At 42.9% G+C, this 288,358-nt stretch overlaps 11 protein-coding genes across 19 annotated transcripts; 7 read left to right on the top strand and 4 right to left on the bottom strand.

The window, feature by feature from the left end:
- Nucleotides 1-18: 18 nt before the first annotated feature.
- On the bottom strand, nt 19-3,447 carry LOC308112789 (ninjurin-1; the record flags this gene model as incomplete). Its single annotated transcript, XM_080468552.1, has 2 exons — nt 19-161; nt 3,255-3,447. 2 exons carry the CDS (start codon nt 3,445-3,447, stop codon nt 19-21), a joined length of 336 nt encoding a protein of 111 aa, XP_080324678.1.
- Nucleotides 3,448-9,304: 5,857 nt separating this feature from the next.
- LOC308112788 (serine/threonine-protein kinase WNK2) lies at nt 9,305-51,102 on the top strand. Its single transcript, XM_080468551.1, has 30 exons — nt 9,305-9,644; nt 10,216-11,055; nt 25,899-26,071; nt 26,173-26,393; nt 26,489-26,646; nt 29,519-29,607; nt 30,369-30,588; nt 32,457-32,727; nt 32,818-32,960; nt 33,245-33,471; nt 34,764-34,887; nt 36,354-36,539; nt 36,778-37,209; nt 37,351-37,680; nt 37,866-37,909; nt 38,552-38,711; nt 38,795-38,911; nt 39,800-39,970; nt 40,254-40,296; nt 40,536-40,634; nt 41,060-41,844; nt 42,203-42,260; nt 42,348-42,421; nt 42,622-43,277; nt 44,292-44,521; nt 44,713-44,937; nt 46,267-46,365; nt 48,925-48,969; nt 49,477-49,769; nt 50,655-51,102. Exons 2-30 carry the CDS (start codon nt 10,408-10,410, stop codon nt 51,003-51,005), a joined length of 6,672 nt encoding a protein of 2,223 aa, XP_080324677.1. The 5' UTR covers nt 9,305-9,644; nt 10,216-10,407; the 3' UTR covers nt 51,006-51,102.
- A 3,620-nt stretch (nt 51,103-54,722) lies between these two features.
- Nucleotides 54,723-66,261, top strand: brpf1 (bromodomain and PHD finger containing, 1). 2 transcript variants are annotated; one of them, XM_080470572.1, is made up of 16 exons: nt 54,723-54,970; nt 56,922-57,754; nt 58,614-58,803; nt 58,903-59,190; nt 59,324-59,841; nt 59,995-60,184; nt 60,274-60,405; nt 60,602-60,730; nt 60,935-61,385; nt 62,147-62,452; nt 62,556-62,834; nt 62,917-63,064; nt 63,242-63,375; nt 64,259-64,374; nt 64,468-64,622; nt 65,157-66,261. In XM_080470572.1, the coding sequence occupies exons 2-16, from the start codon at nt 56,967-56,969 to the stop codon at nt 65,338-65,340; spliced, it is 4,008 nt and encodes a 1,335-aa protein (XP_080326698.1). In that variant the 5' UTR covers nt 54,723-54,970; nt 56,922-56,966; the 3' UTR covers nt 65,341-66,261. The 2 variants fall into 2 exon arrangements, with proteins under 2 accessions (XP_080326698.1, XP_080326697.1); XM_080470571.1 differs by having other exon boundaries at nt 54,727-54,970; nt 60,890-61,385.
- Nucleotides 66,262-69,528: 3,267 nt separating this feature from the next.
- LOC308113955 (uncharacterized protein) lies at nt 69,529-79,674 on the top strand. 3 transcript variants are annotated; one of them, XM_080470542.1, is made up of 17 exons: nt 69,608-69,822; nt 70,448-70,463; nt 70,566-70,667; nt 70,750-70,832; nt 70,940-71,011; nt 71,106-71,208; nt 72,941-73,080; nt 73,184-73,243; nt 73,321-73,387; nt 75,434-75,609; nt 75,695-75,742; nt 75,844-75,889; nt 75,981-76,132; nt 76,208-76,273; nt 76,345-76,396; nt 76,509-76,616; nt 77,707-79,674. In XM_080470542.1, exons 1-17 carry the CDS (start codon nt 69,751-69,753, stop codon nt 78,636-78,638), a joined length of 2,295 nt encoding a protein of 764 aa, XP_080326668.1. In that variant the 5' UTR covers nt 69,608-69,750; the 3' UTR covers nt 78,639-79,674. The 3 variants fall into 3 exon arrangements, with proteins under 3 accessions (XP_080326666.1, XP_080326668.1, XP_080326667.1); XM_080470541.1 differs by having other exon boundaries at nt 76,205-76,273; XM_080470540.1 differs by lacking the exon at nt 70,448-70,463 and having other exon boundaries at nt 69,529-69,841; nt 76,205-76,273.
- A 2,278-nt stretch (nt 79,675-81,952) lies between these two features.
- LOC308113181 (interleukin-17 receptor C) lies at nt 81,953-92,016 on the top strand. The gene is made up of 16 exons (XM_080469220.1): nt 81,953-82,175; nt 84,467-84,494; nt 84,583-84,717; nt 86,062-86,145; nt 86,255-86,361; nt 86,444-86,549; nt 86,638-86,679; nt 86,788-86,921; nt 87,005-87,067; nt 87,146-87,203; nt 87,280-87,500; nt 89,249-89,296; nt 89,385-89,436; nt 89,583-89,678; nt 89,761-89,799; nt 90,537-92,016. The coding sequence occupies exons 1-16, from the start codon at nt 82,065-82,067 to the stop codon at nt 91,346-91,348; spliced, it is 2,136 nt and encodes a 711-aa protein (XP_080325346.1). The 5' UTR covers nt 81,953-82,064; the 3' UTR covers nt 91,349-92,016.
- Nucleotides 92,017-92,628: 612 nt separating this feature from the next.
- On the top strand, nt 92,629-99,160 carry creld1b (cysteine-rich with EGF-like domains 1b). Its single transcript, XM_080469935.1, has 11 exons — nt 92,629-92,899; nt 94,827-94,947; nt 95,035-95,117; nt 95,439-95,549; nt 95,942-96,033; nt 96,222-96,401; nt 96,489-96,584; nt 96,679-96,762; nt 97,493-97,588; nt 97,668-97,808; nt 97,898-99,160. Exons 2-11 carry the CDS (start codon nt 94,831-94,833, stop codon nt 98,116-98,118), a joined length of 1,221 nt encoding a protein of 406 aa, XP_080326061.1. The 5' UTR covers nt 92,629-92,899; nt 94,827-94,830; the 3' UTR covers nt 98,119-99,160.
- A 12,085-nt stretch (nt 99,161-111,245) lies between these two features.
- Nucleotides 111,246-116,337, bottom strand: mbd4 (methyl-CpG binding domain protein 4). Of its 3 annotated transcripts, none has more exons than XM_080468835.1 (8): nt 116,143-116,337; nt 115,762-116,028; nt 114,962-115,674; nt 114,330-114,395; nt 114,088-114,222; nt 113,874-114,023; nt 113,300-113,403; nt 111,246-113,176 (listed from the first exon to the last, which is right to left on the bottom strand). In XM_080468835.1, the coding sequence occupies exons 2-8, from the start codon at nt 115,866-115,868 to the stop codon at nt 113,102-113,104; spliced, it is 1,350 nt and encodes a 449-aa protein (XP_080324961.1). In that variant the 5' UTR covers nt 115,869-116,028; nt 116,143-116,337; the 3' UTR covers nt 111,246-113,101. The 3 variants fall into 3 exon arrangements, with proteins under 3 accessions (XP_080324961.1, XP_080324962.1, XP_080324963.1); XM_080468836.1 differs by having other exon boundaries at nt 115,085-115,674; nt 116,143-116,249; XM_080468837.1 differs by having other exon boundaries at nt 115,127-115,674; nt 116,143-116,249.
- Nucleotides 116,338-117,827: 1,490 nt separating this feature from the next.
- On the top strand, nt 117,828-138,776 carry ift122 (intraflagellar transport 122 homolog (Chlamydomonas)). The gene is made up of 29 exons (XM_080470445.1): nt 117,828-117,961; nt 119,007-119,073; nt 119,166-119,250; nt 119,334-119,412; nt 119,501-119,577; nt 119,700-119,766; nt 119,855-120,001; nt 120,737-120,812; nt 121,679-121,870; nt 122,272-122,410; nt 122,929-123,131; nt 124,066-124,203; nt 125,028-125,192; nt 125,415-125,612; nt 125,728-125,868; nt 126,296-126,349; nt 126,932-127,093; nt 127,920-128,086; nt 129,401-129,572; nt 130,899-131,001; nt 132,756-132,896; nt 133,001-133,098; nt 134,066-134,166; nt 135,238-135,403; nt 136,654-136,771; nt 136,855-136,983; nt 137,597-137,673; nt 137,801-137,965; nt 138,095-138,776. The coding sequence occupies exons 1-29, from the start codon at nt 117,918-117,920 to the stop codon at nt 138,179-138,181; spliced, it is 3,558 nt and encodes a 1,185-aa protein (XP_080326571.1). The 5' UTR covers nt 117,828-117,917; the 3' UTR covers nt 138,182-138,776.
- Nucleotides 138,777-139,492: 716 nt separating this feature from the next.
- On the top strand, nt 139,493-142,690 carry exorh (extra-ocular rhodopsin; the record flags this gene model as incomplete). The annotated part of the gene is made up of 5 exons (XM_080468492.1): nt 139,493-139,853; nt 139,950-140,118; nt 140,304-140,469; nt 142,150-142,389; nt 142,565-142,690. The coding sequence occupies 5 exons, from the start codon at nt 139,493-139,495 to the stop codon at nt 142,688-142,690; spliced, it is 1,062 nt and encodes a 353-aa protein (XP_080324618.1).
- A 999-nt stretch (nt 142,691-143,689) lies between these two features.
- plxnd1 (plexin D1) lies at nt 143,690-231,135 on the bottom strand. The gene is made up of 36 exons (XM_080469208.1): nt 229,615-231,135; nt 227,624-227,800; nt 221,702-221,833; nt 220,199-220,299; nt 215,100-215,229; nt 209,564-209,741; nt 209,241-209,349; nt 198,183-198,282; nt 195,419-195,517; nt 191,793-191,882; nt 191,417-191,525; nt 189,890-190,047; nt 186,169-186,314; nt 178,514-178,619; nt 176,899-177,038; nt 175,667-175,846; nt 175,119-175,203; nt 174,609-174,878; nt 170,053-170,202; nt 166,249-166,363; nt 165,528-165,635; nt 163,732-163,844; nt 162,586-162,690; nt 161,309-161,439; nt 158,309-158,507; nt 158,056-158,202; nt 157,737-157,893; nt 157,276-157,379; nt 153,114-153,177; nt 151,735-151,769; nt 150,994-151,098; nt 150,722-150,885; nt 150,482-150,629; nt 145,945-146,085; nt 145,774-145,848; nt 143,690-144,721 (listed from the first exon to the last, which is right to left on the bottom strand). Exons 1-36 carry the CDS (start codon nt 230,824-230,826, stop codon nt 144,605-144,607), a joined length of 5,700 nt encoding a protein of 1,899 aa, XP_080325334.1. The 5' UTR covers nt 230,827-231,135; the 3' UTR covers nt 143,690-144,604.
- Nucleotides 231,136-233,558: 2,423 nt separating this feature from the next.
- tmcc1a (transmembrane and coiled-coil domain family 1a) lies at nt 233,559-276,407 on the bottom strand (the record flags this gene model as incomplete). 4 transcript variants are annotated; one of them, XM_080469613.1, is made up of 8 exons in its annotated part: nt 233,559-235,531; nt 237,040-237,175; nt 238,570-239,261; nt 239,442-239,699; nt 261,650-261,930; nt 264,189-264,234; nt 275,189-275,272; nt 276,299-276,358. In XM_080469613.1, 5 exons carry the CDS (start codon nt 261,902-261,904, stop codon nt 235,217-235,219), a joined length of 1,656 nt encoding a protein of 551 aa, XP_080325739.1. In that variant the 3' UTR covers nt 233,559-235,216. The 4 variants fall into 4 exon arrangements, with proteins under 4 accessions (XP_080325739.1, XP_080325740.1, XP_080325738.1 ...); XM_080469612.1 differs by having other exon boundaries at nt 235,100-235,531; nt 264,185-264,234; nt 276,299-276,407; XM_080469614.1 differs by lacking the exons at nt 261,650-261,930; nt 264,189-264,234; nt 275,189-275,272; nt 276,299-276,358 and adding an exon at nt 240,777-240,959 and having other exon boundaries at nt 234,441-235,531.
- Nucleotides 276,408-288,358: the final 11,951 nt, after the last annotated feature.

The following is a 288,358-nucleotide window of genomic DNA, read 5'->3' as shown; positions in this document are numbered from 1 at the left end:
TGAGAGAATACCTTTGTGTTAGTCGCTGTGGTTCGGGCGATGGACTCCAAAAGCTGTGATGAAGATGTTCACAACCACGATGATGAAAACCAGGCCTGTGGCCACACTCTCCATAAAATTCAGCCGCCAATGCTTCTGCTCATCATTCAGGTCCCACCGAACTGTGAACAACACCAGGAAACGTACTTTTCATAACTCACAGACTCAATAAGCAATAACTCAAACCACTGTGATCAAGTTTAGTCAGGGATTCAAGCCAACTCATTATAACATAGCTTCAACCACAAATCTTTACAAACTCAATTCCGGGTTTGAATAGGTCAAGAGAGATTCCTCAAATGATTCATCTTGACAAGAAGTTATGAGGATAACTAATGTTCTTTTCTTTTCTTTTTTTACTGATGGGATGGTTCAGTAAATAAAATGGCATGAACTTTACTTATGTGTGTAATAACTCCCTATATGCTTAATCCCCCGTCATATTGACAGGTTCTTAATTAATAGTTAACTTGTGACCAATTAAACACTCAAGTAATGTTTTCATGAAATAACATTGGAATAAGTGAAAGGTCTGGAACCTTTTTCATTAAAAGAGCCTCACTCCCTTCCCAAAACAGCTTTTGTCTGGAGCCACAAAACATAATTAACCTTCAAAATGAAGATAAGACAGGAAATGACTCAGTCCACATTGAATTCAAATGTCTCTTTTTACTCTCAGACGTTTGTTTTGGAGGGATTCATGGATGTAGTTAAGGAAAGCAGAGAGGTGGTTGATGTAACCGTGGAGGAGGGAGGGAAGACTGAGATGGAGATTATCTGCTGTGGCAAAAGACAAAGAAAAGGAATTCATCAATAGTTCGAATAGGCTCAGGAGCTCAACCTTAGTCAGTAGCAGTAAAAGGCGCAGGTGACGTATGCAGATTTCTGAAAATGTAAATAGCAACCCTCCATCCCTTCATCCGCCACTTTATCCAAATAAAAGACAAATCCCAGCTGATATTGGGCGAAGGGCAGGCTACATTCTGAATAGGTTAGCGTATAGAAATGTGCTCACACCAACTAACACTCTAAAGTCAGCAACTGGCACATAAATATGTTCTAGAATTTTCTGAAGAAGGCAAAGTATGCTGAGAAAATGTAAGCAAGCACAGGGAGAACGTGCAAACTCTGTGCTGAAGGGCCTCAGCGAGTTATTCACCCTGAGTCTTCAGCCGGTGAGGCAAAGGTCATGACCTTTATACCGTCACACCACCTGATTTATTGACTGTGGTCATCCCTCAGTGAAATTTGACTGCGCACACACATAATTATAGAAAACCAACAAAACATCCATCAGTCTTTTATACTGCTTTATCTAACTGAGGGTCATGGCGCATTGGAGCCAATCCCAGCTGATAGTGGATGGAGGCACAACACATTCTGAACCGGTCATCAGTCCATCGCAGGGCTGACACAATAACACACCATCACAATGTTGTTTGTTGATTAAATAAATGTACATTTATTAAAATTGTTATTCTTTGGTGTCAGATGCCTTGAAAGATTTGATAATGTCACACAGGCCAAATTAAAAGCATCAAGTTGTCAGATTCAGTACAAGATAAATATAGAGGAGGAATAAAAAGTCATTAAGGGTATCTTGTATTTCTATCATTTTTTTTGTCTGCTTTGATTACACAGAATCAGGCGGAACCAACTGATTCATGGTGTGACAGCAACGCGATAACATCAAGGTCATCATTACTGACCTGTGATTAATGTTTAAACTAAAGTGTAGAAATGTTTGCGTAGGGGTATAGGTGTGTGAGTGTGTCGAGCAGCGATGACTCTACAGGCACATGTTACGTATACGTGCATGTATGTGTGTATTTGAGGACGATTACCAAAGGTCAAATGGTGTAAGGACCCTGCCTGGCTGTGTGTGTGTGTGTGTGTGTGTGTGTGTGGGTGTGTGTGTGTGTGTGTGTGTGTGTGTGTGTGTGTGTGTGTGTGTGTGTGTGTGTGTGTGTGTGTGTGTGTGTGTGTGTGTGTGTCAGTGTCATCTGCATGGGTGGGGGCAGTCGTGGGGTTCTGAGGGCGGTATGTAGGCCGCTCACATCACGCACCACTGGCTCCATTACCAGAGCTTGATCAACGGGAGAGGGAGGGTGAGGTTTGGAGTGGAGGGTTTAGGACAGAGAGGGCAGTGGGTTTCAGAAAAGGCAAAGAAAATGAAGAAGGAAAAAGAAAGAGTCAAGAGAATGGGCGGTGTTTGATATTCTGGTGGAGGCTGAGGAGGCGGGGTGCTGGAATCAGAAGATTTGGCGGAGGTCGTGGAGGGGAAAGGGGTGGGGAAAAAAAAAAACCAATGTGGTGATCCACTTCTTGCTGACACCTGAATTCATAAAGATTCACGGCTCAGTGTGCACCTCTTAACTGTCAATTATAATCAAGATGATTAGTAATGATTGTTGTGATTTTTTGTTTTTCAACACAGAACAAATTAACTCCCTGATAAGTATTAACTTGTTTTTTTTATTTTGCAGGAGACAGAAAACAAATATTCAGCCGGGAGTGCCATAAACTGCTGGTATCATGAATATTTTTAGATCATTACATGGAGGAGGAGGGAGATACTGTGCACACGTTACTTCTTTTCTCAGATTCGGTAACCTCATGTGACAAACCTTTTATTTACTCATCCTGCCAGTCAGTTCAAACTGGCTAAAGTTCATGATCGTCCTATTTAGTCTGTAAGCGAAAACTGAAGAAGGAATTTCCTGCTAACCTATTCCACAGACCTTTTTCATTCAACACAAAATACGAAAGCTACAATTAGACGTCACAAAACTCAGTGGATGTGTGTATAAATGGCACTTTTTAATATTTGTTTATTCATTTGTTGTGATTACTCCTTATATCAGAACATATAAAGACATGGCCAATGGCACATGCTGACACATTTAAACACATATTACATTGAATTTATGATCCTCCCTCCCTCGTCTCCCACAAGTGCTGACAGCGCACTAAAACCTAGTGAACTATGACCTTGTGTCAGGCCCGGTTTCCATAGTTACAGCAAGTGTCCCGCTGGTAATGGGTTGTTTGTTGAGAGTCAGCGGACGTGACATTGGCGAGGGGGGATGCACTGTGGGGCATAAGGTGGAATACAGAGAGCTGCAATCTGAAAGATGGGGAGGAGGGGATGGAACATGAAGAGCATAGAGATCCCTGGTATGCCAGAAGAAGTCCAGATTTGTTTGTTCTCTCACCTATAAAGATAAGCACAATCCCAACTGTGACCTGAAGACACAGGGAGATGCTTATTAGGGTGATGGTGGGTGCGTAAAAGGGAAAGTTTGGCCCCTGCTCCAGCACAGCCTTCAGCTGGGAGGCGTTGGCCATCAGCAGAGCCACATCCAGCATGCTCTCTGCTGCACTCTTCTTATTGGCGTACTGGTTCATGTTCAGAGGGGCTGCGTTTCTGCGCCAAACATCTGGATATGTGGCCTGGGGGGGAGAAGAAAGTAACTGGCACAGAGATCATGTTTATGCATTGGAGATAATGCCTGGAAATAAACAGCGAAGCATGCAATGTGCTGCATATTGTTCTCCCAACACAGCAACTGAGCGGCATATTGATGAGACTGGCAGTCATTTTGTACTTCCTGTGCACTGATGGTGAGGATCTGGTTATCATTCTGACCTAATTAGAAGCGCAAGCGGCTATTGCAGAGGAGTGACCATTAGTGCAGCAAAGAGAAACTGAGGAACTAGTAACAGACCCATTAACACATGGCGAGAGAGGCTGCACACGAGGGTGTGTCTGCAGCTTCAAATGACGCCTTTCAGTCTCAACATTTTCTCCTTCCTTTGCGTCTCTTAGCAGCGAGTTGGTGCAGATTATTTGGTTCTGTGAGCCTGGACTGCGCTCTGTCTCTCAACCTACTATTCTAGCGTTTGTTGACTTTTCAGATCAAAGCTGCCTGTGTAGTGTAAGTAAATATACTGGTAGTGTAGAGTAATGCAATGACCCTCCAGTCACATCCTGTTCATATCACAGCATGATTACAGAGTTAGCTGCAGAACAGGGCTGAATAAAACCAAGAGTTTAACTCTAACCCTCATTTAATGACAACCGCTCACCTCAATGACTCTCAGCACATTGTTCTATATTAACAGTATAAACTTTAGCAAGGACTTAAGAAACATAATGAGTAGTTATCGATGATGGATCAGTAGGTGCAAATTAAAAGCACTTAAGAGAAAAATAAATCTCACACTTTAGACCTTATTGATTTGTGTGTGGGCAATGATTACATAACATAGGATTTGTTGGGTCTGTGTGTGTGCATCCATTCTAGTCCTATGGGCCTTTTGCCAATAAGAAAATAAATGCATACAGCTAACTCATGGAAAAATTCAATATTTCCCTTGTGCAGAGGAAAGCACTCTAATTTAGAATGACGGCAAAATGTCTTCAATTGGAGCACTTCTGCAAAACCAAATTCCACTAACGTCTACTTTTCAGTGACGCCTGGCCAACACCTGAGCACGATCCCAAAAAAGTCAACAGCACCAAGGCCAAAATCTGAACATTTACAATCTTAGCGAACAAGAAATAATCAGCACTCTCTTCCTGAGTACCAAAATATCCTCGATGTTCTCGCAACACCCCCCTGCAGCTGCACAGAGCGCAGTTTGTCAGAGATTAACCAAAACACAGAGCTGGTACGAGTCGTCTTCCCTCTGCTCCCAGGATGAAGAAAATAGAGAAAAGAAGAGCTGCACCCTCTAATTTGCTCGAGGGGTAGGCCACAGCTGAATTACAACGTCTTAAGGAGATTCACAACAATCTGCTGGCATCGGTTAGGTTGTTGTGTGTGTGTGTGTGTGTGTGTGGGGGGGGGTACAAACTGCACAGAAGGTGTGGTCCTTGAGGTGGGAGAAGAGCTGGTGGTATGAGTGAAGTAATTCTGATGAGTTTTTATCAATCCTGTGATACTAAACAAACCGTGATTAATTCACTTAATAAGCCAAAGCTTTACGGGACATGGATCACACATGTCACTGGGCAGGTTCTTAATCTGGCAGTGAGCCTATCAGTTTAGATTTTATAATTTGTCACAGTTTATTGCGAAAGCTGTAGAGACGTGTGTACAACATCCAGCAAATCGCAGCTCTCAGAAAATCTGTAGTATGTCTGCAGTGCCACCCATCAGAATAAAATTAAAAAAAAACTTTTTTAGAAGCAAAATATGCCCTTCTATAAAGCGTCATTGTGTAGTAAGGTGTCCTTGTGACTGTGATTTACACCAAACGTCACAAATGGCGCTCTGTCATGACGTGTCAGGGTCAGCCATTCTGCTCTCAAACACTGACACAGGCCTTTCAAAGACCGCCCTTTATCCCAGAGTCAACAGACCACAGTGAGATAATGCTTGTTGTGAGAACTCAGGTTGAAAACATGGAGTCACTGTGTCTAGAAACAGAGCCTCTTATTTTTCTCCCAAAATCCCCCTGAAAAAAACGTGTAGGTTACAGTGGCGTCTGTTCACGATTCAAACTATTCATCCTGTCCAAGTCTTTACCAGGTATAATCCTGCTGCCTCCTCCGATCATATGGCTGAGAACATACAGTAACCATCACAACTGAGGTGACAAGTAGGACAAAGAATATGTGACATGGACAAAGAAACGTATTCGAGAGCGTACGTATCTCATCTGGGGAAAAAAGGGAGATAACCTACATTTGCACACTATTAGAGACTTTTGTTTGCCGGAGAAACAGAACGCTTGTCAGTCACCCAGCCATTCAACATCTATTGTTATCTAAAACGAAAGAAAGGTTCTCATTAAATCAATCGCTCTGTACGGGATCTTGGTTTCAATGCTTATTTTTGTGATGAATTATTCAAGCTGTATTTCTTGTCTGAATTAGACTCGGGGGACAAACGGAGGGGAGAGACGGAGAGAGCAATGAGAGGAGGGAGGGAAGATAGTGAGACTAGGGGAAGTTGTTTGAACTCTCATTAATGCACCACGGAGGAAAAACAAGATGGATTTGGATAATAATATTTATTATATCCCTGTTTTCACAGAATCAGATCAGGTGTCAGGAATATTGGACTTTGTGAAAATGAGATGGGGGGGGGAAAAAGCAAATTTATTCATTTAAATCATCTTTAAATAATTACAGTTATTTGCTGTACTGACAAATTAGGATTCATTCACATTCATTGAAAAACAAATGAATGAACTGAAAGTGAGCAATAAATATTTCTTAAAGAGTCCATGAGTTGAACAATTCACAGTTATTATGTTGTGTTTTTGGGGTATTATTTAATCAATCTCTAGATTTGTGGTATCAATAATGACATCAATTGTGGGATGACCTTTTTCTGCAGTATTAGTACCATTTGCTTTATCAGGGCTGTGAAGGGATGTTCATCATGATTGGCTACTGAACTTGTCAATCAAAAATGAAACATACCCACTATGCTCACTCTATGCAAAACACTTTTGCAGTAAATATATGAATATAATATCCATAATCAAATATCACTCATACTCCATTACAGAGGGTTTTCAAACATCTTTTAAATGCCAATTAAATTAAATTTATGACACATTATACATTTCAGTTTTAACTTGGTATATTAGTTTTCAAAGGCACAATGCAGATGGAGGATGGAAATATCAGCCACGGGTCCATTCATGTCTTTCGGGTGATAAAAAGTTTCACCGCACACTCCAGTGTAAAAGTCTTTTAATCTTAGTTTTATTTGAGAAGAGTAAACCTGAAAAGATAAGCTCAGAACAATGAAAACTTCTTTTTCATTAAAGACTTTCACTCCAAGGGGAGTGAAGTTGCTTCTGCTTACAACCTGCAACCTAAAACTTTTTGGACAGGCTGTGGTTTCTAAATTAAAGGAAAAAAAGAAAAAATCACTGTAATCAAAAGCTAACTAAGGTTGTGGCTGACTCCCAAGTTGAAGAAATGAACCCTTTCACCTTGTACACCTAATCCTAAACTTTTTGCCTTTTCCCACGTCGTCACACTGACTGATTAAGGTAAGCGGAATATCTCTGTGTCACTTACTGAGAAACCACTGCTTTGTACTCTTAAGCTCTGTTTCTGACATGAAAAGCCTTCACAGCAGAATTGCTTGACACCACTTGGGACATGTGGAAACCCTGCATTTATTATTCAATTAACTGGACTCACTGCATTTGAGCAAAATTATGAAAATATCCCATTATCCCAGTGACTGCCCGGCCGCGTGTCCCCCACCCCTTTCCCTTCTTTTTCATACATAAGCACTTCTTCTCGTCCCATCCATCATGTCCTATCAGCAGCCTTCCTCTCTTACTCACCTCAAACCCTGGCCCTCCTCCAGATGAGGATCGACCCAACAGTAAATCTAATTTCCACGATTCTCTGTAGAGCTTTTAGTTTTACAGCCTTACACAATCCAAAGCAAACATGGCTGTTTCAAAGCAGTTCTCTTTCCAGCTGTGGCACCGAATGAAACACTTTTTAGAATCTTAAAAGCTACTGCTTGTTGTAAAAAAAAAGACGAGATAATTAGAAAGGAATGTGCCAGTGCTGTGCTAAAATGTAACACAGATTAGTCTGAGATTTCAGTGCAATGCAGATGTGACTCTTGCAGTCTGCATCTGAGATCTTCACTCCACAAAACAGCCATGGATTGATTTCAGCATTATTGATTCACACTGGTGGGGGGACACATTGTAAATGAGATCAATTTCTCATTTTATCGAGCGTTGAGGGTTTGAGGGTATTATGTTTTGCATCTGTTGGCTGAGCTCTGACAGTCACCAGGAAGTATCTCTGGCTGCCTGGGTCTCTCTTCCTCCAACCTGGTTCCCCATTCACCGACAACACACATTTATCTGAAATTAAATGGTGTTATTAAAGACAGCGACGGAGGAGATGAAAGAGTGAAGTCCATTTCCTTGCCCTGTAAAACTGGATGCTGGATGCAGGATAAGAACTGCATATTGTAATTACTCGTCAAATGGCAAATTTAATTGCTACATAAACCATAATAAACACTCTGCAAGCTTAAGCAGTTGTCCTGCAACAATGGAGCTGTTGCATGATGAGGAATGACAGCAGATGAAAGTAAAACTGTGTGTGCATCTGTGTTATGTCTGCATTTAGGCCAACGAAGTGGAAACAAAGGAAGGCGTTCATTATTTATAAGGTCACTCAGGTGCCAACAATAAATACTTCAGTCCTCAGACTGTCATTTGACCCACCGTGCATGCAACAGACATGAAGATCTCTGTTTAAATGTTTTCTTGTATTGACTTGTTTCTCTGTGTTTCCGTTCTGACAACATCACTCATATTCTGAGAAAATGTATAGTTTTTCCTCTTTCCTGCAACTTGAGACAAAGGATGAAAACGCAAAAAAACCACACAAGAGGTGGATACTTAAACATGATCACCTTACATTAAAAAGGAACCGCTCATGCAAACTGAAACACTTTTGTCAACAACAAAAAAAGTACTTTATAAGCTTTATGACTGAATGGCAGCAGCACTCAAGTTACATGCCGCATAGCATCTATTATTTTAACTTTGGATGAATTTAGCTCTATATTATCAATGCACAATTTAATCTATCCATTATACAATATTATCAAAGAGAACTTCAGTGAGAACCTGTTGTTGGGCAGAACAATATTACATCCAGGTCATATTCAGAATATTTCCTTCTTTTATTATGAGCTGTTCAGATATAACACTCAGCCTAGACAATTCAAGAGTCGAGGCACGGTGCAGGATTTCTCTATTTCCTTTATGAGAAATGGATTGAAATGATCTTACCTCCGTCCCACCTCCCCTGTTGCTGCTGCTGCTGCTGCTGTCCATCATCCCCTCTACCTCAGCAGCCTCCCTGCAGCTCTGGAAACTGAGCTGCACAGAGAGTGAGAGAGCTGGAGGACAGGACCTGCAAGCATAAAGACGGAGCCATGCATTTTATTGAGATGCAACATTATTATTTCTGATAAAGGAAGACACGTGATTAGGCCAGAAAAGGGCGTGTGGAAATATCTTTTTTGTAGAGATGACAGCAAGCTTTTATTTATTTATTTATTTTTGACATAAGATTAATTGCTTTATATTTTCCTTGCATTGTTTTGTCTTTCGGTGTGGGACATGTTTCAGTGCGGACAGGGTGCCACTGGGTGCTCCAGAGTGATGAGTAGGCTGCTCTGCGCGGTGTCCCGGCTCGCCGTGTGATTGGTCGGGGTCTCCGCATGCTTCACCAGGGGCGTGGAGGGGAGCCGAGCGGGCTCAATGGGAAACAGACTGCTGCGGCTCGCTGCTGATGCACGGACCTAAACTAGGAGAGAGAGAGAGAGAGAGAGAGAGAGAGAGAGAGACGATGACAAGCGAAAACAGCTGTCCGTGTGAGTTAATTGCCCAGGAAGGGAGCGCAGGGGGAACAGAAAATGCCTCCGTGTGTTGAAGGTATTTCGAACTAGAGCCGCCCCGCGGGCAGCGCGTGCAGCGAGCGGAGCGGAGAGCCGCGGCCCCGGGAAGCAGCAGACGGGAGGGATGCCAGGACCCTGAAAGGAGATAACATTTACATTTTTCTTCCATCCATCTTCCTCCTCGTTGGCACGGTGTGTGTACTTGGCCTGACTTGAGTGTGTATTTGTTGTCGGTGGTTAGCGGCAGCTCCCGGACATTAGAATGGGGAGAATATGCAGTTAAGGGCGTTTTTTTCTTAATGTGTGGTTTTTTTTTTAAAGTCCACCTTTCTGTCGTGGACAGCCGGCGAACGTTAGCGAGGTTTCACCGATTAAAAAAAAAAAAAAAGAAGGGGGAGCTGGCAGGTTTCCTCTCCGCTGTCTGCTCGCTTTTTAAAACGAGCAACGTAAGTAATATATATCCCCTTCATTTGTAAGTGAAAACCGAGCGTTTAGCGGTCTTAATTAAATGTCCGCGTTAGCGGAGGTTAGCTTGCCCTGGACGTGTAAACTTGTGTTTGTTAGTAGTTGTTTGTTTTTTTTGTCGTTTACCTGGACGACAATCATGGCTTCTTCTACCATTTAACTCGTGTCTTCCCATTCACCCGCTTTTAATGTCTCCAACTAACTCCAAACCAGTCGGTATTTACACGCAGAGATCGCTATGTTTAAAACAAACAAACACGCCATTTGCCTTTATTAACTGGCCACATCTCTTCCACAGCTCTCATATCGGATGAGATCCCGTGTGTGTCATTCATCCCTGAGCTGTTGAGGGCCTCTGCTGGAGAACTGCGTCACCGAGTGGGCGCTGCAGGTATTCATCTGTAAATCTGCGCGTTGGAGGGGAAAGTCTGGCCATGGCAGGAACCACCTGGAAACCAAAGTGACTGAATTTTTTTTTTCATTCATCGGCATGGAGCCGGAGTCTAATTCAAGCTCTGAGGACCACAGAGAGCCTAAATACCCCTCCGTGCCCAACTCTGAGTGCGAACTGCCCATAACTGTTGCTGAGGTCATGAGTGATGGGAATGTCAACCTTGTGGACTCGGTAGTGAGAGGTGGGAGTGACCCGAGTGCATATCCATCCTCCAGTCATCAGAGGAATGTGCATCAGAGATTCATCAGGAGAACTCTGTGGTTCTCGGACGCAGAGGAGCAGGCCATTGAAGCACTTGAGTGTGACAACAGGAGTAAAATCCTCAACATAAACCTGCGGACAATCGTGGATAGGACTCGGGGGACGAGCGGTGGGATACAGGAGGGTTCCAGCACTGAGAGCCAAGGTGGGCAAAAAGACAGTGCAACGGAGAGCGCCAGTGCCGACGAGGAGAAGGAGAAGGGTGGAGATGCGTTAAACGTTGTATGCAGTGATGGTAGCAGAGCTGCCATAAAGGCTGCTAGTGAGGAGAACGAAGAGGAAGCAGAGATGAAGGCCGTCTCCACATCACCAGGAGGAAGGTTCCTCAAATTTGACATCGAGCTGGGGAGAGGATCCTTCAAGACGGTCTACAAAGGCCTGGATACTGAGACCTGGGTGGAGGTGGCCTGGTGTGAGCTGCAGGTATAGTAATGAAGTTACGATTTATTTTTAAAAAGCATATTTCATTTTTTTTTTAAACTGTCTATTTACTGTCCATCTTAAAGCTGAAAGCCCTTTTTAAATCCTGTTTTTTGGTGTAGTTCCACTACAGTCAATATAATGCATCCATCAGTGATTACTGTTAGTGGGGAATGCCTCACTCCCTCAGGATGCCCTCTACTTGTACTCCTCTCTGTTCTCAGACATGAGAGTATAACGGAGATGTCTTTCGGGAGCTGTCAATCACAGCTTCATGGAGGAGTCGACTAAGTTGTAAATGGGTTGCCCACTAATTTTTAAATGGCTCATGCAGGTAAAATGATTGACATGCCTAATCTGCTGAGGTGCAGTGATCAGCGGTTTTGCAAATGCACAAAGGGATTCTATTTTGCATCATACTAACATAAGAAAATCACAAGCTTAGACTGTAAAGGTATTAACTAATTATTTCTGTCCTTTTGAGACTCTAGCAGGGATTATCTTTCTCTCCCTCTCATTCTCTCTCTCCCAGGAGGCTTAAGAGGGACTATAGGAACCATAACTGGCCCCCTCAAAGAGAAAACACCTGTGCAGTGATTGCTTTTTCAGCATTCGCTTAAAAATAGTTTGTGCATAATCAACTTACAATTTTCTCTCGAAGCCTTCCAATTGATAATCTTTTGATGTTACTGGAGTAGACGGGGCATAGGGACAATTGCGTGCACTCTCCCGCAGCAGTGTGTCTGCATGTTATGAGTGTAGCTCCTCTCTACATCCCACCCTCTGTGCAACAGGAGGTAGGCAGACAGGAAGCAGCTAAAGTGAGTTGTCGCCTGCTGGGAACAGTGTGGCGGTCAGTGACCTCGATGAATACTTTGCCTATGGAGCTGAAAATGCGCTGCGCCAGTGAACTGAGATGAAGTGATACAAGCTGCTTTAGGAGTTCAAAAATAACCAAACCTGTTTTTTCAGAACTGTGGCCTCACAAGACTGACACATCTTATCTCTTCAAAGATAACGTGCCATTGATGAGTAATAAATAAAGATGCAGTAGGTGGGAGACTCTGTGGCTTAATTTAAGTGATATCATGCAGACTGGTGACGGTGAGTGATCCAGTAACTCCCTCAATTTGACAACACCGGGCTACAGTTGAGCTCAGCAGATAATCACAACTGCATCAGGAAGCAATTTAAAGTATTTTATTTTGCCCTGATGACACATACAAACTGACTCAAGCAGACACTCTCTGGATGTTAATCATAATGCTATTGTTTGTCTCTTTTGTATAGTATTGTAGTCTTTAGCTTTTACCACAAATCATTGGATTAGACAAACACTATCCAGAGCACATTGGCTGTTACTGTGTTTACAAGGTGGCAGTGATTTGATTCACCATTTTCATTGTGATTTACTGCATTTTAAATTTCAACTAACAACATTTTTAAATTATGAAACACAACAGCTCTGGCAAGTCAGACAAAAAAGCAAAACTTGAACCTTGATTAGGTTGAAAGTGCTCTTCAGTTTGTAGTGTGCAGTTAAGTTTGCATATTTGTTAAATAATTGGTCAATCGATTGACAGACACTTTTTTTTTTGTCCAAATTATATAGTCACTTAAAATTTCTTAAAGACTCCAAAAAATGATATTTTGGATTTACATTTTTGCCTTTTTAAAAGAAAAAGTTAATGATTATCCAAATTAATATTATTCTTCAACAATAACCTCATTGTCAGTACTGCAGGCGTTTTAGTGTTTAGAAAAGACCATAGGACATAAAGCTGCACTTGATGAGACTTGATGAGATCTGTATCATGCTGGGTAATTCATTCATGGGCCAGCTGTCACCCTGAGACTTCAGTCTGCGAGCGTAGAGTTGCACTAAATTGTATTCGATTGTTCTCCTTCCATCTTGCCATACATACGGTTTCTCTGTCTAATGCCAGCAGTTGGAGTACTTGTGTCTCGTCCTTTTCCTTTCCTGAACATGGGCCTTCCTGTGGTCAAGTGGCACATCACTAAGTTACGTAATATAGGGTGACCTGTGCAGATGGACTGTGCTTGTGCTGTGTTGGTTCCAAAAGGGAAACATTGTTAAATGAGCATTAAAAGGTGCTTCATTGTTTAAATGAAAACGCCAGAAATCTAACCAGTCAAAGTAATCGTGGGCAACAGTGTGTTGCTCTGATGTTGAGGTGCTTTTTTATTTCAAGAGGGGACAATCATAGCAAGGCACTCTCAAGTGAAAAAGCACAGGTATCAACAAGTCTTGAGTTTGCGCCTAGAATAGTTGAGATTTCACCCCCTTTGTTATGCATTTTAACTTCTTCTGGTAGCAGGAATGTGATGTCAGCCTCGTCTTGCTAAGCTACCTGTCTTTATAACACACGAGACGGACGAGCTTTCTGTGAGAGATGAAGAAACATGAGATACGACTCTGTGATTTTCCACCGTCTTTCTTCCTTCCCATGGTCACATGGCTCCTGCCTCGAAATTTTAATCTGGTCTCGTGTTTATTTTTTTCTGCCTTTCTACCACCCGCCTCCTTTTCTCCCCCCTCCTGCCCCCTTCCTTCCATGCTCATCTCCCCCACATCTCTGTTTCTGTGCCAGGCGGTTGGCATAACACAGATGGCCCCGTCTTAGCCATGGATGTTAATCTGAGAGAAGGATGCCTGTTGTGACTTTTTCATTGTTGAGAAGAAGGGATGTTTGTGCTTCTGTATGCCCCGTCTCATTCCCTCTCTAGTCACTGGATTGTGTTTCATTTTAACTTCATAAACTTTTTGGTTTTTGCCAACTGCGGTTCTGTGTGGATTTTTATCTTGGTGTAGAATGCTGTATGCTCACTCGAAGACACAGTTTACTTGTGACTTTCTGCAGACTTCCTTGTGGTATTTGGCAGTGAGCTTGTTGTTCTGTAGATTTAATCTGGCTCGCAAATTGTGAATGTAGATGCCACAGCAGTTATATCAGCCTGTGTGTCTTTGCTTAAGATTTTGCCTTCCTCCAGCCAAACAAGCCCACTAGATAACCTCATGCGTCATGAGGACCGAGCCTTGATTCCTTCTCTGGCTTTTGCTGTAACGGATTAGATGGAATATGTTATAGGATGATAATGTGCTTTTTAGCACGTCTAATCACTGTCTCTTCAGGTTAACATGTGTTGGCCTAACAATTCCACAACCACTCAGTTGGAAAAAAGAAAACAACGCTTGAGACACCCAAGTGGGTCATTGGTTATGGCCCATTTGGCAGTGAGAGACCGAAGGGCAGCTAGACTGGATGGCTGTGGCTTATCAGTGTCTCCATCTTCAAGCCCAACCAAGTTCCTGTATCGCTTAGCCAATTGAAGAGCCTGAGGGGAGAGAGGCAATCCTGTTGAAGTCAGAGTAGCTCCACCAAGCATAGTGGAATAGGCTCGGCGATTAAAATCTAGATCTGACACATAGGAGGCAGATAGTGGCCAACATTAATTAATACACACAGTCACAAAAGATAAATGAAGTAGTTTGAAAAGACATAGAAAAACTCCTGAATGACAAACTCTTTGCATACACGTAAGTTGAAATGGTCTCTCTTTGTCAGTGGCAAATAAAAAGTAAGTCTACGTGATGTCTTCACCGTTAAAACACAGCTTGCGTAGAAAATATTTCTTGGCATCTTTTTAGTCCCGTCTTTCACCTCTTGTCCCACTTTGTCTAAAAGGGAAGAATGCCATGGGTAAATGCTCCAAAATCAGCTTCCCTTTCATCTTAAGCTAATATATACTTAACTGTCTTGTATTTTCATGTTTTGGAAGGGTCATTGAGAACACATGTCTGCGCACACAGCACTTTGAGTGGAAGTGACTTGGGAATCCAGAGTGTTTTCAAGTGGGGAAAAGCTCTCCACCTCATTTACTGCAGTTTAAGAGGCTGCAAGCAGAGTTTTTGGTTACTGAGGCTGTAATGAGAGTTTGATGACTATCCACGGGATTCAAATGCTTCCATAAGTTGAATTGGTTATGCAGAAAAAGCTCATATTTAAAGAGAAGTGAGTAAAAACTTAATGTTGCAGTGGATTTCAGAGCCACTTCAAGAACTACTTCTGAAGCTCATATCTGACCAACATTATGTTCAGTAGTTTCTTTTATGATAGTTCCAGTTCTGTGTTTTCATCTCCTTTAGATTCAATGAAAGGACGAGATGTTACAGTCCCGAGTATTGCACCACTACTAATTCCATGGAGAGTTAGTTCTTTTAGAGTGGATGTGTGTGTTCATACTGCGTCTTTGTCATTGAATTTATTCATGTCTTGATCCTCCTTACCTCATTAATGTGCAGTATCGTTTTCACATAAGCGGTTCATGATCCATCTGCCTTCATTGTTTGGATGACAACATTTTAGAAAGAAATGTTTGTTATCTTTCTCCTGATGCAATAAGTGATTTTTGTGGCAGAGCCTAAACACTCCAAAGATGAGCGATTGTAGCAGATTACTTATCGGTTGGTGTCTGTTTACTGATTGACTAGCAGATTGGCTTGCCACAGAAGTACCAGGAGTGGATACCTGACCTATTGTGAGCTGCCTTGTTTTGACTTGAATACCACAGCGGTCAGACATTTATTGAAGCTGACACACTTCGCTAGTGCTGCACTGTAACAGTTTATATGTTGTGGTTAGAATAGAAAATTGTCCTTGCTCTGCTGGTACATCGGCCTGTATGCTGGCTGAATGCAATGTTGCTGTGAAGGTTCACTTTACATTAGAAGATTGACTAACCTGACCTTCGACCTCCTCCTTCCCTCCCCCCAACAATACAAAGTGTCACAAAGGCTCATTAGGACCAGTAATCCCTTTTGGAATTTAAGAAGGTTATTTGTATGAATAAACCTGGAGCACCTTTATATCCTGTTTAGGCCTCCTGCTTAGGCTCTGTGGTATGAAGACAAGGGTTACTTTTAATACACACTCTGGTTGACCTCTGCATCACTAAGATGTTTATGCAATCGTACATATGTCCTTAATGTGGCATTTCCGTTTAAATTTGTCATTACTTTCGACGTTTATTGATTATTATGACAGGTCAGTCATGATGCAAAGCCTCTTAAGGCTCCTTAAACAGTTTTTGTTCATATTGCTTTACTAATAAAATGGGTAAAACTAATTGCATTATCACTGCGTTGTATGAATATTTCACATCTTGATCTTGGGATTTTTATTGAAATGGTTTTTCTTTAAGGATTTTATTCCAGGCTTATTATGGCTCAAACACGTGAGCTAATGATTTGTGCACTTTATAGACCAGAAAACTCATAATGATCTCAATACTTTTTGTGATGAGTGTTTGCGTCAAAGACATTGTTAAAGAATGAAAGGCAGTTCAAGGGTTTTTTATTTTGGGTGATATTTTTAAGGAATTGGAGAAATTGACAAATATTGCTTCTCAAGTTTAAAAAATAAAAGTCATTTACAACATTAAGAATACTACAATTTCAAAAATGGTCCCAAATGTTCCATTCCTTCCTTATTGGGTTTATTTAAGTTTACACCTGAGACACAAAAACCCCCCAAAAATATGTTTCTTTCTTTATCTTCTATCTTTTATTATAGGAGCTCTAAAATCGATGCAACTGCGCTGAACCTGTCATCTACACGTCTGTACAAAACACAAGTTTTATGTTTTGATATTTGTAGCTGTTCAGACTTGAGCAATGAGACCTTTCATTTACCCAAGAGAGGACTTCCACCTTATCATTCCACAGAGTGCATATCTTTCCCCCAATGTTTGTCTAAAGCCTTAGGAAACTGTTAAAGCCTTTTGTGGCTATTGGTTACAGGTGAGAGATTGTCTATGCAATCCCAGGTAGTACAATGTGGAAATGTGTTTATTCTAGAAAATATGTGGCAACTCTGGAAAACCTGCAGCAAATGATGTGGCATTCTGTTGAAATTGCATTAACTGGAAAAATTGAGAGATCAAGCAATACTCCTTAATAATGTGATTTAAGATTGTTGATTGAACTGCAATTTAAAGTTACTTATTCAAGTATATTTTTTATATCAGGATAGTATATTTATCTATATTACTTGTGTGAACACGACCCTGTTGACCTCGGCACATTAAGAATATGGTTTCAGGGTGTCAGAGTTGTTTTGGGGAATTTGACCATGTAGGGCCCTAAAAGTTGACACTAAAATTATACAATTAATTCAGAAATTTAAGGGCAACCAATGAATAGAAGTCAAGACTGGTGTAATGTGAGACCTTCTTTTGGTGCCAGTTAAGTCTTGTCATAGCATTGTGTACAGTCTGAAGACAGTCCAATACTGATTTGTTTAAACAAGTACCAAGACTGTTGGTATAATCCAAGTGAGAAGAGATAAACGCGTGGATAATCATCTCAACTTCAACTTTGTCACCAGCAGTTTGAGTTTTGGGATTTTTCTGAAATGATAAAAACAGTTTCTAACCAGCTGTTTTGAGATTGATGCTCCAACATCAAACTGTCGAAGAGGACACAAATTTCTAAGACTGGATTTATCTGAAGATCCTAGAAAGCTGATGCGTTGTCTGATATCTGGGATCAGCTTGTTGGGAGCCATAATCAAAGTTTCAGTTTTCTTATTGTTTTACTGAATGAAATTGTTTAACCAATGCTTGATTTCTGTCAGAAAATGCAGAGTTTAAAAAAAAATGCCTAACATTCAGAAGGTTTGAAAGAACAATATATCTGAATGTCATCAGCATAGATATATTATTTGTCTTTGAATCAGTGGCTTGGGAGGCAAATGTATAACGCCCTTATATGTGGGGCCTTGGACATGTTGCTGAACATTAACTATGTAATGGGAAGATGAGTTCTGCAGCCATATTGGAGGACATGTCATCGATATTGAGGTTAAAATCTCCCAGTATTAACAAATTCTTCTATTTATTAATGGATGATTTAAAAAAAATAAATAAATAAATAAAAAATCATTAAAAGTCTTTAAGACTCTGGCAGCATCAGGAGATCAAAATACAATAAAAAGAATTTAGTTATCATCTGAATCATCTGTAACTCAAATAAAGAAAAAGAGTCTGGGCTGATCAGCCTGCATGTGGATCTGTCCTGAAATACTTCAGCCAGACCTCCACCATGTCTAGAAAAACCAAGAAACGATGGATTCGCCAGCTGGGCCTATGTCCTTCAGGTGAATAAACTCCTTGTCTTGCTGCCATGGCTTAGTCAGGAATATAAAGTCTAAAGATTCTTTTGTCAAAAGTTTGTTCAGAATTAAGGATTTGTTCCTAATAGAGTGAGCGTTGCGCAAGGCGACCTGGATCAATAAATCTATCGGCGCACTCCACAGCTGACGGTCCCGGCACTTGAATCACACACTTGCGTACACCGGGCGATGACTCCCATAGCAGGTGAAATCATCAACAGGACGATGTTGCCACCATCAGAAAGGAGGACGGATGGCACACACAAGGCGAGCGACTCACTGTCAGGCCAAGAAGTTGTAGCAAGCACAAGCAGGGTTGAGTCCTCCTGGTTCTCATTTTAAGTTTCTTCAGAGTGAGACCCTCACGTGATGTAAAGTTGCGAGTGCTCAGTGAGAAACACACAACTGAATGTCGAAACATTTTTCCGTAGTTGCCATAGAGGCTCTCCAACTTATCTTTAATATTTAAAATTGTACCCCAATCATAGATATGATCAGCGGAGACGAAGCCATTACAGAAAAGGGGAAATTTTTAATTAAACTCCTTAAGGATAAAGCTACACCAGCAAGCCAAAGCGGTGGCAAAGAAGAACATGGGAGGCGTCTTGCTCAACCATACCCATCACATATGTACACCAATGGTCAAATGTTTTATCATTTATATATGAAATAATTTTTCACCTCACTGACTATTTAGTTCCATTGCCTTACTCGAGCAGTTTCAAGTTTCTTTCAGCTCCAACGTCGTCTTTTTACAAAATGTTAGTAGTAGTTACATGTACGTGTGACCCATTTAGTGGCTTAGATGACATGGGTCAATTTTGAGAAAAGTGAGCGTAGGAATTAAGTGAGAGGGATGCTTTTAAACATTCCACGTAGGAAACAGGTTTGCTTGTGTTTTTGCCTGTGTAGTGTTTAGTCTGGGTCGCAGTATTTTGCTGAATCAAGGCTGCCTCTCTCCCACACTGCAGCAGCTGATAAAGTATTCAAGAGAGAGTTCTGTGCCAAGCTGGCCAGTTCGACTCAGGACATCTCTACCCAGCACACCACTCTCACTTTTTCAGTTTTATCTTTGCCCCAACCATCATCATCATCAGAGGCACATGTGTCAGACTTCCCACACACTCTCACTGGCTCTCACCAGTCCACACTGGCTTTATTCAGCTTCATGCATTGACATGAGCAATAAGCACACTTGAGAATATTTGTCTCAAGTTCAGTCCAGATGGGTAAAATCCCCGCCAAGGCGACCATAGCTGCTAATTTAGCTGCTCTAAATAATTTTTTACTACAGCTTCGAGTGTCTGTGTTGCGACTGGGCAGGAGTGTGTGTTGAAGATGTCACTACCAGCTGTTGTGTGTCCAGTTCTGCTGGGCATGAAGGGAAATTATGCTTTTTGCCCTCAATAAGAACCTGATTAAAATGCTGCTAAACTGTAAAAAACATAATGAACGATTATGCAGTATTCTATAAGAGCATAATATGTTTTGAAGGTGTCTCGTGTCAGATTTTACTTTGAAGATCAAAAGTATTGATTGATAATGAAATAATTAACATGATACCCTGTCAGTTGTAGCAATTGTCTTTGCCTCAAGAGATGCAGTCGGTTATCGACTACTTTACATTTTATTTTGAAGCAATGTTTAATTCAGAAATTTGAAATGATCTTGTATCTCACATTGAACTTCAACAGCTAATTTCAAATGTATAAAGTCTTATGCCTTATTTGTTGAAATGCTTCAGGTTCCTTTTTAGGAAAATCTCTTTGTGAGGTCCATGTAAGAAAGAAAACATTAGACATTTATATTTGGCTTTTATTTGAGCGTTGTCAAAAATCTAATATTAGTCTGGCTGTAAGCTTGATGTAACAAGTCAACAATTGTCATGGCTGCTGCCTGAGCGGTGTTGGATTTTGAGAAAAGACGTGAGTCATGAAAACTTGCTTGTCTTTGCTTTTGTGTAAAGAATTCTTTGCTTGTCAGCCAACATTTATAGCGAGACGGAAAAGAGGTTTATAGGTTTTGTGCCCTAATTCGCATTGGCTCAATCACAGTTGGCTAGACACTTTCACGCACTTAGAAACCCATCCAACAAGCATGAATACCTTCACTGCATTACACTTTTCCGCCTTTTGTATTTGTTCATGCAGCCATTACAGAATATTTTGCGTTTCCCTGTACTGTGTGTGTCTGTCATAAACTTCCTCCTCATCATGTCTGCTTGTCTCTTCCCCATCATTTTTTGGCTCACTTCTCTCACACTCAAACAGGAAAGTAGTCATTTGGTCACAGTCTGATTATTGTTTTACTGTCACAGTGTCTAAGTGGCTTGTCATCTTAGGTGTTCTTGTCTTTTGGCTCTTTCTCATGCTGAGCTTGCTCTCTGCCTTTAAGACATCTCCCCAACCCTTTCTTGTTTAAAATATTATACATTTTCACCCTGCAAAGTGCCTGTATGTCATTTTACACAGCATGGGTGTGCCTTGGCTGTATGGCGCTGCTATAACACTTAGATCTAGATAATGGTGACTGGCACAGCTGCTGGTCAAAGCATCCTGCAGACATGACGGATGGGACACAATTCAGCTGCGGGCAGTCTGCTGGCTCATGGCTCGCGTTGCACCAGGTTTTGTTGCAGCAGCGGAAGCACTGCAATAGTCATCTGTCACTAAGAATGGGTGCAGAGAGTAGCCTAACAAATTACAATGTCTCTTTCAGCCTGGGACCTTTGGTTTATTCCACGTGATTCCCAACATCCTCATTGTTAAGATGTCTAAATACACTGAATAAGACACAGCCATATGGGTGGTGTTCCGTAATGGTCTGACCTCCAATATAGAGAATAGGTCCCGCATTGATCAAAAAAGCATCACATTCTCATTGTGAGTGAGACTGAATTCAAGCTTTTCATTGCAGTGTTAAAAAGCTCTACTGTGGCCTGTTTGCTCCTTGATTTTTTTTCTGTGTTAGCATGTGTGTGTGTGGGAGTCCACTTATATTTCTGTAAGTACTGTACATCCTGAGGCGGAATATTTCCTTTCTAAATCTTCTAACTCATGTGTTGTGTGACACTGAGTTTGCTTGCTTTAGTTGTCTAGCTTTTCTCGTAAAACTTGTTGACCAGTTTTTTAAATACAAATCTCTGTCACACAATTGTTATTGAGTCCAAATGTTGCTAATCTGCTTCTTGTTAATGAAGGATCAGGATGAGGCTGAGTTAATGAAGGAAATCTGGAAATGTTAATTAGGAACACAAAGATGTGGATAAAGACCAACGAGACGTGGTGTGTAATTTGGCTGACATAAATGGTACTAAAAAGCTGAAACTGGCTAGTCTCTTAATGCGTTTAGTCTCCTGCAAATGGATGCCACAAGTTCACTGACCTATTTGAATTTTAAGTAATTACTAGACTTTGTGTCTTCAAGACTAATGTGAGAGTGAGAAACCTTGACTTTCACTGTGCGGTGTTATCTTTCCACTTAGCTTTACTTCAGTTAGATGCTTGGCCATTTATTTTTTGATCCAGTGGAGTCTTTCTCTAAAATCTCTCTGATATACACAACTCTTTCAAGATTTTATGGGGGTAATACTTTTTTATTTCTCTATGTGAACAAGAAAAACTTGAGATTTCAGTGTCGGTTCCTGTGGTATTTCAACTGTTTCACAAAATTATCGTAAGCCAGCCACTTTGCTGTTATTTCTATATGTATTAGTCAGCTTGTGGAACAGGTACAACAGTATCTTTACCATGGATCCTTCAGAGAAGTAGCCTGCCTTAACACTAAGCAGCACCACAGTACACTGAGAACAGTGTGATTCCACTTACAGGCTTTCTTTTGACAGTTTTTCTGAAGAATAAATGTAATTACTTTGAAGGAAAAAATGCCCAGAATTTAGTTTGTGATTAAGCTATATTTCAGCTCCTCTACCTCTATAGAAATGAAAACGCACGGGTTGGGCCTCTCATCTCTTCATGTCAGGTTGTCATTGCCAGCAAATCTCAACAATCAACAATTTCATCACCCCTCTTGGTGAAGGTGTTATGGTATTCATTTTTCAGGTTATCACATAGCAGACAAAATAAAACTATCCTGTATGGCTGATGGTCATACACCCATTGGCTTGAATCAGTCAGCAGACATTCGGAAACTAGATACTGTATATGATAGTTTCACTCAATGCGAGTTGCATCTGGGCAGTTAATAAATATCTGCATCTTCAAATATCTAGATTCAGTCTGATTTGGTACAAGCCTTGTTTGTACACAGTGTTAATGTTTGTCATGTTGTTAGAAGATGAAAGGTTGTTTTTCAGAAATTCCAATTTCATGGCGAATGCTTGCAGAGCTCTGTACTGTCGGCCAAGTGCTGGTAGAGGTTGAACACCAGGCTCTTCCAGAACTAATTTCACCACAAGTGTGCTTATTGTGAGTTTGTTGAAATACATGTGTTTTCTCTGCATGAGTTTGATAGACCAATTATCAAGCTTGATGAGAAATGGTGAATATATTGTGCATCGTTTTTTGCCACATTAGTCTTCAATGAAAACCTCTCATATCTCTAAATGCTTGTCTGAGATGTTGTACTTTGGCAACATATCTATTGTATATGTATATATAATGTACTTTTGAATTAAGCTTTATTGTGTAGATTATTTACAGATTAACTCTATAGAATCATACCATCTTTGCTGGCACTGAATAGCAAACAGTGAGAGCGACGATGCTGTACGTTGTGTAGCATAGCAGATCTCAATGCCACGTTTACTCCAAACTAAGGTTATATTCAAGCACTGCTTCACCCGACGAGTTATATTAAGCACTGCTGACTATTTCAGTAGCCATCAAGAAACCAGCTAAAGCCTTTTATATAAAGTCAGTAAGCTCCTCTAACTAAGAACTGCAACACTTACAGCTTTATCGCACTTGCCCCCAGATCCTCAGGTAAAGGGGTGATCTCCTCACAATGAAGGCTCTTTGTTGTTAAATGGACAGCATGCAGTGAATTCAACATGTGACATTATGCCATGAACCTGATTTCAACACATAGTTTCACAATTTCATGGGACACTTGACCACAGAGTTCCCAGGACAGAGATTTTAATCTATTACCTGGTCTCGTCAGTTCCCAGGCGCCCACTGGTTGGTGTCTCATTCTGATTGGTCTCAGTTGAGGTACCAGAGCTACAGACGCAATAGAGTTGAAGACACAGATATAGTCGGTAGGAGCAATGTGAAGCATAGCTATACAGATTGCTTCCTTCTATTGTCACATTCTATTTTTCTGTCCTGGCTGCCCGATATAGTGTTCTGTGTGTGTTTAATCTCGCCTGGGTGGCTGCACGCATCGCTAAGGCCAGCTGAGCCTTTTCTTTAGCATACACTTGATAAGATTACATGGATATGACAGACACTGAAAGGTTTGTTTGCTCTGTTTGGAGTCTAAATACAGTTTAATGAGTCATACCTGTGAAGATGTGTCCTACCTCACAGTAACTATAAACAAACTTAAGTCTCATCTCTTGATGAGTATGTTATGCTCTGTCTGGTGTGAATTTAATGGCGTGATATCCTTCTGCTGTCTAGGATGTATATGCTCTGTTTTCTGTCTATACAGTGAACAACACCTTCCAGCCTTGTGAATTATGCAGAAGCCTTAATGTCTACTTAAAGGGAAAGGTGTGGGGGGATTGAGACTTGAAGGAGGCTCCTATTTTGGAAAGCAGCACAATTCCTGAAAGATGAGGGGGAGCTAGAAAGAGAGGAGTGATGTGGGGAGATGAGGAGAGCATTGCCCAAAGGGAGGAAAACGCTGCAGTGCTCATTGGATGAAAAGAACGCCCTTGGCTGTCTGTTTCACTCCTCACTGTTGCACTTTCTGACTCGTGTTTTAGGTGAACTTGGACCACGTGCTGCTCCGGTGCAACAAAGAGCGCATGGGGATAACCCAGCCCAACTTCGGCTGCCCCAGCCTTGCATTGCTCAGCTTGCTTCAGTAGAAAGAGTTCTCTGCAGAACTGAATTATTCATGGGACTTAGAAGAGTGCAGTGAAAATCCCCACCCCCCACACACTTGCACTGAAAACCTGATATGCCACATTCTCACGGTTGCCTTTCTTTTATCATCATATCACTGCCCGACACATTGCATCACAGCACATCTTGGTCCGCCGTTAATTTTTAGGCAATTCACCTTGATTTGGCATTGCCTGTTTCATCGCCGAGGGAGTCAACTGCAGTTGAATAATTGAATAGATTAGATCCGGCTAGGCTGTGTTCATTGCATTCCTCTGACAGTGTCGTCCGTCTCCGTTTCTGTGAGGGGTGGGGTCTTGCCTCTAGTCACTGAGCGCTTGGATGCGTTATGTAAGTCATTGATGTGGCGGTTTTAAAAAAGAAAAGGGGAGAATTTTTGGAAAAAAAACAATTACCTCACACAAGGTGCCACAACAGGAGGAGTCGCTCTCACGGGGGGGAGGAGCTGGTGAAGGAATCAAGGGGGAGCCGTTGCCCTGGATGTTTCTGGGTGCGTGTCTGTGTGAGGATGTTGAACAAGGGAGTGGTCGGTGATAGGGTGCAGAGAGGGAGATGGATTGCAGATGTTGGGGGGAGGGGTGAAAGTAGCAAAAGGTAGTGGGTGAGACCGTGAGCAAGCAAATGAAGAAGGATAGAAGAGATCGATGCGTAACCTTTAGCTGCATCGTGTTGTGGGTGTGTCCATGTTGACGCCTGGACTCGTTCTCCCCAGAGTTGCTGTGGTTTGTCGCCCCTCAGTCTAGATGAAGTGAAACTCGGCAGGGCAAGGTTATATGTCATTGTCTCCCTAAAATATGATGCCCATGGAAAAATGAAGCTGTGGGACAAGTTGATGAATCAGTTGGCTGGCTTAATTTAAAAATCAATAATCTTTTTTCCTAATCCTATTTTTCTAATTTTTGTTTGTTTCTATGTTTTGTCTGTGTTTTGTGATAGTGGACTATTAACGGCAGTTGAGACTTATCACAATTTTTGGACATTTGGAAGAAAGACATCCGTTGTTTGTTTTTTTTTTGTTTGTTTAATCCAGAGAACAGCTGACCCAATCTCTGGTTCTGAATATCAAACAAGTCTATATTTTAAACAAATAGATTCCTGTTAATTAGTTGTCTCTCCTTTTTTCTGCATTATGTTTGAATCCGAATCATCTCAATCCATTTATACATATACAGGGTATGAATTTCTGAGAGGGATCTATTCCACCTTTGGTCTATGTATCCAAACTTCCGCTCAGTATTTTATGATTTAAGTAAAAGCAAAGCTGCAAACTACCACACATCAAGAGTGTAAGTCACTCGATTATCTACAATCACTCTGAAGTTGTAAATCTAATTGAATTCTGGATTTATTTTTGAAATAAAATATAGTATTTAAAGCTGATCCATTCATGTGTATACACACACACACATACATGCCAAGGTTGGAATGCAGCTACATACCCACATAATTCATGGCTGGCACGACTCTTGTTCACGCTTTCTCTCTTTGTATAGGATGCTGGATGCATGAATTTAAATCTGAATTGATGTTTTGTTTGCTGGGATCCAGAAATGTCACAATTATCAGTATCAAGTGCTTGATGATCATCATTTCTCTTGCATCTGTGTGTTTCTTCCAGGATCGTAAGCTATCCAAAGTGGAACGTCAGCGCTTTAAAGAGGAGGCAGAGATGTTGAAGGGTCTCCAACATCCCAACATCGTTCGTTTCTATGATTTCTGGGAGTCTCCTCTGAAAGGAAAGAAATGCATTGTTTTGGTAACCGAACTCATGACGTCAGGGACGCTAAAAACGTGAGTAGTGATGACATCTCTGACAAGTTTGTAAATGAGGGTTACATGTTGTTACTACTTTTTCATTTTTTTTTAAAATGTCCTTTTATTTTCCCCCACAGCTATTTAAAACGCTTCAAAGTGATGAAGCCCAAGGTACTGAGAAGCTGGTGCAGACAGATCTTGAAAGGACTCTACTTTCTCCACACCAGGACACCGCCCATCATTCACAGGGACCTTAAATGTGATAACATTTTTATTACTGGACCTACAGGGTCAGTAAAGATTGGTGATTTAGGACTGGCAACACTCAAAGCCGCTTCTTTTGCCAAGAGTGTCATAGGTAGGAGACTTGAGCGTGTGGCATGTCACATTTCTGGTTCTTGCTGTCAAATAAGTAATGTAGTTACTCTTCCCTTTGCCACGTTCTCTCTGCAGGCACTCCTGAGTTCATGGCTCCGGAAATGTATGAGGAGCACTACGATGAGGCCGTGGACGTCTACGCCTTTGGCATGTGTATGCTGGAAATGGCCACCTCGGAATATCCCTACTCTGAGTGCCAAAATGCTGCTCAGATTTACCGCAAAGTCACAAGTGTGAGTTCTTCAGTTGTACGATATACACTTGTTTATGCGACATTGCATATAAAGCATAGTGAAGGTTTAGAAAGTTGTTTATCTGCCACCAAGTCCAAATTAATTGGGTTGTTTTCCCATTTTGACAAGACTTAAAGGGAAAATATTGGTTTAAACAAAGTTTAGAAGCTGAAACTATGGCGAGAAACGACATTAGCTTGTTAAACTTTGTTAAAATCAGTCAGAACAGTAAGGTCTTGATGATGAACACACACTGCTCAACCCTAAATGATTTGCCCCTATAAATGGTGAAATACAATGTCATTTTGGTCAGTTTTACACTTTACAACAAATTTTTATTCCATCTTTACATTAAATTATGTCTTGGGGTACTGACTGTTCTTCCAAATTTTTCCATTTCTTAATATTGCAATGAAGGCCCTACAAATGGCCAAGGCGGCTGTTTAAAGATTATACAAAACTTAATGTGTGTCCAGGCTTCCGGTTCGATTGAGCAGGGATTTGGTTTGGCTAATATGGATGAAATCTATCTTTGAAATATAAAAACCTAAGGAAAAAGAGAACCTGGCTAATTATTTGGCCAGAACTGAAAACTGACATGGATTCTGTACAGGCTACCTCTGAACAAGAAAAAAAAAAAAGCCTGGAGATTAAAGACAAAAACACCAGGACAGCAAAAAATTTTTTAGTTGCTCCATTGTTTTAATTTTCGTATTCAATCGTAATTGCTTTTTCACAAGAAGCTGTCCAGTACGAACAGCAGGAGAGGCCGTGAGACATCCAGAATGCTGACATGTGTACAGAAGTATGCAGTATTATCAAAAAGATAACGGACAGCAAGAGACTGCAACATGCTGCGGTGGTTACAAAGTTAATTTCCTGTGTTTCACACTAGACATGAACAGCACCAAGTTTCAATTGTTTGGACCACACCAGAGTGTGGAAGAGCTTTCACACAAACAAAGCGCTAGTATGAAACTGCCTTTAGATGGATTTACAAAAGTAGTCCACATTGTTAGTGTTTTTAAATGAAGGCTAAAGATTGTTCTATTCAATTTGATTGCACTGTGTGTACCTCTACAAAGCAGTGCAAACCTTGATCATTTCGGAGGGTGTCTGAAATTATGACATGCCCCTGGATCTGTAGAGGAGTATTGAGTTTCCACTCTTGAGACTTGGCTGGGTTAAATGATGACTCTTTCACGTGTTGTTAAAACACACAGGGCTCTTATGGTGATCTGAACGGTTGGGCGGCATCAGTGCTGCCATCACTGGATAATGTTTCTGCATAATTTCTGTACTGATATTACACCGCCCTGCTGAGACCACTGCAGGATATTAATAGGACATTGATCAAAGAGAATCCCTGACAGTGTTATACTGTGACAATCCTGAACAGATCCAGCTTTCATCTGCATAACTGATAAAAATGTCAATTTAATGCATGCTTACACTTTAATTGATCATTTTCTGCATCTGAAATATGTAGACTTGTATAGAGATTTCTGATTACTTCTGCAGATTTAAAGTACCCAATGCCCTCTGCCATATTTATCCATTCAAATACACACACACCACCCATGCAGTGTCTTGTACACAATTAAGATTATCTTTGTAATATTGTTGCAATAAAAGCAAAACAATAAATAGATGAAACAAAGCGCTTAACAAGTAATTAAAATAAGATGTATACAAATTCTAGATTAATTAAAATTCCAGAAAAGAAGATCAAAATATGGACATCACACTGAAATAATTTTAGCATTCATTGTGCCCAGCTCATGTGGATTCATCAGACATTAAACTGAATCAACAAATATAGCAGATGACAAAGCACAAATTCAACAAAAAACTAAAGAGAAAACTAGAAGCAATCTCAAAGTAATCAGTTCACATCAGAAAATGACGTGTGTTTAAAGTTAGGTTCATTCACTGTAAACTATCAACCTACCAAGCTGAAATGGGCTAAGATACCATTTGCCAAATGAGCACTGTAAAAATGTTAGTCCTGATGAGTTTCCGTTCATTGGACAAGGAGTTACAATGTTTTAGTTTCAAAGTTTCTGTTAGTTTTCTTGCCTGAGCTGATAGAAACGTCTGTAAACAAAATTCCTGATTTATATATGAAAGCTTAGGCAGACATTGAATATAACTCCCAGAATCCTCACAGTTTGGTCTTGATTATCCTTCTTCTAATATCAAGCAGAGGCAAGAGACATGGTGTTTTGTGAAAGACCAATAAAGATAATCTGTTTCTTTGTCATTCAATATGAGAATATTTCTGGCCATCCAGGATTCGGTTTTCGGAAGCAAAGTAATTAAAATTCTGTTTGGGGTTTTTCTTCCACAAAAACACAGAGATACACAGAAATATCAGGGGTTTCTCTAATGGTCACATTTTGTACACTCCATACACAGTTCTCCACTTATAGATAGTAAATGTTGCTAAACCATAAATATATTTTTTGGAACGCTGACCAAAATCCACGGTTTGCCAGATGCTCACACAAACCCCTTCAATCAGCCCTACTGGGGTGGCTGAAAAGTCAGAATGTATTCACATTTGGAACCAATTTTTAAAGCTTAGTTTTGTATTTATAAAATAATCAGAAGGCTCCAATCCACAAATCAGTGTGTGCCCTCATTGCATTCCCTCTGAAGTTGACTGTGTAGCAGGTCTAGTTTGAGAGATTTTTGTAAGTCGTCTGTAACTCTGACATGGATTTGAGCTCCGTTGCTGCCGTGTCCACAATGTCTTGCAAAAACATCCTCACACATTTCCTCTGTTTTTCTTTTGTCATTATTTCTCCTCAGCACAGCATCCTTTAGATGGCCTACCCTCAACATTTTGTGTACATTTCCTTTTCCTCAGGGAGTGAAGCCTGCCAGTTACAACAAGGTCATGGATCCTGAAATCAAGGAGATTATTGGGGAGTGTATCTGCCAAAAGAAAGAGGAACGGTGAGTGATTGTCCTCGTTGTAGCCAAGTGTCCAGCCAACAAGGCCCACAAGGTGCCCTCTCGTCTTTCATGCCTTATCTTACCACCCCCGCTTTGTTGGCTCGGCACTGACAGTTGGGCTCTCAGCAGCACTGCGGTCTCCCTCCCTATCTGCAGGGTGTCTTTCACTTCTGTTACATAATGAGTCTGTGTATGGAGGGAAAAAAAAATTGGTCCTAATTAGTTTCCAGTGGGTTTTTTATACGGAAGTGTGATTAGATGCAGTGAGTGTATCAGAAGCTCAGGTTCACACATGACTGTGGTATTTTTAATTAACGTGTAAGACTCGGCCAAAATAGCCTTTCACTATCAAGCTATATCTTAGTCACACAGTTCAATACATGTGTCCAGTCCCGTTCAGTAATGTGACTGCTGAATCAACACTTGTAAACAAAAGATTTGTTCATTTAGACTTTGACCACTTCGAATATTCACGTTTTGCATTATTGCTTGAGCTTATTCATTTTTGGTCTCATTGTCCTAAATTGTTGTTTTTAGTTGTATTCATATACAAATGTACTGATGCATATTTTTTTCTGGTGTAGAGCTCACCACTACACTTTTGTGCCCCCCTCTTGTCACATGTAAAACATTTTGTTTTTAGGTGGTTCACAAAAATTAAGAAATCTTGGGATATAAAAGCAATTTGACAGAACTGATGAGATTACTCTGTAGAGCACCTTTTGAGCTCGAATGTGAGCTGTACTGCCTCCTCTTTGCAGATACACTATCAAAGACCTGTTGAACCACGCATTCTTTGCTGAGGACACAGGTGTGAGGGTAGAGCTTGCAGAGGAGGATGATGGGAAAAAGGCCTCAATAGCTCTCAAACTGTGGGTGGAGGACCACAAGAAATTAAAAGGGAAGTACAAGGAGAGCGGAGCCATCGAGTTCACATTCGACTTGGAGAAGGAAGTCCCCGAGGTTGTGGCTCAAGAAATGGTGAGTGAATTCTTCACAGATGCAGTAATCAGAGGAATGGATTTATTCATGAAACTATGAGGAAATAAATCTGATTCAGAGGGCTGTGGCTTTTTGCAAAGTTGTTTTTATAGCATTTTTATAAAACTTCCTGTGGGAGTGGCCATTCAAAACAAATAGATTGAGTAATCAAGTTGACGCTGTGCTGCACATTGAGTCGATCAGGGTTTGCGTGTCTTTGCAGCTTAGTGTGTCCATACTATCATCAGTACTCATCTCTTGATCTGAGGACATACTTAAATGGAGATTGCTGTTGATATCTTACTTTGCTATTCCCGGAATCCGGTGATTGCAGTTTTATTTTTTCCTTGTGTTTACATAGTTTGCTCATCAGATAAGAAAACTCCTCAGTGAAAATGTCTTGAATAGGGGTGTGGATTATGGCAGGAGTCAACTTATAGTAGAGAATGTGAATGTTTTTATTGTTTAAGTAAAATTGCTTCTTACAAAGCGTTAACTTACTTACTTTGCTCAACTTTTCATCGTCATCACTTGCATACAATCATAATTCTGAAAATGCTGCAACATCTGAAAATGATTCAAAACCGGATTGATGGATAGTACATCCTCGAAGAATTTTCAGAATTTAATAATTCATTATTTTTACATAAAAGGAGTTTCAAACATTTGAAAATAACAATTAGAATAAAACTGCTCTTTCAAGCTTTTTGGTTTTTAGTTTCAGTGTTTTGGATCAGAGTGGAGAAAAGGCTGACGTACTAATGTTGCAGTTAAATGGTATGACAGTTCAGGGCTCTTCTGAGAAAAGATCAGAGTGGGTGGATGGGACACCTTGGTGTAATAGGTCAGTGAGGTAAATGGGTGATACACTTTGAAGACCTTTAATTGTTAAAATCAGGATTTTCAGTTGTTCACATTGTTGAACTGAGTGAGAGTAATTGAAAAAGCCACAAAAGACCAGAATTAACGTGTTGAGTTGTTTTTTCTCCGAGTGTTGATCTGGGCTGTTGTTTCAGAATAATTTTATGTTCGTGGATCAGTTTGTATTCTGTTTTCATGGGATAAAACCATTAACAGTTCATTCAGTAGACAGTATGTAAAGACTGAATATATTCTGCATTCATTGCATTAATGGAAAATGCACATACGGAAATGTTTTATGCAACTGCAGATGGATAGCACTGTCAACGTTAATTCTTAAGTTTAGGCTGTAAACTCTTAACGCCAGCAGAAATGGAAATTAAGGTGTCACTGAAAATTAGGCTGGTGGGATTACTGATGGATACTTTAGACAGTAGTGCCAGCCAATACTATTGAAGTTGTGGTATGGCTTACCTTCTGAGAGACTAGGCCACTCCAAAATGCTCTTTTATACACAGTCATGTTACTGACATTTTGATAATGAACCTTTTGAGCAACCCAGCATTTTCTATACTTTACTATGAGGGTCATAGAACTGATTTATTTTTAATGGATTGAGTATATTTCTTTTTTCAGATGTTGTGCAAACCTCAGAAACATATTTTTAATAACAAGAAAATGTAGACATCATTGCATCCTGTTTTACATTTGTACTTCATCCCAAACTTTTGGGGGTCTGAGTTGTACAACCGAGTGCATGCATTGTCTTCATCTCTATTTGCAGATGTGATGGTCTAGACTGTTCTGTAGGGAACAATGGAGCAAATTACTGACAATTGTCTCCTATTGCTCTGCAGCCCTAAAATAGAATTTCTATTCCTTTCTTTTCTTGCTCTTTCCCTTTGCCACCCCCCCTCCCCCTTTTAATGCACACTCTCTTCTCTCACATGCTCATCGCTAAAAATATCCTGAAAGTCATGCTTTTCATTCCTTTTTTTTTTTGTCAGGTGGACTCTGGCTTCTTCCACGAGAGTGATGTAAAGACTGTGGGAAAGTCGATCAGGGACCGTGTGGCTCTGATCAAGTGGAGGAGAGGGAGAACGGTGTCTGCTGCAGTTCAGGGTGACGGAGTGCACGGGATCCAGATGACACCATCTCAGGGCTTGTCTGCTGGCGCTCCACATGTAGGTCAGCTCCATCTGCTGGAGCCAGAAGAGACGGAGGCAGACCAGCACAACAGGCTGCGTAACCTACCTACCAGTGCCACCTCGGTCACATGTAAGAGCTCCTTTTCTCCTCCACTCATTAAAATAAAGTCATAGATTGTGCCCATGTGTTTCTGAGTGTGGGATTTGTGTGTCTCTGCAGCAGACAGCACGCTTGATAGTGGCATGGGCTCCACTGTGTACTCGGATTCCCACAGCAGCCAGCAGAGTGTCCTCTACCAGTCCCTGCTGGAGCCTATTACTATGGCAACACCGCAGGTCTGTATCAGCAGCTTACATTCCCAAGTGGACCACATACATTTGAATTTATTAAAATACTCTGTGAACAGTTATCCCTTACATGATTTATGAATTAAACACACATGTTGTAGGAACACTTCAAAAAAAGTTAGCATAAATTTATATGTTTTGTGCAGTCGACCACCACAATATTTTTTTTTTTTTTTTTTTTACAAACATGCCATGCAAACATTGTTTTCCCTCATTTCATAATGTAGTTGTTGTTTTGGTGGGTTATGTTATGTGTATTTTGAGTAACGTGTTTTGCTTTTGGGTTGTTCTTTAATCAGTGGAAGAGCAGTAGCCCTTTTGTGACAGATCGACCTCGTTCCTGTGGCAAGGGTGAAGTGTGGGGGGCAACGCTGAGTCCAGAGCTCAGGACTCGATTGGGAGCAGCAGGCCGGAGGGGAAGTGCCCCTGTGTTTGACTCTCAAAGGGCAAACCAAATTGCTCAACTTCATGCCCTCATTCAGTCTCAGAGATCAATCAGTCCCAACCTCACAGTGGCAGAGAACCAGTCAGAACTCAGTCCAACTGAGCTGCACTCAGAGGCTGAGGATGGATTTCCCTCTCAGGAAACTCTGCCCGTTCCTCAAGTTTCTCCTATCAGTTCACCTCCTGAGTACCGTCGACTTAGTGATACCAGCGTCCAGCTGCCATCTGAGACCACCAGTGAACATTTAACCGTGCCCATCTCCAGTGCACGTCGACACTCTGACCTCAGTAGTCTTCTAAGTCTTACGTCTCATCATCACCACCATTTGGCAACACAAAGAGGCTCCGTGTGCCAGGCCTGCCTTGCTTTGGTTCTGTTGAGGTCACAAGACAGGAGTCACCGTCGGCCTTCTCTTGGCATACCAACACACCATGGTCCATGTGACTCTAGACGCCAATCATTATCTGGTGGAGTATCTAGTTGTGGACAGCAAAAATTCCCAAGTGATTATTCAAATTTTTCACTACTCCAGCAGTCGCTGTTTAACATAATCAGTCGTAAAACAGCCCCTTGTCACAATACCCATGTCCAAGCCTCCCTGCAGCATCCCGCCGCTGCCCTCAAGCCTTCCCACAGTGACGGAAGCTGCACCCTAAAGAGTCGCCTTCAGACTGGCAGTGTGGTTGTGGACCAAAAATCTCTCCAGGAGTGTGAGAGCAGATTCTGTACTGGACGAAAACAAGTTACCGGGGCTGTAGGAGTGGTAGGTCTCAGTAGCAAACAAGCTTTAGGTCCCTGTATTGGGGCAAGTGCCTGCTTAGCAGATCTCTCCCCACCTGTTGGAGGCATCGCATTTTTCTGCATGGAGCGGGTTCAATTTCCTGTCTACTCTCGGGTTTTGCTGCCTTCACAGGCCTCCAGTGCTGACCATTTTCTTCAAAATCCTAAACCTGCTGCTGTCGGAGGACAATGCTAAACCTCTGACTCCATTTCCCCGCTGATTAACCCTAACGATCCTTTCTACAACTGACTTAGACTTTAACATTTTCCTTTCTGCTTAACAGACCCAATGCAAGAGCTCTTTATCTCCTCCGCTTGCCATGGAAAAATGACCTTTGATAAAAGGAGAGGGGTGGCGACATAATTTCCATTCTCTGGATCTCCTATTTCTCCCTTTTGTCCTAATTTTAACTTGCAGCTGTCATCGCCTGCTCATTGTTGATACAGATGTTTCATTAACTTATTTATATCCCTCATCCTCCCATTATATTTACATCCGCTATGACTAACTGTAACCTTTTTTAGGATAGTAACCCTGGCCATAAATGTTTTTCTCAAAAAAAGTACACTCATTTTCTTCTTTGTGTCCTTAGGCCAGTTCTGCAGGTCATCAGAATCAACAGTCTGTCCAGGGCTTGCCCTCTTCCAGCACAGCAATGCACACACAGCCGCATTACCTCCAGCCTGGACACAGCTACCCTGCTGCTCCATATGCTGGTCCACTGAATGCTTCTTCACCAACTCCAGCCAGCATGTGTTCAGTCAACATCCAGCAATCAGCTGGTGCTTCGAGCTACACACTTACAAATCTGCAGCAATCCCAAACTGCAGCAAGTATTGGAACATCAGCGCTGCTGCAGCATCACGTGCAAACCTACCAAGCACCAGGCCCCCAACAACAGCAGGCTGCATCGGCAAGCTCTTCGACTTTTCCTTTGCACATCCAGAACTCTCAGAACTCTGTGGCTGCAACTCAACAGCAGGCTCTACCTGCATCAGTACAACAACAGACTGCAGCAACAACCCTGTCAATGCAGCAGCTAGCACAAAGCTGCCCTCTTGCACCTGTAGCCACAATCCAGTGTCAGCCTGCACAAGCTCCCAGCACGCCGCAGCAGATCCAAGCCACAGTCAAATTGCCCAGTCAGCAGCCTGGCCAGAGCTCCTCCTCACCAGCACTTTACAGTCGGCAGATATCCATTCAGCAGGAGCACCAACAGTCTTTACCACAAAATACTCAATCTAGTATTCAACACTCTCAAAATACTGGGCAGGCATTTATTCAGCCTCAGCTACAGCATAGTCAAGAAAGTATGCACACCATTCACCAACAAATGGCACAACAATCCACTTACAGCTCTCTTCAGACAGCATTGCCACAACACAACCAGGATGCATCTCTGTCTCATCTCCATTCAACACCAAGCTCTGTTGTGCAGGTGGTGGTAAACCCTCAGGGTTACTCTGCCTCAGCTTTACATGATGCTGCCACTCAGAGTTATACACATTCAGCCCTCCAACAGACAGCTTCTGGTCAGAGCCAGTACCTGCTCGCACAGTCTGCTGCTGCTGCTTCTCAGAATTATGAAGGAAGTAACCAGGTTGTGACTCATCATCCAGCTTGTTCTCAGCAAAGCCAGCCTGCACATATGACCCAACAGGTGAGATTCAACGCTGTCGCTATAATTACATTCTTGTGCGGTAGCTCACATAGAGCACTTGCCTCTGACCTCTACATTGCTTTATTTTTATTCAGATTATCCTCCACCAATGTGATACAATGGAACATTCTTAAAGATGTTTGTATGTTGTTTTATGCCTAAAGCTGCTCATAGTTTGGTGCCTGGATTTGATTTGGTACAGCTGAATTGAAAACAGCTGCATTCTACAGTTAAAAAAAAACAGCCCGATAAACAACGGTTTCCTCAGACATCAGCCAGCAGAGAGATTATGGAAATACAAATGAATAGTTTTAGCCCCTGAATTCCCCAGTAATTCCAGGCTTCCTATGTAATGTCACGAAGATCACCTGTTTAACATATAAAATCACGAATTTTCAGCATAAAGGATGGAAAATGTGAGCTATTATGATTGGTAGGAAATGCAGAATTCCAAGTCACGTGTTAGTCGTCACTGAACTTTTTCCTTTTTTTTTTTTTTTTTTTAACCATTTGTTTCTCCAGAATATCCCTGCTGGTCAGTGCATTTCACATCTTGGACAAGATGAACAAAGTCTTAACCAGTCAGGCTCCAGTGTGTCAGCTCATTCACATCTTCCTCCTCAACACTCGATGACTTCGACTATTGTCCCTCAACAAATTCAACCTCTGCAGATTTCAACCTCACTCCCACAATCACACCCGTCCCAGGTATTGTCAATTGCGTCTATTCTGAATGCTTCCATATCTTAATGAGCTAATGTGCCTTATTTTTTCCCTTGTGTCCAATTTCTTGTGTGCCTCAGCACATAATCTTTCTAGCTTGCTTTATTTTTACAGACCAAAACAAACAGACTTGTTTTGTTGCACATCCTCCCGTGTTTTCTTTTTTCTCTCTGGACTATTGATTTTCCTTTCTGTCTTTCTTTCCTTTTTCGTTTCCCTTCAGTTTCCTTCAAAGTATCCCACAGTCCAGGTGATGACAGCTGTGGCTGACTGTGAATCCTCCTACCCTCTCGCCTGCACTACTCCTCACCCTTCGATATCCTCTTCTTTTAATCACATATTCCTTTCTCCTGGACAAGCTGCTCCCTCAAACCCCTCAGTCTCCCCACTGTCCCCTCTGAACATTGAAAACGCTTTACTTTCACCCGTCCCAGTGTCCCTTATACCTTCCCCCACACCTGTGCTGACTCAATTAGAACCAACGTCACCACAGCATCAGTCCACTGCTGCCCTGCAGCACAGTGCTAGATATGAAGCTTGTCATCTACAGTCTGCTTTTATAGCCACATTAACTCCCCACCCCATGCACACACACACTGTCCCATGTCTGAACACACACACGCTCACAAATGGCAACACTCAGCCTCTGATTCAGGTAATTATGCCAGTTGTAGTGGAGCACAAATGTTTACCTAGAAGGTGTGAACATAAGTTTAGGTGTTTGTGTGTGGAAGGTGTTTTTCTATGCCTTATTCTGGAGAATGTTTATGTATTTATGATATGTTTTCTATACCAGGTTCCTCAGCCAGCCAAGGTCAACCACCCTGATCGTGTTCCCTGCACTCAGTCTGTTCAACTCACACAACCTCCGGTCTTCTCTGCACCGGGGCAGAACGGGACAGACCTGGGAACAGCGACTAAAGCTGCCCAGCTGGACAATATTGGCTCCTGCCAACAGTCCCCACCGGTCCAGCCCCAGAGTCACATTCAAAGCCAAAATTCTGTGCTGCAGTCCTCTGACTCTCAGAAAGCATCATCAGGGTCTGCCAGCTCCAGTTTGACTCAGCAAAAACTCAGTTCTGCTTCAGGAGCTGCAGCTCAGGGTCCAGCAGAGACTAATACAGAGGTATGAACCTACAAACCCCTTTAATTTCTCAGCAGGCCGATTTCTTTGTTTAACAAAAGTGTACTGAGACTATACAGTACCGGTACATCATAAATTACTTGCAGAACAAAACAGTAAAAGAATAAACTAATCATGTATCTGATCTTGCTATTTCTCTCTGGGGTTTTGTGTGTGTTTATCTATAGGACCAGTTTGCAGAGAAACACACTGGAGGACAAAGCTATGACAGGTACTCACTTGTTCCATCTCACCTGTCTTATTTGTAGGAACATATTGAATGTGATTTTATAAACATTATCATGAGTGACATCTTGAAGTTCTCATATATAATTAAACACACATTAACTCCTTATGGTCCATACCGCTCCAAAAGGAGCAGCATGCATCTTCACACCATGCACGGTTTTGTACTTGACTTCAGACCCAAATATGTTTTATTGTTTTTGCAATAATAGTTCATACTCCACAAATGTATCTGCTTTAAGTTCATAAGGAGTTTAGTGTCATTTGCAGGCATCTCAGTAGCCTGCAGAGAAAACTTCACAAAAGTCGGGCATTCAGCACGGGATATAAAGACCATTACCCTCTTCCTATTCCCAATACACAATAATTCTATTGAGAAGATTGTGCTTGTGTTTTGTTGTTAGTCATTATGCTTCACAAATCATATCTACTAAATGTTATTCTGGCAGTTGTTTGCTTTTTATTAGGGATTTATTGTGGTATCAGTGAATCTGATTATAGATTTCAATTAGTTTGGTTTTCCATACCTTTCAATGCTTATCTGACACCACACACGCAGTGCTCTGTTTAGTATGTTATGGCTTGAACTTCTCATTTATTAAGAGTAATTATTTCCTTGCTGAAACAGCATCAATTCAGATGCCACATCAGGAAAAGAGATGAGTGATGGTTATGAAGGTACGCACGGTGGCAAGGGTGAAGCAAAGGTCCGTAAACATCACCGCAGGTCAACACGCACCCGTTCTCGACAGGAAAAGATCAGCAGACCCAAGCTCAGCATGTTGAATGTGGGTAAACACAATGCGCACACCTTTGGATTCAATTAAAACCAAACATTTTTAAACGTATAATGTGTTAATTCTTGTTGCAGGTGTGTAACACTGGGGACAAGATGGTGGAGTGCCAGCTGGAAACTCATAACCATAAAATGGTCACTTTTAAATTTGACCTTGACGGAGATGCACCAGAAGAGATTGCTACGTACATGGTACGTATGGTGGATGCAATGTCGTTGTTAGTTTAATTACTTTACATTTCTGTAGTGTGCTGATACACGCATGCTTCAAACACTTATACTTCCAGTTTGTATCAAAATAATCTTTTTTTTTTTCTGCCTCTTTGTGTTTTAACGTCTCCTTCAATCTAATTCACGATACGTGTAGTTATAATGCAAGTATGAACATTTACTGACATAACTACTCCGCATTTGTCAAATATAAAGCTTGTATTAAACAAAAAAAAAAAAAAACTTTATAATGAAATATCAAGTCAGTCATAATTCCACAAAAAGGGAAGCAGCCATTGGATTATCATTAGTGCAGGATTTGATTTGAAAGAAGTGTTATTTTTATCTTGGCATAAACTACAGTCCTGCACAAAAAGTTTTAGACTGGTGTAATACAATGCTCCTTATCCATCATGTAATACCATCTGATTGGCTCTGAATATATTTTGAAGCAGAGACAGCCTGCGCTCTGATCTTAACACAATCGAGTCTACCTGGGTTTACATGAAAGGACACAAAGAACATCCATAGATGATCTGTGCTTCTTTCGTTAAAACAAATTCTGTGCAAGTTCTCCTCAACACAGTTTTTGAGGACGCTGGCACAGAATTAGTTTGAAAGCTGCTTTGATGGCAAAAAGTATTCACACCTAACGTTGCTTTATCGCCTGTTTTTACTTTGCAGCCTGATGCCACTAGCTTAAAACCTTCGTTTTAACACGGCACTTGAGTAAATGAATACATGAGATTATTTTACGCTCTCCTTTTACATACGTGTTGCTGCCTCAGGTGTTGTGTCTGCTTTAGTACAAATGCTCATTGCTCAGGTAGAGTCTAAAATGTCTGACTTTACCTCTATTCTTCTCTTAAGGTGGAGAATGATTTCATTTTGCCCCTCGAGAAGGAGGTTTTCATTGAACAGCTGAAGGACATTGTGGACAAAGCTGAGGACATGCTGAGTGAGGACACAGAGGGTGAAAGGAACTCGGACCCAGGATACAGCCACAAACCAAGTGATGGAACTGACACTTTGGGAACGGAGGTGAGAAAGAAGCTTTTGGCACTTAATAGTGGGAAAAGGTGCAATCTGTTTACGAGTGCCTCTACCTCGGATTCATCATCCTGACAGCACTCTCAAAATGACTTTGCATTCAACGCTGCCAGCAAGAGCTGCCAAAAATACCAGTGCTGCTGATGTGACATCTTGATCTAACTGAATTTATTTCAGTTTCAACTATTTAGGTGGTTGGAGAAAACTTTTTAATGTCTTCTTTTAAAAAAAAAAAAAAGTCCTGTGTGTAGTTATCTTTTCTTCTTCCTTGAAGGCCTCTGCACCGAGCACACCACAGCTCGTGTACCAACAGAATGGTAAGTAATGATTATATCAAGGGAAACTGAAATGCAGCTTTTCCTCCAACATTTTGCATTTTTACAATTGTACTATGATACAACACTGGTAGTGAGATAACTTGATATTAAACTTGAAAATGTCTTTTTCTTGGTTTAGATTACTTTAAAATGGTCTGTCATTGCCTTGGGAGCTTCTGCTGAATGTACTTTTGAAATAGATTTGAATAAATACGTTTTTCTGTCTCAATTCTCAACAGTCCTCCACACTGGCAAGCGCTGGTTTATCATCTGCCCTGTGGCTGAGACACCAATGATAGACAAAGACGCTACAACATCGCGCACCTCTACAGCCCAGGGTATGCTCCTCAGTCAGGAATACTCAGTGTTAATAATTTTTTTTGTCTTTAATTTTCCCTGCCTAATGAAACAAAAGTGTTTCATGAGGATGTACTGTTTATGCCAGCCAGTTAATTATATGAGTGAACTCTATTGTTTGTCTTATTTGCTATTGTTGTTACTGAAGATGGTGCACATGTATAAGAGTGTGCATCTGCACAGTTCATCTGTTGAGGTCAGTTATGTAACCACGCTACTGCAGTGGTTCTAGGCAGAAATGAAAGGCAGGATTTCTACTTCAGCTGACAGAGCCTGATAGGGAAAGACGAGTTGTGATGTAACACTCTGGCACCCATAAGGCCAAGCTCCTCTTCTTCAAGGCCTCTGCTATTTAACTGACAATCTGTTCACCTCGTAATTACCGCTGATCTTTTTATTTCACCAGAGTCTGAGAAGTCTGCCTCATCATCAGACAGACCGGCCAGTAACACAGCTGCATTGGTTACTCCTGTCACATCTTCATCCTCCCAAAACTCCTCCTCCTCTTCAACTGTTCCCGCTGCTGCTCAGACCTCAGTGCAACCCCTAGACCAAACCAGTGGAAAAGGCCTGGTCCAGCAGACTCAGCCCTCTGTGGCCAAACATGCTCCTGCTGCCGGTGGCATCAGCCATCAGAACACCCTTCCTGTGGAAGATCCCTGCATATCTGCTGTCTCCATGGTATCAGACATGCCGTGCTGCTCTATTGTGCCACCTGTCTCTCTGGATGTGAAGGCCATTGATAAAGGGAGAGCTGGTGGTCTGGTCTCATCTCAAACTAATCAATCAAATCAGAAACCCAGCCCTACTGGAGAACATCCCTCTCAGCCGGCCTCCCATCAGTCTGTGGTCCTGCAGCAGCCTTACGCCACACCCATGCAGCCTGGGACTATGACCTCACAGCCCCAGAGTCCAGCACATCAGAGCTCCCAGAGCTCGTCAGGCCAGCAGCAAGGCGGAGGCCCAGGAGAGTCAGACAGCGAGGGGCCACGCAGGGTGGAGTTTGTCGACCGGACTATCAAGACTTTGGATGAAAAGCTGAGAAATCTGTTGTATCAGGAGCATGGTCCCTCCCAGCCCTGCAGCACCACAGCTGACCCTCAGGCCCCCAGCACAGATGGAGTCAGCTCCCCTCCGGTGTCAGATGGCCAGAGCTCCGAGGGAGCGCAGACAAAGAAAGGGGAAGCACTGGTAATATTCTGTGTATATGAAACATTCAGACACTAGTTATGCACTATGGTAATTGCATCATCATTGAATCACTTCCCTGTGCTGCACTATTGATTTAAGTATCAGCTGTAAAGCGCAAGGCCAATACTGTGTTTAGAAAGACGGCCAGGTAACTAAATTACTGCTTCACTGCAATAATTCATCCTGACCTCCTCCTCCTTCTGTGTGTGTGCATGCTACCAAAAACACATCATGATCTGACTCATTCAGACAAAACTGAGGTCAGCAGAGGCTGGAGCATATGCAATGGTTTACCACTTATCACCATTCAAATGATTGCAACCTCCCACACACATACTCTTCTTTTTTTCTCTGCTAGCCTCAGATTCCTGAGCGCACGGATAGTGTGGGAGCATTAAGTGACTCTGCAGTTGCAGGTAGGTTCCATTATTTATTTATATCCACATTGCATCATTACTGCATAGTCAAACGTTTTGAAAGAATTCTTCTTCTGGCTCGTTTAGCTACCAACAGGGTCTTAAAACAAAGAGATGTGTCTGCAAGCTCCAGTTCACACAGCTCCAAAAGCCGCTTTCAAGTAAGAATCCACTTTTAAACCTAATAATGACAAAATCTGTTCACTATAAATGTCATTTAAACAACTGAAATTGTATTATATTGTAGGTCATGATTTATGCTATTTGTCCTGCTTCCAGTTTGTTGCTCAAACATTGCATTAGTTTGCGATGTGTATGAACGCTAACTTTGTTATTAGCATGGGTTTTATTATCGCTCCAGATCATCCCAACTCCACCCGATGCCATTTGTCGTTTGGAGAAAAGCAAGACCAGCTGCAGCAGCGGCAATTCCCCGCCGCCCTCTAGTGGTTCTGGAGGGTCTCACAGCCAGACCCAGTGCAAAAAGGGGAGAGAAAGTGACTGTGTGGCTTTGTCCACGTCTTCTGTGCTGCCTGGTACTGAGAATGGCAATGCAGGAATATTGAAACTTCCCAATAACCGCTACTCTGCCCCTCCAAACTTCTATCAGCCAACCCCGACTTCCAGTCCTGACAGCACCCCACGCCACATCCCCCGGGCCCAAACGATGGACGCGTCAACCCGTCACCACTATCACCCGTCGCCACACCTTTACTCTGACTCTGCAGATGAAGAAAGCAGCAGCGTAGCTCCTCCTGTTCACCACACGCCTCCTGCTCACGCTCTTTCAGAGCACAGTGGGAGTGACCTCATGAAGAGAGCCGTTGCCTTTCTGCGGCGTTCTGGTCGGAGCAAAAGTGAGCAGAGCTCTGATTCACCAGCCCGGCAGCCAGTGACCATGAATGGTCACACTCCACCTTCTGCAGGACACCCTCACTCATCCTACATCAGCAGCGACAACGACTCCGAGTTTGAGGATGCAGATATGAAGAAAGAGCTGCAGAAACTGAGAGAAAAGTAAAGTCACACATTTGCATGCGCGCAGGGCTGCACTGACGTGTAACAGAGCCTGTTGGATGTATTATCATCTATGTACAGTAATTGGTTATTTAAAAAAGCTGTGAGTTACTATTTGTTTACACCCCAGCTGTAATTAGAAAGTCTTTCAAGTTACTGCACATCAGCATCAGAATTTAAAAGCCAGTCAGCACTAAGCACCAGAGCATTTGCAGTAGCAAAGCATTTAGTTCATCAGAATAGGGGTTTCGCTTGAAAATAGTTAATTCCAACCAATTCCCAATTCCCCTCTAGAATATATGACAGAAATGCCCGCTGCTTAGCTGTCAGATAAAAAAGACAAATTATCTGACAAATTATTAGTTCACAGTGGATTAAGGCCAGGAAAAGCTAAATCTATGAACTTCTTCATTCAGTAACCTTTCAGTCCAATATATCTCCTCTTAAGTTGGAGCATCTTTTGTGTACATGAAGTTAACAAACCAAGGTATAATTACAATCAATAGTATTCAAAGGTTTCCTTTCATCTCAAAGTTACCCATGGTTTGTGCTACAGTACTGCTGTCACGAATTACGGCAGTATTTTTTCTACTTGAGTTTATCTAAACTTTGCAGAGATGGGAGGGAGGCTTTATCAGGCAAATAGTTCAGCGAGTAGCTCAATGTATCACATGACCACAACATCTAAGAGAGAGTTTTAGCTGTAGCTCTTAGTACAGATGTGTTAAATGTTTTTCAATGTTTTCAATGATTCTGATGATTTCAGAGCAGCATGAAAAGTTGTTCGTTTGTTAGTTTAGGTTATTTTTGCATGAAAAAATAAGGATTTTGAAGGATTCTTATAACTTGATGTGTGCATCCTGGGAAAACCGATGCATCTTTTGATTTATTCATGGAGGTAAACAAGAGTGTAAATTATTGGAGAATAAAACATGAAAAGATAGCGTGTGAGTGCCCTCTCAAATGGTTCAAGCTAATTTATTCCTATTGTCTCGTCCTGAAACCTCTCATCAGACACATGAAGGAGATCTCGGAGCTGCAGGCTTTCCAAAGGAGTGAAATTGAGCACTTGTACAAGGAGCTGGGAAAAGCTTTGCCCCCAAACGTCAGCCTCCTCCACGCTGCACCCCCAACTGGCCGCAGGCGCAGGACCAGCAAACACAAGTTGAAACCCGGAAAACTGCTCAATCCCATGGTGCAGCAGCTCCGAAACAACCTGAACACCAGCAATGTTGAGAGGAAAGGTGTGTGGGTTGGTGGTGGCGTGACAAGTGGGTTATGTGCAAGAAGAGAGAACTTTTATAGTCGGTAGCGCCCATTTTGTCTGTGAAAAGCAGAGGAATGGCAACATGTCAAGAAAACAGTAGGAGTGTGATTCATAGCGATTCACTCTGACTCACACTTGGATTTTTTTATTTATTTTTTTCCCTTAAAGGTGAAAGCGCCGCTAGTTCATCTGGCTCTCCAGCCAAAAGTTCACTTCTCTCAGATGGCTCCCCTCACTCCAGTGGCAGCTCCAGCTCGAGCAATCACAGCGGTGCAGCCCCGGAGCAGGTCCACACCCAGCAGCCCTGCTCCTTGAAGGGCTCTTTCTCTTCCGACAACATCTACGCCGGGCTGCATGGTGACGCACCGGACCACCAAGCTGGCAATGGCCAAGGTACACATATGTTCATGTGCATGATCGTGTGTCTGTGTGGATGGCACGTACAATCCACAAAAATGCCTTTAGAACTGTACAAGTGCTTTAAATGATTAATGTTTTGACAACTACATCACCAACCATTTATTCACGTAACTCTCGCAGGGACATTTCAAACACTGCATATATTATAATAACAGTGGTAGGCCTTCAAGTTGGTTAATGTGTTTTTGTTCCATTGGTGCAATTTTTTGGAATAAGCAAAACAATGCCTGTTGTGCTTTACATTCAGTCTGTGCACTGTGTCCGGCTATTCTTTGTCAGATGCACGATCGAAGAGTTTCTGAGCCAATCAAGATGACACATAACTCACAAAATCAACTGTTTTCCCAATTAGTAAATTATTAACCTTTTTTATAAACATGTTTACATTGTAAATTTGGTTTTATAAGCTCAAGTCATTACTTGAGTTATGTAGCAGTGGGAGTTTTAACTGCTGAGGTAATGCAAAGTGGATGCCAAGAACTCCAAACATAAAGTGAGATACTATTCAGTGAATCTGCGATGTTCAGCAGTTTTTAAGGACAATTAATCTTTAATAGACTACTACTGCATAAAGATTGTAGCACACAGTTTGTTTTCATTTTATTTTCAAATGCAGTATCTCTAGCAAAATGTCTTTACGTCCTTATTTTTAAAAAGAAAAGCACTTGTTTTGAAATAGCATTTTTCTTTTCTTTTCTTTGATTTAATGTTGGTATTTCAATTCATTCATCTTACATTAGATTTTCTCTAGTACTGTAGTGAAAAGAATCTCCTCACATAAAAAGTTGGTTCAGTACAAGGTCAGGAACTCTGCAGCTTATTGCGGATAATAAATGTGGATTTGTCTCTGAATTCTTTAGTCAAACTTAGTCAAAGTCATCCCTCTTAAACTTCAAGGTTTTGTTTAATGGGCTGATTTCACACTTCTTTTCTATGCAATTAAATAAGTATTGCATTCAAATTGTCGAAAGATAATCCAGTCTATGGCAACCACACACGGAAAAAGCGTTTATTTGTTCCTGTGTATTGAATGTAGTGCCATGGGTCCATTCATCAGCTCCCCACAATCCATTTAATACCAGTGGTCTCCATTACCAAATGTAATTGTCTTCATAAAACTGACTTGAAGTAGTTTTTCATTCACCATCAGAGAAAATAAGGGGATCCTTCATGTCAAATTCCTTCTCACTGTCCTTTTTCTGGTGCTTTTAATGGTGGGGTTTCTCATCCCAGTCTCTGTGCACTTTTACAAAGCATCTCTCTTGTTTCTTCTCTTCTTCCCTCTTATATTCATTTTTACAGGCTGGACGGTTTACCACCAAACGTCAGAGAGAGTCACCTATAAATCTAGTAGCAAACCACGTGCTAGATTCCTCAGTGGACCTGTGTCTCTGTCCATCTGTTTGTATTTGTTCTTTTCTATTTCCCCTCACTCATTCCCACCTCCTCTTTATTTAACCAGTCTTTCTTCTCTATCAGCCATATTTTCTTTTATCTCCACGTAATCTGTTGGATGTTTTATTTTGACCCCTCTCTCGGGTCTCCTCATCTGACGTACATCACCGATTTTCTCCTCCAACCACTCACACTTCCCTCCTCAACAACCTTGAGGCTTGTGTTCTGTACAGTTTGTTGTTTTTTTTTCTTTCTTTTTCTGACCGCCAGAGGATATCCATCACATGCACACGTGATCTGTTTTTACCTCCAACCTGTGACTCTAAAATCACACCAATCCAGGCACACACAATCAAAATCCTGAAAATGAAAGGTTTGTGCAGCCAGAAAATGTTTTATTGTCTTTTTAAATCTGGTCCTTCAGTGACATAACTATTGAAAATGGATGTTGATACTTCCTAGTTTGTCACTTCTCCCATCAGAACTCTATAAACATAGCTTCCTCTAATAAACAAACGAACTAGCATTTCATTTGTCTTTATGAACCGTATTTAAAACCCAGTCGCTACTTAACTGGCTGTTTTTGTTCTGTTGCTTCCTGATGAGACGGGAGGAACTATAACTACGCCCGTGACCATGACATTACCTGTAGATAATTGTTGTTGTGAAGTCCTCTCCTAGTGTTTTCATCTGTGGAATATAAAACTGTTTGACTTTAATACACTGCTGAAGGGGACAGCGGTTTATTTATATAACTTCATTTAAATAGGTCTTTCAAAGAACTTGGAAATGCATTTAATTAAAACATTGCAGGAATGTCAAAATAAAGCCATAGTGGGAAAACATGGTGGCAGGAAGTGCACTAATCTGCATGGTTGAAATATAAAAACACCATTTAGTACATTAGCTATCCACTTTTGGAAAATTAAACGTATTTTTCAAATATCTGCATCTTCTCCTTCTCCTGTATTTTCTCAGGTTGGAGTTGTAGTATCAACATCAAGTGTCTGCTGAGCTTTTTCAGTGAACTTTTTAATTAGAATGTATTTCCATAGCACATCATGTATCCCATCATGCATGTGCACTCTTCAAGAGCAACAACGGCCACTTTACCAACATTCTATAGACATTTCAGTGTTTGGTGATTCGATGAAGAGTTGCTCTCCAAAATGATCCAATAGTGTTTTAATGACTTCAGAATGACCTTAAAGAGAATATCTTTAGATTAGTGTCTCCAATATGAAACCGGAAACATTTCCAGGCTGTGCTTCCTCTCATCCAGCTGTGTGTGGTCTTTAACACACATACACATACATGCATACTTCTCTGTACACAGACTTTCCTCTGGCCATCATCCACAACTTGCAGAACTGCAGTTGCATCCATAATCATTAATTTGTGGGAGCATTGCCCTCTTTGCTTTGTGCAGCGCTTCTGGCTTTTACAAAAAAAACCCGACCCCACAAGCACACATCAGGCTTGTGAATGGCTCGTCCTGTCCAAACATGGGCCTGAGGTCAGACCTTAAACAACAAGTGTGTCTGTGTTACAAGTGTGCCAGAGTCTTTTATACCCTATTTTATTTATTGTGTGTTTCCATCCACTCTTAATTTTGATCGTGTAACATCTCCAAAGTCGAGGCACTTTGCCCAAGTTTGCCCTCCTATGTGCACTAACACAGAGACCCCCTCCCCACCCCCACCCCTCCCCCGTAAGCAGGGCTCTTTGCTTTGGTAGAGGAAGCTCGCTCTGTCCCTCATGTTTGGATGGAGAAGACGTGCATGGTGCAGGCGCCAGGCAGGGCACTGATGGAGACTTGCTCCGCCATACGAAGGGCTGTATCATCAATATTACTCTTTTCTTTTCTTTGTTCACCTCTCCTCAGTTACCTGCATGGTTTTTTGTTTTGTTTTTTACAAGCGCTGACTCTTGATGGGTTGCAGCTACTGTCTCTGTGCTCTTTCAGTTTCGTAAAGTTTTACTTATTTTAGTTTCACAGTTTGTTTTACAGGCTTTCTCACATCGATTAAGGGATGTTTTGTTTTTTTAACTCGGGCTTCAGCCTTCTTCTCTTAGACAACACAATTTTCTTGTTTTAATCTCTCCTCACCAACTAATAGACCTAATCTTTTTACACACAATTTTACCAAATAACTACAAATGACTATCGTCTCCATGTGAGCAGATTTGGTTAGAATAATGTCTGCATTTGACCGGACGTCTGTCCAACTCGGGACTGTTAAAGATGTTTTCTTCTTTTCCAATCCATATAAAAATGGTCCTGACATGGTAAATACACCGGCAGAGAGGATCATGTAACACCTCAAGCCAAAGCAGAGGCACACTCTCCACCCTGTCACACAGTTCCTCTCTTCAAAGAACACCTAGGCTCTTTCTTCCAGTCCTCCTCACCTTTAAACCCCTTGTCTTCCCTCTTTCTCCTTCTCTCTCCCTGATCGTTTTAATAGCTGAATGTGCTTTTGAAGCAGCTTGTCCACATACTTGTGGTGTGCAGTGTGTCCTGGCCTAACTGTTTCTGTCTTGTGCTGTTCTACCTTTTTATAGGGTCCACTCTGAAACGACTATGTCTAGGCAAAGAGCGCAGTAGTAGTAACTATCTCATTTACTTTTCTACTCTCTGTCTTTCTTACTCTGTCCTCACTATTTTAGTCGTGTTTGTATGTATACTGTTTTGTTCTGTTTTTCTCTGCATTGTTCTGGCACTTGACTCTGTTGAAAAACGTTGGGTACTTTATTGATTGTCGAGTTAATTTGTGTTTCGTCTTGCATGGCAATGTGCCTTTATGTCTTGACGGCAGAAATGCGTCGTTGCTTGCACATCAAACATTTTCATTGTTTTGTAATTACACGTAAAATCTGTGTCTTCTGATCCTTTGGCTGCTATGCTGGCAAGATGTGCCACAATTTAAACACGTTTAGTCACCAAAATCATGAAGACTGTTGAAAGGCTTTCATGAGGGCGACATTATGGGCCCATTTGTCCAAATTGTTGTTCAGCCTGCCATACAGCAGTCAATTGGCTTGACAAGTCTATTTATTTATTCATTTTAACTAGATGAAGGGGACCGGGCCTTTGACACGTTTGTGTCTTTTCAGGGTCGTCTCTCAACACCACCACATCTCAGACAGCCCCCAGTCAGACGCAGACCCTCAACGCGACCACGTCCTCGCCCCCTGCCCAGCCAATCACACGGCTCGCTCAGGTCCAGACCAACAACAGCAACAACAAGAGAGGCACGTTTACCGATGATTTTCACAAGCTGGTTGACGACTGGACCAAGGAGACCCTCGCGGCGGCCAATCAACCGCGACCCTCTCTGAATCAGATGAAAGAGCAGAAACGCCAGCAGGGCCTGCAAGACAGAGCGCCACCGATGGGAGCACGTGAGGTACTGCACTGAAAATGTGCACGCAGACACTGCTGCTTTCTGCTATATCTCGTGAGACTAAAGGGATGTGCCTGTAGGCCAGACTGTCACAGATCAATTTATCATGACCGTTCAAATGATACTTGACTACCACAGGCATTTCTTCACCAGAACATCAGTTTTGTTGCAGTGTGCTCTACTTGATTTCTTTTTTTTTTTACTGACAAACTGAAAGGTAACCATTTTAGAAAGAACAACCTCAAAACAACAGCATTGAGGGCCATTTGAATACCATTTTTTAAGAAATCAACATTTCATACACGCCAAAAAAACGAAAATCAAACAGTGCAGTTATTTTTTGAGTACGACAAAAAGATTTTGACAATGAAGGAACGTTTATCGATGCTCATTTCTGTGTCTGAAAAAAACAAAACACTTTTCACATTAAATAAATTTTTTGTTAAATTACTGAATGTATACATTCCTAATCCACTGGTCCATTGATCATTATAATTCAGTGTTTAAAAACCACTAAGACTCAACAGATATTGGTATTTTTGAAAAAAGGCATTCCTACATGCTTGCGTCTCAACATGTGCAGGAGACATACAGCTAAAAAGCAATCTGTTTAGTTTACTTTAATGATGATTTCTTCTTTCTTAATCCGCTTATGGAGAGGTTCAACCCACCTCTTCATTGCCATTGGCGTATAAACCTGGTTCAGCCTGTTACACAGATTAAATTATTTACTCAGACCATTTTTGTTCTCCTGTGGCCTTTGAACGGATCATATCAGGATCCATGTGAACGCACCCAGTGAAAGAGAAGACTAACGATCAATTTCAGGGTTTTGTATTGAATGTCTCGGTCTTGGCAGGATTTTTAACGATACACCTTCTGTTTCAGATGAAATGTCATGCTGATCTCAGCAAGTTCCAGCTGCCTCTCTCCTGCCCGCTGACTGCTGCTTTAGGCCCCGCAATGCCTGCGACTCTCGCCCCAAGCTCCTCTGCTGTGATCTCTCCTGGTTACCTGGTGCCTGCAGGCTCCTACAGAGGGCGGGCCCCCGCTCCGCTTTACGCCCAGCAGTGGCCCACCATGCCGAGCCCCGTCGGGTCCGTGGTTCCCGTCGGCTTGCTTGGTACCGCTCGAATGATGCCCTATTCTACAATGGCTAATCCAGGGATCCAAGGTTACCCTGTGGTCATGCACAATCCTGAGAATGGCCCCTGTCCAAAAAACACGAGGACTATCTGATTTGTTCTGAGACTGTGTGTGCGTGTGTGTGTGTGAGACTGTGTGTGTGTGAGACTGTGTGTGTGTGAGACTGTGTGTGTGTGAGACTGTGTGTGTGTGAGACTGTGTGTTTGCAAGACAGTTTAGCTCCACTCTGTTCACCGGAGCCACTCTTGTACATAGTCTGCTTTTGTAAATAACATGGCGCAAGTGTTAAAATTCTTTATACAACACTTCTATCTGTTGTGAGCTGCGTCTGTGAATGCTTGTGTGTGTAGATATGTGTGTGTCTAATGTACAGTACATGTGAGGTATGTCTGAAAACCGAACGCTTTCTGGTTTTGGTCTTGACTAAACTTAGCCATACAAGACATTTTATCTGTGGTCACAAAAGCATATTTGACTTTATCCTGTGTTACTGCGGTTTTCACATTGCTTTTGCCTTTCTGTGTTGCGTACACTTTAAACACTACATTGGAATCCAAATACCAGTGGCGTGAGATAAACGTAAAGAGGACAGTATTTATGATGGAAATATGTGAAGGAATGTAGTGCCTTGAACATTGATTTATATATATTCTTTTTTTTTTTTTTTTTTTCATTTGAAGGTAGCTTGAGTGCAGTTTTTTTGTTTGTTTGTTTGTTTTTGATTCGATTTTTTAATGCATTTCAGACAATTTTCCTTTGGTTTACATATGAATGCCCTTGTAGAACTGCACTATTAACACAGTATATTCTCTTTATTTAAATAATAAAATTAAGTTTTAACTCTTGTTTACTTTCCACCCCTGTGACAGATGGAATGCCATAGTGGTGAGATGTCCCGATGCCTTGCAGAAACATGGTTGATCTGTGATGAGGGAAGGAAAAAAATAAAACATAAACGCCAGCAGCCAAAATCCACTCATTCAGGTCAAATGGTTCAGTTGGACACGGCCTCCTTTTTTTCGATGGGACAGCCGATGCGTTGGGCAGCACGAGCGCTGGCAGTGTTGTAGCCTTGTGTGCGGAGGAGAAGGCGGTGTTCAGAGCCATACATACTGTACATAGTGCTTTCTACAGTATATGCCTCTGGTAGTGTTTTTGGTAAGAATGTAGCAATTAATGTGAAGTGTTGAGGCTCAAAAGTGCAATTTTACCCCTCCACAAAGCTTTGATCGTGGCCTCGCCACAAGCCTTATCGCTTTGTGCGACAGGAGCAAGCTGAGAAGTTAAAACGATTCCACAAACCACAGCAGCAGACCGAAATGACCAAGCATAGTATGAATATCACAAACCACAAAGCAAACTTTAATTCACTACTGCTAAACGTTCTTAAAACTTTGGTTATTAGTCAGCATACACTGTATGTAAAAAAAAACAAAACAAAAACTTACCAAATGTATTTTGTTTAGTTTTTTTTCCATAATGCTGCTATCATCTGTCAAGGTGATCCCACTGTATAGTTCTGTTCACACATGATGGTACATAAGATGAGACTCCAATTAATTTAACAAATGAAACCTTCTCGAAGCAGTGTTATTGCCTTGTTGAAATTTGGACGTGTTGATTTCACAAATGGCTTTTAAAGGACATCCTCTTTTTGTTTCCAGTAAAATTCAAATGATACTTGATGTGGGAGATTTGCACAACATATAGTCTCTCTTTATTCCGAAGAGTTCCTACACTGTATATAAAGTGGGTGTTGCCCATCTGTACTTTTTTTTTTTTTTTTTTTTTTGTGTAAACCACTGACGAGCATGGCAAACTTTTCATGTTTCACAAAGCAAAGTTAAAACAATCGAGATCCTACAGTGTGAAATGTCACGACATCACGACCCATTTGAAAGATTTCCGCACCCCAATCCTGCCAAGCTGTGAAATGTACAGGTTTTTGGTTGGTTTTTTTTGTCGTTTGTATTTGTAAATCTGTTGGACTGTCTCCTGGTGTGAGGGTGTCTGTGGAGGAGGGGTTGCTTTTGATGTATATTATTCCATCAATTCGGTTTGAATTGGACTTTTATAGGATATTATGCAGAGTCTTCTGCTTTGGTGAAATACTTCCAGTAGTAAGAGATTTCTGTTCTCTGTCACTCGTATCTGGTGTGTTTCGTTTCCACCTCCCTCGCTGCTAACTCGGAGAGCAGAGGAGGCAATAACTAATCCTGGCACATTCATTTTGGATGCAGTGATCTTAACTGAGGGCTGAAATGCTCACAGGAGGAGGAGGAGGAAGAGGAGCAGCAGGAACAGAAGAGCTGCTTTTCTCACTGCTCAGTTCACGTCTCCTCTTGACAACATTGCCCCCTGGTGAATATGCTGCAGATTGTCCACGGCTTGTATTTAAAGTGGTGGGATTGCTTTTGCCTGCTGTATGTCCCACTGCATTACCCCCACCCTATCCTGCTGCACTCTTGTCACAGACTGTATGTTGAGATAAATAAATATAATTTTGTGCTTGACTACATGTCTCATTGTTTTTATTTCAATACTATTGTAGAATCCTAAACGCCCACAAGGCTACACAGGATACAAACGTGTTGTAGGTCACGATGGTGTTGCCATTATAAAGCATTATAAAACTACCTAAAGGAGTCATATTATCCAGCTTTTCTACACTTTGACATTGGTCCTAAAATATTGCCCCCAATCCAGCTTTTCCTTGATTTTCATCCATTTGAATATTGGATCATATGAGCTGCATTCACAATCTGCTGTGTGAACTGGGCTGTTGCCACCCACACATGCCCATATTGGGAAGAGGAGGAAGTACTTCCTCTCGTGGTGCCATCTGCCAGAGCAGAGCTGCCTGATTGTAGAAGGGTCAGAGGGAGGGCCTACCTTGATTGGGATTGGCTAAACCCCTGATGACACTACATAGGGTTTGATTTCTGATTCACGTGTTGGAGCACACACTTTTTAAAAAATGAAACAAGCCAGGGAGAGAGATGACAGATTGTCTTCACTTCTGTGGCATCATCCCAGTTATTGGGATGCATATTACTGTTGGAAACCCTATAGAAAGTGAATGGTGCATAATGGGACATCTTTAAAAAACCTGAAATGATGTGAATTTTTAATAAAGAAAATAATTTTTTTTCAAAAATGGGGCAATATGGTTAAAACATAAAAAATGCTGAAAAAGAAGTAAAAACTCCTAAACTCAGGTACAAAAACAGCTGAAAATGTAATGGAAAATACCGCTCTGACTTACACTAACACACACTTTTTGTACAGGTATCAAAACTCTATGTAAAACTTTTTGAGCTGAGTTAACCTCAATTTAAAAGGTGAACATGTTTTGCAGCTCCAGTGAAACTTGATTTGGTGGAAAATCACGTCACAAAAATGGCTCTTTTGGTCCCTAAATGTTGCGGACCCCTGGTGTAACGACCTCAAGTTGACGAATCCAAATTCAGTGTTTTGAGAATTCCACAGTGTTTGAAGAGGGTTGGTTAGTTTAGTGTGTGAGTGTGTGGGTCTTGCTTGAGGTGTGATTTCAAAGTGAAACGTTCACGCGCAGCCATCTTTGAAACCAACCCGCAGATTCGCCACGTTCAACACGAAGCTTGCCCAGAGAAAACACGGATTAAATAAATAATAATGAACCGCACCGATAGGCGACGGAAAGAAATATATCTCACGCGGAGACTAAAAATCCAGGTAGAGACGTTACCACGGGTTTTATTTCCCGGGAGGGAGAAAGCCCCCACCTCCCCGCCGACAGCGCCGCTTTGTGTGTCGAATGTGTCAAGCCGCGTCCGTCCACGGCGCAGCGTTACAGCAATGGTTGCCCCTTTTGTTCCGCCGAGTTCCTGAATTATTCCCCCGCACAATGAAATGATCGGGATATTATACTGTCCCCTTAAAACATCCCGCTGCTCCTGCGGCTCCCGCGGCCTCGTCTGGGATTATCCAATGAATTAAAAATCGATCTGCAGAACCCCGGTCCGAGCTGCTGCCGCTGCGAGGCTTCCGAAGCACGCAGTCCCGAGGAGCGCGGAGTAGTAAGTGTTTATAACGTTGGAGCAAATCTGTGAGGGATCGCGATCAAAACAGTACATTTCGGGACGGAATTTAGTCACATTGTGTGTGTGGAAGCTGGTTTTAGGTGAAGAGTTTGCTGTAATTACCCATCGTATTGTGATAACAGAGAGAGGCTGATGGAGCCTGAATGCAACACGCCTGTTTTCCTCGAACTAAAACATTTCAGAGGTGTGTGTGGCTGCAGAAAAACACACTAATGAAAACAATAAGACCAGAGTTTCATGAAGAAGTTTCACATATCTCCTGCTGGGAACGTGAAATAACAAGTTGAACTGAGACGAGGGGGCTTTCGGGGGGTGAGGACATTGTGGAGGGAAACAGTGACTGACTGGAGCTGAATGGACATCTGAGTTCCAGCCAGGCTGCTGTGTGTGTGTCGAACCACTAAAGACGGCTGTTTTATGACTTATTTCACACGAATTGGTGCAAATAAAAAAAAAAAGCTCTGCTCGCGGTGGTGTGTGTGAGGCCAACACGAAGCTGTGGTCCAGCTACCAGCCTCGGTTTAGCTTTTAAAGTCGCGAGACAGCCACGATCAGGATGAAGACAAAAACGGGCTAAGTTGTGTGTTATTAGTTTGTTGACGGTGCTTTGGTGTTTTAAACCTGCTTTGTCTTCATATTCAGGGTGTTAAGTGTTGTGTTTTCCTGCTAACTGCCGTTAGCTCGCCGGCTAACAGCACCTGCAATGTTTCATTGTTTGAGCAAAAAAAAAAAAAAAGAATGCTACATGCTAACGTTAGCCGAAACTGAGAATACTAATAACATCCATCGTTATTACGGTAAATGTTTCTCTCAGCAGCTGTATTCCTCTCAACGATCAGGAAACTACAGTTAGCTGACTAGTGTCGCCTGCACTCAGAGGTAACTACACATGGTTGCAAAGTCTTTAGGGAGCAGAAGCCTAAAAAAAAAGAAATGTTGACCTAAATTGCACCTGTTACTGGGAAAACATGACAATCTGTTTGGGTCTGGGGAGTTTGGGGTCAGAGTCACGTGACGGCTCCAAAGCAGGTGCACAAGGTGCAGCCATGGCTCCCATGCAGACCCTGAGGTCCATGGTGACCCACTGCCCCGCTTCGCATGTTTCCCTGCTCCATCCCTCCCAGGAGTGTCAGTCAGGTGTTGGCATGTCTTGTCTCACATCAGGAGTAATGATCAGTGATCAGATCGGTTGACAAACAGTCCACATCAGGAGCAAAACAGCATCTCGGGGCTAAACTGACGATCCACAAGAGAAAGGAAGAGTCAACATCACAAAGAAGTCGTCGTCGGTCCAAGACATTGTCCATTAAAAGACGGTTTTCCAGTGAGAACTCTTCTCATACGCACAACGCTCCTTCAGGATCTCGTGAGCTGTTATTTGACTCTTAACTTCTGCACTTTGACAGGCTGTCAAACTGCACCTGTTTGTTTATTCATGCTCCTGATCTCTAATTGATGTGATCTGATATGAAAGTGTCTATTTGGGAATGTTCCAGTTGCGAGTTGAGTGTCTACGTGACTGCAATAAACAGGCATCATAGCAAATTCTCTGAAAGTCAGCAGTAAATTTACAAACTAACTCATCTTTACTCAGCAAATGAACGAAGCTCAGGAGGGCAATTTCATTTGTGCACTATATTTCCACACATTCTATTGTACATCTGTTTTGTTTAGAGGATTTCTGTTTCAATTCATTTTATTGTTGGGCATTATAGTACTTTGTGAAACTAAAATATGAATCTGATTACTTTAGAGTGGTTTTATGGAAATTACATTGTCTCGGCAGCTATATAAATTGATACCTCACACTTTCTGAGGAGGAAAGTTTTCATCAATACACTGGTAATTTCTTTCTCATGTTTCATAACTAACGCTGCCATTGTTTCTCTCTGGTCTCTCCTCTCTCTCTTTTTTTTTTTTTTAAAAGATGTAACTTTGAACACCGCCTGTCCCAGCAGTGGCTGTCGGCACAATGGGACTGGACTTCGATGTGAAGACATTCTGCCACAATCTGCGGGCCACCAAGCCCCCGTACGAGTGCCCCGTGGAGTCTTGTCGTAAGGTCTACAAAAGCTACAGTGGCATTGAGTATCACCTCTACCACTACGACCATGACAACCCAACTCCTGCACAGACTATGCCCCAGAAGAAAAGGAAGGGCCGGCCTCCTCGCGCCTCTCTGGCTGGTTCAGGGGACACAGACGACGGCGGCGGTAACTGTGGAGGTAGCGGTGGGGGAGGAGGTGGTGGTGGTGGGGGGATCGGAGGGGGAGGGTCGGGTCACGGGGGGAACACACCCGGTAGTCCCAACCGGTCCGAGCGCTCCCACTCCCCGGGGAGGGAGACCATGACGTACGCTCAGGCGCAGCGCATGGTGGAGCTGGACATTCAGGGCCGCATTCACCGCATCAGCATCTTTGAGAGCATCGACGTGGTGTCGGAGGAAGACAGCGACGCCGAGGATGCTCCACCGTCTGGGACTGGCGGCGGCGGCGGAGGGGTTTGCAACGGCAGTGACGGAGGCGCTGGAGGTAACGAGGTCGGAGGCAGCGGCAAGGACCGCTCGGACATCCCCTCTTCTAACGGGGGCAAGTCCACGCCAAAGTCTGGGAAGCATAAGAGTAAAGAAAAGAAAAAGGACAGCTCGTCTCATCACCACAGCACTCAGTCTGGTCCTGCAGTCAAGCTTCCCGAGGCGGTGTTCAGAGAACTGGACCAGGACCGACCCGACGCTCCCCCCCGGCCATCGTCGTACTACAGGTCTGCATTCAAAACTGCACTATGATTCATTCTAATGACACAGGTGTATGACTCAGAGAAAATGGTTGGTAATGAATAAATAATGGAATTTTCAAACACTATTTTATGGATAAAACTTATTTTACAAGGAATATTTAACTGAACAGGAGTAGCAGTGGACCTTCTCAGCAGTTTATTTCTGCTTCTCTGCCCTGTTGCTGTACATTTATCAACAATTCCACTTTAGATTCCTCATTTCTTTCCCTTTTTTAGATGAAATTGAAATTTCAGCCAATCTTCACTCCGTTTTTGTAATACTGGGGTTGTCATGAACTATCCATTCTCAATTTTCTATGTCGGTATCAGAGCAAACTGAAATAATAGTGTTATTATTTAGTATGTTAACTACAGCCTGATTCAAAACACATTTGTAAAACTGAATTATATCAACACGTTCACCTGGGAGGAAAATAATCCGGATTAGAAAACTTTTGATGATGGCATTCATAAACAACTGGCTCATATGATTAAGACAATGTGTATAATGATGATAAAATACTTTACTAAATACTAGAATACTTTTAAAAATAATAATTTTACAAGATGAAAGCAAAAATAGCCACTTTATCTTGTAATGTTTTGATGTACCTTCAGTAAACAAAAATATTTAATTGCTTTTCACTCTTGATCTCTTTTTTTCCTTTGCTTTGTTCTCTGTGCTGTCTCGTCGAAATCCTTTTTGCTGATTTGGGGTTTCCTAATAGCTTTGGTACTTTAGAGCACAAATTGTAACACTTTAAATATGCTTTTGAAAACCTCAGCTTTCACGCCACACGGGAACATTCTCCAGGTTGAATTATTCTCTCGCTGTGGATTTCAGGTACATCGATAAATCTGTGGAGGAGCTCGACGAGGAGGTAGAGTACGACATTGACGAGGAGGACTACATCTGGCTTGACATCATGAACGACAAGCGGCGGCGTGACGGCGTGACACCCATCCCCCAGGAGGTCTTTGAGTACCTCATGGACCGTCTGGAGAAGGAGTCCTACTTTGAGAGCCACAACAAGGTATCTTAGCGTGGACGCTGGGGTGGAAGGTGGCGTCTTATCATCGCAATGTGTATTGATTGCATCCGACTGATGCGTCCCTGTGCTCCTCTCTCTCAGGCCGACCCCAGTACCTTAATCGATGAAGATGCCGTCTGCTGCATTTGTAATGATGGAGAGTGTCAGAACAGCAATGTGATCCTGTTTTGCGACATGTGCAATCTGGCAGTCCATCAGGAGTGTTACGGCGTGCCCTACATCCCAGAGGGCCAGTGGTTGTGTCGCCGCTGCCTGCAGTCGCCGAGTCGAGCCGTGGACTGCGCTCTCTGCCCCAACAAGGGCGGTGCTTTCAAACAGACGGACGACGCACGCTGGGCCCATGTCGTCTGTGCTCTGTGGATCCCAGAGGTAAATACTCCTCTGATCTTATGCAGAATCGAGCTTTAACGATGTAAAGCTAGAGGATGATCGTTCTGGACAGTGATCGATGCAGTCGGTCTGTTTTGAACATGAAGGTGATGAGTATTCTGCTCCTCCTCAGGTCTGCTTTGCTAACACGGTCTTTCTGGAGCCCATCGACAGCATCGAGCACATCCCTCCCGCGCGCTGGAAGCTCACATGCTACATCTGCAAGCAGCGCGGCTCGGGCGCCTGCATTCAGTGTCACAAAGCAAACTGTTACACGGCGTTCCACGTCACCTGTGCCCAGCAGGCGGGACTCTACATGAAAATGGAGCCCGTCAGAGAGACCGGGGCCAACGGCACCTCCTTCAGCGTCCGCAAGACGGCGTACTGCGACATCCACACGCCCCCCGGGTCGGCCAGACCTCTGGGCGGAGTGGGCGGGGCCAGCATGGGCTCGTCTCACAGCGACGGGGAACTGGAAGAGGACGACGAGCCCAGCATCGGCCACGATGAGGACTCCAAGGGGTGGAGCTCTGACCGGGCGAAGAGGGCAAAGGCCAAATCCAGGCTGAAGATGAAACGCGCAAGGAAGATTTTAGCAGAGAGGAGAGCGGCTGCGCCCGTGGTGTCTGTGCCATGTATACCTCCACACAGGTCAGCAGCATTACACCGCTTCAGTCCTTGTTTTTGTCTTGGCATTTAAATGATATGCCAGAAGATCTGTTCAAAGAATTATCTGGACCCCTTCTGTGAATGCAGTCTTTCCACTCACGATGTGGTAAACCAGCGCTCTTTGCTTTTCTTCAGGCTGAGCAAAATCACCAGTAACCTGACGGTTCCCAGGAAAAGCCAGTTCATGCAACGGCTTCACAGCTACTGGACCCTGAAGAGGCAGAGTCGCAACGGTGTACCTCTGCTTCGCCGGCTCCAAACTCACCTCCAGTCACAACGCCACATCGAGCCGCTCCCCCCGCAGCCCGCGGCGCAACTTCCTGTGGTACGGCGCTGCCCATGCAGCTCGAATTATTTGTCCATCCCGTTCAGATGTCTGACGTTTTCACAGGATTGTGCTTGTCGTTGTTGCAGAGGGACACTGAGGAGAAACAGTCGGCTCTGAAGGAGCAGCTGAAGGCCTGGCAGAGACTACGGCACGATCTGGAACGAGCGAGACTGCTGGTAGAGCTGATCCGCAAGAGGGAAAAACTCAAGAGGGAGACGGTGAGGCAAAAAATAATTCAATTCTGTTTCTAATATGAATCAAAACCGGTGATATTATGTTGCTGGATGGAAAACCTCTTTTAGAATGCTGAATTGTGCATAAATGTGAGAAAATGTTAATCCCCTGGAAGACGAGCATCGTTACGCTCTCACCTGTATTGTATTTAATCTCCTACCATTGAACGTGTCTGTTCAGATCAAAGTGCAGCAGATGGCGCTGGAGATGCAGCTGACTCCCTTTCTGGTGCTGTTGAGAAGTACGCTGGAGCAGCTGCAGGAAAGAGACACTAACAACTTCTTCACTGAGCCCGTACCTCTGGCAGAGGTAAATGCTCTCTGTCACAAACCTAATATTTTCACTCACAAGTCATTTTGGTTCTTCAGAGCTTGACCCTTATCGGTTGATCCTTTCCCACCTGACTTCAGCTAATAATGAGTCGTTGACTTCGTTAGTGCAGGTTGATCACTAATCTCTGCCTCTCAGGTGCCAGACTACCTGGACCATATTGACACTCCAATGGACTTTCAGACCATGTGGAACCTGCTGGAGTCTCATCGCTACCTCACGTTCGAGGCCTTCGAGGCCGACTTCGGCCTCATCGTCAACAACTGCCTCAAGTACAACGCCAAGGACACGGTCTTCTACCGCGCGGCCCTGCGGCTCAGAGAGATGGGCGGGGTGGTCATGAGGACGGCCAGGCGCCAGGCCGAGCGGATCGGCTTCGATTACGAGGCCGGCATGCACCTTCCACGAGAGCAGAGCCCAGACATTCAGCGGGAGCAAGAGCGAGACCGAGACCGTGAGCGAGAGCGAGACCGAGACCGAGACCGAGACCGTGAGCGAGACCGAGACCGTGAGCGAGACCGAGACCGAGACCGAGATCGAGACCGAGACCGTGAGCGAGACCGAGACCGTGAGCGGGAACGAGAACGAGACCGCGATCGAGAAAGAGACCGCCCCTTGTCTTCTAACGAGGATGGTAAGAGCTCCTCTCTCATTCTGATTGTTCAATTACGGGGTTTGCCTCAACCAAAACAATGTTCATTGTGGGAAAATTAGGCATTAGAAAGTGTTTTAAAGTAATTTTTTAATGAAGCTTCAATGTCACACACATTGGGACTGATATTATGGAGGATATGACGTGTTATAAAATGACAGTTTAGGAAAAATGTTCAGGTTGTATGATAAATCTGTTGATGGGAAATAAATAATAAATCGTGAATTACATGGAAATGTATTGAGTGAATATAAAGTAAATTTTGGGAAACGTGAGGAGTAATATACATTTGGTAGTAACTATAAGTATCAGTTACTCACTTTGCTCCTAAACTCTGAACCCAGGACCAGTGTGTGTGTGAGTGGGATACTAAATTACAATATGTACATCCATCCACAAGTCTTCTGAACTGATTTGTCCAATATAGAGTAAAAGGGGCATTTCAGCCAATTCTAGCTTCCACTGCTTGAATGATATACTCGGTAGGTAATAGAGGAAATAAGAGACATTTGCTGTAGTACATGTACATGGCCAGTAGATGGCACATGTCACTCATGTAATCCTGAAATGATAAACTGATTATTGTTCATGCAGAGCAGGTTCATCAGCAGTAAACAACACCGATTAAAAACCAAATGATAGATAGTTAAATGTTTCCAAACATATTGGACATCATCCATATTTGATTAAAATGTGCTCTGTTGGGTTATTGAACTCTGTGTCTCTCTCCCGACCCCTCTCAGAGTTCCTCCTGCCGGAAAACAGACGCCGGCTGCCACTGGAGGAGCAGCTGCATTACCTGCAGGCGCGTCTGGACGAGGTCAGCTCAGGGAAGCACAGCATCGGCCAGTCTCGGAGAGCCAAAGCTCTGAGGAAGGAGATCAGTGTGATCAAGAGGAAGCTTGCGCACCAGCGGGAAGGAGGCTTCGGGATGGGCGGCCGGGACTCCATGGGCGGAGACCGGTCCTCCTCCCTCCCCCATCACTCTTCCTCCGGAGGACATCTCGATGAGGGAGGAGAGAGCAGCAGCCAGGAGATTGGGGGGAAGGGTGCGTCCCAAAAAATGTATTATCAGAGATCATGTGGCATGGAAAATGACATAAGATGCTCACTTGTGTGCATGTTAACATGTAAATCTTTCTCTTTGTTAAGATCTGAGTGTATCCTCGTCTGCCCTGGCTCCAGAGGTGGGCCGCAGGACGTCTGTACTCTTCTCCAAGAAGAACCAAAAAATGGCAGGGCCTCCTAAGAGACCAGGACGCCCCCCCAAGAACCGGGATGCCGGGTACGCCGGGGCAGGAGTGAGTCAAAGCCCCATCGGTCCCCCACAGCTGCCTCTGCTGTCACCCAGCAGACAGAGGAAACGACCCCGCAGCCCCCACACCAGCTCCAGCTCCGACAGCGACAGCGATGCCGACGACCTGCTGCCAGGTGCGGCGCGCTCACTCAACTGTAATGTATGATTTTGAGTTTCAAATCTCAGCCACTCACTGTCTCTGCTGCCGTCCGTCAGGTCTCCCGAGCAATGGTTTCAATACCGGAAACCAGCCGGTCACAGAGAGCTTCCGCGTCTACAGAAGTGAGTCTCGTCTTCCTCGTTCAAGCTCCGACTCCGAGTCCACAACCAGCAGCAGCAGCAGCGCCGCCTCGGACAGGACCAGGTGACCACTGCACCTCTGCTCGTCTTAAAACGTTTTTCTGCTGCATAATAGAATCACGAAGCCACACTGATGTTTTGGGCCTTTTATTTTATGGCAGTTCTGTTTGTGTAACTGTTTCAAGCATTTGCACCCGTATTCCAACAATATGCTCTCTAAAAGTTCTGTTTTCTTCACCAGCACAACTCCTTCTAAACAGGGTAGAGGAAAAGCGTCGTTCTCCCGCTCTGCCTTCCAGGAGGACAGCAGCGAGGAGACATCGGGCACTGAAAACGATTCCTACTCAGTTGGAGGATCGCGGAGTGTTTCACATTGTGAGTAAATGATCATATATAGGGGGAATTAAAGGGACACACTTATAGGATGGTTAAAAAAACGTCTATGTAAAACATGCATTTCTATTTCTGAGTAAAGGATGAATATATGTGTCAAAAACAAGCTGCGAGAAACAAAAGGAAGGCATGTCTTTCTCTGTAGACCAAAAGCCTCATTCATTCATTCACGTCGCCTCATTGGTTTGCATATACGGCATTTACACAAGCTCCAGCAATGCTTCACATAGTCACGCTGGTATTTCAGTGTTGAACCTCAGACAACCAGATACGCCTGTGGTGGTGTTCTTCATCTGATATGATTTGACTAGAATACCCATGCAAAGATTGCTAATGATTCCCACATCTTGATAATGTTGAACGCTCACTAAAGTATTGCTGTTTGCCTGGAGCTGATTATAACAAGCTACTGAGATTAATTCTATATTTTTTTCCCTTTCTCCATTACAAAGAAACAAAAGACTACGACAACACCGGTTAGTCCACAGTACACCAAACAGAACCAAAAGAACTACACCGACCATTCTTAAAACATGACGATGTCTCCGTTTAGTTACACCAGAGAGCGTTTAAAGTTTAAAACTGTTCCTTCTGTGTCTTGAGCTGTGAGGTTTAAGAAGCCAAAAGCTACATGCATTGTGTGTGTGTGTGTGTGTGTGGGGGGGGGGGGCATGGTTTGTTTGGGACACTCCGCCCAGCACTTAACAGACGGAGTATTTTCTGCAGCACGAGATGCTCGCGGACACAGTTTTGGTTGAGGAGGACGGATTCTGTAACACTTGAAGCAGTTTGATCATGTACACAACAGGCCAGTGCTCAGCAAGAGAGGACGTTGCATAACGGTGACTTCCTCCCTTCCTGTCAGTGGTGCGTGGCCGGGACAGGTCAGGATGCTGGATGACCTCCGATGACTACTCTTCCCTGGAAGCTTTGGACCTGGTGTGGGCCAAATGCAGAGGCTACCCTTCATATCCTGCTCTGGTGAGACATCAGTGGACAGTACTAATAATATGAACTGCATTTTTTATTGTTTTTCCAGAATGCAACTTCAATTCTCTTCCTGTGTGTTTATAGATAATCGATCCCAAGATGCCCAGGGAGGGGGTCTTCCACCGCGGCGTCCCAATACCCGTCCCTCCGTTGGATGTGCTGAAGCTTGGAGAGCAAATGACCCAGGAGGCCAGGGAGCACCTGTTCCTGGTGCTCTTCTTCGACAACAAGAGAACCTGGTCAGTGTCTGAAAATGACGCGGCAACGCGCAGAAAAATAGAAAGCACAAACAGAAACGTCTGCTCTGACTGGATGTGTGCACACACACACACACACGTAACTTACTGACAACGCTTCAAAGCAAAGTGCAGTTCCTCCACCAAGGTGCGAAGACGACAAAGCAGCAAGCAGAAGTAGGGCAAACGTGGTTTTTGAGAATCGGAGGGGAAGAACACGTATTTTGGGGTCATCATGTTCTATGCACTCGCGTCACATTCTCAGCTAGAAAAGACTGCGTGACAAAATTGATGACTGGAGCAGAAGTTGCTCGATTCTTCTTTCCGTCTTTAGAAAATAATCAGGTTCATCTGCTTTGAGGTCACAACTAAAAATAAATAACTTATTCAGGAACCAGTAACTTTATCTCACAGATTATCAGAGTGCAGTTAATCTTTAACAAGATATTACCTCAGATGTTTTCATTTGTCCTTGCAGTGTCAATGTGTCTTGGTTTTGACCGGAGAACCTGTTTGTGTGTGTGTGTGTGTGTGCAGGCAGTGGTTGCCGCGCTCCAAGCTGGTGCCGCTCGGAGTGGACCAGGAGCTGGACAAGGAGAAGATGCTGGAGGGGAGGAAATCCAACATCCGCAAGTCGGTGCAGGTGGCCTATCACCGAGCCATGCAGCACCGCAGCAAGGTGCAGGGAGACCCCAGCAGCGAAACCAGCGACAGTGACTGAACACACACGCGCGCGCGCACGTGCGTGAGCGCAAACCCTTACGTGCTGGTCTTTGCGAGCTTTGTGCAGATCACACGCATTTCTATAGAGCCCACCCCCCCTTCATGTCATAAACCACGAGAAAACAGTGCCCGTAAGAAAAGAGTGGCAGGAAACAAAAGAAAAGCCACATCTCTGATCCAAGATAACCACGCTCATACACACTAAGCTGTATTTAATCCGACGTGTAAAATATTGTATTTAAGAGAATTGAATAATGGTATTGATGATAATGATGGAGAATTATGCTATGTTCAAAATTATGAAGTCAAAGTATTCCTCTCATGTGGTGGATATAAGTTTATTGACAGATCAGGTGAGGAGTCGTGGTGAACTCATGTCTGCCTTTCTCTGCAGCGGTGTCGCACGTAATCTCATATCCAAACGGGAACACACATCGTGTTGATTAACAGCACACACACACACACACACACACACACACACATGAATGGCGTCGCCCCGGACTTCTTCGTCCATTCCTCATCCACCTCTCCCAAAAAGAAGAAAAACAGGCCTGGTGCTAGTGTTTAGTCATCTGTCAGAGGAGCACAACGAGACTGTCGCAAACCAACTTTACTCTAATTTATTCTGCCGACTCCTTTTTATCCAAGGTCCACTATCTCGTGTCGTCACGGACTACTTCGAATCACTCCGGCCGCACAAGACATCGTTGTGAGGTCCATTTTGTCTGTTTGTCTGTCTTCATCATGTTCCCTGTTTTTTAAGCCTTTTGTTAACATATTACGTACGTGTCACACACGCCGTCGGTCAACCAATAATGAGGACTAAACCGAAACACACGATTGCCTCACTGTCTGTCTTAGTCTCAGGCTGATGGCTTTAGAACTTTTATATAAACAGATTGCATAAAGATAGAAGTTTAATAAAAAAATTAAAAATAATGAAAGAAAAGACTTGTGGTTTTTGTTTTTACCTTTAATTCTTATGGTTTCTTGGTCTGTTATGTCCATCCATCCATGGAGCTGTGCTCATATTTTAAAAGACACTGTATTAGAATAGAGTGTAAATCCAGTCTTTTGTCCCTTCGGTTTATTTCCAAACAAAAACAACCATGATGACTGAGCCGTTACTGTACTGCCCTGTATTATGTTATATATTTACAATTCTGCATCCCTTATCATCCCTGCATCATCTCGGAGAAAGATTCAGTCATGCTTATTTGGAAATACTTGTTGAGTCTCAGGTGTCCTCACATTGTGGCTAAAGGGAGGTAGAGTAAAGGTAGAGGTGAAAGTGTCAACCACTCCACCGCCGTGCAGCGCCCGGTTTATCATCTCAACTATTTCTAATTGTTTTAGAGAAGTTGAGTCTCTGTGCTATTCTTTGAGCTCACTTTTATTTTGACTAATTCAAACTAAAGATTTCCAGATCAGACTAAAAAATGTTGCATTGTCATAAAATGTGCTTTATTTCCTGAATTATTGAGATCAATTTTATAAAAAAGAAAACCTAGATTTGAGTTTTTTCTCCATATAGATTTGACACACAAACCAAAACCTTTAATTAACCTGCTATTATAAACCATCATGGCGGCCTGAACAGGTTCAGCAACTGTGGACTGAACCCTGTTATTGAAAGACTGGAAGGAAATGTTTGGCACAGACATGAACTTTCACTTAAGAAAGGAAATGCCACTAAAGTCTCCATTTTGATAGGTTTCATTATTAAATAATATCAAATAAAAAGTCTGATCCGACATCAAAAACATGGAACGTGAATGGGGAAGTTATCTTGGTTACTTTTCTGGGGAGAACATTACACTGTGGCTGTGTTACCAAGTCATACAGACCGCAAGCAACTTAAAATGTGCCTTTATTTAGTGGAACCACTGCCCTCCTTGTGAGCGATCACAGTTTTAACTTTCTTTTTTTTTTTTTTTTAAATCTCCAGCTTTATTCTTCATTTAAAAGGAAAAACACCGTCCACCTCCAGACTAACGACACCTTAAAAGACGACCTTCGCTCAGAAAGTTCAAACAGAAATGGACTAACAAAATGACTAATTTGAAGTGTTTACCTTCCTGAGTCCACTCTCCTTTCTGTCTGACTCATACCATTCAACCATAAATGAGGCCTGGTTGTGCAGGTTTCTCACCCTGTGCAGACGGTCCGCACACTTGTTCTACTTGTTAGGCAGCTTTTACAAAAACACGCACGTATCGTGTGTCCCCTGTGCTTTAATCCACCTGGATCATCTTGAGTTTAAGAAGTGTGAATCGTATAACACTTAAAAAAAATTTAATTCCAGAAACACAATATCTTCAATCTACATTTCAATTATCACCTCAGTTTGTCAAATTGCACGCCCGATCAAAACGACATTTCCCTTACGTTGCCAGACTGTTAATCTATCAGTTGTTATGAGCCCATCTGATGACAAATAACTGAACAGCTCATAAGTTTCCTCTCCTCATATTGGACTGTTTCACACTTTCCACACAAAAAGAAACATCCCCCACCCAGCAGCAGCAGCCACCCACACACCAAAGCATCTACTGTATGTGTCTTTACGTCTGCACGCCCAGAATACACCCCTCCCCGGGAGAGTGTGCACGTCGTACTTCCTGCTCAGAGCAACAGGAGTTAAGCTGCAGTAGTTAAAAGAAGAATGCTGTCGGCACAGAAGGTGACCTTAAAGTGTTTGACATTTAAATGTTAATTGCTGAAATAAATTTAAAAAAAAAACACATGAATCAGATGGGCATCTGATCAGGCCTGATATTTTGGGTGATTGTTTTGTTTTGGTGAGAGTAACAGACAGAGGAGATTTACAACTGAACAACAACTGACATTATACTATCATCCTACTTGTCCAGTGATGTTGAGAAAGAACAAATAAGGCCATGAGGTCCCTGGAATCAATCCCAGTAGGGTCCGACTCACGCTCCCGTCTTAGATACACACACCAATTCATTTAGTAAGCATGCTTTTTGGGGGGGGGGTTTTGGACTGTGAGAGAAAACCCTCACAAACAGCAACAATCAAACCGTGCAACTTCTCACTGTGAAGCAACCGTGCAAAAAAACTCCACCACTGTGCAGACGAACACAGTCTGGTTTAGGTCAAATACAAAGCCACACATCGTGGATGAGAACAGAAGAAAGTGAGTTAAAGCCAGAAAGCTGTTGCATTCAGACGCTGTGAGATTAGATTTTCTATCAGTGCAGAAGAACAACAACACAACAACAAAGTGTCGCAACACAACAACAAAAGCCGCAACACACCAAGAAAAGTTTCTAAGCTCTCCGACTGCTGCGTCCTTCCGTTGTGGCATTTTGCTGTTGTGTTGCGACTCTTTGTTTTTATGTTGTGACTTTTGTTGTTGTGTTGCGGCCTTTGTTGTTGTGTTGTGACTTTTGTTGTTGTGTTGTGACTCTTTGTTGTTGTGTTGCGGCTTTTGTTGTTGTGACTTTTGTTGTTGTGTTGCGGCTTTTGTTGTTGTGTTGTGACTCTTTGTTGTTGTGTTGTGACTCTTTGTTTTTGTGTTGCGGCTTTTGTTGTTGTGACTTTTGTTGTTGTGTTGTGGCTTTTGTTGTTGTGTTGTGACTCTTTGTTTTTGTGTTGCGACTCTTTGTTGTCGTGTTGGGACTCTTGTGTTGTGGCTTTTGTTGGTTTGTTGTGTTGTTGGCTCTTCTGGGCCACCGTACTGCTGTCAGTAACAACCAAAACAACATAGAAATATTGAAACAACCACAACCATCAAAATAAATAATGATTTAACTAAAAACAGTTGAAAAACAACTATAATAAAAAATAAAAAAATTAATTAACAGTCGTCAAAAACAATTATTAAAAACAACGGGCATAAAAAAATAATCACAACAATAAAAAAAACAAGTCAAAGCAATGGCAACAGTCAAAAACAATGATTAAAAACTAAAACAATGATAAACAACAACAAAGCCAACAGCTAAAACAACTACAAACAAAACCAAAAACATAACAATTACAGTAGTAAAAAACAAAAACAACAACCTATGGATATTCCTCAAGGAGTTATATTATATAATATAATAGATTTAAGACCATGAATAAAATCCTCCAGCAGTAGGTGAGTAATCTTTAAGGTCAGGATGTGTTCCGCGGTTTCATTCCTCCTCTTGTAGTGAGGAGGAGGAGGAGGAGCAGCAGTCATGAACAAGACGCCTTCATGTTTGTGTCTCTTGTCGGCTCGCGCGCTCCAGACGTCACGTTAGTGAGTTCCGACTCTTCGGGGTCTCCGATCGCCCCTCAGCTCTCCTCCGTCCACCGACCGGCAGCCTGCATGGACACGGAGCGGGGACTTGAGTGCGCGTTGACGGCGCGGTGATGAGCGGCTGTCCGCGGGTGCTCACGCGCGTTGGACGGTACGATGCGTCTGTGCGCCGCGGTGGTCTTCCTCTGCTCGGCGGCTCCGCTGCTGCTGGAGGCCAGCACCTGTCAGGTGAACTTCACACCTTCACGCCCTCATTTTTAACTGGATCACGTGACCTCCAGCCGACCTGCTAATGAACTTTTCCCTTTTTTTTCCTTATTGTCCCATTTGGTCTCTTTTGGCAGCGACTTCCAAAATGCTTCAGCGCATTTGCATAATCTAGGCTCCAGCCAAGCCTATAAATTCCACAAGCTGATATAACAATGAGACGAAGATGAATGTTGTTGGAGCATTTGTTAGATTAACAGGGTAATTCGATATAAACGCGAGTTATTGGCAATAAGATTAATGTCTCCATGCTGTTTATTTCTCATCACTGGATGTTTTTGTGAGTATTGGAAGAGTCCAAAGTCTCAACCCAGTAAGGCCATATGTTCTAGTTTTTTGTTGAAGGGGTAGTTTAGGTGTCTCATTTTCCAGTTGAAAACCGACTTTAAGAAAAAGCTGCCTTTTAAATAGGCCAAATTAAAGTGGTATACTTTTGGTAACTTTTTAATTGAAATGTGTATATAATCATTTCAATGTATTTCTCAATTCATTGCAATCGTCTTACAATTTACCCATCTAGTACTCATAAATATACAAACTAATCAAATTATTGTACAAATTCTCATTTGTGCTCCCTTTACTCTAGATGGCACGTCACCATGGTAAGCATTTACATTTCTATTGTTTTCTCGTCACATTGCAAACACCGAAGCATCCCTTTCGCCTTGACCGTTGACCGTTTGCGCTCCTCTGTTTGCCGACAGGTCGTGCTGAGGGTCAGTGTCCTGTGGACATGACCTCGGCGCCGTCCGACGACACCCGGGGAATTTACTCAGTCGCGCTTCGCGTGTGGATGAATGCTGATGGTATGAAGTCGAGCCACAACGCCATTGTCTTATCTTGTTCACATTGGTGCTGAAAAGTGTGTCTTTTTTTTTTATCTCACAGACTTGTGCAACTTTCCAAAGATTGAAATTCTGGGAAAAAAGACACTCAAACCGAACCTGAAAAAACACAACTGTGCAAAAGAGGTGAAAGCTGCTCTCCTTGAATCAGTTTTAATCGGTGATGCCTTCAGGAGCCTGCGTCGTCTTAACAAACACAGTGGTGTCATCTTCTCATGTCCTTTTGTTTTTAGGTTTACAACAGAAGGCGTTTTAATGAAAGGCGAGTCAGATGTAAAGGGAATATCAGGGAATATTTCGGCCTGGTAGGAGGATTTTCTAATTTCTCATCAGACGTTCTAATACTCAGTGAAAATGGGCGTTAAAATGGTTGTTTCTGATGCTGTTTTGTTTATCTAGTGGGAGTTGGAAGATGAAGTCGGCGAATTTGGAGCAGGAAGGACGATTTCTGTGACCTACAGTACAAATTCAACCTCCTGCACAGTCACTCACACTGTACCAGGTGGCGTATTTGCAGTCCTCTTCAGAATAAGACACAATTCCAGTATTGATTTTATTAATGAGTTTGCAGGAAGATCTTTAACTTGAAAGGACATAAGCTGAATTTCCTGACCCATTTCACTTTTCGTCACATTACAACCACAAATGGAAATGCGTACTATTGGGATTTTATGTGATGCACCAACACAACGTGCTGCGTAACTGTGGAGCAAAAGGAAAATGATGTGTGCTTTTCAAAGCATGGTGTGCAAAATGATTCATTTACTCCGATCCCCCCCAAAATAAAATCCAGTTCAGCCAAGGGGCTTCAGAAGTCACCTGATTAGTAAGTAGAGTCAATCTGTGTGCAATCTAATTCCAGTATAAATCCAGCGGTTCTGTGAAGGCATCAGACATTCATAAGAGAACATTTGTGAAGACACAGCATCCCACGTTTTGAACGTCTCACGGAGCACCGTGCACTCCGTCATCCGAAAATGGAAAGAGTTTGGCTAAACTGCAAACCTGCGGAGACATGTCCGTCCTCATAAAGTTACAGGCCGAGCAAGGAGACCTGAGCTGCACAGATCCACGACTCGGGTAGGACGATCTGTCCACAGGACAACTGTCAGTCGTGCATTCCTCAAATTGGGACTTAATTGAAGAGTGGCAGGAAGAAAGCCAGATGAAGCCCTGTTGGCAGTTTGCCGCAAGACATGTTGGAGACACAGCTGACATGTGGAGGAAGGAGCTCTGGACAGGTCAGACTAGTATTGAACTTTTTGGACTAAATGCAAAACTCGGGAATACAGCACTGTACCTGAACACAGCATCCCCATTATGAAACATGGTGGTGGCAGCATCATGCGAAGATGGATGAAGCCAAAAACAGAACAATCTGTTCAAAAAGCAAAAGATTCGAGACGAGGACGGAGGTTCACTTTCCAGCAGGACGACGACGTGAAACATGGAGCCGGAGCGACAATGGACAAGTCCAAGTCCAGACCTTCATCCAATTCAAAATCTCTGGCAGATTGGATATCTGATTGAACTTAAAGATTCAGTCTCTAGACGTGCAAAACTGGTAGAAATGTTCCTAAAAAAGCTTGCAAGCTGTGATTGCAACTAAAGCTGGATCTATAATGTACAATGTACTTCAGCATACCATTTTTGATCATGTACCATGTTCCTCCCGCTTCAAAAGTATGCAGCTCATCGTGTTGGTCTCTCACAAAATACTTTTACATTTCCGCTCGTAACGTGACAAAAACCCCAGGCACAGTCTTACCGTGAGGCGAGAGTTGCTAACCCCTAGTTAGTTTTGGCTTCACAAACCCCTGCAACACATAATTGTCAGATATCTGCCAGCAGACTTTTACTTAACATTTGTACTTGAGAGGAAAACTCATCAAAGCTTTCAGCAGCACCTCATCGCCTGTTTGTGTGTGTGTGTGTGTGTGTGTGTGTGTGTGTGTGTGTGTGTGTGTGTGTGTGTGTGTGTGTGTGTGTGTGTGTGTGTGTGTGTGTGTGTGTGTGTGTGTGTGTGTGTGTGTGTGTGTGTGTGTGTGTGTGTGAGAGTTGTAAACCCCAAAATGAATCATTTCTGAATGTGGCTTTTCAAAATGACTAATGTGTTTCTGTCTGTCCTCTGGTTGATGTCCAGTCTTTTCCCTTCAACGTTCACCACTTGTCTTTACACCGGCCTGTCAGCATGGAGGCTAATAAACCCGTGGCTGTATCTTTCTGTGGCGTAGACCCCGTGCCAGCCTTCGAAGTGTCTGTGAATCGGTCGTCTAAGACCGTCAGTGTCACCGTGGAGCCTAAAAAAGAAGTCTTCGTCAGATGGTGCTATAAAACTCGAGGGATCTGCAGTTCGAATTCCTCACAATTAATTGTAAGTATTGTTTTCACTCATCTTCTCTAGTTAAGCCATTTGATTTAAAATTACACTTACTTTCAAAGTTTTGTTTTTTTTAAGTAATATTTGTTTCTTTCAGAGGACGTCTCAATCTGCTCTCCTCTTCCTCCCCCACCTGCTGCCCTGTATTTGTGTCCAGGTACGCTCCATTTTATTGTCTGATGCAGTCGTGTTTACCTCATGTTTGTTCATGCGGGTCTTTTTCTGCTTCGACAGGTCTATTACACCTATACAGACGCAAGGAGAAAGGAAATGTGCCCTTTTAAAGATGATAACATCCTGGGTGAGTGATTGGAGATTGACAAAAGTCACTCGTAGAAAGCAGATGTGGTTTACCAATATAGCTCGTCTTGGTGGCTGTCGGTGTAATGGATGTGTGGTTGGATAAAGTCAGGTGGAGATTGTCGTGAGGTGTGCAGCAGTAACCTCTCATCATCTTAAATAATCTTGATAGTTGTGTTGTTGTTTTTTTTTTTTTTTTTGCACTGTTATTGGCAGATTATATTTGCTTCTCCTGATCATCGTACTAGAAGCTGGAAAAAAAAAAAATAAATCCTGAATGAAATGTGAGACAGCCTGTATTGGGATTGAGAAACACAGACCAAACCTTATTTCCCTTTAACATGAAGACTTCCACAAAACTAGACTAGTACATCCCATAAAGTTTCATGTTTTGTTCAATTCTTTTTGAAACGTCACCCCACGTGTCCCTCCAAACATGAAACGCAGTCGGGGTCACGTACTGTAGGACTGTGCGAGAACAAGATGTTATCTCGCGCCAGCAAACAGACAGGATTGCATTACTGGCTGCTGCTCTGCAGCGTTCCACACTTGAGGTAGAAGAGGAAAGCACAGAAAAACACATCTTAACCACAATGACCTAAGACTTAACCCGAAATAAGAGCAAAGTGTGACACATCTAAATGTTTTTATTTGGGGGGGGTTTTCCAAGCTGAATGGGGACATATTAGTTGGAAACAAAAACCGTTAAAAACCCAACTTTTAAACTCAGAGAGGTTTTAGTCTTTCCTGTTTAATTTTTACTGTGTTGGTGTCACAGCAAATGATATAACTGATTCATACACTTTTTAGTTATTTGTGCTTGAAATGAAGGACGGTTTTGAATATTGGACACACGGCAGTGAAGTGGTTAGCACTCTCACTTTCCTCCAAAAACAAGTGTAGTTGTGAATGAGAGTTCACTTGAACCAGATGAAATCCTGATTGGTCAGTGTTGGCAAAATAGCCTGATTTCAGAGATTTCTTCTAAGATGTGGGATGCAGAATGCTAAATATTTCTCTTTCCACTAGTGGAAGGTTTCCTCATATGGAGGCTTTCCAAAGTAAGAGGAGCATTACAGTAAATGTCTTGCATGACAGAATGCTCTCACCACTGACATCATCATGGTTGTTTTTCTCTGTTTTCTGGGGAAGGACATTTTCTCTGGAAATAGTTAAGTTAAGCTACTAGAATCACCAACCATTTAAAAAAAACATTTTTTTCTTGCTGATCTTAATTGATGACATTCAAGGTCAGGGGTGGGCTTAATGTTTTTTCATTGCTTAATTTGTGTTATTTTCAGAAAGATCTGTGAGGTGGGACTGAACAACTCACCTTATCAGGTGTTTGATTAAATAGTGCCACAGTTTGCCAATTTATATTGAGCTGGATATTGTTTATTTATTTATTTATTTTAAAGAAATCCTCTCGTATCAAAGCCGTGGGTCTTCATTCTGAACCCCGTTTGAGAAAAACTCTTGTATCACCCAGAGATTACATCAAAGTCACCTCGAGTTCATGTTCCAGTGGTGCGCAAATATTTACAAATGTGGAGTCCCTCTGCAGATACTATTGACGGCGCGTGTGCCTGGATCAGGAAAAACATAAAGAACCAATCATATTCATGGATCCTTCTGTGGGGTAGCACACTTAATGTCACTGTGCTATCACTTCAATATCCCTGGTTTGAATTCGGGCTCGGTGGTCTTTTTATGTGGAGTTTGCTTTTTATCATCGTGTTTGTAGGTTTTACGATTGGATAAAGCAGTATAGATGGATGGATGCATATTTTTTCTGACCTCCCTGGAGACGTGTTTCTCAGAGTGCACATTAGATAATATCTTGCATCAGCGATACTTAAGCTGTTCTGATGTATTAAAAACAATTAGACACATTTCAGAACAATAAACAAAATATCTGCATGGCTGAACAACAGAGGAAATTACATTTGCTGCTTCACGCTGACGTACTGGCAGACATTTATGATGCTCAATAAAGCCGCTGCAGTGATGGGCGATGTAAACATCTGCATCCACATCGCCTCGACAGATGTCGGAGAAGTTTGGCGGGCCTCTGAGGTCACACTGTACCAGAGGCGACTGGAGTGGCGCGCTCCTTGTCCCGCCAGCGGCCTGAACGTCTCTGCCTCCCTCTGCTGGATGCAGCACGGACGCTGCACGCCCATCGCCAACTCCACACTGGAGAAAAGCCCTGGGCCACCGCTGGTGAGCAATCCTGCCCTGGTTATGAATTCTAATTAAGCAATTGTCTGCGGTTCGCCTGAACATGCACTTTGTGACTTTGTTACAGGAATTCAACACAGCCGCCGTGGACAGACACCCTCAGATGTGTGTGCAGGTGAGAGTTTAGATCAAACACCAGATTATCTCGCACTGAAATACTTTTTCACTGTTCGTATTCGACTTGCAGATTAACACGCTTGTGTTTGATTGTTGTAGTTTTCTCTTCAGAAAAGTCACAATATCTATTGTCCCTTCAAGTCTGGTGAGTGAAACTGAAACAAGACCTTTGTTTACGGGAGCCGAGTTTCCTTTCGTGTTTCACTCTTGATTGTTTGTTTCTCTGTCCCTGACAGACACACCGACTTGGGAGGCGACAATTGGACCAGGCAGAAGGAGCTTCCTGGTGTTTCTCACCTCGTCTGCCCCAGCAAAGTTCTCAGCTCAACTGTGTGTCCTCTCTGAGAGGGGATGTACACCCGCAGGGCCGACACAGTCCGTGACAATGGTCAGTACGCAGAAAATCATTACATTCATTACACTTTCAGCAAATGTGTGATTCTTGACTTGCACTTTTCAGCAGAGGAATACCACTGAGATGGAGATAAATGTGCCCTTTCACATTTTTGCAGAGCAGCTGTGTGTGCAGGTGAATATTCCCACATTTATTTTCCTGGTCGGGACTCTCTCCTCTTACCTCCTTTATCTGATTTTCTGCAGGTGTGGCAGTCAGATCCTCCTCATCGGGGAAGTCGGATTCTGTGTCTCAACCGTGAGTTTCCTCAACGGATAAACACACAAGTTCAAATACACAGACGTGTAGTGTTTTGTGTGTCAGGTTACTCACATGTAAACTGCAATAAATCACTCTTTTCCTTTGGCAGACGTCCATAGCAGAAGAGGCCTTTATGCAGTGGCGGCTTTGGCGTTTACGGTCGGTGTAGTAATACTGGGAATATTCATCCGTAGCGTTGTCAAGAGTGGAGCTGCAGGTTAGTTTATTTACTGTATTACAACATGGCAATGGTAATTTGAATTCTGGTTTCTGGGTGACAAGGCTGTGTTCTTGATTGGACTGGTCGTTCCAAGTTTGGTTGTGCAAAGTCAAATGGGCCACACGCAAATGGAAAAATAGAGCTGGTGGAGGAAGTATCCAGTATCCAGCACACACAAAAGAGCCAATCTCAAGAATTATCTTAGTTGACTGTGGGCCAACACAGACAAACGTGCCCACAGTCACACCTCCAGGAGATGTAGAGTCTGCAAATAACCTCAAGCACAGCTTTTTGAACAGTAGGATGATACCTGAGGGCTTGGGGTAAACCTGGAGCCAGGGTGGACAGGGAGAATGATTATTTTTTGCTTTGAACGAACGCTTTCACACAACCGTACCTCATAGTGGAAATATCCCCGGTTTGAGTCTTGGTTTGGAGGTTTTCGGTAGGGAGTTTGCATGTTCTCCATGTGCATGGCTCAGTGTACCTCCCTCAGGTCCGACATGCATTTAACGTGAATTGCTGACTCTAAACCGGCTGTAGTCGAGAATGATGGAAAAGAATAGTGGCAGACTTCGTGAGCAGTGTCTTGGTATAATAATCACTTTAATCTTAGGTGCCATTTATTGTATTTCTGCAAGGCCTTTTGTAAAACTAGGCTTTTTAGTTGTAATGAATATTACTCCATCTACTGTGTGTGAGGATCTTATTAAATCATTTATTTATTAAACACTTTAATTCTTCTGTGCGAAACAAATGTAAAAGGTATTCCTATCCTTCCTCGATTGTTTTGAGGATGAAGCGTCCTCTAAAGTCCTCTGGGAAAAAAAAGACAGTCCCAGATGATTGATCGTCGTAGAAACCATCCTTTGGTGGCACGACTAGACGTATTTATCTGAGCCCAGCGTGTCTTTGAATGACGGCTCTATCATCACATCTCGCATGGTTTTAATCTCACGGACATATTGTCTCAGTTAAATTATTTGTTTTGTATTTGACAACTTCACTGGAACATTTTAAACACGATAAACATTTAACGTGGGACCTCCTTTTTTTTTTTCCCCCACTTTCTTTTTATTTCATTAAGGTTGGCTGTACTTCCAGAGGCCGCTGTTGCTGGTGTGTTCGTCCGACCAGTCGGCCCATGTGTCCGCTGTGTGTGCATTGGCCTCAATCCTCCAGGAGGAGCTCGGTGCCAGTGTGCAAACCTCCCTGTGGGCCCAGAGCTCCCAAACTCATGGAGGGACCAGTGTTGCCGATCTGGGTCCGCTCCCCTGGCTGTATGGGCAGTGGGAAGCCGTTTCTGAGGCACAAGGAAAAGTGCTGATTGTTTGGAGCCCTCAGGCTAAAAAGAGCTTCGAGAAATGGAGGGAGGAGAGAGCGAATGTGGATAAGGATGAGAAGAAGATGGAATATCAAAGGAAAGCTTGTGCTGGGAGACCTGAGAAGACTGGAGCGGCGGAGAGAGGGGATTGGAAGCCAAGTAGAAAAATACTGGGGAAATGCAAAAAAGACAGAACTGCTGATGGTTGTAATGACCGGTGGCAACAGAAAGAGCCCTCCACGGTGATAGAACCAGTGTTCATGGCGTCCCTGGCCTGCCTAGATGGGGCGCTGCAGAAGTGCAAAGGTCAGAGGACAGCCATCGTCTATTTCCAAGGCCTCGGGCACAGCCGGGATATCCCAAAAGCCCTCAGAGGAGTCCCTCGGTACTGTCTGCCACAGGATTTCAGGGGTTTGATACAGGAGTTGGGAGGAGTGAAAACACAGACAAAACCTAGTAAATTCAGATGGCACTGCTGGCCCAGACTTCTGTCCAAAGTGCTGTCAATTTATCTGGCGCGGCAGCTGGCTCGACGGCTGCAAACGGTCCTCCCTTGGACTCGAGGACCGTGTGTCTCATCTTCAGTGAAAATGACATCGGGTAGGACTGCGGGCAGGCTCAGGTTGCCGCTGGCTGCCGGGCCAGAGACTGTGCCGGAGCAGGAGCCTCTCCGCGGGTTACAGCAGGAGCTTTAAACTCAAGTTTCATGTTACAGACTTTTGTTCCGCTGCGAACCTGATCCTGGAGACATGGGAGCTGATGTTCCATTGTGAGTGCCTCCGAGCCGCTCGCTGAGCTGAAAATACTCACTACTTGGAACCAGCCACAATATCAAAAATACAACCAACTGTTTTGCATATTAAGGAGACACAAACACGGGATCCTTTCTACTGCAATTAGCCTACGACAGGTGCTTCTTTATTTTGTGAACACCTGCCTTATCTCTGTGAATATGCTAACCACTATGAAAATGTTTTTGCAAATTTGATCGCGTCTACATGGAGACACTCGATGTTCGAAGGTGTTTTGCGACTGGAGGTTTAAAACCGCAGAATGCTCATTTGCATGTTTGGGTTTATTATCTAATAGAAAAACAGGAACAACACCAAGGATTTTCTATTATCTGTATGATGGATGCAAAGATGAGGATTGCACGAATACATGAATGACAGTTGTTGCCATTCGTTCACGGTTTTTGTCTCCTACGCCAGAAACGTAGCAACTGTTTTCAGGAGGCCAATTTATCATGATGGAATAATTCATCTATAGAATAGTTACTGAATACATTTCATCCAGACTACCTCGTATATTTGAAGAATATTTTTTTTCTCTTTGGTGTGCAGCATGTTTGTAAATGTTTTCAGGTAAATTATTGCTATTGCAAACAAGTGTCAGTGTTGAGCTTTTGCTTAAGGACCAAAAAGAGAGAAAATGAAAGCCAGTATTATTTCTTTCTTATTATTTTATAAGTCTTTACAGCACTTGTACTTTGTAATAGAGACCCTAAAATCTCAGAGCATTAGATCAATAGAAAGACTGGGGTGCTTTCTAATATCTCATTTATTTACTGCTTCAATTACATTATGTTCAAAGGTTATATAATGTGAAGTAACTTTAACCTCAAGTTTTTTTTTTTTTTTTCCTCTTGCATTGTTATACGACAGTAAAACTTTCTCCTGGGACATTAAAAATGTATCCATGAAAAATAAAACATGCTTGATTTTTTAATTTATTTTTTCTTTCTTTTTGCTATGCCCCTCTCTAAAACCTGTTTTCATCTGTTGAACTCGTGGAATAATCTCCACAGTGACGAGCTGAGTGTCAGACCTGCTCAACAGGATCAATCAGGAAGTTAACTTTCAAACAAAACTGATAAAAAGGCCCATTTTTGAAGTTAAGTGGGCTCCTGTCCGGAGGGAGATCCACACGTGGAACACACACACACACGCACACGTACGTGTGTCTTGAATCAAGATTATGAATGATTTCCTAAAAATAAGTCTAATTTCTCCTATCAGTTGATTCGTATATATGCACATGAAGACTTGTTCCCCCACAAAATATGTAAATATCAAAAGAATAAAAACTCAGTTGGAGCGACATATCTTCACCCCGACGTTAAAAACTTTACATATGTCCAATTATGTGCACCAGTTGATGCAGGTGTCTCAGTCCTTCAGATAAGCAAGAAAACAACTGGCAAACTGAGTTGACCTCAGTTTGAAGGAAGTTAATGGTTAAACTTCTCCAAGCGAAAACGCCCCGACTAACTTCTGTATGAAAAACGGCAGTTTCAGCCATGCTACTGAAATGTCACAGGGTCGATTCCGGAGACAGAAATGTTTAGCTGTAGACAGAATTACTACCATTTCACAGCAGGAAGACCCTAAAAATACTTGATAAAAACTTTAAGGGGATTTTGATAGTCTTCCTGATGATGTAACTGTTGGGTTTATCATTAATGTGATTGTTTTCACATCTGACAGCAGTGTGGAGGAGGCCCCTTGGAAACACTCCTTTGGATATATAAACATGTGCTCAGGTAAAAGTAAAAAAAAAAACAAAGACATTACTGTGAGTGGGTATTATAGTTAGATACTTAGTGATTTTACTCCTACTTTACAAGTAATCCTATTTGACTCTTATAAATACATTTCACTACTTGGTACACCCTACATTTGTGTGGCCAATCCCTGCAGTTTCAAAAGAAACTGCCATAATATGATTATTTATATGTTATCTGAGAAAATGAATGTAATATTTCATATAGGCCAAATGAATCAAAAGCTGGCTACTGACAAATGTGTACATTGACATGGGTACAATTCAAGCAATGTGACAGTACTTGTATACTGCAGGTGAAAATCATCTTGGGGCATTAGTTTTAGTTTTTCTATTTCGGAGACGATTTCTCAAATGATCAGTTTGGCATAATTACATGTATATAAAAGGTTCCTGGGTGCATTCATAAAATCTGGTCCAATCTCCATCTGTGTCACAAATATAAAAACAACCAAACACCACACAGTTATACTATCTTATGTCTTCATTGGAGGGCTCACTGTAGATTGACCACCTAGAAAATCCAAGGGTCCACTCATACTCATCACCAGCACTGTGAATATGTACATTGGGTCACATTTTTATTGGAAATTAATGCAAAAAAACCCAAGGAAATTCACAAAGGCGTCCATACCTTCTCTTGCCACTGTGTACAGTTACATTAAATTTAGGATTGTCGGTACTATTACAACTTATTTACTATCAATTATTTTATCCAGTTATGTGAAATGTGTTGTAATTGGCTCTGGGGGTGAAGATGTTAATCCTTTATAGCATGTTACCAGCACATTTTTTATTTGATGTTCCTGCCAAACTAAGTAAATTGATGATAGTGACAGATCATGTGTCTGTTTTACACACTTGTGAAATTATCATATATGCTGGCATTCTGGCCTTATTCAAGGACTATCAATCAGTTTAATTAAATTAAAGTATAAACTCTACCCAGATTAACAGAGACACATCAACAATTCATTGACCGTTTCAAGTCAAACTACCAGTAAATCAAATGGCTGTTTCTGTTCAGGGTTTCTCGAAATGTAGTGTCCACTACGTAATTATACATACTTTTATGTGCAATACTTTATTTTACTATACAATTAATGAGTTGCGTTATTTATAAGTTCATAAGTAATTTTAATCTAAGAATGCAAGGCAATTAGCGGAAATTTTGAGTGTGCCACCTTACAGACAATACAGGCTGTGGTCAGTTTAACGTCTAAAATAGTGATGTTTAATTCTACTCATCTACAGAGAATTCTCTAAATAACTTTCAATTAAATTATTTTAATGTCACAGTATTTTAATCTGACAGAGGGTGGATGTCAGGCCTCGTGGTGTCATGCAGGTGTCACGCTCGCGCTGCCTCACCTGAGCGCGTGGCGAATAAAAAAAAACCGCGCCCCTTGGAACTGTCAATCACCGGGAGGGCGTGCACAGGATCCCTGGAGCGGCTCTGCGGTGAGCCACTGTGGGATCCGCGGGAAGAGACCCGGTCATGACGTGGGCCCTCGGAGCGGTGGATAAACGGGAGAAAAACGGTGGACAGTCCCGGTAAGATGTGCGCGGATCTCCGCGGGCTGATCCCGGTCCTCTGCGTCCTGCTGGCCGCTGCAGAAGACGCGATGGACCTGATCCGCCGAGACGCACCTGAGCTCACCTGCAGCGAGGTAACCGCACACTCAACGACAGTTTAGGTACAACTTTAAAAAAAAAAAAGAGAAAGTAAAACCAGGAAGGATTAGAGTAAAAAAAAAAAAAAGGATTACTGTCATGGTGACTGGACGAGTTAAGAGAGACAAATAAGAAGAGATCAGAGTTTAATGTCCATTACTTATTTACCACGGTTGTCTGAGCATGACACCTTACTCCACTGCTCCATTTCCAAGGACGCCAGTTTGAACTTTATCTGCAGTTTCTCCCATGTCTCCAAAACTCATCCTGTGATCGAATTAACTGCAGGAAAGAAAGTGATTGTAAAGCATTTATATATTTACATCAGTATGAAGTGTGCACCTGTAGAATCTGAAAATTCAGCTGCAGGTTGAGGACGTTCAAGTTCATCTTATTAAAAAAAAAAAGCAATACACATTGCATACTGAAGAAGACCCTGTTCAAACAGTCACACAACAAATAGGCGTGCATGTCACTAAAAACAACTTTTGATATAGTATCTGAGCAGCAACATCTGATAGGCCAAGAATCACATCAATACTCCACACACACACACACACACACACACACACACACACACACACACACACACACACACACACACACACACACACACACACACACACACACACACACACACACACACACACACACACACACACACACACACAGGGAAACATTAGGAGTCTTTCTTAAACTTTCATAATGCAGTAGAGCAGGAAGACATTTTTTAGCATGATGACGAATGTCAAAGCTCATCCACACACTGTTACTTGTTCTTTTTCTGCAAATCATTTTTCCATCTCATGATCTGACTAAGACAGTCCAATAAGTATTGTTAGTAAATGTATTTCCTTCATAACACAATTTAGATAACCTGCTGAAATGAATTAAAACCTTTCATTATTGGTATGAGACTTATGTAATGGAACATGTAAACAACCTCTATTGCTCATAAATATATTCAAATAAGTTGGGTTTTTTTTCTCCATAAATGTGGTAAAGTGCCTCACGATTTTATGTGAAATAAAATATATTAATGCTGAAAGATGCAGGAAACCAGTGAGTTTGGTCACCTCTTTGTTTTTGTTTTTTGGTTTATTCATATTGCGGTCCAAAACATTTTGAAAATATTTGCCGTTTTCATGTAGGCATGACAATAACCTGAATACTCGAGGAGGATTATTTCATTCATTAACTGGAAGGTTTGCATGTTCCCACTGTGCCTGCCCGGGTTTTCCTCCGGCTACTTCAGCCACCTCTAACAATCCACACACATGCCTTTTGTGTTGATTGGTGACTTTATATTCACTGTCGGTGAGAATGTGTACGTCTTATTTCGGATGGTCTAGAAAGAAAAAGGATCAATATTTTTGTAATGACATTCTCAGACTGTTGGGCTCCTCTCTATAGACGTCACTTATCAAGCACATCTTTACGCTGCAGTACTTCACCTGATCAGTCGCATTCACCCACTGATGCACATTGTTACGCACCAATCAAGGGGGACGGAGCTGCTTTTTGAGGTTCCCTGAGAACACTTCCACAGGGAGAAATGGAGATTGGACTGCCTTCATTAGGACTGGACGATAACCGCCTGCTCCACCGCCTGAGACAAAGCTTTGCACATTTGCTGAACTTTAAGTGAAAATAAACATGATTTTTGTTTTTTAAAAAGAGTGTCACCTTCATCCATTCAGGTTCTATCCCACTTCATCTAAATCAGGGTCACGGCTTGTAGGTGGACCCAGTAGACTTTTAGTGGCTTTTAGCATGTGGACATGTCGCCAGTCCATAAGAGTCAGACTCACATTAACACCTACAGGCAATGTAAAGAAAGATTAAATGCAGGGTGTAGTCAAAATGTGACGTAAAATCGATCTGTTCAGCCATGGTAAATACGTGTGTGAGTGCGTGTTTTGTATGGATTATGTATTCTTTGAGATTCTTGTCTTAAAGGGCTTGTTCGGAAGCAGCTTTTTCCCTTTGCTGCTCCCCAAAGCAATCTGTGACTGAATTACTGTTATTCTCATTATTGCTAAAACTCCAACTTCACACCCAGCTTGGGCGCAAACTGGAGATCCTCTCACGGTGAGCCGAGAGTGCTGACCGCTACACAACCTCTGTGGCTTATTTCGTACAATGAAATCAACAGTCACAATTTCCCATCACGGTGTGATATATTACTGTTGAATTCATTAACTCATTTCTTTTCATCTCAATTGCACATCTGTTGCCGCAGTATTCCCGTTTCACTTGTCTCTTCTGGTGTTATGTCTTCTGACAGGGTTTGACCAACTGCCACATCAGCTCAGGTAACAACACGATAGATGTGTGGGCATCTTGTTTCATAATCTGCCTTCTTGTTAAATGTGCAGTTTGTCCAAACTTCTCCCCTTACAGGCTCTTCGTTCTCCGAAGCTCTGCCTGATCCACGGGGGCCATTGAACGTCACACATTTGCAGCTGAAAGTCGTCCTGTGCTGCTCCGAAGAACACGACTGCATTCCTTGTCTACAAATCACCATCGGGCTCCGAGGTGACTTTGCCGTAGATCAGACTGAGTGACGCGCGGGGGAGTTTGATAACCGTCAAACTGCATGATATACTTTCCTGATCAGAGTCACAGTTGTTGGTACTACGCGTAAAGTCAGAGAACTTCTCCAGTAATCATTGTTTTGCTAAAAGTTAGTAAATGAGTTCTTAAAGTTACGTTACTGAACACAAAAGTTAAGCAGCTACTTCGTAAAGTAACTTGTTACAAGTATTAATAGTCTGATAAAGTTTTTGTTTACAGACTTGGCCTAAAGCAAAACCGTTACGATACAAAATAATAGATTGTTCATTAGAACCTTGTGACCACATGCAAACAAGTGTCTCTAGTGAAAGGAGAGCAGAGCAAAGTCATCGGTTACGAACTTGTTAATACCAAAAACAGTGAGCAATAGCACTTCATGGCACGCTATTCCCAATGCTGCTCCCTTAATGACACAATGAGCCCTGTGCAACAAAACACATGCAAACAGATTTATTCTCAAATGGTTGGAAATTGTTCTCTTCTTTTTAAATCTTCTTTACAAAAGCGACTTTAAAGTTGAAGCAGGTTTTGCACACGGTCTGCTGTTATCAACATTTTTCACACAATAATTTCACTTCATGTTAACTGGAGTTCATTTTTTTAGCATTAAAGGTCAAAATGAATCTTTATTAGATATAGACCTAACATAATTGCTTGTATCATTTTAACTCTGCCTTGTGGATTACCAGATATTGTTTATTCATAAAGGAATAGTTCTTTATTTTTCAAGTTATCATTGTTGCTTGGTGACCGTGTTGCTTTTGTTTTTTTGGCAACATTTTCATATCGATACTATTTGTTCTGTAATAGTGTGCTCATGAGCATTTATTGACGTCAATGTTTTACTATCGCTTTGATTTTTCAGGTCCTTTAGTTCCTCAGCTGACGATACCACACACGACTGTTTATCTTTTATTTCTAATCTCCTTTCTTCCTCGTCTCTGATACCATTTCTCTGAAGGAACACTTCTTTTACAGGTGTGTGAGCTCACGTGACTTCACATGGAATACACACACACACACACACACACACACACACACACACACACACACACACACACACACACGCACACACACGCACACACACACACATGCACACGCATTCTTTCGCAGGTGGAATGCCGAAATGTTTTCAAGTTTCATTTGCACAATCCTCTGCGGTTAAGTCAATTTTCACAAATGTGACATGGTGCAGTAGTACAAGGTCACTGGACACAAAAAAATAAGATAAGGATATAAACGTTATCCTGCATGAGGCCCAGTGTGTGTCCCTCACTGCGATTTCCGTCACACACTTTGCTGCAGAGATCAATGCTGGAGAAGATTTTTCTGGCGATTCGGGAAACGACAGCGATGAAGAGGACCAGAAGCACGCGGCAGTGGGAAGTGGTGAGTTTGTGCCTCCAGAACAATAATAGTGTCTCTACATCAACACAGTCCCTAACATTTTGACCTCTTCATGCTGCTGAATTTCTCATCTCACTCTTCTGTTTTACAGTCAACCTGTGCCTCAGTTCCCCGACGAGCAATGCTCTCTGTAAAGCTCTCCAGTTTGAATCAAGACGCTCCGCTACGGGCGCGGCGTCTCAGCAGTCCACACATGAGGTGATCTTGAACGCGTTTGCGGGAACGACTGAGCGGAGGAGTTGTTTCTCACGATATGTTTCTCTGTTTGTTGCAACTGCAGCTGCTGTTGACAGAGAAAGTGAATTTCGAAAGTCCAGTCGTGGTCCTAGCATATTCAAAGGGAACAATGATCGTCCAAAACGTCACAGTTCCCAGTTTAATAGAAGGTGAGTTGCTGCGGCGTGACGTCAAGAAGAAACTGTGACCGGTTACAGCTGAAGAGCCGCTGAACACTTTCTTCTTCCCCTCTTGCAGTTTGCTCCATGACGCTTGAAGGCACCATTAAGAAGTGTGATGGTAATTGTTGCAAATTGTGCTTCATACTATCTTGTTGTTGTTGTTAGTCCGCAAAAGCAGGTCCTGCATCAGTTACAACTTAGGATGATTGACACATTTCCGTCTCAGTTCCCAGACTTAGAGTCGTGGAAGACTCTCAGAGAAATGTGGTTCGACTGCAACTGGAAAACACTGATGTCAGACAAGATGAGGTGCTGTGGCGGATGGTTTGGAATGAGAGCGCTGGAAAGGTCCTTGCATGGGTCAGTTGGTCCTTAATTATCTACACGATGTCTTCCTATCAATCTGTTTAATCCATCTGTGTGACTTTATCTTACCTCTGCAGCCCAAAGGCGAGAAAGAGGTCGTCATTTCAGCAAATTCTATCGTGCCATGCCTGTGCTTCAAGGTAACAAATGTGATAACCAAACAGGACAATTTCAAAGTCAAACAAAGTGTGGCTTCAAGAAACCTTATTTGTTCACAGGCGTGGTGGACGGGAAGTGACCTTCAAACGAAATATTGTCCTTTCGACAATCAACAAGGTAGAGAGAGGTTAGGTTGGATGTAGGGGGTGAATGATTGCATAGCCGCTCAGAATAACTTTGTTTGTTCTTCCAGATGCACTTCAAAGGATGCGGCACAACGTGACCATGTCCATGAAGGAGTCTCACACAAGGGTAGGCGGCACAGAGCTGACCTGGAACGTGACGGCTCCCTGCAGGCTGGACGCCGAGGTGTGGCTCTGCAAGAAAGACCTCGCCGGAGGCCACTGTGTTGAGGTGACGGGCTCCAGGCAGAAACTTCAAGCAGACTGGCGAGTGACGCACAGAGGATACTGGGTAAGAACAAGAGGGGGGGTGGGGGTGGGGGTGGCGTCGGGGGTGGGGGGGTTACCGGGGGGGACGGTCAGACTCCTTTACATCATTCAAGACTAAACTCAAAACCCTGTTGTTCAAACTTGCTTATAACACTTTAATTGGACACTGTGTGCTTAACTTCATTTGGCTTTATGTTTTTATGATCTATGATTGTATTCTCTGTAAGGTGACCTTAGGTGACCTGATATTATTAAATTATTATTATTATTATTATTATTATTATTATTAGTAGTAGTAGTAGTAGTAGTAGTAGTAGTAGTAGTAGTAGCATTATTATTGTTATTGTTATTATCATTATTGGGAGTTCCTGATACAACTCACCCTCATTCCCCACATCATCAAAAAATAATTTACATTCTCACTTAAAGAGGTACCAACGGTTTATAGGTTAGGCTTGTAAATTGTTTCAATCTCCCTGTGGCCTTAAGAACCGTATGTGACTTCCACAATCTTCCCCTTTGCTTATACCTCACAGTTACAAAGATTAAATACTTCTGATTAACATTGAATTATATGTTGTATCCGCAGGATTCCTGAAATTCTTTAGAATTATGACAAGATTTTTAGGTTTAAACAGAATCTCCAAAAGGCATCCCAATGCAAACATCTTCAGTCTTAACATTGTTCAGTGAGAGCTCTGTAAAACGATAATTAGCAACAGGTTGATTCAGGAAAGGTTTCCAGGGAAAACGTGCACACGGTGCCAAAGCAAACAGGATCCCTTGAAATGCAGTCGTGACATCATGACGACGCAGATGAAACACACCTTTATTCAGATATTCGGTTTCACTAAGATGTGATGTCCCAACATGCAGCTCTGCAGTAATACATTATAAGGCCTGTTGAACACTGCAATCATAGGTGACTTTTTTTCCCTACAATATGAAAACAAGAACACTTGGGGGGAAAAAATGACCTGACCAGCTGAAGAAAAAGCTTAAGTTAAAGTGGTCGTGTACTCTATGCAATCTGTCAAACTAAAGTAAGGTCCTTAAAAGCTTTTAGGTGTTTTAGGTGTTATTTCATTCTCACATGGAATAAACATAGAAACAAGATTTGAATAGTTTTTTAATGCAAGTAAAAAATTGTCTGACTAAATGATCCCAGAAATGTGTATTTATATTTATTAAGTGATTTGCATGTGACCCCTGGCTAGCTCAGTTGGTAGAGCATGAGACTCACAATCTTAAGGTAGAGGGTTTGTGTCCCACACGGGCGCCACCTTCCCATGGGCTCACCACCTGCAGGAAGGTTCTTAATCAGTGCAATGTGATCTGGGTGACGGTGCTCAGACTGCCACCCCCGTGACCCGGAGACGGGTAAGCGGGAGAAAATGGATGGATTTGCATGTGTCATAAGTTAAGAAAACAAAACACAGGTTATTTAAGTTAATACTAGTCTGTCTTTTATTTTCTCCACATTATCATTAAGAAATGTTCATGTTGATCTAATACTTTTCAATTTTGCTCAGTAGAGTAGAGAGTATAGATGTACTACAAGGACCCCTTTTTTTTTTTTTTTTTTTTTTTACTATATATTAAAAAAACAAACATTGAAAGCTGGAATAAATGGGTTGACTATGATACTGTCCTCAAACAAGAATCATAAATAAATTCATAATTTCAATTTGAATGGTTTCTGTGAACTTTGAGATCCATTTTTTTTTTCCTTGATACTTTTCATTGATTCATATTTCTTCAATCTTTCAGCAAACAGGGGAGTTCAACGTGTCATCTCACCCTCTGTTTTGTGTTCAGGTAACTCTTTCATTACTTCATACTGTGTGTGAATTATAATGCCTCGTGTGTAAATTTGTGTTCTAAAACCTCCATTAATTCTTTTCAGATACACATAAAAGCGATGGATTCATACTTGGAGCCACACTGCCCATTCACAAGTAAGACTGTTAATAATTGTCCAGATTAAATATTTAACCAGCAAAGGTTTCATACTTATGTCGAAAACACAGTGATACCACAGTGACACACTTCATTTTATTGACACCTTTGATAAGAGTGAAAGTTTGACATCACTTTTTTCCAGTCTCTCACTCCAGATGGGGCCTGGCGCTTCTCATTGGATTACTGCTGATATTTCTGGCTGTACTTGGAGCATATTTAATACAAGGGATCCTCAGAGGTCAGCTTTCTACCTGAGAGTCATTGAGCTACCTGGTTTGGTTTCTATTATTATTCAATGTGAACTGTGTCTTTACATTTAGGCTATGTGTGGAGATGGTTGAAGGAGGAAGACGTTAAAGGTAGGAGACACTCGTCTCACCTATTCACCACATTTCATACACATTTATTTAAATCTGTGCGTGTGCGTGTGAGAAGGACAGTGTAAAATGCTTTGAGACTGCAGAAGTTGTGCTATATAAGTGATATGACAACACAAAAACGGATTACAACATCTCATTTTGCACTTAGCACAACAAGCATGTGGTGAATGAGCCTCCATCCACCTTTATAAGATAATCCATGTTACTCTGTTCCTGGTTCTTTCATCAAATGAGAAAAATCATTATTTTTATGATACTATAAGTATCATCTGAAATTTCCCCGCCCTGGGAGTAATGACAGAATATTAAATCTAATGTAATGTAATCCCCACGCATCTGTTTGAAAGAAAAGGCAATAATTTTTAATGTGTACAAAGTAAATTTCCGCTTAGGTTACGTAACTCTCTTCCTTTGAATGATGGATGGATGGATGGATGGATGGATGGATGGATGGATGGATGGATGGATGGATAGATGGATGGATGGATGGATGGATGGATAGATGGATGGATGGATGGATAGATGGATGGATACTTAATCGATCCTGAGTTAAAGTCAAGCAGAACTAGAACAAAAAGCTGTACAGTATAGTCTCATCCACCAGTATACTCATTACTGTATTATGTTCCAGAAGTAGAATGTATTGTTAGTCAACAGAAATGCGGTACATGTAATTTCTAGAAAATACTCATGAAAGCCATTTCAATCATCTGCAGGTGCTGTGGGCGGTGGCCACGTGTTGTTGCTGTACTCCCCCGATGACGACAGGGGTCTGCCAGGCATGCTGTGTCACTTGGGCTCGAGCCTCCATGCTCTGGGCTTCAGTGTGTCGCTGGACCTGTGGAGCCAGGCGGAGCTCGGCATGCTGGGCCCCGTGCCATGGCTCCACTCGCGACTGGACCGACTACAAAGGCAGGGTGGGAAGGTGGTGCTGGTCCTCACCCAGGCCACCTGGACGAGGGCTGAGGAATGGGGGTCACGAGGCTGGGAAAGAAACCTGGCCAGGGAGAAGAACATGAAGGAGGAGGAAGAGGAGGGAGGAAGAAGCGGCCCTGCCTCTTCTCCGTGCGGTGACGTTTTTAGCGCTTCGCTGAGCTGCATCCTAGCAGACTATTTACAGGGCCGTGCCGGTGAGAGGTTCATGCTGGTGCAGTTTGAGTCTCTCCCACCTGAACCGCCGGGCAGTTTCCGGCCGCTGCCTCAGCTCTTCCGCGGCCTTCATGTCTACAGCCTTCCTTCCCAGAGCCTGGGTTTCCTCACTGAACTGGCTGGAGCTCGACAAATGGCGACAGCATCAGCCAGACGGAAAAGGGCGGGTGGGCTCAGGATGGCGTCACGCACTCTGGCCCAAAGACTGTCAAGTTTCTCAGCTGGGGCAAACGTATTACGCGTTGCAGGGGTGTCCCAGAGTTGCGTTGGTGTGGGAGTAGAAGACTCCGGGGAAACGGTCCCCTTGCAGACATGTCTTATAACTCCCCCATCCAGCCCAGACACGGACCCCAGGGGCAGTGAGGTGGACTGGGTCTGACAACAGGGCTCAAAGACGTTGAAGTTTTTCATATGAAAAAGCTTAAAATAAGAGTAAAATAGTTTGATGGTCGATAAAATGACACTAAAGCACTGTTCACAGGAATGATGTGATTCCTTGTACTTGACCAAAGTAAAAGTATTCCCACTACAGTCTGGTTCACAATGTCATTTTGAGGACTGGACATAAACATCCAAACAAGCCTCACACCGGGCAGCTGTTGAGACTTTGATTTTATTTATAGCTGTTGGGACTTTTATGTGACTGAGTGTTTGTCTTGTGATGGACCGATGACCTGTCCACGGTGGACTCTGCCTTCACACAGTCGGGATCCAGAAGTCCTATGAATTGGTACAAGAACATGAAGACCAGGTGATTGTTGTGTTGATGTAATGACATATGAGTATCGTGGATACTGATATACATTAATCAACATTTTCAGTGTATTTTACTCCTCTAGGGTTTTTCTCTCTAACTGTGGTGTTATGAAAACTAACATTTCCATCTCCCATTGTCCATCAGTTGGCTGCTGTCCCTGGATGTTTTGTGTGTGTGTGTGTGTGTGTTTTTTGTATGTTTAAGCACATGCTGTTTTTTCAATCATTGGTGAAGCTCTTAAGTTGCCCCTATTGTCTGAAAGCTGGTGTATAAATAAAAATTGATCGATTGATTGATGGTGGACACATACACAAATGTAGAAATAATAGAAACATTCAAAAGAAAATGTTTTAATTAAGATTATTGTGAATGTAATTACTAACAAGCATGGCTGTTACCTCAATTGAATGTGTTTGATCCTGTTTGTATCATTGATCAATATGAGTGGAGGTTTAAGGTAGAGATCACAATAATTCAACTGAAGGGGGGGGGGTTGCTCGGGAATGAGGCAGGGCAAGTAAATGTTCAAGAATCATTATTATTCTCAAGCGGGGCAATTATTACTGCAGATAGTAAATAAACAAATCACAAATCATTCCAACGGGAAACAGAATACGACTTAGATGATTTGACGAATGATCTAAAAGTCTGATCATGACATGGACCGATGAGTATAGTGTTGTTGTCCTGCACCTGATCAGGACAAGAATAAAGTTATGTTATATATACTTACTTCAAATTTATTGAAAATATATGAATTGGAGCTGCTGATATGCAGTGTATACATGCCTTGTGTGATATTATGCATTAAAAATGTGAGCTCTGATAAAGTGAGTCATTGATTTGTGCAGATGTGAGGATGACAGCGGGCTGTGCAGAGGGTTTGCTGACGGATCTGAGTCCCTGCAGGGTGGGGCGGTGCCACTAGACATCCTGTGTGGAAAAAACACAGAGGCTGCTGGAAGCTGCTCACTCATTCATTCATCCACTCATCCACTCACTCACTCATTCACCGAGCGGCACAGCCCCGCAGACTGTGTCTGGCTCTGCTGAGATGACTCGTTTGAAGCGTTCAAAGTGTCCCAACATGTGAACCGGTGTGTTGGCGGAGCAGCCGGGAGTCAGACAATCATCTGTGGTGCAGCGGACTGCCTGGTTGGTTAGCCAGCGAAGGTAAGAGGAGCACAATGAAAGCACACGTTTCGCTCACGGGGGTTTAAAGATCGTCGCGAGGAGGATATCGCGGACTAGTTCACATACTTTAAAGCCAGATCAGCTCCGGCCAGCAGTTAGCTCCTGACCTTAGCCACACGCTAGGCGGCTAGTTGCTGTGGTGCTGATGCTGCTGAGCTAACGAGGCTAACGCGGAAGCTAAAGCATCACAAACACGCCGGGCTGCGGGGTTTTAGAGGTTTTTCTCAAGAAAGCAGCGTCAAATAAACGCGGACACGGGTGTAACTCGTTGATTGTATTTCACCGAGTGTTTGTTTAAAGTGTTCTTGTATTAAAGAATTGGTTTGAGGAGGTTAGAAGAACAACGCCGCATTGTCGAGGCTAATGTGTTAAATCATCAACATAGATATCCGCCAACACTTGTTATTTACTAAACACAAAACGAGTGAAAGGAGATAATTTAGATTGTACAACAGCAATAAATGTGCGTCTTGAGGTTTATATTTTATACTTCTCAGCCACATTTATTTTTATAAGAGATGCTTAGTGTGCTGAAACTAGATGGATAATGACATTTTTCTACAACAATGGTCTTTTATAAAGTGTGATAACTCAGGGTTCATTGCTGTAAATGATGCCGTGTGTGTTTATGTATGCAGAGTTCATCATCAGATTATTAATGGGTTAAACTAAAGTTAGTAAATCCACTCTGTGTAAAGTGATGACTGAAGAGGCTGGTGTGTCTGTTGATTCTCACTGAACAAACGACTTCTACATCGGATCATCGAGAAAAATCAGGACGAATTTTAAACAAAATATGAAAACAACTCATCTATGAATCATGGGTACATAGATGTCAACCTTTGATATGTAGTGAGCTATGACTTTGCGGCACTGTTCACTCACCGATTTATTTTATTCTTACCATAATAGCACATGGTAACTATTAACCATAATATGAGTTTTAACAAACACCCCTCAGCTATAACAACCTAATATCGTGTAGGTCCACCTTTAGTTACAGAAACAGCCTTGACCCTCTGAAGGTGTCAGAGGTGTCAGCAGCAGATCCTTAACGCCTGTGTAATGTGTGAGGTGGGACCTCCATAGATTCATCAATGAGACTTGACCGGCTATGATCCTGAAAGCACTTTAATACTTTTGGAGACGCCGAGTCATTCCCAAAACTCACTCAAATCCAGACACTTTTTCAGCTTCTAACACCTTAACAAAAGCCAAAATGTTGCCTGACACTTCCAACCCTTTACCACGTGCCACGAGAAAGAGATTATCATATTAAACAACCTCAGATTGAAAACACAGACAAAGCTGTTGGGAGACTTTATATTGTGTGACATGTGTCATTTAAAATCAACCCTAAATATAAAATAAGACGAAATAAACCTATATTTTGACAATAGTGAAGAAGACAGTAGGACCACAATGAGCAGCAGAGCAGTAAAAACTCAAATCAACAGCTCTCCGATCAAATCCATTTCTCTTCGAGAATATCTGAATATTTTCAAGTCACTGAATATAATGAGAAGGTAAACATGAAATGAGATATGACGTTGCCTCTCCCAAAAGTGTGCATCATATCTTTGGTATGCACATGCTAAAATTACATGAATATTGTTGAAACCTTTCTATAATGATATCTTGATTCTTGATCCTTAACTAAATGGGTCTCAGAGAAAACTAGTGTGGCGGAAAAATCAAATATCATGCATCACTAGAGAGACGTAAGCACCGTACAGTTATGCTAGTGTATAGTTTACAGATCATATATGTGTGTCATGTTAGTTATATAAGTCTCTACACATGCATATAGATGTGTTTTATGATGATTTCTGTTGTTAGATGTGACTTTTTTTGTTTGTTTGTTTGTTTGTCATGCTGACTGTGTGTATGTGTGTGCCCTCTGAAGGACCATGTGGTGGGCTCGGCCCTTCCTGCCCGCTCTGGTGCTTCTCTCAGAGCTCTCTGTTGTGAGAGTCCAGACGGCACCGTGCCAGACGTGTCGAAAGCTCACGGAAAGTTTCATCAAGGTACTGCAGTGAGTTTAATGAAACATCAACTCTTTGAGCCGTGCTTTTCTTCATACTCGGAGCCTTTACTTGTACGTCTCATTTTAGGGATTGGAGACAACAGCGAACAAGAACTTTGGTGGCGGTAACACTGCCTGGGAGGAGGAGAAGCTAGCTAAGTATGCACGCAGGTATGGATTCAAATTAATGGTCATTTATGACGTACCTCTATAACATCCTGACATCTTTAACTCAGGTTTGGTGTTTTTTGTTCTCTCTGCACCTAGTCAAAAGTGAGGCTATATAATTTTTCATGTGGCCTATGTTTTTATTTACTATTTCTATTCTACCTTTATTGAAATGAGAGAGCCACATTGAGGTTAGGAATGTATTTGACGTGTGTTTTTCGATGGTTAACAGCAGACAAACTAGTGTATCGAGCATGATATACATACAATGAAAGACTAAACGTTGTCTTACTTCTCTAATTGTGTTTTCTTGTTTGTTTTCAGTGAGACTCGACTCCTTGAGATTGTTGAAGCTGCATGTGAGAAAGCAGATTTTGAATGTAACCAGCTGCTGGAGCAGATAGAGGATCAGGTGGAGACATGGTGGTTTCACAGGTAAGTTCTAATAGAGCAATTAGGCAATTTGTCCATAAATTTGTTTTACCACACTGAAAACAAAGTAAAAGCTATATCAAAACCAACAAAAGTTCTGGCACCTGGATAAGTGAGCAAGTATTGATTTATGTCACCATTTAAAGCAAACAAAGAACTGTGGTATCTGCTAAACTCTTTACTTCCTCCCGATTGGTTTGGATGAAGCAGTGTAGACATTAATGTAATGAAATAACAACGATTCAATATTTATCTATTTTCTCAAGTGTGTCCTGATCCAGGAAATCAATTTTACTCAAACGTAATAGTATTGTTAATCATTAATACTTTGTTGGTGTATTGATGTGTTCAGATGTGACGTCAGTCCAGGTTATAACTCTCGGTCTGTCCTGTAGGCAGCAGGAGGCGCCGGACCTGTTCGAGTGGCTCTGCATCGAGGAGCTGAGACTCTGCTGTCCGCCTGGACGCTTCGGACCCGACTGCAAAGGTGAGACCGACAGAAAACATTAAACACGAGCTGTCTGGTGTCAGCACCGAGGACGTGACCATAACAAACCCTCGTTGTTGCTCAACGGTTCCACCTGGAATGGGATTTCATAAATATGGAAAACGGGGACTTTAATTAGAGTCATGCAAATTCAAAGCATCTAATATTTTCATGTTTATCCAACGCAGAGTGTCCGTCTGGAGCCGGCGGTGTGTGTGGAGGTCTGGGTCGCTGTGAGGGGGAGGGCACCCGCCTCGGAGACGGAGAGTGTGTGTGTGATCCTGGATACTCGGGGAGCCTGTGCCAGAGCTGTGCTGATGGATACTTCAGGGAGAAAAGCTCCAATGACAGCATAGGAGCCTGTGCAGGTGCCTCAGATGATGGTTTTAAAAGTTATTGTCAGTTTGGGGGTCATCCTAAGCTGACCTGCTCCTCTGTGCTCTTGCTTCTTGCAGCATGCTATCACTCATGTAAGAAATGCTCGGGGCCGCAGGACTACAAATGCCTCGACTGCAAACCTGGGTGGATCCTTCATGACAACAAGTGTGTCGGTGAGTGCGGCTTCAGAGGTCTCTGGTCGCATGTCGGGGAATCTGCTCGCTGTCTGGTTGCGTGTTGTTTAAGCTCACCATGTGTGTATTTCAGATATTGACGAGTGCGGCACAGAGCTCGCTCGTTGTCCATCAAACACCTACTGTCACAACACTGATGGATCATATGAGTGCAGAGGTAAGTTTTCCTATTGAAATTATACCACTTCTTCACACAATGAGCATTTTTTTTTTTAATAATAAGAGGCAGACATTGAGTCGCATTCAAAATAATAGGAGCATTTGTAATGTTAAATTATTGCTAGAAGTCATAGGAGTGTATAAATAATCAGTTTTTCTCCCTACAGGTGAAGGAATCTGTGCAAATCATGCATTTTGTTTTGCATAATCATCGCCAAAATAAAGTAGCAGAAATTTAAATAAAAAAAGTAAAAACTAGGCAGTGCTCATTATTTTGCTTGAGAAATGACTGAAATTATAAATGAACTTCCTTGGGAATACAAATGTTCCCTTTTATACCCCAGACATTAAAATAGTAAAGCTTAACCGTATTATGTTGGGCTGAATTCGACAATTGTTTACTTTCTTATCAGGCAGAAGTTGGTGTCATGCTTTATGAAGTCATAAATAGATCTGCTAGCGCAACTTAATTATGTTCATACTTGCATCTGATAGACAGTTGTATGATTTTTCATCTCTATTCAGCCTCATAAATTGTGCCAGTGATATTAATATGTTAGAAGAACGATTTGTTGCCTAAACATTTTAAAATGGCATTTGGATTCTAGTTACTGTGGATGTAATTAGCTCATGGGACTGCACAGTTTTCTCGGTATGACACATTTATGTAGTTGTCAATCCAGCATTTGAGCTCTCGTGTGGCTCAAAGTGTTGATTGATGTCTGCAGGCTGCGACCAGGCGTGTGTCGGCTGCATGGGTAGTGGCCCTGCTCGCTGTAAGAAATGTGCTCGTGGCTACAGGCTGAAGGGAGCCAAGTGTCTTGGTAAGTATGCCCTGCCAAGTACATTCTTTAACCTCTAGTTGTCTACTAATGTGCTTCAAATGTCTTGTATTGTTCGTAGATATAGATGAATGTAGTGAGCGTGCAATAGCGTGTCCGGGACTCAACGAGGCCTGCATCAATGAAGAGGGCTCCTTCCACTGTGACTGTGCCGATGGATTCATTAGAAGAGATAGCATCTGTGTTGAGAATAAACCTCCTGGTGAGTGGCAGCTTTAGTAAAAGTACAAACGCGTGTTGACTGTTTTTACAGAACCTTTGGTGAAGTTTTGTCTTTCTTTCTGTCCTCAGTGGACCCGGATAAGGGCCTGTTTGACGACATGACGGACGACGAGGTCCTTGTTCTGCAGCAGATGTTCTTCGGAGTTGTGATCTGTGCCCTCGCTACACTCGCCGCTAAAGGCGACATGGTCTTCACAGCCATCTTCATTGGAGGAGTCGCGGCCATGGCTGGTTACTGGCTGACGGAGAAGGGAGACTACATGCTGGACGGATTTCTGAAGGGACGCTAGACTGTCAGGTACCATGACTAAAGAAAGACCTGGAAGCACCAGCCGATCCGGGGGACTAACTCCCAACTGGAGGCAGGAAACTCGCTCTGCACTGCTAGCCTTTCAGGGATTAACTTGGGGAGTTGCTTCAAAGGGCTTGGGTTCATTAATTTCGGTTTCTGAACACAATAATGCAAGATAAAGGGAGAACTTGAAGGCGGTGAAGCCGTAAATCCAATCCAAAAGAAGAATATCAAAGCAACAGTGCACTGATCTAAAGGAACTGAACTGAATCCCCTACCTCAACTCCGTTGGGAACTAGGGTGACATAAAGACCACTACTGATTGTCAAAATCGATTATGCATTTGGATGTCTCTTCTGGCCTCTATGTTGCTCAAGTGAAGATGTCGATTTCCTCCACACAAAGAAAACCTCCAGTCATCACGTCCATCCACGTTTTCCATCATTTCAGTGTCTGAGGTTTGCTGGTAGTTTGAATGATAAATACTTTTTGACAACGCTTAATGTTATTGCTGTGGGTTAGGGAATTTCTCCACAGCGATCTGAGAGGTTTCAATCATGAATGACTGATTATTTCTGTTCACAGAATGACTTTTTACCTCCTCCTCCTTCCTGAATGATTCTTTTCAGTAGTAATGCATGATAATAGGAGCTTTGATGAAAGGTAAATACACTGTATGTATTAATTTATTATTTTACTTTGGCATGAAAGATTAACTTTTAATATCTGCTGAATTGCCATCATGTGTGAAGGAATGTGCTTCAGCTCCGATCTGGAATATCCAAACCATTTTCTGTTGCCTTTTTTTTTTTTTTAAGCAGTATTTATGTTTGTTTTTTGCATTAGTCGACCAAACCTTTTCTCATATTTTAGTGAAGATTTTTACATCTTCTAATATTAGAATTCCAGCAGATACAGTAGCACCATGCTGGAGAGCCAGCCACGCGTCACTTTTATTTGTCTATTTATTTTTTATTTTTCCTGTGTTGAATGATGTTACTGGATATTTCCTTTACAATAAAAATGTCTGCCACTGTCGTAACTTTGTTTTCAGCTGTCAGGACTTTGAAAATCTTTAGTTCCACTGCTTGTTGCATAACAACAGAGGAAAGGAGGCTGCTGTCTGGATGTCTGATCTCAAGATATTATGGGTCTTAGGTTGTATTTTTGCTTGAGTTAAATCACAGCAGAGCTCTGCAGGAAGCGTGAGGGTTCAGACAACAGCAGTTGGAAATGAAGCACGTGAACAGAACTAAACGAATTTAATCCAACCAAGTATGAACACACTTTAAATTAACCATTTTATACAACTACTGGCTACTTAGGTGCTAGTAGCTGTGTTGTGTTTTTATAAATTTCCAACCTTGTATGTTAACATGTAGGTCCAGACTCTCTGGATCATCTCTCAGTGTAATGCAATGTTAACACCAGTGAAAACATAAAAATCAACACATTACATCAAAACCTCTTGAATAGTTTCAATTTAAATAAGTTATGGCACCGTGGTCACAAAGGATTGTGGCTAAAGGAGCATGTTGGATGTTGTTTTCCTCTGACAGACATGCAGGAGTGAAGCCCGAGTGAGAGGTTTTGACTTCTGGAGGAGGTTCGGTCTATTTCAGAGTTCCACTCCAGTTAATGGGGTTGAGGCGCAGCAGCTCTCGCTCCTTCAGGGCCTCCTGGGAACGTGTTAGTGCTCGGTCCCTCCAGCTCTGCTCCATTAGCTGTACACGAGCAGCACAGAGAAGACCAGAGGAAAAGAAAACCCTCTTTACACTTTCATGTTGCAACTTGAGAAAATGCTACAGCATTTTCAGGACACTGTTGTAAAGAGCATACACACAAAAGCATTAGTAGCGAATGCATAATGCATCATGTATGCGTGCGGTTGTACCCTCTTGTTCTCGTCTCTGTATGCAGACATGGCTTTGCTGTGCTGGATCCTCTGCTCTCTCTCACTCGACAGGGCGAGTCGGTCCACTTCTTGAAGATGCACTGCTTCTTTCACTTTAGTGGACAGCTGGATCTTCAGAGCTGCACATTTCTCCTCCATCAGTGGAGTTCTGTCATGGCTCCAACATACTCACGTAGAATCTCCCGAGCCCCTGACCTGTTACCACCGAGCGTGCTAAGATGGATTCTGCTCTATTCTCTCTCTGAACAGGTGTCATGAGACGGAACTGAGGCTCAAGTGCAGACAGCAAAACAGGAGACACAGAATTTGATTCACGGATTTATTTAAACTAAAGGAAGAGCGGGAACAAAAAAACCCACTAAGGCAAAAACTAATACTAAGGAAAAAACAGAAAACGATCGGGAAACTCCTGACGGAAAAGCTACTAGAAAACAAAGTACAAACGATCGCAGCCGAAGAGGACGGGCGGAGGAGTCTGGCACAGGAGTGGGGAGACTCAGCTGCAGAGTGGGAAGGTTAGAGGGGATCGTAGTTCCAGGCAGGCAGGAGGCAGACAGAAATCCAGTTACGCATAGGACCAGGCTGAAGTATTTTACGGTTTGGCGTCGGTTCATGTTCAACTGGTGTTTATATAGAGGTGCAGGTGGGGAGGCCACTCTCCGCCGCAGCTGGAAGCAGTTTGAGTTTATTGGAGGTGAGGTCATGCCCATGAGGCAGGGAGGCCACCAGATGGTGCCAATGGACCAAATTAGGTTTGAGAAGTGGAGGGCATGACAGTACCCCCCCCTCCTACGTGCGCCTCCAGGTGCACGACTGAAACGTTCAGGACGCCGCCGTTTGAGGTCCCTGATCAGGTCAGGGCAGAGGATCTGCCTGTGGGGGACCCAGCTCCTCTCTTCGGGCCCGTATCCCTCCCAGTCCACGAGAAACTGAAGGCCGCGACCCCTGCGGCGGACATCCAGTAGGCGCCGAACGGAGTAGGCGGGTGAGTCATCCACCATCCTGGGAGGGGGGAGGGCGAACTGGGGGAGCCAGGGGGGAGTCTGACGGGCTTGACCTGTGAGACATGGAATGTAGGGTGGATTTTCAAAGGTCGAGGAAGGGTGAGACGTACCGCCGTAGGACTGATGATCCGCTCCACTGGAAAGGGACCGATGAACCGGGGCGCCAACTTCCTGGATTCCACCTTTAGAGGGAGGTCCTTGGCTGTCAGCCAGACTTGTTGACCCACAGTGTAGATTGGGGCCGGGCGACGATGGCGGTTGGCATGACGCTCCATCCTCCTGGTCGATTGTAGGAGTGTGGACCTGGCCCTCTCCCAGATCCTCTTGATCCGGCTGACGAATGTTTGCATGGAGGGAATGGCGATTTCTTGTTCCTGGGAGGGGAACAACGGTGGCTGGTGCCGAGGGAGCACTGAAAAGGAGACATTCCCATCGAAGAGTTTATTTGTGAGTTGTGTGCATACTCCACCCAGGACAGATGCTCAGACCAGGCCGTCGGGTTGGAGGTGACCAGGCACCGGAGGAACGTCTCCAGGGACTGATTGGCCCTCTCCGCTTGTCCGTTAGACTGGGGGTGAAAGCCAGAGGTGAGACTGAGGGTGGCCCCTAGTGCCGTGCAGAAGGCCTTCCAAACTCCGGAGGTAAACTGTGGCCCCCTGTCTGAGACAATGTCTGTCGGTATCCCATGCAGCCGGAAAACGTGGTTTATCAGGAGGGATGCCGTCTCCTTGGCTGAGGGGAGTTTGGGAAGGGCGACGAAGTGTGCTGCCTTGGAGAAACGATCAACAATGGTGAGGATGGCTGTGTTACCTCCAGAGCGGGGTAGTCCCGTGACGAAATCCACTGCGATGTGGGACCACGGCCGAGAGGGCACAGGGAGTGGCTGAAGGAGGCCCGTGCTGGGCTGGGAAGGCGTCTTGCCCTGGACACAGGTGGGGCAAGCAGCGACAAAGTCTCGAGTGTCCCGTTCGAGAGAGGGCCACCAAAACCTCTGCCGAAGGATGGACACGGTCCGGAAGCCTCCTGGGTGGCAGGCAAAGTGGGAGGCATGGGCCCACTGGAGCACCTGGGTACGCACAGACTCGGGAACATAGAGAGCATTAGGTGGGCAGTTACCTGGGGTTGGCTGTTGGATTTGCGCCTGGCGGACCTGATCCTCCACTTGCCAGGTTAGAGAGGCGACGAGGCGAGCGGGGGGGAGGATAGGTTCGGGGTCACCGGAGGGCTCATCGCTTGAGAACTGGCGAGATAGGGCGTCCGGCTTGATGTTATGGCACCCCGGGCGATATGTGAGGGTGAACTGGAAGCGACCAAAAAACAGTGTCCAGCGGGCCTGCCGAGAGTTCAGTCTTTTGGCTGAGCGGATGTACTCCAGGTTTTTGTGATCGGTCCAGACTATGAATGGGTGCTCCGCCCCCTCCAACCAGTGACGCCACTCCTCTAGGGCAAGCTTGACCGCCAGCAGCTCACGGTTCCCCACGTCGTAATTCTGCTCTGCTGGGGTCAGGCGGCGAGAGAAGAAGGCACATGGGTGCAGCTTTTGGTCTGTTGGGGTCCTCTGGGAGAGCACGGCCCCGGCTCCGGAATCAGACGCATCCACCTCGACCACGAACTGAAGGTGGGGATCTGGCTGAACAAGGATTGGAGCAGAGGTGAATCGTACCTTGAGGGACTGGAATGCTTGCTCGGCCTTGGGGGTCCACTGGAATGGGATCGAGGTGGAGGTCAGGGCTGTGAGTGGGGCTGCCACCTTACTATAATCACGGATGAAGCGGCGGTAAAAGTTGGCGAAGCCCAAAAACCGCTGCAACTGTTTCCGGGTCTCTGGCTGGGGCCACTCCGCGACAGCCGAGAGCTTGGCCGGATCCATCCTGATTCGTCCTGGGGAGATAACGAAGCCCAAGAATGGCACAGTGGTGACGTGAAACTCACACTTCTCCGCTTTAACAAACAGGCGGTTCTTCAAGAGGCGCTCTAGAACCAGACGGACATGGCGGACGTGTTCCTCCTGATTCCTGGAATAGATTAGGATGTCGTCCATGTACGCAAACACAAAGCGGTTGATCATGTCTCTGAGCACATCATTAATCAGATTCTGGAAGACGGCGGGAGCATTGGTGAGGCCGAAGGGCATCACCAAATATTCGAAGTGTCCTAGGTGGGTGTTAAAGGCTGTTTTCCACTCATCCCCCTCTCTCATTCTCACTAAGTGGTAGCCATTGCTCAGGTCTAGTTTGGAGAATACCTTGGCCCCATGGAGGAGGGTGAAGGCTGAATCTATAAGAGGAAGTGAGTACTTGTTCTTCACAGTTATATCATTTAGGCCCCTAAAGTCAATACAGGGTCGCAGGGACCCGTCCTTCTTGCTCACAAAAAAGAAGCCCGCACCTACCGGAGCAGTGGAGGGCCGAATGATACCTGCTGCCAGGGCATCCCTAATGTACACCTCCATAGCGACCTGCTCGGGTTTAGTGAGGTTGTACAGACGACCAGAGGGCAAGGTGGCTCCGGGCAGGAGCTCGATGGCACAGTCGTAGGGTCGGTGGGGGGGGCAAGGATAAGGCGTCCTCCTTGCTGAAGGCCGGAGCTAGGTCCCGGTAAACATCAGGGATACAGAGCGGGTCCGGAGGCCGGGGAACTGGCTTGGGAATTACCGGAGCAGAGGGTGAGGCAGAGCGGAGACAGTTGGCATGGCATGCTGTACTCCAGGACAGAATCTGGCTGCTGCGCCAATCAATGGAAGGATTATGTTTCATCAACCAGGGGTGCCCCAGCACCAGCTGTGGGCGAGAATTTTCAATTAAGTGAAAAGTTAGCATTTCATGGTGGTTACCTGCCAACAGGAGTGTGACAGGAATTGTTCTCCGCCGGACCGTGGCCAGGGGAAGACCGTTAAGAGAGCGGGCCTCCATGGGAGCATCCAGTGAAACCGATGGGATGTGGAGCTGTCTGGCCAGGTCCACGTCTAGGAAGTTCTCCTCGGCCCCGGAGTCCACCAGCACAGACACGGAGAGAGAGTGAGTTAGGTGGGTCAGTGTCGCTGGTAGCTGTAGCAGATGAGGGGAGGTTATAGCAGTCCGGCTCACTCGTAGACTCCCCGTCACGAGTGAGCCCTCTCTTTTACTGGTTTCTTGGGGCAGGAAGCAATGAAGTGGACGGAACCCCCACAGTAGAAACAGGTATTAGCCGACCGCCTCTGCTCTCTCCCTGTTCGAGTCAGCGGTGCCCCACTGATCCTACCAATCTCCATGGCCTCGGGGGCTGCCTCAGGGGACGATGCGACCATAGTAGGCTGGGGAGTGAGAACGAGACAGTGGCGGCATGCCAGGTCCCTCTGGGGTGAGCGTTCTCTGCGCCTCTCTCTCAAGCGGTTGTCAATCCGAATGGCGAGAGAGATTAGGCCCTCCAGACTGACCCCCCCCTCTTTGGTGGCGAGCTCATCCTTCAGAGCCTCGGACAGTCCCCTATAGAATAACCTCTGGAGGGCGGGATCGTTGAATCCACTGGTAGTTGCAAGGGCCTGGAACTCCACGGAGTATTCTGCGACACTGCGGGACCCCTGTCTTAGGGTCGTGAGGCGATCCCCAGCATCCCGTCCCCGAACTGGGTGATCGAAGACACGCCTCATGTCTGCGGTGAAGCGGGAGTAGGAGGTGCAGACACTCCCCTGTTTTTGCCACACCGCGATTCCCCAGTCCCGTGCAGACCCCCGTAGGAGGCCGATTAGGTACGCGATTTTAGCCCTATCAGACGCGTAGGACGCCGGTTGCAGCTCGAAGACGAGTGAAACCTGAATCAGGAAGGCCTCGCAAGAGCCGAAATCCCCAGCATAGCGCTCAGGAACGGGAACCGTGGGTTCGCGGACTGCTGCAGCGCGAACAGGGGGAGAGCTATCAATCGCCGTCTCTGGGATTTTAGCGTCGGTAGATTGAATACCCGAAACGGCTAGGGAAGGTACCAACGTGGACAGCTGACCAGTTAAGTGCGACGTTTGACTAATTAGTGCATTCACACTAGATACAAGACCCCTAAGGAGCTCATCATGCTGTCCTATGATTTCCTCGTGGCTATCTACAGCCTGATGAATGGCAGAGGCAGCGCCTGCCTCCGTTTTGCGGTCTGCTGAGCGCATGATGGCCAAACCGTACTGTCATGAGACGGAACTGAGGCTCAAGTGCAGACAGCAAAACAGGAGACACAGAATTTGATTCACGGATTTATTTAAACTAAAGGAAGAGCGGGAACAAAAAAACCCACTAAGGCAAAAACAGAAAACGATCGGGAAACTCCTGACGGAAAAGCTACTAGAAAACAAAGTACAAACGATCGCAGCCGAAGAGGACGGGCGGAGGAGTCTGGCACAGGAGTGGGGAGACTCAGCTGCAGAGTGGGAAGGTTAGAGGGGATCGTAGTTCCAGGCAGGCAGGAGGCAGACAGAAATCCAGTTACGCATAGGACCAGGCTGAAGTATTTTACGGTTTGGCGTCGGTTCATGTTCAACTGGTGTTTATATAGAGGTGCAGGTGGGGAGGCCACTCCCCGCCGCAGCTGGAAGCAGTTTGAGTTTATTGGAGGTGAGGTCATGCCCATGAGGCAGGGAGGCCACCAGATGGTGCCAATGGACCAAATTAGGTTTGAGAAGTGGAGGGCATGACAACAGGAGCTTGAGGCTGAGAGGCTGAAGCTGATCGAGGACGTGTCTGCCAACAAGAGGAAGATGCAGGAACTGGAAGACAACCTGCTGTACAAACTCAGCAGCACAGAAGGTACAACGGAGACCAGAGTGTTCTCAAATTTCACATTTATTAACTTTAAAGCAGGAGTTCTCAAAGTTTTGAAATCTTGAGGGCCGATTTAAGAACCCAACATTGGACCGAGGGCCGTGGAAGACGCACCATTTTTGTCCCATCGTCCACACGGCGCTTGCGTTTCATTTTTCTCAATATGACCGTAGATTTCCTTCTGCGCACTTTCAGGCTCCTTGGTTGACGACGACTCCATGATCAGCATCCTGACCATCACCAAGGAAACCGCTTCTGAGGTCAGTGAGAAGCTCTGCGTGGCCGCCGAATCGGAGGTGAAGATCAACGCGGCTCAGGCGGAGTACCGTCCCGTCGCCACTCGGGGCAGCATCCTCTACTTCCTCATCACAGAAATGAGCATGGTCAACGTCATGTACCAGACCTCCCTCAGTCAGTTCCTCAAAGTATTTGATCTGTCGCTGGAGAGGTGAGACTACTGAAGAAAACTCAGTCTGCAGGGTTTTGCTCCGAATGACTACTGGACCGATTGACCGCAATGTTGTTCCTCTCTTGGTGAACTTTCTCTCCCAGGTCTGAAACGTCCCCGATAATCGAGCAGCGCATCGATAACATCATTGAATATATGACGTTTGAGGTGTTCAAATACACGGTCAGGGGCCTGTATGAGAACCACAAATTCATCTTCACCCTCCTGCTGGCGCTCAAGATCGACCTGCAGCGCGGCCAAATCGACCACGGGGAGTTCCAGGTCTTCCTCAAAGGTAGCACCTTCATCACTGCACAGAAAACAAAAAGCACGGTTGATCTTCAAACGAAGGCCTCCACCTCTTAACGTCTCCCTAACCTCTTAACAGGTGGAGCCGCTCTGGACTTGAAGACCTGCCCTGAAAAGCCCCACAAATGGCTCCTGGACATGGTCTGGTTGAATCTGGTGGAACTCAACAAGCTGTCGCCGTTCATCAACATCGTCGATCAGGTCAGTTGAAGTTCCGTGCAGCAGTTAAAGTGCTGGGTTTATATGACTCTGCAGTGCTGATGTTGTATGAGTGCTACTAGACCAGCCAATTGTGATTCCCTGTTATCAGGGTGTCATAATAACGGCTTCAAAAGTCTCCAATTGATTGAAAATGCTGCAGTGAGGAGAAATCAAGTCACTTCAATATCAGCTTCTCTTCATTGGCTTCCTGTTAAATCTACAACAGACTTTAAAATCCTTATTTTAACAACCTGTGGAGGCTGACACTTCCTATATTACGAAGCTTGTATATCATGTGGACACCCTGGACGGCAGTGGCTCATACAGAGTTTCTCCCTTCCCTGTTTTCAGGTGAATCTGAATGGGAGCAAGTGGAATGCGTGGTTCAACCTGGACGCACCAGAGAACGGCGCCATTCCCGACGGATACAACTCTCTCAACGTCTTCCACAAGCTTTTACTGATAAGGTTGGATCCTGTTCCTTAATTTCAACCCGTCGCCTGGGTCCAATATGATGACAGTAATAACCTGGTCCTCCTCCGCAGGTCGTGCTGCCCCGATCGGACCTTGTGTCAGGCCGTCGGCTACGTGGGAGAGTCTCTGGGCGAGAGGTTCACTGAGCCCGTCATCCTGAACCTCCACAGCACCTGGGAGGAAAGTGACCCCCGCACTCCCCTGATCTGCTTCCTGTCCATGGGCTCGGACCCCACCAACCAGATTGAAGCCCTCGCTAAGAAGCTACGAGTTGGTGAGTTTGTCCTCCACGCGGCGTTAAGTGTGATTATTTTTCAGTCGTCTTCACGGACGTGTGTTTGCTTTGCTTCATCTTGTAGACTGCGAGTCGATATCGATGGGCCAAGGACAAGAAGTGCACGCCAGGAAGCTGGTTCGCAAATCAATGACTCAGGTCCGCTCAGGGAGAATATCACAATATTTTATCATGAAAATATAAGAATTCTACTTTCAAAATGAATGACTGCACGCACAAATGCTCTTTGTCTCCAGGTATAATCGGCTGTGGATATTTTCAGGAGTGTAGGAACTTCTCCAGGGAAGTGACGGAAATGGTGAAATCCCTGGTGCCGGCTGGAAGGGTCCTGTGGCAGTGGACAAAGGTCAGAACAGCGACCGAGTGGAATAAAAACTCACGAGGTTCTTCATTGAGCACACAATCTTATGTTCTTACATTTCAGGGTAAAATGCTTCCATCGCCCTCCAAGTTCCACTACATCTTCAACCTGAGGGATCTGTCCAGGATTTGGCAGGGGATGTTGAACATCAAGGCGGAAGAGTGTCCCGACATGCCCACCCTCTTGGCTCTCTTCGAGTGTGAATGCACACGGGTGATCGCAGACAGGTAGGTGTCGGTCGCTGGCGTCTCCGTGATTCACAGTGCAGCAGCTGCACAGAGGCTAAACACTGTCGTCTCGTCTTGCTGCAGGTTTATTTGCACCGAGGACAGGGAGTGGTTCAAGGAGGCCCTCGACCCGGCCCTCGTCGAGAAGCTTCATCCCGAGCCCTTCTTCGTGGACTTCCTCCAAGAGGCGCCGGAGCCGACCGGAGAAGAAGACGAAGACGCCTGCTTTGACGCTTCTAAAGTTTATGAAATGGTAAGTGATTGGTATTCCCCGACAGTCTCTGTTCGCGTGATGAAAGCTCTGCCCACAATCTGAACAACCTTTGCTCTCCCAGGTGCCGACTTTGGAGATTTTGTCTGAGAAGCTGAGTTTGTATCAGTCTCAGCACAACAAGGTCGTCCGAGGCGTCACCTTGGATCTGCTTTTCTTCAAAGATGCGATGACTCACCTCGTCAAGGTAAAGCAGGCGTCCTCTTTGAACTTCAACACGTCTTCCACTGCAGGTGATCGGATCGTGGTGACCTCTGAGTTTTTCAATTTTTCTCCAGATCTCCAGAATCATCCGGACCGATAATGGGAATGCTCTGCTCGTTGGAGTGGGAGGATCTGGGAAACAGAGTCTGACTCGCCTGGCTTCATACATCGCTGGCTACAACGTCTTCCAGATCACCCTGACCAAGTTAGACACTGCTGCTGGAGCCAGTCCAGCTGTCTTGGACCCCGTTTACACCAAGACGTTTCCAGTGTTTTCATTTCAGAAAAGTTTCTCTTTCACACTGAAAACAGTGTCTGTTCACACAGAAACTGTACAAGAGATCCCGAAGCCTCGTTTGTGTCTATTTCTTTACCAATACGGTGTTTCTTTTCTCATCAGGTCATATAACATTACCAACTTCATGGACGATCTGAAACTTCTGTACAAGATCGCCGGGGCTGAGGGAAAAGGCATCACCTTCACCGACAATGAAATCAAGGACGAGGCTTTCCTGGAGTACCTCCATAATATCCTTTCTTCCGGAGAGGTAAGGACTTTAAGACGCATTCAAGGACCCGCCCGTCTTCAGGAAGCACTAATTCTCAAACTGAAACTCTTTGCCGCTCCTAACCGTTCCGTGGGAAATGAACTCTGTGCAGGTTTCCAATCTCTTCCCCAAGGATGAGCTTGACGAGATCACCCAGAATCTGATCCCAGTGATGAAAATTGAGTCTCCTCAAACGCCTCCAACGTTCGACAACCTCTACGAATTCTTCATATCCAGAGCGCGGAAGAATCTTCACATCGTCCTCTGCTTCTCTCCGGTAAGTCTCAGTTTTATTCAAAAATATTTCCCGACCAATACCGGTAATGTTGGTTTTTATTGGTTTATTTATATGATCCAGCACCTGTACCTGGCATCTCGTATTGTTTCTGAGGTTTTTGTCTTGTAACACAGATAAAATGTCTTCCTCTCTCCGGACTAACAGCGTAGTATCTGCTCTCTCTGACAGGTGGGACAGAAGTTCCGCTCCAGGGCTCTGAAGTTTCCCGGCTTGATTTCTGGCTGCACCATGGACTGGTTCACTCCCTGGCCCACCGACGCTCTGGTGGCCGTGGCCGATCGGTTGCTGTCAGACTTTCCACTGGTCTGCTCCGCGGAGGTGAAAGCTTCTGTGGTGTCCACCATGGCAACCTACCATGACAAAGTAGCTGATGTATGTGAAGGCTACTTTGAAAGGTACGAGACACACTCTGTTTGTTTGTTTTTCTAAGATTTCCTTCATCTTTTTTCTTTTTTTTTTTAATTTTGCAAAAGTATTCAAAGTATTTTATCCTTCAGGTTCCGACGGAGAACTCACGTCACCCCAAAGTCCTACCTCTCCTTCATTAATGTTTATAAAACGTTGTACACCGCTCAGCACAAACACATCAACACACTGGCAGAACGCATGAATGTCGGTAAGTGCAGGCGACGTGATCTAAAGTCTTCCATGTTTGCCGAGGATTGAGTTTGATGACGTGTGCCCGGTTTGCAGGGTTGTTCAAACTGGTGGAGGCCAGTGAGTCGGTGGCTGAGCTGTCGAAAGAGCTGGTGGTGAAGGAGAAGGAGCTCGCCGTCGCGTCTGTGAAAGCTGATGAGGTAAGTCGCGCACCAATGAAACTCCTCCGAAAATGAAAATGGTTACACAACTCCACACAGAAAGTCAGACAACATCCCCTCTGTGAAGGCCAGAGCTCCACCCACTGTACCAACCAGACAGACACTATCAGAATGTTTTGGCTGACACCTTTTTGGTTTGTTTCATTTTTGTACATTCACACAGGTGGTGGCGGAGGTGACAACCATCGCTAAAGCGGCCTCCGTTGTAAAGAACAAGGTGCAGGTTGTGAAGGACAAAGCCCAGAAAATCGTTGAGGAGATTGAGGCAGAGAAAGCCGTGGCAGCATCTAAACTGGAAGCTGCCAGACCCGGGTTAGAAAAAGCTGAAGCGGAACTCAACGTGAGACCTCTCAGCCTTCTTTGAACGTATCCAGGCATTTTTTTGCGGCGTCTCTGTTCACGTAGTAACTAACGCTGTCCGCTTGCAGACCATCAAACCATCTGACATTGCCACGGTGAAGAAGCTGGCCAAGCCTCCAAAGCTCATCATGATGATTATAGACTGCTGCCTGATTTTATTCCAGCGAAAGTTAGATCCTGTTGTTCTTGAAGGCAACGCTCCGAAGCCCTCTTGGGGCGAGGCCTTGAAGGTAACAAATCTCCAACAGCCTCTTCATGTACCATCAAGTCTGTGAACTCTGTATGTGCCTGCGTGTCTCGTGCTGTTAAAATTCATTTTATTCCAATTCATCCACTGTAGCTCATGAGTGCCCCGGGTTTCCTGTCGTCCCTGCAAAACTTCCCCAAAGAAAGAATCAACGGGGAAACTGTGGAATTGATGGAGCCCTACTTGGACTTGGAGGAATACACCATGGAGCATGCCAAAAACGCGTGCAGCAGTGTCGCCGGCCTGTTGGCTTGGACCCGCGCGATGGCGGACTTCTATAAAATTAACAAAGAGGTGGTTCCACTCAAGGTGAGGTTAATGTTCAACACATCTGCTCAAAAAGATTTTTTTATTTTTTAATTTCTGGTGTAAATCTGCAGTTTAACGCTGCAGAGTTAGAATGTGATTCTGTCCATGTTTTCCACATCGAGACATCCTGCAGTTAAGCCTCCTTGTCTATTAAGTACACAGTTTCTCAGCTGTCTGCCGTGTTGCGTTTCCTCTGATCGTCCCGTGTCGTGTTTGTTTGTAGGCGAACTTGGCCGCTCAAGAACAGAGACTGGTGGAGGCCAACAGAAAGCTGAGCGAGGCCGAGGCCCAGCTGGCCGAGAAGGAAGCAGAGTTCAACAAAGTCAAGGCCAAAAGTGATGCTGCTATGAAGAAGCAGCAGGTGTGCACAGTGTGAACTTGGGTTTATCTGACTGTACTGAGTGACTGAGTGAGATGGCCTGAACGAACCTGCTTTTTAGGATCTGCTGGATGATGCTGAGCGATGCAAGAACAAGATGGAGGCTGCGACTGCGCTGATCAGCGGACTGAGTGGTGAGAGAGATCGCTGGACGGAGCAGAGCAAGCAGTTCAAATCGCAGATTAACAGGTGGGTTCATTAGTTCGTGGTTATTTTATTTCCAGTTGTCCGTCAAGCGATCCTTCCTGACTCGACTCTCTTGTCTTCTGCAGGCTCGTTGGCGACGTCCTCCAGCTGGCCGGCTTCCTGTTGTACTGCGGGCCGTTCAATCAGACTTTCCGTGAGACGCTGGTGAAGGAGATCTGGGAGGCGGAGCTGAGGAAGTACGGAATCCCTTTCACAGAGGACCTCAACATCATTTCTGCCCTCGTGGACCCTGCGACTGTGAGTGAAATACAACAGTGATCAGCACCCTGTCAGGAACCCTGAAACGAAAAAGCATAAACTTTGTAGAACTTGTGAAAATAAGGACTATTTGAGGACCGACGTGAACGTCCTGTTGTTAGTTGGGAAGAAGTGTGGAAGCTGCCGTATGTCGTCTCCTGACTGTGAGACTGTTTTTCAGATAAGCGAGTGGAACCTCCATGGACTCCCAGGAGACGACTTGTCTGTGCAGAACGGCATCATCGTCACTAAAGCCACCAGGTACCCCCTCCTCATCGACCCCCAGACTCAGGACAAGGCCTGGATCAAGAAAAAAGAAGAGGCCAACTCCCTCCAGGTAAGCGGTCTCTGATCCAGTCTGACGGTTCAGTCTTCACTTTGCTCTTTGTGACCGTCGGCCGGGATTCTCTCTGCGCAGGTGACGTCACTCAACCACAAGCTCTTCCGGACTCATCTGGACGACTGTCTGTCTAGTGGACGCCCGCTGCTCATCGAGGACGTCGGTGAGGAACTGGACCCGGCTCTCGACAACGTCCTGCTGAAGAACTTTGTGAAGTCCGGGACAAGTTTCAATGTGCGTCAACATGCTTGTGTCTCGTCTTGTCCGTCTGTGTCAAACTGTCCTTCAGATTTCTGCCTGTTGCTCAGCCCTGATCTAATTCAACACGTCCCAACTTAACAATTTGAACTCGTTCAGGTGTTTTGCGTTGGCAACAGTTGCCTTGGGATTCAGGTTACCAGCCGCTAAAAGAAAGCTGCTGTGTACCATGCATCAGTGCACTCATAAAGAAAGGTTATTAACCTGTGACAGGGGGCTAACCAGACACAGACAGATAATCACTTCCGGATCTCATCTCCGTGTAAAGTAATGAGACAAGAAACCCAATCAGAGGGCCGAATGAACAATGCACCCATCAATCAGTTCAACTTTAAACCATCAAAAACATTTTATTAATTTACAGTGAAGCAGAGTAAAACTTTTTCAAAAAAGGCTAAAAACATTGCATGATGATCATAATGCTAGTGTTATTTGAGAAATAACAGGGTTTGCGTGATATGACAGGGAAAGATGCGAGAAAAACTTGGTTTCAGATTCCCAGAGTCTCATGGTTCTCCCACAGCCAGCCGTGATACTTGTTCAACATGTGGTCAGTAGGGGTCACCTTTGGTATGAAAATAGCAACAAAAAGGTTAGATTTTTGCTTTAGGTATGATTACAGATGTAACGTATTCCTGTAAAATAATAATAAAAAAAAAAGGAATAAAGTCTGGGGGATTACAGTCACCTCTCTCCACTCTCCCACGCAGAAGATCCTGTACGAGTCGTTGCCGTACTTCCCGATGCCGTGCAGCTCAATTGGGTAGTGCCACTGTTTGGTTAGATATTCATCTGTAAATAAACAAAAGGGGATTTTTCAGATTTTTCTGGCAATTGATATGGTCTCATATACCAACCAGCCTTAACATTACAACCACTATCGGTGAAGTGATTAACAGAGATGATGCCCTTTTCATTGTAGTTCGTAGTGGGTGGGATTTATTAGGGAGTAAGAGAATATTTTGTCCTCAAAGCTGATGGAGTAGAAGCAGAAAAATATACAAACTGGATGATTTGAATGTTTGTTAAAAGCCAAATTGTGATAGCTAACCAGTTGCCACATAGCATCTCGAAAAATCTAAATCCAACCTCAAAATCAGCCTGGGCTATGTCTCTCTTGCAATACAGGTTTGCTTCACTAGATGGCATATTGAGTCGCACAACGAAGCAGTAAGAAGTTAACAAAACAATGGCTGAAGCTTTACAACACAGTATCATATAGAAGAGGAGGATATAGTTGATGGACAGAGAACAACATTCACCTGAGAAGCGAATGAGTGTTTTAGCTCTGAGCTCATAAAGCCCGAGTGGTTTTAGGAGCTCAGAAATGGGCTTCCAGTCGGCGTCTCGAGTCACTTCTGCAGACGGGTAATGCTCGAAGAACTGCCACAGCACTGGGATCGCCATCTTACCTGTGGTAAATGAAAATTAGTCAAACGTCAAACGTAAAATGAGGCAGCATGTGCAGGATGTTACCGCTTGTCCTGTTGAGAAATATGGTGGCCACCAGCAGCTTCCACGGGTCATGGAAAAGGGTTTCCTGCACAAGGTTGAAAGGCGATCGGGGGGGTGTCCACTTTTTAAAGGCTTTCCTCTTGGGTGGGCTTGGTTCTGAGTTTGGACAGAAGAAAAATCTTGAAAATTACACAAAATGGTGGTTTGTCCCAATGGGAAATATCTCTAAGGTACATGTATCAGGTGGAGTATTCAAACATTACCATCTCCAAGGGGCTTCCTGCTGAAATAGGGGCTTGTGTTTCGTTTAGTTTTGGTGCTTTTGGTCTCTAGACAGACAGCAGAAATACATGCAGATGAAAACAATAGATTAGTGCATTCTTACAGGACACAGGTAATGAGACAATAGAGTTAAGACCTAAACAAATCCTTAAAAACAAAAGCAGTACTGAATCACTGATGTACATAAGGAGTAAATAGTCCTGCATTAGTGAAAATGAATAGTGTGGGTAAGTTAGATGTCACTGGGTGCTCCTCTTCGTTCTTCCAATTATGTTTTTGATGTGTATAAAACACTGGTTAATGAAATATTTTTGGGGTGTGCAATTGTGTATGAATAGAGAAATGTATTTTTACACATGAATATGGAGGTTTTAATGATCAGGAAAGAAATGTCACAAACCTGCTCATCAGCCTGCCATTAAAGTCGGACTCTCTGAGCTCGGGGAGCTTTTTGCTTTCAGTTTAAGTGTAAAGTGGCAAAACCGAGCCGCCTGATATTAAAGTGACTTAACGCCACCGCCCAATGTATAACAGAAGCACCGCTCAGATTTTACATGATTCCCCTTTAACCTTAAAACTGCAGGATCTGTCAGATGGTTCAGTTCACACTTACTATTCTGGGCATTTTGCACTGATGAGTCACTTCCACCATTCGCGTCAGGTGACACCTCTTCGTCTTTCACACCCAAATTACTGTCGGTGTCGGCTTCTAGTTCAGAATTAGATTCCTTCTCACCTTTGCTGTGAGAAACACACTGATCGAGCCGCTCCTCCTCACCTTCGCTCTCGCTGTCAGTGGCAGGTGTAATATTCAGAGTTGGGACTGAAGGTTGGAAGTCTACCTGTGCGTCCTTGTGAACGATCAAAGTGTTTTGTTTGTCACTGGAAGGAGCCAATCTGAGTAACTTCTCTGGCAGCAGCTCCGTGCTCCGAGGACTTTTCTGCAGATTCACATCACACTCTATTCCTGAGGGCACAGCTTGCAAGCAACACTTCTCAGCCTCATCACTTCTGTCTCCACAAACGTCTGGTGAACGTGTTATCTTCTCCGGCACAATGTCTGCTTCCTCACGATCAGTATCTTCTGCAGTTTTTTCCTTCTTTTCCTGAGCATCCTTTCTGTAGGAAGAACTGGTTCTTTCGGATTCCAACATTTCTTTCTTCTGTTTCCTCTCCTTTATTTTGGAAGATGGAGTTTGTGAAGTAGTAGTAACATGATCTTTGGGTATGGTGAAATCAAAGAGAGCGATGTCTACATCCTCTTCCCCATTCTTTAGGAGAAAAGCTTGCAGTGATGGTCTTGATCGAAACCTCTGGCCCTGAGGACTTAAGACCCCATGAAACAAATGAATTAGAATCTATTCTAACCTCATTTGTGCTCATCTCAGTCGAAATCGGGGTTTAACAACTCACCTTATAATATACACATCCAGTTTTCCTGCTGTTTTGCCGGCTTTGCGTTGCTTCACTTCTCTGATCCAGCCAGCTGGCATCGCAGAAGTGGAGCTCGGATCCTCCATGTCCCTTCACCTCCAACAGTTCCAAAATTCTGCTAATCATGTGGGGAACATCTTCAGATGCGCGACAGACGAAAATGACAACTTTCAATGGTGCAACAGCACTTGAATAATTGAAAGCACTTCCGCAGTCATCCCTGATGTGATCGTCACCTAAATGTAGCTGATGGAATGAAGAGAAAGGCAAAATCACACTGTCAAGATCTGTCAGGACTATTTAAAATCTGATGACGATGACAAAGGAGAACATTAAATCAGCACAATAGGCTGTACTTACACGGAAGACATTCTGATGCAACGTTTGGTGCGTGGATGCATTTCTCTGAGTTATTTTGCTGTGTAACCACTCCACTGACTGGAGCCAAGTTGTAAACAAGGAGGAAGGAGGAAGTAGGGAGCATCTTCGCGCACGCGCAATGCGGACTCAGCCCGAGAGTTACTGCGAACATACAAGGAGCGCCGCCATTTCTCTATCGACACCGGCGGATTTTAAAACACAATCGCGGGTACATTCGAATAGTCCCTCCCATGGGTTAAGTAGGTGATTAGTTCCACCTGAACTTTGTCCTCATTGACGGGAGGTGGCGCTCACAGGCAGTGTGACACAATAACTATAGGACCGACCCCCCTGAGTGTTTTTCTTTTTCTTCTTTTCTTAGTTATATTGTATACTGTAAGTCTTATTGCACTTGATTAACTAGTTTCCCTCTGTGAGGTTTTTGTATTTGCCTGTTTCATTGTATTTTGTTTATTGTTCAAAAAATAGCAAAAAAAAATTTAAGAAATAAAGCTGCCCAACAATTCCTTGCGGCGACATTATTTAGAGGGACCCGCTCATCCGAGCATTCAGGGAAACTCAGGATGACAATGCAGATCATGTTAAGTTACCGATGTAATAATATGCCTTGAACAACTTTAAATAATCTAAAACTCATAGCCTAACTATGAATGGTATGCAAATGTTGTAAAATAAATACAGTAAAGTCATTTTTTTGTGCAGCCTATTCTCAGTTTGCATTGGTGATTTATTCACCTGGTAGCCTCCATTCCTTTGATTTCAATTCAAACCTTGTAATATTTGACATTATATCAGTGTTTGGAGGCACAGGGGAAAGTGTTATAAATGCTCTTTTTGTTGTCCATTTTCATAAATCTGTAGTTTTTTCACCGCCTATGACATCACTAACCATCAATGTAAATACTGTGTTCAGCCTGAAGAGTTTGGACATCCTCTGCTAGAATCAAGATTATTTCATGTATTGTGGGGTTTTTCAGCATCTACAACCCAGGTATCAATAAAGGATTCAGAGGATACATAGAAATGTCAGAATGTAGGGGCAAGGCTGAAAATCAACACTGAATGGCTGCGACATTTGACCCATCAAGCAACAGTACTAAAAAGGAAAAAACATCATTGTATTAAGGATGCTACATAGGCTTGTGAACACTTTGGAAAATAGTTCAGCAAATGGAAGTTAATTCAATTCAAATCAATTATATTTATATAAAAGTCAATCAGAGGTACTCTTACAGATAAAAGCACAACCATTCTTCAAGAGCAACCACATGCAACAGTGGAAAGGAAAAACTCTTTTTTAAAAGGAAGAAATCTGCAGAACCAGACTCAGAGGAGCAGACTTCCTGCCACTCTAATCATATTAACGATCGAACTCCATGCAAAGTCAAAGCCTCATATCAACAACATCCTATGAAGACTATCTTCGGCTCGAGTGACGTAACTATCTGTATAGAGATGCGGCATACAAGTAAGATTTACATTTTCTATTATTGACTGTGTGTTTGTGCTATTCCTTTATTTGTTTGTAATGCTTAGTATAAATTAATTTAAAAAATAAAAATAAAAAGACGAAGATTTACTTCCTGTATAAAGACCACGTGACTTCCTGTGTTGAGAGAGAAATGGCGGCGCTCCTTGTTTGCAGATCGGTACCACTCATCCATCCTGACAACATCTTCTGCAATGAAAAGAGAAGAAACAACCTGTTGATCCACAGAAAAACACTGCAGCTGGGTTCCTATTTAAAGCTGGAAATGAGAGCTGTACTTGCATGGAAAGAGGCTATTCGAGAACAATGGTAAGATATTTGATTCTTATAGTTAAAGTTATAATCAAGCCCCGATGCTGGGTGGTTAGTAACGGTGGTTGCTATGTAAACTAGTGTTAGCCGGCTAAGTAGCGTTAGCATCGCAGCAGTAGCAGTAGCAGAGTTATCCCCTGGCAGTGACAGTAAAGCGGGGGTATATATTGTTCATTTAAGATATCGGGCAGAATACGGAGCTTTTAAATAACGCGCTATGCCAGGGGAATTTCCTAATCTTAGATGGAGCTAACGGGATCTTAAGCTAGCTAGCTTCCGTTTGATTTTGGTATGTGCAATGAATAAAACATTTCTACTTAAAGAAAACCAGCTAAAATAAGATTTTTTTTCATCTGTTTAGCAAATTGCCCCTAGAATGATGAGAATCTCAATTGGTAATGCTGTTTCTTTATTAATCAAATAGTTTCGGGACTCTTTGCTTTTGAATGTATTGAGTTGGTTCAGTCGTGAAACATTTAATCTGAGATTTCAGGCTGAAAGCGTCGCAAAACTAAGTCAACAAAGCGGATCTTAAGATATGACGTTGTAACTTGTAAATTGGGGACTTAGCTTCAGCTCATCTCATATCAAATAGATATGTGGGCTACTTTTTTCGATTTATTTAATACAAATGAGTTATCATAGTTATAAAATGCGCTCCAATTTTTTAGGAATCAGACTTTTGGATGTTAGTTTTAGTTCTGCAAAAAAAAACATTTGTCGTGGCAGAAACTTATTACTCTGTTTTTGTCTTGTGTGGATCCTTGCAACACAATAGCAGTGAAGTAGGACTTGTAGCTTTATATTGCATTTTTATTTCAGAAATCTTTACTTTTCTGTGCAGTATTTTAAAAAAGTCCAATGTATTAGAGATTTAAAAAATAATGGCACAGGAAGTATTTCCTGTGCTGATTTTATGAATCCACTTACTGCAGTCATTATGGGGGCAGGAGTGTCAGACCACAAACTTTCAGTTCCATCCATGAACTTCCAGTTCAATTTCAAAAGCACAGTTAAATACATATCCAATTTTCTTTTGCAGTGTGTACGATATTGCCTTCAAGCCAGATGGAACACAAATCATAATTGCTGCAGGGCTTCGTGTGCTGGTAAAACTTTACCGTTACCTTAAATCAAATATTCTAATGTCATTATAATTGTTATTATTAGTCTTAGAACTCTTGTAATTCTTTTGTTGCAGGTATACGACGCAGCAGATGGAGCTATTATTCATCCTTTGAAAGGACACAAAGACATCGTCTACTGTGTAGCCTATGCCAAAGATGGTACTTGACATATTATCCGTTTGTATTGTACACCTCCTGCACCAGTTTGTTTTTTTTCTTGTAGTAAGTGCATTTATCTTTAGGTAAAAGGTTTGCCTCGGGGTCAGCAGACAAAAGCATCATTATCTGGACTTCTAAATTGGAGGGAATTTTGAAGTATACGTGAGTGTTGCTGTACTGTTACACAGATAATAGTATAATCTCTCCTGTAGTCATGCATCAATATTTTTTTGAATGTGTGTATCTGTAGTCACAATGACTCTATCCAGTGTGTGGCCTACAACCCTGTCACTCACCAGCTGGCCTCCTGCTCTTCTGGTGACTTTGGTGAGTAACTCAAGAGTCAATCAAGACATTTAAAAACATAATACATAATACACTGTATATATATTTTAGGAGCTATCGGACACGTCGAACAGTGATCGTGACTGAACTCTTCATATTTTTAGGTCTGTGGTCTCCAGAGCAAAAATCTGTGAATAAACACAAAGTGAGCAGTAAAATAACATGCTGTGGGTAAGCAAAGTCTTCAGCTATAACCTTCTGACACAGTGGCAGAAGTACATGTGATGCATTGTTGCTGTACTGTTTTATTTCTTTGCAGGTGGACAAACGACGGGCAATACCTTGCCCTTGGCATGATGAATGGGGTGGTGAGCATACGGAACAAGAACGGAGAGGAGAAGGTCAAAATAGAGCGTCCGGGAGGCTCCTCCTCTCCTATTTGGTCCATAGCCTGGAATCCATCTAAGTTAGTAACTTGTAATTACTGTAGCGTAATAGAGCAACATATAGAATCGATCTTATCTGTACCAACAAATTGCTTTTAATACTTCACACTGCCACATTCAATCTTGTGCTGTCTGTCAATGCTGTGAAGGCAGAGTCATTTGCATGTTATTGTTGAGTAATATGTGGGTGGCCAGCAGGTGGCAGTGAACAACCAGCGAGTGGTGCAAGTCTTACGGCGAGGGACAGCATTATGATGCCTTGGAGCAGTTGTCTCTGCACTCTGAGTCCCCCTGCAGCCAAATTGCGGAGTACAGCTATAGCTGCGGCAGCAAATCACTGACCAAGTTATGCGAGGAGGTGGAGGAAAAAAGCAGAAAGCTGCAGGTGACAGGATGAAGGTGGCACTGACCGGGGACAATAGATATACCACTGGGCTGCTTCATATAATCACCTCTAGGTCAAAGCTTGAGGTCCACAAGAGACCAGAGCTCCTAGCACTGCAAGAGAGTCTAAGTTATGGGTGTCAATGAAGTCTTCGGTAAATTAGAAGCTTAGATTCACAATTAAAATGAGTCGGGATAAAATGACTGTGAAGCTTTGCATCATTAGCAGGGAGAAAATAGCTTATTTCGTTGTCCTTGTTAAAGCCTGGCTACTCTTGTTTTTACCGTCATCAGCACTTCAACCAAAATCCCCGTCAGCACAGACTGTTGTGATGAGTTCTTTCGCCTGAAGTCATCTTGTATTTTCACAGGGATGAGCACAATGACATTCTGGCTGTGGCAGACTGGGGCCAGAAACTCTCCTTCTATCAGCTCAGTGGAAAGCAGGTGAATATCAAGTCTGTGATCACTCCCCCCCGCGCCCCCAACAAAACCCTTAAAGCACGATAAGCTGTTTCTAAGCACAGACACTGTGATGATTTTACAATATCTATATACGGAGTGTTGTTATTGCAACTCCTTTCACTGTCACTTTTCTTCTGTGGGGATAACCAGAAGACTTATTACATTTTGAAACACTGTCAACCACTATGTGCCACAACTTGCTGTGGCAAAACTGCATACTGTTTGTTGGAAATATATAAAATTGGAAACACTTTACTAAGTTTAAGATTTGTGTTTCCTGTTGTAATCAGACTGTCAGGGTCTATTGAAACCATAACAGTACATTGGAAGTGATCCCACTATGCTTTAATGGTGCCCTCAGTATCCCTCCTTCCTCTTAAATTCCCTGTGGGCACTACCGTAATTATAGATAAATATGCACTGTTCATTACGCTGCCGTTATGCCTGAGGCTCGTATATTGTCATCGGCCAATTTATCTGTTAAAATGAACATTCTGTTTTGATTACAACACCAGGAATTGTTCACAATGAAAGAAAATAACTCTGAATTGTCATGGAAGCTTTTATCCGGAGTGACAAGAAACAGATGTACAGAATTGGGTGACCTGATATGATGCTGCTCAAATGGACTTTGAACACTGATACAATAGAGGCTATTTAAGCTGGAGAAACTCTTCTTTGTCTGTCTTTTCATCAAACACTCAAAGGGATGCTTGAATGTGCTGAGCACTTTGAAGTGTGTCAGCCCAGACAGTGGGAAGTGTTGGCTCAGGCCCCTGGGCAGGAAAGACAAGACATACTTGTTTTATTCTCATTTTAATTTCCATGTTTCTCTTTGTCTTCCCCAGATTGGGAAAGACAGGACCCTCACCTATGACCCGTGTTGCATCAGCTATTTCTCCAAGGGCGAGTATATAGTCATGGGAGGCTCTGATAAACAGGCGTCCCTCTACACAAAAGATGGCGTGCGGTTAGGAACCATTGGAGAGCAGGATGCCTGGGTGTGGACGTGCCGAGTGAAGCCTGACTCCAACTTTGTGGTGGGTCCACAGCTTGTAGGGCCATTTGCCTGGAAACCTATTGAATTATAGAACATGTCACAATGTTGGACGGGTACAATATTTTAAAGCAAAGCACTAAAAGCTTAGACCCACACCTATCATTCACAATGTCTGTCTGCTTTCAATACCCTGTCTTGATGTGACAGCACAGTGCTTCTTTAACTACACAAAGTATTTGATTTACAGTCACACCTTTACAGCGCTCCATTTCACTATATTTAACTAAAAGTGATGAGGCGCACACGAGACAATTGGTAGCTGGCAGATTCTCTCAGTTCTGAGGTGTAGATGCTTTAACAACAGGGACATTTTCCCACTCTCACAGTCTTTTCTTAGAGGTGTTAATAGGATGTACTGCTACATTGTTGTCTCCTATCTAGGTGCTGGGCTGCCAGGATGGGACCATCGCCTGCTACCAACTTATCTTCAGCACAGTTCACGGCCTCTACAAGGATCGCTACGCTTATCGAGACAGCATGACTGATGTCATCGTCCAGCACCTCATCACTGAGCAAAAAGGTGCGCTTTTTGCTGGAGTTTATAATTTGAAGATACTGCTCTGCTTCTCCAAGTAACAGGTTGAATGTGTCATAAGCTTCATTCACACTGCAGGCAAAAGTACCCGTATCCCAATTCAGATTTTTTTTTTTGAGCCCATATGTGACTCATACTAGATTTTTTATGACAGAATTCGATTTTTTTTCAAATCAGATCCAGGCCACTTTCATATGTGGTCTTAAAACTAAATGCATGTGTGATTTATTTATTTATTTCCAAATCAATCGCAGTCTGGGCAGTCATGTCATGTTACATCCAACTTTTACATCATTCGTATGAGACGCCATCACAGTTCTCTGCTGGAGATTGCGAGAGAGCCCTGATAACAATTTAGTTTGAAGTAATTTCATGAGCGATAGTTGAAGAAATTCTGAGAAAAGCATGAATGTCGACATACTTGATCAATTCATCTGCTGGGATAATTAAACTTTCCTCAGTCTCCTCTCATGTCTATTTCTCATTCCCCCCTGTTATTGTAGTGAGGATCAAGTGTCGTGAGCTGGTGAAGAAGATTGCCATCTATAGAAACCGTCTAGCCATCCAGCTACCTGAGAAGATCCTCATCTATGAGCTCTATTCCGACGACTCCACGGACATGCACTACCGCATCAAGGAGAAGATCAGCAGGAAGTTTGAATGCAACCTGCTGGTAGTTTGCTCCCACCACATCATTCTCTGCCAGGTCAGAAGAAATTCATTTCTACAATAAGAAGAATAAAAAAGGTTGAATCAGTTTTAGCTCCAAATTTTTTAGTGAAGTACTCAGAAAAGCAGAGTATATGTTGTATATTCTTTGAGTTGCACTTTACCGAGCCCTGTTCTGATTTGGCTTAATTTGTGATGAAGCACACAGTTTTCCTTGAGGTACGCAACTCGGATCTCTAAGTTATTCTGACCTTTAGTGAAAATACTTCTTTTTAAAAATTACATTATTGTACACTTGACATTCGAGCATCACCAATTATATGAAAGGAGGGCAGATCAATGATCAGTAATTTACTACGAGCACCAGCTGCCAAGAAAGACTTGTTGCTTCCCCAGATGTTTCTGCCTTACATGCAGAAAGCTCCAGCTGTGCATATGCTCTGCAGGCCCTGTCTTTTTCTCCCTCTCAACCCTCTTCACACCAGATACATTAAGATAGTTAAATAAAGGGAAAGGCCACAGTCTGCTGAACCAGTGGGTGTCTCTTGGGGTTCGTCTCTGCTTCTCGTCTGTGTTTGACAGAGGCTGGTAGAGAGGAGGAGCAGCCATAACACTGAGGTTATATCCTTTTAAATCTGCCCGTCTGTGACAGAGGTGCTTCAGATCTCTCTATTGGGCATACTCATGTTTCATGCCTCAGACAACTTCTTGGGCAATGTAAATGGGCTGTGCTCATGTGGAGTTTGGATGTCTTTGTCAAATCACAAAACTGTCGAGCTGATGTTAAAATAAAACTGTGATGAGATCTATTAGACATTTATGAGTGTGTTTAAATAAAGTAAAGGATGTGATTAACAAACTGTGAGACGGGTAAAGAAGAAAGAAAAGCGTTCCTCCATACTGAACCACTCAGTCTTTCATGTGTTATGTAGAATTGTGGTTTCACCTTTCTCGTCGCTGCTCTCGTGCAGGAGAAGAGGCTCCAGTGTCTGTCCTTCACCAGTGTCAGGGAGAAAGAATGGGTGATGGAATCTCTAATTCGCTACATCAAAGTGATTGGTGGCCCGCCAGGCAGAGAGGGTCTGCTTGTAGGGTTGAAGAACGGCGCTGTGAGTATTTCAGGAAAATGCAAAACACATTAAGTAACATTAGAAATCATCATACTCATGGCCCGAGGAATGGAAGGAATGTTTATCTGTGTTCAAATGGAACTACGTGTTGAAAGACATAGATGTGTCATTGTAAAATTGATTGTTTTGTCAGTTATCACTGCAATCATGCCATTCACAGTAAAAGGGAGCATTGTGGTTAGCACTCTTAGCACACTTAATAGCATGAAGGTCGTGGGTAAAGATCCCTGTGTGTGGGTGTGTTTTCGTTCCCACAGTCCAAAAACATACATGCGAGGTTAATTGATGACCCTAAATTGCACATAGGTGTGAACGTGAGTGTGTGTGGTTGTTTGTTTCGCTGTCTTTGCTCTGATGGCATGGAGATCTGTTCAGGGTGTATCCTGCCTTCTCCATAGTCGGCTGAGATCAGCTTCAGCATCCTGCAACTCTGGACTGGATATAGCTGTATAGAAGATGGATGTAATAGTTATGACTTCTGTCTGGTTCAAAACACAGGAAAAGCATCTGATCTCATAAAAAAGTAAAAAATTTAGATTTTTTTTTTTTTTTACATTTTCATGACTTATTAGATTAAATGTTAAAGAAGACAACAAAAGGGCTTGAAATATTAAGATTTAAGTTAAGTGCAATAAATGTAAAACACATGGTAGTTTCACAGTTTTATGTAACTTAAGGGAAAAATAACATTTCCATTGTTTTGGAATCTCTGGAGCCATACCTGAAGTTTACAGGAATGAGGTCGCATCACTACTTCCTCTTTATTCTCACTTTGTTCTGTTGGTTTTATTGTTTTGATGTAGATCCTGAAGATATTTGTTGACAACCCATTTCCCATCACCCTGCTGAAGCTGTCAACATCAGTGCGCTGCCTGGACATGAGTGCCTCCCGCAATAAACTGGCTGTGGTGGACGAGCACAACACTCTTTTGGTCTATGACATTAACAGTAAAGAGCTGCTCTTTCAGGTCAGTGGGTAATGGAAAGGTTAGGATGAAGGAACATAGCTTGTTGAATTTTGAAATGCTTTTCAGAGGTGCAGTGGAGTGGAGAAAAATGGAAACATGCATGTGGGTTTAATTATTTGCACTGTGTACAGGAATGTATTCACTTCCACTACTGGCTGGCCTGTGTTCAACAGTCACCTCTAGACCTTATTATCCCTGTACCTTCTTCTGGCTTCTCTGTAGGAGCCTAATGCCAACAGCGTGGCCTGGAACACCCAGTGTGAGGACATGCTGTGCTTCTCCGGGAATGGCTACCTTAACATTAAAGCGAGCAACTTTCCCGTTCACCAGCAGAAGATGCAAGGCTTTATGGTCGGTTACAATGGCTCCAAGATATTCTGTCTTCATGCCTACTCCATGTCTGCAGTTGAGGTGCCTCAGGTGGGTAAAGGAAAAAAAGGCTTAGTTATGTAAATGATAGTTGATCCAAAGAGTATTTAGAATTTCACATTGTAAGAGTATGATGGTTTTACTCTATTGTTGCTGCCTTGAACAGTCAGCGCCCATGTACCAGTATCTGGAGAGGAAGATGTATAAGGAGGCCTACCAGATCGCCTGTCTTGGTGTGACAGACAGTGACTGGAGGGATTTGGCCACAGAAGCCCTGGAAGGACTTGACTTTGACACAGCAAAGAAGGCCTGTCACATCTTGTTCTTAATAACACATCATCTTACAAAATTGAGTAGTTTTACTGAAATGAGCAAAAATGTTGTTGTTTGTTTGCCTCACTTTTTGAATTATTATTTGTAAACCACTCACCGCAAATTAGTTGTCATCACCCAAGTGGACAATAGCGCCATGTCCTTGATAATGGAGGCTAATTGATGATTCTAAATTGTCTGTTGTGTGAGTGTGTGTGAGATTGTCTGTGCCCTGTGATGGACTGGCGACCTGTCACGGCTGCACCTGGTCTTCGCCTATATTCAGCTGGGATGGACTCCAGCCCCCCAACCCTGAGTTAGATAAACTAGTATAAAAGATGGATGAATTTCTAATAAATCGATAACGCAAATGAAGACAGTGACGCCTGGTCTAAAGCTTATGTTTGTTTAACCACTTTCAGGCCTTCATTAGAATACGAGACTTGCGTTACCTGGAACTCATCAACAGCATTGAGGTAATATTTACTCCTCGAACATGGAACAAAGAAACCCCTTCTGTATTGTGTGTGAATCCAAATTTCACATGTTTTGTTAGATGATTTAATTTCTGGCAACTGCAAACGCTGACATAATCAACGAGCCAAAGCACAGTTATTATTGTCGTTATATATTTAACTGCTAACCTTTTATTTCTTGGCTAAACTTCTAATCATTAAAAAAGGGAGGAGCACATGTCCCGGCTGACCATGTCAGGCTCGGTCCACACATATGTAAGGAAACATCTAAACACAAGCACAAGCCTTTATCCTTTCCAATGTGCTTGCTGGACGGTGACCAGATTGTTTGAAATTGTCTGTGTCTGCCGTTTTATGTTTAAAAGAAATGATCATTAGGTTAATAAAAAACAGTTTGTTACCTTATCAAGTTGTAGATAAGTGTTTTGTTTGGGTTTAAACAGCGAGTCTCACTGCATCTAACCAGCCTCTGCTGTTCCTGGAAAATGTGTGTGCTTGCAAAACTATTGTGTATAAGTGTATAAATGTGTGTGACTGTTTATCCCTGCACACATGTCCTTGTTTGTGTTGTCTGATTTGCAGGAGAGGAAGAAGCGGGGTGAGAACGACAATGAGCTGTTCCTGGCAGACGTCTATGCCTACCAGGGGAAATTCCACGAGGCAGCCAAGCTCTACAAACGTACTGGCCACGAATCCAGAGCCCTAAGCATGTACACCGACCTGCGCATGTTCGATTATGCCAAGGTGATAAAAAATGATTGACAAACACACAGGTACACAGGAAATGCACTATAATCAATACAGGCAAAATGGTTTGCAAAGTTTTGCATGTTTTAGGGGTTCAGAACATGTGTTTTTCTTCATCCTGTGCAGTTATGCCAAGTTGGGGCCCTGCACTGCGCTCAGACGGCCCCCCCCCCCATCCCGTCTGTCTTTCATCCCCTCATATATCACTGGAATCTCCACATACATCATCTGATCAGTACACACATGGCGCACGTCTGCTCACATACCTTGCACAACACAAGTATAGTTTACACTCAAAGTTATAGTTGGAAATGGAGCACAAATGGGGAGAGATAAAGTGGGTGTCTGCCCTTACGCCAACACTTTGATGACGGGGTCATTTGGAGCCTAGACAAAGTCGTGCTTTATTATGTTTACACATAGGGGGAAACTTTTGATCATCAGCATTATATTCACTTTGTGGGAGCGGATGACACAGCCATGACTCATTGATGTGTATTTGTGTATGCTTGAGTATCAGATTGTATGTGTGTTTGATGTGGCTGCTGTATATTTATGTGGCTGTGTGGCCATCTGGTCCCACAGGCTGTTTGTTTTAGGTAGGATGGACACTGGAGGGAAAGACCTTTTCGGAGCCTGCTGTTTGTGTGACTCTCTTCCTGCTGTCTCAGACCTGACCCATGTGGCTCAGTTTGCCTGAACTGGACTTCTCATCTTACTGTTGAGAATGTCTTTGTGGCTGTTACATCGACATAATTCTCTCAGCCTTAATGAGCTCTGATGCTAGATCACCACATTTCTAACCATTTCTCCTGCTTTACAGGAGTTTGTTGGGGCAACAGACCCGAAGAGCTCCCGGATCCTGATGACCAAGCAGGCAGATTGGGCTAAAAGCAGCAAAGAGCCGCGGGCAGCAGCAGAGATGTACCTGTCAGCAGGAGAACATCTCAAAGCCATAGACATTATAGGCGAGCACGGCTGGGCTGACATGTAGGTGTCACTCATTTTCTAGAACAAACAACTTCCCTTTGATATACAATTCCACCTGTTTAGCCTTTTCTAGACTACATTTTCAATTACTCTATAAATAGATATCATACTTGGAGCTGATCAACCACCAATAGTATCCCTTTTCAAGTTTGCTACAAATATTCACTACACCAAAATACTACTTAGTAATGGTTTGTTAAAGGTGAAACTTTAAGTCTTTTTGCTCTTATTTTTGACCGATATATACATATATCACATAGCAGAGCAAGCAAAGTTGCCGACAGGTAAACTTTAGCCTGTGGTCAATTTTTAATTTGCCTTTCGCAAATTCCTAAAAATGGCCCACATGTGAAACTATTGTAATTCGGAGTTTTGATACGGTCTCCAACCAGGAATCTTTGTAAAAACGGCAGAATAGAAGTAGCTCAAGAAAGCAAGTCGCTGCAGAAAATTCACCTCTACAAAGTGGCCCCACCCTTGTTGGATAGAAATATGGACCCTCTTGTCATAGACTATATCAGTGTAATAGATTGCAGGTGATCTGTATACTTCTGCTGGTACTTTTTAAAGCGATAATTCCTTTAATCCACTTTTAGTAGTGATGATCTCCCTAAAGCATCTGTGCAAAGCTTACTTGTCTGCCCCTTCCGTTTTTGGATAAAACACAAAGGCTGGTTTCCATTGCTTTCCTATTTAAATATTATCCTGTAAACTTCAATTTCTTTAATTAACTTTAAAAAAAAAAAAAAATGAAAAAATGCCCTCTCTGACACATTTGATGCATTACACTCCAGTGAAACAGGTGGCAGAATGTAGAACAACTCTGCTGTGGCTGTAATATATGCAAGCCTTGCAAAATTCTTGCTCAAGTGTTGCATACGCTAAGCATTTAAAATGCCGAACCTGCTAAGGGAAAGCTGTAACATCGAGAAACATACAGCATCTCTAATGCTGATCTCTCCATTATGTGTCAGTCAAGTCCAGTGAAAATATCGGCTTTGTTGAAAACCAAGCAAACTCATTTTCTGTGGTCATGTCAGAACTCCCCGCTGACACCATCTGACCCACTGTCTGCATGGTGTCAGCCTCCTGTGGCGCTACCTGTGTGTCAGTGTAACTCACACTGTACTTGTACACAGTCAGAGCTATTTAACCTGAATCAGATTCAGCTTGTGACCCTGACTGATTCACATTTTTTCTGGGGTCATGAGCAGAGTGTGATACAGCACACACCCAGCTTGTTTGAGCTTTTTTTCTTCTTCTTCCCTTGCCTTCTCTGTGTGCTCATTCCTGTCTCCTTTCTCCCTCTAACAGGCTGATCGACATTGCCCGTAAATTGGACAAAGCTGAACGCGAACCGCTGGCGAAGTGTGCCCTCCACTTCAAGAGGCTGAAGCACCATGGCTATGCCTCAGAGACCTATTCCAAGATGGGGGACTTGAAGGCGCTGGTGCACCTGCATGTAGAAACCCGACACTGGGAGGAGGTCCGACACATTTATGCACACCTGCTCTGCTCATCATAAGTTATATAAAGCAAGCCCTGAGACAATCACATAAATATAATGTGAATCATACAGGGCCATATTTAAAAGCCACTGCGGTAGACAAAAACCACAAGATAAACTACTCCATTATTGGGCTTTGTTCACTCTCTCCAAAATAGTCTACCACATTTGTTCATAGTCGAATGTACAGAATAAGACAATATGTGTGCTTAATTTCCCTATACACTGACAAACTGAAACCACACGCACTTCAGAGCTAATCATCCAACTTTAGATTTCTCTATATCCATGCCCACATGATGATTAAGGAGTGAGAAGCTCAAAACACTCTACTGCACCCAAAGAGTATCGGCTTAAAGCTCCATTCTGCTTCCAATCAATCCTCCATCAGGATGGATCACGCTTCTCAGACATGAAGAAAATATTGCATTTCTTTAATCCATCTGCAGTCTATAATCGAGTTAGAGGCGTTACCGAGATGCACACTGCGATTTGCATGCTGCCGAAAGTAGATCCAAAAACAGAACATCAAATCACAATCACATGGTTGTGCTGTAGCGTCTGACGAAGTGTTCGTGGAATATTTATTTAATCCTCTGAGAGAGAAAAAGAAGAAAGGGGAGGGGGGCAGAGGTTTTATGTGTCTCACTGGGGGAGGTGGACCCCAAGACAACAGCACAGACTGAGTTACTGCATGGACCATATGGATGCTATTCACTGCTCCTGCGCCTCTCTAAAGCACTACTTTGTTTTAAAGTACTTTGGACTCACAGGCCTGGGATACACACACACACACACACACACACACACACACACACACACACACACACACACACACACACACACACACACACACACCTCTCCCCTTTACTGTATGGTATGACCGGACTGTGTATCTTGGCCCAGATTTTGCCACAGGACATTTAGCTTAATTAGTCACTATGACAGGCAAATATGTGTCCATTGGGCACCGCAGCAGCTCTTTATACCCTGTCATTCAAGCTGCATAAAAGCTGAACTTGTACTTCTAATTGAGCGTGAAATCAACTTAGCTCATACATTTTCTTTGTTCTCAACTAATTAATAATGTTGCAGGAATATTTTTGTTGGAGTAACATGTTTCTCTAAAATATGTAGTACCTTGTAGTGGCCTAATCATGTGCAGTTGAACTTTAATTACCTGGGGCAGTTCATCATTGTTCCTGATGTATTACAACCTGTGGGACCAAATTCTTAAGTGAGCTGGTTACATACTTTGTGATATTTTTAAAATGTCTTTTGTCTTCTGGATGGTAATTTTCTCAGGCCTTCTCACTGGCGGAGAAGCACCCCCAGTTCAAAAACGACATCTTCGTGCCTTATGCTCAGTGGTTGGCGGAAAACGATCGCTTTGAGGAGGCACAGAAAGGTGAGTTTCTGTAGCTGTACATATACCAGTCACCCATAACATTAAGACCACCAGCATCATGGTGTGTGTGATCTAAGAGTCCTGACCCCGCCCAACTTCTGAAAGCTGTGGTATCTAGCCTGTGAGTTCCAAAGTGGAGCCTCCATCTCACCACGTGCACCAGTGAGCATTGCTCATCTCTGACCCTGGTGCCAGTTCACCCATTTTATTCCTGGGACGCCTTTTGATAGCTACTGATCACTGCAGATTGGGAACACCATGCTAGAGCTGTACTTTCGGAGAGTCACCGAGCCACTTGTATGGCCTTCACAAATTGGCCCATGTCATATTTCCTCAAACAGCCAATTTCTTCTCCTTTTAACATCAAATTCGAGGACACAATGTTCACTGTCTGCATAATATATCCCACCTACATCCATGGTTTTTTTTTAACTTCACCTGTCAGTGGTCATAATGCCGTGGTTGACTATAATGTATTCAGCCATATTCTCTTCTAAAATGTATGGTTTCAGCATTATTTTAGTGTACAATTTTTAGTGTACAATAGCAGCCAGTGATTACACAGTCGTGACGAAGCTCAAACAAGCTCTGGGCATGTTTCTACCTTAAGATTCTCTGTATCCACAGTAAAGCATGATCCTCTTTGCTGGAGCAGAGCAGGACAGCGCGGGGTTGCCTGTTAACTGAACGACATGCATGCTTGCCTCTAATCACCAGTACTACAAGCGGCTCTGATGATGATTACCAACTGTAACCATAGTTATAATCAGCTCATAGATTTATAATTATGATCTCAGCAGGCATATTTCCTCTTCTACATAATCTTCCTCCGCCTGTCTCGACACAGACTACATGACTGAACAGGCCTGATTGTACATCATCCTGCTTATGGTCGTTCGTTTTGCTGATTGTGTGTATTTTAGTCAAGCGGGGAATTAGTATTGTGTTAGTAATGATTGTTCTGGTTTTTCTCCCGTTCACTTCACCGTTACTTTTTAACTTATCAATAACAATTTCAGAGACGTTAATATGGCCTCACTCAGATAAATGGGTGTGCTACAGATTTTGGGTGACTCAGATGAAGCTCATTTGTTCCCACAATGGATTAACGGAAATGAATTGAATCCATAAATCAGATGGTTATTCAAAATGTCTTTTTAAATGGATGAACCCAAGAAGCGTGTTATCCGGTCAGAACTATCTTTAAATTAAAGAAGCTTAAAAAGAAAAAAGAAAAATTCAACAGCCGTTGATGCTCTTCACGGACCTTTGGTGGTCCTCTAAGAGAATTTATGATTTAAACTTTATTGACCTGATTACTGTAGATGGAAGTAAAACATGTCGCTTGCTGAGATTACAGTCATCTCCTTTGTGAAAAAATACGTATTTGAAGTTAACTGGTGACTTTATGATATTACATCAAAGATGTGCTTTGGCACAAAATGATTGAATGTGTTATCAGATTAGTAATGACACCAGACACAATACAGTTTTGTTTTTTTTAACTTGCATTAGACATGTTTTCCATTTTTGCATAGTCGCCTTCATTTTAATTTCTTTATTTGTGCACCCAAAACGAATCAAAACAAACTTCCATGAAGAACGAGTTGACCTGTTTTATTGAACAGTTGATCACCTCGCCCTAACCCCTTGACAGATATATTACCTAGAAATGAATTCAGTAACTCTTGAATTAGTTTTACTTACAAGAATAGCAATTCTTTGATCACTGTTCTTGTCCTGTCACCCTTTAGCTTTTCACAAAGCTGGTCTTCAGAATGAAGCCGTGAAAGTCCTGGAGCAGCTTACCCACAATGCCGTGGTGGAAAACAGGTTCAATGACGCGGGGTACTATTACTGGATGCTGTCTATGCAGTGTCTGGACATTGCGAGAGGTGGGATGAATCTTCATTCTACCTAAACACAATTCAAACTGCACTACACTTTGGCGTGTTCGTGTTTGTAACCCTTTTGCTGCACCTCTGTTTTCCTGAGCTAGAAAGTGAAGAGCAGAAGGATGAAATGCTTAAAAAGTTTGAGCGTTTCCAGCATCTGGCTGAGCTCTACCATGTCTATCGCTCCATTCAGCGTTACACGGTGAGAACATGATCCTTTGTCAGCCCTAATCTCGTATAGCCACACCAGACAGAACTCTGGGGAGGCCTGGGAATTGATCAGGCAGCCATTTGATTGGCTGTCAGGCTGAAATCGCTTCTTCCTGGACACAGTACCTCCTCTGTGGGCGCATTTATTGTTTGAATGCAAACAATATTTCTGTTGTTTGTTTACAACATTTATCGCAAAACAACCTTCGCACTTAAATTTCTTGTGAATTTAATGAGAATGATGCTCTGACTTCGCAGACTGGTATGTGCATTATTTAATTTAATAGTGAATTGAATATATGCACAGAAGGTGCTCGGTAACGTGAACAATAGAGGGAACGGTCAGGATTCAATTTGGCTTACAATTCATTGAAGGGAAAGATCAGCTTGAAGAAACCACCATTACCATTTATCAGTCCTGAAACCTTTGTGACCCCTATTACCATGGTAACCAGCTGCCTAATTGAACAAGATAACCACTTCATCACTGGTCTACGCCAAACCCTCAGCCCTAACCTACTTACAAATAGGCAATTTCTTCTTGTGAGAACCCTAAGAGTGACCTGGGCTGTGTCAGCGTTCCTCTTGTTTGTTTTTTCAGCTTTTGGCTTTGCTATGGTCACACCCCTGCTGCAGAGCAGCATCAATGTGAGCCAGTCCAGAGCAGGAAACCTTTATATCTCACTTTAACCCTCCGAGACAGGCGCTATAGATTTGAACTATCAACTTCAGGGATAAAGTGCTGTTAGTGATTGCTTTAGAAAATTCCTTTTCCCTTTGTGAGGAGGAATGAGGTTGAGTTAAGCTACTATTAAACCAGGTTAAAAGATGAAAAAAAAAAAATTTAAGAAGGGAAGTAGGAGAAATGGACCGTTTAGAATTGTTATCTGATATTTCTCTTTATAATCCCCTCAATTTTCCATGTCTCTTCTCTTTTTTTTTTCTAATTTCATCTTCAGGATGAGCCTTTCAGTTCCCACATGCCGGAGACACTCTTCAACATCTGCAGGTTTCTCCTGAACAACCTCACCAAGGATATACCACCAGGCATTTCTAAAGTGTATCCTAAGATTTGTGGAAAGAAAAAAAGACCCGTCATGTTGTGTAAGATGTCAGACAATTATACTTGAAATCTAAGATTATAGGTCCGTGGCGTCTTGAAAACTCTCCACAACAGACATACTGCTCTAGAATCAAGACTGGCAGCAGCAGTGGAGATAAAGTGGTGGATAAGGGACAGAAATGGGGGAGAATAACTGGAAGTTTTGGTAGCGCTACAGAAACTATGAGAGAAAGAAAATGGGAAACGAGAGGAGGAGCTGATGCCAGTAAGAAGGAACATTTTCTGAACAATAGCTTTGATTGCTGAGCTCTGTGACTACATGTAACCCCATGACCAATACACACAACACGCAGTGACCATACACCCCCATGACCATACAGACCACGCTCACAGTGGAAGCTGGTTTGAGGAAGGAAAGCTCAGCTTTTGAAGGAGGAAGCGAGAGTAACCAGCTGGGATCATCTGTGGCCAAACGGAAATATTCCAACAACTTTGATTTACAGACTCAACTTTGTGTTGAAGAGTTGAAAACATATTCCCCAAAGTATCTGAAAAAAAATCTACTTGAAAAATGACAAAACAGGAGGACATATATTTATGAAAAGTTCCAGCCACCAAAGAGAATTGGGTGTGTAGGAGGAGCTGGAGAGTCGTCGAGTGGAGAGGAGAGCAGAGAAATAGCGTGGAGTTTTAGGTGATGGAGAAGAGCCAGAGTGGAGCTTGTGCAGCTGCAACTCATTGACCCGTGATTGCCACTCTCATAGCTGCTCTCCTAACAATCTAACTCTACATAAATACAAATAAGCAACTATTTCCTCAACTCACAAACACAAAAGCCCACACACAAACTAACCAAGGTATTACTTTCAAGGCATTCAGCCAGCGCTGGCTGAGCACAGTTCTCTTCATTAACAGCAATGTGTGAATGTATATTAATGTACCAGTATTTATAAATGCATAGGAGTGGGATTTCCCCCCCCCCCACATTGTATTGAACAACATATCCGGAAATCAATATTCCTGTGCAGATTCTGCCTCCTAATTAATTTTCCTTGACCCGACCATCAGAAACACGTTGTACGCTTTAGCCAAGCAGAGTCGAAAGCTTGGCGCGTTCAAGCTCGCTCGGTATTGCTACGAGAAGCTCCTGGAGCTGCACATTCCCTCTCGCTTCCAGGACTGCATAGAGCTGGGCAGCCTCACAATTCGGTCCAAACCCTTCCACGACAGTGAGGTGAGTATTGAACTTGCTGGGGATTGTTTGGCGCCAGGGCTTCATGACATACTTCCTGTGATGCATGGTCCTTTTGTTTCCTCCCACAGTCCAGAAATGTGTGTTTGAGGCTATTTGTTCATTCTGAATTGCCCTCAGACGTGAATGTGTGATAGGGGGTGGATGGAAAATCTTCTTTAGATACTAATTTAATGATATTATACTCACAGGAGCCTGATGCCAGCTGACTGTAGACAAAGGCAGGGTTCACCCTTGGCAAGTTGCCAGTCCATCACAGGGCAAACACACACAGATAATCACACATGCTCACATTCGCTCCTTTAGGCAATTTTACAGTCACAAATGTGGGTTTTTGGACTGTGAGAGGAAACCAGAGCACCCAGAGAAAACCCACACAGGCATAATGGAAAAACGACAAACCACACAGGTTCCCAAGCTCAAATGGACTTGAACTGGAGATCTTCCAGCTGTGAGGCAATTCAGCTGTGAGGCAAGCGTTTTAACCACAACCACACCGAGAAACCTAAAGCCAAACAATTCCAGAAATTGATGACTGAGTGTTGGCAAGAACCTGGTGATATGATAGATACTAGTATAGAGTTATGTTTCATTACATCTCTTTATGTAGTTTGAAAATAGGAGAAAAAAAAATCTAATATTAAAATTTGAATGACTGAAAAAGCTTCTAATACATTGTTGTAACATCAACTCACTAGAATCTTATTCTTGTATCGCAAACTAAAACCCAACATCAATATTGAACTTCAAACAGTCCCACAAAAACAAAGTGTTTTATCTCTTTGGGTGCAGAGTTGCATTGTTTAACCCATATCCAAGTATTTTCCATCCACATTATAATATCATAATTCAAGTCAAGCCAGGTCATGTTCCCAGTATCAGCACAGCTGCTGACCGAATCAGGAAACTATCAACTTTGGACAGAAAAAAAAAAAATTATCATAAAGTCTGTTATTTTTCTCCTCACATTCCCACAGAAAATGTCAAACAAGTATCATAAATAGTAGGAAAGTATTTATGGGATTTTTATTTTTTCAGATTCTGTCACCGTCCAATAACTTCTTTATCTCAAAAGCTAAAGAAAATACAACTTTCAAGTTTTGCACATTTGTTTGGCTCATGAGTATGTAAACTTAAAAAAGAGACAAATCGAAGACAAATGGAATTTGTTTTGATCAGATCTACAGACACAGAATGAGAAATCGGTTCAAGCCTGATATGTTTTCCCGCAGGACCTGATTGAGAGCATGATGTGTTACCGCTGCTCCACCAACAACCCGCTGCTGAACAACCTGGGCAGCATGTGCATCAACTGCCGGCAGCCTTTCATCTATTCAGCTTCATCATATGGTCAGTGACACTGGAACGCACTCCGTGCGGTAGTTATCATGCGGGACGCCATCGTTCGTTGACATGCGCTCCATTGTGTGCAGAGGTGCTGCCGCTGGTACAGTTCTACCTGGAGGAAGGCATCAATGACGAGGAGGCTCTTTCTCTTATTGACCTGGAGGTTCCTGACAGGGACCAGAAGGAGGCACAGTCGCTACAATTCGACAAGGGAGGTATCCTTTGATCTCATGCCGGGTGTAGCGGCCCCCTCACCTAACACACACCCAAAGTAACAGATTATTCACATGAATTATTAAGTCCCGACTCTGCTTGTCCTGAGAGTTTCTATTCTGGCTTCAACACTGCACACGTCTTCAAAGAAGCACATGGCTCTCCTGCGCCTTCTGACAGTTCTAAGAAGCTGTTTAGTCTGCATTGGCCTTGATTCTGTGCTTGTGGGTAAGCTGTCAGAACTAAGTCATCTTAGCTCTTGAGCTAATAGGGTTAGTGAGGCTCTCCTGTCTCATCTTAATGACACTAACCCTGCGAGAGCCGTAGCCACAGCCCTGGTGCCGGGATTAACCTGCATTAGCCAGCAGACACTCAAGGGCACCGAGGTCTGCTCTGTTCTTCCACAGCCGTCATGTGAATGACAGCCACAACTGATTTTGAACGCTTTGCCTCTGAGTAGTCTTACAAGGCTTCTTACAGAAGGGGTTTTCCTGTTTCTGAAATAAGACTCATGTTTGCACCAGGAAACATGTCAGAACAAACAAGACGCAGTGGCATTTGTCAAATATCTATACGTGTTTGGTTGGGTTATTTATTTCTATTAAAAATGTTTAGAGACACAGACCCTGAAGTTAAACGATGGGTTGGATGATGCAGAGGAGGATCCATTCACAGCCAAAATGAGCTTTGAGGTAAGAAGAAAAGGACAATTTAGATGAGGTGATTAATATTCTGCCGTATGTGCACGCCAGCTGGAGCGGGTGAGAAGGACAGAGTCCATAATAGAATGTGGATGTGTTGGTGTGTGTGTCCGAGCAGCAGGGGGGTTCGAACTTTGTCCCAGTCAAGGTGAGCCGCTCGGTGCTGCGCTCCATGAGCAGGAGGGACGTCCTGATCAAACGCTGGCCCCGGCCACTCAAATGGGAATACTTCCGCTCCCTGCTGCCTGATGTGAGCATCACCATGTGCCCCACCTGCTTCAAGGTACAGCAGCTATAACACACAGACTTTGGACAATAGGCTGCGTCCTCTGGTTCCTAGTGCTTATCGTCTGCAGAGATCACATATGATTTGAAATGTCCTCACTGTCAGTCTTTTTTTATTTGCTTGCAGATGTTCCACAGTGAAGATTATGAACTCCTGGTACTTCAGCACAACTGTTGTCCTTATTGTCGCAGGCCGATCGACGAACCAAACTGATCCACTCAAAACTGGAGCATCTATTTTAAACATGTCACATTTAGTTCCCTCCAGCTCGTCTTTTGTCTTTTGCATTTTCATCCGACCGTTGATTTTCTGTGTTGTGTCACTGCATTTATATTTGCATTTTAAACAAGTTGTCCCTGTAATATGCTTTGTGTACTCTGTACTGTGAATGTGTAATTGGAGCTCCCTTTCAAGAGCAGCTCTTTGTTTTTTCATGGATGAGTGGCTGAAGTAATACGACAAGTGTTTGTGTGTTGGTCATTATAGCGGGAAAGAAAAGTGCACCATCAGCTTATCAACCCAGCTGGATTATTAGCATCAGATTACCTCGGGCTGTCAGTGGCTTTAGATCTAATGTGGGTACACAAAGTCTAAAATAGAAAAGAAAACACATTTATTTAAAAACATTATTTTCATAAAGTAAATTATGTTTGTCTGTAATGTTATGATGGACACACCAACATGTGCATGTCCTTCAGCTTCTATAGTGCAGCTGTGCTGCATGTTTGATATGACCTCTTTTGAGTCATCAACGTCTTTTTTATAGTTAGAATGATTTTGAATAAACTATTTTGGTATTTCAAATGGCTGTTTTGTTGTTGTTGTTTTTTAACATTACAAACACGACTTATTACTATGAGTGTTTATGAAGCGATCTGAGGCTCAACTAAAGAAGACATGTCACGATCAGTATGCGTCACTATTTCTGATTAAGCATCAACCTAAGAGTTGTGCTCGACGTTATGAGAACAGTAAGAAATTACGCTTTTATATATGCAAATAAGCTGGAATTGCACAAGAAATGTAATTTGCAGTTTGTCCACCGTTAAGTATTCAAATCACGGACCCGTTTCTCCGCTCCCCCTCCTACGCTCTCATCTTATTCTAGAATAGCACCGATGCACCTGACAGTAATGACAGGGTTCGGTTAACCACGGGGGTAACCTCTCACCTTGAAAATGCTTAACATCCTCCACATCTATTTCTGGGGTTTTTGCTTGTGGTGCTTTGTGTCTGACAGACACTCTCAGATTGCGCATCTTAATTCCATCTCCGCTAGCACTTTGCTCCTGGGCCGTCCTTAATCCGACCAGCCTCTTAAAAGGTGCGGCACCTCCTTCGGGGGGGACGAGAAGAACATCTTATTTCCACAGGCGTCGTGCCACCACCCGTCTTCTCACCCTCTCTTTCAATTCATCTGCACCACGAGGCTTCCCGACAGTGTTTCTATTCTAAAAAGAGAAGCACAGATCTTTCCCCACTGTCGAGGTCGCGGAGGAAGAAAAGACATCGACAAGTGCGGCCATGAATGGCACAGAGGGACCCAACTTTTATGTCCCCATGTCGAACAAGACGGGGTTGGTGCGCAGCCCGTTCGAGTACCCTCAGTACTACCTGGCTGAGCCCTGGAAGTACTCTCTCCTGGCTGCCTACATGCTGTTCCTCATCATCACTGCCTTTCCCATTAACTTCCTCACCCTCTATGTCACCGTCAAGCACAAAAAGCTGAGGACCCCTCTGAACTACGTCCTGCTCAACCTGGCGGTGGCCGACCTCTTCATGGTGGTGGGGGGCTTCACGGTCACTCTCTACACCGCTCTGCATGGATATTTCATCTTAGGGGTCACCGGCTGCAATATTGAAGGATTCTTTGCCACGCTGGGAGGTAAGAGACCAAGAGTATCGCGCTGATCTTTACATGGAGTTTTGACTTTTTCATTCCTGTGTTATTTCTTACACAATGCCTATGCTTTATGTCCAGGAGAGATTGCTCTCTGGTCTCTGGTGGTTTTGGCTATTGAGCGCTACGTTGTGGTCTGTAAGCCAATGACTAACTTCCGCTTTGGGGAGAAACATGCCATTGCTGGCCTGGCGTTCACATGGGTCATGGCCTTGACCTGTGCTGCTCCGCCTCTGTTGGGATGGTCCCGGTACTGTATGTTTCACTGTCTACACCGTCAAGCTTTGAAATCATTAAAAAAAAAAAAACTACCCAGTGAAGCTTCTGACCTTGGAGGTTGTTTTATTTTTTTTATCGGCAACAGTTTGTATCAAATACTGTGTTTGATTATTTTCATGAAAAAAACCCTCAATTATTGTTGTGTTGTGGACACAGGTATATCCCGGAGGGAATGCAGTGTTCCTGTGGGATTGACTACTACACTCCCAAGCCTGAGATCAACAACAACTCATTTGTCATATATATGTTTGTCGTCCATTTCTGCATCCCCCTCTTCATCATCTTCTTCTGCTACAGTCGCCTGCTCTGCACTGTGCGAGCGGTACGAACCCCACTTTCAATGCACTGTTGATAATCGGTATTTCATACATTGTTTATCTGAGTAAAGACTTTTTTTGGAGAGTATCACTGTCTCTGGAGATTTAAGGGATTTAGTGGCTCAAGGACACTTCGGGAGGTCAGATCATTGCCAACATGGCAGCTTATAGTCCTTTGGCGAAAGGGCAGTCTGACTCCTCACTGTGTCATCCTGATGCCCTCATTAATAATTGTATAGCAACATTTATAATGCAATAGCTATCATACATAGTTAAAGTGATGATAAAGATGTAATTTAAAGCAGAAATAGTATTTTTTAGAAAGCTGCAGCTGTACTATAACGCTTTCGAATGGTACTGAATTGACAAGTGAAGAAGTATTATCTGAGTTTGTGGCTCCTTTCGACGACAGGGGATCGATGATTGAATTCCAGGTAGGTGAATTACAAACTTTTTGGTTCACGCTAACCATTGTTTTCTCTCCCAAAAACAACATCAAAGCTCATTTACACTACCTGCTCATAATCATACAACAAATATAGCAAGTCAGTGACTTGTGAGACACCACAAAGGGGCTAAAAGTAGCAGACATACTTCTATTGTCAAGACGATGGTCTCCTTTGTGGCTCCTGTTTATGTGCGTTCTGAGAGGTGACCTTCCACCGTCATCTCTGAGAAGAGACGACGTTTTCCTAAAGATCGATAAAGAGTCTTGAATTGTGAAGTAAAAGCAAATAAAAGCATTTGTCATAAAAAACAAAACAAACAAAAAAAACAACTTTGCGAATAGCTAAGGGCACCGATTATCTTTAAATGTATGTTTTTGGACTGTGCTAGAAAATCAACACACACACAAGGAGAACATGCAAGGACCCCACAGAGACTCAAAGCCACAACATTCTTGCTCTGAGGTGAGAGTGCTAACTACTATGCCACCATGCCGTCATAAACTAAATGTCTGGGCTAAATTGTACCTGATGAAAACAAGCTCAAGATACTTTTGATTTTCCCCTTGTAGGAAATGGCTTTAAAAGCCTTTTTAAACATGAGCTCTTTTCTTCTCTTCTTATTCGAGGACAATAAGAGAAGATCGATCTGTTCCTTTTCCTTTCACAAAACCTCTGCCTCATAGACCCATAATAATTAATAATCCTCTCATCATTATTCTCTTCACACAAATATTGTTTTTAAAAATCAAGCTTTACGAGCTACATTTCCTGATTTTTATTGTTGGTTAGTCCAGGGGTCAGCAGGGATCACCCGCAGTTACCATGGCAACATGAGTCTTCCTTGGCTTAAGTTAGTCTGATGTGCAAAATTAAACGAAATTAGATGTTTAAGTTTCATCTAGAGGTCTAACTAACATTAGATTAATTTATGGCCTTGTTCTGAACTATTCTGACACATTGGACGAGGCGATCATGTGAAACCTGGGACTTTACGCTTATATGCTTACTCAAGAGAGCAGGGCTGTGCTTGATGATAAGCAAAATCTCTCAAAATTCGATATTCCAGCTATGTTTTACTTTATTTCAGGTTAGTTTTTTTTCTAATTGATTAAAAATGGAAAAATCAAAGAGTGTTTTTTAACCCAAGTCACTTTGGTGTTTGATCGTTTGCCTTCCAGTGTTGGTTTTTGTTTCATTTCTTTGTGATGATAATAAAGAGACTATGTTTGTGCTCAGGCTGCAGCTCAGCAGCAGGAGTCTGAAACCACCCAGCGAGCAGAGCGGGAGGTGACACGCATGGTCATTGTCATGGTGATATCCTTCCTGGTGTGCTGGGTGCCCTACGCCACCGTGGCCTGGTACATCTTTGCCAATCAGGGAATCCAGTTTGGGCCGGTGTTCATGACTGTGCCGGCATTCTTCGCCAAGTCTTCTGCTCTGTACAACCCAGTCATCTACATCCTGCTAAACAGACAGGTATGTTCAAAAAAAAAAAAAAAAATCCTGTTTTTATGATATTACCAGGGCTTTCTTTTTCTTTTGAACGTTTATGGAAGAAATATGTCTCTGCTCACTAGTAACAGAATCTTCCAGTACTTCTGAATGAAACCATCCTAACAGTGATTGTGACCTTTTCCTCTGTGCCTTGAAGTTCAGGAACTGCATGATCACCACAGTGTGCTGTGGAAAGAACCCGTTTGGTGAGGATGAGACCACGACGACAGTCTCCAAAACCCAGACTTCATCTGTGTCTTCCAGCCAGGTGGCCCCCGCTTGACCTCCCCCCCCCCCCCCCCCCCCCCCCCACGTCCCATCTGTCCCTGCTCACCTGGGGACGCGCCACCGCCAAGCAGCCCTCTTTTGGCCAATCCCTTTGACTTACCTCTCCAATTGTCTCCAGCTCAGTCGCACTATTCATGGACCATTGGAGGGACTGTCTTAGATATCAGCCAGCATGTGTGTCTTCAATCCCTTTATTCACGGGACGTATTGAGCTGGTCTAACAGATTTTAACCTGGCATCAGCAGGGTGTCTTTTTTCAATTACCTTAACATTCTCCTTGCTGCCCAGAAAACACTTATCATTGGGAAATCCTATTGTACAGACCCCATGCCATGATTTCAACCTCATCATTTTTTTAAATAAAGAAATATGTCACCTATATATCCCCAAAACGCGCTATGAAATGATGTTTTATAGAAAATGTAGAGAAAATTAGGACGGATTTTGTTCAGATATCTTAGATGAGCTTTCAGTGCAACACAATGTTTTCCTCTGTTTTCTGTGTCATTTCTTTTGTTTGTGTGGTGATGAAGCTGAGATGACGAACTTCCTCTTAATTATGACTGAGATTTAAGTTTAAACACATGGAACTGCACAGAGCCTCTGAAGGAAGAAGGATCTTCCTGCAAGCAACTGAATATGTGCTACATGTTTCTGTGCCTGTACGGATGCCAGAGTGTCAGTGTGTGTATTAAGGAGATATGAGAGTATTATTTTGTTGGTCGTGTAAAGGCTACGGCTTGTGGAAGTTGTTTTGTGCGCTGAAATAAAAACAAAGCTAAATGTCTGTATGACTTTTCCCTTACTCGCCTTTCCTTGGGAACATTTACAAGGCTTTCTTGAGAAGTTCCAGATGCTACTTTGAGGATTTTTTTGGGGTGGAAGGCCAGATCTTAATAGTTTTCAAACATGGTTAAAATTTCACTCTGCTGTAATGCATTCAGAAATGAAGTACTCCGAGACTTACTACAACGAAGTTGTCATCATTAGACACTTTAAAATCCTAAATACGGTAATTTATTTCACAAACTCTGACAAGTCATTTGGCATCACAAATACAGTCTTCTCTTCCGATTATAGTGAGCTCTTTTTTTTTTCTTAAATGTAAATTTGCCTATTTTGAATTGATCAAAATCCAACATGTTACTCATTCGTTTACACAAGCACACCGATCAACACTTTTACACTGGTGCAGCTCTTCCCAGTGAGCTACATTACACTTGTTTTCATAAAATTCAGTCATTTATATTCTTCTCTCCACTCCTCCTCAATCCATCATAAACCTGCAAAGCACATTGGGGCATTAAGTTCAAAGCACCGAATGAGAGTCAGTCGCTCATCTTCGCCGGTCACACCTGAGAACGTTGCAGGTTTTTAGGAGGTGGGAGGATTTTATGACGGTCCGACTAATCTTGATAAGCAGGTCACTTGAAAGCATTATAACACATCTATAAATATTGCTATGGACATATATTACAGTACAGTGCATCATTGGCTCGTTCCCTTAAGAAAAGGGTTCAGTGCGTTAAGATTGCCACCAGGGCTTACTGTAGGCCCCAGTATCTTCAAAGACATCCACAAGAAGCCTAATCTGAGCTCCTACACGTTCCCTCTACTGTATAGTCGACAAGACTGGAATTCTGTCTGCGTCACTGGAAAAGATTTGGGAAAACTGCACCGCATCCCCAGACGAAACGAGGAACACTTTGCAAATGTCCGACGCTTGAAAGGCAGGTTTTAGTCCTTCGCCTTGCCGTTTTTCCACCCCTGTTGCAGTCCGTGGGAATAATAATGACACTTAAGAGGGACGACTCTTCAGTGACCGACATTCCCAAGTAACCATGTAAGTGGGAGAAAGGCAGCTGGCAGCAGGAGAACAAGATGCGGCAAACAGAGGAGAGCGGCCCGGTCAGGCTTCACTGCAGCACTCATAGATGTTGTCCTCCACCAGGGCAATGACCTGCTCGAACTTGTGGTGCAGCTGAGTGCGACGTGCAGTGGGGTTTGACTCCAGAGCGTTCACCACCTGACCGAGGTAGATAGAAAAGAAAAACAACAAAGATGACTTTCAGCGGCTCCCGAGCATTCATGCATCCATCTTACACAGAGCGAGAGGGAGAAAATCAGCCACCTGCTTGGACTTAGAAAGTTGCAGAAGAGAAAAGGAGAGCAGCAGAGGATCGAGTGAAGTGCTTCAGCCTCTTCTTCTGCCTTCATGCATGCCTCCACCCCACAAAAGCTTTTTTGCTCTTCACTTATTTACAAAACCCACATCTGCTGTGTTTTTTCATGGCCAATAGTTGTCAGTGTGTCAGTGGGATTTATGGGCTCTTAGCAGCAGTGTGCTACCAGGCACAGCGATCTGAGCCGGGGCGAGAGAATAGGCAATCAGGGGCCATTCATAGAGCTCTGTGAATCAGAGTCTAAGCTTCTGGCCCGCGTCAGTACAGTAGCATGACAGAGGAAAGCAGCTAAACGGTATTATCATGAGGGTGCTCCATTAAGGCACAGTCACCACTGACTAAGCCTCTCGGGAGAATAGTCACAGCGGTAGAGAAACATGGGGGAGGACAGCGAGGGTTTGTGGAGGGCTAGTTCAAAGCAATGCAAGGAGATACGAAGCAGCAACTTAACAGCGTCATTAAGCAGATACGGGTGGTGAATAAAGAGAAGGTAAACAGCACGCTGTTTGCTTAAAGTGAAAGGTATCAGTGGGCTGGAGAGAGAGGATTTTGCAATGCTGAATTGCAGCTGCTGCTTTGAACATAGTCCACATCAGATTGTTTTCGCTGCTGACAACATCCAGCGAAATAAAAATCTGCTATTTGTTGCACACATTTAACCAGAACATACAGTGACAGATTGCAAACGCGTCCACAGTACGTTAGGTCTCTCAACAATACAGCTGATCTTGCACACTGATACGCCACGCTCAGATTTCAATCTGCTGGAACTTGATACAGCAAACTGGGTTTCATGGAGGTGCTGTGGCTGCCAAAAAGTGTTAGTGTGATCACTCAGATATATCCATCCCTTGTCTGACTTCACAAAGACACCGAATCAACGAGGCTCTCTCACCTGGCTCCTATATCTCTTGGCATATTTGTAGATTTCTGTCAAGGCCAGGTTGGTGTTGAACTCATTTCTGTATTTCTGGAGGGCAGACATCAAAATAATGAATTAGAAAACGGTATGTCTAGTCACAGATAGATGACTATCTAAAAGACGTTTTGCAATAACTTTACTTACTCTTGATTCCTCAGCTAAGTGAGCATTCATCTCCTGCTCGCTGAGCGGAGCCATGTCCTGTATCTGCTGATAGTAGCTCTGCACTCTCTTCTTGTACTCGGGGATCTCCTTGGCATACAGCAGCTTGTTGGTGGGGGAGTCCTAAAAAGAACAATCATACATTTCAATTAAAACATTCACATCAACATTTTAATCAACGCCTCTTTCACTTTAGAAACATACATTTGATATATCTGATTCCTTCAGATCACATTGTGATAGGATAAGTTCAAACTTTTGGGTTAATTCAGGTGTGTTTTTATAATGTGTACAGTCTCTTTATTCCACTAGATTGAGGTCTCATTAATTAAACTGCACAGCATTATCTCCAATAGTACAATGATGCTCATATTAATATATCCAATATAAAGCAAAGGCAAAAGCTCAGTATTTGTCTTTCCTCTTATCTGCTATATCCTGTCCCTTGTAATTGATCCATGTTTCCTTCCTTCTGTTAAATCTTTACTGTGCAGTTGTAAAGTCACACACTAGAACAATGAACTCTCTGCCCATGGGACTCAGGAGCACTATTTTCAGGTAGCTGGGCCTTAAATATCACAGCAATTTGGTCATTGTGTCTTTCACAGCCTTCGTATTGGTGTCATGCTGCCCAATGGGCTCTTCACAAAACAAACTAACACACAAAGGAGGAGGAAATGGCCATATTCTTTACTTAAGTATATGCCCAGATAAATCTTGATCTGATTCTCTTTAAAAGGCCCCCCGGAGGCTGTCTCAATAAATAGGTTTATGGATGCGGAATGTTTGCTGGCTGGGTCACTTTTGGCTGTGTTGTTTATTCCTCACATATTCCTCAGATACAATTACTATGTTCCTGTTTAATCTCTGAAAGTTTAAATAATCTTGATGTTGGGAAATAATGCAATGATGCAAAAAAAAGTCACTATTTTTCTATTCAAATTAAAACAAGAAAAGAAGATTTAAAAAATGATCATCTTTAAAAGAAAAAATTAACCTAGCACACTTATGTGAACACACTGATGGAGTACTTGTATTTTGCGGGTTTCCACCTCTTTTAGCACACATCACACTTTCAAGGCAACCTTTTTGGCACGTCATGCCACGCTCTGTCTCCTTTCATCTTTCACAAACGGTGCCCCTTCATCACGCCAGAGAGAAACGAGCCCCTCTTCCACCCGTGGTGTTAATGTCCCACTAAGTAGCTGTTAAGTTAAATTGGCTGTAATTTGTTGATGACCCTATCTAAACCAACCAACAGCGAGACAATGGAGGGAGGGAACAGTTTCCTCTCCACACGACGGGAGACTCAAGCAGTCGGAGCCAGAGAGGGAACGCTCCGGTCTAAACCGCTCTCGCCACAGTCACCTCGGGCCCGAGCGCTGCTGCTTATTCAAGCAAGAGGAAAAGTAGCGGGGCTAAAAGGTTGTGGGCATATTCGGGTTTTAGTGGCGACTACGGTTGAGAGCGAGGGTGTGTAGGACTTTGAGTGGCTTGTTTATGTGTGTGTGTGTGTGTGTGTGTGTGTGTGTGTGTGTGTGTGTGTGTGTGTGTGTGTGTGTGTGTGTGTGTGTGTGTGTGTGTGTGTGTGTGTGTGTGTGTGTGTGTGTGTGTGTGTGTGTGTGTGTGTGTGAGAAAGAAAGCAAGAAAGTAGGACAGGGGAAAACAAGGGCTGAAAGAGAGGGCTGGTTGCAGCTTTCAGCGAAGGTGTAGGTGCTTACAACGCACCTTAATATTTCTGTGTCATGGCTTATTTGTGTCACCTATTGTTTGCTTGTATGTGTGCACATTAAATGTGCTGAGGGACCGAAATGCTGCAGCCACAGCCGCTCTGTCTGATAGGGAACCCGCTCTCTTCCTGTCCACAAGGTCACTTCCTGCTGCTCGCCCATCTGCCTCGTAACCCCCCTGTGACCCCGTGGCCCTTCATGTCCTGCACCTCGCCAGATAAGAGGGTTTCTGTGGAAACGGCAGGCAAATTCTTGGTTTGCTACCCCTCGCTCTCTCCTGCTGGGCTCTCGCTAATCCAGACCCCGTACCTTCCATGTAGAAGCAGGCAACAGTAAATATTCAAAATGTAGGGGAGTGTTGTGGCACTCTCCTTGAACCCAAGGAGATAACGTGACCATATCCTTGGACCTGGTGACTCCCCAGAACTTGCACAACCAGATGTGACACGTTAATGAGGAAGCTGCTGACACACCCGCTGCAGAAACCGTTTTCAGATTTTTCTTTGCATCTTGTCGGTACGTATCGGCCTGCAGGTAACTATGACTATTGCTGCCGTGAGTACACTGGTTCTCTGGCACTGAAGTCAAGTATATAAATCAGACTGTTTCTCGGTGAAAGAAGAGCATTATTTGATGAGTCCTCGGCTCCCTCCGGGGAGGAAGCCAGTCAGAGGGAGACAGGAAGCAGAGCGTGCTCAGGGTCACGGTGTCTGAAGGATGAGACGGATTTGTGAGCAGTGAGGACATTGACATGCAAGCGGAGACACACACACACACACACACACACACACACACACACACACACACACACACACACACACACACACACACACACACACAGATGGACAGACACACTTGTGCACGGCACAAAAAGAGAGCTCCCCGGTGCTCATGACCTTGGATCAGCCGACTGGGCTGAAATAACATGAGGAGAGGTAGATGGAGCTGACAGTCTGAAGGCTTAGGAATGAGGGTTCACTAGGGGACTCAAGAGGTGTGTGTGTGTGTGTGTGTGTGTGTGTGTGTGTGTGTGTGTGTGTGTGTGTGTGTGTGTGTGTGTGTGTGTGTGTGTGTGTGTGTGTGTGTGTGTGTGTGTGTGTGTGTGTGTGTGTGTGTGTGCGTGAGTCCTTTTTTTTCACTTTGTAGTATCTCAAACCTGAAACTACTCTCACAAGTCTGGTTCGACCTCCTTGTGAGGACCAAAATGCTGCACTCCACATTGCTGTCCATGTTTTTAATTAGTTGTGGTTTAAATATGAGGCGAGGTCAATCTTAGGGTTTTGCAATCAGTGGTAACAGGGATGTTTCAGAGTTTGGCTATGCAAGTTATGGCGGGGGTCTGCAGCCAATGGCTCTGCATGTGACTCATCAGCCACTCCCTGGTAACTTTTACAAAAGCACATGTGAAATGAAAAAAGTTATTTTTCAGCTTCTATTTGAATCCAATTGCACAGCAAACAAACAAATAAACTTTCAAAGGAACTTGTATCTTTAAGTCTAAAGATACGATGAGATGAGAAACTTAGTAGCCCGTAGCAAAACGTGATGAACGTTATTGGCAGCACATAACTGGGCGTAATAGAACTTGGAGGCGGTCCGTAGTGGGACGGGAAGCATACAGGAAGTGACGTAGTGCGCGTTCTATCGCGGTTCTTTCATGGTTGCTTTACGTTTTATCACGTCGCGCCGCGCTTTGTCACGGTTCTCACGGCGCCGTTTCATCACGTTCAATCGCGGCTTGTCACGGCGCGCACGGTCTGGGAGGAAGCCGACTCCGAGCCCGGAGGGGAGTTTCGTTCGAGTCTGAGTAATTAACGACAGAACACCTTCTACAAGCTCTGCCATTGAAAAAGAAATCAAGCGGTATGTATGCACCCAACAAAAGTCTCAGGATACAATGAGTGCCTTCACTTTTGGTAGCCCTTTGAGGCATAAACGTGCTTTCAAAATGGTCCGGCGTCCATCATCCGTAGAAAACTTTGACAGAACGTGAAAAAGGTGCCACGCCTTCCTCAGAATTCCCCAAAATCCCACGGCGCACTACGTTTCATGCAAACGAGGCTGCCGTGGCCGCCGGGAACATAGTGTAAGTTAAGACGACAAATTTGAAATTGAAATGAAAGAATGTACTTTTTAGATTACAACACTTCACAGATTATTTATTTTATATTTGTCACACTCATCTGTATGTTGTTTGCTTCATGATATCAATGGGCTAATGTGCAAATCTACATTTAGACTACCAACATTTTTCAGTGCAGTTCACTAGTGTGCTTGATATACTAGAAAGCGTATTATTCTGTTTCTCTTTAACATGTGCAAAATAAATTTGGACAGTCTTCGAACAGCCTCGGGCCCCCTTCCCTTCAACCTTTAAACTGGGGTCAGTATAGAGCTGGATGTGAGTACATTTCACATGATGCTTTTGTTTTCAATTCCTATGACAAACCCACTCACATCTGGCTGCCAAAGAAGATCGGAAACGTCACACATGGTTAAATGGATACGGAGATAAATGCTGCTTCAGATCTCATGTGGTTAAGGGGATCGAGTGATCGGTCACTGAACGGTCTATCAGATGTTACATCCAAAAAACATCAATCATCAGAAAAGAGGCTTATTCCACTGCCTTTCAACTTTGGAGTCAGATTATTCAGCATTAAAATAGCAAGAATGGACTATGGACTTTGCTGTGCCCAAATGTACTTGTGTCATGTGCTTAAGATCATGTGGTTGGGATTACTAAAAAGGCCGAAAACAACAAAAGATAGAGGCAGTGGGAGACTCACCTTGCCAAGTTGCAGATCAGAAATGGAGCAGGCGTCGATGAAGGCCTGGGCGATTACAGACAGACATGCGTCCATGTGATCGGTCTTATCAATGTCAAAAACAAACTGGGGATTCTTCAGGATGTTCACCCAGAAACGCAGAGGTAAACTATCCAAAAAGAGAGAGAGAGAGAGGTTTTTAAAGGCTTTCACAGTGAGTCTGACCAAAGGGATTTTCAAAGGCTGCACTTTGTTGGCCACCTGTTGGTTTTCCAGATGTGCAGTGTGTCTGGGTCTGTGATGCCCCGTTTGTCAGCCTGCTCCTCCAGGAAGTCAAAAAAGTACTTGACGGCCAGCGGAGGGCGGTCCGGAGGGATGCTGAGGATAGCCTGAAAGAGGTCGTCCAAGAACTTCTGAAGAGTTCCCTGTGGAGGAGAAGAAATATGTCTAAACATGTTTTCATGTAATGTAAGAGCCTATATGTGTCTCCTGAGAATAATAACGGCCACAAGAACATGAAAAGGGTTGTTTACCTTCGTAGATAGCAGACGCGTCAGGTAGATTTCTGGCAGCACTTTCTTGCGATGGCTCTGCCTGTGCGACCTCTTGGACTCCATTAGCTCATCATGAGGTAGGACCTGCAAGGTCAAAGGTCAACATTACTTCAGAAAAAGGTTGAAGCAATGACCCGTACCGTGAGCAACTAAATGAATGCATGACTGTCTCTGCTGGATGAGTTGTCAGATGGGAATTTTCTGTTTTTTGTATTAGACACATGATCCAGAAACCGCATCAGGGTAGTGTGAAGCACTGAATAATACACAGAATTGAGGAAGTGATGCGAGTTGGGAAATTCTTATGCTTTCCTCTGCTCGCTGTATACAAGATCATGTCTCCGACTTGCTCATACAAGTCTAAATAGGGGTAGGGGGAAGAAAAAAAAAAGCGTCAAAATTCCACCTCCTTAAGTCAAAAAGGCCTACGGAACCATCCTGTAAAACTAACTATTCACCCGGCAAATTGTGTTCGGAGGAACTCATTATTCTAAAGTCAAAGGGCCCATATCTTGGCTGACGTTTATAAAAGAGCTTAAGCAGCATTAGTGCTGTCATGTCCTCTCAGCAGCTTTCCTTTTCACCTCCATTCACCCCCATTCTCTCTGTCATCGGGCCTGCTTGGGGCTGACTAACACCGGCACACACAAGAAAAGCTCCGGTAATGAACGCAGACGTCATTTATAGAAACATTCTGATTACCTACGAGGGGATACTCACCAAGTGTACATACTTCTCAGTATCCAGATCTTTCACTAAAGAGAAAAAACACAAGAGTGTAAAACAATGTGCAATCAGCAAGGTGGAGACCTGAGACAATGAGAGGAGATGGGAGGATGGAGCACAGAGTGTGACAGATCGGAAGAAGATAAAAAAAAACCAGGAGGGAGATTGACAGGAGTGCAAGGGAGATAGAGTGCATGCAAGAGGAGAAAGTGATTAAGGTGGACTGTGGGCCGGTAGGGGAGGGGAGCTGTCTGTGAGAATGAAAGAGAAAGATTACGAGTGAAAGGAGAGAGAAAGAAAAGAGATTAGGGGAGACAGACACACGGAGACTGTGATTGGTTCTGGAGCCGGTGTAATGAGATGGTAATACTTGGCCAACGCTGGGAAAAAGCATTAAACCTTGATGGTTTATATATAGATCTAAACACAAACACGCTCATGATTATGCATCAACAGTTATGAGTACAAGGATACATGCAGATACATGTTCAAACACAGGCACGATCACAGACTCAACAGACAAATAAAGTACATTTCTGTGCACACAATGGCAAAAAAACCTAAATCAAGCATTGTGTGGACACACACACACACACACACACACACACACACACACACACACACACAGACACAGACACACACAAAAACACACTCACACACACACAGATGTGAGTGCCTTCTCATTACAGCCAGCTCTGCCAGCGATGCTCCTGCCCAGCGGGCCTCCGTCCAGACCCTCAGCACTGATCACAGGCAGGCAGGACAGTGTTTTATATTAGCCAGGGAGCACTACAGACTCATAACACCCTCTTGATGCTTTGAAGCAGCAGCCAGGTTTAGTCCACATAAGCCTATTTTTGGCCCAGTATGAATGAGAAGAAAGGCTTTGATGGACAGAGCCTGAACACAACTGTGCTCTGGTCCGGTACTGATTATGTAAGGTAGACCCTAGACAGTAAAAGGACAGGCCCATTAAAGGCTGTACGTAAACTCATCTGTCAACAGGCAAAGCAATAATTTTATTCTGCTTTGACGACGGACAATGGGCCGACGTGTTCTCATTTTTTCCCCCAAAGGCTGACACTTGCTAATGGAATACATCTACAACATGGACAAAAAGCCCTTAAATTAGGCAGCAGCGTAAGAGTATGTGTTGTGATTTATTAGGTGCGAGTGCGTTCAGATGCCCGCTGTGTCTTTTGAGGACAGGAAGGTGTGCGGTTGCATGTGTGTTTACATGAGCGTATCATGTTCTCGTGGCCAACTAAGCATGTGCCGTTCTCTGTGATCGAGTGGGTGAGTGTACTTATCCAAGTGTGAGTGAGTGTGTGTGACAAAGCGACGGGCAATGGGTGTGTTTGAAGGTGACGTACCTCTCCCCAGGGTTTTCTCTTTCTTGTCTTTCATGCTCATGGCCAGCGATGCCCCCTCTGGGATCTGTGATGGGGGGGCGAGGAGAAGTAAAGAGGGAGTGAGGGGAAGAGGGAAAGACGAGAGAGAGAGAGCACAGAGGTCACGGGGTCAGGGGTGAGCCCGGGTGCACTAGAACAGCATCATTAAGCATGCCCTCGAGGGGAGCGAGGTGCTGAGAGGTGCATGTGTTTATGTGTGTGCATTTGTTTGTATGTGTGTGTGAGTGTTGGTCTTGTGTGCGTCCAGAAAGGTGGCGAGTTTGTGCAAGACTGGCTGTGCTCATTAAAGTCAACCCGTGGTGAAATGGATTGAACAGCCTTGCTGGTGAACCCAGACTGTTGGTACACGCTGCAGCTCGCTGCCTTCACAGCTCCGTCCCCATTGGCTCAGCAAAAACTAAACAGAGCACTTAACTAGTACAGGTAACGGGTCAAAGGTCCACAGTCACTGAACGTCTGTTTACTTACGCACAAATGAACGCAGACATAAGCAAACATACACATACAAAAAGACATAACACAAGACCGGGCTGTTATTATTTCGATTTTTTTACTCGTTTCCTATTTATTTTCCTTCATAGGACAAGTTAGCATTACTAAAGAGAAACGTGAATGCAAACTGCCTCTAAAAGGTTTGAATAAATGTGCCTTATTTACTTTAGTTTACATGTTTGTGTTAATTTGATTGTTCAATCACGGCTATCCGCAGTCATTTAAATGAAGTAAATGAAACGTAACGAAGCAATTACGTCAACGTTTTCTTTACCTCCCCGTGTTACAGTGAACTAAATGATACACTACATTTATGAATAATTACCCAAGTATTTTAAAAGTCAATTAGAGCATTGTAAAGGCTAACACAAAGCCCATCATTACTTTTATTGGTTTATTTAACAGGGACATTAATAACGCACAACATGCAGACGGTTATAAAGAGTTTTCCAGACTCCTTTTTTATACTTTGTCCTCATACAGATGTTTTCATAACGATAGCATAGAAAGTCTATATGTGTCTTTAGCTGTACATGCCACTCTGGAAAATTAAATCACAATCACACTTTCAGTACTTTGTAAAATACAATAAATAATACTCATTCTCAGTTAAACCCTCTTCTGAATAAAAATGGATGTATTCTGATTTTATGTGTGTAGAATTGTAAAAACAATGAGCAATGTGACACTCAGACACTAACACTGTGTGTTTCTGACAGGCTCATGTGTGACACACTGCCGTAATTGGACGGTCTCAGTGAGCAAGTCCTGGGGCCTATTACCGGTATTACTGATTTAATATTTAACCCTTTATCGGCCAAGTGCTCCTTTTTGATAACTACCACATTTCCTCCAGTTTCTGACAAACTAATGATGAAAAATGTATGAAAGTCACAGACAGCGCAGACAAATACTTGTTTTTAAACATTAAAATAAGTTCTGCTTGTGACGGATTTCTGGAATTTTGCAACAGAAAAAAAAAGGAAAATGCATTTTTGTCTCATATATTCTTTAAATATATGCATGTATATGTTTAATAAGTCATATTTTAAAAGCACCTAGAAATGACTGTGTTATATTAGGTGCTATATAAATAAAGTTGAAAAATAAAATTGAATGTTTAAGGTACTTTTTGCAGTAAGCACATAATAATGATCGACTCAAGTGATCTAGATGGGTGCTGCTGTATAACTTGATGATATTAAACAATGATAATACATTTTCTTTATAGGCGCCTTTCAGAACACTCAAGGTCACTTCACAAAAGTTAACAACATAAAAACCAAAGAGAGGAAATTCAAACTTTAAAATTCACAAAGTGTGCATGATGAATAAAAGTTTTGGTTTGTGGTGTTAAATTATGGATTTAATGGGAAACAGAGTTAAAGCGATGCTCAAATATGAAATTGTTAAAAAATGTATATAATGTTTTGTAATTACATGCATAAACCAGCACGTTCACAAAAAATTTGGTGTTTGCAAGCAATATTGTATTTAGTTCATTCATTCATTCATTCATTCTTTCTTTCTTTCTTTCTTTCTTTCTTTCTTTCTTTCTTTCTTTCTTTCTTTCTTTCTTTCTTTCTTTCTTTCTTTCTTTCTTTCTTTCTGTAGTAAGGTGGGATTCAATAGTGTATAAATGTGACATCAGGAATATAAAAGCTTTGCAAAGTTCAAGTAAGAAATATGTGTCATTCATAGAAAACTTTGGTGTTTACGCGTAGTTTGATGAATTTTGAAAGTTCAAAGTAATTTTGGTTTTATTTCTTTCAAACATGAATCACAGTAACATTATTTAAGACGGACGTCGCAAGTCAGAAGTAAAAACATCCTTTAACCAGTGGCGGGTCGTCAGGGCCTGCAAGGCCTTCTCTGAAGGCCTAAGAACAAATATCAGAATCACAGACTGATGTTGATTATATTTTGTCCATGAATACTTATTATCCATATAATCCATTCTATATACTTGAAGGCCTAGAGTGACGTCAGCATATTCAAGCCCTCTGATTGGATCGTCAGAGTTCACGCTCCAGCGCTAGCTGATGGCATCTGTGGCGAGCTGCATGCACAAAAATATAGTTGTGTTTATATAATAGCGGTTTTATCAACCCACAATGACTAAAGAAGAAGATAAAGAGATTTGGTTGCAGATTTTCCATCAAAACAATTTTCAAGACAGACTTTTTCTAGAGGTCATTGAACGCACCGCAGCACTCTGAGTGCACGGAGGTCCAGTGTAATTTATCTGCGCTCACTACAAACTCAATAGCAGGATTCAGGATTATATTATTTGCCATTATATTATTTTCAAGACCACGAAAAGCTGATGTTTGTCACCGTTCTCGACCCCCAGAAGTTTTGGGAAAAGCAGCTCTATTTTATGCAGCTACAGCTGAAGGTGAGACTGAATTTGGATTTTTTTTTCATTCATAAAGGTATTTATTGTGGCTACACGAGTATCTGTAATGCAAATACTTTTTATACTGCATTTCTCCACGATAACATGGTTTTTGTAGCCATAAAAAAGTTATTGAGGGGTGGATGGAGTCAGACCAGCACTGGTGAAGGCCTCGGTCAGAAATGCACGGCCCGCCACTGCCGGTAACAACACCCTAGAATTGCAATGCTCTCGATCGTAGTATTTTATCGAGTTCCCTAAAAAGTTTTATGAATGAAATATAGATATTTTCATTAATTGCATTTGTTTATCAAAAAAGAATCTACCACTCATTAACATCATGAGATGTCACCAAAACGTATTGCCAACATTTCTACTCATTTCACAACTTACTTTTACTTTTACAGTTAAAACAACATAAATCATGAATTCTCACCTCCGCCCTAAAATGTGTCTGCTCTGTGTTATTTCAGACCTTTAGTGCACAATGATTCCCATTATGTTCTGAGTGTGTTTTTCACTGTTATCTGCTGAAGGAGCAAGTTCCTCTGAGGACACTTTAAATGTGAGCATGAGCAACTCTTTGGAGGCCGGTCATGGTTAAGTAAGAAACACAACAACAGTCTGATAGTTGGAGAGCTGAAACCTTCAGGGTGCCTGAATAGAGAGGAGGGGTTGCTTATAAGAGATGTACTGTGTCCAGAAGTCAAAAGATGAAATCAAATCATGGCTGTATACGATGAGGCAAGCTTAAAATAAATAAAACTCTCGAGACTCTGTACCTGAGTCAAGAATAACATTATTACACTTTCACTTTTTTCTAGAAATACACCGACATGAAGTATCAACAATCTGCTCCTGCTCCGCTGCAGTAAATGACCCGTGTGACGCAATCATAAAAATGAAACATGGCGCAGCCGCAAACAGCGACACAAACAGAAGTTAATGCATCCGGCTGCATCCATCCATCCACATCATTAACATGGAGTTCTCAGGTTCAGCAAACCTCCTGCTGGTGTTACAACATCAGGTATACATAGTTATAGTGATAACAGCTACCACAAAGGTCTGCTACTAACACACACACACACACACACACACACACACACACACACACACACACACACACACACACGCACACACACGCACACACACACACACACACACACACACACACACACACACACACACACACACACACACACACACACACACACACACGCACACACATACCAGGTAATGGAAGACTGTGTTCAGCTTCTTTCGACCGTCCTCCATCACTGAGGAGTTGTCCAGGTCCTGCAGAAGCTTACTGTTGCTGCCAGAGTCAAACCACTCTGAAAGCAGGAAAAAGAAGAAAGAACATTGTGTTGTTAGACAATTTCGTCCTAAATTCGGAGAGGAATATGCGAGACAGGCGGCAGCCGTGCTCTAACTCGCTGTGTCACGACCTGTGGAAATATTCCGGGGCCATTAATCAAATCGGCTCTGCAGGCTCCACAGCTTTTGAAAGCAATAACTCTTTGTGATTATGACTGTACACTCTCCTCAATGCATTCTGTCATTTATTATATTGCAGCCTCAGGTTAGTTGAGCTTCATGAGGGGAATTGACCTTTTGCAAAGGAGATTACTATATCTTGGAGGGTTGGGGAGGGCAGGGGATGAAAATAATCAGAGAAAATGTGCTCTTACCCAGGTCTACGTCCTCCGCCCGGGGCCACTGGGAGAATGGCAGGTTTTTATAAAAGGCTTCAATGATTTTTTCCTTAACTTGGCAGATTGTGTCAGTATTCATGACCTTGACAGACAACGAGTCCATGCCACAGCCCTGGAAGGACACGTTGATGTTCTGCGAAAACAAACACAGCAAAGTGAGAAACACTTGGGAAGAATGGTGCAGTTTTGAGTTTCACAAACTTTCTGGCATTCGTTGAATCAGTGAGTTCAACATTAAACTCTGAGCTCTCAAAGGATGTGAAAGATAAACCCAGAGCGTGAAAAGGCATCGGACCTGTGGCTTGGCCTCGATGTTCTCACGAAGCAGCCACTCCTCATTGAGGGTGTAGCGAGCCTTCCCCGTGATGGCGTCTATGGAGCCCTTGTTGATTTGCTGCTTGATTGCACACAGCAGCAGGAAAAAGGGCTCGCCCACTGTTTCCTGAGGAATGTGACACAGAGGTGGGGTCAAATTGGAGCTGGAGAAGCTCTGTCTAATCAGTCCTGTGTCATTATTTCTGATGAGTCTCCATTTTTTCCGTCCTCACCTTGAGGTAGCTGTACATGCAGATGGACATCCAGTTTGTCAGCATTTTCTCCACCACGGACTCGGTGCGACGCAGCATCAGTTTGGGGTTCTTGGAAGCGGAGGCGTCAATCAGGTCCACCAGCAGGTCTTTCATGATGCTGGTGTAGTACTCTAGTTTACCGTGGAGGGCGATGGTGAGCAGAGACGCAAGGCTGCATCTGAGGAGTGAGAAAACAGATTAGCAGAGGAGAAGGATGAGCAAAAATGCTTTTGCAAACATGCCCTGTCAGTGTGTGGTCAGTGGAGATTTAAGAAATAACTACATTACCGAAGCGACAATGAGGTTTAGCCCTCCCCACTGCACCTGCGACTGCAGAGCCAAATAAAAGCCTGATCCAATGCAGGGAGTGTCTGAGTCAGTAAGTCCAGAGGTGCAGGGGATTTCCCTAACAAAGCCCCTTTAATCCACCCGGAAGAGGGCTACATCAGTCAGTAAGTGCTGACGCTGTGCTGGGACGGGGCTGCGGTCGTCTTGGCCCCGGAATTTTTCTCCGATTCACAATGACTACTGAGTTTTGGGACATCCAAGACCAAAACAGCTATGGAGATATATGACCGAGTGAAACTTGAGCGACCACTTTCTGAAGTAAACATTCCTCTCTTCTTTTTTTTTTTTGCTGCCTGTAACAATTACATACAACCTCAAATCAGAAGTAAACAAGCTGTCATAGTGATGTCTGGGAAAATAGAGATGACAATAGCACACTGTTTTTCCCCGTCCAGCCCAATAATTTTGTGGTTTTAAGTGTTGAGGCTGTGGTGTGTATTGATGTGATAGTGGGAGGTGTTTTAAATGTTTTGTAATTATTTACAGAGTGATTGAAACTTTAAAAAGGAATCAACCTCAACCTTCAGACAATATAATGCAACGTGCAGTGCTTCAATTCATTCTTTGACAAAACATTTAAAAGAATTATCAGCCAACAGACACCTACAAACATGACTGAGTGCTCATACGGAACACACACGTACACACATGATAATATCAACAGTCATAGTGATAAATAAGACGTCAAAGGGATATGAAAGTTACACGAAATAAGCCAAATAAAAGGTGTTAAAGTGATAACAGACATTTAGGAAAACAAGTCCTTAAAGAAGCAGAACATACAAAAAAAGTCAATTACAATATGAGGTTAAAATAAACTTGAATTTAAGGGCAATTTATCCTGGTATTCTCGTTTCTTAACACACACACACATGCACACACAAGTTCAAGCTTTAGTGTGTGTGTGTGTGTGTGTATACGTGTGCGTGCGTGTTATTGTCTGCCTCTGTGTGAGAGCACTGTGACAGACTGACATCTTGTTCAGGGTGTACTTGACCTTTTGCCCAATGTCAGCTCAGTTCGCCTGCAGCCACCGCCGCAATCCTGACATGGATATAAAGTGGCGACTTTCGAGGAATGAATGGCTGCCGTGCAGAGGCAGGAATATTGTTACTTTACTTAAAGTTTTCTATTTAAGTTTTGTACCTTAAACTTTATCACAAATATAAGTACAGGTCTTTCAGAATTAGGGACTTACTTTAAGTACTATCAAGACTTAAGTTTGAGAAGAGACATCAGGGTTTCTGCACACCCTCATATGATCAAGAATTATTCCAACCAGAACTAACAGATGGAATAAGTCTTAAAAAGACTTACAAGAGGATCTCTGTGTGCATCCATGAGTGTAACTAAGGCACAAAAGAGGTAGAACTAGAGAAAAACCGCCAATTGAGAAGTAGTGAAAGTAAACCAAAGTAAAAATAAACTAGTAATGACTCAAGTAACAGTATATTTAAACAATAACTAGTAGTGACTAAGTGGACAGTAAATTAAAAACACAATCATGCAAAGGAGCTTTAAAGCAGCAAACACATTCCTCTTCACTTATTGTCACTGCTTGTAGAATCAACTATTTTATATCTTTTTAAATAGACTTCAGTGGCTGTAATTTTTTCCCCTCTTCATTTTTCTTTACTCATCCATCTTCCATACTGCCTCGGGGGTCATGGGAGGAGAAGAGGTGATCTCAGCTGACTGTAGGTGAAGGCAGTTTACACCTTGGACAAGTGGTCAGTCCAATTAACCATAACAGGGCAAACAGTGGCAGTCACACACACTCAAATTCACACTAACGTGCGTTTAGAGTCTCTGAAAATGCTTGTTTTTGGACTGTGACCCACAGAAAAGCCGTGTGTGCACAGGAGGTACATGCAAACTACACAGAAAGGCCTTGCAAGCCCATCCAGCGACATTATCCCTCTGAGGCAAGAGTACTAACGACAGCAACACTACGTGGCAAAATCTTCTTTAGTGGAGAATTAATCCGTATTGGAAACGCCGTGTGTATGTTTCCTTTTAATAAAGTATCATTAATTCTATTGAAGTAAACATTTTGGTTGCAAGTTAGCACGGGATCCCTTTTCAAACTGATATAATAAACAGTGGTAAACACATTCAGAACAACGTGTGAAATTTATTTAGCTTATATAGAGTAAGTCCAATAGATACTTCACTAATAATATTGCATCACCATACTGTGGGACACACGCTTGTGTTATTAACTGATAAATGCTCCACCGTGTTTATCACCAATTAGTTGGTAACATTGTCCTTTTGCTGCTTTTTCTGTTCCTGCTGCGATGATGAGAGGGAAGGGAGAGGAACAAACCAGTAAATGCTCTGGGTCATAACACAAAATCAAGGATGGCAAAATGCTCTGCAGAAATGAGGGGACCTGTAGGGTTGGTAGATAATTATCTCTGTGCTCGTAACCTTAAAATTTGGCCATTATTTTTTTTTTTTCAAGTGGAATTTAAAAAAGTGGCTTTAAAACACTTTACGAGATAACGTGAACTGGCAAATCTCCAGAAACCCTATTTATAGTTCAAAATATCGTATAACCAAGAAATGGAATATTCTATTACTCACAATGGTTTAAAGTCTGAAGGATGTGTCATATGAAGCAGTTACCTGTCTCGTACTGCAAAGTCCTTCTGCTGCTCCAGCGCGTGGACAAAGGTGATCAGGAAGTGCTTGTTATTGAGGAGAGTGGAGAAGAGAGTGATGCCCTCCTCTACGTTTGGCCTTGTTGTGTTGGTGGCCTGATGACAGAGGGGGGATTGAACAGTTATTTCTCTGTGAATTCGTCCTAACTAGATTACACACCTGCTGCGCCCTCCCTAATCTATTTCACCCTCTGATCTCAAGTGACCCATTGAGTGAACACTTCATCTTTCCATCACACTTCTTCACACCGCCTCCTCGGGCCCTTCCCTCTCTGGTGTTTCTCTACAGCATCTGTACATCCCGCCCGAGTCCCTTACTGTGCGTGATTGTCTCTAAATGTGCAGAGTCGACTTAATGAGTGTGGCCTATCCATGGGTGCGACTAAGCAGCAGTGTGATGAAGTCTTCCCTCTGGACTGCAGCCATATGGTGTAGTTTGCAGCCTGACAGAAGGAGAACAGGGGTGTCCATTAAGATAAATGCCCGCCTGCGAGATTTATTTGCTGTGACCTGGAAAACACTTCCTGGGAAGACGATGTGGATCCAAAGCACTTCATCACCGTTAGACAGGCTCCCCCGGCTGCCGACCTAAAACTGGTGCTGCAATCTTTACTTTCTCTCGTTCTAATGTTTCACGTACACATGCGCGTGCGTTCACGCACAAATGTGTTGGAGCACGAACATATTCACTCCCATTCTGGGCTGTTCCTACACACACACACACACACACACACACACACACACACACACACACACACACACACACACACACACACACACACACACACACACAGACACGCACACATAAACATGCACACATTGACTGGAGCTGGACTTCAGTGAGTAGCAACACTCTGGTTGCCTGAGAGCCAGTGGGAAGTGTGTCAACAACCTGCCATCAACTCGGTGGGCAGCGTATCTTTTGTGTAGCTGAATGTTTTTTGTCTTACTCACTAGAAACCGCTGAATGACATACATTAGCATTCCCACACTCAAGCCCTTCCAGATAATATAGTGACATACTCTATACACACACACACACCCACACATACACACACACACATGTGCAAATGAGAAAAACTGCACGACATGCTTTTCTTTACTGCTCATCTACCTCCCCATGAAACCTTAATATGCTTCAGCCTGACCCACTTCAGGCACCCAGGAGTTTAAAAGGACCCAAATCAAGGCACTCTGGCAGAAGGAAACCTAACCTAACAACCTAATGGCTTAACCCCTCACCTTCCAGTCCTGCAGCAGTGGGTGGGTTTCTGGCAGCGCTCGGGGGCCGAAGCCGTCATTCTCGTAGGCAGGCTGGACCAGACTCTTCTCGTAATCCGAGCACATCTGAAAGCCCAAATAAACACACGGGGAAAACTGTGACACAAAAGTCAGCTGCAGCCATAAACACAAAACGGATAGTCAGGGAGAACAAAAAGAGCTGTTGGCTGTAAGTTTGGAATCTCAACACAAAACACTGGATTTCTTAAACAGACCCTGAATAAGTTCTGAGTAAGCATGAAAAGGAAATATGACGCCGCGACACGAAGCGTCATGATCCTTAATGGCTTTGACGACAAAGTGACCCACAGCTAAGTGGCAGCTTTTTAACGTAGTCTGTCACTGCAGGACAGATACGTTCGGTTTTTATTGTAACTGTGTCTAAGTGTGTGTCTAACATTGTTTTGTGAGTGTGTAATCTCAAACAAGCAGACGCGCTTGTAAAAAGCAAGAGCGTGAAGGGTCATGCATAAAGTGTTGGCTGTTTTAGAGGGAAACTACAGAAAAACGATACAGCAGCACCAAAACACTTGAATATACGCTTTCCTCCTCGCAGCTTTTCAACACTCTCCTTCTGCATCCTCTGTCCACTTCTCACCAGCATGGCTGTCATTGTGAAACATTGTTTATAGTTGCAAAAACAGCGTGGGTGTGTGAGTCGAGTAAAGAGTGCGTTGTGAGAGATCAGGGAGAAAGTTTCCTTGTCTCAGTGCCCGCCATTGTTCTGTCTCCTTGAGAGTCCATGCCTGTGGTTGGAAGACAAAGCCTGCTGAGTTGTGTCTGTCTGTACTGGTGGAAAAACACCCACCCACAGATAGACCCACAGTCTACCTTCGGGTTGGCTCGCACATCAGAAAAATGCTTACCTATAGAGAACACATTACCTCTCCCGCAGGGCGCCGGACTGAGCTACACTTTGTGAGATGTCTGCTGTATGTTTAAAAGTTCCAAGGTGAATTTTTATCCCACATATTATAAACAGTGGGAAACGTGCAACGGTAAATGTTGGGGGGGGGGGGGGGGGGGGTATTGAAACCACAGTGAGAACAATGGTACTGTCAGTGTGGCAGTTGAAATCAGATAACAGGGGAAAATGGGGTTTCTCACCTTGGGGAAGAACGTACGAGTGACAAACTGTTTGTACTCTAAAAAGGGGATGCCCTGGCTCCGATTCAGCTCCTTGGTCAGGTCCGTCATGTCCGTCTGCAACTCTGCAAAACCTGAAAGCACAAAACCAGAAAGACACAAAAGAGGGTTGAGTCATGGGAATGTTTTTTTGAAGCACAGTTATTTCTTCATCTGGCTCCCCAAACTTGGTTGCTAAGTGAAGTGAGTGAGAAATGTGTTTACGAAATAATACAATGATCATAAATTTCACTCAGGCTGCTGAAAGAGTCTGGCTGATTTCGGGGTAAATTATTTCAAATTAGAGACAGAGAAATTTATCATTTCACTTCCACGATCGAGCTTCACGTTCTGGTTGAATACTAAATATAACAGACGCTAATCCTCTCATCTTTTCCTCTTCTCACTGCCAGATTGTGCAGCCCATTATGGCATGCAGGCAAATATTTACCAAACGACAATCACTGCAGCCAAATCCAGTCTGAGGCTCTTATCCAAAACATGTGTGCAGGCTGAGGTTAGTCCATGCAGAAACAGTATCACCATGTCCAGACACGGACTCAAATCTGCATGCTAATATTGTAGCCACTTTATAGGATAGCATGTACCAGCAGAGGATAATGTTCTCCACTAATGAGACGCCAGAGATCTCTTTATGGAAAAGTGCTTCCTGTGTTGGGATGAGAGACGTATTTGGGTTACAATGGCAGTTTCTTAGGACTGTGTTTATGCAGAAAGAACAAAATACTAGTCCTCTGGGATTTAAAACATTTTTCATCACCTCACCAGGTTATTTATCCTCCTGCTCACTGAAGCGGCCTCTAAACCAGCCAGTTCACATCGTCAAACCCAGATTGGAGGCAGCAGGCCTGAGTTGCAGACCTCCCCTCCTCCTCACACCTCATGGAGGAAAAAAATAAACCCAAACTTCTCCTTTTGTTTACACTGGAAGATGTCAATTTGCCATCTTTTATTCCTCTTTCAGGTTCTTTATCCTCTTTTTTGTGCACACTCACCCTGAACTCGGCCACAAATCTATCTGTGTCCTTTGACTAAATAACCTCTCCGCTCCTCCTCTCCCTCCCACGCTCCTGCTTCTCCTCAGGCTCGCAGCCCTCACTCCCGCTCCTATCGCTTCCTCCCTCCATTTCTCTTCCTCTATCCGTCCCCTCCATCTCCAAACCATAAATCTGGGTGCTGAGACGTGGAGTGGCCTTCACGCGGCTTTACTCTAATGCCCTAGAAACACACAGGCGCTCACAGACAGACACAGAAGTAAAACACACACTCTCTCTTACACACACACACACACACACACACACACACACACACACACACACACACACACACACACACACACACACACACACACACACACACACACACACACACACACACACACACACACACACACACACACACACACACACACACACACAGAGGCCTGGTTCCTATAGGCTAAATGCAGTGGAGGCGATGTGGCCACTCAGTGTGTCTGTGTGTGACTGATCATTTGTCAGACACTGTGTTTTATGACTCACGCTTACTAGGCACAAATCTGTCAACTCTCCCACTTCAGACTAGAAAAACCTTTAAAATAAACAAAAGTCTTGCTCACACACAGAAACAGATTCTTAGGCAAACAGACATATACGTGTGGCCAACATTTCTGTCTCCCCAGAAGCTCTTTATTTCATGTCAATCAACGCAAAACAGTGTTTCTGGTCTAAATGTTTGATAAAGAAGCCCGTTGAAGAATAGTGTGTGTGCGTACACACCTTTACGTATCTCCTCTCTGATCTGAGACTCCATCTCCTCCATTTGTAGTAGAGTTTTTTGCCAGTAGCGTTCTGCCCTTCGGCTCTTTGTGCAATACACTACAAGAGCTGAGAGAAACAAACAGAGGGAAAAAAACAGTTCATATTTATTTTCAAAACATGCATTATAACAGTCTCACAACCTCCACAACATAACGTGGGGTGAAAATGGATTTTAAAGATTCAGAATTTGTAAAAGGATTTCCTGAAATGTTTTCAAGCCTGTGAAAAAAACATTTGCATGAATGTTTCGAGAAGTGAGAACATTTAATTCATCCACGTTTTTCAACGTGTATCGAAAATCTGTGCACAAGTTATTTTATGTCATGTGCACAAAATCCGGAGAGAGGAAGTAGGGGACATCTGAGATCCGAATTAAAACTAGAAATGGTGTGAAAACCCACACTCGCACCAATTTTCACCTAAACACCTGCCCTGCAGACACACTCACTCAGAGATTACAGTGCACACACACAGACAGACGCACAAAAGCACACACACAGACGGAGCAGACGCTGAGAGGAACACTGGGCTCTTTGTGCACCGGCTACTGAAGAGGGATGAAGCAAGTGCAGGAAACTATGACCCCAGAATTCCTTTTATCTGCTCCACATCTGGAGCGTCCATTGCTATAGCAGGCACACATCAATCATCTGCTGGTAAGCATGTGTACACAACGTACCCACAGTGCACAGCAGCAGCAGCACACAACACACCACAATGGATACCACGATGGCCAGCTCGCTGCCGCCGAGCTGCACTTTGGCGATGGTGTGATGAAAGTTCCCAACTTGCACCTAAAGAGAACAAAAGAGAAAAGAGCAAATGACACTGGAGCTGAGTTCTATTAAATATCTGCTTAATCTAATATCACTCGTCTTGTCTTCTCTTTCTACTGTTGGTTCTTTTGAATACCCCGAATGCTCAGCTGACATGTTTCTGACTGTGTCTACATGAGTTCATTCATCGAATAATTAACGACCTGATGTGAGAGAGTATTTTTTTTTCCCACTTTGTAGGAAACACACTTCAAAGTTAGATCATCCATTCAGGAAAGCAGTTAATTGTTGTTAATCGTGTGGCCTCAAGCAACCAAAGCAGATGATCATATGGATATTAGTGAGACTCTAATTCGACTTCAATGCTTTTATCAACAACAAGGGGCCAAAAGTGACAAACAACAACAAATGTGCCTGTTTGATGCGACTAGAAAGAACAGCCTTTGTATCGTTCTGTTTTCATGGGCTTTGAATGTTGCCGATATATTTCTGTGTTTATAACATGAGAAGCTACGTTACAGCTGTATGGATGAAAGACAGGGACAGTTAAGCAAGAAACACCAGTTCTAACGAACCGATCTGTGCCTGTTTTTGTAGAGAGAAATCCTCATAATAAAATGTGGCACAAAAAATATAATGCTTTAATAAACAAACAAAAATAGCCCCAAATCTATTCTGCATCTCAAATCATGCATTTTTGCACTCAAGAGTTTATATTCTGAGTTGTAGGTAAGCTGTCATGCGGTTCACTGTCAGTATGAGATTTTTCTCAGTATACAAAGTCAGCACTGCACTCGTCCTGCTCTCAACAGTTGCCATCTTGGCTCCACATCAGAAAAAGAGGAAACCTACCACTGTTGTGAAGCCAAAACACCTCGAAATACCACCAGATGACAATGTATTTTCCACGTTACAAGAGCATCACAATCATTATTTTTCAATTAAAATGCGCAAACACGTGAGTGAAGAAGAAGTAGAAGAATGTTGCACTTGATGATTTGTTCCTTCAGTCACATGAGAAATTAACTGGTGGTCGACATCATACACAAAAAAGAAATTATAATCTGCATTGTATCCTACTGTGACTATTTTTTAACATGTGCAAATAATAGGCACATCGTATACAGTTTTGAAATCTTCACCCACGTGATCCCCGACTCTCCTTCAGATGAGTCATGAACTCGAGGTTTGGAAACACTGTTTCTTGATTTAGACCACGAGGTAAATATGTGTAAATTGTTTTGTGCCCTTAATAGTTTAGAAAAATATAACCCGAAAGAGCTTTTGCAGTAAATGTACGTATCTCAAGGATGTAAAAATACAATTTATTTTCTCATGTTACAGCAGTATACTGGGAGAAGAAAACTAAAAACAGTCTAACCTTTCATTACTGATACAAGTACATCATAATACAAAAAGCGCATGGATCAGAGACAACAAAATTGGAATCATTCTACAATAAGGTATCATTAAAGATAAAGACATCTGAGTATAACCCTTGAATCTTTACACAATTAGCATTCAACTTTGAATCACACAATGAATCCCATCACTGCCTTCCTAGTGAAGAGCGATCACAAAAATACCCCAGTTAAAAGATCTCTGGAACTGCTGTTTACATAACGTCACAAGTTAACTCTAAAGCTGAGCAAATGTGTAAAAAATGTTGTGGCAGCACTTTGCAACTCTGTAAAAGAGCAATACAAACTGCAGCAGCACATATAAGAAGATTTAAGGGGATGTCATTCTCCAGATCTGTGACAGTCAAAGTGATTTAATTTTAGCTACCGTCCCTGGATACTAAGTTTCGGAATGATCAAATGGGAGTCAAATAAAACCTTCTGATGTCCATCCTGCTAAGAAATTCTGCATTACACTTCACTGTTGGTGAAAGAAATGAGACGGAAGGCCATGAAGAAGGAGCAGTAATGAGCAGAAACAATACGCACATCATATATTTCCTTTGTAGCACGGTCTAAAAAAACCGATGCAGTATACAACACAGGCACTTCCTAATGGGAACTGAAATATCTGCACACATGCACAGGCACATAAATTCTTTCACGGACACAGGTGCAGACACACAGAAAAAAAAAAGAATAAAAGATTACACCGTGTAGATTTTGAAAAATGGTCTCGCGCTGCAATGAGCTCGAGGAGTCACGCAGTTCAGACTAACCCAGATGTGACAAGAAAAGAACTTTCACTTCTGCCTTCTGATTAGTCAGCAGGGTCTCTGTGGTCTCTGCTCACATCGTTCCCTCTCCTTCCACAATCCCAACATACTTCATAAAAAGAGACTCAGATAAAAAGCCTCCAATCCTCGGACCAAATCCCTCTGACTCTGGTTTTCACTCTGAGGGGGGAAACTGGCTCACTGGGGTCCCTCTTTTCCTCATTGTCTCCTTCTCTTTCTGGTCCAGGCATATATTTACTCAGACCGGCAAGAGAAGGCCCTCTTCCAGAGGCTGCAACAGCCAGACTTGGTGTAATGGAGGGGAAAATGCCATTGTTCCATGTTCCTGTTTCGCTTAGGGTACAAAAACACTGCTTCCCCTCATCCACTTCTGGAGCTCAGCTCCACTTCAGAGCCAAACACAACACAGGCGCGTAAAAATAGAGCTGCCACCAAAAGTAAGTGAAGAAACACAAATGGCCATAAGCTACGCGTCAGCCCCAACATGTATGCATGTATTCAAATGTGCCGACACAAAGGAAAATATACGTGCGCTCTGTATTTATGCCCCTGTCAAACGTGCACACAAATCACCCTCCCTGCTTGTGTACGGGCAGCCCACCCATTTATGTTATGACATCCTGTCTGACCCTTGCCCTGGCTTTATGTCTTTGCTAATTGCTTGTGTTTATTGGGAGACATCCTGGGAGACGGACAGGGTAGGGACGGAACCCGAATGAGCTACAACCACACAAGCCATGGAGGCAAAGAGTGAGTGAAAGGGGCAGGAAAAAATAAAATAAAAGGTTTCATTCTATTTCTGTGTCAATGGGGGGAAACGCTTCTTACAGTACAACTCAGCTGAGACTAACATATGTTTCTGAGCTATTTCAGCAAAGCACTCACAGTTTGGCTCATATTTAAATATAGATGAAGGCGCACTCCTTTAATAAAGCTCTATCAACACAGAGCCGGATGGACAACAACAGATGGGGAAGGGAGATGGGTGGAGGAATGAGGGTGTTTGGTTTTATCAGCACCGCAGAATGCTTGACCATGTCTTGATTAAGACCTTTAATTGTGATGGAGAATACGTCGGAGCAAAACCAAAACACAAGTGCAAGAGGGAGAGCTCAGCGCTACTCGGATGACCTGATGAACAGAAGCGACAGTGTCGGTTTTAATAAATACACTGTTAAAGGATTTCAGACATGAAGAGTGATTCCAAAGCATGTCACATTTTTTTTGTTGTGGCGTCGTGGCACAGTTGACAGCTCACCACCCCCATTAACTACTGACTCACGGTGGCACGCTCAGAAACTACAAACCATTCATAATGCATGGAGAGCGGCACGCACATATCACTTACAGGGCAGATCAAATCTGTTTCAATGAACATCGCAGATGGTCTGACTAAACGCCTGGATTGAACGCTGCATGACAGATGGGTGATATCCCTAAATTAACGGGGTCCTCTCAACACGAGGCGGGATGTGTATGTGTATTTTATTCTGGTGTTTTACATACTTACAGTGACAGGCAGCTCCCTTTCGCTGGAGCTCAGGAGCCCGTTGATGGTGCAGTGGAACAGCTGGTCGTTATGGAAGCTGATGTTACAGGGATAGGAGCCAATCATCACCAAGTACTCCTCCGGCACCAGCTCCAGATCGCTTGGCACTTTCTGCGCCAGGAAGGAACAAAAACAGCCGTCAGATGGTCAGCGGTAACCGACCAGTGGGGCCCGCTTTGAACAGGCACAGATAACATTCACAAGGAGCTTGAACCCACACATACGTGCCGACGCACAGCCAGTCGCCGACTCATACAAAGAAAGCGAGCTGTGGCGGGCCCGTCATGCAGCTGTCACACAGCGGAAAGGCAGCAGAAAACTCATCCAGCTTGGGCTAGAGTTCAACTTAAAGCAGCAAACATCCCCGCTGCCTCTCTCACGTGGTCTGGGAAGTCTCTACAAACAAAGCCACTGATGATCCTCCCTGCCTGTGCCCAGAATAACATTCTCAGGGCCTTTACAGGAGCCTTTTCCAATGATATGCCATTAATTAGAGGGATACTCCTCCGATCTTTCACACATGAGTGACTTTGCTTAGTCACTACGTATAACTCTCAGCTTGTTACAACATAAGCATCTTCTAAGGACACGGGGGGGGGGGGGGGGGGGGGGGGGGGGTTCTAAAGTCTGAAAAAATAACCTGGATGGTAGTGACGTCTTTATTCAACTCTAACCCAGATATCTGAGCTATTCACCCTCCCTTGGAAACCTTCAACATGGAGTTTGACAAATGACTATCAGGTGGTGAAGGTTTGATTCCGAGAAATTTGTGGTTTGGATGGTTTGTAACATCCTGGGACTAAACATGTAATTTAACTTAAATGTAATGATTATTTTTACGTGTCCTTCTCAGATGTTCATACTATTTGAAAGTGTGAGGTTTAATAGCTGTAATACCTCTTTAACTCAACAGCTTCCAGTCTTTATGGATCTTTATTAAGCAAGTCTACATTTAGACATTTCTTTGTAGGAGCCGTTATCCCCATTAAAATCTATTGACTGCAACAAAATAACTTTTTCTTGTGTCTTTTGTTGCAGCTTCTAACTGCTGTGGTGACACTGTACATTTATAGGCTCGTTGCGTGTTCATTGTCAAACTGTATAATGAAAAAAGTAACATGTTTTTATACACTTTCAATTGTTGAGACAAACACTTAACAAACAAATGCTCCATCATTTCCTAAAACACTGGAAGTCCCATATAATCCCATCACAACACTTTAGTCTCAGAGTGGGGGTTTATTGGAGATCCCTAGCATTTCAAAAAGTAGAATCCGAGGCCGAGCTTCCAGGCAACAGACTATTCGCTACACAGCCCCTACTTTTGAGATCAGGCTTAAAACTTTCTTATTTGCTACAGTTTATTGTGCAGGCTGGCTCAGGTCCCCTGGACTATTTCTAAAATCAGGCTAAAGTAAGCTGATGTATGTTTAGACTGCTGGGAGACTTTCTTCAAAGCATTGAGCTTCTCTGCTTTTCTTAGTTTCTATGTTCATATTTTACCACAACATTCCACTAACATTACATCTCGATCTCTCTCTCTCTCTCTCTCTCTCTCTCTCTCTCTCTGTCTCTCTCTCTCTCTCTCTCTCTCCTCTTTACCTTCCTGTAGGATCTCTGACAGTAGAGCAGGAAACCTCCATCAAGTCTGCAGCTTGTTGATTAGCTTCTGAAGTCAACGTGTTTGTTTGTTTGTTTGTTGCTCTTTGTCTCTGGCTCATCATTTTCCCTCTTAATATCCTTTAACTTCAGCCAGAGTTGCAGAAAGCTACCACCTGTGAGTCTGGTTCTGCAGGCATTTCTTTCTGATTTCCACTGCCAGTGCTTGCTCATGTGGGATTTTTATTATGAAACCTTTCCAAAAACTTTCGAGATATTCTGTATTAGTGCCAGTCTCACTGCTCTGTGTCATATAATGCCTGCAGGATGAGGTCTGGGAAGCATTAAGTCCATCAATTAAGAAACAGGTCCAATGTATAGCTGCATTAGTTAAAACTTTACATTTGAAGTTAAAAGCCCAACCTAACTGCCAATTTGTGAACTGTAGTGAATGTAATATAGCAATAAAGATGTAAGCTTTAAACTTTCGCCTTTCCCCCCCTGCATGCTTGTTTCTTTACTTCAGATCTCTGCAATTAACTTGGTATGCACAATGTTATTCCTTCTAATCAGAATGATGGCTTGACCTACAAAAACACAACCCCATCTGTATAAAAATGCAATTTCCCTTCAATATGAGAATGACAAACGAGGAAGTATGTGTCTGCATGTGTGTGTGCTTATCCCCTATGTGTGTTTCCTTGCTTTGATTACACCCTCTGGGCAGTGTCCTGTCCCTGCAGCAGGATGCAGGCCCCTGGGTTTTTGTCAACAAATATTTCCTTGCACACACACACACACGCACGCACGCACGCACGCACACACACACACACACACACACACACACACACACACACACACACACACACACACACACACACACACACACACACACACACACACACACACACACACACACACACACAACTATCACAAATATGTTCAAGCATATTGGAAAAATATATTTTTTTAACACCAACGTGCGTCACATTTTCACACATAAGCTAATCCGACCAAAATAAAAAAAACATTCTATTAGACTAAACATGATGAATGCAAACAAAACCCACCCACATTCCAGCTCAGGTCCTTAATATAGGATCCGCCTGGCTAACAAGCTCCCTATTAAACAAACACAGTTTCTCTCCAGCTTCTGTCTCTCTCGCTCCCCGTCAGGGCCACCACAAGTGGAATTCACCTTCCTAAATAAAACAGGAAACAACAGCCGAGTCGCCCATGCAGACAGGCTGAGGCAGCGATTACTGCAGGGGCCTCATCCTGGCACACACAAACACAGAAAGAGGAAACTGCATCATGTTTCGAACTTCCCTGTCTGTGCTGTTAGCATGTGCACGTCGCACGGTGTCACAGCCCTTTAGGCTGATGAATTCGTACAGACAGGTGCTTAGATCAGCCAGAATGCAGGAACACGAGACCCCCCACCGAGGTGCCCTTCCCCCCGTGGACCGCCAACAGAAGTGAACACGTTTCAGAGGACAAGGCCTTTGATGTGTTTTATGTGCCTCTGGTTTATGTGAATATGAATAAAGAAACTCTCAGCTCTGTCTGCTCTTCACAGTGGGGGCAGACAGCTTTACGGCGGCGCTGCCTTCGGAGCCGGAAAAAAACAAGAAAACACCAGAAAATAACATCACGGGTTTAATGGATTGAGTGAGAGAGGTAAATATTTGAAGCTGAGAATGTCAAATCCTTAATATTTACTGACGGTAATATCAATCTGACGTGTGTTTTATCAAGAAAACAAACAGAAGAAGAGACAGCAATGGCAGCTGATCTGTCAACAAATCTGGTGAAGACTGAAATATCTCAACAGAAAAGGTGTTGAGGCCCGAGTTTATCGTGTGTGGAGGATGAATCCTCATTTGGCCGTCTCTGACTCTTCACCACTCGGTTGGCAGTTGTTGGATTTTAACCACAACTTTTGTATGGTTTGCCACAAATTGTGATATTCACATATTCACAGTCTCCCGAAGGTAAGTTTGGATAACAATTCAGCTTCAGGGAAGACGTCGCTCTGTGTGCCACCATCAATTTAACTGTGACCCATATTTCAGGCCAGAGCTCAGACCTGCTGAAGTACTGCCTGTAACGTTCACATGTTGGTTAACTGACACACAATCCAGCAGCAAAACGTTCAAATGTTTAGGATATCATGGCTGATTTAGCTTGCAGACATCAGCATTAACTCTGAGTTGTATGATAGCATTACTTGTTTTCTGATTTGATTTTCAATGCAGAATGTTTCATTTAAATTAAACCTTTTGACTGTTTTCACTTGATTGTTCAGGTTTATTTCAGGTATTCATGAACCACAAATGACTCTCGGTTATCAAGTGCTACCAATTTCCTAGACTTTTGTTTAGTAGAATATAACATTTGGTTCAGATATTTATGTACATTTCCCTGACTGATGCTTTTCACTACACTTTGCTTCTAGAGGTAGTTACCAAATGTTTGAAAATTGATATTCAAAGCCAAGACATTAGTTATCTGCAGTAACATTGAGAGCAAATTTACGAACAAAACATCTTGCATCAACTGAATCTGATCATTTATTTCTAACTCATAAGCATACTTATTGGGTTGAATAGTGTAAACTTTTAAACTCTGATTTATGAGTTTATTTCCTTATTAAAGATTGTTGTAAAGTTACCTACAGTGGCAGGCAGACTAATGTGAGCATGTTCAGTTTTATGTGATACAACCACAACGATTGTGTCGGTGCCAAGGTTGTGTAAAAGACAATAAACATGTCATCAATGAAGTAGATCCATTTAACTAAGGATGACCAACAAGGGGGCACGGATCACATTTATCATAGAAGGAGAACATTTGCTTGATTTATGAACAACGCCACAGTGAAGACACAGTGGAGGCGTCCCGGCAGCATCACTCACGTTGATGATGAGCGTCAGCGGCTCCCCTGAATGATGTTTAATCAGCTTCTCCTTGTTGGCGGTGAAGAACTGGGGGTCCTCCACATATTCCAACAGAAAGTGACCTTTATGAGGTTCCTCCTCTTCTTCCTCAAGCTCGCTGTCAAAGGAGAAGGGGCTGTCTCCCGTGTACAGGACGCCATTCAGGTAGAACTGCACCGAGGTCTGCTGGGACTGGCTGGACGATGGAGACGGGCAGATGATTGAGGAGGTGGAGAGGACCGAGCAGTGCTGTGAGCGGAGCAAGGAAGACACTAAAAGTTTGTACTTCTCAAACAGTACCTCATTATGAACTGTTTTGTGGGGCGATATCTTTCAAAAAGTATGCAAATAAGCAGATCTCCAGTCACACCGTGACTTATTAAAAGTTTTCACTTTGTTCCCTTCAACTCTAAATCACCCCCTCTTTTTGTTACATACCTGAAAGAGCTTCATCAAGTTAAAAGAAAAACAGTTTGGTTGATTACTCACCGTTTGTCCAATTCCCAGCACCTGCATGGTGACACTCTGCACCAGATCAAAACCTTGGCCTGACACTGTGATGGTCCTGCCACCACTGCAACACACACACACACACACACACACACACACACACACACACACACACACACACACACACACATACTCAAATGTGTCAAACTCTTACTGGTATGCAAATGCTCCAGGACACTGCGCCAAAATGAGAGAGAAACTGGGGACGAGATAATAATGCAAAACAGTTTGACTGCTGCAGTGAAAATCCGCACATGTCATCAAAGACTTGCCGCTGCCCTGTCACACACACGCTGTGCTATTTAGAGCACAATGGAGGGAAAATACACAGGACAACATTAGAGTAATGACTTTTTCTGAGGCTGGGATGGAAAGGAAACCGCAGAGTCACACAGCTTGAAATGTTTAAAACATTTTGGCGTGAACATAACTGATGCGTGTGTCTGTGTGTGTGTGTGTGTGTGTGTGTGTGTGTGTGTGTGTGTGTGTGTGTGTGTGTGTGTGTGTCTGTGTGTGTGTCCACCTACCTGAGGAAGCTCCTTTTTGGATGGATAAAGTTGATTATTGGGTTCTTCTCATAGGTGTACGTGGTGCTCAGATCCACATCCTGACAGGGATAATCTTCAAACTCCACACACACTAACACTGAGTCAGTGTTTGCATGCAAGGCTGGAGGCATGGTACAGTCAATCACGTCATCTGTTTTCCTGCAACAAACAAAAATAACAAAAATGCACACACACAACCAGGGAGGAAATTGTAAATGCACTTACTTTAGGATGTCTACACAGCAAATACAATTAAAGTCTTGTTTATTGCAGTTGGAATGTCTTTTATTGAAATATTTTGCATTGCTGCATGGAAACATGTAGAGACAGTGAATTAAAACGTGAGAACTTTATGAGGAAAGTGACTATACTTGACAAAGTTCTGCATTTCTTGCCGCCTTATTGGCAGCATGACTTGCTTCCATTTTACACTTTCTGAGGGATTTTTGAGGAAGTACATATAAAATGGCACACAATGATGTTGAGTCATGATGAGATTTCAAATTGAAAAACATCTTAAAACTCTCTAAGGTACTTTCCAGGTATTTAAATGATTGCCCTACAAATTGTGAAGCAGTTTCACGTTTCCAAACCTAAATACGCATGTGGTATCAGTTATAAACATCATGTCGAGTTGACCTGGATGTGAGTTTATGAATCATACTACAGTGGTGCTGCTCTGCCTCTGATTGGCTTGGCATGGCAAAGTTCTGCGGCTCCTCACTGAAAGGTTGTTGATTACATATTGTAACCCCAGATTTGTTTTGAACTAACCCTCTTAGAGAGTACCATTGACATGATAAAATGTCAGACGAAAAACCATACTTCCTGAAAATGCTGGCAAATTTTTGCAGCTGTGTGTTTGTTAAATGTCCACTCTGCCTGCCAAGATAGACAATAAAGGAAGATATCGTCTTTTTTGAGTTCTTTACATAAGTCATGAATGTACACACGGCTACGGAAGTGATTTACATGCAAAGCAAAAGGCAGAGCAGTGTAGGTCTGTGGCATGGTGACTGGTGGTGCCTCTGTGTGGAGTTTGCATGTTCTCCTTGCGCTTGTGTTTATTTACTCTGGCTACTCCAGGGTACTTGTGCACGGTGCCGCCTGCACCAGCTGGAAAAGAAGTTTGCCTAAATGAGCAGATATACTTGCTTCAAAGACTGCAACCAACAGCAGTTGCGAACTGTTTCCATGTGAGTTGCACTCACTCTGTGATGATGCATTGCAATGTGTCATTGACCATGACTCGAACCCGAGAGCCGATGTCCAGGTGCTCGCCCCTGATGGTCACTTTGGTTCCTCCGGCGCGCGAGCCTTTCTTTGGCTCCAAGGACACAAGCTTTGGGACCTGCGTGCGACGCAGAGATACACGACATGACAAACAAGACTTCAGATTCACAGCCGAGCGACTGACAGCTTCTGTCACCAGAAAACACAGGCTTACTGAAGCCATGTTTGTGCTCCACGATGCTTTTTCTTGACGCTAAACAAAAGTCTTTCATCATCCTTTGAGATACAAATATCTCATCTTTACAGATTGGCTGAGGCAGCTGCTGACTATAACAGTAAATTAGTGTAGAAAACTGTGAAGGCAGCCCACGCTGCAGTATGGTAAAGTGTTGCTGAAGCCAACAAGCCTTTGGGCCCAACAAGCCTTTGGGCCCAACCTAGCGGGACAGCGATGCTGTGGTTAGGAAGGAATAAAAACTACACACAGTCATGTATACACATACAAACACATAGGCACGCGCGCGCGCACGCACACACACACACACACACACACACACACACACACACACACACACACACACACACACACACACACACACACACACACACACACACACACACACACACACACACACACACACACACACACACACACACACACGACGGCTCCTTGGGCAAAGATGAATATCCTTGTCCAGCTCTGCAGCTACCAGCATCAGCATTCCTGCTCTCTCCGAACTTTCTATCCCTGCCGTGAACCTCGCCTCCGGGGTAAACCTCTTATCCTCACTGACAGGATTCACTTCCTCAGTGCACACGGATGGAGCAGACCTATTGTGTGTTTGTGTGTCAGAGTGGGTGGAAGGAGGCAGATGTTTCCGTCTAAAGGTTGGAGGAAGGAGATGTGGTACAGACACACACATCCTGTCTCCGAAAGTGTTTTCCCTTTCTCCCCCATGTTCTGCAGTAAAAAAACTCCCTCACTCTGAACATCTCAGAGATGGATAAGGAAGCCCGAGAGGAGTTCCCACAACAGCACGGCGTAATATTTGTTGTTCTGGATTTTCTTGATCCCTGAGTATCAAGAGAGGTTCCGAAATCGGGGTGATTTCTCAGCGGTGCCTGACTCACAGGCAGTGATAGACAGTTCCAGCGTTGAATCATGAAAAACTCTTTGTGTATCAGCAAAGACACACAAAGGACTGACGTGGGTATTTCCACTGGATGAATATTCTTATCCCAATGAGAGACTGTGTGGGTGGAGGTCAATTAACACAATGTTGGCTAGCTCGGCCCCAACCAATGATGAATTCAGAGCGAAAAGGGACATTCCAACAATTGCCATATTTGTTTTTGCTGGCAGTGAGCGCCGGATGACAATGGTGCTTCGCTGCAGCTCAGATGGACGTTTGAAGATTCCCACACACTTGCATTCCTCTCAATCATAAAGCGCATCTGTTAACACTCAACTGGCACACTTGGGGAGCTGTTCCCAGTGGGGAACAAAGAATAAGAGCATAGAAGAGGAATGTGGAGGAAGGGACAGATAGAGCGAGAAATCAGCAGGAGAGTAAATAACAGGGGAATACTCACTAAGTATGAGAAGCTCTCCTTTGACATGCCCATCCCACTCTGATCCACATCCACTTGGACAATATCTGTCCTGTCATGTGCAGACCTCCCAGTAACACACACCAGCCTGGGGACAAAGCACCACAATAGATTCATTCAGTTAATAAAAAAAAATGTAATACAGATAACACACACAAAAAAAATGCATCTCATAAACCTAATATAATAAAATAATTTGAAAAAGAAATGCTCATGTCAAATTACAAATGAGGGAAACCAATATAACGAAGAGGAAGCAGATCCCGACCATGACAGCTAAACAAAGGCACATAATTAATCTTAGAAAATGGTGGTTATGAACTAATTCATCAGTCCCTATTGCATTAACATATGGAATCCAATAAAGCCGTGAGCTATCAGATATTAGGAGATGTAAAGTTCAAAGCTCCTCACACCAGATGTGCCTAACCACAGAGGAGATTAAGGACCTGCTGAGGCTCCTCTCGCCTCCTGGCTGTGATTAAACCCTGTGTCATCAGTGCACGCTCTGCAGGGACGTCTCATATTAATGACACGGTGGTGCACCGGGACACGGGGCCCTACTGTTCTGGGACCTCACTCGTATAACTGTAGTAAGGGGAGAACACAACCTTCATAGCCATACATGATCCCCTTCCAGCTTGACACCCTGTCGGTTTATTTAGTCAGGCGCCTGCTGCTACAGTGGTTGGAAATACGCAGCTTGAGATCAGTTGATTGACAGGAGAGTCGAGGGGAATTTACATAAGCTTTATGAAGGTGGACCTGGTAGGACAAACAGTAAGCCGAGGCTGGGATGGACAGTGTGAGGCTTGGGTGAGGTCAAGCTGTAGGGCTGAGGTCAGGAGGGAAGTTACATCTGCGGCTTGTTTTTTTTTTAAGGCTTTAAAAGGCTCCCAGGCTTTATCTTACCCAAACTGGAATATACTCTGTTTTACCTGAGAAAGAACTGCTACAGCAATTAATGAGCCCAATTAAAAGATTGCTTTTGCTTACATGCTTGAACGAGTGTTAAAAATAATCAAAGCCATCTGTTGTTGGCTGCATCTTCATTGCTTCTCATTAATTACAGGTGCATCAGCTAAAGGATGTCGTCACACTCGCATTACACTTCTGACAGTTATGTCGCATGAGGGCAGACGAGCACCTGTTTGATGAGAACGCATCATTTCACATGCAATAATTTAGAGGAAACACAAAAAAAGCACAAAGTGAAACACGAGTCTTCGCAGCTTGAAGCTTGAGGGAAATCTGAGAATCTGCAGCCTGAATCAACTTTGACCAGGAGGCTCGCTTTAGGCTGAGAATCTCGCTGTCATCAAAACAGCTCATCACGTTGTACAAAGTTCTCTATTGAGCCATAATATAGGAATTATCATGTTAACAACAAAGACAAGCGTGAAATCAGTAACTCTTGAAGACAAAAGCTTATCAGAGATATGACGCGCAGCTTTTAAACACACGCTGTGCCAAAGTTCATTTAGGGTAAATCAAGACTATTCAAGAATCATTAAATACTTTAAATATGCCAGCCAATGAACAACAGACAACTACAAAAGGCAAAAAAATGGAAATAGTTTTATGTATTATTACATTTATAGGTTTATAAGTTGACATCTTAAGATGTTCTCGGCTGTCTGATGAATATTTCAAAGCCAAAGCCAAAGTCCATCCATCCATCCATCCATCCATCCATCCATCCATCCATCCATCCATCCATCCATCCATCCATCCATCCATCCATCCAACCATCTTACACAGAAAGTTATACCAAGGACTGAAAGTCCTAACCACTATACCATTATGCAACCTAAAATTATATTTCCACTAAAGACTTTGAAAACAAAAATACACGAATGTCATTATCGGCTTCAGACATTTCCAACCCAGTAATGAATAGATAAAGAGCATGCATCAGTAAGTTAATCATAGCAATTCCTCGTGTATTATGAAATTAATAACAACTAACACGTTGAGAGCGGAAGTACCCACTTTAGAGCTGAATGCATCACAAATGTGCTTTAGGTAATGCATTTTTGGTTAAGAGTGTGAAATCGTTGTGAAATACGTTGTGATCTGCATAAATATGTGTGATATGAAAAGGTGATAAGATTACACATTCAGCTTTATAAAGGGAAACACATCTACATATGGCAGGTTATAAGAAAAGGATGTGCGCAGGTTTCGCTTCAGGTTTTACTAATAAGACTGGATTATCAACTTTCTGAAACATTAAACTACAGGTATAAAACAAAGCACATCCTAAAGCTACCACAGTTATCGATATTGAATATCGTTCAAATGTCACTAGAACTGGATTGCACAACCTCCTGCATGCACAATTCATGTTGCAAGATTTCTACTTTTACATTATTGTGATTATCTCCTGGCTGCCCACGGTCAAATATAAAAAAAGATCACACTAAAAGACTTTTGCAAGACTTCGCAAGACTTGCGAAATATCCCAAGTGTGGGTGAGTCGGGTGTGATGTTTATGCAGCGTGATCCCAGTCAAAAGATGGGCAGACTCCCGCGGAGCAGACAGAGCCGGGTCTGACCCCTGCTCCACATTCCAGCACCGCCTCACTGTGGAGATATTATGGGTTTCAGGGGCCAATATTTGGGCTTCATAATGAGGAGTTTCTGATCATTTCCCTCGAGTGGATGATGAGGACCATCAACAATCAAGTCTGTATGTGTCTGGGTGTGAGTGTTGTCTGGGTGCTGCCTGAATGGTGGGGGGCGAAGGCCTCTTAGGCTCACATGAAAATGATAGAGGGGGCAGCACGTAGGATCCGAGCCAAATATCCAGAGAAGTACTCCAGTAAATGAGGTGTGCCGAGACTGACTGTGCCATTAATTAACACGCTGACACCGAGTGTGAGGAGCACAGTCTCTCCACTGCTGCACGTTCTCCTTTTGGCACACAGATGTGAACTTTCACCTCTGAGCACACGAGCAGACACCTGTCTCAACAGTCCCGGTAAATGAGGTCACATGAGCAGGAGTGTGTATGCATACATGTATGTATGAGTGTGTGTGACTGGCATTTCAGTGAGCTACAGTTTAAATGAAAAAAATAACCAAAATGTTATTATAAGATTCAGTTTTTTACATTTATGAACTACATTACACATTGATGCTGAATATGATGGATTTAAGGGAAACTTGAATCAACCATCAGAGGTCTCCACAGGGATGGAGGAGGGAAAATGTAGGTGTGTGTATGTGTAAGTCAAATGTGCTGACGCTGTCAAACACACTGACATGCTATGATTTGTCAATGCCACTTCAAGCAGTAAGGATGTGCGCCGCTGTTGTAACATCCAGCCCGGGGAACCAATGGGGAGCGACGATTGGAAATGAGATCACCCCAGGAGTGAAATGTGATTCGCTGTTTTCACCATGTGCAGTTTTTTGGGGGAGTGTGTCAAGCAGCAGGAGTGACAGGTCGGACCCTCAGGTCACCCCAGAACTGGTCCTAATACAATGACTGGCTTCACTGGAGCAAGACCAGATAAACAGTTCCATTCAAGCAACATTACAGATACTGAATGGAAGTTCGGATATAATTGTGGAGTTACAGACTTCCACTGAGCCCCGTGTCAAAGCGGGGTCCTGCTGTCTCCATGGTGACAGTTTGATGGTCCCTGAGCTACAGCCGGATGGTGGCGGAGTCATTTAAAATGAGAAGTGTGCTGCATAATAATATTTGTGAAAATTAGCTTCATGAATACATGAAAACTAAACCACACATGGATGGTTGACATTCTAATTCCAAAACTGGCGGACCTGTTTGAGGCAGATATTATTAGTCATCTGTGATGGTGATTTGTGAGAGGAAGTTTAGTAATTGGCTCATCTGGGGTTTTCTTTCAAAAGAAACTTGTCAATTACAAACTGAGAAGTACGACTCGGGCTGCCTCTAATGGTCTGTTTCCTTCACCTTTGCTCAGGTTGTCAAAAATATCCATACTTTGATATTTGCTTGATACCACACATTCAAAACAACACAACCTATATTAATTGTATATTCAATAATAATGAAAGAGCCGGAAAGAAATGAGATCCACATTTATATTTTAAGGTCAGATTTACATGGCTGAAACAACAGGGACGAAACTTTGAGGCAAACAGCCCATCGGGGAGTGGGACAAAGCCAGTCAATTTGACAACCAATAAAAAAACAGCAAGCATGAATTATAAACAAAGAGCTTAACCTGTTTGGAGAAATGAAGCTGCTCCACGTACATGTAGGATTTCTTTCTATCTTTATCTTGGTATCAAAAGATGTAATGAACATAACTTTTAAACTATACTACTTTATACTCTATGTGAACATCAGTGTGTGAGATAAAATTGGGAAAGTTCTGGCTTCATAAAGGAGAAAATAGTTTCTCCAAATGATATCACTTCCTCGGAAAAACAGTTGAAGCATTCCAGTTGATTACAACATTGTAAGTCAGATGAGTGAGGTTATTCTGGCATTAGCTCTTATAAATAAATACAGGGTATAATTTAAGAAAAACATTCATTCTGATCTTATTCGCAAGAATAGCATAACTCCATACCCCAGGCAACACTGTAGCCGAGGGAAGCTCGAAAAACTGCTACATGCTGCAGAAACAACAATAAAACTGTGTTTATGCGAATGTGTGACGTGGAAATTGAAAACTGAAGTCGGGGTCCTTGAGGGTGCTTCGGGATTTCAGCCTAAAGGGAACTTTTATTACTTCTTCTTCGCAACACAGCAAAAAAAAAAAAAACAGCAACAAAAACCCAACAACACAAAAACCCCCTCAGAATTTTGAGATACGTGGAAATGGAAAGGAAGCATAACGGTGAGGTGGCGGGTTACTAGAAAGCAAAAGTTTAATAATGTCTGTAAAAACGAAACAGTGCAGTGCATTAATAATAATAACCTTACCGACATTATCAACATGCAGTGGCTTGTGAGGTTATTGACAATGGTGTTCATGTCAGGGCAAACTTGTTGGCCACTTCACACACCTCCATCATAAGTGGGACTTGTCATAATTTCATGCATTAGCATACCTATGTTTTTTATTCATTCATTTTATGAAGATTGTTGAGTGTCAAACTTTCTTGTTGCCATGTAAAAATCCCCAACATGGAAGTGGAACTTTACCAACTGGACACACAGATGCACCAGAAGTTTTAATTTCCAATATTATCATAACATTGATGTGGTGTGAATTAATTTAGCTATTCTGTCTCATTTATTCATATGACTGACTAATTATGATATCATCCATTTGTCTGCTTCACTTTTGTAGTGTTTAGTTCATCGCAAAAGAAAGGAACGTTGCGCTTGTGCAGAGAGCAGCAGAACTTCAAACTTAGAGGCAACAGTGTACCAAATATAAAGGGTTAGGAATGCAAATACAGTAAAGGCACAAAAAGTCATTTAAAAAATAAAAAATATAGTCACAGATCAAAATTGCGATTTCACTGTATTTTCTGTGGCACAGAAACCAGTATAAACCTATAAGCCTGTAAAATAAATCCTGAACGCATATAAAGCTCCTGCCTCTTTGACTCTGCATACTGATGAGTTGATGTTGTTTTAAACTACTGACATAAACCTCAGCTAAAATCACAAGAGTGCTGATAATGTGTAATGCTTAGAAATTAGTATTTGTGTCGTTGTTTTGTGAAAGATGAGAAGTTAAGCTATACAGTGATTGTGCTGCTGGTTAACAGTGGGAATGCTTCAAGAGGAGGATTTTTGTCAGGTTTGAAGATGCATCCGTGGCGAAAGTTAATTGTTCACATCTTGTAAAACAAGAAGATACACGTTTAACATAGTAGAACTATTATTGTTAAATTACAGGGAATCTGAAGAACATCACAGAGCATTTTGATATTATTGTCAGAACAGAGCAAAAGAGGTAATGCCACAATGTAATGGGGATCTAAATGTGTTGCCATGCTGTGAACCGGGATATTGTCATATGTACAGTTTTGTCAGTTACCAGAAACACTTTGTTATTACCTCAGAGAGAAATATGTTTAATTTTTCTGTTTCACAATAAATCCTACAGCAAAGGCCAGTAAAGTTCCCGTGTCTTTGTTTCTGCACACAGCTGCAGGGTGTAAGGACCACAACGTCTCCCTGACACAACAACAAAGGCAACTCGAAGCTGTAGCTACAAGCCATCCAAACGAATGAAAAACAACATAAAACCACAGTGTTTATATTAACATGTCACACTGTGTGCAGATACTTTGGAAACAAAACTCGGGGTCTTTGCAGCAGCCCTGAGTTTACCATCAGAAACCTGACCTGAAGAGGGCAGATCTTTTATTACTTCCGCTCCGCAACACAGAAAAACAGCTCCAGTTCTCAAAGCAGGAGGAAAATGGACTGTGGCGAGAGACTGGAGAGACTGTCCTTTAAACTCAAAGTCTGAGTCTCTGCCTTCAGTGAGCACGTTGAATAAAATCTCTGCTACTATCGGTGTGTCAGTGTGGATGAATCTTGATAACCATGTGAACTCCTGTTTACCAGCTGGTGATGTGCAGGGACTCCACACTTTCAGTCTTGAATTGTATTTTCTGGTTAATATCCAATTAAATTTTCTTTCCCCCCATTTTCTTCATTCATATTTCACAAATACAACTTAACCACAATTGCCTCTAATACAAGTAAAACTGGTCAATGTTGCCGAATCACACAGAGTATTCTTCATCCAGTGCCTTCCTCCTTTCTTTTAACAGCATGAGGTCTCTCAATTATCTGACATTTCGGTTGCAGATTGGTCGTGTTGTCTTTATCGGAATTGAGGAACCGTCATTGCAGGCCTGTTCTCAGTGTTACTAAATCCTCGTCTTGAGATTTACCCCATTTTCAAACTCAATGTTTTTTTAATCAGTTTATCGTGTTTACCTCAACTCTGTTAGGAGTCATGAAAGCTTTTATGTTTTATATCACATATCCACAAGTTCCCCCAAAGGCCTGTAAGCACGTGAAGTGTAAAATTAGTTGACTTTCCCTTTAACTCCACTATCAAAGCCACATTAGAACAGTTTGAAATGTTGTAGTTTTAAACCGAGGTACCCCAGATTTTTTTCCACACCTGATAAGGTCTTCCCAGTGGGAGAGCGAGCTTCCATTAAAAACAGGCAGCTCTCAGTGCACCGTCTGATTTAAGAGCATTTTAGCACACACAGCGTTCATGCCTGAGACGCTCAAGTCAGGAAATCTTTCTTTCGCTTGCTCGGTGTGTGCGTGTGTGTGCGTGCGTGCGTGCATGTGTCTATTTCTGCCTGTCATCCACCTGAGCACTCACCTGCCTGAAAGCATGTCAGGTTACTATGACAACAGGTAATTGTCAGCTATCATCTCACACGTCCCGGCTCCACCGTTACTGCATATTTTAACGGGGTTTTAAATATCATATCAGACGAGGTATAGAAGCGGGATCTCTTCCTGCCGTCTTGTAATTTTTTGACAATGAAGACCAAGTAAAGACGCAATTATACAAGTGCTGCTGCAAATCAAAAGAGGGGAATGTCCCTCATTCTTTATTCTGCTCGAGCAAGCACGAGGAAAACAGCAAGAAAGACACTGCAAATTTGTGGATCATAATTGAGTTATGCGCTGCACTACTTACTCTGTGGAAACAGTGTAGAGCTCAGGAAGAAGAGTGCATGGCACATCTCCTATGGAGACCTTCACAGCATCGGCCCTCCGGCCCAGGTTCCTGCCCTGTACAGTCAGCAGGGTGCCTCCTTCCACCGGACCCCTGAGGGGGGAGATCTGACAAAGACAGAGTGAAGAAAGGAACAGAGAGAGAGAGAGAGAGAGAACAGGAAAGAAAAGCTTGTGAAAATACTGTAATATGTGCAATAAATTAGAGCTCATAAGGAGATCACCTCGCTAAAAACATCCCACTAATGACGGGTTGTAATGAACATGACAAAGATTTAAGAGAGCAGAGATGCTGGCCCTGATTGTGACGCTGAGTGTGGCACACACAGAGATAAGGGCCGGTCTGAGTGTTCTTCTGTCAAAGACTGGGATCTAATTGAATAGACACGCGGTTTAGGTATATACACACACAAAGCAGACTCTTAACTGTGCCAGTCTGAGACTCTTCAGCCGCTAATCCTCTACAGCACATGCAAATAAAGAGCAGCCTAAGAGCCCCCTTCACATCCCACAAGAGACAGACAGAGTGAGAAAGTGAGGGCTGGAGAGGCGAGGTGGAGAGCACCGCAGAAAGGTGGATGAGTGGGGAGGCAATTTAGGGAACTGAGTGTCGAGAGGAAAGTGAATGCTGATGGTGGTGAGAGAGAGCAAAGCCTCAACAGGGGAATTAATGCACAGTGCTATTCCCTTTCATCTGTTTTCCTGTGTCTGCTCTGTCAAATTCCTTAGTCCCATTTCTGCTGTTGTTCAGAGGCATGCTCTCACGCATCATTTCAGCCTGCGCCTTTGGTCTCGTAACTTTCCATTCAGGAGCCGGCAAAAAGAAAAGGAGAGGACCGTCACCTCTCCAATCACCATGAAAATACAACTTTATAGATAGCATCTCCAACGCCCAGACAGAAGCAATCTACCATCATCTTGCCACTGTACCATATCTAGCGCGGCTGCATGCATGCTTTTTCCCAATGACCCGCCCCCCCCTGGCTTAGCGGAGGTCACCGTGACCCCTCTGTGTTATTAGCCCGGCTCCGTCTCTATCAGAAACCGAGCCGAAGAATGAAAACAGCACTTCTGTTTGGTCTAGGTGAGAGGACGAGGTTTGGCTGTGCATTTAGATAACGCTAAGCCCAAAAGAGTGACAGCGCAGATAAATAAACCCTATATTTCCCAGCTAAATGGGGAGGCGGTTAAGTAAAGAAGGAATATATTACCTTTAATATTATGTGAAAACAAACCATAGGAAGCTCACCAACTACTCACTGTATGTCTGCGAGACCGACGCCACAGGAAATGATACACATGTTTTTGTGGTTACGCGAAGCTTTTAGATGTTGAGTGTGTCCACCCCGCGTCTACATGTACCATCTGTAAACTCTACTACCTCAAAAAAAGAAAACACTCACTCATTCTTCCATACAGATGTAATACACAAACAGCACATAAAAGCACAGAACCATGCACAAACACAGAACAGATTCCAGCATCAAGCAGTCATTTATTATCACTATGCATCTCATGCCACGCCGTGTGTCTCTGTGGTGCCATCGAGCATTGACATCAACATCAGCTTGCAGGCTGTTCATTTACACCTCTTACAAGTCTGTGAGTCTTGATTTACAGCACAAACTCTGCCAGGCCTCCGGGGAGATCACAGAGTGTGAATGTGTCTCTGCAGAAACCTCCATCAGGAACGCCGCAGCCATTAAACGCATTTCAGGTCTAAATAATTCCACATTCTTGTATTCAAATCAGAAACACTCCAAATGTGCCTACGTGCAGATACACTTAACCAGCAACAGACAAACTACCAAACCAATAAAATCCATATGCCTTTTTTTTTTCTATTCTGAAGATTGTTGTAAAGTCAGAGCTTTCATCTGCCTCCCCTCACTCCAGTTCCCCTGCATCACAATAATCAGGGAGGACGTGAGAACAAAAACAGGAAAAAGCGCCTCACCATACAGTGTCTTTCTCCACCCTCTCTCTGTCCAACTCGTTCTCCATCCTCTCTCGGAAACCATTTCTCTGTTCCCCTGCCTTTCATGTTGAGGGTAAACTATGTATGGCAGTTCCTGTTTTGGATGCCAGCGCACCTCTAATCAATGCTTACAAAGACAAAAAAAAACAAAAAAACAAGCCCACACATAACATTAGAATAAAAGCAGCGTGAAGACAATAAATGTCTCTATTGTCTTTCGTCAATGCACTGAATAGAGAGCATTTTTCACAATTAGGTGGTAAGTGACAAAGTTCAGGGAATAATGAAATCCTCCTCCATATTATTGATATTTTGGTGTGAGGACCTTGCAATAGAGATTGCATGAGACAAAGCAAGGCATAGAAAAAGCATGTTTCATTATCTTACTGAGCCCGTGTAACAAAAGAGCTGCTGCCGTGCGAGTATGTGTGTGAACGTTCAGGGAGAGTGGATCTTTTCTTCCGTAATCTGGAGTACACGGGCTCTAACCCCCGTGGATTCTCTGGGAAACACGGCTGCCAAAGCATTGCATCACACACCCCACCGAACCACAACCCCAGTATCCGCTCGGCAACACACTCTTCTCAAGGAGCCGAGTGGGGGAGTGTGTGTGTGTGTGTGTGTGTGTGTGTGTGTGTGTGTGTGTGTGTGTGTGTGTGTCTGTGTCTGTGTGTAAGTGTGAGAAAGAGTGTGGCAACAATGGTGTGTACCCACGCACACGGCAACTCAGCCCAGCTAACTTCAGTCACGTAAGAAGTCCACATAAGTTAGACTCTCGCAGTGCATCCTGTTAGTCACAGTATGCTGACAGCTCCAAAGAATGAAGGATAATCGTGAATGCTTCAATATGGCCTATTTGGGTGACAGATTGCGGGCTTATGTGTGTGTATGTGAGAGAGTGTGTGCGTGTCCGCTTGCTTTGTTCTGCTCACTTATTCTCCTGGGCCGACCAGGTTTTATCTACAGGAAGTTCAGGCCGACTGAGTCTCATGTGAGCCATGCTTCCCATGACCGCCTACCGTGGCTGTGCTGATATAACGTTTGGTAGTGGTGGGGAGGAAAAAGAGCTTCGGAGGATGACTCTAAACGTGCTCCCATTACCGTCGGACCAAACAAATGAATATGATCATGCAAATGAGCTCAAAAACCGTTTACAGCGAGGCCTCGCCGGGAATCACCACGACGTGACCGCAGCCAGATCCTCTGTCAGATAAACACTCTGTAACTCCTTTTACCACTGTGGCTTCACTCTTGTTGTGGTCTCAAATCTACAAACCCTTATGGTTCCTATTTGTTTTCTTTTAGCGGTTTTTCCACAAAGAGGGGTGGAACATGTATAGCGTTCATACCCCAGCCCGCAGAGTTTATACACGTACTGTAGTTTCACGGGGCAGAAGGTGTTCCCATGCCCTCCTGAGTGATTGCAGATCAACTCAGCTGTATCCCCCCGAGGGCTGTGGTTAAGTTATTGTGGTGTTGTTGCTGAGTGAAGGGCGTTAATAAGACTCTATTTAAACAATCCCCGAGCAGCTCACACTGGACAGACAGGCCGTGGTGGTACCACGCCATGTGAGTGACCCCATGATTCACCATTTCTGAAACACACTGGAACACTGCGCCTGCGGGCTGCAGTAAGGAGTGAGGGGGGGGGCAGGAGGATGAATGAGAGGGTCTGTAGTCCACAGTCACCCATGTTGAATCTTACCTTGTGGATGTCAGGAGCAGAACAATGATCCTTCCCTGGCTGACAGTCATCTCTTGGCCTGCAGCTGTTTTCGCACCAGCCACAGAGGTGTCCCTGGTCCTCCCGGCCCCAGCACTGCGAGCAGTCCGAACTGCCCACTCCACAGTTGTACACCTCCACTAGGGGGAGACGAGGGAGGCGGGAGACAGTGAGGCATGTGCTTTGCAAAGTTTTTAGGGTGTGCACCACCTGAGAAAATGTTGAGTACAATCACTGTGACCAGGCGAAGCACACATTATTTAAAAAAAAAAACTGCTTATTTCCAATATGATGATACTTTTTCATTAAATATAAGGGAAATCATTTTTAGTCAGAATTCCAGAAAGCTGCACTATTTTTCTTTTATTTCAAATTGATTTCATTTGTGGAAAAACTGACTTTCCTCTACATCACACTGGAGTAAGGTCACATCACGTGTCTAAGTTGGTACAGTTTGAGAATAAAATGCTCTACAGTAAGAAAACACAACTAAAGTGTGTTTTGCTGTGCCTGGCAGACCCAAGGTACACTCCTGAATGTATTTTATTTCATGGCTTATGAGAACCATGTGGACTGAGTACCGTAAATATATACATAAGCATTCAGAAGATGCTATATTCATGACTATAAAACTAATCCAGGGGGAGAAAAAAGAAGCGCGAGAGGAGTGAAAGAGAACAAAGCCAGAGAAAACAGTTGATTATTTTCATCCTCCAATGTGCCTCCCGGTGAGAAGTCCCATTTGTATCACTGCATGTGCATCTGGGCGAGTCTCTGCTCATGTGTGTGTGTGTCTGCCTGTGTGTGATAAAGTGCTTGTCACTTCTGCAACTTGATGACTCTGCATGTTATGAAAAAAAAAAAAGAAAAAGAAATAGCATCTTGTCCTTTAAACTGCGCCGGGCAGCTGTCCAGGGCTGTTGTTCACATGGCATACACATGGACTGTGAACAGCACATCTGGGACAGGCCAGGGCTGGGTATGAAGCTGCGCTGTCGACAACATGCCAAGTCCAACAACGCACGCCACATTTCATCATCTCACTGTTGTCAAACTGTATTTGCAACAATAGATATGGACATCGCTTCTTGGAGGCATTGCTAACACCTTAAAAGTGTAGTTCTGTAAGTTTCACTGATCATTATGTGTAATTAGACGGTAGCTGAATATAACGTCATGGTAAATTACCGGTTGTTGGCAAATTATGTGTTGTAATACACAAAAATGCTATTATTACAAGTGAAAGGCAGGCTAACATTGTTTGTCCCGGTAAGTGAGTCTTTATTTTTCTAAAGGTTTAATCAAACCCACCAATCTGGCCGGCAAACATCTGTGCACAGGTGAACTGCATTCTGGGAGAAACAGTGTCAGATTCTTTTTCTTGTTTTTGGTGGTGAGCTAATTACAAAGCAAATACAGGCGCGCTGTAGAACTGTAGCACAGCAGAGCAGAGCAGTTTTGTGTTGTTTCTTTTTGCCCGTCTACATAATCATGGGTTTTATTTCTTACCTGTCATCGGCTGCGGGCTGTCAACAAATATATCCTCACTCTGTCCACCAAAGAATCCCGTCCTCCTCAGGCTGAGATGGTAAATCTGACTCCTCTGATTAGTGAACAGCTACATGGACGGAGAGGTAGTGCACAATATAATCATGTATAATTTCGACTCCTGTTAGTCTTGCTTTAGATAATAATCAGTTATAGTCTGCTTATAAACAAGGATTTTAAATAGTCACATAAGAAGAAACAAAAAGTACATATCAGGTTGAGACTCGACAATAATGAGCTCACTGCACTGCGAAACTGCTGCAGCTCAACTGATCTTTACTCTGACTTGACAAATTCACTTACTCGTTATTTCTGGTAACTCATTGTCTATACTTACTGTCACTCCGCTGCACTTGACAGTCGAGTCGTTCAGCCATGTCGCTTCATATCGCTGCTCTGTCCCAAAGTCGCACTCCAGCTTCTCCATCTGTAACAGAAAAACACTTTTTTTTTAAAAAAAAAAGAAGGAAATGTGAAGCATCCTGACATCTACAGCAACACAACTGTGATATTATGCTGTTCCCAAAATGAGATAATTACTACTTGAGGATTGAAATATGGGCTAAATTTCTGAAAAGAAACACTCTCTCAAACATGTCTGGTAACAATTGATGCTGCTGAAAGACTACCAGGAAACTAAAAAAAAAAAAGAAAAACACACAATAATTGTCCCTGCCAGGAAGAGATGTGAGCCATTCAGAATTCATATTCATAAACATCTGGACTCCCACACCTCGGCAAGTCATCTGGGAATCAGGAAAATGAATATGAATTAATTCTTCACAAAACGACTGCCCTGAGCTTTACTGAGCCAAGATATGGGAGAGTTTAGACCATAAAGACGATAAGATAGGTAAGAGCAGTAAAGAATAAGTGCTTAAAGTGGAAGAAGCCATTTGTCTGTGAATTCAGCCAGCTTAAATTGGTCTTCTTTGATCGGCCTCTCCAGGACTGCGATTTCTCTGAGCTTTTTGACACTAGAGAAGCTTGATTTTCTTTTTTCATTTTGGCAACTGGCGGCTTGTTTTTTTTTTTTGGTTTTTTTGTGTGGGGAGGGGGGACTCTGAAGTACTCTGAAATGTTCTCTGGACTTTTGTTCAGTTTGAACAAATATACACGATCAACCATAACATTATGACCACCTGTCTGATATTGTGTAGATCACTCTCTCGCTGCCATAACAGTCCTGACCCACCGAGTCATGGACTCTACTGGACCTCTGGATGTGTGCCGCGGTATCTGGCACCGGACTCTATTGGGGCCATAAGAGCCACGGTTCCCCAAAGACCCTATGGTGGATTAGCTGTTTTCCCTTCTTTTGATCACGTTTGATAGGTACTGAATACTGCAGACCAGAAAGACTCCAAACAAAGACTTCTGGAGATATTCTCACCCAGACATCTCTATTTTTTTATGCTTTCAACAAATCAACTTTGCAGACAAAAAGTTGAATTGCCCCACCGACTGACAGGTGCCACGACGACAAGATCACTAATCTTAGTCACTTAATTTCTTAGCCATGTCATGGCTAGCTGCTGAATAATATGTAATAGCCAGTTAGTTTCTTTACTTACTAAATGTCTTGGTATGACTGTTTCTTTGTGTGCAAAAATTACAACTTTATCCTTCAGTAATTTAGATTAAACAATTGGAGAGGGGGTTTTCTGTGGAGACCGCATGGATCAGGTATAACACTTCAGTATAATCAGAGTTCACCTGATCCATTGTGAACATGCTCAGTGGAGCCCTTAATTCACATGCCAGAAAGCAGCGTCCTACGGAAGAAGGAAAAAAAACAACCTAATTTTGACGTACAAAAGTATTTCCTCTTGTACTTCACTTGTTTTTGTGATAGCGCCGGATCCTTTGTAGTTAAATCTCTCAACTTAAATCATCTTTCAATGTGTGTCTCTGTGGATTAGGGCAACTGAACGTGAGACTCTTACCTCATCTCGCACAGAGCTGCAGTTAAATGCTAAATGCTGAACTTTGCGTTTCACATCAAGATACATGTTTTGAGTACTATTATGTGACTGAGCTTTTAATTTATTGGTGATGGACAGTTTTGTATTCTTCACTCACCTATTACACATCAGAGACTATTTCACATCTTTTAACTTTTGATTTGTCCTTCTTACACTCAATTTACATTTATTTTTGATTAAGAATACTGTATTTAAAAAAACAATTAATCATACTCATTCCTTTTTGAGGAAGAAGGCATGCTGAGAAATATTAGTTGTGCTTCTCCAATCATTGTTTTTCAGCCTCTCTTGCATCTGATGACTTATTTTCCCGAGACTTAAATCAATGTTCCCTCTAAAAACATCAACTAATGAAGTTTTGAAATAATAATCTGGCATTTCTTTCACAGCGGACTCTAGAAAATACAGATACCTGTTTGTGCCGACATCCGAGTGCCCCCCCCCCCCCCCAAAAAAAAAACCTCTCTTCAAGTTGAATTCAAACTCATGACAGTTCATGACAGCAGGAGTCTGGATGCGGGTTAGCCAACATATTTTGTGGCCTGCATGTTCATCTCAACAATGCTTTACTTATGGCTCTTCTGTCACTGTGACACATAAAAAAACGTTTTATTCTGCCTTGGTCTATGCTCTTTAATGATGTTTTATGCTTATCTGATGTTGTTCTAATGTACAAGCAGAGCAAAGAAAACGTATGTTGGTTCATCTACTCTGTTTTCCGGCTGAGTGAGAAAAACAAATATGCACACAGACAGAAAGGAACTGGCATTTATGGGCTTGTCGAAGCTTATTTGTACGTCTTGTTTAGTTGTATTATTATAAATAGTTTGGTTCTGGCTGATGGACAGTAGGACTACATATAAACACTCAGTCCAGTAAAAGAAAAATGGCTGCCTGTATCAGTTTATTTAAATATTTGTTTTAAAATGTTCCATTTGACCCCAGGCTCTGTAACAACTACACAGACTGTGTGCTCATTTGTAATATTTCAGCCTAAAACCTGCTTTTACTTTAAAGATGTTTGAGATATGAATGGGAAACCTGTCTCCTGAACGTGTGGGAACAAGCCGTGATCAGTAATTCCAGAGGGATGTGAGCAACACGGACGATGGGAACAATATTGACTGACAGCACATTTCCTGCTCTGCTGACTCGTCGGAAGGATGAACACATTATTCAAACGCGTCAGTTTGTGTAAACTTTGAGAATTAAGAGTAGTATGACTGAACGGCTAATCACACCATGTGCTGCTCTGGGGAAGTGTGTGTGTGTGTGTGTGTGTGTGTGTGTGTGTGTGTGTGTGTGTGTGTGTGTGTGTGTGTGTGTGTGTGTGTGTGTGTGTGTGTGTGTGTGTGTTGTATGTGACTCGATGTCTGTCACCATAGCAACACACCAGGAGATGGCTTGAGGGGCCGGCAGGGGTTAGGCATGTGACTGACCACGCCTGGCAACTCGTCAGCACAGGAATTTTGAACAGATCCCGGCTGCGTCCTGATCAGGGATGCAGGATCGGTGTTGCACTCTCTCGGAGTGGATTAAGAATGACAATGGGAGTTTGAGACGCTGATGCGAGTAGACGAGTCGAATTCAAAATGTGAGGGAAATGAAGCCCCCGCCGCCTGTGCCGCGTCCACCTGACTGCACATTGTACGCCGTGCTGACGAAGACACAACTCAGCTCGTCACAGTCAGATACCGGAGACGTGGTGGGCCCAGACAGCTGAGCAGCGAGCAACATAAGCATAAAGATACTCTCGCTCATCCTTCATTTCCATCCCTGTCTCACAGCCCAGAGATCGCCCAGTATCAGGTTTTACTCACTCATTGACCCAAATCACAGCACACAAAATATCCATCTGTTTTTAACTCTGCTGGAAGCAAACACACCATATGCTTCTGTTTTATTCCAATCATTTTCACAACATGCATTTTGGACAAAGTCCAAGTCCAGCTCCATGACTGGAGGCAGTCTGCCATACCTCCTGGATGTTGCTCAGGGTTAAAGTGAAGTCTTGGGCCATTCCCGACGGCGATGGAGGAACCTCTGCTGCGACCAGGCTGGGGCAGGAAGCTGCGCTCTGGGGTGGGGTGGGGCAGGGTGTTGGGGGCAGGAAGAGACAAATAGGAGTTAAAGAAAACAATAGCTCCCTCGCACACATCCGCAACCCAAAATACCTGTCCTGTTTATCTGGAGGAGGAGGAAATGAGAGGGTGACGTCTCGCTCTGAGGGAAACAACAATAGCTTCAAATAGAGAGATGGTGAGGGATTAGAAAAACAGACCCACCGGACATCGTGATGATGGGCTCAGCAGAACAGGAACAACGCGCCTCATCATGTCCTCATAACCTTCATCTCAAAAAGCTTTTGTCATGTTTGAAAAGAACATGAAAAATTGGAAATCAGAAAGCTACTTGAAAAGCACAAACCTCCTGTGCTTTCAAATGTTTGTTTGTCTGAATTGTGGGAGCTGGGACAGCCTGTCTGAGGAGGATTCATTGTGTTTGTTTTAGGAAATCTTTTTGACTTCAGTTATTTCTGCAGCTCTTGTGATAAAAACCAAACACTGACAAATTGATTGTTATTTATTAAACGTGTTGTGCTTACACCTTGTACTTGATCAAAGTTATTTTACTACTTACGAACAATTAAATGTAATTAAATTATTTGGGAGAGGACCTTTTGTTTTACTTTTAATTGTTTCCCACAGTTGATATAATGTGACACATGAGCTCAATGGTTTATTTATTAAGTACTTCTGAAGTTGTATCAGTTACTTGGAAGAGGAAACAGATTTATGAACTCCTGACAACAACAAGAAGCAGCAACAAAACACCGGAGATAATCTGACAACACGCAGACAGCAGAAGAGCGCTAACAGAAACATCTCAGGATACAGGCTAATATTAACCCCTTATCAGCCGTTGACCATATCCACTAAATTCTGCTTTTCTTCTGCTAATCTGAGAACTAGCTGAAGTGGTACAGGACATAGAGGTAATTATTTTAGGAATTGTAAAAAACATTTCTGTTTCATACTCTATAATAACAAACACCTTTGTGCTTTGCTCCATATTTGGATGAGCATTGTGCACTAGTGCAACTTACAGTATGACAATTTTCAAATATGCAATGCAGCCAAAACAAAACTCGTATTCACTATATTGTAGGAAACCCAATATTTATGTTTAATATATCGAATGTGTAAACTTTTACAGATCCAATAAAAAATATGTTATTCAGATACAGTAAGTTAAATTAAGATTATTTTTCTTGTTTTCAAAAAGCCAATAGAGTAAAAGAATAAAAAGAAGTGGTAAAATTTGCAAGGATTTAAATGAGTGCACGAGAAAAAGTTAGTCTCACTTACAATGGGGAACCTTTCATGTTCTAACAGGATTAAGAATTACAGAGGAGATTTTAAAATAAACGGTAACTGAGCATAACAGTAACTAACCTGTCTGAATGACTAATTTCAGAAAAACTGGTAAACATACTAAAGTTCTATATTGTAGCTAGATTTATCCCTTAAAAAGTCTCAGTGTGCTTCATGTGATCACTTATCAAGCTATTTACACAATCATTTACACACTTACACATCGATTTCATTTGATCAACATAGCGCCAGAAACAACACACAGCAACAAACATTTACAGGGAGAAACCCAACTATTCCACAAGCATGGGGAACAGTGAAAAGGAGAAACATTTGCTGAAGGCTCAGAGGTGGAGTTTTCTGCTGTTCTGGTTGGAGTTAGAGGACAGAATGAGAGAAAAAGAAAAGATCAGTGGTGACGCTTGTTGTACAAGGCGCTCACGCACACCAACATCATTGAGGCTTTTGCAATCAGAATGAAAAGTTTACTTGTGTGGACGTGATACAGAGATTAGGTCACTTCCTCTGTCTCTCCTGTCTGACCAGCACTGTGAGCGAGTGGAGTCAGGCCTCCTGCCCTGAGGGCCAGCGTCTGCTGGGCCATGCAGACCATGAGATCTGGCTCCGCCATAAAGCTCCAGAGGCGACAGAAATAATATAATGGCTGACTAAGACTTGACGATGTCAGGGAAATGTCCAAAGGATATTCATATCTGTGGAGATTTAATTGGTTGCAATGAGGCTGCACTACTTTGGGATGCATTGTCCACTTTTGCTGGCATTTCGTGCTCTTGCGCCAAGCAGTGCACACTTTCTTGTATGTTTGCTTGTTAGGGTATTTCACACGGTCACAAAGTATAGATTAGAAAACATACATCTGCATCCATTTGTACTGTCGTCTACTCAAAATGAAGAGATATATAAAACCAGAGCTGAAAATGTAGGAGTACATTTATCTGGTTGTTGCCATCAGGCAGAGTTGACATTTAGAAATAACACATACATGGGCACAATTTGTGATTGTGAGTCCGCCCAGCCACACAAAACTGCCAAAAAGAGAAACGTTAGAGCAGGTCACAGGGGTTTTAAAATGGCACATTATCTTGTTATGAGTCTGTAAAACCAGAATCTCCCGAGATTTTATAACTGGCTCAAACATTGCTACACACTGGTGTTGAGACACTCGTAACCTCACTGTGAATTACCACATGATTGCTCTTGCCTAACTCGTCGGCACCCAGGTCATTATACAACACTTTGTGGACAGCGGAGTCTGGATTACGTCTGAGGTTCCAACTAGACGTATATTAGTACTGTGCGCTCCTGAAGGCAGTGTTTAGTTGATGGATTAAAAGGAGATTTACTCACCTCGAGCAGGTTGGGCTTTGAGTCATCTTTACTGGAGACACAGAGGTGATTCTCCGGATCCCAGTAACACTTCCACCTGGTGCTCAGGCAGCTCACACATCTGACACGAATGGAAAGACACAAACGTGGAGGTAGTTAAGAAACGTTGCCAGAGCTGGCATGTTTTTCTCCCCCGAGCGCAGCATCTCCCTGTGATCTGTTCCCGTGCACTAAATACAGCCTCTTTTTTCAAAAGATGACTCGGCGGCCCCCTCTGATTCAACATAAACTGTGAGGTCGAGCTGATTACAGGCATCAAAGTTTAGCTTTAATAAAAGGAAGTAATGATTAGTCAGAGTAGCAGACACATTCATTTCACAGTTACAATACAGACAGCAGAGAGGTCAAACTGGGCTGAATCTGCTGAGATGAGACAAAGCACTTCTCCATAAACGCTCAGACTGTGAACTGCCGATGCGTGTGTGTGCATGCTGTCTCTTGTATTTCTATCTCTGTTAGATCCAGTTAGAGTTTTACGCTGCCTACGTGAAGCAATTTTGGCAAGTAAGTCATTCAGCAGCTTGTTGACTTCCTACTATTCCTGCCCACTGTTTCAAGACGAACCAATATGTAGCTACAGGTTAAAGATGCATTTAAAGAACTGTTGGGTGGGAGTGCCTCATGGCAATTTTGACAACTGAAGATAGCTGTTTTTATATTAAAGAGACATTTATACGTTGAATCATTCTTAAATAGGTCAGGGGATCACAAATCCATGTTAAAAGAACAAAGCCTACATAAAATTGATCCTGTTAACAAGTGCAGCATGTGTTTCCAGAGCCTGACACATCTTATTTATTTGCGTTGTTCATGTTTACTGTTGACCAGCATCTTCAAAAAGTCATTAATGAGCCATACTGCAGTGCCAGATGATGTGTTTCTTCATTATGACTAACGCAAACAGTTGTAGTCTGTTTTGAATTTAGCCCATATATAGCTTCCTCCTGTTATATACCCACTGGACTATAAAGCAGCCTGGGAGATGTTTCCTAAAACTGCAGTGGCCAGATTTAGAAAATTAGATTTTATTTTTTCTTTCTTAAAGGGGAAGCTATATATTTGTGAACGGGTTTTGAAGATTTGTCACAAATAGGCTTAAGGCTGAGAGCCACAGACAGGGTAGGGTAGTCAGAAAGCATTTAGAGGAGGCAATGCTGCACTGATAGCTTTGGTCCTTAAATAACACAAGTATAAAATAGCCTTTAAAGGAGCCTTATGCAACTTCATAAGAAAAAGAAACAACACTTTCAAAGCTTCGATAGGTTTTGCTACAGCTGATATTAATGATTATCCTGCATTATTGTTGACAACTATCCATCAAATGACAGTATTAATCACAAGGTTTATTATCAGGTTAAAAGACGACTTCAACCTTATCATGGTGCTATATTGATATGATCCATCCATCCATCCATCCATCCATCCATCCATCCATCCATCCATCCATCCATCCATCCATCCATCCATCCATCCATCCATCCATCCATCCATTTATCTGCAATCACAACTATGGGCAATTTAGACCAACCCTATTAACATAACAAGCATTCTTTGGATTGCAGAAAAAAGCCAGAGGACCTATAGAAAGCTCATTCAGATGCAGAAAGACCCTGATGAAGGAGAGCACCACTATGATACTCATGATGAGTGCTTTAGACTAGAATAAGCCGGCGCTGTGTGTATTTTTCAGGTTGCTCCTGCACCACTGTGGTGTGTAAAGTTAAATATAGGTGACTGCTTTAGATCCCCCCCTCCAACTCTTCAGTTTGAGTCGCCTGACCTGCAAACTGTGGGCGGACAGGAGGCTGCTTCGCTGGCTTCCATCTGTCGCCGGCTGCATGCAAGGTCTTTTTTTTTTTTCTACAGGGCCAAATGAATGAAAAGAAAACTCTGCTGATATTGCACAGTGAGTGCACAGCGAGGAGTGAGTGAGAGAGTGGGTGTGTGTCACTGAAGATGATGACTAGACGCTGGAGAATCACACACATACTGAGCTGTTTTCTTCTATTGGCCACTCAAACGATAATCAGGGCTTATGTGGGCTCTTGATGAGCTGAGGAATGTGTTTCCATATAACCTTTAGAAGACATTCAAAATGAGTTAAAAATATTTGTCAGAGAATTTGTGTTTCTGTATCTACTCAGGAGGTTAACATATAAACACTTAACACAGGCAGGCCCGGGCATTTTTATGAGATATTTGAGTCTTGAGACTCAGAATGACAGAATTACAGCATATTGAAGCCTTTTTCTGTTTGTTTAAAGTGAGAGGGGAAAGCAAGGTTACTTTGGGTTATGGGAATATGTTTCCTTGGCTGTTATTCTTTGGCTTTTACTTTGAAAATTCCCCTAACACAACCAGGAGAGGCCTGACTGTTTCTGTTCGATGTTTCTTTCTGTTAAAAAAGGGGGGATTTTTCTCTCCCCTCCCCCCATCTCTCCCTGATGCTCGCTCACATGGGCTGCGTTTGATTTTTCTACTCTATTAAGTGAAGTGTCTCGAGACAACTGTGTTGTATTTGGCAATATAGAAGTATAATAGAATTGAATTGAGTTGAATTGAATTGGAGCACACTGTATATTTAGCAGAGCAGCTGTGTGAACACTGTATTGTCGGCTTTTTGGTGAATCAATGCTCGGATTGAAGTTCCCATGCCTTACTACCTGGTGATAAAAGTGAGGAGACTAAGAGCAGCCTGCTCTTAACAAAATAATGACCGCTGAATGGTCCGTGTGGGAATCAATTTGAGGGTGACTTCAGCGATAAAACAATGTTTACATTCCCCTAACCCAAGAGAATTTTACTGCAGTACGAGAGTTTGTGCTGCGTTTGTTTTTTATGAGTGCTACCACCACTTGCAACTACCAGTTTGAAAAATGTATATATTTATATTTAGAAATAATGACTCTAAATTCAATACATTTTATTCATCCATCTTCCATTTCAAGATTTGATATATGTTAACCTGGAGATTATACGAGCTAAAATTAGGCAAAGATCAGGTTGCCAGTACATAACATTACCACAGTGATACAATCATCTCCACACACACACACAGGCAATTGAGTAACGAGTAACCCTGTGTTGGAATTGTGAGAGGAAATCAGAGTACCGGGAAAACCCACGCAGTCACCAGGAGAACATGCATTTTGAGGCTCCAGAACTCAAGAATTAAAAATCAACCTTAAACATGACCGCTTCAGGAAACCCAGAGAAAACACAAGCATGCACATGGAGGGTGTGTAAACAGCCCCCTCTGCTCTGGAACCAGGGATTATTCTTGCTATGAAGAGAGAGAGGTTACCACTGCACCGCCATGCTACAACAGTTCAATTAGATTAATCACATTTAGATCAGAGCAACTTGTACAAATCCAACAGCAAACTTGTATGGACACAAACACACAGAGGCACTAAGATGTGGGCTGTAATTTGCAGGTGGAGCAGGTTTGCAGCTCTCCCACTAACCGCTGCTGAGACAGATTGTAGCTCTGATTAGGACTGCAGCCTCAGGATGACATATCTGTCAGAGTGTGGCTGAAGTCGTTGCTGTGCTTTGGTTGTTATTGCTCTGGCTGTGACACCTTTGTTTTTAATAGGTATGACACAGACTACACGCAGAGGTTGTGTGTGAGCAGTGCTGGTTGTCTGCCGGTTGAGCCTCATATGGGAGCGGCTGCACTCCTGATCTCATGAGGTGTGTCGATAACACGTCTGTCACAGGAGCACCACAGGTTCAGATAATAACAGCTGGATTTTTCCACCGTGCCACAGAAGGGACCGCAGCAGCAGCAATTCTGAGCATTAGCCATATATCCAGCTTCAGCCGTTATGGCCAGCCGGAGCAGCTGCAGCTGTGCTCACAACCAGCAGCTGGATGGTGTCAGAGATCAGCCTTTAAGAATGAGTAATAACCACTAAACTCATCACATAATGTATCACATCATCTCTGCTCTCCATACATTCTGCTGGGTCCTTCCCATAACTGGCAGCGTAATACAACTACAATGGACCGAAGCAACTCTGCATATGAATAAGAGGGGATGTAAAGCATACTGCATATTGTGAGCTAGCACAAAGGTAGCAGTGTTTAAATCACCCTTTGTTAACTTGTTAAGGAAATTTGCATGAAAAATTCAAATGTGTGCATACATAATAGAAAATCGTGACTATAAGTGTAAAATCTGTGAATAAATTATAACAAGGGCGAGGTGACTCTGAGAAACACAGAAATAGAAATGTTTTCGCAAACATTAAGAGTGATGGTATATATATTATAGTATGTACAGTATATCCAAATATTTACTGGATCATATTGATTATTTTACAAGGTATATAACTACTGTCTCTTCATGGTTATATATAGTGGTTTGTGCTTTGGACTCGCCGTGAGAATATTTCTGTGTGGAGTCTGCATTCTTTTCCCAGTGTGTTGCTTTTGTCCTGCAGTACAAAAACATGATGGACTGGTGACCTGTCCAGGGTGTACCCTGCCTTCTCCTAGTCAGCTTGGATTACAATAACTACACATTTTCCTGATCATCATTAATTATTTTAGACTATATAACTACATCCTCTTAATGCACAGAAGTCATATAATGCAGTCTGACTGTTTTATACAAGACCAGATTTGTAATTATTATTTTTAAATCTATATTCTACATGTCTTGTACCCATGTTATGTATGCAATACAGCTATTTGATGATGATAAACACATTATTAACAGACGTTTCCACAAAACTTGATGCTTTACATCTTTTCCTGGGACCATTTTTAGTTGCCCTGCTATAGGTTCGGATTGCTTGGAGCGAAGATGGTCATGAACTGCAAATATGCAGCTATTTGTTACCATGGACTTTAAGAACTAAAGACTTGATATTGAAAAGCATGGATATTAGATAAACCTTAAACGTTTTGCTGGCTCACATCACCCTGAACCATTTTCTAAATTACACTGCTATAGGTCTAGATAGTTGGGATACTTTTACTGCCATGTTTTTTTCTCCATTCATATGTCGCCATTTCATGTCTCTCTCCTGTAGTCTGTAGTCTGTGCTCTCTCTTCTCTGTACCTTCCTGAAGGATTTCTGACAGGAGAACTAGAAATGTATGATCTGTGCCACCTGCCCCCATCAATGCCCTCTATCTCTATCCTATCTGTGTCTCTTTTAATAACCCCTAACCTCTAGCAGATGCAGCAGAAATGCTGCCACCTCTGAGTCTGCAGAGGTTTCATGTAAGGGAGGCTTTCCTCTTCACTCTCACCTAATGCTCGCTCATGTGGGATTGTTGGATTTTCCCTGTAAAAGTGCTATGAAATGGTCATTCTGTAACTGGTGCTATATAATTATGACTGAAATTGCATTAACCTCAAGGTATGAGCACTTTTTTGTGCCTCTGAATCTGATCGGACAGTGACGGTAACATCTGAGTCAGGGTGTCCAATTAGGAGGCGGATATGTTCACCTGCCATCACCACAGCTGCAGGTCCCGAAAGGTGCAGCAGATATTCGAAATGGAAAATGTTCACAGAGGTGTCATTAAGATGAAACAGGGTAAGCGCTCAGGGATACAAATGGTATTCATGCCTGCTGTGGATGGAGAACTAAAAAGTGTGTGTGTATCTTCCAGATGGAGTGAAACACCTCTGCTGTACAGTATGTGTGTGAGGGGAGTGTGCCACTGCGTCGCCTCCGGGAAGAGACAGATGTCCCACACCAGGAATGATAGTGCCTCCAGTGATAGCCGCACTCCGAGGGGGTCTCTGGATGGTGTGGGGTGGAGTGGGTGTAAGAAGATGCAGCGACGTAACTGAAACCGTGTGTGTGTGTGTGTGTGTGATCTGATTAAAACCAGACGGACTCCTTAAGGGTCTTATCAGCTGCAGCTTTTTCTGTTTTTCCGGACTCCCTTTTTTTTTGGCTCCACTAAAACACCTCTCCAGCATCACCACCCACGTACACACTCCCTCTCTGCGCCTGACTTAACACCGACAGTAAATACTATGTGAAACTGCCCACCCCGAGTCATAATGACCATGCACACACACAGACACTAAATACACAGCCGGGCTCTCACTCTCAGGGCCCCTGAGTGGACACAGCGGTTAAACACACATCCTCAATCACATCTCTGTCAACCAGAAATACGCACGGACGAAAAGATCAGTTTCACGGAGAGAAACAGAAAAGGATGGAGAGGAGAAGGGGGGGGGGGGGGGGCAACCGGACAGAGACAGACGAGGAAAGAGGAAAAAAGAGTGAGAAAGGAGACGTGCCACAACTCGAGACACATAAAAAGCAAATAAAACACAGAAGGAGTGTGTGCGTTTGGGAGTGTGAGCATAGCTGTGACACACAAAGCGGGTGAGAGGAGCGGAGTGAGAGGGCAGGTTAGGTGTTTGTCCGACTGGGCTGAGTGGCGAGACTGGAATGCTTTCGTCTGGTTGTCATTAACACTTTGCCCAGTGACGGTTTCAGATGTGTCGAGGGAGAACTATCCAAACACACTCACACACAAACACACACATCACACCACCCCCCCCCCCCCCCCCCCCCCCCCCCCTCCCAAAAAATAAAATCATGCCAACTGGTGCTTGATATCACCTTCTGTGTAACCCATATAAAATGATTTGATATTTTACACACAAACACATGATGGTGCTTTTCCTCCATAGTATTTGCTGTGAGATGTTTTTTTTAAAGAAATGCACAAACTTCTTGAAACATGTTGTTCCTGGATTTTAGCTCTGGCATTTAAATGATGTATCTGAGAGACTGCGGCCAGTCTATGAGGGTGGTTGTGTTTTTGCGGTGATTGATTCAAGATGATGTAAGTCTTTGAGCAGATGTGCCTGAGGAGACGGATGTTTCCTTTTCTTCATTGTATGTGCTGAGCTAAGCAATGTTGTGCTATAAATATTTGTAATAACAGCTTTGGAAACTGCAGCTAATAATCCTGATGGACTCGAATGGTTAACTGTTTAACGTGTGAGATTTGAGTAATGACACGCGTGGTCCGTGTGTTGAGTGAGTCACCCTCGCATCCTGTCTGTTCTCAGACTTCGCTATTACAGGTCAAACAATAACTGTTTCCTACTGCTCAGCAGTGTGGCGCAAGACAAAAAGTACTTGATTACTGTTACCAGGTATTGGTTTAGAAATTAGAGGACTCACTTCACTACGACCCAAGAACTACAATTGCTAGTTACTTGGAAAAGTAGCTCATGCTTCACTTTTAATTGTCTCTGTCCATTAGGATGTGTTGATGATGTTTTTCACAGAGCAGCATTGTTGTAGTGTTGTTCTGACACGTCAGCTGAGCTGTCAGCACTGTGTGGTTCACTGTAATGGAGGTTTCGCTCACTAACTTTCACTGAAGTCACAGCAGTGATTCAGGGGAAGATATTCTATAATCTGAATGTGAGCACTTCTTGAGAGAAACAGTTTTATGATCTGAGGACAAAGAGAAAATGTCGAAGCAAAGAAACTGAAGATTTGCAAAAAAAAGAAAGATTTGCCGATAAATTATGACAAGTGTTATGTGAATACGGACAATCAGACATCTTGCTGTGGGGGAGAATGACTTAATTCAGGATTAATGAAGAGCTCTTCCTCCAATAAACAGGAGTTTAGGTTAATTGTCACCATTAAAACAATAGCTTTGACTACTGCTAATGTTAAGAGTTAAGGAGGACAGAGAGAAACAGTCCTTCACTGTTTCAGCAGCCTCATTACAGCCTTAGATTTAATGGAGTTGCTGTGTTATCAGTTACTAGTGTGTTTCTGTAATGTAGCTATTTTATCCATTAGAACATTAAGCCCAAAACTGCTGCTCACAACTGTAACGTCTCTTTTTTTTTTTAATAGGATCAACGACAGACTAGATGCCAGAGGCACACAATCCTCATATATGATACAAGTAGTATTATTATTATCAGGTGCTGGCATGCTGGCCTGAGCTGAACTTGTGTTATTTCCTCATGTTTAGTTCATTATTTTAGGACCATCATGAATATCGTGGAGTAAGTCTTAACATCCTTTGAGCTTTTGGGATGATTGAAGCCTCGCCCAATGATAAATTATCATCTTGTTCATCTCAGTCACACTTAAACTACATTCAGTTTTACAGATGTGTTTTATTAAAATATGTCTAGCCTCTGTTTATCTCTTTTCATTTGCTATTCAAAATTGAAAGATAAAGTATTGTGCTTTGTCTCTTGCTGTCGTGCCTCCCTGAGGCTCTCTGGACGCCCCCATGGGAGGCCCAGCCCTTAATGTGAAAACCACGGCGTTGAGTTGATTAATCAATGAGCTGAAGAAGGAAGTAGGAATAAAAACAAGAAATATCAAATCTTTAGCTTAATTATTCAATTAGTCAATGAAGACAAAGTGAACTGGTGGCTATATTGATAAATAATTCCTGAGAATTTGCTGCTTCTCTTTGCCTGAAGTGATGGCAAAGTAGGCATCTTTTGATTTTTGACTGTCACCACTCTGACCACACCCGGAACTAATTATTCATTGGGGAAAAAAATAGCAGATTAATAGATAATGAATTTAATTGCGGTTCCAAATTTGGTTCATTGTTGATCACTCTGGCAGAAGATCCAGAATCCCATTGATGATATCATCTAACCTTGTTTTGCATAAGGTAATTACGACATCCTTGATAGAAAATTTCCTCCACTGCCATTTTTTTTTACTTTTCTTGTCCTAATACACTGAAGTGAAATGTAGTGACAGATTTTCAGTCAAATAAAGGAGGAGTAACGTAACTTCGCAAAGCTTCTCTTGTGACATTGGCTGTTTGTACAGATGTTCAGGAATCAGGATCTAATAACATGTGAAAAATCTGAGTGACAGGTTTTTCTTAAAGCACCAAACAAAGAGGCTCTGCTATTTGGTTTCACGGAGAACAAGTGGCTCATAAGACTCTCTTTAGGGATTATTTAAAAAAAAAAAAAAAAAAGCAGCATGCGGTGATTAAAATCAGATAGAGTATAGCAGTTCCACACTTTGCGGCACATTGCTCATCCTGTGAGAATGGCACTTTGCTCATTATCACCTTCGACAAACCGCCGTCTAATTTCACACTCATGGACCTCGCCGAGCACCGAGGCCACGTGCACATATTGGATGCAGTCTTGCACACATGTACCTGCAACTGCTGTTTTCACACCTCCAAAGTGCTTTCTAAAAGTGAACAAAAGGGACAAACCCAAACGATTTTGAATTAAACACACACACACACACACACACACACACACACACACACACACACACACACACACACACACACACACACACACACACACACACACACACACACACACTCACACACACACACACACACACACACACACACACACACACACACACACACACACACACACACACACACACACACACACACACACACACGTTGATGGCCCCCTGAGCTGCAGATCTGCCAATCAGATAGAAGTGGATCCTCTGACATGGTCCAACATGCAGGAGGAAGCCAGCTGGACGGCCTCCAGATATGAGAAAACCCTCTTTGTGACCGGGCCATACAAGTCACAGTCCTTCACAAAAACAAACATCGACAGGATCGGCCAGACATACACGTCTAATTTCCTTTGGCTTAGCGTTTACAGCATATTAATCCCACATTTGATCCTGCACTGAGAAACCCTGAGCAAGCCAAACACACAATAAACCCTCCAAGAGGACATGTCGGCAGTATTTACCCGCTGAGGCCTAAATAGAAAGCAGCCGAGAGAACATCAGAGGAAGAGGTTATGAGCAAAGTGGGCAGACACAGCTTCCACCCTTCAGCTCTGAATGGACGTTTGAAAAGACACTCACTGGTACTTTGACTATGTTTTGGAAACACCATAATTAAAGTTTATTATTATTTATGTCTAATTACGGAAGGTTTACTTTGAAGGATCTGTGATGGTATTGAGAACCGAGCAGACGTGTAAATAACCAGGTGTGCTTCCTGAAGAATTATAAAGCAATAATACTTCATTACTCAGGGTAAAAATCCTGCAACTGGAATCTGACTTGGGTCAGAGTACATGAACATTAATAGCAGATCGTAGCTAAAGTATTAAAAGCGAAAGTGCTCATTAAGGAAACAAGAAGCCTTGCGTGAGTGATATATGAGTACATTTCTCATAATTAGATTATTACTGATACATCAGCGCTTCACTCCCATTTTACTGAAGCGCTTCTGTGTGGAGACAGTTTGAACTCGTTAATGTGTCTTCAGTAGTCCAGTTGGCTGCCACACACGCCCCTCCACAGAGTCACAAGATGAATCCAAAGGGTCACGACATGATTAATTTGGTTTTCCGAGGGGATAAAAATAAATTGCTTTATACATTTCTATTGATGTTGAGGAGTAGTTTGTGGCGGGAAACACTGGAGAATGTAAAGGCTTTCATGTCATTTTTCAGGGCAGGATTCACTCTTTGGTGGAGCAGCTAATGACTGTGAGCTTTCTGAAAAGTGACAAGAGACCACAGACTGGGCTTTTGGTCAGGGGTCGGAAAAAAAATTAGTCTGGGACTCGCAGGGGTGATCTTCTAAAGAAGCTATTTCAGATGTTGCTGTTAATTGAAAACTGTCCTTTCACTTGAAAACAGTTACAACAGAGACCATGTGGTGGAGTAGTGGTTAGTAGTTTAGCCTCACAGTTGGTAAAAAATGCAGTCCGAATCTGGATTTGATGGGTTTTCTATATGGAGTTTGCATGTTCTCCCTGTGGATGGATGGATGGATGGATGGATGGATGGATGGATGGATGGATGGATGGATGATAACAGCAGGCGCTACACAGAGATACTTTAGGGATAAAGTATAAGAAAGTACTTGCGCAGTACTTTGGTAAAAGTATTTTCCATCTCTGGATCTAATTGCCTGACTGTGGATGGAGGGAATTTGTACTGATGCAGTAAGTCGGCCAAGAGTCATTAAATCTGAATAAATGAAGAATTTGAGATAAACCGTGGTGACAATGAATGTGACTCACGACGTCTTGGGGTGTATTGCTCCAGTCCTCTCGCAGTCGTAGATGATGAAGCTGCCTGATACCACAGATGTGCCATTCACTTTTATCGCCACAGAAACAGTCAGATGATCTGGAGGAACAAAGGAATGTAGACAACATTGGATGTGTCAAGCAATGGAGATGATATCGCTGTCATAACACAAACTAGACAGCAAGACATCCGGCTGCATTTTGAAAGATGAAAAGGGAAATTACATTTGTTCTCATAGGAGAAAAGCTGAATACCATGGCTGCGTGGGAAACTGTTGGCAAACCGCCACATGGGCGCTTGTCTGGAGTCTCACCTGTGCCGCGGGGGATTGGTTGGAAGCTGTCTGGAGGGAGCAGGGGGCAGGTCTGGATCTGAGCGGTGCCGTAGTCCAGGTGCACCGTGGCGTCGGTGGAGACACCCGGTCCATATTCACACTCCACCCTGGAGCCGATCAGGTCGGGAACGCTGCCGTTTATCAGGATGCCAACGTCCTGCAACAAAAACAGATGCTGGAATATGAATAACAGCTCACGGTAATTTAATTGAATCAGCAATTTTATTCCCCCGCGCCCGTGAACGTGCATTTCAATCCAGTTTCTGTACAATTAGTCAGTGATAGAGGGCAGACAGTGGAGCCTTGACTTCTGGATTGTTGAGGAGTTTTGGAAATGGGGAAACTAATGTGTAATGAAGAAACAGATGGCGCGGCGCTACCGCCACGTCTAAATCTGGGTCTGTGATTAAGTATGACAGACATATAATGAGAAACATAACACCTCACTGACATGTCTGGATTTCAGCTAAATGATTTCAATGTGATAAAAAAAAAAAATAATTTAAAACTCAGGGAGGATGAGGAAGCGAGGCGAGGATTGTTAGGCGGGGAGGAAGAGTGAGATGACATCTTGCCAGGCTCAGCAGGTAGGAGCTGAAGTGGCCAGCGGCATGTGTGAACATGCCTCAGAGATCTGCTCTATTGTTCACAGGAATTGATCATTTCCTGGCTGGAGTCCTGATGTCCTGACTGCTGCTTCCTGTTTGTGGGGAGACAAACTTGAGCGGAGTTTCCTGTGTTTAGATCAGGCGGCAGCGGTAGCCCCGACCACAGTGACCTTCATGACAAGCAAATATCCACAATTAATGAACCAATTAAGGACCTGTCGACTCTGACTCTCGTCTAATTATGATCTGTAATTAAAGGTCAAATAGTGTCTATTCCAAGTGTCAGATTTCAGTGAGCTAATTATCGCATTGCAATCCTTCTGTTACTTGATATACCGACTGGAAGAAATTACTGAAAACAACAGTTTGCATGTCAGCCTGCCCTACTAGTATGATGCAGGTGCTCTTTTATCCACAATATATTATTCTGACAAGCTTGATTAAAATCAGTGTTACAACCCCAGGTCTTGTGATTTCATGCATCATTAATCTCCTCCGTGCGTTTGTGTGTTTATGTCTGTCTCCCCGTTTCTCCCTCCTCCACTCGAAGCGATGCTGCGGCGGTATCGGAGTATGATGGGTCCGTATAAGCCCCTCTGATCGGGTGTGTTCAGGGAAGCTGGTTGGTCTTACCCTACAAGCTGCTGGGTTAAAAGCTTGGCCTCAGAGGAGTTTTCTCTCTGAGTCTTCTCGCCATAAATGTCTTTATGTCTAATGATGCACAACTGATCATGCAGTTGACCCTTGCCCAGGTTTCAATGTCACAATCACTTTTCAGATCCATTTTCTCCTGATTTTTCTAAAGCCACATTAGCCTAGTACAGGCTGCTAAATGGGTCTTTCTTAAAAAGCGATGGTCCTCTCAATCGAGTGGACAGCTGGGAACATTGTCTCAAAGTAGGTCGCTTCTTCAACCTCTGCGGCTGCTGTTTAATAGAAGGATTGCGTCGGCATTTGACCGGTGGGTGTCGGGTCAGGTGTCACTTCTAATGACAGGTAGCGTGTCACGGAGATGCTAATTTGTTCCAGCACTCAAGTTCAAGTGTGGAAATCCTATTCCTTGGTCGGAAAGGGGCAGTCAACCATGAATAGTAGTTACGTAAATTCAACAACGTATCAAAAAGTATGTATTTTAAACTATAAATAGACTTCCATTGAATTTAAGAAAACAAACGGATGTAAAGTCGGTCTGTAATTCAGAAAGCGATGATGGTTCTAAGCAGGTAAGCTGTCATTATGTTGACATAACAATGAAATAATATAATGAACAAAATGTAGTTTAGTTACGAGTGTTAATATGTTTAAACCTTTTGAAAAGCCAAAGTAATAAATGACTTTGTGGAGGGAAGGATAGAATTCTATTGAAGTTAAAAATGCAGTGTTTTGGATGAAGCCTAATTTGCACAAAAGCCTTCATTTAGAATCACTGAATGCTCTAAAAATATAGTTTTGTTTGCTGACATCTGAAATAAATTCAGCGTTTGTGCAAATCATTATTTTTTAAGCGCGACTGATTTGCATTACATGCATAAATCGATGTCTCATCATCCCAATACACTTTCTTGACTGTGAACCAACAGAAGTCTCAACAAGTTAATTGTTATTCAGCGCACTACATAAACTGATAACGGTGGCGCTGGCCCACGATGGTTTGTTGTTTTATTGTTTTGACTGGCCACCTCACCGTGTCGTTTGGGGGTCTTTAGTTAAAATGCTATTTTTTGTAATTGCTTAGTTTTTTTCCACAAAAATCATCATGTCGGCCCTTTATCCACAGAGAGACAGTCACCAACAGGCAGTTGTTTTTTTTTCTTTACCTCAGACTTATCTTTTTGAACTGTGGAAGTAAACCTGACCACCTGAAGAAAACCCACACAAGGGCAGGGAGAAGATGGAAACTCTATACAGAGAGGAACCTAAGTTCAGACTTGAACTGGGATTACCGTATAGTGGTGAGGCTAACCACTACACCACTATAAACAGCTTACCGTAATCCATTTTGAAAGATATTTTAGAAAGAGCATACAAATAGATAAAAACATATTTTTGATAGCACACCTATAAAGAGGAGCAGCTTTTTAGTCACTGGTGACTCACCTGTTCAAAACTATCAGACTGGAACCCTGGAGAGCAGATTTATGAAATACTGCAATATAAAACACCTTCAAAACTATACGTAAGAACAGATTTTTTTTTTGACATGTGACGCCTGTCAGAAAATCTATACTTGAGGGGTCCTTGACGTGCAGTTTAAAGGAGTTAGATCACTTTTAAAAGTCGTTACATTGAAGCAGGCTGGAGATCATTGTCCTTCTGCCTGCATGTGCAAATCTTCCAACATGATTTTCGTATTAGTAAAAAGTCTCATGTTTTCTCCACAAGTGGGAAAAGGCTACAAACATTTCTGGGAATCAAGTGTAAGTTGGACTGAAGTGGATAACAAGCCTTCTGTTTTTGATTTTATCTAAGTGCTTTGCTTTCTTTTCATATGGACCCATGTTTTTTCTCTCTCTCTCTCTCTCTCTCTCTCTCTCTCTCTCTCTCTCTCTCTCTCTCTCTCTCTCTCTCTCTCTCTCTCTCCTCTCTCTCTCTCTCTCTCTCTCTCTCTCTCTCTCTCTCTCTCTCTCTCTCTCTCTCTCTCTCTCTCTCTCACTCTCTCTCTCTCTCTCTCTCTCTCTCGCTCTCTCTCTCTCTCGCTCTCTCACGCCTCAACTTAGAACATCACTGCACATTAAGACCTTTTATTTTCTGACAGTTGGTTACCCACACAGCTCTATAATATGTCCACTTTATGAAAACTTCTTTTTTTTTTGCAGTCGACACATCAGCAGACAGTCTCTTAACCACTTTTTATTGCCTTGAAAAAACTGTGTCAAACTCACCCACGATCAAAATCAGTTGTGCATAAGTTTACAATTTAATTCAGCTGCATCAGATACCACGTAGAACATTGCCTCTGCAAACGACTGGAGCCTCATGAGGAACAAGAGCCAGTGAAGCAGAATCCAAAGTGTGTTGTAATGGCCTGGGTCGATGGTGTCACTTTTCCTGAGACCTTATTCCAGCTGATCTTCAGAGTGTTTTGGTTGCACGAACACATTACAAATGTTGTGCAGGGCTGTGTGTTCATTAAAAGTACTGAACTGTTTCGAGAAAAAGCAAACACAGTCAATAAAAATGTGTGCCACCATCTTTTCTCTTTGAATGAATACGATTGTTTTCCCTCCATAGAGGCTCGCAGCAGTTTTGGCTCTGTCAGGACTTTATTGTAATTTTCGTCTCAGGTGTGAGATGCTCCTCCATCGCAAACTGTTTACAGCAATATCCAGCAACAATAGATGCACAAATCTGGCAATTTCCGTTTGCATGTCGCTTTTTTTTTTTTCTTTTTCTTTTTTGGGAGATATGGATTGTACAGCACCTTCAGCATTGTAGTAAATTAAATGATTTCATGTGTGTTGCAGCCCTGAGACATTTCCTCTTACATTAAAGAACTTACAGTCCAGATTGCAACCATCTGGACAGCTACATGTTTTTTGTTCTTGGTGATTCTGTGCTTCAGGACATTCAGTCTGAAATAACAATAGCAGAGCCATGCCAAGTTACAGTGAGAAGGTTAAACATGGAAACAACTGTGTGAGCGATGCTGCACCTTCAACATAATAGTGCTTAAATATCAAAGGTTAAAAGTAGTTGGATACTTTGGTGCTAAATGTTTCCGTGGCAGCTGTGTGTTTCACAGTTTAGCACAACAGACCTCAGACATGTGACTTTGCGTTGAGGGTCACTGTTTAGTCTGAGCTCCTCTGAGAGCAGTGAGCCTGAACAAAGACAGAAACAGCTAAACAAGTAGAGACGTACGGATATTGTTAGGGTGCAGGTTGAAGCTGCGTCACAGTTCTCATGTTTTGTGGCTTTGGAGGTTTATTTTTTCCTCTTTGATTCCTTCGTAGTGCTTTTTGTTGTTGTGTTTCATGTCTTGTCATGTTATTGTCCTGTCTTGTCGGCCTTCCTGGTTTGTGTTCTGAGGCCATCTATTCATCTACGAGACCGTTTTGTCCAATTCAAGGTTGTGGAGCTGATCCCAGGTGTGGGTTGAAGGCTGAGAACATGTTGGACAGGTCGCACGTCCATCACAGTACAAACACAGACAGACTCGCTTACATATTCAGACCTACGAGCGATTTAGAGTCACCAAACTACCTCAAATGCATGTTTTTAGAGTGGGAGGAAACACCAAACTGAAAAGCTGACACAGACCCAAACTGGTGACATTCTCACTGTGAGGTCAAAGTGCAACCTTTAAGTTTTTTATTTTTATCTTTTATATTTAGTCATGTCTGTTTTCAGCTCAAGACTTGTTGAGGGTGTTTGTCTATATGTCATGAAGTCAAGTCTAGTTTTAATTTATGTAGATAAATACAAATTTGTCCTTGTGTCTATTTTGGTCAGTCTGTTTAACTCCGGTTGTCTGACCTGACTAGAATCCCTGGTTTGTATTTGCTTTTTATCTTTCCGTTCCCCGCTGGTCCCCCCCTCTCCACCCCACCCCACCTCGAAACCCTCCGTCACCCCCCTTGGATTAGTTTTGGGTCTGTGGTTTCAGTTGGGCTGCACCTTCAATAAAGATCACTTTTTGTTTGAACCATCATCGCTGCACCCTGACAAGCGGTGCAGGGAGCTGCAGCAGCTAACGGCACAGGCGTGATTTTTATCAGCGAGCCATAATAATAGGCTCTACAATAATAGTGAGAGGTGTCAGGTTATAAAGGCAGTCATGAGACATCAGCCTTAAATAAACTGCCCCCATTGCAGTCATGGCTTTATAAAGATTAACAATCACGTCTATTTGACTTATGTAAAGGATGTGATGGCAGCTGTAATACACACAGAGCTGTGAGTTGTACCTTGATGTCTGCAGCGATACTGATCTCTGGGGGCGTCAGGGTCATGGACGGACACTGCTGGGGGCCTTCGCTCATGCTGATCCAAGAGCGTGCCAACTGCCCCTGAGCGCACTCCTTCTGGATGGTACATCTGGACGGAAAAACACAGATTTAATGTCACATTCCAATCTCATCACATCATATCTAGCATATTTTGATTGAATATATTTCATACTTGGGGTTTTCTACTGAATTACCCAAATTCAATCAGCATTCCCACTTTTCACTGTTTCCCTGCACAGACAACATGACTTGCCCATATGAGATTATGACCACCTCAGAGACACTGATTGCTTGTCATCGCTGCAGCAGGTAATCGAGAACACCGGCGTGTGAACGCGGAGCCTCAAATTGAACATTTCATCCTTTGTGGGAGAGCACGAACTCCTGTGTTTCCATTTCATTCCCAGACTTGGCGAATTCTCACCGTTGGGTTTCATGGTCGGCTTCCCATAGATTTATGAGGTGCTCTGGTCTCCTAGTGTCACATTCAGTCCCCGGCTGTCAGTTTGCTTGGCTCAACACAAGACACTACTTGACTTCAGGTCATACACATTGCTATGGTAACCCATCCCGCAGGCACCAAAATCAAGGGCCAGTTACTGATAGCAGAATAATAAAACTACTAGTCTTGTTCAGACCAGTTTCTGCATAGACCAACAGTGCACGCATGAATGTGTGTATTTATTTGCTGGGACACACACAAAGCATACAGTGTGTGTGTGTGTGTGTGTGTGTGCATGCCAATCTGTGAGTATAATGAAACGTCTACAACAGGAGAATTGTTAGGAGGGTATTCAGCAACCAAGGTGGCCTCACATTTTGACTTTTGCTTCTCTAATGAACTTCAACGCTGGCACAGAGCTCAGTTCATCTGCAGTACACACTGGAAGGACAACGTGCCCTCAGAGTGAGGAGAAAAACCAAAGAGGCCCCATTTAGCATCGTCCTAACATGCCACATAATGAGTTTGGCACATCTCACTTCCCCCTCACACTTTCACAGTTGTTTTTTTTTTTTTTTACAAGAAGTGTGTCTGTGAAGCCGCATCCCTGATGTGTGCAAGTGTTTGTGTCCAAGGAAAGTGATTGTCCAGATTCCTGGTCCCATACGCACTTAGGGACTCAGAAGGGCCGTGAGGTCAACAACCGTGCTAAAAATAGAATTGAGCAGCTCGGCAAACCGTGGAAAAAAACAAAGCAACCCACAAACACAAACAAACTCGTAAAATATGCACACACACTCTCGGCAAACTCAAGAACCACAGTAAAACTGATTTAGAAATAAACAGGCTAATTTACCAAAAATGCAACATTTGCTTAGTTGTCGATGTAATCTGTCTTTTAAAAGTTATTTTCAGAGAATCGAGATATCAGAGCTTCAGGGTGTAGGCACCACAACCGCTTTTGGTAGGACATTTCCTTTCAAAGATAATAGAGATCTGGTTTTGCACCTTTCTAAGCTCCCAGACTTTGGCTCTGTGATCAGAGCTATTGAACCATGAGAGCCTCATCGCAGCTGCAGACCCTCTGCCGAGTCTGTTGGGTTTTCCAAAATGTCAGACTGAAGGTTACCCAAGTGTTTTTCTCTCCGGGTCAGGTCAGGGTCAGACTCCAGATTTCGTAACTTTGTGACATTCACTTAACTTCGAGTCAAGTGTTGCCACCATTCTGATAAATTGTGCTCCTTTTAATCCATTTTATGTGTTTATATGTTTACATGAACTGCTTTTTTCTTTTTTTTCTATCATCCATGTTGTTCTATATCTATCATTATATTTAATTTTACTAAAACCTATTACTTGTCTGATTGTTGTTTCTTCTGCTTTTTCATGATCTTAAATATATGTTATTATCATTGCTACTGAAAAAAGGTCACAGTTCCCATCGGCCTCTGATGATAAAGACTAGTTATCTGCTATTTATCAGCCTGTGAGTATTATTACTGTAGAGTGTCAGTATGGCATAATCAACCGTAACCCATTATTGTTCATTTATCAGGAGAATCACATGCTCGCAATATACATATCTGACATGACTTATCAAGCTATTTAATAATTTAGGTTTGAGTAAGCAAAACTGCAAATTAAATACGTATGTGAAAATCTCTAAAATAAAGAAATAAAGTAAAGAAAAGTGTATACTCCAGGTTCAAATTGCTGCTCAATTTTAAAACACAAGAAAACACAGTTTATTGTTATAGTTTAGCACTCTAAAGTATTGAAGTACGATTTTATTTTTCAGCCCTGTCTTTAAATCCAATATTATAAAGCCCAAACTGGCTGAGAGCTGTGCACGTGCAATGGGATATACTGGCACTTTATTCTGAATAAAAAAAACTTCCACTTTGGGTTATCGCGGATCAAAAGTGTCTTCCTTGTTTTCCATCTGGAAGAATATATTTAGATTATCCAGTAAACTCCAGATTTTATCTTTAAGCTCTGAATATCTTATAAATGCCAGTTGGTATAAACTGAAACAGGCATCCAGGAAACTTCATCTTGCCGTCTCAAAAGAAAAAGACATTCAGTCTCAGATGAACATCAGCAAACAATGTGGGAGATGAAAACAAGCAGCCTGCCGGTGGTCCAGGTCACACATGATGGTTTTTCCTTTCCATAGTTTTCAATCTTGTACCAAAATACATCTGTGTCATGTAAATTTGGTGAAGTGCAACAATAAAAAGAAACATCTTCTTTTTATCTGAAAGTGTGGAATATCTAATAATAAACAATTAACATAGAAAAGAGACATATATCTATATATATATATATACACACACACGCTCTGCATCTGCTTCCTGCCGCCTGCTGAGTTTAAAAGCTTTTCAAACAGCTCCTTAAAATAAACACAGGGAACATATTGCAGCTAAAATATGACCTGAGAAAACTCATCACCTCCTGAGTGTCTGTACGTCAGATAAGGTGAGAAGCCAGGGAGACTGTTAAACAGCGGGAGAACATGTCAACTAACACACACACACACAAACACACACACACACACACACTGACACGCAGACACACGCAAAGTAACAGTGAGATGAGCACATGCAGATAAGCATGATAATTTGCGAACAGCAAAGACTGCATGTGATGCATAATTTGATTCAAATAAAGATATTAAAGTGCTTTCTTGTGACATGTGGCAGATTAAACCAGCTCCAGCATGAAAAGAGTGATCAAGGACTAAAGCTTTATCTCTTGCGGGGAAACTGGCTCCCTTTTTTCAGACAACAATGCAGCCTCCAACAAACGAACAGACATGTTTCTTAGCGCTCTCTATAATGCAGACGTGCTGAGAGACGTCAGAGAAATGCATAAAATCAAACTGGCACCCACTGAGACAGTGGTGGCCTCACAGACTGCAAGATCTAGTGGTCCTTCCCTCCAGTCCACGGTTGTATGAGACAGCGAGGTGACGTAGGAGAGCGTCCACCGCACACATCAACCTCCCCGGTCCCCCTGGGCTCTGAGGGCCACAGAGTCAGCCCAGCGGCTGGCGTGACTGGCCAAACAGCGCATCAAACACATACACACTCATGACATCAGCTCCCTGGCCTCTGAGAGTCAGACAGCGGCACACACTCACAGTGACACTTACACACAGGCTCACACACTTTGACATTTCCTTGTCAAAAGAGCCAGTGTGCACTCTCCCTCCCACCACCATCATCACAATCAACGCTCCTTTGTAGAGAGATAGAGAGGAGGACAAGGGCAGGGGGGGGAGGCGGGGATGAGGACGGGGGAGACATGAGGGAGGATGAGAATGGGAGCTAAAGTCTCAAAGCTACTGGAAAATGTGAGGGCAAGAAAGAAAAAAAAAGGGGGAATATGAAGACGGAGAATCACAAGGGTAAAAAGAAAATGCAGCGAAGCGAGAAAAGGACTGGGATAAAGAGACGACAGATAGATAAATAAAGAGAGGAGACAGGGAGATGACAGTGAGACAGTCTGACCACATACACATAAACACACAACACTCATCAGTTCCACTCTTCCAGTTCTGAATGGCCCCTGGCAATGCCAGAGCCTCCAGAGCTGCAGCGCTGCTCATCACAAAACTCACTATCTCTCGTCTGATCTGCTTTAATCACCAAGCAACCAACCAACTCACACACACACACACACACACACACACACACACACACACACACACACACACACGCAACCATGCAGACAAACAGCCCGCAAACAAACACAGCTCGACACCACACATATTCTCCCTGAAAGCCAGTCCTGACTGAGCCACATTAATCACAGTGTACTCTCGCTCGCTCACAGTTTCACTTCAGCCAAGTCACTCCTCGCTGGGCGCTCCCAGCCTGTCGCTCCCTCCTGAAACTACCAGGGGACCAGGGGACCGCTCCAAACAATGATGTTACTCCCGACTCTGAGGCCTAATGAAAAGCAAATCAATTCTGCTCAATCCAACAACAGGCGTCCAACCCCCCTCCAAAAAAACAACAACACCACACTCTACCAGTGCCGAGACTCATTCAGCCGGGCGACATTTTGAAATTGAGAATGGGGATGATGAAAACCAGCAAACAAGCCTCAGTGGTTTTACACACTCATATATCTGCAGTATCAAAAAAGACAAGCAGGCATCATTTTATTGCGCCACTCATTTAATCTTTGATTGCCTCATAATAAGCAGAGGGTCAATCATTCACACAAACTGCTGCTGATGGACTCCAGCTAAAACATAAACAGCAGACAATTTACAAATGTATACACATGCTTTGTGATGTAGTGTGTGTGTGTGTGTGTGTGTGTGTGTGTGTGTGTGTGTGTGTGTGTGTGTGTGTGTGTGTGTGTGTGTGTGTGTGTGTGTGTGTGTGTGTGTGTGTGTGTGTGTGTGTGTGTGTGTGTGTGTGTGTGTGTGTGTGTGTGTGTGTGTGTGTGTGTTACTCCAAAGCGTATAGTAAATTAATTTGATGAAATTGTGTTTTCAGTAGCAGTGAAAGAGGAGGAGAAGAGCTGCAACGGGCCGGGGGAACAAGAGTGAGGAGGGCTGCCAGATAAACAGATGCAGAGAGTGTGTGCATGTTTTTCTCACCGATTCTCCAGAGTGCACCAACCACAGTGGGCGTCACCTGCTCCCAGACAGTCGCTGCAGCTCCGCCACTGGTCACAGTCTGCCACATTTACCCTTAGCATCTGCACAAAGACCAAAAAACAATATTTTCAACACTGGCAGAAAAAAACAAAAAAACACAGATATTAATTTGCAGGCCGCCTGCTAATGGAGATACCAATGAACAGTTCATATGGCAAAAATAATTGAGTAATGCAGTTTAAGGAGATAAGTCCTCTGTTCTCTCTATCCGTGTCATTACACTGTTTAGGTTTGAGTAATTCATTGGTTGCATTAAAGCAAACAAAAGTGGCCAGTTGGAAAATATGCTGGATATTTCTTATCTCGTTCTGAAATTGTACAAACAGGAAACGATTTCCATGCATTAACGACTAATATAACTTGTTAACTCATCCTGATTAAGCGTTTTTAACCAGATAATAAATGGTTTGTAGCTACACTGTGGGCTGAAAGTTGAACAATGTTTTCAGTTATAATGTGACATGACACAAACCCCAGCTGCTTGTTTTCAAAGAATACAGGTCAGCTTTTACCTGACAGCCTCCCTAATTTTAACATGCTATATTTATTACTCTTTTACTATTATATAAATGTTGTTTCTTGTTTTTATGCTTCTAATATCAAGTAAGCCTTTACATGTAGTCTTTAACTGTCACACCCACAGTTTTACATTAACGTCTACTTTATTATGACCCCCTGGTTGGCACAAATATCTGTTGAAATGACAGTAAATTACTGTTTTACTGAGCCTACCTCAAGAAAAACACATGTACGCACATTGGTTTTAAAGTAGAAATGTCGAGTCTTTTTTTTTTTCAATAAAATACAATAAATCCTGGTTGTAGATATGCTCAGTAACAATGTGCCCCTCTGGTTGAGAGGAAGAATTTTTTGTGACCTCACATTGATCCAAATTACTAATCTGTGGTCTCGAGGTACAAAATTAATCAAGTAGAAAATGTCCAGTGCCTGATATGAAGGTCTGGAGGCAGCAAGCACTCTAGTTTGCAGCTGTTTAGGTAGAAGAAGTGTATTTGTTGAAATGCCAAGAAAAATCCAGGAAGGGGAATGGGAAACCCCAACGCCACCTATTCAAGCTATTATACATAATGTATCACAAAACCCAGCGTAAGGCTTCTTTCTATTGGCTGAATCGATAATCTGTTTTAATTTAATTAAAATTGTGTTGGTTGCAGCTGAAAAGCGTGAGGGGTGATGACAGATCACAAAATGCGACACAAATATTTGTCATGGAAATATCTGAAACGAGGCTCACGCATATCGCCGCTGCTTATCAAACTTTGCCTCGACAAGAGGAAGTACGATGATGTATTTTTCAAAAGATAACTAACCACGATGCACATTTGAAATGTACAACAGAATGACATTCTGTTGGCTTAACTGTGACTGCGGTGGCACTGCTGACAAGCTACAAACATCTCACATCTGCAGACGTGTTCTTACATGGTGAGAGGTCATGACATAAAGGAAGTTGCTGTCATTGGGGTCGAAGGTCATAATGTGGTGGACGGCTTCACTGGAAGGCAGCTTCAGAGTCCACTGATTGGCCACAGTCATGTTCGCCAGGAGTGTCAGCTGTGGAGAAGGCAGAAACAGCTTGTAAGTGCTCGGGGGGAGGACGAGTGCAATATTTTGCAGTTTGCTTCACATTGTTATGAAAGATTCCCCTAAAGTAAGCACATTGGCTTCCTGTTAATTGAGCAGCTCGGAGCCCCTTCAGGGTCACTTCCCTTTCTCAGCAACACCTCGACAGAAGCAGCTTTTGTTTTTTTTCCACATCATCAACCTGCCGTGAACAAAGAATTCACACCTGTAGCTTCAACAACATCACTCCTCAGACGCCACAGCTATCGACAGCGACCGTGGCGCGCTCTGTGGATACACGCCATCTCATGTTCGTGGAGGTGCATGCTGTGTTTTATTGTCTGCAGTTCCTGTAGTGAATGCAGTCAGTCCCACAGAATACATGACATATAAAAGTGAACCCGGAGCCAATCATCTCATGTATTGTAGGCTTATTAAGTTTCTTTAGGGGGGCTTGAAGCTTTTTATACTTCCAGGTTGAACCATGTCTGGAGAACCTGGGGTGGGGATGTGTGTGTATATATTCAATTGACTGAGTATTCCAGTGCTACAGGATATAGTTAGAGAGTAGTTTAGCTGGCTGTGGATTTATTACAGGAACTGTAAATGCATAAAAAATGCTTGCATGGATAATGGGGCCGATGAAACCGTCTGGTGATGGTTAAATCCACTCTAATTACTCAGTGGGAGGGTCCATAAAAAAGTGGCAGAACCAGAACTGTGTGTCAAATTGCACTTCTGCTCGTGCACCAGTACGCGGTGTGTTACATACGTTGTGCACCTATTTGTGAAGTTCGTGAATCAGGTGTGAAAAATAAATGTTTTCTCAAATGGAAGCCTGGCGTAGAGCACTTACTATAATTCATGACCTTAGCAGCCACTCAGATGTCTGCTGGCATTGTTTACTGATTTAATTAAAACACAGGCCGTTATGTGTGCCTGGCGACATGTAAATCATATCACTGTTCGCGCAAAAAGCTTGTCCTTAGTTGGTATTGTGAAGTGCTCAGCTCGTGCTGTATATCACAGGCCTCCCAGAGGAGGCTCCAAACTGTTTCATGGCAAGTTCAATCAATGGAAGTGAAAAAAAACAAAAAACTAACTTTAGTTTTCAAAAGGAAATCACATAAAATCCAACTAAATACACAGTTTTATTATAAAAACCAGTTCAAAGATACAAACTCATGGAAAGTTCCTTTTTTTCCTCCAATATCCTGGAGTCATAAATCAATAAGTGACTCAAAGAGGACTTTTCATGAATGAACTCTTTGTTGTTGGAACTTCTGCAGGCTGCAATATTAGAGTATCTTGGTTCAGCTCTCAAATGCCTCTGGAATTGAAGAAGATAACCATAATTCCTCTGGCATTTAGAAATTGAGCAAAACTAAACAAGTAAAGTGAAAAGAGTTGAGGAGCAATTGTTCTCGTGGACTCGGGTTCAGTTCACACAACGAGTGGAAGATGTTTTCAAAAAACCTTTTTCTTTTCAGTGACTCTGAACGCCGTTGTCGTGCGAACAAACAGCAAAAACACGATGAAGACCTGTCATGTACACGATCCAGCTCCCTCATCTTCTGCTGATATTAAGTAGCGGTTTAGCTTGGAGCTGCCTCACTTTGCATGTCTCCTTTTGACCAGAATATATTTAAATGGGGCAATTTTGATGATTAGAACTGTTTAAATGAGTTGTATTGTAAATCAGATCTGGTTTGTTTGTGGTTAATCCTCAGTGAAGTAATGGCCGCTCTTTTGTGGGTTGGTGGTTTACATGTATTTTCTCTCCCTTTTTGAAATGACATGTTTTCAGTTCTCTCCTTTTCGTATCAAACTTTAATTAAATGACACTCTAATTAACGCCTTGGTCATCTTTTCATCGGTTTCACTTTATTTTGCTTTGTTCCACCTTACCTCGTCTCATAAATATTTGGGGTTTTAAACACGAGAAACAAGTTCTATGATTTATTACAAATCGCCCTGCAAATCAAAGATTTATTTCATGATATTATCATTAGTTTTTTTTTTACTTCACATGATCATCTTCATCTGCCTGCCTGCCAACCGGGTTTGCTTGATGTGTAATCGTACCTCTGCACTCACAACCGCCATTGTAAGTATGCAAGGTCAAAGGTATTTGAATTGTGCACTTCTTTTCTTTTCTGTTTTTAGTGTTTGGAGTAAATTTCCAAACAAGAAGTGAATGTGTCTTTGTCTCCTCGCTCCACCACATTTAAAGGCCAATGTGACAGTATCAGCAAGACAAACATACTGTATCCTTTTGTCTGGAAACTTTAGCTTCTGCAAACCCGACTGAGAAACACAAGGGAGCACCAAACACTCTCATTGGTAATTAAAATTCATGAATAACAATGACTGCCAAATTTAGTAAAGTACGAGTTTCTCCATCTTTGATTTTTTATTTTTTTTATCTTTCACCTTCTCAAACACATTTTATAAAGTAATTTTTTTTTTTTTAAGTCCGAGTGCCTAATCGTGTTCCAGTGAGCAGTGATTTATCCACATCCTGGCCTTCCTCCAGTTCAAGATAATAAAGCGAGTGACATGTTCTCACGTACGCACACACACACACACACACACACACACACACACACACACACACACACACACACACACACACACACACACACACACACACACACACACACACACACACACACACACACACACACACGCATACACACTGTGTTAGAAAAAACAAACTGTGCTGAGTGACACTTCCTGTCACACAGACAGTGAAAGCTCTTATTTCTGCGATTTGTCGGTTTCCCCCGTCAAACAGAGACATCCTGCCACCCTGAGGAACTGGCGAACTGACCAGCATCTGGTGACAAGCACGGGCTGTGTCACTCCTCCATCTGCTGAGCAAACAAACGCACCGTCATATGCACAGACAAACACACTCACACACAAATATATATAGACAAAGACATCACCACCCACTGAGATGTGCTGGTTAATGTTCAACCAGAGCAGACAGAAGCTTAGTAAACCATTGGCTTAACCTGCAATGAAAAGCATTAACTCAGCCTCCAAGCAGTGCTGTCGTTTTCATAACACCCCCACACTCCTTGTCATACACACACTTTGAGTTTTGATGACGCGTTAACTCACATTCATTTGTTGCAAACTTACACAAAAAATGACCGTAACCACGACGTTCCAAACAATTCAGATAAAGTTGCATTAATCCCAACTTTGAGCAAACCCTAAGAGAGGATTCAAATTGTGTTCATGTCCCATAAACGAACCTCAAGTTTTGTCTCCATGACCACAGGGCTCCCTCGGGTTAGTATGTACTCCGGTTGACATACACACCAACACTCAATGTGTTTTCATGCTACTCAGGGACATTGTATTGACTCACATTGATTTCCTGAAGACTTACACTGAACTCGGCTGTAGTTAGTGGCATAACTAAACATTACTTAAACTTTCATCTGACACTGAAACAAGTCATCAACTAAAATTTTAAAACTTAATGAATTGCCTTTATTCCCATAATGTGAGCCTTCTATCACATTTTCATCCTGCTGACACACATACACACACCCACACACACACACACACACACACACACACACACACACACACACACACACACACACACACACACACACACACACACACACACACACAGGCACTTCTTCGTCTTAAGTGGTAGTAAGCAGCTGTGCTACGTCCTCACCCCGGCGACAGCAAACACAGTCCCGAGTGTCTCAGTGGGGAGTGAGTAAACAGCAGCCCACACACCTGGACACGTTGCGGTGAGGAGGAGCAGTGAGGAGAGCAGAGGCACTGCGCACCACCCGGTCGGCCAACAAAACACCTGCTGTCCTGGCAGGCCGCTCCAACTCTATTCTCTGTCTATCTTTATGCAGATGAAAGACCTTATTCAACCAAGGAGTGCTCAGCTGCTGTGCACTTACTGTGTGTGTGTGTGTGTGTGTGTGTGTGTGTGTGTGTGTGTGTGTGTGTGTGTGTGTGTGTGTGTGTGTGTGTGTGTGTGTGTGTGTGTGTGTGTGTGTGTGTGTGTGTGTGTGTGTGTGTGTGTGTGTGTGTGTGTGTGTGTGTGTGTGTGTGTGTGTGTGTGTACCTGGGTGTAAAACAGATAGAATAAAGATGAAGGTGGGGCAGGAGAGATGGAACAAGAAGGAAAAAGAGATAAAGTCTGTTTGTTTACAAAATGAATCAAAGGACCTTTTGTATGTGAGGTGGAGAGAAAAGAGGAGCCCAGAGAGGGGGACAGTGAAGCGATGAACTGAGAAGTGGAGGAGTGGACTTGATGGAGGAGTAAAATTGGACAAGAGTGAGTGAGATAAAGGCGGACACTGCGAGTGGCAGAAAATGGAAGTCAGCTGTAATGGGGAGGGAGAGACTTCATTAAAAAATGCATGTAATTACAAATTACTTCACTGAGGGTACTCTCAAAGACAGTAAAAGAGGCCTAACTTAATCTGAACCACTGCTCCCCTGCGTTTAGTCTGAGCCAAACTCACAGTCAGAATCACATTACACACACTAACAGCACCATTAACCTCTGCAACAGCTCTATCCTCAGGGCACACACACACGCAGACACTGCCACACACACACACAGATACATAGACAAACAATGAGAGCCACATAAAAACTAAAAGGCACCAAGTATGTTGTTGCCCAAGGTCACATAAAATCTACAGTCTGCGTATAAAAGGGACACACACGCACGCATGCACGCACGCACGCACGCACACACACACGACTCATAATCACAGGGTATGTATTCATGCGAGTAAATACATGAATTGACTAAACCATTCACACTGGCCTAGAGACAAAGTCAAACACCTGAAAACGCAGTCAAACCTGCAATCAAGCAAACAGACACAAACAAGATCACACACAAACACACCGTCCCAACCAAAGTGATGCATCCCGAATAAAACATCCAAAAAGCAATTACACTGCGCTCAGCTGGGGCAGAAGCAGCGCCTTCATCTAGGGAGGAAAACAAGTTCCTCCTTCTGCAGCGCCCGGACGAAACACCCTGCAGCCGAACGGCTTAATGTTATAAAAAGGTGCCAGGCTGATGCAAAACAAAAAGGTGGCAAAGCTTTCAGAGTCAGCTCATGTTGTTTCCACAGACAGCTGAGAAGCAGCTTGCTGCTCCTGGAGGCAAAGCGGCCGCTCGGCGAGCGCAGTCAGGGGTGACTAGGAATGTGGCTGAGGGAGAATTAAGGAATGCTTTTAATTAGACAGGAAAGGTTTTCACAGGCTGGACCTTCTGCAGATGTTTAACGTTGAGGTCGCAGACCTGCTCGCGGCAGGACTGAGTCATATGTCGTCAACCACCCTCGTTAAACGTCTTTCTGGTGATCTCCCAGACAATAGCCAGGTCTGAGGAACATTAGAGCACATGATTAGGGCTACTTAAGGTTCAGGATGGGTCATGGATGAATGAAGCAAGAGGGGGTGGTTAGAGTGGTGACAATGAGAGGACCTCGGAGATGAAAGCAGACATTCCTGCTCGCTCTGTTACAGCTTTTTGCATTTCCTCACACACCTAAATTCAGTTTATAGAAAGCCACATCAGAGCTGCCCGACATAACTGTTGCTGTTATAGTTTTTCCGGGCTCCGGGGCACAATCACATTAAAAATTATTAACTCCATTCATTAGTGAACTTTTTTTTTTTCTTTTTTCTTTTTGGAGCGCTGCAACTGTGTAATGGCCCAAGGTTGTGCTCGTTCATTCCGTAAAAGCACAGATTGTGCAGGCGTCTCACCTTACGAAGTCGTCCATTACTGGTCCCCAGAAAGACCACAGAGTGGTTGTGGATGTTGTCTACAGAGACTGAAGTGAGGCCTGGGTATTCAAACAGCGGGATGGCCCTCAGGGACCTCCGCAAAGCCAGAGGGTGCTGCAGGTGGGCTGCGCCGCAGTCCAGCTGTTCGGGCTGCAACTGGAATCACAGACAAAACAAGAGGGAGAGATCAGTCCTCATCAGCCTTCATGTGGACGTGCTTGGTATAGATTAGAAGAAGAGAGCCCAGCACGGACTGCGTGATGAAAGCGTTGTGGAAAATAAGCACCGATAGTAGCTATCACTTTGGCGCCGCTCATTCTTCTGAATCACTTTTTAGACATCTCAGTGAATACTTGAAAAGGGCTTACAAGGGTCTTCAACACTCATAAGACTTTGCTTTTGTCAAATCCTCTGTAGGCGATGATAAAACATTAGTGCCACGCTTGGATGAGCACCAGGATCTATTGGGAATTCTCTGAATATTTCAGAGCACACAGAGTCAAAAAGAGAGGGAGAGAGAGAAGAATTAAGCACAGTGGATATTTGTAGAGTCGTTTCCCACGGGCCCCTCTGCTCACGGCCTCATCTCTCTTATCATAAATTGTGTCTGGCTTTCCCTCAGTGCTGGCCTTCAAACTGTCGACTACAAAAAAGATCACATTTCAACAGCCACAACAACATAAACGTGAAACTAAAGAAAGTTATACTGTGAGTGGTAACTGGGTTGTATCGCAGCGAGCGAGAGAGAGAAAAAAAATCAACATTAAATCACTTTGATCTGAGCAGTTTTCTTTCTCAGGAGGGACTTTGGGCCATTTTAGGTGGTATTGAGAGAAGTGGTGGCAGGGGGAGTGGCCCCCGGGGCCGCAGCCAATGGAGCCAAAGCAGCGAGGAGGACAACAGTGACCTGATGGCACAATGGTCACAGGACAACCTCTGTTAACCTCGACTCTGTCAGTCAGACCCACTGAATGGAAAACACACAAGTCTACCGTGTTTCTATGAAAAGGTGCCAAGACTTATTTTCCTTTATTATCAGACACCATTTATATCCAGAGAAAACACTGGGAGCAAATATAGCGTGCAATACTTAGATTTCCCTTAAGGGTAAATATTTAGTTTGGTATGTGAGTGGAAAGCATGCAGCTGAAAACACCAAGATACAATCTGACCATGTGTTTATAACAAAGCGACTATTTATCCACTAACATTGTGCTAAATTTGTGGTTCGGTTACAGTTAGCAGCAGTCTTTCACTTAAGGAAGAAAAGTCGGGTCTGGAGTGCAGAAGGAAAAAGAAATAGCAAACTATTGACCCTTTCCCATCTTCACATTTGATAAGACTGGGACGTGAGAAGAGCCTCGCTCTTCCCATAACCCTCAGCGTGGCTCTGGAGGGTCTTTCCAACTATCATGACCTCCACTTCTGACATGGGAGATCCTCTCTCTCCAAGTCATGAGCCTCAGGGCTAAAGAAGATAACTGTTTAGAGGCATAAATGGGAACCGTCAGAGAGAAAGAGCAGACGTGAGTGAGTTAATCTCATTGCAGCCTGAACAAAACGTAGTGGCCTAGAGGTTTCATAAATCAAAGGCAGGTTTATTGGTTGATTATTTTGGCAAATAATTTTATTCTGGTTCACGAAGAAAGGCTTCAATTTTTTTTATCATCTCCAAGCATTATGGAGAAGAGATCAATTTTGAATGCAGCAATGTTTACAAACAATTGCAGAGATAAGAAATCACAACATAAATGAAGCAATAAAATCATGAAGCTGAAATTGTGTTGATGAGGGTGATTATAATGCCTGCTTGTTTTTCTTGCTGTCAGTATTGTCATTTATTCCGCCACATTAATATTTGTTTATTGCAAGCCATAAGATTTTTTTTTTTTTTCAGAGGTGATCAAATAGATATTTCAGCATGAAAGTAAACAAAGTAAAAGTTGTCTAATGTGTTTGTGAGCTCTTACCACCAGGTTGCCCTTCTGGATGCAGGCTGCCCCGGAGCCCTGGATGACGCTGTCCAGCACCTGGACGTCGCTGCTGGGGGAGTTAGAGCAGTTCCTCCGGCCCTGGCGGATCTCCTCCTCGATGTCTCCGAACTTAAAGGCGCACAGGGCGGACTTTCTGTCCGCTTTGGTAAACACTCCGAACAGGTAAGGCTCCGAGCTGCGCCCGTCACCTGCCTGGATCTCCGCGGGGTAAACGGACAGCAGCCGGTTGTAAATGTTCCCGTTTAATCCACACTGCAGGGGCATCTGGATGTAGGACTCTGTGAGCTTCCTGCTCTCCGGCCCGCTGGATTTTCGGGGGTTGTCGGTGTCCAGACAGATCCTGGCCAGGATGCTGTTGGGCTGACTCTCCTTGTGGCCCATTTTTGCGTCATTGTTAAAGGCAATATAGGAATAAGTCTTCTGGATGAAGGTATGGACGAAGTTCAGTTTGTTTTTGGTTTTAACCTCTTGTTTGATCTTGAATACATTATCCTCTGACGGGTTAATGTCATAGGTGAAAAGTCTGGATAAATCCTTAATGTTCAGGGAGCGGATGGCGATCTCAGGGGTGTTTTCAAAACGCAGGTCCTCCTTGCTGTGGTTCTTGGGGAAAAACTGGGTTCCAGCCCCGGTGTACGTGGCCCCGACAAGCAGCCGGGTGTTTCCCCCGTGACTCTTGAAGATGAGCCCCACTGTGGACGCGTTCGGGTGATTGGCAGCAATATTGAGCATGCTGGGGAAAACAGTCTTCTCTCCCTGAGGGGGAAACTCCACCGCTATCTCAGAAATATTTCCCATCTTTCTGAGCTCACAGAAGCCCTGATACACAGATCCACACAGCACCACGACCCCTTGCTCCGGGTCCAGCTTGAGGAGCTTGTTGTGGTTGTCGGTGAGGGATTTGGGATGCTCGCACGGAGCCTGGGGCAGCTGTGGCGCATGGCACAACAGGTTGTCCTCCACCGGCCCGGTCCTCTTCTCCACCTCCAGGGTCAAGGTCCCGTTCAGCTGGTACACTGAGTTAACGGTAGCCAGGTAGACCTTCCTGGAGACCGGGTCCACCACAAAGTTATTGGTCTGGTTTGGAGACGCGAAAGCCTGTTGGATGTGCAGCGCGCTGGCGCTCCGGCGCGTCTCCAAAGCCAGGACGCCGAGAAGGAGAACAGCAATCTCTATCGAAGGAGGCATTTTTCCTTCTGGCCGGCTTCCGCGTGTTCTGTGCCGAGGGGTGCATTGAGCAAAGACAAAATTGTGTGTTTGTTCCTACTGCGACAATCCGAGAGGAAAGGCTGTTTCCTGCTCAACGCCTCAACCCAGAATGACGCGATAAGCGAGTCGTGCTTCCTTTTCAGGCTGCCTCCTCTGTCCCTCTCTGCCCACTGTGCAGCTCAGCAGCTCTTTCTCCCGAGGCACATTCTGCCACAATACCAGGGGGAGATTTTTGTGATTTAAGAAAAAAAAGAAAAATAGAAAAACAATTGCTAGTTGGGGACAAATAATGTGATTCATCGGTGCGTAATTTCTGGACGTTATGTTTTCTTAAAAGTAATCTAAGTTGTTTTTATGTATGTTGTTTTTTTTAAATCTAGGTTGATTCATAAGTAAATTATTAACACATTATTGCAATGTAAGTCAAATCTGCTTAATGGGAGCGTGGGGCGTCAACTCATTAACCCTGAGAAATGGCACCGTATTCCAATAATGACACATCACATTAAAGCGCCATTCATCAATAATCTGATTGATGATAAATCAAATCCTAATTTGTCTCTCCTGATATCAGTAGAACCACAGCAACAATAAAATGTGTATATTTAGGCTGTGGAGTAAACCCTTTGTGCCGCACTAAGTTTTAATGAGCATTCACTGCTCCTCTTAAGATGAGACACTTGATGAGTCTCCACCCACTGAGCCGTTCCGCTCGTCGTGGGGTTAATGGCGGGTCACAGTCCTACCTCCTGCGCTCCTGATTCCCTCGGCTCTCAGATTAGTTCTGCAGATCCGGAGGGTTCCGTTTTGGGCACATACGGTACGGTAAGCACCGTGAAAGTGCAACCAGATGGGCACATCAGCACACCTTTCCGGTGTTTGACATCCACATCCATCCAACGTGTTTTTTATTTTGCACATTTTCCCCCTCATAAATATTCAAGTACAACACATGCGCACCCCACTCAAAAATGCACGAATATGGTGAGCATTTTTGTCCCTGGGTGGAGTGTGTGCATATGCTCACATCTCTGAATAGAAGTTAATGATTTCTAGTAGAGAAACGACAACGGATGTGTCAGACACTGCATAAATCAGTTTGCAGGCGAAGTGTTATCTCTGAATTCATGCAATAATTAAAGTTGATGCTAAATCGCGTGGAATCGCTTGTGCCTATTTACTGTGGACTCCTCTGGGGACAAACGCAGCCTCTGCTCCCCAGTCACCACTTGCAGCTTTCAGTATAGGGCAGATAAAGTGCGCCCCGTGTTTACCTTGGCGCACAGCCATGTGCATCAAATCTGCTAGTGTGGAAAAGGAGGAAAGCGCGCTGATAAAGTGCAACATAATGACCTAAAACCCGCGGCAGCGCACAATAGCTCTGCCACCAGCAGTGTCGACCTCGGCAGGTAGCGAGGTTTATCCATCCATCCTTCCATCCATCCATCCAGGAGGTCTCTCAGGGAGCCGGTCAGACCTGTCAGTGTCACGTGTCGCCGGTGAGGCGTGACAGCGGCGATTTGGAGCCGCTCCATCTAACACGACTTGCTACAGAATTGGACCGCGCGCGTGAGAGGCAATAAAGTGAAATAAGACTTGATCTCTGCTGTGTTTATAATGAAAATATTATCCCTGGTAGCCCACCCAAACTTTTGGCAGTCCGGGGGCTTTCCACCCAACCTGTTTCCTTCCTGATAAGGAGCGACACCCCCTGTGTGGTTGGACCCCCTCCTCCTTTTCAAGAGCAGACCATTCACACACACAAACACACGCCGCACACGAACTCTCAAGGCGAAAAGAGCCAACGAAGTGGAAGATTGCCATCTAGTGGTTTTAATACGGACCTGCAAGTGGTCCGAGAAGAAGACGCGCGACCTGAGAACGCGCATCAGTTCATGCGCAAACAAGGAGAATGGGCAGAAACACAGGCATGGATCTCCCCAACAGAGGTACACGCGCTTACATGAAAATGCAAACCGTATACACAAGTCAGTCATTCAACTGGTGGTCACATCCTGCAGCCCTCGAGCCAATTTCTTTCACAGGTATCTGGACTGTGGCAGTGAATTTAATCCCATTTGAATCAAGTATCAACTTAATTTACTCAAAATAGCTATTCATTTCAAGATAATAAATCAAGCGCATGTATGTTGATCAAAATTGGACTGTATAGACCAAGCTTGCCCATCTTTGCGTCACATAACCCAACTAACACTCAGAAGAACTCTGAGAACCTTCAAGACCCCCTCCCATCAAAAACAAAAATCTAAATCTGTCTCACTGTTACAAACGTATTGAGACAAGCAATCATCATAACAAATTAAAAAAATCACAATCATTTGTGACCCAGTTCTTCCAACAGCAGCACACAGACGAAACATCATTTTAAGAACAACGTGGGGTTCAGGGGTTAGTCAGGAATGCACTTTATTTATTTCACACATTAAAAAAGGGACATCAGAAGGCACTGGAGTGGTTTAGCACACAACTCCGACATCATGAGTGTTACTGCGAGGACAAGCTCAGTTCGGAGCACAGACTTGCTGTCAACTTGTCAGCTGTACCCGCGATGGCGAAAGGTCAACACGTCCACAAATCTACTTGGTGCCATCTTAATTGCATGTTTAACTTGAAAGGAGTCAAGTTTACTCACATTTTGACCAGAAATGAAGCTCCTTTGTGTGTGGTGTTTTTTTAATTTATTTTTTATTCCTTTGACAACGATGACAGCCATCCTGACCTGAGTCCGCTCTTCTTCACCCACGGAGTGGGTCTGTCTGAAGAGTGACCAGAATCAGCCTGAACCAGAAGCTATCGAGCAGTGTACTAAAGTGCAGCTGTACAGTTCAAATGTTTGCGCAATCTGTTAGGAAATCAGCTTCTCAGCATGACATGGACGATTTAACGTGCTGGGTCATCTTACAGTGTCCTTGACTAGATGAGAGAGACTTTTTAAGAGAGACCAGATGCTGAATGGAGGAATTGTACTCAGTGAAGCAAAAGTGCAGAAACACACAACCGGGGATGTGGAGTTAAGATTGTGAATAGCCTTTTCTTTTTTTCCTGGCAAGATTTACATCACTCAAAAAAAAAAAAAAAAAAGACATTCCTGACATGCCAGCAAGACATTCATGACCTCATTAAAAAGAAGTGTAAGACCTGCTGAGGAGCGTCCACCTTGTCTTCTCCACTTGGGTTAACTGAAGTTTGGCACTGAGGGACTACACCGCAAGCTGGAGTGCTTGTGGGGAGAAAAAAATAAGGGGGGGGGGGGGGGGGGGGGCAGCCACTGGTATACTAGACATTTGTATTTCCCATACAGGCAGTGTGCATTTGACTGGCATGGCAGTGGAGATGACTTGAACTGTAGATATGAAGCAGCAGCATTCCTGATCCAGCTGATAGAGCTGGATGAGCACCAGTGGTCTCTCGTTCCTAACCCGATCACATCCAATATGGTGTGGGGAGAGACAACTATCCAGGCTTTTGACGTTGCTTGCAAACGGGTTCTGATGTGGTTTCATTGTAGACAACATGCAGTACACGTGCTGCAAACATGACGGAGGCAGAGACAACAGCCAGACGCCTTCTGTGTCCATGTGTGAGGTTTTATGGAGAGTCCGCCGTAGAGTTCACCTTTGAGTTCATATTTTCACGTCTTCACTATTTCTTTGTTTTCACTTATCAATCAAAACCATGTGACCTTTGTTATTTTAAAATAGTACGGAAGCACAGTCTCCTTTCATCATGACACTCGAAGGTCACGGCGTGTCCTTCAAAATATTCAGTCCAAGCTAATTTCATCACAGCAAGGAAAAGAACAACTCCCAGGAAGGTTTTCAGCCATGGTTCAAATCTACCAATCACAGCAAGGAGAAATCTCTCTTCCTAAAGGCAATCAACCACATTCTCACATATGCCTTTCGAGGCGACGCGCCAGTCCAGTTTCCTGACTAAACTCCCCTTCATGTAGAAGTTGAGGAGCGTGATGCTACATCTTACTGAATAAAATAACATTGAAAATAAAAATAATATTATTAGAAATAACATAACTGATTAAGGTCTAAAGATAAAAACAGTACAGTGCTGTATTCTGTGAAGGATAGCAGCACAAGAGTTCATTTAAAAAAAAAAAAAAAATGTAAACAGTCTTGTCCTTCCCATGTGTGAGTGTTCTCAACTTAATCCGGCTTCATCCTCGTTCTCTGGATTTCAGACCGTGTCCGAGTGAACTCAGCCGAATTCTCAGCGTGCGACCGCACGGCCGTCATGACGGCCGTCACGTTTTTCAAACCCGCTGCATGACTGCAGCCACAGTCTCTTCGTCACCCGGCGTCACCGAAACAAACACGTGCTGGCTCCAAGCTGGTCATCCCGGGGGCTGCAGGGCGCGGTGCGTGTAACCCGAGAGGGCGTCCCAGTTCCTCCACAAAAAGGCCAGCAGGAGGATGAGGAGCAGCGTGGACAGCGAGCGGGAGCGCGTCTTCATCAGGGGGACCACGCAGTTGGCCACGGTCGAGACAAAGACCAGAAGGACAGCCATAAGGGCCAGCAGCACATTGATAAGCTTTCCCAGGAGGGTCCGAGCCGTAGCATTTTCCAACCCCTCCAACTGGACCACCTGCTGTTGCTGCTGCTGGAGCTCCATCTTAGAAATCCTGGTCTGACATGCCTCCAGCGCCTCCTGCAAAGCCCACCCAGAGGGAACACGTCAGAGACGTCATCATGATCAAACACAGAAATATAGATATCAAAGCTGGACCCACAAAACACCATGTACTGTCATCTTTATTGTAATGAACTAAATTAACCGAAATCAGTGAAAGTAATAAATTAAATCTCCTTTAATATTCATTACTAAGACAATATTAAACATACAATATAATTCTTTAAATAAAAGTGTTACAATTGAACACATTCTTGTTACTAGTGGGTTTTTGGCTACATGTTCATAGGAAGCTTGTTTTTGTGGAGGCAGTCACCTACAGCTTTCATTAAAAAACAACAGCTGGTAGTTTGATAATTCAATGTCAGTTTCACTGTTTCTCTCTCAGTGCTTGATGAACTGAATGACTGTTACTGATGTCTCACAATAGTCTGATTTCAGAGTCATTAAGATCATGATAATCATCTTTACTTAGTTGTACTCATAACAACTTGATAGTATTTGAAAAGAAACATCTCCTTTGAACACACTGAAATTTGAAGCCAAGATGTCTACATTTGAAGTGAGTTACTAAATGTGGTTTTTATAGACCTCTACCACCCCCTACAGTCAGGGAGAAGAACAGCAGTGAGGGGCAACTGAAGCTGCACATGCACACGTGAACAGACACTGAGAGCAGGACAGAGGTAATGTGAGACATTCACAAGGAAACGCTAATGTTTTGGAGAAACAAAGACAAGCTGTCCTCCGACTGGGTCTTCCTGTGTACACAGTCAACACACACAAGGCGATAACACCTCCGACAGTCAGAGTGTGTGCGGCCACCTCAGGCTTTCACTTTATCTTCAGACTGGCAACATGACGTCTAGTCTGACTAAACTGCATTAGCTCACTGCTGCTTAAGACAAAGAGACAGGGACGTCCTCGCCAGCACACTGACAGGATCTTAACACGGAGCTGCTGGAGGACTTACAGAATAGCGTCACATAAAATGGACATATGCAAACAGACTGGACATCATAAACAATATATACACATAAAAATGATTGAAACTCTGTGAAGTCATCTACCACTTCTATTATTACGGCAGCACTTGGTTATTTATACTTTGATAAAAAGGTTGTGGCGCGTGATTGGCTGATGAGAAAAGAAACCATAAGCAACTATAAAAACATGAATTTGGAAAACTACAAAACAGACTTGACCAAAATAGGAATTTCCATTTTGAGATACCCCTGAGCTTCAATAAGGAACTGAAGTATTTAAGAGCACTGAGGTCATTTTATTTATTGTGTGGTAAAAGGACATTAAAGTTGAGTTGGCAACTGAAACGCTTGATATCCTACAGGACTCATATTCTTCGCTTCTGGTTGTTCATTTTGCTATTTTGGCTTAGTTTATTCACAACATCCTTGCTGTCTGTTAACACATTTGTATCCATATAAAGTGTGACTCTGACGTTATTGTTTGTATTTGTTGCGGTTCATTTGTTGGCGCGCATGTGAACGTCAGGCTGTCGGACCAACCTGGATGTCTCTGGCTCTCTCATAGGATTGGTAAGCAATCTTCTCCTCCATGCTGGCCAGCTCCTGTTTGAGGTTGAGGATCTCATTCTGATGCAGTTCAGTCAGGTCGTTCAGCTGTTCCTCCAGACGCTCACACCTGAACACACACACACACACGCACGCACACACACACACACACACACACACGCCCAAGTCAAGAAAACACACACGAGAGTCTGAGGCATAATTAGCTTAGACAAAGAAACACGGGGAGGAATTAGTGAAAACAGACCCTAAAGGCATCTGACCACATGGCACCCGACTGAACTAATGACTCCTCCTGACAAGATTAGGAAATCCTTACTCATCTGCTGATCCAACCGACCAATCAGAGAGCGTCAGCACTGTTAGACCGGCCAATGGCAAGGAGAGGGACCTATACTGATGTTTTTTTGGAATGCTTATACATGTGGATGGACAAAACAAGATAAAAATAGACTCTAATATCCTTTATACATTTTGTTTTCTGTATAAATCAAAACAGAAAAAAATGTCACGTCACAACTTTATTAATTTATATACTTTTAAAGTACTCTTCTGGAAATGGCAAGTGTGTATTCGGAGCATTATTTTGTTCTTTTAAGGAAATGAAGAAAGAAGGTAGAGGTTTGTTCTCTCAGACTTAAGCTTCAGTTTTAATTGATTATTTCTTCAGAACATTGTTAAATTGTTACACGCGACCATTCTGTCAATTGGACACACATTTAACGTTCAGCTATCAAAAATAAAAATAGCAAAAATTCTTCTGAGTAACTTTTCATCTACATTATGAGTGAACGATTCAACTCCCCATATGAAGGCTATAAACGGCTCTTCAGTGGCCCCTCCTGCCCGCCGGGTATTATTTTGGTCTTTGAGGACAAACACTGGCTGTTCTGTACTTGGTCATTTTAGGAAGAAACAGCCTCATGTTTTATTTTTCATACTCGACTTGCTCACTCGCTACATTTCTGCCTAATCTTCATGCCCTTTTTGTCTGAACATTTGGAGTAACCACACGTGTTTTCAGTCTGGCTGCGGCGCTGGGAAAAGCTCTGAAATAACGTTGGTGATCTTTGGACTAATGGGACACCCGTGAACTGTACAGGTGTGTCTGGAGCCTACGGTTTAAATGTCAGCTGCTGCCTTGCAACAACAACATGCTCAGTGTTTTGAATGCGGCAGCAACAAGGGATGGGCCTGTCAGTAAATATCTGCAAGTGGAAAAGATGATTTCAGAATGAGAATAAAAGAAGCTGTTTATGCAAGATGTTCACATTAAATGTAAATGAACTGCAGGTCGAGGTTTTGCTTTTATCTTCTGTCTGATGAAATAGCTGCTCGATTACATGCAAGACTGGTATGGCGGTGACATGAGCGTGTTCAGGAGTATCTCATCAAATAAAGCATGTCTTCCAGTCTTCAAGCTTAAGATTTCAGGAGACAACTTGTGATTACCGAAAACAGTTTAAGAACGTACAATACACATAGAACGCTTCTGTTTGTCTTTACCTAAACCGTTCTTCCTGCAGTGCTTGCATAACAACAGTGTAGTCTCTCTGATAGTGGGTCTTCACGCTGTCCAGGCTCTCCTCGAGCCTCGCCTGGCCGTCCCGCAGCTCCTGCATCTCCTGCAGCAGCATGTCCAGGCTGGAGCTCTGGCTCCTCTCCAGTGTGTTGCCTTTAGAACTGGGTGGACCCCCTGGGGCCCCGGTGGTGCTGTTGGCCCCTGCTGAACCTGATGTAGCACTGGAGCAGTCATCCTCGCTCCCATACTTCGGACTGGACTGGAGGTGATGTCCAGCGCTGGCCAGAGAACGTCCACCTGCGCCTGTCACAGCTTCTTCCACCGACGGGTCGTCCAGAGAGTCTTTTAGGGAGGGGATGTTGTCAGCGCTGCCGAATTTGTTGCGAAGGAGTGAGGCGATCTCCCGGGGCTTGGAAACGACTACGCCTGCGGCTGAGTGGGTCGCATGCGAGAAGCTGGAGAGTCCACCCTTGACGCTGTCGACCACACCTTCACTGAAGCCCGTGACTTTGGCTCCGACATCCTTCAGGCCCTGCTGCATGTCCCGGAGAACATCTTTGGGCTGCCGGGGGATGCCGTTGTGTTCCACCTCCCGAAGCTTCCGATGGTAGTGCTCCAGTTTCCTTTGTAACTGCTGGATGGTCTGCGCCGACTTCTGGTTCTTTTTCTCAAAAACCTGCCATTCACAGAGCAAAGTTTTAGCACCTTTGCACACTTTGAGACGATTACTCGAGTCACATAAATATAAAGCAGTCATTCGGCTCCCTGTAAACTTAAATGTTGATGCATAAAAGCCAATTTGGCGCCTGGATTTACCAAAATGCCCTCAGCTTATTAATAGTTTAACATACTATACCTGTTTAATGCGTGTGCTTTGCTGTTTGTCGGCATTGTTGGCCAGCTTGAGGTACTCTGCGACATTGTCATCCCTGGCAGTCTGTTCAATCTTTATCTGTTCCGTGAGCTTGAGGATCTTTTGTTGCAGCTGGGCAATGGCCTGCTTGGTGCGCTGGGGGTCTGGCAGGCTGTCCTCACCCCCTGGGAATGAACTGTCCGCCCCACATGAAACAGCCAGGGGTGTCTGACCGAGCCCGCTCACCTCCAGCCGGTCAATCTAAGACAAAGAGAGGGAAACCGTCGAGTGGGTGAAAATCTGTAACATGACAAAAATGGTGTATCCAACAGCAAAATTAAAAAAGAGAGGAAGTGTGGGCAGCTTATTATTTGCTCACTTTGCTGACATGTTAAAAAAAAAAGAAAAAAAAGAGGCTTCTGCATTTCTGCATCCGGTGGCCTGAAAAGTGGGCAAATTAAGCCCGTTGAAAAAGCAACTCGCGGTCACTTTCTCAGAAGAGGAAGTAGATTCAAGCTTTTCTAGAGAAAAATGGGGAAAAACACTTATGATGGTCACCACATCCACACAAAACTGAAGGTGTGAATTAAGCTTGTCTCTCTTCAGTGATCAGAGTCAGGCAACACTATAGTCTATCAGCCTGATCTGTATTTTATTTTTTCTTGTTTGAGCAGTGACGGCATAGAACCTGAATCAGAGTATATCAGATTTTGGTTTATAACAACTTCACATTGGAGGAATTTGTGTGTTATTTGCTGTCTCAGATACTGGATGTATAGGTCACAAATCAATTCTGCAAAATCACACACACCATCTAAACCGATATTTTCCCCTGCATTTAAAAAGGAATAACCTATAAGACCTTCAATCACAGCCAGAGGACGTGATACATTTCACCTGAGATAATAGGGTATGAACACACGACACACCGACACGTTTTAGGGGGAAATAGATGAAAAGATCGTAAAAAACTCAGCCGCTGAACCACAAGAGCTCAGGATCCAAGTCAAAGAAACGACAAAGGAGAAATCCAGGGCGAGAGTTGAGGCACAATGACTCTATTAAGTTATCATTCTCCACTCAGATCATTATTACTGACACACCATAATAGGCAAAAAAAAAAAAAGAAGTGCAGCAGCGAGTCTCACCTGCAATCCGAGCGGGATGACTAATTGATGACAAACGCTACAGTCAACTCCACAAACCGCGACACATCCGGCAGAAACTAAAACTTCTGACAAAAATGGACTTTGTATGTCCTCTGTGAAGCACAGAAAACACTAACTTAATTTTCGTCCACTTTAGCGATCAAACTGTGCGCAGAAAAGCGGAGCTCACCTTTCCATTGGTCAAACGGAGAAACTGTTCCCAGTGCATTTTCCCCACAGTGAAGCCGAGCTGCGTGTTTTCATCTGAACTGAAGCTGCTTCTAACGTTTAACAGCTCGGTTCTGCTACGTTCAAAGTTTCTAGTGAGACTCCGCCGTGGCTCTGAGTCGCTCCGCTTGTTGTAAAAGTTGAAGCGCACCTGAGAGCCCGGTGTCCGAGGCGGCCAGCGCGCGAAGCCCCGCCCCCTCCAGCCCTCGGACGGCCGGGTGAGATGACATCATACCGTCAGACGCACGCGCAAGTCAATCATCCGCAGTGAGAGCACAAATACATCGTAGAGACTCTTTGGTTTCCCTCAATGAAACCAGGTAATAAAAATAAAAAAAAACACCCTACAACCGTTAATCACAGATATTACGAGGTTGTAACAATAAAACCCATCAATAATAAGATGATTTCAAAAATTGTGGAGGTCAGTATCAAAGAAATAATATTCCTTTATCCAATTTCACAATGCAATATTTCAACTTCTACTCAGAAAGATTTCCAGCAACATAAGCAGATCCCTTCCTCATCTCCTCACACATTTCACATGGTGCTATTGTGACAAATGAACTGCAATATTGTTCCTTCTCAAACGTGAAAGCAGGTGGGCAAAAGCATGAAAGCAGTATAAACAAGAGGATAAACACAGCGACTGCCTCAGTTCATCATGGGTTTAGTAAAGGATCTGAAAAGCTAATCGACTACTGGTTTTTATTATGTACTCCAATGTTGTCAGGGAAATCCAACATTTAATTATCAAACACAAATGAGCATGCAAGCAAGCATTTAACTGAAAAAGCAAGAAAAAAATGTAAAACCCTACATTATTTATACTTTACAAATCGTGTTGTATGTATGCTACTGTATGTAATCACACAGATAGGTAACACCTTTTTGGGATCAGACAGTTAATGTGTGAAGTGAATTCCAGTAGTCGAGTTGTCAAAAAGGCCACGGGGCAGACCGAGTCTGGACCACAATGTGAGAATGTATCCCAATCAGCCTGTCCGCCTTCCTGCCAGCCAGCAGAGACATAATGGAGGGCCAGAAAAACCAGTCAGACATCACTTAACGCCACACACCACACACGTACAAAACATTCCTCTTGGTACTTTCCAAAACTGCCAGAAACCATGATTCATCCTAACGTTCCGGCTAAATTGGCTTGAAGTCAAAAGGTTTGACATTTTGAGTCCTGCGCAGTAACGTTGACAAGTGATGCCCCAGTTGTACTCAGCAAATGTTGCTACAGTAAGTCTAATCATTACTGAAGCTTCTTGACGGGCAAATGAATCAGACATCCAGAATAGCCTGCTGAGCGAGCCTGGCAAGACCAGAGAGGTGTTTAGAGCAGCACCTGGTCAGTTCGCAGCTATATAAACAAAGTGCTATAATTAGCTTTGTCACTAAAAACCTATGTCCCACTCTTCATTCACGTAAGTGATTCATCAACCAAATGGGCACGCTGCAGTTACTCTCGTTTCACAGATTACTCAATTATCTGTATAATCAAATCCATGCCTTCTTAGTAAAGATAAAAAAAAAAAAAAGGGGCAAAGGACAACTCTGCTGAGCAGGGCTGTCCCAGCATGTAGCGGAGATAGAGGTTTAAAACAGATAAGAAGGCCGAGTAACCTGTACACATCGACATCAAACCAACACCTTCTGGGGTGAGCGATAATATTCAAGTCAGCTGAGTTTTTCCAATTACACAAGCAAAGGAACAACATACACCTGCTTTCCAATCATTAGCCATGACTCTTACAGCTCATACATTCTCCAAACCCAGTCACTTTTCTATTCTCATCTATTTTTTACTGGCTCATGATACTGTCATGCTGCCGCTCATAGCAAAGCGCTGCTTCATTCCGAGCTTTTTGAGGCACATGAAGAGCTGCAGTTACGGGACAAACCGGAGTTGTCTGTACGATCAGTGTCATCTCCAAATGGCTGAGTTTGTCTGTGACTAATCATGCACGTAATTAAAGATTGTGAGCTGAAAGATTAGGCTAATTTCCCAGGGTTAACATCGCCAAATACGATGATGTGCTGAGCCGCTGAAGCAAGAAACGACAGGCAACTGTTTTACTGGAGTCTGTGTAGCTTATGGGGGTAACTGTGAGCTTGTTTGTAATTGGGGGTGTCGCCTGATCCCACTCTGATTAGACCTCATCAGTATGACAGAAAAAACAAAGGGTCTGTGTGGACCTGTCCCCTGCCTTACAGCTACTCTCATACACCCACACTAACGGGAAAAACTTCTCTCACTGCTGCATGCCTTCAGACTGGGAACACCGGCTGGTTTGTATAAGAGCTTCTGATCCTCGCAAAGCTGGTTAGAGCCATGACAGGGCAACTCTGACTTACCTTGGATTGGCCAAAGGCCTGGGAAAAGCCCAGCTAAACCTAAACACTCAAACCTACAAAATGCATTTCACACAAAAAGGTATTTAGAGAGCATTACAGAGCTAACATTGTTAGATATGCATCACACATAATTAAATACATGCAGCGGGAACATCTTGTGCTGGCCCATCTCTCTAACGACCACAGAGGACACAGAAATGCCCCAAATTCCTGACTGTTCGATGTAGGTCACGGAGTGAAAAAATGTCCTCATGCTGTCATCAGATTTTCTTCTTCTTTTTTTTTTAGGATTAAATGATTCCACTTCTCATTTCTCTCTACTATGAAACTTGCCTAGCTTTCTTCTCCTTAAAGTCCCTTAAGTTTTGTTCAGATTTTGTGAGGTCACTTCCTTGATTTAGAACACAGATAATGTGAAGATGCCCTAATATGTCAAATGGCAGAAAAAGACACAGTCGGAGCATCTTGTCAGACTCGTGTTATCAACACTCTCACCAGGTCAGTGCGGGTGGAATTTGAACCCCGCCTCCAACCCTGACTGTAGCTTGTTTAAAGATATATAAATTTCACACATGTTTGAGAACAAAACAAAATTATCAGAAAACCTTTGTTATGTGTCACATTTAACGCTTATATAATGGTCTTGAAGACATTATTTAGCATAAACATGTCAGATAAAAGCCACACCACTGCAACATGCCGTGATTGTTTTGGATATAAACATTGCGGTCTGCAACATTGAAGCCGTCTTACTCTTTTTTTTGTGTTCTCTGCTGTCAAGGTCAAGTTTCAGCAATTTGTACACCTGAGTGCAGACTCACAGTACCTTGTTGGTTGTTGGACCAAGCATTCCTGCTCAAAGGCTGTGAACTCCCTCTGATGTCAGCTCTTGTGTTTCTTGTCAAGTGGCCGGTTCCCATGCCGAGATGAAATAGTGATACTGCGCAGACACTGTAACTTCAGGTTTCCCTGTGAGAAAGCTGCTCTGCTCCACACCTCACCAATTATAGCCTACTCTGAGGTATTGAGAATGTGCTGAACCGATATAGAACAGGATATCAGGGAGTTTTAGCAGTTGTGGGCTGGGTTACCTGGCTCTGGTTTCTCTTATCTGAAGAGTTCAATATCCATGAGGAACGGCCATTTGGATACACAATTCAGATGTTTGGGAGGATGATTATAGCGGCACCGTCCATCTTCAAATCATTCAATAATCCATTTACACAGGCTGTATCTCTCTGACTTGATAACTTGGGAGTTCCTGAGTGACTGAACTTCACACTTGTGATTAGTTTATCTGATCTTTAAACCCACCATCTGGGAGTCAGAAAGCAAACAGAGTCGACATGGCAAGAGCATGACAGTACTGAGACGTCCAGGGGATTCCACAAAAACTTATTTTAAAGTGTCCATGTGTGCTGCACACTGTGAAACTCTGGTAGTCAAGCATGCTTGTCAATGCCATCCATAAAGCGTGGATCCTATCATGTATTTACAATTACTTGGTCATTTAACATCATTTTGCAAGTAACACATCAATGCCATATCTAACATCATATAACATCAGATCTGTTTGCACTCATCCTTTTTATCATGGTTTCATACCCTGTCCCATTGTGTTAAATTACACAATCGTGATAAATTTACACAAATGAAAAGATGTTTTTGTTGTTGTTTGTTTTTCTTATTTCTTTTAAGGGGATCCAGTGTCACAACAATGAACCCCATTCACCAGCAATGAAGAATTACATAACTCCATGTGAAGCCGGACAAGGGGCATTTTACTCAACACATGCACACATGAATTATCTTAGAACAGAAAGTTGCACTCATAATCACGCGCACACACATGCCAATTCTTTCCCCCAGGATTTTAGAGGGCGTGAGAAAAGGCTTTTCTACTCATATGTAAAAGAGGGAAACATACATCAGCAACTGAGAGTGCACAGGAGGGCAAAGAACAACAACAACACTCGTAATGTAAGTCGTGTAATTTCCAGACTATAAGCCAAACCCTGTGGCTTAAACAATGATGACTGATTTATGGATTTTTAGGCGTTAATGACCTTCATAACGCCAATATATAGGTGATGCGTTCAGGTGCATCATGTAACTCTGGAATTCATTTTTTTAAATTCGGTGGGTGCGATTTATTTTCAGCTGCACTCAATAGTCCAGAAATCATGATCTTGAGTTTCAACACAGCGTTTTAAACAGGACATCAATATGAACATACAGTAGAAACGTGACTTACTGCAGTGGCGGCCGCTTCCCCCAGAAACGTCAAGAATAAATCAACTTCAGAAACATGAACAAGTGAAACATTCGCAAACAAAAACAACATCCAGGTAGACACTCACAGTGGTCGGGGTGGGAATTGGAGAGGTGTCAGGAGTAACCAGGTTGACGATGACCTCCATGGAAGAGAGACGCATGCGTGGCGCTTGGAATTTAGTTTTCTTTTCTATTTGGGTGTCTCACAGGATACAACCGTAGTGAGGGTGGAGAAGAGGAGCACCCTTGCACTTGTAGAGCTCTCATCACTCAGGGCACTTCATCCAATCAAATTCCACTCAACATAAACTCTACAGGACAAAGACTTCAATTGACAACAGAGACTATGTGAGATTAGTTTGATTGAATAGCGAGAGTCCACGGCTCACGATCTCCAGTATTGAACAATTTAACACCTTCAGATCCAAGAGAGAGCCATTCCTCAAAGTCCATGACCACACTTCAGTGCAAACACACACACCCTGCAGAGTCAGAGCATCCATGGAACGCACGCCTGCGCTTCAGCAGGCACGCCAGCAGAGATGGTAAACTGTATGAAGGCTCGCCAGGTTGGATGTAGGCAGCACTGAAAGAAGAAAGAGTCTACTGTGAAGTAGAGTGTTCAAAGAGTCCACCGGGTATAAAATCCTCAGAGGGAGAAAAGAGAGGCAGACCCAGAAGACGGATGTGAGGGGAGCACAGGAGCAGGCAGGGAAAAAAGAGCCCACCAGGAGCTGTCAGTAAGAGGGAGACGGAGTGAGAGAGAGGGAGCAAAGGAGAGCGGGGTTGTGGGAAGGCTTCATGATGGGAGGGGGGGGGGGACTTGAGCGAGAGTTTCTAGGCCATTTCAGCTCCAAAACTTTGGGTAACATAGACAGAAAGAATAAAGAAGAGGCTTCGCCCTCAATTCACTTATTACACAGTTTGATTGTCTTGGTCAATCCTGATTGATCATGCTGTAATGAGTCACCTTCCTCTGACTTTCTGTACCGTCAGACTGGGAAACCCAATTTTTGACAAACAGTAAATACTGAACAACCTGACCTGTGCTGAAAGTAGTGCATTACTTTAAATCAGATTGTATAACTAAACCACATGGGTGAATGAAAGAAAAGTTTTCATTTAAGATAGAAAACAAGAGAAAAGACCTGGATTACCACAGATTACACAGTCATATGACGAATACAAAGCTGCTTTTCAAAAGTGTGCATACGTGTGCACACACATGACCAATGTTGTTACTATGTTACGTACATGCGTATGCTTAGACATAAAAAAAAAAAAAAACAGCATTGCTTGGTGAAAAAAGTATCCTAGTAAAGATATTTTTCATTTATATGGGTGAATCTCAAAGTATCTATTTTGAAACTAGAATCTCAAGTCACCTTAAAACACTCCCACATAGTGTTTGCTGAGCATAATTATTTAAAAAAATAAAAACTCTTTGGACTTCCAAGCCATCACTTTTAAATGGCCCCCACGCAATTAGCGAGAAAAAAGCAAAGCAGGTAGGGGGTGTGAGGGGTGAGGCAGGACTCGGGCTACTAAAGACTTCTGAGCAGAAGCCGACAGGAGGGAGGGAGAACAGGCCATGAATAGGCTTTAATGAGAGAACGGGAGGAGTTTGGGGGCCCTGAGAGAGAGGGGAGGATTGGGGGGCAAAGGCTTCTTACATAAGAACAAACTAAACTTGCTCAGATAGAAGTGTGATGTGTTGGTTTTACCATAGTACAAAGGAAAAGGTTATAAAAGGTTGTGCTCAGTGCTCATTGTAAAAAAATCTGGTACTTTAAATGTCAATAAATCAATAAAGTTGTTATTCTATTTTGCCATTCTTTCATGCAGACTGAAAACAAGACAACTGTATCTGGACTGACTGGAAGTGACATCATCATGCTCATTTTTTCTTACAGCTGACTTAACTGTTGATCTGAAGTCATTCAGGGGAAACCAACACTGAACAGCCTGACAGATCAGGTTCCTCTCAGCATGAATGTCAGTGTCATTTCAGCCTAAAGTATCCCCCGGAGGTCATATGGATCCCAGCCACTCCGGTCTGTCCAGGAATACTCTACTCACTCTTTCAGGGTGACTCAACTTCTTTTCACATTCTCGGCGAGGATTAATGGAATATTGCAAATGGCAGAGTGACTCTGCAATGACAGAATCCTGGGGGCTGGGGGGGGGGGGGGGTATTCACGTCCGGACAAGTTACAGATACTGGGAAAAAGGACAGAAAATGAGAATGCTGGCCTCAGGGGAAGATGTACCTCATTAGGGCTACATCAGCCAGTCAAAATTAAGGGACAGAGAGAACAGCTGCGGCTTGCCTCAGGTGCCGTTTACTCACAGAGAAATTAATGTTAGTTAAATGTTAAGTGAGACATGAGTGATCTATTTTAGATTTTAGGAAGTATGTACAGTCACTGCATAAAAAGTTGGCTAAAATCTTGTTTATTAGAAATGCTTACAAGAATGAAAAGGAATATTACAAGACAAAACATCGCTCTAAATGGACACTTTATAAAATGGTGCGAGTTCTTAATATGAAATGTAGGTGTTCATATCACTTATGTGATCAATTATACCCGTCGTTATCTTTGTAGGGGCACTTGTACAAACTGACGGGTGACTGACCTTAGCCATCCTCTAAGAATGAACTTCGAGCAAGTTGGTTAAAAACAATTCCAGAAAATGGCAAAGACAGGAGAAGCGAGCTCAGACAAAAGGTCAAACACAGTTTGTATGAACAAAGAAGCCCACTCTCTCCTTCTCAGACCACCAAGAAACTCAAATCTGCCACACTCCGTCCTCCACAGTCGAGTGTGTTGTAAAACAGTTCTAAAATAGTAGACTTGTGACTGAAGACATAGGAAACAGTAGGCGAATCCATAAAGACCACCAGCAGATTGAACTGAATAACAGTGAGATAAATTACGGCAGAAGTGAGAATTGGGATCAACATGAATCAACAGACACGACTCATTTTACCGACCATTAGAAAGGGGATCAAGTCTGCATGTGAGTGACGCAGTGGAAACGTTCATAAAGTGGAATATTGAAAAGGGATCAAATTAAAGAAAAGAAAAGCAGCAATAAAAACTTTTTAAAATCTGCCATCTTAAGCCAACAAGAGGAAAAAAAATGATCAAGCTGATGTAACTTTGGAATAGTGACTTGAACTCTGTTACCATTTATTTTTTTTTTTTTGTAATTGTGAAATATTTGAAGCTGTTCTCAATAATAATTTAACTATGTCTTGTGCAGAAGTGAAAGCCAAAATTAGCCATAATAATTAAATAACACGATTGGACCATCCAGCCTTCTAATAAACCAGCCAAATGGTGAAAGAAGAATTTATCGCTGACAGAACTGAGGCATGAATCCCCAGCGTTAAATCTTACAGGCAACGACCAGATTCCTCCTGAGAGGAAAGAAAAACCTCTCAATGATCTCACGGTTGAACTGAAAGCCTTGCTTTTAAAAAATGAAGGAAACCTCACCACAACGATAACAGAAACCGGTTGATTCAATAGTGAAAGGTCAAGCAGTACTGCAGGATCCAAAATGGCAAATTAAATAATGTAACTGTATTTGTACAAATTTTCTTCTTCATTATGACCAGTATCTTGTTTCCTGTCTAATTCTGTTGAAAAGTTATCTCTTGCTCTGTTGTACTGTTACTTACTCTCTTTTCATTTATGTATGACTGTTTTGAGGCCGCTCTACAGTTTTACTTGGTAATGCACAATCTAATACTGAGAGTTTAAACTGAATTTTTAACCAAAATATGATATATTACTATAAGATACAATAAGTAACATAATTTACGAGCATAAAAACTGTATGAACTTTAAAATGAAGCTGATGTCCATTCCTCTATCCACATCTTCTATTTGGCTTCATCCACTCAGGTGGTGCTGGATCAAGCTGTCAGCCAAGGCGGAGAACACCAGAGCAAACATGAGGCAGACATTCACCCACACTCACTTTCACACCTCGGGGCAATTTGGAGGAACCATCAAGCATGTTTTTGGACTCTGAGGCGAGAGTGCCAAGTTAATGTGACACGTATAAACAATTAAACTGCATGTGTGTGTCTGAGGGAACACAAACTCGACTTGTTCCCATAAGGTCGATAACAACCTGTTGATGCCTCTGTGGATTCTCATTTAATCAGTTTGAGAAACATGTGCCTTCTATCCAATGCATTGACCCAGTATGATGAATGCGCCACAATACATTTCTTTCTTACTCAAATTGCATTTAACATATGTCTTAAGGGGAACAGGAAATGCTGAACTGGTGATGTAGTAGTTCAATCCCAAGCAGGCTAGATATACAGTATATCTAGATATATGACATAGCTGGCAGACAGCCGTGCAGCAAAAGTACTCATTAAAAATTGTTTCTTTTACTATGGCAGTTTTCCCAGTATGTTTTACTGATGTTATCTCTATTAACAACTTAAAACAATGTCCTAAAACAATGTCTTACACCACTTCAGGAGATATACGGTACATTGTGAAAACCCTCAAGCTCAAAGGCAAAGAAGACAGCTTGAGAATCTTTCCTGAGTGAGTTTACAAAGACCTAATAATACATAAAACTAATTGTCATGCAGAGTACGCAGCTTAGTACTGAGCTCAAGCCAGAGTGATGGTACACAGCCAGAAAGTTTTGCAAGAATTCAGAGGGGACATTGATGAGGCTTGCTTGGATATATGTGGACTGGGGTTAGAAAGAGGAGACAGAATGGAGTACATGTACAATCCAGCAAGAGAGAGAGCAACACCGTAAAATCATACTAAGGGTTACACTTTTTTCTTTCATTTGTGACATCATACAATAGTTGTTTTGATTCCCTAAAATTATGCAGTCACACAAAATATTGCTTTCCCGTGCCAACACCACAGTCCCCTCCATGTGACAGCAACTTTGGATTAGTTCTGCTGTAGCATGCTTTAGTAGTGTGAGAGGTTACGTAAAGACAGAAGAGCCAAAGCTTTGTCTGCATGGACTGATGGTAACTCAAGCCTAAAAGAGGAGACAACCATGACTCGGGGTTCTACCCCTTTTAAACAATTCCTTTTGCATTAAAAGAAGCCCCCTTCCCAACACTGGCTGTCTCTTCCGTCCGAGTCTGTGCTTCAGTATAATCAATGGCCCTATTAGCAGTTACATAAACCCCTGGGCACTTTATACACAGGGGCTATTATGACTGGCGAGGTCAGAGAGCGTGAAACATCTCAGTAGCCAACTCCAACACGGGCATATTCAGGCAGGAAGGAAGACCAACAAATGACAATAACAACAACCCAAACGATCACGTCTTCTCGTGGCTTGTTTGGTAACGTAATTGTGAACAGCATCAGTCCTGCGTCAGAGAGGTAACAATGCCTGTGCCATTGTTTATAAATTAGAGTTAAAATATTGTTTCATAACAAGCCTTCAGAATTACTCGTGCTTACTGTGGTAACTGCATTTCTACATAATCATAAAGACACTTTCCCAGGATCTGAGCTGTATTGAAAACATGTTTTTTAACAAGCTTTTTTTTTTTTCCGGTCAAACAAGTATAATACCCAATTCAGCAGTTTCAGTGACCATAACCTGCATAAAGCTGTCATAGAAGATGAATTCTGGCAAAAAGATTTTGTGAGAACTGTTTCAATCAGATTTACTTCTTGATAAAGATATCGTCGGGATAAACATTTGCCAGATGATGAGTGTCATGATCTGTGTTAAAAATAGACAATATGAAGTTTTGATCAAGGTATTTTTTTTTTTTTTAAATGTGATCCTTTAACATCTTCTTCCGTGATCCTTTAACATCTTCTTCCTATACCCTCTGTCTCCTGTGTCCATATTCATGACTATCTGAATGTTTGCTGATAAGCAATAAGATAGCTCAGCAAAAAAATTAATAAAAAATGCCACTGAGATCATTTTAGAGGTCATTGATTCCCCACAAACCCCACCACACAGTCGCAATACATTCTCATACTTACAGCTATTCTGTGTACCTTAAAAATATACACAGGTGTGTGAGACGAAGCAGCCTGTGTACGTGTAGGAACACAATGTGTTGAAGGTGCTGGAGGTAAACAGGGTGAGTATGTGGAGGGGCACAGTGTTTGTCTACTGGTGGTGGTTCTGTTTATTCTCAATCCATCCTGGTTATGCAACAAAACGGAAAGGGCACTGGCCCAAAATGCAGGGCTGGTCTGGCTGGATGCTGCACAATACTTGGAGTACCAAGAGCCAGTATGTAAACCCAAACACAGTGCCAGCCTATTCAGAAGCAGGAAGATGAAGAATGTAGAACAAACAGTCCCAGCTTTTTGGCCCCAGAGGATTATTTTGACTGGACTCTCGCTGCCCTTTTTTCTTTTTTCTTTTTTTTTTTTTTTAAACAGACTTACTAGATGTCTGGGCCCTGAGTAAAGTCTAAGATGCTTTTGCAGAACTTGTGACTTTAGACATGAGAGAGCAGAAGATTTTGAAACAGACAAACGGATAATGAGAAGAGACATTTGGCTAATAAGGCGTTTTTATCAGTGTCAGACAGCTATTATCTAAAAATATGTTAACAAAGTACTTTTTCATTGCATATAGGACAATCAAACAAAATGGTGATATTTCATATTTTTATAAAATTAGGCTAACTTCCAGAACTATGTATGGAGGGATAAAGTGATTTAGTTTGACTCATAATGACTCAGTTACTCAAAGTCTTTTGAGAACAGATGTATCATAACAGGGAAAGAAAAATGAAGCAAATTAACAAAGGTAATGAAGGCTCAACCTCAACTGCCTCGCCGCACGCCCACTTACATGTAGTGTAGAAAGCCTCAGGTTATGGGGGTGAAAGTAAACTTAACCAATTAAACATACAGATTGTAAGATATATAAAAGGTGAACACACTACAGCCAGCTCGACTGTCACTTCTGGACTATGCCAGACAATTACACAATTAATCCACCAGGAGGAGCCAGCACATGCTACATGATGAGTGTTACACAGATGACTCAGGCTGCTCTGTCTGGTCTCTCATTTCCTCACGGGTTTCCTGTCAGTCAAACCCTCATATGTTTTTGCATTCTTCCAATACCACCTAACTCATTCACGGACATGAGCATCACGTATCGTATCTGAAGAGGCATTTACAGCATGATACCCAAGCAACTTGCCGGCTAAAATGAAAAGGGAGGGAGGAATGATGTGTCAGAGAGCTAGAAAGCAGAGTAAGACCAATGGTGGCAAACAGTGTGATCATAAATTAGGACAAAATGACGAGGAGAGATTGGGAAATAGAGGAATAGGATAAAGATGTGTCTAAAGCAGAGTGTAAAATGAACCTTTTATCAAATGTGGGATTTTAGATGGGACATATTGAAGTAAGTACACCATAAATTGAAAAACTCAAAATGATAAATGTGAGTTAATTTTGGGGGTACTGTTTGTAGAACAGGACATAAGTGGAGAAAGTAAAACATTCCCGGGATTCCTAAGAGTTGCAATACATGAGAGTTAGAGGGATGGTTCTGGTTATTAGTGGAGAGAAAATATGATATTTCCCTGGAGGTTGTGATCAGATTTGAATCGTCTGTGCACGTGTGCTCTAAGTGGGTCAGTGGAGCAGAGCTGAGCTCAGCGATCTATAGCCTCATCCATAATTCATCAGAGTCACACAAATGATATGGATGGAGCAGGGAGTGGCAGGGGTGCATCTTCTGTTTGTTTTTTTTCTCCAATCTCTGTTTCTCAGAAGAGCAATTTCCGTTTGAAAACAATCGACTGATCGGGCTGTGTAAGGAGAGAAAAACCAAACACACCAAGTCGGGGAAGTCATTTTCAGAGCTAATCCGGACAGCTGGCTTTCCGAGGGCAAGCAGTGTTTACACTGAAGAATCATTGTGCCAGACGACGGTCTGAGGAACAGGAACAGCCAAATTATGGCAAAAGCAAGGAAAGACTGAAGAGGATACACAGAGAATACACCTAAAATATTAATAACATTTGCATATGCTCTACATATCGTTGAGATTTCAACTTATATCTAAAAATGCAAAAATTTTGTTTTTTGAAAAAACATATTTGAGGATCAGATATGTAGGTTAAGGTTGACCAGGACGTCCTTGGTGACTTACTGACCAAGTATGTGGTGTTTTTGGAACGGCTGAGAAAACAACAAAGACACACGAGCATACCCACACTAATGTCACACATACCCCACAAACCACAAGAGGAAGGACCAGCTGCAGGCCAAAAATAAATACACAAAGGATGACCCATGGAGACTCACTGCTGACATGTACATATATATGCGCATGACCACATGCACGGATGAAAAAAAAAAAATCTGTCATGACTAAGGTTATTTCCTGAAAAATCCCATAGCTGGTATTATCCTTTGACCAACACATAAAAGCTATTTATCGCCTTGAGAGAAGATGTAGACTATTTCCCTCTTAAAGAGTACAATAAAAATCTAAATAAACACAAACTTATGAGATTTTCCTGAAGATATTCATACAGGACATTTAAACGCCCTTGAACGGTGAACTTGAGCAGCACGGCTTCAGACATCTGTCTATTAATAGCAGCAGAGAAACCAGCAGAGAGCTGCTGCAGACTCCTTCCTCATTCAGACCTAGATTAGAAAACCTATCAAACTGACTGAGATGGAAAAATGACCTCCAATATCTACTTCTGTCTTTTTCTATATATCTGCTTATCCTGCTAATGAAGAACAACACACACACACACACACACACACACACACACACACACACACACACACACACACACACACACACACACACACACACACACACACACACACACACACGTTATTCATCCTAATTTCACAAGAATTTCAATCACAAATTTAAGCGCCAACTGCAAAGTTGTTAGTGTTACTATGAATATGGGTTTCGGGTTGTGAATGCTAATTGCAGCCAGTAACGGATAAGGGTGTTGGCCTTTATGTATAATGACATGCATATTCAACAGCCTAATTAAACAGACTGGGAATACGCTTCAAAGGGAAAACAAACAGTTGGGTGGCGAGATCGCGCGCGCGCGCACACACACACACACACACACACACACACACACACACACACACACACACACACACACACACACACACACACACACACACACACACACACACACACACACACACACACACACACACACACACACACACACACACACACACACACACACACACACACACACACACACACACAAAATATGATTAAAGTCTACTTCCTGGATTTTACACATAAAAGATAAAACATTTACAAGTAAATCTGTTTACTTTTGTTTGCTTGTTTTCTTTGAAGTGGGAGACAGAAGTCCCGTAGAGGTCTATGAACACAAACACTTTCTCACAGTCTGCTTTGAGTGTTCTTTGTAAGCCATTCAGACGACTTCATTACAGTATGTGTCAGAACAGGAAACAGCAATGTGTCTTCATCACAAACATTTAAGTGATATGGTGCCATTACTACATGCCTCTCGAAATAAAGACAAAGCACAAAGCTTAATTACAAGACTCAGAAGCAGCAGCATTGAACCCAAAGTTGTTGCAATTGTCAAACTGCAGGGGAGTCTAATTTTAGAAGGCACCTTTTCCCTGCCTTTCGAAAGGGTTGCTATTTCACCAGACAGACTGATGAGGTGGCTGTGAGATCATACGGGGGACCTGTGAGCATTCAGCCGGGTAAAGCCGCTTCGGCCGTCTTTGAACATCACCCTGTTACCATGGCGATGGGTAACTGGCTCTACGTCTGAGCACTGGACACAGATGAGAGAAAGAGCAATGAAGAGAGATTAAGAGAAGAAGGAAAAGTGAGACCAACAGTGGGGAGTTAAAGGGCGTGGAGACCGAAATAATGAAGTAAGGGAAACTGCTGAAGAGATAAAACACATAATTTACACTCAGCTGTGCCGATCTACAGGTTTATGCAACAAAGTAAAAACATCTTCTCTGGACAACTCCGGTGTTTTAATAAACCAAAAATATATAAAAATCTTAAAAAAATTTACACAAACAGGTGATAAAATAGAAAAAAAAACCACACTTGTGATAACATGTTGCTGAGCTGGCGAATCCTCTGGTGAGCAAACACATCTTTCATTCGTCATATCTTGAAGTCTTTAAAGACATCAGATGGTGAGCGCAATGATTTTGCCCATGACAGATATGTTCATTGTTAGATTAATTATGTGCCTTGTTGGCTACCCCATTCAAAATCTGGCACGAATCTGTACAATACGATTGCTGTTTTGACCCCTCTGTGGAAACCATCCCACTGGAGTATGGCACAAACATGACAGAGAACTCACTGGCTGATATGATATCAGAAAGTCAGACTTTGACAGCGGTAAATAAGTGAAACGAAAAAATAATTACATCTGAGTGGAAAACGAGGGCCAGATAAGTAGTCCAAGCAGAAAAACACATTCAAGGATACAATTTTTTGTTAGTTTTTATCAGAAAGCCCACACACATCACAAGATCTGAAACACCCATTTCTGCCTGCATGCAACTTCACCATTTGGCTATGTGGGTGTGAAACTGTCTCATCGTCGATGTCTGCAACTGTGAAACATAAACAGGACAATACATTGACAGCAGCATGCACGGTGTCTGAAAAACAATTTGCTCTGGGCTGGTACTTAGCAAACACACTGGGATGACATCACCCTCCCGTGTGGACGAGGAGCACATGCTTTATCAGCCCCATGGCTCTCTCACTCTGCTCAAAGTCAATCGAAACTGACTTGTTTGATTAGACACTGGTTTGACTGTGCGCTTCTGTTTCACTGTCTATGACTGCACTGCAAGGCGGTCCATTGAGGCGGTGGCTTGCTAAGCGTGGCCTCTTATGAAATGCATATGTGCAGTCCTAGTTACATGGAAGAGGAGATGGCAGAGTCATGGTTTTTGCTCATCTCGTACAGAGTTTTTTGCAGAGGTCGCAATCACTTTCATCAACACACAGCCAACAGCCTGAGGAGACGAGAGACCATTAAAACGCAGTTATAAGGATGTTAATTTAGCAGGGACAGCACAAGCCTTAGGCAGCCAGGTGACATTCAGATCCTCCCACCGATGCCCCCTCTCACTTAAAGGACAACAGCAGTGGAGTGAATAAAAACACCAAAACCTTTTCCGACAGATTATGCTACAATCCAAAATGTAGTTTCCTATCAATGTTATTGGTGGCAGCCCCTGGACTGTCACAATAATACAATACGGCAATCTAAACATAGAATTGAAAAGTGTAAAAAGCAAAAAGGGAGATGATATGATTTGTAGGAGTCAAATTGATTGAATAAATGACAAAAAGTTATAAAAGAACGATTTAAGCCTTTAAAAAGTACAATAGTCTATAAGCCATTTTCACTTGCACAAAAGAAAACTACAACACGAGCCAAATTATTTATAAAACACTAAAATCCATGTCGTCATTTCATCACCCACTTGCCACATTCTGGACAAATACAGATAGATGGATGGATGGATGGATGGATGGATGGATGGATGGATGGATGGATGGATGGATGGACACACACACACATAAATAATGGAGAATAACACTTCAGCATCTCAAAATTGCTATAACAATATAAACATATACATTTGTAAGCCTGAGTGTGTTTTACAACTCTTGAGTTGCGAAAACCTTTAAAACTATATGACAAACTAAGGGAAAATGACACTCCATACAATAACTATGATAATTTATTATTACCTAACCACACTGCCTAAAGTTTTTATTTGTTCCTATAATAAACTATAAATGTGGAGATTCTGACGAAGACAACAGGATATCTCTGAGGCGAGAATCACAATAGAGAGAAAAACATGCAAGATGCAGGGGGGGGGGGGGGGGGGGGCGGGAACACATAGCTATGTGGAAATGTGGTTAAAGGAAAAGAAAATGGGTCATATACACAATCTACTTCAATACAATAAGTAAGTATATATATTAGCAGGGGACAAGATGAGTGAACATTTGCAGACAGGCCCTGGAGGAGGCTGTGATCTTCAAAGACAATAACTGCTTCAATCTGTCAGACACAAAAATTTGGTTCGGGGGGAGCAGCCTCAAGGTTGGCCCTGTTTTTCTTTGTAACTTTAAACTCCTAATGAAATCTCCTATAGTTCTTCTTTCCAAAACAAGTTGTCTAACCTGACACATAGTCATTTACATCCTCCTCAGTTTATATTTCTGCTTTGTCTCTCAATCAGTCTGAGAGCGGAGATGTGAGGAGACAAGATCAGACTTCAGGCACATTGGATACTGGCCTTCCGGTGTAGAAGAGTTCTGCACACTCTGCAACTATATTTATATGTGTTGATACTTTCAAACACTGAAAACGTGTACCAGCACTGTCACGTGGACTTGAAAACAAACAGGGAGGGTCTGGTCAGTCAAACAATTAATCAGCAGCTAATTGTAAATAAATCCACTGGAGCAGCACGAGCAAATGCTCTTACAGACCGAATGCTGAGTTATATCACAGCCCTATTTAAGAGTGGAAGCAGAACGATATATTAAACCCATGGGTGGTTGCAATACTTAGTCAGCATCTTAATATTGTGGTAACTCATAAATGCCCTCTCATCAGCAATAATCAAACATCAAGTTTGTCAATTATTACATCCCTCTGGGTTGCCTCAAATCGACCTTATAGGCCGCTTGATGCGGCAAAAGTTACTTGTTAACAAGAGTTAAGATAAAGTGCAATGACGGACAACTCTGTATGTCACAGTATGGATTAAACTTCGTAAAAGTGAAAGGGAACTCAGGTGATAATCTCTGTTTGCTAGAAGGAGGAAAAAAATTTCAAGAAAGATACAATACATCCTCTGATCAAAGGACTTTTGATAAGTGTGTTTGTTTTGCACTAAGCAGCAGGGTCATTTACGGTATCGATTGAACTTGACAAAACTTCTCAATGGTATGATAAAGCAGCTGTAAAGACCTTTTTTTTCTGGGACAGTACCAAATGCCTTGAAGGCAGAAAGAAACAAAGCCAGATAAAAGATGAGAGGAAAAGATATGCAAGCGCAACACACAGCCATTACAAACATAATGAAAGGCTTTCCTGGTAGTAAAGACTCTGGCATTGGCCATGAATGAATCTGCAGCAGTGTGACGGGAAGAAAAAGATAAGGTTCTGTGTGTTTAAAGCTTACCTTAGAGTACTGCCTACGAAGACTGAAGCGCTGCACCATCCTTACTGACTGACTGACTGACGGACCCGCAGCTGGATCCCCTGTTCTACTGCCCTGAGCTGAGATCCATCCAAAGTACACACAGCCTCACACACGTACTGAAAACACACATGCTCGCCTCCTCTCCAAACACCCATGTGCACACACATTTCTAGTCCACACTGCTTTCGTCTACCATGCAAACACAAGTGAGAGAGAGAGAGCAAGAGAGAGGGAGGTGAAAAAAGGGAGGCAGACTAAGAAGAGATAAAGACAGCTCAGCTGTGTTGCCCTCCACTTATATTCAGAGTGATCTCCTGAGCTGTTTCTCCCTCTACAGATAAAGTCACTCGTGGAAGACGTTCAGGCCACATGGCTGTCAATACACAATCTGGAATAGAGATTAAAAAAAAAGAGGTCTTACATTCACGCATGTACACACCCCTCCACATTCACACACAGCCCGTGCTTTGCTCTCACTCATCTACAACGAGGCAAGGTTGCCTCCCGCTTCCTGTCAGTGAGTCGGAGGGTCGGGAAAGAATGAGGTGGTGGTGATAGAGACTGAGAGGGAGGAGGAAATGGGACGAGAGGAGGGACAAGCTGACAGTCTGTATTCACTCTCCCTGGGGACCGTGGGAGGGGGACAGGGAGGGGAACAGGAGAGGGAAAAGGAAGTGCACATGGAGAAAGAAAGAAAGAAAGAAAGAGAGAGAGAAAGGGAAAGAGAGAAAGAAAGAAAGAGAGAAAGAAAGAAAGAAAGAGAGAAAGAAAGAAAGAGAGAAAGAAAGAAAGAGAAAGAAAGAACGAAAGAACGAAAGAAAGATATCCAACATTGGGGAAACTGATAAACCACTGAAAATTGATCACTCCTGGTAGACAGGTTCAAACAAGCCATTCAACCCTCGGCCTCCACTAACAGCAGGATGTCAAACACCTCCAAGGTCGATCACGCTGTTACTATGGCAACCCAAGCAGGGCGTAGTTCTAGGCAGCGTGCTGCAAGTGTCACGGTAACCACGGCGACGAATGGGGTAACCCTAGTGACATTGCTGAGTTGCTGTGTGGACAGGTTGCTGTGATGTTGGCTTCAGAAGACAAGAACAGGTTAAAATCAGCAGATTTCAGAGAGGTTGATCGTTGTCTATAAAGCTACACTGATATCTCCACAGACGTCTGGCTGCGAGCCGTGTTCTGTCATCACAGGTGAGGTAATTCAAACATGACTGACCAACATTAGATTTTACAGACCAGGAATGAAGGTATGGCCTTATTAAAGCCAGCTTAAAGATTATATCTGTCCATTAATATAGATATCAACGTCCACTGGGGCAGTGTAATAAAGCCAGACATCCTTCTGTCTGTAACACACTTGGCCCTTGCACAGCTTATTTCATCACCCCAAGGATCAGTCAAGTCTACAACAACTATGAGGTCAGCATACAATCACCACCTCCATATGAGCCAAGCCCAGTCCAGGTTTGCTGGTCTCACAGCGACCTCTGGTGGCAGATAGAGGCAAAAACATAGATTGAGTTCAAGAATAGGAGATTTTTTACTGTGAAAATGTAAAAAGAAAACACACACACACAAAAAAACCAGACATAGTCCCAAAATATCTTATAATATATACATAAAAAATATCTATACACAATCAAATCTATTTCAACATGATTTTGCTAAAACTTCCGGTTGAAATGTTCTAGTGATCAAATAATTGTATTATCCCTTCAGCAACGTCCTTAATTTACCTTTACCAATGAACTGTAATTTTTCTTTTCTTGGTTGATGAGTTCCTGCTATATTCTAAGACTATCACATATCACAATTGCAACCTCACATGCATTAAGGGTGCAAAAAAATACAATGAGTTTTGATGAGACACATCTTAATTAATGACAAACCATTCCAGGTGACCAAAGAAATGATCCCCCCTACAGGAGATCGACATGGGGCACCTGATTCTCCACCTAAATCTCAGAAGTATTAAATGTTTTTACTTGAACTCAACTGATAAACATGTGATTTAGTCTGGTTCCTCTATCTTGTTCTTTAGTGTATTCTGTACTGTACAAACCTGTTCTATGTCCAAACGTTTGACTAATTTACATCTACTGAAAAGACTGACCGTAAAACCAACAACAAAGAGTTTGCAAAAGATGTGATCACATTGTTTCAATTCTGTCCTAAAACATGAGTTGCTCACACATGCAATGATTCAGTCTTTCTGTCTGTTAACAACCATTAGAAATTCAGAGACGTCTGGGCTTCATTGCTCTCCACGCTGCCACCCCAACCCCACACGGACTAAACAGTAAGGAAGATGGATGAATAGAAATCCACTGTTTATGCATTCCTAAGTGTAAGAAGGATATCTTACCAGTAAAGCGATAAATCAGTGTTATCTGAGGAAGTAATGAGGCTTTGGTAGAAATTGCTAAAGCTACTAAGGGATGTATTTTTACACCGGATAAGGACTGGGGTCAAAGATCTCTACCCATGAGGAATGAAAAATGAACTATTTATTGCTTTTAAGGAGGAAAGAGCGGCTGACAAACAAAACTTGTATTATTCACACAGCTTTGTGAGTCAGAAATAAACCCATCTATTCAATATTAAATAATATGTTACATCTTAAAGTATGTGTTATGTGTTTCTTTTATGTCATAAAGCTGAACATAAATTAATGTTATTTGTCAATTTATATCAAAAATGTTTACATGTAAGAATATACTACAACTCGGAAAAGTCAGAACACAGTGGAAACAGGTAGCAGGACCCACTTTGAATTCACAACTGAAACAGCCGAAACGGTAACGTCAGCAGAAAAGAGAACCTCAGTGTGTGATTGACAGTTCACTGACAAGCAAGGCCCTGGCACCAGCAAAGGGGGGAAAGACACACAATCACTCAGCGTGTGCAGTGATAATGATTAATGGCTGCTGTCTCTTACCCTGTCAGTCTCCTCAGTAGACTGGTACCCCGATGACAGGACCACATCGCCAGCAGTGCATCCAGGGGCAGGACTGCTGGGCGTGGTGTCGGTGGTGGAAGAGGAGCGTGGGCGACTGGTGTGTTGCTGTGGGTCATGAGTGTTACGGCGATGCGGGGCCTGGGGACTGCCTCTCAGGAGAGGATCTCGGTCCCCACTCACAGAGCCGGACCCCTTAATGCGCCGACTCTGCAGGCTGGTCCCACGCCTCATCATGCCCCCAGCGGCTGAGCCCTGGCCAGCTGCAGAGGGAACCACAGGAGCACAGAGGCAGTCAGAGTCAGGACAACAGGACGAGGTGTCCTCGGGGGCAAAGGGGGAAGTGCCACTTGCCGACACCACAGAGGAAGATGAGGAGGAAGATGAAGAGGTGATGGTGGAACGAGAGAGGGAGAGGCGTTTCCGCTGCTGCTGGAACAGCTGCTTCAAGCCCTGGCCAAGAAGCCCCATGCTCTCCCTGGCGTTTTGGCTCATCTTACTGAAGGAAGGGTGCTCTAACTGGGATGAGGCCCTCTTCAAGCCTGGGTCATGTGACCCCGCTGCCACTCCTCTAGCTCCAGAATCTGAACGGGGGGCCACCCCCTCTGGCTCGCTTTGACTGTCTCCCTGCTGCATTTGGTCCAGCTGACACTTCATGAATAGCAGGGAAGAAATGTCCAATTAAACAGTCTGCTAACGCTTCACTCTCTATTTGCCAGGCATGCAGAGGGCCACACTAGGTCAGGGACTGAGGAAGAGAGGACTAGCAAGCAGCAGAGTAGGGCAGAGATGGAGATGGGATACATTGGAGATGGGACTGTCTGATGGAGGGTTGGATCAGCTCATGGGCAGTCAGAGGGATGGATCCAAAGAGCGAGCATGCAGCTTTGACTCAGGAACAAGTAGCCATGCTGGTCTAACGGAAAAAGAGGACACAGATTAGGAGAAACTGAAATGACAATGCCTACCACATCAACTGAACATTTCAAACATTTTCAATCATCCAGCTTCAACAGCCAATGTTTCATTCCCAGATGAAGACGGTCATCCATATCGAATCGGCATGTTAAAGAACACATCACATTCACGCTGATGGTGCAGTTTTCAGTGTATTAGCAAAGTTTAACACTAAATCTTTGATAGTGTGAACTCTATCCAGATTCTTTTCTGCACTCTGACAGGCATGTTTAAAATCCGATTGAAATAATTCAAACAAAACAAATGTTTAACAGATTCTAATCACAGAATTATAATAATGTCCGCAAAAAAGTAAAGCAATGCACATTTGAATAATATGTTGGTATTTTTACCAGCTCGGAATTTAGTAACACCTTGTGATTATCTCCTATTTTGACAATATAACATTGAAAATAAATTAAACCAGCAGCAGAAAATATTTCTGTGCACACACCAACTATAATATGCATCCAGAATAAAGACCTTCTGAAGCCGATCCATTCACTCATATGTATTTGCTCTGTGTTGACGAAACCTCAATGGATGTTTAATTGAACGGCACAAGACCGGTTTAGAGGAGGTCTGATGCACAATGGGGCTTAGGCAGCAGTGTTTACACTTCCACAAGTGCACCACTCCAATGCAGTAATTGCAGTGGAGTGTATTTAACACTGGTATACAGATTATACTCAAAGTCTCAGATTAGATCTAGAAAAGAGACTATATGTTTGCTTACAGTTCTTCACAACCCATTTTTTTGCATAACTTAGTAAATACGCCACGAGTTGTTCCCAACAATTGTAAGAATAAAAGACTGAATACTATGAAACCTTTATATTATTAAAGCTTATAGTTTGAGCCAGCTCAGGTCACCCTGGACCATTTTATGATTGAGCTGCAATACAATTAGGGTGCTGGGGCACCATTCCTAATGCAAATAACACATTTTGTCACGCACCATAAATTCATACAGTCACCCTCCTTGCGAGTAACTTTCCCTCCTATAGTCTGTGCTCTCTGTCCTCTTGCTGTACTTTCCTGCACAATTGACATAATGTGGATCCTGGAAGTTAGTCATCTGTGTCTCCTGCACCTTTTACATCTGTAGCATGTTGAGAAGCTTGTCATTTGATGTCCACGTATTTGTTTGTTGATCCAGCCTGTATAGCAGAGAGCCGCCACTGGGTGTCATTCCTGCAGAGGTTTATTTCATATACGTTTTGGATCATTCTGAGCAAATCCGAAATTATTAAAGTCTCCATATCTCACAAACTAAAGATGATACCAGCTGAAATATTTGTGTCACAACTTGTTAGCTATAATGACGTCTTAAGCATAAAATCGTAAACAAATTCAAGATTGTCTGTGAGTCATGATAGCGAAACGGGAGTGGAAAATAGAAACGCATAAAACATCTATGACTATATATAGCTGAGAGAGGAATGTAGCCAGAAAAAAAAACAAGTAGAAAAGGAAGAACACACAGAGCAGAGAATAGAGAGACAGAAGGGGAGGGGGGCAAGAAAGTTGATGTCTTACATCAGCATAAGAAAAACCCACCTACCATCAGCCCAGCTGTCATCCTAGTGTGAAACACTCCTCTGCATCACCTGTGAGAGGGGATGGGGGTAGTTGGAAAAGAGACAAACAATAAAAAAAACTGTTATTTTTCATATCTAACACCTCAGTGACTCAGAATTTAGCGAAGAGGGCTTTTCTCCCCCACAATTTTAACCAGATGCATGAACATGATGAACATAATGAAAGACATTGTTATAGTGTCGTGAAACAGATTTTAGTGTTTATTCTTATTGTGATCTATTTGTGACTGTCGGCTTAAATATGTAAGATCATGAGGATTCGGAGACTTGTATTGACAAACGAAAAACAAGCTCCTTCAGGAGCGCATTTATTATCCCCAAAGGCCCCCCTTCCTGAGCCACTACCAAGAGACGAGGGTTTCCGCATTAGAAACAACCAACAGTGTGGAGCCACTAACATGAAGTGTATGATCGCCTCCCGCAGCATCGCATGCCGTCTGCATGAATTCAAGTCAGTGACAAGAGCAACCGAGCAGACACCTGAGAAAATAGAAACCGTCGTCCTCGAGAAGCAACCTCATTGGTGGAGCAGAGATCACCTCATAGATGCACCCACAGACAGACAGGCAGGCAGGCACTCAGTCACCTCCGGCTTCCCTGAAGCATCAATCGCTGCTCCCATTGAGGGCAACAAAACAAGCAAGGCAAGGGGAGGGGCAGTTATATACTCAAACTATATTCCTTCGGCTGCACTGTCAGGTTCTCAGAGGAACACAAAACAGCACGAAGCGGCACACACTTGACATACAGACAGGGTATTAAGAACAGTGCACATACTATATCTCTTCCTATAACGTTTACTTTAGACATCTGTTAACTGTCTGCAGGCTCGAGCCCTGAAAATGCTTCTCCATCCATCCATCTTCTTCATCACTTAGTCCGTATGGGGTCGCGGTGAGAGTATACGCAGAGAACAAAGAAGCCCAGGCATCTCTGTCCCCCGCATTTTCCTTCCGCTCTCCTTGGGTGACTTCAAGCCGCTCCCACACCAAACCAAAGCTATAATCTCTCTAGCGAGTCCCAGTACGGCCTTGGGGACACTTTCCAGTCGGACGTGCCAAGTAAACCTCTAATAGCAGGCAGCAAGGGGGACTCCTATTCAGACCCGAACCACCTCAACAAGCTCCTCTCAATGTGGAGGAGTCGCTCCCAGATGGCTGAGCTCCTCACACTATCGTGAACAGTGACGCCCGCCACCCTGCGGAGAAAACTAATTTCAGCTGCTTGTATCCGATATCTCAGTCTTTCGGTCATGACCCGAAGTTCATGACCATAGGTGAGGGTGCGGATGTAGACCGACCGGTAAACAGAGAGCTTTGCTTTACAACTCAGCTCCCTCCTCACCACAACAGTCCGGTACTGTGACTGCTTTACTGCAACTTCCTGTCCTGAATTCCTCCACCTGGGGAAGGTGGATTAAAAGCACAGGATGATATTCACCCTTTTTTAATGTTTACTGTAAAGACACAGAGATAAATAGACTCATGTTTACATGTCTGCTCACACAGATGAAATGTCTGTGGTGAAGTGTATTTTCCATGTGGCCAAGCTTTCCAAATAGAGAATCGTCTCACAGAGTGTGATTAGTCATGCATTCAAATGCAACACAATCATGTTTACATACATACTTGATTATGGATGCATGCATGCACAGTTCACTGGCACAAGAAGTGACAGTGAAGTGAGTCATTATGACGAGGCTCGATGCAGGGGTTTTTTTTAGAGCTGCTGAGTGGAGGGGTAAACCTGCGTTAATCCTCTCCTGAAGCTGAAGCCGAACCTGAAGTCCTGACCCGACCCTGTTACCCATCCTTGCCTTTGTGTCAATAAATCCCCTGCTTCATCCCCCAGACTGATCCAACGCTGGATTGTTTTCTTTCTTGATTGCCTGTGGTTTTATTTGCAAATGAAATCCGCTTTCCAGAGCCTTCGGCACACAACGCTTTATTGTTAAACTTTGTGAATACACTGGCATCTTTGTTAAGATTTAGTATGCATTGATGAGCCACCTTGATAAAATGATGAAGCAAGAACAAACATCTGTTGAATCTTTAATGACAACTGTTCTGTTCTAACCTGTCCTACTTTGTTTTGAGACAATATCCTATTCTGGCAGTAAAGCTACAAACAAACTACAGAGGAAAATACCACCTAGCACTTTGCTGTTATACTGCTGAAAATGTTGCTGATAGCTTGTAAAAAAAAAAGAAAAAGCCATTTACCAGTTTTATTATACACATACAAAAGCGCAAGCACCTTTTTTCCTATTCATATGGTGCTGGCTCACCATGCAAGTGAAGGGATGTACATTAGTGAATTTAATCCCTGTCCAGCACTGAAACAGATCAGTGATTATCTGTGTTGAACAGAGTCAGTGACGGCCTGGGTCAGTGACCTGTGAGTCAGCATGTTTCACAGAAATGTCTGAATGTTGTCAAAGGTAAAATACAAATAACCACGTGGCCTCTCTAGAACCATCCCTCATAGAAATACACACAAACATGTGCCTGTCCCAACACATACATACACATCTATATTTTTGTATTCCGGTACTCATCCATTCAGAAGCAATGGCACTTGTCAAACTCTGAGTTTTTACCCCAAATAAAACTAAAAAAATTAAATAATGTTCTTGAGCTGAATGGATGGATCTAAAATCTACAAAGAATTACATTGCATTAACTACTTGGAAACAATCATCAAACTCTTTTGGCCATTTTAACAGGCCTGGTCGGGTCGTAGCATTTGACAATCAATTACACAGCATCCTGTAAATGTTCAACTGTACTGTCTGGACTGATGGCAGCGACAGGTTCATTTAGGCAGAGAGGTTGCTGACAAATAACCGGCACCAACATGTTCTGCAATCAGATATGTCATATAAATGAGAACTTGTGTCGCTCATTGTGATTACATAAATAAATATAGAAAAAAAATTTTGGAAAAAATTGAAATCCCCTCCATTATGGTTGTTGAGCAAAAGAGACAGTCACTGGTGATTATTTCAAAGGGGATTAATCCCCTGCTTAACACTAATAGTGGGTTATGGTTCAGACTGTTAAATGATGAAGAAGATAATTTGCATGAAAGCAGAATAGAAGGAAAAGTATACGTGTTGCGTAAAGCGGTTTTATAAGCGCATTTTGATGATAGCAGTTACCGGCACAATAACCCTGTCCCATTTATTCTTTGCTTTGTTTTCTTATACTGGACATTAAAGCACAAACAAAGCTTGACCAATCCCGAGTGGAGGTCAATCTGGCCTGTGTGAGCTGACACAGAAGCAGACATGCTGTTGCTCTTTGCTGAGCACATAGTTGGTAGATTCAAAATATGGCTATAGTTTTAACAAGCCAAAGCAGTGTTTCCAGAAGAGTGTGAGAGCTGGCGTGGAATAGACTGCTCTTTGTTTTCTGCCAGCCATACACAGGCCCATCACTGCTCTTTGTGCTGCGCCTCTTTCAGTGACAGACACACATCAATAAAAGGAGAATTAGGCCAGAGAGTTCTGTCAGTGAGGTTTGTGTTTAAGTGCATGCACGAATATGTGCGCGTGTTCGTATCAGACAGAAACGGAAACCGGGGGGGAATAAAAAAAAAAAAAAAAAAAAGTTTGCGGGAAATATATATCGTGTGGAAATGTGAATATGGTAGGATGTCTGCATGTGTGTGTGTGTATCTGTTGTCTTTTACAAATGGAAAGTGAACCATATCTCATTCAGCAGCTGCATAATGACAGCATAGCCAGGAAACAGGAACAATCGTTATTGTATTTACGTGTGTGTGTGTGTGTGTGTGTGTGTGTGTGTGTGTGTGTGTGTGTGTGTGTGTGTGTGTGTGTGTGTGTGTGTGTGTGTGTAGGCCTGGGAGGCAGAGAGAATAGCACGGTTGTGTCAGCTGTGACAGTGGAGGAGATGACTTCAGCATACTGGACAAAGTGTGATAAGAGACACATCTCTTTGTATCAGACAAGGGAATGAGTAAGTGACAGAAGAGAGACAGAGAGCTACAGAGGGAGTGAGAGAGGCCCAGACATGGATCAAAGGCGTTCCATGGTTCGCACCGTGTCTCGCCTGGCCGTGTCAGGTTCAACTCTGGGTGTTCAGCGCAGAGCGTGCATGAATGAGGAGGTGTACCGCAGGTAGTTCCCTGAAAGAGGGAGGCACAACGCCCTATTGTGCAAGCTGAAACCCACAGGGAGGCCCCAATGCCAAAGTTGTGCTCAGCTTTCCAGGAACAGGACAAACATCTACTCCCGCACATGCAGACTTCAGGTAACACATCTGTGTTTGCTCAGTGACACCACACATTTTAGGGGGAGTCATGTATATTTGCTTTTTCTATAAAACTGACCTGTACATGCTCCTAAACAGTGGACACTCTTTCAGCATTGGATAAGCAGTTTTGCTTTAACAAGCTTTTTATTTCAGACCATTCGTCTTACACAACAGAGACCATTTTAAGAATAAAAAAAACAGAACGCAAAACCACACTCACAAAAGTGAGAAACAGGTGGTAAACTGGGAGTAAAGCAAATCTGAGTCATGGAAGAGTATCTCACACTTTGTGAGGTGGGATGAGAACAGACAGACTGTGGTGTTGATCTCCTCTGGTTGTGCAGAAGTATAAAAATCAAGTTATTCTCTAAGGCATAGGTTACACAACTATGTTGGTCGGTAACACAAGGTAGAACAGTGACGCGAAAACTAAGTGAAGACTGGTCATGACCGTGATGGACATGAAGCCTTACACCGACAAGGCTAGAAGATTTTGTTGCAAAGTTTTCTCATAAATACTTGACACTGCTAATGGCACCGACACTGGTCCATGTTGACAACAGCTACTACACTGATCACACAAGACAAGGATCAGATTCTGGGTGTTCACAGTGTATACACTTCAACAGCCTTAAGCGTTCCAGATGTCCTAACTCCATAATCACAATCGAAGCAAAAATGTAATTTGTGTAGCCCCACCTTGATGCTGAAAGCCAGTGCTGTAGAAATATTTGCTCAGAGAAATGCAACTGTTGTAAACAAAAGCTGCAACGATTCGCATCTTTGTGGTACCATTCCCATCCAGCGAAGCATCATAGCTGGAACTGGTTTCTTGTTGTCAAGAGAAACCTTAACGTAGTGTAAATATTGTATATCTATATTCGAAAGAGAAGTATCATAAAATTTTAAATATAACATAAATGTTTTAGAATACTTCAAAGTTTTAAGCACCTTCTAATAGACAAATAGATAGAGAGCATGGTGTAAAATTCCTTCCAAAATGAGAAAAGCCCAAGGTTGATGATTCAGCCACTGACAGTAATCCTTTACTGACCCGGTGGCACTCCAGCAACAATCCACAGACACTCAACTAGTCCAGCGGGCAGATTTTGTGAGAAATTTTTAAAGTGAACTTTTTCCTCAGCAACACTTTTTTTTTTTTTTATTCCTGGGGTTTGATTTACTGGTGAGGAGGACAAAAAAAATATTTTTTTTAAACAAAACTTCATGGATGTTGAGCTACAGTTTAGTATATTAGATACAGGTTTGGGCTAGATCGGGGGGGAAGACACTTCCCCAGGGCAAGTATGTTGACGTCTGATTGAAAAGTGGAAGCGTGACCATGAAAATTCTATATCCACATCGCAGGTCGGACATATGATCATGAACTTTGGATAATGACTGGAAGAATTACAACACAGACACAAGTGGCTGAAAGCAATCCTAGATTATCTAGAGGAATTATATCCTTCAGTTGGTGTGCAAGAGGTTTGGAGTCTCCTAGAAGAGCTGGAAGAAGCAGCACATGACGGGGATGTCTGGACTTCTGTTCTCTTCGTAATACCACAATATGACGTTATGCGGACTAAGTGGGAAAGGACTAAAAGAGGAAGAAAAAAAATAACTGTACGCCATGTACAATATCGCAGGGCCTGTAAAAGTGGCCTTCACAGCAGTCAGGCCTCCAACTTGGCCAACATAGCTCATATTCCACAAGCCCTGGCATGGCATCATCAACTGTCAGCAGGCGGGAAACCACCTACACACCAGCTGAAATCCCATCCCAGAGACTGTTAAAGGCACACAGCCGTATGAAATAGGAAAAAGGGAATGCAGGTCACGGTTGGCGCACACTTTGTCACACGGAGAACCTGCCAGGGTGCCAGGCCAGAGGCATTTACCTCTTCGTTGGTGTCAGCAGGTGAGAGCGCATACGTCAGATATGAATCACCCTCATCAGCACCTACTTAAATAACTCCTTAGTCACAACTCTGGGTTCAGGTAACCAGACACCCCTCAAGCCCACTACAAGGATTTGTGGGGGATCAGCGCATCCAAGCTTTGGGTATGACGAATTGTATCAGGCTCACCATGTAGGCTGAGGGTCATCAACATCAAGTCCACTCTCTTAGAGAGCATTAAGGTTGGAGAACCTCAATGTAACTCAACGAAAACACACGCAAGCTTCTTAAGGAGTATATCGTCATAATAAACTTTATTGTTTCAATATTGTAGAAAACCACTATCTTAAGCTAACACAATATTTCAGTTTTCCATATTAGTTTTATCAAGCGACTTTACTTTACAAAGTTACATGTTTAGCACTAAAGTTCAACTGGACATACTCCTAATTAGACTCCCAAAACTTCACATAAGGCAGGAATAAACTTTAAACTGCAGATATATCACATCGCTTACACTGAGACTACATCAGAATGAATGAAAGAAACAATCAGTGAACCATATCCCACTGTTTAAATACACACCTCACTATTGTTAAAGGTAATCGTTTAAGAAGCCGTCCATTTTCACCGGACCTCGGCCTGGTTTTAAAGCAAACTCTTGAGACACTGTGTGACCTCTGCCTTGTTTCAGCCTCTGCCTTTTAAGCAGGAAGGGATCAGAGGGAGGCAGGCAGCTAGTTGCCACGAGAAACGACAGCCTTTTTAGAGGAATTTCACCTTCACTCTGGAAGTGTGGGAGTCAGTTCTGTTGGGGGGGAAAAAATAGACCCGGTGTGTTCACACTAGCAGCACTAACTGAATAAATAGATGAGACAAAGTTTTTATTAGAATGTAATGTGTGAACTACAACTTGCAGGAGTATCAGGAAGAAAAAGGCAACATATGAGGTGTAAATGAAGCTGCACCGTTACACATCTGCTATATTGTGGGCTTTCAAATTGCAAATCTGCTGGAGGCGGAAGAAGGTGAGAGGAGGAGGAGTGTGGTACAGTCAGCCACTGTCAGAGTCATGGTTGACTGGAGGCAAATGTCTGTCTGAGCGATGCTGAGATTGTTGAGACGCCGCGTGGCTAAAAGAAAGGGATTATCTGAATCCGTTTGAATCCTTCACTAATCATTTTTACAGCATCTGTTGTGGAAAGAGAAACTTGTTGCGAGCCACAACTTTGCGAAGACAACCACAGACTGTGGCGTCTTTTAAAAAGCATTTGAAGACCTACCATTTTGAATTTGTAATTTTAGATGTGTGTGTGTTGCTTCTTTTTTTAATGTGCTTGTAGCACTTAGAGATTTTTAAATGAAAAGTGCATTAGAAATAAAAAATATATTATTCTTATTCTTACCATCATTAGATTATTCTGTGCAGCTTTTGCATGTTCTTCCTGTGTATGCATGGGTTTTCTCCGGGTCTGGTGTCTTAAAATCATGTTTGAGGATAATCTGTGACTCTCAAATGCCTTGCGTTTGGATTGCAGACCCTTTAAGGATGGACCCTGCTAAGATCGGCTCAAGCACAACACAACCATACACTGGATAGGGCGGTAAAGAAAAGGGATGATAGATGGCTATTAGATCACAATATATTCACTCTGACGCTATGCAGTTTCATAGTGCTTGACTAGTATGGCATGAGCTAAGTAACGTAAGGGAGTATTACCATTCTTACACACTTCACCATGTAGAAGTCCTCTTAAAAGATACAAGAATGCATGAATGTGCAATACTAAAAAGTTCAAAAGATAGTTTATTGCTCAATAAGCAATCGATATGTCCTTTGCTTGTGTTTTTTAGGAACAGTCTGATGCTTTTTAAAACAAAAAAACAACATTAAAGACAGTTTTAGCATTAACCATTAGCCTTTAGCATCAACCACTGAAAAAATAAGCATTAGTTATACAACATTCCTCTTGTGATACACACTTCCGTCCTAACGTCCTCACCAGCCAGAAGGACACTAGTGCAGCAACAAAGACATGATCACTCACCAGCTTCCCACTGGCACACATTGCTGAAAGTACTGTACGGCTGCCAAGAACTGAACCTCGAGCTTTGGAGTAGCCTGCGTCTCTGCTTCTGTCTCCACAAAACATACCGTGTTTTCTGCTGCAGTCGGGGGAGAGCAAACACGCAGTGGGTGATAAGATGGACAAACTGCAACACGTTTCCCTCAAGGTTTCTTTTCCTGGAGAAATGTCTGCAGTTGAATATTTTACATGTGAAAGTTCCTTTCATCCATCTTCTCTGCCACTCATCCCATTCAGATGTGCTGAAGCTTAAAGCCTTTGGATGGCTGCTTGTTGGCATGTGTACGGAGTGAGATGTTAGGCACAACATAAACATAGTGCAGTGTCACCCACCACAGAGAGAGAAATCCAAACATTTGTAGGCTACTCGACCACTTGTCATGACTTTGGGGAAAAAGGATCAGTGCCATCTTTCAACAGAAAGACTTTTGTGTCCGAAAAAATGTTCATTATAGAAAACAGGAATACCTGATTTAAAGACAAATTGTATTTTTTGTAAATTATTTCCAAAAGTGTAATGAATCACTTCAAACATAAAGCTACTTTTGATATTAAGCTTATATGACTTGATCTACATCAAGATGATGAAAATGAATGTCGTTTAGATTATTATAGTAACAGGAAAACAGTAGTGTGATACTATCCCGTCTTTCTTTGTAAACGCCATATAAACTCTAAAAAAAACCTCAGCAGAAGAGAGCGTGCCACTTCTGCTCTTCGTGTTGCGATGTAATTCTAATTATAGGCTGGATAATTAATGAAGTTCGGGCTGTTGTGCCATGTGTGGGAAGGTGCAGATCTCTCGCTCCGGATGCACATTTAGATCCTAGTGCTGCTTGATGCTGCAAGTAGCTGATTAATTTGGACAAAAGTGTGCAAACAAACAGCTGGAAGCAACTGAAAATATATCAATTTATGTTATTGTGTCATCAAAAACCCAAAGATATTCATTTACTTTGTCTTTTTCTCAGTAAATTTTGAATTCTCTTGGTATTTCAATTTGTGACTCATGTAAAACTGTGATGTAGACTGAGAGAATACGTGTAATTAATTTGCCCATTTCCTAGTCAAACAGGACAAAGTGAGGTAGATCCAAGCTGAGCCTGCCTTTGGATTGAGTAATCTTGGTTTTTAAGAATAAAAAAAACTCATGTGAGGCATTTCTTGTTAGACTTGCAGGATTCTCAAGTACTTCAAATCCAACTAATGTTGTTAGTTGCATAAAATGATGCCATTATGACTAATTAGACTATGAATGCTGGCGATCAAAGGTTTTGTGATACTATCTAAAAATAATCTTTTTTTGAGTGACTAGAGTCAAAACACAGAAGCGTTTGTGTGATTAGTTTACAGCAGATGTGATACAGGTTATCATCATTTTCATGATCAAAACTAAACCCAAGCTACTACTACTACGTCTGTTATTGACTTTATATTGGTATTTCGGAAGAAATTAGGAAGTTGCCAAATATAATAATCTGCCTGATAAAGTATTAAAATCTTTAAAAGTGTTCTGACTCTAGTACAGAGAAATACAAACTGAGAATTGCATTTGTTACTTTTCATGATGTTTATCAGCTGTGAAAGGAAGAAAAACCTTTAAAGTTACAAAGTTGTCCAGCTGTGAAAAAGACTTCTGGTGTTTCTATGAAAGGGAGTTGAAATTTTCTTTTATAGATTATCTGAGATAGACGGTGTCACTGATATGAGCGTGATATTATTCACATTCAGTGCAGTTAAGTGTTCTTGCCTCACAGCGAGACGGTACTGGCCCGTCCTCTCTGTGTGGAGTTTGCGTATTCTCTCCGTGTGTGCGAGTGAGTTTCCACCCACAAATTAAAAACATGCATGCGAGGTTAACTGGTGACCCTAAATTGCCCCGAGGTGTGACTGTAAGTGTGTGTGATTGTCTGTCTCTCTGTTTGTCGCGTGATAGACTGGCGAGCCTGCACAGGATAATGCCACATAGAAGATGGATGGCTTATCAAAAAAAAAAAAAAAAAAAAAATGAATAAAGATTCTTTACAACACTAATTTCTAGTAAAACAGAACATATAAAAATCATTCACACACGTCTTATTTCTGAGCCAGTCTGCAGCTCTGTCCTAACAAACACATGCTTCCTATACACGTGGCCAATTAATAAAACTCCACCGACAGTCACAAGCACACAGCATGCTGTGGTAATCTCGTGATCTGATTTAGTATGAAGGCATCTTCATCGCATCCTGTGAAGGAGAGTTGCGTGAAACCAAGCACAAAAAGGACGAGGCAACCACTACATCATCAGGTGACACCGAGGTCTGTTGTGTAAGCACAAATACATACACACAAACACTCAATACAACGACGCTCCACTCTCAGCTCAGCTCCCGACAGGGAAGAAACAACGTGAGTGCAGCAGGAGAAGCAGGAGGAGGAGGAGGAGGAGGAGGAGGAGGAGGAGGAGGGGGGGGGGGGGGGGGGGGGGGGGGGGGCAGCGTCATCATGGTGGTCTGACCATCGGAGTGAGACATGAATGGCTGTGTTAGCAGTGCCCTGAAGGGGCAGCCAAGCTCTCTGCCACTTAACAGTGTATGCTGAACAGATAAAGGCACACATCATGTCATAGCAGACCCATCCAAACCCCCGTGCAGCCCTACAGAGATGGAAACAGTTATCAGAGTGGATGAGTAAGAGTAAGTGGATGAAAACAAACCTTCAGTCCATCGTAGTGATGCTGCTGTAGTGGCTTTCCATCACTGCAGAGGAGATGACAGGCTGCTGCATCCAACCCACGGGTCTTCAGCAGAGAAGAGAAAAAGTGAGACGGAAAATGTAATCATTTAAATGCTTCCTTGGCACGTCTGTGCGCCTGTCTGACAGACTGTACTTCTGTTTAGACTTTAGAGTGAGTGAGTGTGTGTGTGTGTGTGTGTGTGTGTGTGTGTGTGTGTGTGTGTGTGTGTGTGTGTGTGTGTGTGTGTGTGTGTGTGTGTGTGTGTGTGTGTGTGTGTGTGTGTGTGTGTGTGTGTGTGTGTGTGTGTGTGTGTCTCCTCCACACTGATAATAACAGGCTGCACAAAAAGGCAACTCTGTGAAGATTATTAGGCTTCATAAATAATAAGGCTTGAGTTATCCATCCTTATTGGCCCATTAGACTGAATTAAAGCTAGGAGGGAGGAAATAAACCCCAACTCAGTCAGGGCTTTTTCAAACTTATCCAACATGCAAGGCAATGACTAATCACATCACGATGGCGTCCATAGGACAGCAACATAATGACAGAAATGTATCTCACAATTTATAGTGATATATAAAATATATATATTCCCAGAAGCCCCCAAACTGAAACTTTGCTGGTGTTATTTTTAACAGTGCAAAACTGTTGTCAACAACATCCGTTTAAAAACCTCAACAAAAACAGCCATTAGGTTGACACTGTGAGACCTAAAGATAATTCAATGACACACAGATTGTACTTTACAAATACATAAAGTAAACGGTTCGCAAGCCTGCGCGCGTGTGTGTGGTGAATTTTTACCACCATTAAAAAAAGACAGCAATCCAATAACAACGGTAGAAATGTTAGTAGAGACCGAGACAAGTGTTGTCAGTGAGCAGCAGCGGAGTGTTAACCGGACTCAGGTTGACAGTCCCGTTACTGTGTCATTGTACGGGGCTGCAAATACGATCAAATATCTACAAGCGCGCTCTAACAGACTCTCCACGAGCATCACACACACGCACAAACCAGCGAGCAAAACGACCCCCTCCATAACCACCCGCACTGAAAAATAACTAAGGTGGAAATATATTTGTCACTTACACGGGTGATAGCAAACTGTTGGAGCTGACACAGACGTTGAGAGCGCGACACCCCTCCTCTGAGAGCTCGTGCGCCCGCCCCGCAGTCGGCTCTCCCTGCCAGCGCTGACGTCATGACGTCAAACGTAACGTAACGTAACGCAACGGGAAGGACGACGCACAAAGATAGTGGCACTGCGTCGAGATGAGTCACACTCTCTCGATGACAAACTGGCCTGTTTCTGAAAACGAGGCAGTGGGAAAATGTGCGCAAAAGCTCCCCCAGCACTTTTAAGAAGAAATGCAAGTTACAAATAGAACAAATAAGCAACGTGGCTCTAATGTCCTTCCTTCTTGTGGCCATGAAACTCTGAGTCCTCTTTGTTTGCTGTGTTCTGGTTAATTTAATCCTTTCTGTGCCTATATTAGTCACAATTTAGCCTTGTAAATATTACTATTTAAAATTATTTATTTAATTCCTTTCTGGGATTAATAAAATCTTTCTATTCAAATCAATTCTATTCTAAAATCGCACAATTGTCTGAAAGATGCTGGAATAGAAGAATAAATCCACTAAAATCATGTACAAAAACAGCTGAAACTTTAATGAAATGTTTACCATCAAAATTGTAATTGAAATTTCCTATATGCAACATCAGATACAGTTTGTCCTTGTTTCAAGTGTCTATATGAAAATTTAGAAGTTGCGTTAGTCTCTTTTTAAGGGTTAAAGGTTCTTTGAAGCTCCAGGTAAATTTGATTTGGTGGAAAATCACAAAAAGGTCATTAAAGTTGCAGACCCCTGTCCTGGACCAGTGGTTCCCAAACATTTTTAGAGGCTCCCACATTTTTCACGATTGTAAACCGAGGCAACCCTTCACAAACTCCACCACCGCCTGTACAATTCAAATAAAAAAAAGTGGAAGGAACCTCATAACACACTATATGTGAAATACAGTCTCTTGGTTATATTCTGTAATGATGAGTACATTTTCTCAGAGGATAAACTCTTCGGGTTTGCACACTGTGTCGTGGTGTTTGGTGGACTGGTGCTACTTCAGGATCTTATTCTTCACTCCCATCATTCGAACTGAACCCAACACGTCTACCTCTCAGTATCTCGCTGCAGCTTTATTTAGAGATTTCTTTGGGACACCATGCAAACAGACTGGGGATTGAAACTGGAGAAATTAAATGTCAGCATGATTTATCCCAGATCAAAACTAATTGCTTATCACACTAATTTCAGCACAACTTAAATATTTCCGCTCCTGCCTGCTGAGAGGATAACACGCTGTCCTTGTAGAAACATTTCATCTCCGGATAATAAGTGTGAGGCCCCATTCGAATTACCATGGTAGCTATGGTAACATGAAATGTATGGCAACAATCGGAGCAGAGAATTGTTCTTTTTATCTTTTTTGTGTGTGATTTCTGCCTTTGAGGTTTCAAGATAATGTGATCTGATGTAAAACAGCTTTTCACTAGGCTACCTTTATAATTTACTTTTAAAATCTCAGTTTATCACTTTATATGTTATTTTTACGTATTGTCATTTAGATCTTGAATTTTTAGTTAAACATATTTTTATTCACAATGTAAATGAAAACTATTGGCCATACAGTGACATTTTTCACTTACAGGAGAAGAGTCCAACTGACTCTTTTCCTCAGAGACTCAGTTATGTAAGAGTTCAGGGCCTTTCTTTGTGCAGTTTGCATGTTCTCCCTGTGTGCAAGGGGGTTGTCTTCATGCCCCCTTTTCCATTCTTTTCCAGTTGATCTAATCTTGGGTCACGATGTGCTGGAGTCTATGAATTATGTGGAATTTAGGGTCACCGCTTGAGTACTTAGGGCAAATCCATGCACACATGAGAAGAACATGCACACTCTACAGAGAGAGGCACAGACCAGACTCAAACCTCAATATTCTCACTATAAGGCAATCACGAGACCAACAAGCGGCCAGGCCTGCTCACAAAATACAAAGACATACTTGTTAAGTCGGATTAGTGTAATTGATGGTTCGGCCTCCAGTCCAGGGTTTACCCTGCCTTTTGTATTTCGTTATCTGGGATCAGCTTCGGAAAGATGGACGTTTACTTGATGTAATTGTGCTCCGTTTTGCTCCACTAGATGGCAACATTGCTGCAGACCAGTCTGCAACTGCTGATTCTGAATCTTCTTTTCTTGTGAGACACAATTGAAACTTCCTGCATGTGCAGGCCAAATGCTCTCTATCTTCTAATTCTAGAGCCTCCTCCTGTAAGTTATTCAATTAAACCGAGAAGAAGAATGTGAAAAATAATGACATGATGCGTAAGCTTGAGACATGTCGTTAGTGCCAGTGTGAGTAAAACCGTGGAATTGTGTGTATTTTTTTTCTCTCATCGACTGACATGACTTTGTTGGTGGTTCATATCTATGAATGTAAATAGTTTTACTTCTTCATTCAGAATTATGTTAACATATGCTTCCTGGTTCATTAAAAGAAATATTTGGTAGTTTTTGGTTGCTGTTTTTTTCACTTCTATTGTTGCTTCTGCCATCCCCGCCTTAAAAAAATGTAAATAGGTCTTAATTTTAATATGGCTTCTGGGTGTTTCTGTATGCAAGAAGTTTAAGAGAAGTTCTAGAAGTCATGTGTCGACCCAGGGCTTCAAATCCCATGCAAGAGTGTCTTCAGTGTTTTGTCAGAGTATGAATAAGAATAGAACTAATTGATTGATTTGCATTAAGGTGGGTCTGTAGTATAGTGGCTTACATAGCTATACATAGCTCACTTACTAGCAAGGGATTGTAGAACAAGGGTTTAATTTCGGCCTTACCTGTTGCTTTTTTATTTTGCACATTCAATATATGAACAGGCCTACTTTAGAGAGATAGTAAAAACTAAACCAAGTGCAATACACATGTAGGTCCTGAGTGTTTCTGTGTACTATCAGTTAAAATGAAAGACTACGACACTCAAGGGGCAATATGCAGGATCAGGTTTAATCTCTATCAAAGTGTCAGCCTTTTCTTTTTACCCAGGTATCTTATAGCCATGTCCAATAATTAAACACCAACCAGGTCCCAATATACAATTTTAGGTGTGCAGTAATTATGGCCACATGACTTTGCATAAAAATAGAGACATTGAATATTTTTCATTGTCCGTTGGTTTGATGATATATATAGAACCTATAGAACATCTGTTGTTAGAAAAAAATTATTAAAATGGCTGTGTCTTGTTTACCTTGCAGAGGCACTACAAAACTGTTTGGAATTATTGGTTAGTATCCTGTGACCCTGAATTGGATGAAGTAGTGAAAAAAAGGCATTGATTATTATTAAATTGAAATACCATTTCGCAAGAGTAATTCACATTCTTATGACTGATATAAAACAGACAAGGCTGAGCACAAAAAAAAACATGTTCCCACTTTTTAACCTCTTCAAAAGTTATTCTTAATATTGAATTTGCTGCTCAGAACTTTTCCAGGCCTCAGCTCACCTTTTCCACCCATAGATTCATAAATTCTGTCTTCACTGATGGTATGAAGGATGCCTCACCACATATAGTGAGGCATACACTGACCTTGCAAATTATTATTAGCATGGTGCTGGTTGCTTTAATTCCTAAATTAAATGTTTAATTATCGTAATGAAGCATTGAAATGAGATCATAGAGTGGTATGAATCATAAGGGAGCTGTGGCGGAAGACGAGCCAATGGTGAGACTCACACAGCAAACAAGTTGTTTATGTACAACTCAGCAACGGAAGCTCCTCGTGTTTGTTTGTGTCAGAGTTCCTCACAAACAGGAAATGCATTGGTACTAAATGAAGGTCATATAAAAAAACACCCCACAGAAAAAGGCACCCTCAAATGTTGTCAACAAGTGTTTGAGAAGGGTGTAATGATGTTGTTTTTCACATGAGCTCATCGGACCTGCACTCGCATTAGCCAGAGAACTCACACAAAGCTCACAGATTTTCACACACAAAAACAGAGACACGGACTGATGCAAGATACACATGAAATACAGACAGGCTGTTTTTCCTGCTCCCACAGTAGCGCAGAGGATAATGGGGAAGATTAGTGTGAGCGGCTGATGCCTTGCGAACGTTTCTCTGAGAGCATAGCAGACGAGGATGCTGGCTCTCAGTGGCCCTTGTCAATTAGAGCGCACACTTGAGCAGGCCGGGCCTAATGAAGAGTCCGAAGCATGGAAGTGGAGTCAGGCAGGCAGGGATTGATCTCAGCCATATGAGGGCACAGCTGGGGGGCAGCATGGGAAAGCCTGGGGACCATTGGACCTCAATGTCTTCTGTGTTTATCATACATATAGTCCTCTGAGAGAAGTGGCTTCCTCTTTATCTGTCCTCTGTTTGACACCGCCACATCATTATATTCATTTGTTACACTCACTTCTTTTCACATGTCAGACATCGTTCACCCTCTTCACAGTCAAACCTCTAGTGCTGATGTGCATCAACAGTGCAAAGCCTGCGGCGGTTGCTGGTGTGTCTTGTTATGAAATCCCATGTGCCTCAGGCTTTTGTATTTTAGAAGCAAGCTACGAGAAAAAGTGAGCTTGTCAAGTCTCAGCTCTTTAGAATAACCCTGACAAAGCAGTAATTGTTCATGTGGAGCAGAAGTCATTACAGCTCCTTCTTCCATTGTCTAATAACTAATTAGGTTGATTCTTTGAGTGACAGGTTGTCTGTAAGCCAAAGCTCCAGATTTTGGAGGATCTATTGTAAAACGTTCAGGGATGATTAGTGTCGTGTTGGTTTTTGTCCATTGGATGGCAGTGGTGAGCCTGACTCTGAGAGTTTCTGCAGTTTTAAGAACTTCAAGTCTTTATGTTATTCAGAGATACAGTTAGAAGTTTCAACACCTGTTTCATCCAGTATTGTTGGACTGAAAACAAACCAGTTTATTATTAGTATCTGTTCAACCGTTGGTGTAAAATTAAATTCAAAGGAACTTTTGTGAGTGGTCGACAGGGATATAGGAGTGTTTGAGGGGTAGGAGTAAATACGCTTTACACTTCTTCCAACTCCTTTTTGATCATGCAGATGTAGATCAGGATTGTGTTGTTTATTTGTTTTTGTTTTGTTCATCTAAATGTTTTTTTTCTTTCTTTCTTTCTTTTCCTATTTGTATGTTCGAGATAATGATTCATAACTATGACTACAGCTACCTATCCAAAGGTGACTCGATGCACCATCTTGTGGAAGAAAGTAGTACTGCAGAGCAGCACATGTCTTTGAGATGGCTGAACTGATGTTTTCACACATTTAGGTAGTTTTTGTCATGCTTTAGCCAAGAAACAATGTATATATATACTGAATAAAACTGGAGTTGTTGCTTGCATTCTGGTTATAATACCTGGCATTGGGGCGGCTTTGTTGATCCACAAATTCAATCTAGATCTGACATATTATGTACACATTCAAGGTCCCCAAAGAGTTAGTCCTTTTCCCCTGTATGCATGATCCTCTGGCTTACAGGTTCAATGAACACAACACTCACATTCTGTGATAAATAAACAAATAAACACACACATATTCCATATTCTAAACATGCCCACCATGTATCAGTCTTTGATAAGGTCAGGACCCCTCTGTCTCCTCCTCCGTGTTTCTGCACCTCCAAAGTGATCGGCATGCTAATGGGGCTAATTGCCATTTCTAGTTGTGGATTAGCATTCAAAAGAAAGTGCAAGCCGGCAGAGCCGACAGCTGTTTTATCATCGGGTCTAAAATGTGGACTCCAGCAGTCTTTATTGGCCACTGAAACATCCTTTATTTTATTGGGCATTCATCATTTGATGTTTCCCTGAACTGTAAAAGTAACAATATCATTGCAGTTTTCTTTGACGTGTGCAAATCAAACTGTGGGAACGTTAGAGTCTTGTGCCACCTTTCTGATCTGTGGCAGCCCAGATGGGGGTCTCACACACCAGGTTGGGAACTGCTGCTCTTGAATGCTGCAACAATTATTTGACAAATGTTGCTTATATTTGGTACAGATATTCACATCTCCTTCAAGATAAGTCATTACTAGTTTAGGCCCTTCATTTCTCACAAAGACAGAGTCATCAGCCGTCATTGTAATCTGTTTTTAAGATCATCAATCAATGTCAAAGTCTTTGAATTGTGTCTGGGTGAGTTAGAATAACCTATATAAATAAAAGTAAATTGTTAGAAAGATGCTGTAACACAGCTTGTACCCTTTCTAAAACACTCCTACTTTATATGAAGGAACTTGTATTTTTTCTGTATATCCAGCCCTATCCTCCCACTGCCTGTTTGTGTTGTTCTTTATCTTTAGAGATTATAGCAAATTTATCCCAGTATTTGTTTATTCATAAAATCAAAAAAGCAAATAAAGAATAATATTTTTTTCCCCATCATTTTCAAGAAAAACTTCTTAGATCAGAATTGAATTCTCCAAAGAACTGAGCTTCCATGGCATCAGGAGTCTTCCCAAATGATCAATTTCACTTCCAGGCTTTCAATGAGACACAAAACTGAGCTAAATATTATCTGGCCAGACGTAAAGTCATTTATAGTCATGGAATAGAGAAGAGGCTCGTGAAATACTTTGAGAAATACATTGAAGATTAGGTCTAATTGCTTTTCTGTGGATGTGATTTGCAGCCGCAGGTCCTTACGGTTTCCCCCGTCACCAGAGAAAAGCAGTGGGTTGTGATACAAACACTTCATATTACACCGAGTCACACAGATCACATCTGAAGGTAGACCAGAGGGATTTCCATTTATGATTACTGTATAGTCCCTGATGAACATTTGACATAAAGACACAAACAGGTGTTGAACCACAGCAGTACCTTAAAACCACCTGAATCCAAGAGTCCACATTCATAGCCCATCTGAAATATGTTACAATCTGTTTTTGATGAGGTTACCAGCATGGTTTAACTTGGCTTATCAACGTTCATGAGAAAGTACATCACAACCGAATGTGTGTGACAGTGAGCACTGGTGGAATTTATTGATCTCGGAAAAAAAGTAACAAGACCAGAACTCATCTATATGGCATCAATACCAATGTAATGGACCGGCAAGTCAATGCAAATGGTTAATTTAACGTAAAAAGACATCCTATTTTTTTTTTTTCCAGTGTACAGTCATCACTATACTCATATGGATTATTCAACAAATGTGCTCAACTAAGGGGCGGATGGGTGTTTGCACTCTTGCCTGAAATGAATGAGAATATCCCCGGTTTTATATATATATATATATACATATATACACACACAGTGAGATTAACTGGTGACCTGTCGATGGTGTATCCTGCCCTTGCCCATAGTTATTGGCTCTAGGGTCCCATAACGCTAAACAGGTTAAAGCGGTATAGAAGAAGTTTTAACCAATAACTTGGTAAATATGTGATTGTGAAAACTGTGAGTAAAAATGTGATTCAATAAAAAATTTGTATTGGAATTTTGGAGTATTTTAATAAAGGCCTTACAGTGGGTTAAGTTTATTTCTGAAAGAGAGACCATTATCATTCTTTCCAGTCGGTGAGAACATCTTTAAGATTTAAACTTAGATTATCTAAGTAATAAATAAAAATATGTCAGTCAAACACAGTGAAAATTAACGCGAGAAAGGATAATGCCTGCTCTCAGTCTGATTTACAATTTTTGGTCCTTGTCTAAGTGACAGGCTCATTTAAACTAATGTGCTTCAGTCTGTGCCGGCGACTCACTGAGATCCCCTCCTTCTCTTTACATTGTGCTAATAGGACATGCCACTTTGACTTTCACCCACATTCTGCCTTATTAAAGCTCCTTGCTGAGATCTTGCAAATCCTTTTAGGACATAACAGTGTGAGCAATTAAAAACTCTATTCACAGGCTCTTAGGAAAACTTCTTTCATCGGCCCTGTCTTATCAGATTCATTCAAATATTCGCCATGATTACCACTCTGACCGCTACTACAGTGACATGCACAGGTCTATATATGTCAATCAATGTAAAGATCTATTCTACGAGTAAAGTAATTACATGTCATTCCTCAGTGTAGATTTCTTCACATTGTGACAAAAGACACACAGTCAAGGGGCAAACAGACATTACACCACATCAGACTTATACAGTATCCACTTCTGTAGACACGTGCAAAATGACTGCAGGCGCACATGAGGCAGCTCTGACCTTCCCGGTGGCAGCACCTCAGCACCTTTTGCCTTATTAGTTGCTTCAATCAAAGGAGGAGAGTGGGCTGTGCGGGCAGAATGCAGTTGTGTGCTTTTTAAATGCCGATCTTTTATTTACCATACACACCTACAGTCTTGGCTTGGAATGCTAAAGCTTCCACAGAGCTCTCCGAGCTCACTTTGGTGCTGTCTAAAAACTGAGAAACTGCTCTGACAGGCCTGAGCAAACGGACTGGAGCAGGTTACATTCTTCTCATCATCCCAGTATTCGTGGCGAAGCGGTTTGCTCCAAGTAGACAGCCAGGAACAGGTTTTACAACTATAGGGCACAATCATTACCACATTGAAAATGTCAGTAGGTTACTGTCATAAAACTGAAAAGGTTGGCTCAAGACCAAAGTCAAAGCTGTCAGGCCGTAGCTTAGTCCAGCAGTGGATTCTTCATCACCTCAGTGCCGCGTTGGCACAATCGTTTCCAGGGCTTCACCTCTCATCCTGTCTTTCTCAGCTTGGCTGCATCATCAGAAAGGAGGATGCATGTTGAATATAAAAGTTGCTTCCTCCCTATAGGCCTTCCCTTTGCAAGTCATCTTCCAGAGGGCTGCATTTTTCTTCGATAAATGAACCTTGCTATCGGACACTGGCATTTTAACCGCAACAAAGAATGAGCGTCCTGCTGGTTCTGCCAGCATTGCCCATCCAATCAACGCTGCAAACGACCCCCAAAAATGGATCCATTGGGAGATGAGTGGCTGTATCTACATAGAAACTGTGAACAGACACACAACCAAATACTAATAATTGCACAAGAAAAAAAGTAAGATCGAACCAATTTCTTCTATCTTTTTCTAATCTTCAGTGCGCTCCGTTGGGCAAAGCTCAGGGTTAAGATGGGCCTTTTTACACAAAACTGTGTTAATCCATTTTTGGAGGTAACTCAGGGAAGAATAGTTCAGGTAATTGGAGTCTCTTACCGCCATTCACGCACCCAGACCCAGTAACACACTAATACACGATACTGTGCAACAAAAGGTGCAATATTGTTATAATTTGCCAGTTTTATTCATTTATTCATGAAATAGCTCTTTAGGGGGGCTGGAGAATGACCATCGGCCCAGAGATGAATTCACTAATACAGAAAACCCCACCGAGACCAGCGGACTGATGGAGAGATGTGAGGAGAAGAGGAGATCAGGTGCTGCTAATGGGAGCCATTTTTGGTTATATAAGACTCAGCAAGGAGGAAGATGGGATGGGAAATGCAAATGGGAGGTGCAGCTTGTAGCCTGTGTTGTTAAATGTTAAGTGTGTGCAGTTTCGGAGACGACATGCAGGAGTGGGAAAATACTCTGGAGGCATTTGTGAATGACGTTACACAGACAGATGCATCTTTAACAAGCTTAAGGGACAAAATGGATCATATTTAGGGGCTGCCTTAAGTGGCGTGACAGTAAAGAACTTTCTTATACAGTATATTTATCCTTCAGCACCTTTGCTTGCCGAGTGCTGACTGAGATGAGCTGGTGTAATTGCAGTATGCTTCATAGCAAAAAGGTCCCTGGTTGGAGTCTGGGTTGGGTTTGTGGGCCTTTATCTGTACGGTTTGCATCTTTCCAAAGTTTCCTCCCACAGTTAAGCATTGTGTGGCTTGAAAATGTAGTTATAGTAGTGAATGAGTGAGTGTGACTGTTTGTCTCTGTGTTTGACCTATGATGGAGAGGTGACCCGTCCTGCCCCCACCCTGAGTCGGCTGGGATCGGCTCCAGTTCCCCACATTGGATAAAAGCAGTGCAGAAGATAGAGGAGTGAGATGAGCTGCGCAATTTCATTGACACTATCGTTACATTAAGTCTGTGCCACACCACAAATTAATATGGATCAATGTGACACATGGAGATTGAAACTAGGCAGAAAGAAGTAAAAGAAAAGCAGAGATGAGGAGGTAGGAGAGAAACAGGGATTGTTTAGGTAGAGGATAAAAGGAGGTGTGACTCCCCTCTCACTCCGCTGATTACAGCTGGAGAGGACTCTGTGGAGTTGTGCTGCAAGTTCCTGCTACCTCACTGTTGAGTGTGCCTAATGCTCTCTCTTCTCCATTACAGGCCACAGCCCACACACACACATGTGCATGCACACAGACACACACACACACACACACACACACACACACACACACACACACACACACACACACACACACACACACACACACACACACACACACACACACACACAGAACAACAACCCCTTGCTATCTTTATCCTTTAAATTTTCGCTTGCCGATGCCACGCTGTTGCCTTCGAAACAATGTGAGCTCCTGCATGGCCTTTCTCTTCCTTCTGCTGTTAATGTTAAGTAATATGTGGGCGACCATTGCTGTCAGGAAGCCCTAATAATTGTTAGCTGCGTGAAAGCATACCTTACACCAACACCACCAGTGAAGACCTTCAATTAGGGAAAACATTCTTCCGTAGCAAACGCTGTGTTCAAAATCCCCAGATGACACAGAGATACAGAAATGCACATCTATATACTTAGTCGGATGTATTTAAAATAAAGAAAAGAGTTCTGTTTTTCACGGACCCGTCTATTTTATTCCTTTATCCCTTATTGTTCTCTTCATGGTGGGCATGTGATGATGCAGCTCGGGTGCTCACATGAAAACATCCATTCACATCTGCACTTTCTGTAAAATCTGTACACAAGCCTTTCAGAGTATGTTTGATTCAGTACATTTAAAGTGCTCCCGACAGCTCAAACCTGCAGACACGCTTAATTACTGTGTGTTTCTGGGTTTTTGTTTTAAGTTCATTCCTGTAATTTCTGATTGACCATTCAGTGTAACTCGCTCTGATCTCGAGGCAGCAGGAGCTCTCAGATGTTCACATTTATATGAATTGCCAACAATAAAATAACTCAAAGTGGACTTTTATGTGTGTTTGGTCTGCTGCTGTCTATTTATCATCTGATACTGATTTCACAGCATTGAAGTCTTGGTGGGAGTTAAACCATCAGTTGTCAGTCTCTTTGGTTTACATGTTACAGCAAACTTTTCTTTAACACCAGGAGTGGGATTACTGCAGAATGAATTTAGGACTGAATATAAAGATGGAAACATGTAGCTTTTTAAAGCTTAATGGATTTAGGTTTTTTTGGGCTCATCTTTAATTTTTCATGGCCACATTACTTTATACTCCTCCTCAATTTTAACCTCCACAGCTCCAGGTAAGAGTCTAACCCTGACCCACAATTTCATCTTTACCCTAAAACCATATTTGACCAGATTGGGGTTACATTAAACCAACAAGTCTGTGTGGTTCCAGTGTTCTGGCCCTAGAAAGAGACAAAAACACCAATCCTGGCATGTAAGGCAAATAATACTGGGTTTTGTCATATCATTAGTTAATGTGTGGGGAAACATCAGGCAGTGAGTGACCATTTGGATTCAAAGTAGATGTGTTCGAAGCAGTAAAAAAATAGAAAGTGAAAGGAATTCAGCAAGACAAGATCCAAATTGTGATGAGCATCTGTTAAACTGCAGTTCCTGTGGGGGGATTGTGTCTGCAGTGGTCAGTATCTACCAAAAGTCCTCCAATGAAGGAAAAGCAGTGAACCTGCAAGAGGGCCAGCAGTGGCCAAGGTCCATGAGGGCAGGTGGTCCGATAAAGGCCCCACCGTGAAAACTACAGCACCGAAAGGATCTGCTACAAACATCTTTATGTCAGAGCACATCTTCACAGATCTAGTGGAGCTTGTACATCAATACAGGTAAATGGGTGACGTACATAATAATATGGCTGAGTGGATATGAGACCACTAACGTACTTGAAATATGTATTTTCAGTTTTTGGAGACACTGAAGATGTTTTTCCTATGTTTTGTACTTTGGGTGATTAAAAGT

Source organism: Lipophrys pholis (assembly GCF_963383615.2).
Source record: "Lipophrys pholis genome assembly, chromosome: 8".
Classification (NCBI taxonomy): domain Eukaryota; kingdom Metazoa; phylum Chordata; class Actinopteri; order Blenniiformes; family Blenniidae; genus Lipophrys; species Lipophrys pholis.
The sequence above is the reverse complement of the archived record's forward strand: the minus strand, read 5'-3'. Positions and strand labels throughout refer to the sequence as shown.

What these genes read in the sequence shown, in the direction of transcription:
- LOC308112788 (XM_080468551.1), top strand. Translation starts at nt 10,408, where the DNA reads ATGGAGCCGGAGTCTAATTCAAGCTCTGAGGACCACAGAGAGCCTAAA. An exon ending in TGCCAAAAGAAAGAGGAACG is followed by an intron (nt 29,608 to 30,368) that starts GTGAGTGATTGT and finishes TCCTCTTTGCAG; the next exon opens with ATACACTATCAAAGACCTGT. An exon ending in AGGCAAAGAGCGCAGTAGTA is followed by an intron (nt 48,970 to 49,476) that starts GTAACTATCTCA and finishes GTGTCTTTTCAG; the next exon opens with GGTCGTCTCTCAACACCACC.
- brpf1 (XM_080470571.1), top strand. Translation starts at nt 56,967, where the DNA reads ATGGGACTGGACTTCGATGTGAAGACATTCTGCCACAATCTGCGGGCC. An exon ending in CCGCGGCGCAACTTCCTGTG is followed by an intron (nt 60,185 to 60,273) that starts GTACGGCGCTGC and finishes TCGTTGTTGCAG; the next exon opens with AGGGACACTGAGGAGAAACA. An exon ending in AAAAACTCAAGAGGGAGACG is followed by an intron (nt 60,406 to 60,601) that starts GTGAGGCAAAAA and finishes GTGTCTGTTCAG; the next exon opens with ATCAAAGTGCAGCAGATGGC.
- LOC308113955 (XM_080470540.1), top strand. Translation starts at nt 69,751, where the DNA reads ATGCGTCTGTGCGCCGCGGTGGTCTTCCTCTGCTCGGCGGCTCCGCTG. An exon ending in GGTGAACTTCACACCTTCAC is followed by an intron (nt 69,842 to 70,565) that starts GCCCTCATTTTT and finishes GTTTGCCGACAG; the next exon opens with GTCGTGCTGAGGGTCAGTGT. An exon ending in TGTCAAGAGTGGAGCTGCAG is followed by an intron (nt 76,617 to 77,706) that starts GTTAGTTTATTT and finishes TATTTCATTAAG; the next exon opens with GTTGGCTGTACTTCCAGAGG.
- LOC308113181 (XM_080469220.1), top strand. Translation starts at nt 82,065, where the DNA reads ATGTGCGCGGATCTCCGCGGGCTGATCCCGGTCCTCTGCGTCCTGCTG. An exon ending in GCACGCGGCAGTGGGAAGTG is followed by an intron (nt 86,146 to 86,254) that starts GTGAGTTTGTGC and finishes TCTGTTTTACAG; the next exon opens with TCAACCTGTGCCTCAGTTCC. An exon ending in GCCACACTGCCCATTCACAA is followed by an intron (nt 89,437 to 89,582) that starts GTAAGACTGTTA and finishes ACTTTTTTCCAG; the next exon opens with TCTCTCACTCCAGATGGGGC.
- creld1b (XM_080469935.1), top strand. Translation starts at nt 94,831, where the DNA reads ATGTGGTGGGCTCGGCCCTTCCTGCCCGCTCTGGTGCTTCTCTCAGAG. An exon ending in TGGATCATATGAGTGCAGAG is followed by an intron (nt 96,763 to 97,492) that starts GTAAGTTTTCCT and finishes TGATGTCTGCAG; the next exon opens with GCTGCGACCAGGCGTGTGTC. An exon ending in TGTTGAGAATAAACCTCCTG is followed by an intron (nt 97,809 to 97,897) that starts GTGAGTGGCAGC and finishes TTCTGTCCTCAG; the next exon opens with TGGACCCGGATAAGGGCCTG.
- mbd4 (XM_080468835.1), bottom strand. Translation starts at nt 115,868, where the DNA reads ATGGAGGATCCGAGCTCCACTTCTGCGATGCCAGCTGGCTGGATCAGA. An exon ending in CTGGATGTGTATATTATAAG is followed by an intron (nt 115,675 to 115,761) that starts GTGAGTTGTTAA and finishes TGGGGTCTTAAG; the next exon opens with TCCTCAGGGCCAGAGGTTTC. An exon ending in AGTGCAAAATGCCCAGAATA is followed by an intron (nt 114,396 to 114,961) that starts GTAAGTGTGAAC and finishes CTGTCTGTCTAG; the next exon opens with AGACCAAAAGCACCAAAACT.
- ift122 (XM_080470445.1), top strand. Translation starts at nt 117,918, where the DNA reads ATGAGAGCTGTACTTGCATGGAAAGAGGCTATTCGAGAACAATG. An exon ending in TGTAGCCTATGCCAAAGATG is followed by an intron (nt 119,251 to 119,333) that starts GTACTTGACATA and finishes ATTTATCTTTAG; the next exon opens with GTAAAAGGTTTGCCTCGGGG. An exon ending in ACTTTGACACAGCAAAGAAG is followed by an intron (nt 125,869 to 126,295) that starts GCCTGTCACATC and finishes AACCACTTTCAG; the next exon opens with GCCTTCATTAGAATACGAGA.
- plxnd1 (XM_080469208.1), bottom strand. Translation starts at nt 230,826, where the DNA reads ATGCCTCCTTCGATAGAGATTGCTGTTCTCCTTCTCGGCGTCCTGGCT. An exon ending in CAGCCCGCAGCCGATGACAG is followed by an intron (nt 190,048 to 191,416) that starts GTAAGAAATAAA and finishes GTCTCCCCCTAG; the next exon opens with TGGAGGTGTACAACTGTGGA. An exon ending in TTGCAATGCATCATCACAGA is followed by an intron (nt 175,847 to 176,898) that starts GTGAGTGCAACT and finishes TGTTTGTTGCAG; the next exon opens with GAAAACAGATGACGTGATTG.